This window comes from Hemiscyllium ocellatum, chromosome 20, assembly GCF_020745735.1.
Source record: "Hemiscyllium ocellatum isolate sHemOce1 chromosome 20, sHemOce1.pat.X.cur, whole genome shotgun sequence".
Taxonomy (NCBI): Eukaryota; Metazoa; Chordata; class Chondrichthyes; order Orectolobiformes; family Hemiscylliidae; genus Hemiscyllium; species Hemiscyllium ocellatum.
Genome location: NC_083420.1, coordinates 51,434,000 through 51,677,792, shown reverse-complemented (window position 1 = coordinate 51,677,792; position 243,793 = coordinate 51,434,000). Strand labels below are relative to the sequence as shown.

Here is a 243,793-nt window from a genome sequence, read left to right as displayed (position 1 = left end):
TTTCACCAATCACCATCTCTTCATCATAAGACCAGAAGTGAGATGTTCTCTGATGATTGCACAATGTTCATCACAATTCATGACTCCTTAGATGTTAAAGCATTCCATGTCCAAATGCAGCAAAGTCTGGAAACTATCCAGGCTTTTGCCAACAACTGGCAAGTGGTGTAAATTACAACTAATATTATTATTGAATAAGTCTGAATCCAGATTGAAATCTGACTTGACAGCTTATATTTTGTTCTTTATTTGAAGTCAAAAAAGTGGCTTTTCCTTGAAAAACAGCATACAATGCTGAAGACTTGGGTTCAACAATAAAGCTGGATTTTATAACACAAAAGAACTTAAGACTAATAAAATAGAATACACCAAATAATTTACATATAACACAATTCAAAGATTTTGAAACACATGGTCTAATACAATCCTATTAATCCTAACAGCACTCCTTGATAGCCTATTCCTGGAGTTTTTATTTAATTTATTGATGTCACATGTACCTGAGTACAGTGAAAAGTTTTGCTTTGGGTGCAGTGCAGGAACATCATAACATACAATGACATACAGATCACAGGATACTTAACCAGAGTGAGGCATAGAAGATTACGGCTGCACAGAAGGTGCGCAAAAGCAAGACCCAACATTAGAACGGAAATTTCAGAGGCCCATCCAACAATTGAATAACAATGAGGAAGAAGCTGTTCTTGAACCTGTTGGCCATGTGTCTAAGCTTTTGTATCTTCTGCCTGATAAAAGAGGTTGCAAGAACTTAAGACTTTCTCAGCTTCAAGTATCCCTTTCAGGGTTTCAACCAAACACGTCTGGCCTGGAATTTTAAAACTAAACTCCTTTAATTAAGGTAAGCTATATTTAACAGTCCTAAATTAACTCCCTGCTTTAGAGAAACTGTCTTGTACATCCAGCATCAAATAAACACGGTGGCTATAAGAACAAGACAATGGGTAAAACTTTTGCAGCGAATAACTCACTTCCTGATTCCCTAAAGCCTATTACCATCTGTAAGACACAAGCTACCTATGTGATGGAAAACTCCCCACTTGCATGGATGAGTACAGCTCCAACAACACTCAAGCACTTGGCACTATGCAGGATAAAGCACAGAGGCAACAGTGGTTTTGAGGAGCATATAGGGGTCATGATTTCGCATCGGAAAGGTCACTGGGTGGAGTGGTAGGTGGTGGTGGGGCTAAAAGGTTGAGTGGCTTTTAAACCAACTAAGGCCACGTTTTAACCTGCTCACCTCACTAGGAGAAAGTGAGAACTGCAGATGTTGGAGGGTCAGAATCGAAAAGTGTGGCGTTGGAGAAGCACGGCAGGTCAAGCAGCATCTGAGGAACAGGACAGTCAATGTTTTGGGCATAAGCCCATCATAATCTTAATATTCACTCTTGTGATTTCCTCAGATCATCTTCTGGGCAAGACAGGCCCAATGATGATTCTGCCCCCGATTTTCTGAAGCAAAACAGTGGCCTTTAAACCAAAGTAGATCTGCCAAGGTGAGAAATATTCTGATTTGAGCTTCAGGTTTCAGTAGTGAAAATCCATTCCACGGGTTAAAAAAAAAATTGATTAAACAGTGAACTTTTCTTTCAGTGTTTGTTTTGAGACAAGCAAGTTCTCTTTAAAGATCAAGTGAACAAAAAAGCAGGGAATTTTGTTTCACTGGTCCTTATGGATGGAGTGTTCATGATGAATATTGTTTGAACTAACTTGAATTAAATAAATTAGAGAAGATATATTAATAAATTAAAGATGTTTCCACTAGTAGGCACTAGGGGCCATAAATACAACTATCACACTAAATCCACTAAGAAAGCAGGTGAAATCAACCTACCCAAAAAATGTTGAAATACTTGCTAGCATGTAATATGATCCTGATAAATAGAATAAATCCAATTTATGGGAAGCCAGATAGCTACAAGAGGAAGAAAGAAATCAAGGTATATGCTGTTAAGAACATAAGAAATCAAAGTTAAAAATCACACAACACCAGCTTATAGTCCAACAGGTTTAACTGGAACCACACTAGGTGATTTTTAACTTTGTACACCCAATCCAACACCAGCATATTCAAATCATAAGAAATCAAGGCAGAGAATGCTGCTTAACACTTTTGAGATAAGACCATAAGACATAGGAGTGGAAGAAAGGCCATTTGGCCCATCGAGTCCACTCCGCCATTCAATCATGGCTGATGGGCATTTCAACTCCACTTACCCGCATTCTCCAAGTAGCCCTTAATTCCTCAAGACATCAAGAATCTATCAATCTCTGCCTTGAAGACATTTAGCGTCCCGGCCTCCACTGCACTCTGCGGCAGTGAATTCCACAGCCCACCATCTCTGGCTGAAGAAATGTTTCCGCATTTCTGTTCTGAATTGACCCCCTCTAATTTTAAGGCTGTGTCCACGGGTCCTAGTCTCCTCGCCTAATGGAAACAATTTCCTAGCGTGCACCCTTTCCAAGCCATGTATTATCTTGTATGTCTCTATTAAGTCTCCCCTTAATCTTCTAAACGCCAATGAATACAATCCCAGGATCCTCAGCCGTTCCTCATATGTTAGATCAACCATTCCAGGGATCATCCGTGTGAATGTCCGCTGGACACGTTCCAGTGCCAGTATGTCCTTCCTGAGGTGTGGGGACCAAAACTGGACACAGTACTCTAAATGGGGCCTAACCAGAGCTTTATAAAGTCTCAGTAGCACAACGATGCTTTTATATTCCAACCTTCTTGAGAGAAGTGACAACATTGCATTCACTTTCTTAATCAGACTCAACCTGCATGTTTACCTTTAGAGAATCCTCGACTAGCACTCCCAGATCCCTTTGTACTTTGGCTTTACGAATTTTCTCACCGTTTAGAAAGTAGTCTATGCTTTTATTCTTTTTTCCAAAGTGCAAGACCTCGCATATTCCAATATTCAATGAGTGCATAATGGATCTTATATTTCAAGACTTTTTTTTGCGTTATATTGATGTTTTGCAGTTTTCTCATGACGTTTTTAATATGAACTATTTGGATTGCTTTAATGAGGTCATGACTTATTTTTCAAAATTCTCAAGAGTAATGGGTCCAGTCTGTTTAGTCTTTCCTTATAGGACAATCCCTCAATTCTAGGAATCAGTTTGAATATCCTTAATTGCACATTCTCTAGGGTACGCACATCTTTCTTCAAGAATACCACAACTACACATAATACTCAGCACAGACTCTATATAGTTGCAGCAAGGCGTCTTTGTTCATATATTCAAGTCTTATTGCAATAAAGGCCAATGGTCCATTTGTTTTCTTAATTGCTTGAGATGAGATTAATTAGACTGGAAGGTAGCTTGTGTGGAGCAGAAAATGACCACACAGCAGTACGAATGGCCTAATTCTATAATGCAATTTTGACTACCTTTACATAAGGCTAACTCAAGTGAACAACTTGTTACAAATGATTTTTATTTGAACACTTGTGAGTTAATCCAACATTTCAGTTCACAGAAAACTCATCCATTCCGTCATCACACAAGCAAACCTGATGGTCATCTGTCAACAGCAGTTGTTCCATCTCACTGGATGGACAGGAGCTATCTGTTTGATAAAACCAATGGACTGGTACACAGGAAACCAACTAGGAGAAATTGGTTTGCAGTAAGATGTCCATATAAACTGAGTATAGTACTTCAGTGGCTTCTATTATACTTTCTTGGTGTTTGGTCAGAACTGGATATTTTATTTTAAAAACAATTTGTGGTTAAAATCTGTCCACCTGTGTCAATGCGTGAAGTTATCAGAACACAAAGGCTGGGCTGGAGAAAGAAAACATTCAGCCAGGGAGGGGAAATTGATTTCATTGGCCCTTACCAACAAGTTAAAAACATCATGTTAATCAAAACGTAACTGGACAGCTAACTGACCATACGTTCTCCACACCTCTTAGAAAATGCAAATATACAGCTTCCAATCAAGGCTGTTATTAATATTAACTCATTGTCCATTCACTTAACCATTGCAAGCACTTCTCTCTCTCTTCCTCTGTCTCTTCACTTGTCTTCTTCACTGGTGCTTCCTCTGCTTGAATCCCAAGCATGCTGTCCCTGTCACATTGGTCCATCACCGACTTGCTGTTTGATAGTCTTTTGATAATGTCATGTAAGTTATTGACCCATGAGTCCAGTTCCAAGTTGCTGTCTATCAAGTGTGTAAACGGGTCAGCTGTGGTCACCTCTATGAGCTCTCCCTCCATGGGGATCCGCAGATAATACGCATGTAGCATCATGCGATAAGGGTTACTGTCAGTCTTCAAACTGTAGGTGAAGTCGCCAACTATGGGATGGCCCACAGCCAAGCAGTGGACCCTCAGTTGGTGTGTGCGGCCTAAATAAATAACAAGACACACTGAAGTGAGGCATCTCTGCAGCAACCGCAAAGAAACTATCTTTGTTTCACAGTTCGGAATCCAAATAAGCAACATTACTGATATGAACAAGTATGGCAATATCACCAGTCCACTTGCATCTCTAAATATTTTGTTTGTCTGGTACTTTCTGTAAGCATCATGATTACACGGAGGAGTAATTCGAAAACTATTAATTGTTTTCCTTTTCTGTCCATAAGTAAAGTTTTGTATTAAATATTCCTTTCCTTTTTTGAAATCGCCCGTGGAGTGTTTCCTCCAAACATTTTTACTTTGAAGTCCAACTTTTCTTTTTCAAACTGGCTTGAGGTTTTAAACCAAAAGTGTGGTTTACTCAAACTTTTATTGGGGACAGGAGGGATGAGGGAGGTTTGATTATTGCAATACATACGCACACACAAAAATGCAAAGAAGAAATAAAGAAAAAACCCACAAGAAGCTACAAATACGAATGACTTATAAATCAAAGAGATTGATATTAAATCACATTTTTTGTCAGAGTGCAGGAAGTCAGCATCAAGGGCTTCACAGACGTTCAAATTCAGGTGGGTGCAGTTGGCTGAAGTTTCAAAATTGCTTCTCAATTTAACAAAGGCACAGTAAAAACGATGTTAGTTTACGGACTTGGTCCATTTTTCCACTGATAACAAGAATCATCTAGCGAACTAAGCTTTAAAGAGTTTGTGGACTTAAGGCAGGCATAGCTTGGCCTGGAATGTGATTTTCTGTTGGGGGTCTCAACGTTAATAGTAGACAAGATTGTTATCAGATTGAAGCAATGGTTGAAAATTGACCAATTGTACCTTTCTTCAAGGACCAAGAGTATTTTTTCAATCAGATGAAAGGCCCATTAAGAATGCTTCACTTTACTTTACGAGGTAGCTTCTATACATGTGATCAAAAACTGTTGTTCACTGGATGAGACAACTGTTGGGTCATTAGCATCACTTCAGGTATGTTTTTTAGCTCCCTGTTGTTTACCAGATCCTGCTGAGGATATATATTTTATACTGCTCTTTTGTGTTGATTTGACTGCAATGACCAGCCATGGAAAGTGAGAGATGCCAGGAGGGTAGTTATTTCAGATCTCTTTCCTGGTACTTGTTGATTGCAACGTTGCAGGAATCTAGTTAACTCAAATCATGAGACTGACCGTATGAAAGACCCATTAAAAATGATTCACTTTAGTTTATGAGCCTCTGTCTAGTGTAGCAAAGCCCATTTCAAAATTTAAGCAAACATATCTTTTGAAACAATCGATCATCTTTTTGTTTTGTGGGCCTGACAGAATTTTCACTGCATGAAAATGTGTTCTGTAAATATTTTTCATTTTTTTTATGTACAGGGTATGGAGATCACTATTAAGTTATTATCAGTTTTTGCCTGTCCTTAATTTCCCTTGAGGTGGTAATAATGTCTATTGCACCTCTCGAGTCTAACACTACATAGGCACATTCATAGTGCTGTTAGGAAGGGAGTTCAAGATTTTTGACTCCTTGACAGTGAAAGAATGGCAGATGATAAGAGTTCTTAGTCAAAGTGGAACACAACCTGTCAGGGAATGTGCAGATAACAGTGTTCCTAAGCATTGGCTGCCCTTTTCCTTCTAGATAGTAAAAGCCGCAAGTTTGGAAAGATAGTGTCAAAGAATGCTTGGTGAGTTGCTGTCATAAATCTTGACTACCCAGTGCTTCTTTCAATGAGGGTAGACAATATGCAAGAGGTTTCCTTGCTTTATTTTACCTGATTCAATGAGATTTTAGGGACAACCCTGCTCTTGGCTGCACGCCACTCCGATACCCCCTCTTATGGGTTTGCCCTGCTAATGTGTAACAAAAGAATCTGGAACCTTGGCTGATCGACATGCTTATAGCATTCTACATCAGTCAGACTTGACTAGTCTCTGGGCAGCTCTCCTCATTTTGAAAAGGTCCAGGAGGGCTTAGCAGGGTCAAGTGGAACTATATATGCCTTTGTTATGTAAAAATCCAAGACTGAGGCCAGCGTCAAGCGCTCTGTCCAGTTATGTTCATGTACTTTTTTCTTATTTGATGTAATTTAGTGGTTCTGCTGGGTCATTTCAAAGTCAATCACATTGTTATTGAACTGTATTTACATAAAAGTAGTCTCCCTTCCTAAAAGGGCATTAGTGAACCAGTCACAATAATTGATAGCTTTGCAGTCATCATATTAACTTTTTATTCCAAATGTAGCTATCAGGTTTGGTTATAATTTTATCAGTCTGAGATTCTGGATAACTAGCTCTGTGACAGAAACACTACGATAACCTGCATGTTTTTTTTAATATTCATTTCTGGGATGTGAGCACCATTGGCAAGGCAGCAATTTTTCTCATTTGCAATTTCCCTTGAGAATGTGATGGATGTCCACAGTATTATAAAACAATGGGTATTATGTACAATTATGTGTTTGTGCACCAATTCATTTATGCAGCAAAGGGAGAAATAAAACATACTTTTCTGAAAGCATCTGCAAACTCAATGGTATCCATTACCTCATACAAAGGACGAAAAGAGCCAAGATAGTATTTGACGGAAACTAATTAGCCTGGCTCTCAAATTAGTCATCTGATTACAAGTTTTCTGCAAATTAAAGGAACAAAGAACATGCATTTATATACTCTATCGCACATTTAGGACATTGTGAGGCCAGTTAAGTACTTTTGAAACAAAAACAGAAATTGCTGGAGAAACTCAACAGGTCTGGCAGCATCTGTGGAGAGAAAGCAGAGTTAATGTTTTGAGCTCAGTGTCCCTTCCACATAATTGATTGCAGCTGGAAAAAGTAGCATTTATGCTGATGTTGGTGGGGGAGGGGGTAGGGGGTTTGCTTAAAGAGTGATTGGTTAAGTGAAGATGGCACCCAGAGAGAGTATATTAGGCAAAGGGATGGTTGATTGTAAGCCAGGAGGCTTTAGCAGGGTCAAGTGGACTAAATGAGCCTTTGTTACATACAAAAGCTGATAAGTAGGTGAAAATGAATTGGCTGTCATGACAGAGCTTGGGATGTGGATAAAAGACTTGGAAGGTGGTGTTCAGGTTCCAAATATATTAATTTCCATATTGAGTCCAGAATGCTGCAGGGTCCCCAAGTGGAAACTGAGATGCTCTTCTTCTAGCTTATGCAAGCACAGCTACTGCTGTAATGTAGGAAATACAGCTCAATTAATATTTTTCAACTGAATTCTAAATTTTTAGGCATATAGTAGTTTTTGCTCAGCAATATAGAAATGGAACAGTTGCCATATTTGCCCCTCAGTCTTCAGATTAAGTTCCTTTTAAGTGAAGTATAACACTGCTTCAATGGATTATCAACAGAATAAACAACCTTTCGCCTACACTCGATCTGTTCATTCAGAATTCTCTACATAAAATTAGTCACCTCAATTTCTCTTTCCCCTTATCTATTCCAACCTATCCTCACAGGAACTAACTGCACTCTGTGCTCAGATCCAACCACGACTTTGTTATTAAGCCTGCTTGATAAGCGTGGTCCTGTTATTGTCCGGCATACTGAGCTCCACATCGCAGATGCTGAGTGCCAGCTCTCAGATACTTACTTCTATCTCCCTTGGACTACGACCCCACGATGGAATATCGGGCCATTGTGTCAACCATGGTCACCGACCTCATTTCATCTGGCGATCTCCCCTCCACTGACGCCAAGCTGACAGCCCCCCAACCCTACACAGCTCACTTCTAGCTCCTTCCCAAAATTTACAAACAGGGCTGCCCGGGCAAACCCATTGTTTCTGCCTGCTTCTTCCCCATAAAACCCATCGCTTCCTACCTTGACTCCATCTTTTCTCCCCTGGTCCAGTCTCTTCCCACTAACATCCGTGATTCCTCTGACACTTTACGCCAGTTCTGGAATTTCCAGTTTGCAGGCCCCAGCCGCCTCCTCTTTACCATGAAAGTGGTACACACACTTTACACACCCATCCCCCACCAGGGCTCTCTGCTTCTTCCTGGAGCAAAGGCCTGAACATCCCCATCCACCACCCCTCTCCTCTGCCTGGCCGAGCTCATCCTCACCCTGAACAACTTCTCTCTTAACTCCTCACATTTTCTCCAGGTCAGAAGGGTGACCATAGGTCTCGCATGGGCCCCAGTTGGGTCTGTCTCTTCGTGGGGTACATGGAACATTCCAGCCCTATTCCGGCCGACACCCACAAATCATTCTCCAGTATACCGATGTTATCATTGGTGCTGCTTCTCTCTCTCTCTCTCTCTCTCTCTCTCTCTGTCGTCCAGAACTGGAAAAGTTTATTAATTTCGCTTCCAATTTCCACCTTCACCTATTCTATCTCTTGACTCCTCTCTTCCCTTCTTCCACATCTTTATTTCCATTTCTGGGGATAGACTGGCCACCAATATAAACCCACCAACTCCCACAGTTACTTGGATGATACATTCTGTAAAACCTGTGCCCATACCTCCTCCCTCACCTCTATCCAAGGCCCTAAAGGAGCCTTCCACATCCATCAAAGTTTTACCTGCACATCCACTAATATCATTTATTGTATCAGTTGCTCCCGATGCGGTCTCCTCTACATTGGGGAGACTGGGCCCCTCCTAGCAGAGCGCTTTAGGGAACATCTCCGAGATACCCGCACCAATCAACCACACCGCCCCGTGGCCCAACATTTCAACTCCCCCTCCCACTCGGCCGAGGACATAGAGGTCCTGGGCCTCCTTCACCGCCGCTCCATCGCCACCAGATGCCTGGAGGAAGAACGCCTCATCTTCCGCCTTGGAACACTTCAACCCCAGAGCATCAATGTGGACTTCAACAGCTTCCTTATTTCCCCTTCCCCCACCTCATCCTAGTTTCAAACTTCCAGCTCAGCACTGTCCCCATGACTTGTCCGGACTTGTCCAACCTGCCTATCTTCTTTTCCACCTATCCACTCCACCCTCTCCTCCCTGACCTATCACCTTCATCTCCTCCCCTACTCACCCATTGTACTCTATGCTACTCTCTCCCCACCCCACCCTCCTCTAGCTTATCTCTCCATGCTTTCAGCTCACTGCCTTTATTCCTGAAGAAGGGCTTTTGCCTGAAACGTTGATTTCGCTGCTCGTTGGATACTGCCTGAACTGCTGTGCTCTTCCAGCACCACTGATCCAGAATCTGGTTTCCAGCATCTGCAGTCATTGTTTTTACCTGATACATTCTCATACCCTGTTTATTAAAAAGACTCTGTTCCATTTTTCCAGTTCCTCAGTCTCCATTGCTTTTGTTCCAATGATGCCAACTTCAAAAAGGGAACCTCCTAAATGCCCATCTTCTTCCTCAATCGATGATTCCCCAGCACCGTAGTTAAGAGGGCCCTCAGCAGGGTCTGGACCATCGCCTGCACTTTAACCCTCACCCCCTCTTCCTTCCCACAACAGCAATTGGGTTGTCCTTGTCCTCACCTACCAGAGAATCATTGGCCATCATTTCCGCCACCTCCAGCGAGACGCACTACCAGACATATATTCCCCTCCTCTCCTCCTTCTGCAGACACCATTCTCTCTGGGACATCCCGGTCTACTCCTCCCTCATTCCCAACACCACCACCGCCTCACATATAACCCGCCACCCCCCCCACCCCACGACACTTTCTGCTACAACCACAGAAGGTGTAACACCTGCCCGTTTCCTTCCTCTCTCATCACTATCCAGGGGTCCAGACACACCTTCCAGGTGAAGCAGCCTTTACCTGCACTTCAGACATTCCAGTCTACTGCATTTGCTGCTCACAATGTTGCCTTGTCCACATTGGGCATATGAAGCATAGACTTTGTGACTGCTTTGCAGAACACTTGCAAAAAAAGACCCTGAGCTTCCATTTGCCTCACACTTTAACACCCCACCCTGTTCCCTGGCAACATCGCTGGGCGACACGGTGGCTCAGTGGTTAGCACTGCTGCCTCACAGTGCCAGGGACCCGGGTTCAATTCCTACTTCAGGCAACTGTCTGTGTGGAGTTTACACTTTCTCCTCATGTCTGCATAGGTTTCCTCTGGGTGCTCCGGTTTCCTCCCACAGTCCAAAGATGTGCAGGTTAGGTGAATTGGCCATGCTAAACTGCCCATAGTGTTAGATGTAGGGGAATGGGTCTGGGTGAATTGCTCTTTGGAGGGTCGGTGTGGACTTGTTGGTCCGAAGGGCCTATTTCCACGCTGTAGGGAATCTAATCTAATCTCTGTCTCAGACTTGCTGCAGTGTTCCAGCGAAGCTCAGCAGAAGCTGGAAGAACAGCACCTCATTTTCCCCCTGGGCACCCTGCAGCCTTCCAGTCATATAAAGCCTTCGTCTGTATGTGTTTTTGTTTTTGCTGCTGTTTACCTATTACTTACTTATCTATGCTACTTAACTATCTAATCTGCCTGTGTTGCTCACAAGACAAAGCTTTTCACTGTGCCTCGGTACACGTGACAATAAATAAATTCAATTCAATTTATGGTTGGATCTGAGCACAGAGTGCGGTCAGTTCCAAGGAGGATATTGAGATGACTAATGTATGCCAACAGTTCTGAATGAACAGATCGAGTGTAGATAAAAGGGTGTTTATTCTGTTGATAATCCATCGAAGCAGTGTTATACTTCACTTCAAAAGGAACTTAATATGAAGACTGAGGTGCAATACTGAGTTTAATAATTTTAGGGCCTGAGCTCTCCCATGTCCTTACCTCAACCCCCACATACCAGGCCTTGTTATCACATTGTCTGCTGTTACACACAACTCATTGTTAGCCACCAGCAGTCTCCATGAACAGTTATTCACCCTTCTAGCCAGAATGTTACCACTCCTTCATTTATCTAACTACTCCTCTCTCTTTGGGCTCTATCCCCATCCTACTGTTTACTCCTTACCCCTCTTGCCCGATTCTTCTGCATATAAACCAACATTTTCCTAGCTACCAGCTGAAGAAGGGAAACTTAATTCTGATTTCTCACCACAGATGCTACCAGACCTGCCCAGCTTTCCAAGCAATTTCTACCTTTGTACTGATTTACAGCATCCACAGTGCTTTTAGTTTTTAAACACAATAAAGGTCTAGTAGTTTCCTTCCCAGCCTCATTCTTCCTTCAGCCTTACAACTCTCCAAGATGTCTGTTCTTCTCAATTCCAGCTTCTTGCACACCCCCAAACAGCAGTTATGCCTTCACCACTAAGCCCTCAGCTCTGGAATTTCCTTCATCACCCTCTCCGCCTCTCTCTCTCTCTCTCTCCTGCTTTAAGATGCTCCTTAAAACCTACCATTGATGAAGCTGGTCACCACATTGTCTCCCCAGGTCCCTTGCTGTTAATTTACTTTTGATAATGTCCCCGTGAGGTGCCTTGGAGCATCCTAGCAAGTTAAAGGTGCTGAATAAATTGAAGTTGCTCTTAAGACACAATCTGTAGACCACGGGGTGAACTTTACGGGGCTTCGAAAGTGAGAACCATGGTCAGACCAGTAACTTAATTAGTTGGAGCTGAACTTTCACTTTCTCGATTTAGACTTAGAGATTATGTCAATAGCATGTCTGTGGCAAGATGGGCGATATGCCATTTGGTGGCAGGCTCCTACTTCCCCCCACCTTGTCTCAGTCGATTCCCTTGAACTCAGCACCGCCCTCCTAACCTGCAATCCTCTTTCCTGACCTCCCCGCCCCCACCCCACTCCGGCCTATCACCCTCACCTTGACCTCCTTCCACCTATCACATCCCCATCGCCCCTCCTCCCTACCTTTTATCTTAGCCTGCCTGGCACCCTCTCCTCATTCCTGATGAAGGGCTCTGGCCCGAAACGTCGAATTTCCTGTTCCTTGGATGCTGCCTGACCTGCTGTGCTTTAACCAGCAACACATTTTCAGCTCCTACTTGTAATAGTTTTGCAGGCTATGAAGATTCATCATATTACAATGCTTTTATAAGTACATGTATCTTTACAATTCATTATCTAGGATCAGTAGTTTTCCTTGTAAAACACTGCAGCATAAGTAAAGGGAACAACAGCTTGCAAGAAAGTTCGGGAACAGGGATGATAAGTTGAGAGGGAGGACATATCAGATGCATAGAGGACTGAGTTGGAAGTTCCTAGTATTAGGATATTATGAATACAGTCAATTATCAGGAATGAGGCTTGTGGCCCAAGGGGACTGAGAGATAAAAGGGAGGGATGTGGGGGTGGGGGAGAGGAAAGAAAGGTACCTGGGAGTGCGATAGGTAGATGAGGGGAGGGGGTGAAGGTGATAGGTCGGAGAGGAGACTGGAGCGGATAGCTGGGAAGGAATATGGATAAGTAGGACAGTTCAAGAGGGCAGTGTAGAGTTAGAAAGTTGGATCTGGGATAAGGCCGGGGGAGGGGAAATGAGGAAATTGGTGAAATCCAACTTGATCCCATGTGGTTGGAGGGTCCCAAGGTGGAAGACAAGGCGTTCTTCCTCCAGGTGTCAGGTAGTTAGGGTTTGGCAGTAGGGCAGGTCCATGACTTACATGTCATTGGCAGTGTGGGACGGGAAGTTAAAGTATTTGGTCATAGGGCGGTGGGGTTATTTACTGTGTGTGTCCCCCAGAGATGTTCTCTGAAATGTTCCGCAAGTTGGCGTCCTGTATCCCTAATGTAGAGGAGACCAGATATGCCTGCCTCTTCGTCAGGTAGGTGCAACAGTCTACCTTCCGCAGCTACGACACACCATTCCCCACCTTCTCATTCACTACATCGATGATTGTATTGGCGCCACCTTGTGCTCCCACGAGGAGGTTGAACAGTTCAGCAACTTCACAAACACCTTCCATGCTGACCTCAAGTTCAAGACTATCTCAGACACCTCCCTCCCCTTCCTGGACATCTTCATCTCCGGCGACTGGACTGACTCAACATGGACATCTACTATAAATCCACCGAGTCTCTCAGCTACCTGGACTACACCTCCTTCCATCCTGCCTCCTGTAAAAACGCTATCCTGTATTCGCAATTCCTCTGCCTCCACTGCATCTGCTCCCAGGAGGTCCAATTCCATTGAACATCCCAGGTGGCCTCCTTCTTCAAAGATGGCAGTTTCCCCTCCCACATGGTTGGTGATGCCCTCCAGTGCATCTCCTCCACTTCCTGCACCACCACCCGTGAACCCCACCCCTCCAATCGCAACAAGGACAGAATCTCTCTGGTCCTCACCTTCCACCGCACCAATCTCCGGATACAATGCATCATCCTCTGACATTTCCACCACCTACAAACGGACCCCACCACCAGGGATGTATTTCCCTCCCTACTCCTATCTGCATTCTGGAGAGACCATTCCCTCCACAACTCCCTTGTTACATCCACGGCCCCCCACCAAGACATCTTCCACTCCTGGCACCTTCCCCTGCCACCATAAGAAATGCAAAACTTGCGTCCACAACTCTTCCCTCACCTCCATCCAAGGCCTCAAAAGATCCTTTCACATTCGACAGAGATTTACATGTACTTCCGCGCACATCATCTACTATGCCCGTTGCTCCCAATGTGGTCGCCTCTATATTGGGGAGAAAGGACGCCAACTTGCGGTACGTTTTAGAGGACACACGGATTAAACAACCCCATCACCCTGTGGCCAAACACTTTAAATCCTCCTCCCACGCCACCAAGGACACGCAAGTCCTGGGCCTCCTCCACTGCCAAACCCTAACCACCCGATGCCTGGAGGAAGAATGCCTCATTTTCCACCTTGGGACTCTCCAACCATACTGGATCAATTTGGATTTCACCAGTTTCCTCATTTCCCCTCCCCCCAACCTTATACCAGATACAACCTTCCAACTTGGCACCGCCCTCTTGAACTGTTCTATTTGTCCATCTTCCTTCCCCCCATCCGCTCCACCCTCCTCTCCAATCTATCATCTTCACCGCCACTTTTATCTACCTTTCACATTCCCAGCTACCTACCCCCTAGCCTCACCCCCCCCCCCCCTCCCATTTATTCCTCAGCTTCCTTGGGCCACAAGCCTTATTCCTGATGAAGGGCTTACGCTCCTCGGATGCAGCCTTACTGACTGTGCTTTTCTAGCACATCACTCTTTGACTCAGATCTTCAGCATCTACAGTCCTCGCTTTCTCCTAATACAGCCAGTCAATCAAGATAAGAAAATGAGGGGCTTAAATGGCAGGGGCAATACTGTCCAGGTGTGGATGTACCTCAGGCTCAAGTTTTCTAATAAAGTCCTTAAATGCTTTGAGTTCGCTTACAATTTTTAGATTAGATTAGATTACTTACAGTGTGGAAACAGGCCCTTCGGCCCAACAAGTCCACACCGACCCGCCGAAGCGCAACCCACCCATACCCCATCAGATACCCCTTACCTAACACTATGGGCAATTTTAGCATGGCCAATTCACCTGACCCGCACATCTTTTGGACTGTGGGAGGAAACCGGAGCACCCGGAGGAAACCCACGCAGACACGGGGAGAATGTGCAAACTCCACACAGTCAGTCGCCTGAGGCGGGAATTGAACCCAGGTCCCTGGTGCTGTGAGGCAGCAGTGCTAACCACTGTGCCACTGTGCCGCCCCTATGTGCCACCGTGCCGCCCCTAATATCTCGAATATTCATGGGGAGTGTAATCTTGGATAATCTCCTTTACAGTACAGTAGAAAACTGATTTTGCAAGTTCAGCAAAATCTGGACGCTAATGTGAACACTCAATAAAAAGTAAACGCAAAACATGTCGGGCTGAATCTTCCAATAATTTTGCCAAGTGACAATTTCATTACGTTTCATGCAGGCTTCTCTCCATGAAACCTAGCGAGTTTTTCTCATGCTATTTTAACAAACAAGCTCCATAAACTATCTATCCCACACTATAGTGCTAGCTCGATTCTATCACCTGCCATAGTGGGAAGTACTCACTACTGCCCAGATATCTCAAAATAGACCGGCATCCCTGGTGCTCACGCCACCTTTCAAAAGGCCATCGTGCATGTGGACAACAAGGTCAGTCCAAGCTGCACAGTAAAGATTATTTGCTGCAGATGTGGGTCTCCTTGCATTGCCAGCAGGCACTAGGAAGATCTGGTGGACAATGTGGTACAGGGGATGGACATTCTCTTCCCCCAGCGGAGGCCATGCATCAGACTCTGCCAGCTTGATCAGAAGTTACCATCTGGGTCATTGAGGTCTTTGCCCTTGACTTAGTGTGTGGGTACCTCTAGTTTGAAGGTTGTCTCCCTTGACTTGACTGAGAACTGCTGAATGGCCATGACAAGTTTCCTGGCTTGGTAAGCTGCGGCAAGGTAGGGATGCTGTGAGCCTGGTAACTTTGGCTGGGTGGGAGCAAAGTGCAAAGAGTCATGAAGAGGCAGGGCATGGATGCCGAGAGCATCAAAATTGGTGCTTCGTGTACCAAAATAGGCAGTAAATGCAGCAAAATATGCACTAAGTGATTGAGTGGGTCCAAGGACAAGCAAAAGAGCCCTGAACTTGCAGTCTGGCCCAGTCTGTGAGCTGTATGTCTGCCCAAATAGGCAAAACATACTTGGAGCAGCATTTCAATGCTAGTTGCCTTTGCATCCTAACGTGTGGCTTTAAAGTGCTATGAGTGTCCTGTAGGTCGATTGAAGATGCATCATAAGGCTTCTGTCAGGATGGCAGACACCAGTGGGGGTTCATGCAGTTGGTGCCTATCAAGAATACCCCGAGTCATTGGTGCCGGATATCCAAAATGATCCAGAGGAACAAGTGGTGACTTACAATCACCAGGTACCCACCCTAACTTCCTTCTCAAGATTGGCCTCGCATTGGGTGTTAGGATAGGAAGCTGCATATTAATGAGGTGAGATTGATAACAAGCAAAACCTTTGTTAACATCGAGAATCTCATCTCAATACCTGAAATTCTGTTGCAAAAATACAGCTCATTGCTCTAGACTTGAGAAAAGCCCCACTATACTTCAGACGCAATTCTCCAGAGAGGGTACAATTGGAAGTAACAATATTTCCGTTGAATAAAGGGAACTATGGAGCTATGAGGGAGGAGCTGGTGCAATACATTAGCAAGGATGACAGTGGAGGAACAATGGCAGATATTTCTGTGTATAATACAGAAGATGCAGGCTCAGTTCATTGCAAAAAGGAAGAAAGATCCTAGGAGGAGGCATGGGCGGCCGTGGCTGACAAGGGAAGTTAAGAAGCATATAAAGTTAAAAGAGAAAAAGTATAACATAGCAAAGATAAGTGGGAAAACGGAGGACTAGGAAGCTTTTAAAGAACAACAGAGGATTACTAAGAAGGAAATGCGCAGAGAAAAAATGAGGTACGAAGGTAAATTGACCAAAAATATAAAGGAGGATAGTAAAAGCTTTTTTAGGTATGTGAAAGGCAAAACAATGGTTTGGGCCCTTGAAGACAAAAACAGGGGAATATATTATGGGGAATAAAGAAATGGCAGAGAATTGAATTGGTACTTCAGATCTGTGTTCACTGGGGAAGACACAAGCAATATCCCTGAGGTAACAGTGGCTGAAGGACCTGAACTGAAGGGAATTTATATTTGCCAGGAATTGGTGTTGGAGAGACTGTTAGGTCTGAAGGTTGATAAGTCCCCGGGGCCTGATGGTCTACATCCCAGGGCACTGAAGGAGGTGGCTCGAGAAATCGTGGATGCGTTGGTGATTATTTTCCAGAGTTCGATAGATTCGGGATCAGTTCCTGCGGATTGGAGGGTGGCTAATGTTGTACCACTTTTTAAGAAGGGTGGGAGAGAGAAAGCAGGAAATTAGTTAGTCTGATTTCAGTGGTGGGAAAGATGCTGGAGTCAATTATAAAGGATGAAATTACGACACATCTGGATAGTAGTAACAGGATAGGTCAGAGTCAGCATGGACTTATGAAAGGGAAATCATGCTTGACTAATCTTCAGGAATTTTTTGAGGCTGTAACTCTGAAGATGGACAAAGGAGATCCAGTAGATGTAGTGTACCTGGACTTTCAGAAACCTTTTGATAAAGTCCGACATAGGAGGTTAGTGCGCAAAATTAGGGTGCATGGTATTGGGGGCAAAGTACTAACTTGGATTAAAAGTTGGTTGGCTGACAGGAAACAAAGAGTAGTGATAAACGGCTCCATTTCAGAATGGCAGGCAGTGACCAATGGAGTACTGCAGGGATCAGTGCTGGAACCGCAGCTTTTTACAATTTATGTTAATGATATAGAAAATGGTATTAGTAATAACATTAGCAAATTTGCTGATGATACTAAGCTGGGTGGCAGGGTGAAATGAGAGGAGGATGTTAGGAGATTACAGGGTCACCTGGACAGGTTAGGTGAGTGGTCAGATGCATGGCAGATGCAGTTTAACGTGGATAAATGTATGGTTATCCACTTTGGTGAAGGCAGATTACTACCTAAATGTAATTAATTTAGGTAAAGGGGCAGTACAAAGAGATCTGGGTGTTCTTGTACACCAGAGCTGAAAATGTGTTGCTGGAAAAGCGCAGCAGGTCAGGCAGCATCCAAGGAACAGGAGATTCGACGTTTCGGGCATAAGCCCTTCTTCAGGAATGAGACTGGGCCGAAACTGCTTTGAAACCCCTGTTCGAGACTGGGCCGAAACTGCTTTGAAAGCTCATTCCTGAAGAAGGGCTTATGCCCGAAACGTCGAATCTCCTGTTCCTTGGATGCTGCCTGACCTGCTGCGCTTTTCCAGCAACACATTTTCAGCTCTGATCTCCGGCATCTGCAGACCTCACTTTCTCCTCGAAGTTCTTGTCAATGAAGGTAAGCATGCAGGTACAGCAGATAGTGAAGAAGGCTAATAGCATGCTGGTCTTCATAACAAGAGGGATTAAGTATAGAAGCAAAACGGTTCTTCTACAGCTGTACAGGGCCCTGGTGAGACCACACCTGGAGTAGTGTGTGCAGTTCTGGTCTCCAAATTTGAAGAAAGACATTCTGGCTATTGAGGGAGTGCAGCGTAGGTTCACGAGGTCAATTCCTGGAATGGCGGGGCCACCTTACACTGAACGACTGGAGCGACTGGGCTTGTATACCCTTGGTTTTGAAGACTGAGAGGGGATCTGATTGAGACATATAAGATTATTAAAGGATTGGACACTCTGGAGGCAAGAAACATGTTTCGCTGATGGGTGAGTGCCGAACCAGAGGACACAGCTTAAAAATTCGGGGTAGACCATTTAGGACAGAGAAGAGGAGAAACTTCTTCACCCAGAGAGTGGTGGCTGTGTGGAATGCTCTGCCCCAGAGGGCAGTGGAGGCCCAGTCTCTGGATTCATTTAAGAAAGAGTTGGATAGAGCTCTCGAGGATAGTGGAATCAAGGGTTGTGGAGATAAGGCAGGAACAGAACACTGATTAAGGATGATCAGCCATGATCATATTGAATAGTGGTGCAGGCTCGAAGGGCAGAATGGCCTACTCCTGAACCTATTGTCTATTGTCTATTTCTCACCACACCCCAGAGCCCTATAGGTTCTGCCCACAGTTTATTCCGCATTAAAAAATGCACCTGACTCCATGGCAACAATCATCTCAACAAATAACAATGATGTATACATGAATAATGCAAAGAAAAGAATGCAAAATATTTACAAGTGGAATTTGAATATAAACATCTGAGGCCTGGACGTTTTTCAGCGACAGTTCAACTTGAGGCTCCCATGTCAGCCACTGCTGAGCTAATTTCAGCAGCAGCAGAATAAGGCTTTTAATTAGACCTTAATAATGACAGGGCAGGAAAACGACCCACCAGCACTTCCACTTTGGACATCTAGTGGATGTGTAAATGTGGTGAGGACCACACAGTATTTTTCAACCTCATTAAATAGACTTATCTACCACCAAACTGGCAAAAGAGGAAGGAATTAAATTCTCTCCAATTTTTAAGGCTGAATTGTACTTAATGTAACAGAGCAATGAAAGGGAAAATGGAAACACAAAGAAAGTAAAGCATACACAAACAATTTGTCAAATAAAAATGGAATGACCTATAATTTGCTCAGGTAACAAACAATATTGGTATTAACATGGGATGAGTGTACCTCCATTGTTCAGTTCCACTGACATCTCTATTCATCATGTTTCCTTTACTGCATTCCTTTCTGTTCTTATTGATTTCATAATTTATAACGTAAAACTTATTTCTTGGAGATTATTTCATGTGTGGCATAAACTCTCAACAACTTACACAAAAATTGCACCTCAATTCTAAACTTACAGAACAACATATTTCCAACAGTAAGCTAACATTTCCAGTTTGTATACCATTAGTCTTCTCTGAATGACTGAGCCAGCAGGATGAAGTATATGCCATGGAGACTGCAAAAAAGTAAACTAAGAAAGATTTGCAAGTATCTGAGAATACTTTGTTCATCAGCATCTGTGATTAATTCCAATATATGTCCCAGAAGCCAAACAATATAAAAACTGGTTCCTCCATACAATTGGAATTTATATTTAAATGGCGACTCTGTTTAATCACCACAGCACTTTACAGCTAATGAACTGTTTTAAAACTGTAACCACTGATGTGGCAGCCAATTTGTACAGGGAAGAGCTACACAAGTAGCAGTGAGATAAATCATTAGGCAACTTATCGTTGGAGGAGATGAAGAAGAACAAATATTGGATAGGACACTGGCAGAAATGCCAGACCGTGCCACAGAATTATTTAGACCTACCTGTAAACTTTGGACAAAATGTAATGAGGTTGTGGGGTGACCTGACCTCAACTACCAAAACCAGTGGCACTGAGATTGCTAAGACTGGGTCAAGTTAATCACATTTACAGCACATTTCATTTAATAAACAGAGCCAGTGTTTTACAGCTCTGAAGAAGGGTCACTGACCCGAATTGTTAACTCTGATTTCTCTCCACAGATTCTGCCAGACTTGCTGGGCTTTTCTAGCAATTTCTGGTTTTGTTTTTGTTTTCCAGCATCCACAGTCCTTTCAGATTTTATTGAGAGTTTTAGAGTTTGACTAACCTGTTAAAGGCTGCAGGAGTACTTTAGTAACTGGATCTCCACTGTAAAAACCTCTTGCCAGGACAACCATCTCTGTCTGAGATGGTTTAGGGTTTTGACAACCTTTATAATATCAGAACAGAAGAAATATATAAGCTTCCTCTGGATAAATTCACATCAGATACTTTTTGATTTACACATTCAATTTAGTTATCCTTATGAATTAATACAAACCAAACAGCAAGGCCCCAATTATTTACACTCTGAAAACTGGCTGTGCTAATTTTGGGAATCTGTTTACAGATTTCACTATTAATTCTATTGTCTGACAAGCAACCTCTCTCTTCCTTCAAGTCTGGCTTGTCTCTCCATCACTATCTCTACTAAATTGGTCACTGGGATGAGGAAATTATCCTATGAAAAGGATATTGAGTAAATTGGGTCGCTATTCTCTGGAGTTTAGAAGCGTTAGAGTTGATCTCATTGAAATATACGAGATTCTGAAAGGGACTTGATAGGGCAGACACTGAGAGGTTGTTTCTGTTGGCTAGAGAATTGAAAATATGGGGAAAGTTTTATGATAAGGAAAGAGTCATTTAGGACTGAGATTAGGAGAAACAAACAGCTGTGAATTTACCACATAAGGTTGTAGATGCTCATTGTTGAATACGTTTTTTGTGGCGATAGAGTTTTTACCTCTATGTGAATCAAGGAATATGGACAGTGGGCTGGAAGGTGGAGTTGAAGCCTATATTAGCATGATGATAGAAGATGATGGACCAGGCTCAATAGGTCATTTGGTTAACTCCTGCTCCTATTTCTCATGGTCTTGCATATATGGGAATAATGTAGGAAGGTGAAATTGAGGTAGAAGATCAGCAACAATTTTATTGAATGATGGAGCAGGCCTGGAGAGCCAAATGGTCTAATTCTGTGGTTATTATATTAGCACAATCATTCTGTCTGCTTATGTTATTTAAATTCCAATGTTTTTACTCAGCACATTTCTCTATTCCTTCAATATGGCTCAATGCATTCAAACAAAGCTGGCAAAACCATTCTAAAAATGAAAGACTTAAACTAAGTTTGTTTAATATATTTCAGCCACGTGACACTGTAACCTTTGGCTATAAATTCTGTGTTGGATGATCCTGCTCCATAACCACGTGATGAAGGTACAGCACTCTGAAAGCTAACAGTTTCCAAATAAACCTGTTGGATTATAACCTGGTGTTGTGAGATTTTTAACTTTGTCCACTCCAGTGTGGGAAGCTAGAGAAGTGATTGCTGGGCCTCTTGCTGAGATATTTGTATCATCGATAGTCACAGGTGAGGTACTGGGAGACTGGAGGTTTGCTAGCATGGTGCCACTGTTTAAGAAGGGTGGTAAGGACAAGCCAGGGAACTACAGACCAGTGAGCCTGACATTGGTGGTGGGCAAGTTGTTGGAGGGAATCCTGAGGGACAGGATGTACATGTATTTGGAAAGGCAAGGACTGATTAGGGATAGTAAACATGGCTTTGTGCGTGGGAAATCATGTCTCACAAACTTGATTGAGTTTTTTGAAGAAGTAACAAAGAGGATTGATGAGGGAAGAGCAGTAGATGTGATCTATATGGACTTCAGTAAGGCGTTCGACAAGGTTCCCCATGGGAGACTGGTTAGCAAGGTTAGATCTCACAGAATACAGTGAGAACTAGCCATTTAGATACAGAACTGACTCAAAGGTAGAAGAAAGGGAGTGGTGGTGGAGGATTGTTTTTCAGACTGGAGGCCTGTGACCAGTGGAGTGCCACAAGGATCGGTGCTGGGTCCTCTATTTTTTGTCGTTTACATAAATGATTTGGATGCGAGCATAAGAGATACAGTTAGTAAGTTTGCAGATGACACCAAAATTGGTGGTGTAGTCGACAGCGAAGAGGGATACCTCAGATTACAACAGGATCTTGATCAGATGAGCCAATGGACTGAGAAGTGGCAGATGGAGTTTAATTCAGATAAATGCGAGGTGCTGCATTTTGGGAAAGCAAATCTTAGCAGGACTTATACACTTAATGGTAAGGTCCTAGGGAGTGTTGTTGAACAAAGAGACCTTGGAGTGCAGGTTCATAGTTCCTTGAAAGTGGAGTCGCAGGTAGATAGGATAGTGAAGAAGGTTTTTGGTATGCTTTCTTTTATTGGTCAGAGTATTGAGTACAGGAGTTGGGAGGTCATGTTGCGGCTGTACAGGACATTGGTTAGGCCACTGTTGGAATATTGCATGCAATTCTGGTCTTCTTCCTATCGCGAAGATGTTGTGAAACTTGAAAGGGTTCAGAAAAGATTTGCAAGGATATTGCCAGGGTTGGAGGATTTGAGCTATAGGGAGAGGCTGAACAGGCTGAGGTTGTTTTCCCTGAAGTGTTGGAGGCCGAGGGGTGACCGTATAGAGGTTTACATAATTACGACGGGCATGGATGAGGTAAATAGACAAGGCCTTTTCCCTGGGGTCGGGGAGTCCAGAACTAGAGGGCACAAGTTTAGGGTGAGAGGAGAAAGATATAAAAGAGACCTAAGGGGTAACTTTTTCACGCAAAGGGTGGTACGCATATGGAATGAGCTGCCAGAGAAAGTGGTGGAGGCTGGTAGAATTGCAACATTTAAGAGGCGTATGGATGGGTATATGAATAGGAAGGGTTTGGAGGAATATGGGTCAGGTGCTGGCAGGTGGGACTAGATTGGGTTGGGATATCTAGTAGGTGTGGACGGGTTAGACCGAAGGGTTTGTTTCCATGCTGTACATCTCTATGACTTTATGAGTCCAACACCAGCTCCTCCAAATCATAAAGCAAAGGTTCCACTTTTATCTCCCTAAATTTGTGTCCAAAGAAAGTCCAATGAGAAACTGTCCTATAGTTAATGCTAACCTTTCTCCCATGTCTTTACAGCCCTGTCTATTTATTATGTTCAGTATTTATCAGCAGCTAATACATTCTGGAGTAGCTGTAATTATCTACTTTACCTTGGGTTTCTTCAGTGCACATCATGTGCGTCATTCCTTCATTTGTATTTTTACCAATTGCACGCTTAATTAGCATCCTCGTCACAGCAACATGACCTCTGACCTGTAACAACATTTAGCATTAGGTTTAATGTTGAGGCAATAATGTCTCGTGATGCGTGCCTTCTTCAGACCCAGTTTCATTTTGAACTTTCCAAATGTCTCACCGTTGCCCCCAGATGGACAGAGGATTGGTCCCTCAAAAGGAAGGACGATTGGTGGTGGTTTAACCCGAGGGTAACCAAGACTTAGGTGAGTGGGAGGTTGAGGAGAGTCCTACATGTAACCTCAGCCATTGCAGGAATTGAACCCATGCTGTTTTTTTCCCACTTTGCATCACCAACCAGCCATCCAGCCAACCCAGCTAACCAGTCCCCTTTAATAAAAGCAACAGTGGACTCTGAGGATATTCATGAAATTTATTGGAAACTAATTAACTTATTTGAATACTACTACCCTCAAATTTTTGAAGTTTTAGGTTATGAATAATTAGTAGACTATGAACCCTAATGGACAAACAGTAGTTCCTGACATGCTAACTTTACATATGCTGAGTCATCTGTTAATTGCCACTAAAAATCAAATGGAACACGTATGACAAAGGAATATAATCATTTCATTCTCCCTTCAGCTTCAGGGTGTGTAACAAAGGATTAGAAATACAAGCAGATTTATCATTTGAGGATCCAAAGATGTGCAGATCAGGTGGACTGGCCAGGCTAAATTGCCCACAGTGTTAGGTGCATTAGTCAGAGGGAAATGGGTCTGGGTGGGTTACTCTTTGGAGGGTCAGTGTGGACTTGTTGGGCCGAATGGCCTGTTTCCGCACTGTAGAGTATTTAATCTAATCTAAATAAGAGGGAACAACCTCATTTTTATAACAATTTATTTCATGAAACAATGAGGATCAGCTCATGCCGTTGCTGTTACTCTGACTTTGATAGCTGTAACTCTAATGCTACACTGCCACCTAATGGCAGGGAGTAAGTACCTCAGCCATTCAGAAAAACATAGCTGTCATTTTGATTACATCAACATGACATGGGAACCAGAGAAAATTACCTCCTATTATCATTTTCTATTTTATTCACTGTTTCTAATCAGAATGGTGGTCCAGACACCAGCAGCTCACCAGTATTGCACTTATGTCACTACTAAAGAACGAATGTTGTTAAACTTGAAAGGGGTCAGAAAAGATTGACAGAGATGTTGCCAGAAATGGAGGGTTCGAGCTATAGGGAGAGGCCGAATAAGCTGGGGCTTTCCTCCCCCGGTGTGCAGAAGCTGAGGAGCGACTTATAGAGGTTTATAAAATCATGAGGGGCATGCATTGGGTGAACAGCCAAGATATTTTTCCTCAGCGGAAGGGAGCCCAAAACTAGAGGATTAGATTTAAGATGAGAGGAGAAAGATTTAAAAGGAACTGAGGGTAGCTTTTCATAGGGAAAAAGTGAAGGCTGCAGATGCTGGAGATCAGAGTCAAGAGTGTGGTGCTGGAAAAGCACAGCAGGTCAGGCAACATCAGAGGAGGAGAATTGATGTTTTGGGCCGGAGCCCTTCATCAGAAGTGAAGCTGGGAGCCTTGGGGGTGGAGAGATAAATGGGTGGGGGGTGGGTGCTGGGAGAAGGTAGCTGAGAGTGCAATAGGTGGATGGAAGTGGGGGGTGAAGGGGGTAGGTCAGAGAGGAGAGTGGTGCAGATAGGTGGGAAAGAAGATTGACAGGTGGGACAGGTCATGGGCACAGTGCTGAGCTGGAAGGTTAGAACTGGGGTAAGTTGGGGGGACGGGAAATGAGGAAACTGGTGAATTCCACCTTGATGCCATGGGGTTGAAGGGTTCCGAGGCAGAAGATGAGGCTTTCTTCCTCCACGCGTCAGGTGGTGAGGGAGTGGCAATGGAAGAGGCCCAGAACCTGTGTGTCCTTGGCATACTAGAAGGAGGAGTTGAAATGTTCGGCCACGGGGCAGTGGGGTTGATTGGTGCAGGAGTCCAGGAGATGTCCTCTGAAGCAAGAAGGTGTCCAGTATCCCCAATGTAGAGGAGACCGCATCGGGAGCAACGGATACAATAAATTACATGTGTGGAAGTGCAGGTAAAACTTTGATGGATGTGGAAGGCTCCTTTGGGGCCATGATCGGAGGTGTGGGCACAGGTTTAGCAATTCCTGTGGAAGCAGGGGAAGGTGCCAGGAGGGAAGGGTGGGCTGTTAGGGAGCATGGACCTGACCAGGTAATTGCGGAGGGAATGGTCTTTGCAGAAAGCGGATGGGAGTGGGGAGGGAAATATATCCCTGGTGGTGGGGTCCATTTGTAGGTGGCGGAAATGTCAGTGGAAGATGCAATTTATGCGGAGGTTGGTGGAGTGGAAGGTGAGGACCTGGGGTTTCTGTTCTTATTGCAGTTGGATGGGTGGGGTTCGAGGGCGGAGGTGTGGGAAGTGGATGAGATGCGTTGGAGGGCATCTTCAACCATGTGGGAGGGGAAATTACGGTCTTTAAGGAAGGAGGCCATCTGGTGTGTTCTGTGGTGGAACTGGTCCTCCTAGGAGCAGATGCAGCACAGGAATTGGGAATACGGGATAGCATTTTTGCAGGAGGTAGGGTGGGAGGAGGTGCAACCCAGGTAGCTGTGGGAGTCAGTGGGTTTGTAAAAAATGTCAGTATTGAGTCGGTCATCATTGATGGAGATGGAGAGGTCCAGGAGAGGAGGGAGGCGTCAGAGATGGTCCAGGTGAACTTAAGGTTGGGTGGAATGTGTTGGTGAAGTTGTTGAACTGTTCAACCTCCTCGTAGCCTTTTCATGCAGACCATGGAGCGTGTGTGGAACGAGCTGCCAAAAGAGGTGGTAGATGCAGGTACAATTGTGTCATTTAAAAGGCATCTGGATGGGTACATGAATAGGAAAGGCTGAGAGAGATGTGGGCCAAATGCTGGCAAATGGGACTAGATTAATTTAGGATAGCTGTTGGCATGGACGAGTTGGACTGAGGGGTCTGTTCCATCCTGTACAACTCGACATTTCTATTCCATATACAAGACTGGACCATTTGGGTATGGGTGGATACCATGAGGGAATGAGAAGTGGCTATCCATGTACTCATCCAAATATTCAGCACCGGTAATGTCCAGGCAGAGCCATGGATAGTGAATTCTTGCAAGGAATAGAAATCAAATAGCAGCACACTTCACTTCTGTGCCTTAACTTAGAAATGGGATGATGTGGTGACTGGGTAAACAGAGCACAAGGTACCGCCATTTCAGACATTCAAAATTAAAATAGAAAATCACTCAAGTTTAACTAAAGGATTAGAGTCAAATTTTATAGTCAAAGCGGGCTAGAAATTTGTTTTGGGCAGTCTGATAGTAGCTCTCTACTTACCTGGCATGCTCAACATTCCATTCTATCAAACTCAAGAATGAAAATATTGAAGTGAACACTGGAAATGGATATGCTGCAGAATTGACACCATCTTATAAGGTGACCGCCTCAAAGAAGTTTTTACCCCAATGACTTCAGAGCATTGTCGGGTTTGATTGGTACTGCAAAGGAATGTTGCACAAAATGAATACGCACGCAAACAGTTAAACAATTCAAAAAAATGCATACCAGAGCCAGGTAAACCTTGGTAACCAGACGGTCTCTGAAACACCGATAGGCCTTGGCAGCTGCCAGCTTACTGAGAGCAATACACAGTGCCCCACTGGTGGAAAAGTCAAGCTGATGGCAAAATCTGTTCAGAAACATGAAAAAACGTGATGGGAATCACAGCACAAATGCCCCTTGCCTTGCATGAATGAACCAGACTTCAGATGGCACCCATAATCTGTCAAGATTACACATTGAGACAATGGTATATGCGTGCCTTTTTGTGTATGAGCTGAAAGTCAGATCACCATCATGATTACTAAGTTGAATTCTGTTGTTTCTGATGTGCAACAAAAGACCTGGCGAAAAGGTAACGGCACTGCTGTTAGCAGGAAATCCTTTGTCATCTAGATCTCTCATCCAACACAAGCCTCTTACATTACACACAATGACGAATAAAATATGAAATTAATTAATTACCATAACCAAATCTTGGGTTATCAGTTTACATCTAGAGACTTGGACAGTTGGTACCACCAATTCCATTCTCCGTCTCTTTTATGCAAAGATACTGTCATAACAGTAGTAATGAATGGACTCTGAATTGTCACCAACTGATTTTAATACCCAAGACCTTCATAGATTAAAATAGTTTTAAAAATGAACAAACATGGATCTAAAATGGCTGTAGTAAACAACTGAGCATGGATTATGGCAAGTTTAGGAAAACCAATGTGGATTTATCAAAATTGCCTAAAGGCAAATTACCATTAACAATGACATCATGGGTCAAGGAACTCATACTTTTGGTTTTAAACTACACTTGTATGAGAAGTTGCAATATTTTTAAACAGTTGTCTGTAACTATCCAGATTGGAAAGATAGAGCAGCCAGACATATGACATACTTCAGGAGTTGCCTGATAGAGCAACAATGAGAGAAAAATAAAATGGATTGCTAACAGCAAGGATGGTCAGTCTCCCCCTCCCCAGTTTCCTTTCCTTCCTCTTTAAAGTCAGCAACTTTGATGAAACCCCCTCCAGAGTTACAGAGACCCAATATCATGTTTCTAATGAGATGGAGCTTCCTCAGAATGGAGTAAGTTTCAGATCTGTACGGTTTACTAAATAAATCCAGGAAATCTCAAGACTGCTGTACCAAGGCCTGTCAAACCCATTTAGCACGGAATATTTGTCTATTCTGCTGTCTCAACTAAGCAAACAGTGACCCTGATAGCATGTACTACAACAACTTGCATCTTTCATATTAAATATTCCTTCATTGGTTCTCTAATGTATTCTTCAACATACAATCGAATTACTTACATATTGGACAGTGAAAGTTAATATAGAAATTCCAGGTCTTGTTGAAATTCTGACAAAGAAGTTGCAAGTTTAAAATAAACACCAACTGTAAAGTTACTAAGAGACTGGCTTTTAAACTCATTTGATCTACTAAAAATGGATTTTTTTTTGCAAAGTAACATTATAATATTTATAACCTGTTTAGGCAGAAACCCAGTCAACAAATCTACAAAGGTTTGGGGGAGCTAGTGTTTCTGGCCTGCCAACAATTGCACTCTTCTGTGTGAACAGCAAAAGGTTTTATTGAACGTAACTACCTACAGAGGATGGGAAGAGATGTCATCTCATCTGAAGCTCTACAGATCCAGGCTCCAATTCCATGTGAATTAACTGGCACCACATCAACTAGCACTCTTGAGTAAAGTTATATACCTCAAATAATACAATCTTTGCAATGTTTGAGTATTTATGCTGTAAATAAAGTATATCTGTGCAATGCTTATCCACTGCATTACACTTCTATTACTTACTGTGTGTTTTTATATTGATTTCAGAAGATGCGTTGATGTTATTACATATATTTTCTGAGCGATTTTATGTCATGAAGCTTCACTTGGTCAGGGTTTACTGCGGCTATGCACACCTCTTGGTTATTCAGAATATTTGATCAACCGGTATACTCCTAGTCCCAAAGGTGCTGGTTAATAAAAGGTTTGCTTCACAACCTCTAGTTGTACGATTCGTTAGAACTTGAGCCTCAGTTTTGTTTTAAGTAAAGCTGCTCCCAAAGGAACAGCTCTCTCCTTCCTGAGTACTGTGCCAGTACTCTGTGATTCACTATATAAGTGACAGTTTCTTTAAGTTCCTTGCATGGGACAAATTCAGAGCACAGGAACATATCATGAACTCTAATAGCACAATTTAAGTGACATAAAATACTCACCTAAAGCCATAGTAAGTATCTGGGTCAACAAGCTCAGGAAACCGGTGCTTCAACTGAGACTGGACAGTTAGGTTCTCATACCACATCTTACTATCAATGCGAATATCCCAGTGCTTGTTCACTACCAAGAAATCTGAGCTCTGGTATAGAATGCACAGGTTGTCTATTCTGGCAGTCTCCATATCACCGAGCCATGTCACATCTATCTAAGGGAAGACAAAAAAAAACTGAAAATAAGGCTCCGCTAGTTTAATACAAGGGGGACTGTTAACTTTAATGCAGAAATAAAAGACTGCAGCTGTTAGAAAATCTGAAAATAGATCAGCCACGATCTAGTTGAATGGTGAAGCAGTCTTGATGGCTGACTCCTGTATCTTTTTAGTAAGCTTATGGGAGGAAATGTGTGAAATTTCAGCTTTGGTTCTGTGAACACCAATGACATTGCATCACATGTAGCAGATCTGTATCCTTCCCCACACTGCCTCAGCTCTGGCTGGATAACTGCTGGGAGATGTCATTCATGTGAAATTTCAAATGTCCCTCGACCAGATTCCTACCATTGGTCAGTCAATCATCAGACAATCCCACTTTTCAATGTGGCTTGGTTTTGATTTTTGAAAATCTGGTAACACTAATGTATCACATTAAGGGAATGATGCCTATGAGTGGTCTGTTTGACCCCTACATACACATTCTAGGTTGCTGTACAGTTTTGGCAGCCAGTGCTGGTGTAGTGACAGTTGAAATTTTCTCCAAATGTATAGTGGGTAGGATACAGCCACTGTCTTTGCACTCCATACAACTGTAATGAACACCATTCCCATTGATGCCATCCTGTCCCTAGCCAGTAACACAAACTTAAGTGGACCCTGAGCCAATCTTCTGACCCCATACCCTTTTTCACTACCAGAAATAATCTACCTCCATAACATCACTCAGATCCTTCATCCGCTATGATACCTTCAGCAATGCCTCTGGTACGTCTACACTCGATGACGACAAATGCTTCCCTCATCAGAATCCTACCTTATACACTCTCCAAATATCTCTTCTGAACATCTTTTCTGAAGTTCAGTGACTAGAACTCAACCCTTCTATTTAGGGGGTTCACAGTTCTGTACATTGGAGCAATTTATTCCAGCAATACCTACAGACAATACTTCAAAGATGACATTCACAACCTGTGAGCCTTTGTTGAGTGCATATGCTGTGTAGTACAGTTCATGCCTTGAAAGGGTTAACAGAAATCCAAAGATCAACCTCATCTATTGGGATGTAAAGGAGTGCCCCTGTTGAAGCTAACCAGTCCCTCCAGATTTTGCATGCGTTTACCAGAGTGTCATGTGTGATTAGAAGACATTTCTAAACAAGCGTTTAGAAGAATAAGAGGTGACTTTATTAAAACATTCTAGATTCCCAGGCTAGATGTAGAGATGTCATTTCCCCTTGTGGGAGAGTCATGGACCATAGGGCATAGTCTCAGAGTAAGGGGTTACATATTTGGAACAGAAATGGGGAAGAATTTAATTTCTCAGAAGGTTGGGAATCTAGTGTATTGTTTACCAGTAAAGGCTATCATAACTGGATCTTTAGATAAATTCAAGGTTGAGAGTGACAGACTTTTAATCAGTAAGGAAATTAAAGGTTGTGGGGAAAGGCAGGAAAGTGGAGTTGAGGATGATTGGATCAGCCATGATCTCATTGAATGGCAGTACAGATGGATTAAATGGCATATTTCTGCTGTTATATCTTATGGTCCACACGACTCATCTAAAACGGTTCTGAAGAAAGCAAAACAAAAATTGCTGGAAAAGCTCAGCAGGTCTGGCAACATTTGCAGAGAGAAATCAGTTACCGTTTTGGGTCAGGTGGCCTTTCCTCAAACAAGTTCAGATCAGCTGACCCCTCCTGAGGAAAACTCACCTGATCCAAAACATTAACTCTCATTTCTCTCCATATATACTGCCAGATCTGCTGAGCTTTTCCAACAATGTCGGTTTTTGTTTTTATGATTAACAGCAACCACAGTTGTTTCAGCCTCTGTTCTGAAAAAGGATCACTGGAATGGGAACATTAACTCTTGATTTCTCTCCACAGACTTTACCAGACCTGCTGAGCTTTTCCAGCACTTCCAGTTTTCATTTCATCTAAAACGGTGTCGTTCATTTTCTAACTCATGTAAAACCATTCGATCTTTAACATTTGCACCTGGCTTTCAGACTCCTGCACCCCTCCAGGATTAACTGACCTCCTTCACATTTGGCCTTTTGGCTGTCCATGACTGCTCCTGCCCCAGCATCAGTGGGCAGACTTCCAGCTGTTCTGAGGAACACTCACAACGGACTAGAAATGCTAAGTCTTGTTTCTTTTGTCCTGTCTGTCCACAGATGCTGAGTTTCCCCATCACTTTCTGCTTGTACTGCAGATTGCCAGCATCCTCAGTGTTCTGCTTTTGGCTTTAGTTCAGTTGCTTGAGTCCAAAGCTCTAGGAAGGCTCATCTATAATAAAACCTACCTGAAACACACAAGGGCCCCTTCAGTCTGAAATGTGACGCCCTGGGCCTAGTGTACCCATTTATCTGGCAGAGGCCTCCACCACCTCCTCCTCTCAGGCCCCCACAACATTGCAGTCCTGGACATCCCAAGCCCCACCCCCATCTGGAGACAGCCAATCAAAGAGAGGCTTCGGTCCCACGGCTGTGATGGACAGCCGCTTGGACCGATGGCGGTTGGGGGTGGGTGTCCATGACGTCACGGTGACCCCTCCCCCGGATGTGGTTACGGGCTCGGTTTGGCGGCAAGTTTGTGTTGGTTAGGGGAGATGGACGGAGACTGGGAGGGCGAGGAGGATCGCTTCGAGAGGCAGTTCGCCGACGAACTGGAAGTTCTGTCCGAAATCAGTCGACAAACTCGGGGTAAAGTGAGCCGTCCCCCATCCCCCCTCCCCCCCAGCCTGGATCGGGCCATTCACCGACCCCGGCCCGACCGGGAGAGCGGCGCTGCCGTCTGTTTCCTCACTCTCACTCTCTGTCCAGTTGATGTGATGTGGAGAGGCCGGTGTTGGACTGGGGTGTGCAACGTTAAAAATCACACAACACCAGGTTATAGCCCAACAGGTTTAATTGGAAGCACACTAGCTTTCGGAGGTGGTTGGGGGGGGGGGCTCAATCCTAACGCACAGGATTTATAGCAAAAATTACAGTGTGATATTACACATTGAAAAATTAATTGTCTGTTAAGTTGCATTCTCGGGTTAGCTGTTAACAATGGTGATAGCTAGACAATATGTTGAAGGTGTTCTCTGTCTGTGTCATGTTGTTTAGATTAGATTATTCGAGTAAAAAATGAGGTCTGCAGATGCTGGAGATCACAGCTGCAAATGTGTTGCTGGTCAAAGCACAGCAGGCCAGGCAGCATCTCAGGAATAGAGAATTTGACGTTTCGAGCATAAGTCCTTCATCAGGAATCAGATTAGATTAGATTATTTACAGTGTGGAAACAGGCCCTTCGGCCCAACATGTCCACACTGACCCGCCGAAGCGCAAATCGCCCAGACCCATTCCCCTACATTTACCCCTTCACCTAACACTACGGGCAATTTAGCATGGCCAATTCACCTAACCTGCACATCCTTGGATTGTGGGAGGAAACCAGAGCACCCGGAGGAAACCCACACAGACACGGGGAGAATGTGCAAAATCCACACAGAGAGTCGCCTGAGGTGGGAATTGAACCCAGGTCTCTGGTACTATGAGGCAGCAGTGCTAACCATGTGCCCCCTCACTTTTAAGATAAGAATCAATCTAATTTGTGGGCGGCATGGTGGCACAGTGGGCCGAAGGGCCTGTTTCCACACTGTAAGTAATCTAATCTAAGCACCATGGCATAGACAGAGAATACAGGGGGCTAACACCTTCAGCATATTGTCTAGCTATCACCATTGTTAACAGCTAACCCGAGAATGCAACCGTTTTTAAAAAAGGTTTTGTGATTTATACATGAAAGAAGTGAAACCATCATGATGTTCTAACAGATGAAGGGCTTAACAGACAATCAGTTTTTCAATGTATAAGTTCAGTTACATCACACTATAATTTTTGCTATAAATTCTGTGTTAGGATTGAGCCCTCCACACTGATCCTCTGATGAGTATCCTGCTCCCCTACAACTTATAACCCCACACTTCCCATGGCTTACCCACCTGCATATCCCTGCACACTTTGGACCAATTTAACATAATCTGTACATCTTTGGAATGTGGGAGGAACCCGGAGTAACTGGTGGAAACCCACACAGACATGGGGAGAATGTACAAACTCTGCACGGTCACTGGAGAGTGGAATCAAACCCGGCTGTGAGCCATCAGTGCATACCGCTGAGCTGCGCCCCCCCCCCAAAAAAAAATGGAAGAGATTGTGGATTTTGGTGTAGACAAAAGACCTGTGGAACCGTGCTGCAGTGCATCTGGCACATACTCTTATTTGCTACCACTGTGCATCTTTGGTGGAGGAAGTTCATGTTTTAAGTTAATGCATGGGATGGAGATAAGGCAAGCTGTTCTGGATGATGCCAAGCTTTACTAAATTCAGTTATTCCTCTTGGAGTCAGACTTGCAGAGATGTACAGCATGGAAACAGACCCTTCAATCCAACTTATCCATGCCAACAAGATATCCTGATCTAGTCCCATTTGTCAGCACTTGGTCCATATCCCTCTAAACCCTTCCTATTTATATACCCATCCAGATGCCTTTCTTGTGGTTTTGGAGTTGTACTCATCCAAGAAATTAGGAGAAAGTAGCACTGCCGATGCTGGAGAGAAGAGTCGAAAAGTGCGGAACTGCAAAAGCACAACAGATCAGACAGCATCTGAGGAGCAGGAGAGTCGATGTTTCGGGTTTAAGTCCTTCATCAGGAATGTGGAGTGGGAACGGAGCTGAGAGATAAGTATGGGGTTCAGCCCCCTACCTTCCCCACTCTCTTCCCCTACCGCCCCCAGCTCCCCCTTATCGTATAATTTATACTACTATTTATACCATATGGCTGGTGAGAAGGTAGGGAGCTGAACACCATTCCCATATTTATCTCTCAGCCCCATTCCCATTTCACTTTGCTAATGAGGGACTAAGCCCAAAACGCCAACTCCCCTGCTCCTCTGATGCTGCCTGTCGTGCTTTTCCAGCTCCACACTTTTTGACTCATTCAAGGAAGTGCAGAGTATTTCACCATATCCTGAATTGTGCCTTGTAGCTGGTGATCAGGCTTTGGGGATTAAGAGAAATTATTCACTGTAGGATTCCTAGATTCTGACTTGTGATTGTAGCTAAATGACAATGATTCAGATCAGTTTCTCAACAGTGCTTCCGCTCTCCTTCAACATCCTCCCCCCACCCCCCCGCGTGATGTTGATGTGAAATTCAGCAATATAACGTCATTGAATGTCTGGAAGCAAAGTTTGGATTCACTCTTGTTAAAGATGGTCATTATCTAACACTGTGCCTCTTAGTTAATGGACACTTTTGGGAGATTAGAGACAGTTGTCACTGCAGACTTCCTGGCCCCTGACCTACTTTGGCAGTCACAGTATTTTTATAAGCTGAATTTATGATTAATTTGCTGAATGACATTCAAATAGTAACTGCGAGAAAGTATATGGATGTACATTTTGGCAATGGCATGCAGGTTACACAGCACTTGTCAGCTCAAACTTGAATGTTGTCCATGTTTTGTTGTGTGCAGACACTTGCTGTTTGGTTATCTAAGGAGTTGTGAATAGTATTGAATGCTGTGCAATTATAGTTGAACAATCACACTTCTGACTTGTTTTGGCTGAGGAGACTGTACTGAGGAATTCCTTCAGTGACATCCTGAGGCTTGCTCACTGTCCTCAGGTAAACCCCAGGTGGCTGCCTGTATCCTAGTATAAAGATTTGATTATGTTTACTAACCCTGTACCCTATAAACAAATTTGCCTCTACAACCGTGTTTCTCACCCTGAGGGGTGTTTGCCTTCCTGCAGTGGGCGTTGAAGTCAAAGAGGGCGGTAAGGGGGCACTGAACGACTTTGTAGAGAGCTTGCCAATCACTTGGAAGACTGCCGTGTCCTTGAAGGACACTGCTGTGTGCAGATGGATAGTCGCATAACAGGAGTCTGTTATTTTCCTTGCACTCATGGAGGCGTGTGGTGTGATAGTCTTCTCTGAGAATGGCAAACCATTTGGACTCGTTCGCAGTTGGCACTGATTCTACTGCCGAGATCAATATCACCTAACTCGTGTCTCTTCTACAAAGACGAAATGCAGCTTTTCAACTGTTTTATCGGGTGACAGAATGAATGCACATTACAGCGAATTAGCCAATCAAATTTTGCCACTTGTCTGAACGTCTTAAAATTATTGTGATAAGGTAATACCCATGATTCCATCAGGGTATTCAAGCGACAGTGTAAAAATGGCCTCATCTAGTAAAAAAAAGTGCAGGCAGTATAGCATGGACTATTTGCAATTATGGCTTTATTCAATCTCCATCTAATAAGCAGCTACTACTGTGCTTGCTCTGTGAACAAAGTTTTTCCAACGAGGCCATGAAGCCTTCCCGTCTTATTAAACATTTGGAAAAGAAACGCAGTGACAAAAGGGACAAAGATTTGGCATATTTTCACACATTAAAGAATAAATTCAATCAGTGACCAACGATTTCCATTGCTTTTTCAAAGATGGGAGCCACAAATGTGGATGGCCTTGTGGCATCATACAACATAGCGAAGCTAATTGCAAAATGTGGTAAACCTCATTCCATGGGTGAATTGTTGGTGCTTCCAGCTATTGTTGAAGTATTACTAACTGTGCTACATCAGGAACCATCAATGACTATCAAGCATATTCCTTGTAGCAACGATTCCGTGAGAAGGCGCATCAATGAAATGGCCTCAAATGTTGAGGATAAATTATGTTCCCTTTTGATATCGAAAGAAATCGCCTTACAAATTGATGAAGTACTATATGCGGAAATCAAGCTTTACTTTTGGGGTATGTATGTTTCATTGGCAAAAATTAAGTACGAGAAGAACTACTTTTTGCTCTGGATGTACGGACAGATACCAAAGGTAAGACTATCTTCGACTGTGTCAAGGATTATTTTGATTAAAAAGTCTGTTCGCTTCAAAAACATTGTTGCTTGTGCTACGGATGGTGCGCGTGCTATGACTGGCCAACATCGGGGATTTGTTGCATTATTAAAGAAAGAAGTGCCACATGTTTTCACAGTACACTGCACTATCCATCGGCAGCATCTGGCTGCAAAGAAACTTAGTGAAGCCCTCAACCATTCTCTACAAGCGGTGATAGATGTGGTAAATTATATAAAGAGACATGCTCTGAATGAACAACTTCTCCGCCAACTCTACAGATAATGAAGATGAATTTCTGCAATTGCTGCTGCATACAGAAGTGAGGTGGCTCTCGAAAGGAAAATGCCTCAATCGTTTCCATGAACTGTTCGATTCTATCATCAAATTCCTACACAGGAATAATGAAAACCTTTGTACGAAAGCCGAAACCGTAAAACACGACTGTGCATATCTCGCGGATATATTCGATAAGTGCAATTCGCTGATCATGCAGATACAAGGAGATAATGAGTTTCATAAAAGCAAGGAATGCTGTTACATCTTTTATTGCGAAACTTGATCTCTTTCATCGGAATATCAGTCGTCGTGCGTTTTACCAGTTCCCGAGTTTAAACAATATCGCAGAGTATGTTACTGATGATCAATTACTTACCTACTGAGTTAACATTTGTGCACTGCAGGATGATATGAAAATACGATTTGCTGATCTTATTGAGATGGAGATTCCTACATGGCTGACTGACCCCTTTATCTCATGCGCAGAAGAAATGGACATTCGCCTTCAGGAAGAAATGATAGAGCTCCAAAATGACACTGCAATGAAAATTCGGTTTTTGCAAATGGGTGGGCCCCTTTTTTGAATTCAAGATGCCACCTGATGTTGTTTCCTGCTATTAAGTGGTTTGCACTACCATTTCCTACCTCTTATTTGGTTGAGAAAGGATTCAGTGTTGTCGCCAGAATACAAGATAAGACCCGCAATCGCATGGATGTTGTTCAGTGTGGTGACCTGAGATTGCTTTTGACAAAAATTGAACCAGGTGTATATGATTTAGCAAGACAACATGAACCACAAGGATCGCATTCACTATTTTGCTATCACAGACTAAATTTTATACAGTGAGACAAAAGTAGGTGGACAATAAGAACAGTAATAAATAATAACATTTTTTTTTGTTGTGTACAAATCATATTTCACAAAGTTTTCTGTTTTCAGCACTGCAGTGTATTACAGTTATATGTGCAAAAACAGACTTTGATGATTTGGGGGCGTTGCATGATTTCAAGGATAAGAAGGGGGCGTTGAATACAGAAAGGTTGAGAAACACTGCTCTACAAGATTCTGGAATCTAAATTTCAACTCTTTTTAAAATGATTGATCATAATTGGTATTTTAAGCCATATTTTAAAATGGCAATCATTTCTCTGACATCTGTTTCTGTTCAATTCATGCCATATTTTATTTGTTTCTATTCAATAAGATTATTTAGAAATAGGAGCAGGAATAAGCCATCTGGCTTTCAAGACTACTCTGCCATTCAATAAGATATCAACTCACTTGAGAATCGTTTCATGTGTACTCTGCCTAAAGGTGTGTTCCTTGGCAGTACTTTTGGCCAGTGGTTTGTTGTCAGGATCAAGGCAAAGAGGTAGGCCTAAGTCCATCTCAGTCAGAATTGGAATTGAACCTTGATCAGAAGATCTATGTGCTATATATCTAGCTGCAGGCACCAAACATCTGCCTAACCTTGCCTTGAATATATCCAATCGACCTGCCTTAAATTCACTAGAGTTAGACAATTCAAAGATTGAAGGCCTGTTAAGAAAATACATTTTTCCTCATTCTTCTAGATTCCAGTGATTGAATTCCAACTTAACCAAATTAAGACTTCCCTACTTTCAGTTTACCTAATATGCTAATATTGGAGTGAAGTTAATGTTATGACCATTTTTTGTCTGTTCCTGTTTGTAGAGGTATTTGCTCATATGTGCTGCTCCTTTTGCACCTGAAACATTAACTTATCTGGATGTAGGTTTGCTTGCTGAGCTAGAAGGTTCATTTTCAGACGTTTCGTCATTATACTAGGTAATATCTTCAATGAGCCTCCAGACAAAGCACTGCTGATGATTCCTACTTTCTATTTATATGTTTGGGTTTCTTTGGGATGGTGATGTCATTTCCTGTTCTTTTTCTCAGGGGATGGTAAATGGGGTCCAAATCAATGTGTTTGTTGATAGAGTTTTGGTTGGAATGCCATGCTTCTAGGAATTCTCATGCGTGTCTCTGGTTGGCTTGTCCTGGAATGGATGTGTTGTCCCAGTGGAAGTGGTGTCTTTCCTCATCTGTATGTAAGGATACTAGTGAGGGAGGGAAAAATTCTCAAAGAAAGAATTAATCAATACTTGAAAAGGCAGGATTGATCAGGGATAGTCAAGACTAATTTATTGGAGGGGGATCCTGTCTAACTGATATAATTGAGATTTTGAAAAAGTGACCACATTGATGAAGGTAGTGCAGTTGATGTGGTTTAAGTGGACTTCAGTAAGGCCTTTGACAAGGTTTGCAAAAGTTAAGAGCCCTTTTGATCCCATAGGATCACAGGTTAATTCTTTGAAGAGGTGACAAGTAGGTTAGACCAGGGAAACCCAGTGGATGTGGTCTATCTAGACTTTCAAAAGGCCTTTGATAAGGTGCCACACGGGAGGCTGCTGAGCAAGGTGAGGGCCCATGGTGTTCGAGGTGAGCTGCTGGGATGGATTGAGGATTAGCTGTCTAACAGAAGGCAGAGAGTTGGGATAAAAGGTTCTTTTTCAGAATGGCGGCCGGTGACGAGCGGTGTCCCGCAGGGTTCAGTGTTGAGGCCACAGCTATTCGCATTATATATTAATGATTTGGATGAGGGGACTGGGGGCATTCTAGCGAAGTTTGCAGATGATACGAAGTTAGGTGGACAGGCAGGTAGTACTGAGGAAGTGGGGAGGCCACAGAAGGATCTAGACTGTTTGGGAGAGTGGTCCAGGAAATGGCTGATGGAATTTAACGTGAGAAAGTGCGTGGTCTTGCACTTTGGCAAAAAGAATAAAAGCATAGACTACTTTCTAAATGGTGAGAAAATTAGTAAAGTCAAAGTACAAAGGGATCTGGGAGTGCTAGTCGAGGATTCTCTAAACATGCAGGTTGAGTCCGTGATTAAGAAAGCGAAGGCAATGTTGTCTCTTATCTCAAGGGGGTTGGAATATAAAAGCAGAGATGTGCTACTGAGACTTTATAAAGCTCTGGTTAGGCCCCATTTAGAGTACTGTGTCCAGTTTTGGTCCCCACACCTCAGGAAGGACATATTGGCACTGGAACGTGTCCAGCGGAGATTCACACGGATGATCCCTGGAATGGCAGGTCTAACATATGAGGAACGGCTGAGGATCCTGGGATTGTATTCATTGGAGTTTAGAAGATTAAGGGAGACTTAATAGAGACGTACAAGATAATACATGGACGCTAGGAAGTTGTTTCCATTAGGCGAGGAGACTAGCCTTAGAATTAGAGGGGGTCAATTCAGAACAGAAATGCGGAGACATTTCTTCAGTCAGAGAGTAGTGGGCCTGTGGAATTCATTGCCGCAGAGTGCAGTGGAGGCCGGGACGCTAAATGTCTGCAAGGCAGAAATTGATAGATTCTTGTTGCCTCGAGGAATTAAGGGCTACGGGGAGAACGCTGGTAAGTGAAGTTGAAATGCCCATCAGCCATGATTGAATGGCGGAGTGGACTCAATGAGCCGAATAGCCTTACTTCCACTCCTATGTCTTATGGTCTTATGATCCAAGGCAAATTGGTAAACTGAATCTAAAATTGGCTTACAGGCAGGAGGCAAGGAATGATGATGGAGTGGTATATTTGTAATTAGAAGCTTGTGACCAGCAGTGTACCAAGGGATTGGCACCGGGACCCTTGCTGTGGGTTACGTACATCAATGACTTGGATGTGAATGTAGAATTAATTAGTAAGTCTGCATATGACATGAAAACGAGCATGTTGTTGACAGTGAGGAGGATGGTCTCAGGCTACAGTCTGATATTGATCAACTGTTAAATTGGAATGGGCAATGGCAGGTGGAAGTTTATCCTGAGAAATGTGAGGTTATGCATTTTGGGGGGCTAATAAGGGAAGGATATACACAGTGAATATCAGGTACCTAAGTAGTACTGAGAAACAAAGGAATCATGGTATGCAAGTCTGTAGATCCCTGTAGGTGTCAGCACAGGTAGAAAGGATGGTGAAGACAGCAAATAGAGTCATAGTGTCATAGAGTCATAGAGATGTACAGCATGGAAACAGACCCTTCGGTCCAACCTGTCCATGCCGACCAGATTCCCAACCCAATCTAGTCCCACCTGCCAGCACCCGATTTCAATGGAGTCTAGCTCAGTTGGCCAGATGCTGGCTTGAAGTGTGACATAGTTCAATTTCAGCACTTGCTGAGGATATTCTGGAGGGCTTCTCAAGCTCTACCTTGACCTGAAGCATGGTGACAAATATAATTTCACATTAAACCAGCCTTTCTCACAGACTGGGCACAACTTTTTATTTTTAAAACAAGAACAATTCTGAAATATTTCAAAAGCTTAAGTAAAATTCAAGGTGAAACCAGCGAGGCGTTAATTTCTAACCTCGCAATTCTGTCGCATCACTAACAGAAGTCACAAAAGGGGTTCTGTTAGAATTCACAAAACGCCAGCAAGCATCTGCCCAGCTCCAGTATACTGTACTGAGCACCTGAGCTGCTGTATGTCCATCCTCCCTACTTGCTGTAAGAACGCTCCCCTCTGACAAAGTACAGAAATGTTGCTGCAATTATTATTTGATTTTCCTTAAAATGGGATTCTTACCTTCATTAACCGGGCTTAGAATATAGGAGCAAGGTAGTCTTGTTGCAACTTTATAAACCATTGGTTAGGTCACACATGGAATACTGTGTGCAGTTCTGGTCGTCAGCTATCAGAAAGATGTCATTGCAGTGGAGAAGGTGCAAAACAGATTCACCAGGGTATTGCCTGGGATGAAAAGTCTCAGGAGGAGAGACAGGAAAGGCTGTGTTTTCCTGAGGGGAGAAGACAAAAGGGGGATCTAGTTGACATATACAAAATTGAGTTGAAAAGTGTGGCGCTTGAAAAGCACAGCATGTCAGGCAGCATCCTAGGAGCAGGAGAGTTGACGTTTTGCACATAAGTCTTTCTGCTCCTCATGCTATCTGGCTTGCTGTGCTTTTCCAGCCCACACTTTTTGACTCTGGCTCTCTAGCATCTGCAGTATTCATTTTCTCCTCGTATACAAAATTAGGAAAGGCCTAGAAAGATTAGATCGTGAGAATCTCTTCCCCATGGCAGACGTGACTAGGACCAGAGGGATAAGTAATTTAGAGGAGATCTGAGGAGAAAAAGAAATTTCACCCAGAAGGTGGTAGAAATATGGAACATTCAGCCTGAAAGGCTGATGGAGGCAGCTATCTCTCTATATTTTAAGAAGCATCTAGAGGAGTACTTAAAATGCTGGGGCATAGTAAGCTTTGGACCAAGTGCACGTCAATGGATTAGTGTAGTGTGGTATTTGTTTGTTAGTATACACATAGTGGGTTGATGGGCCTGGTTTTGTGCCGTATGACTCGATGACTTTACTGATGCTGACTGATATTTCAAACATTTTCTGAGCAGGCTGGATAGAGTAGATAGGGAGATGCTGTCCAACTCACAAATAAGAATGAGAGTGTGTAGACTTAAAGTGATGTACGAAAGACGTACGGGTGACGTTAGAATAAACTTTTTCACTCAGCAAGTAGTTAGGGCATGGAATGCAATGCTTGGGTATGTGGTGAGGGCTTATTCAATTGAGGCATTCAAGAGGACATTGGATGATAATCTGGATATAAGTGGTATGTGGGGATAGGGCACTAGGTTGACAGTAAGATTGATACTAGGTAACAACCAATAGGCTGAATGGCCTCATGCAATATAACTACAGGTGGAGTTTAATTGAGATAAATGGAAGGTGCTGCATTTTGGAAAGGCACGTCAGAATAGGACATATTCACTTAATGGGAAGATGAACAAGATGTTGCTGAACAAAGAGACCTTGGAGTGCAGGTTCATAGTTCCTTGAAAGTGGAGTCTGACGTAGATAGGATAATGAAGGAGGTTTGCTTTCCTTTATTGGTCAGAGCATTGAGTATAGGAGTTGGGAGGCCGTGTTGCGGCTGTACAGGACGTTGGTTAGGCCACTTTTGGAATATTGTATGTAATTCTGGTCTCCCACCTATCGGGAGGGTGTTGTGAAATTTAAAAGCGTTCAGACAAGATTTACAAGAATATAGCCAGGATTGGAGGATTTGAGCTATAGGGAGAGACTAAATAGGACTCCAGGACTGTTTTCCCTGGTGAGTCAGAGGTTGAGGGATGACCATATAGAGGTTATTAATCATGAGAGGCATGGATAGGGTACACAGGCAAGGTCTTTTACCTGGGGTGGGAGAGTTCAGAACCAGACGGCATAGGTTAAAGGTGAGAGGGGAAAATTTTAAAACGCACCTCAGGGGCAATATTTTGACACAGAAGGTGGTACATGTATGGAATGAGCTGCCAGAGGAAGTGGTGGAGGCTGGTACACTTGAAAGGCATCTGGACAGGTACATGAATAGGAAGGATTTAGGAGGATATGGGCCAAGTACTGGTAAATGGAATTAGGTTAGATTAGAATATCTGGTCGGCATGGGCGAGTTGGACTGAAGGGTCTGTTTCTGTGCTATGCATCTCTATGACTCTAATTCCATTATGTTTGTTGGTTTCTCTTGATTCTTGAATTGTCCTAAGTTTTCAATTGCTCCAACCCCCTGCTTTTATTTGGTGTTTTCAGGGAAAATGTCCTAGATCTAGCTAAAATAAGTCTGCTCCATAATTTGTCTAGAATAATAGTCCAGTCAGTTTGATATTGAGAGACAATGATAGTATACCAGATCATAATTTAGCAGCATTGCCACTGGCAGTTTAAAAAAAGTAAAGTTAAAATGCTTGATTCAGCTGGTTGCAGAGATGGCAATGTTGGTGGAAAGATGGGAATTGGAAATCAAAGCCCAGAGTATCTGTTATTCCTGATTTCAATCTTAAAACCTCCCCTGAAAATTGATATGTTGTTAAGTGAGGCCAGGATTGGGGTTAGCTGAATATCTGCTGTGTCAATGCTGTCAAGTCCGAACCCAGACATGATTAATGGCTGTTTGTGCACAATATTTGTAGGTGATCAACTTACCTGACCTACTTTGGGTCATATTAACTAAGGTTGGGAAACAAATCAGTTTTTGCTAAGTAATGCAAGTCCCAGTCTTGTAGCCAAATTGCTGTTAATTGAACACATATCACAATGCAGAGTTGATGCAGAAATGTTCTTGCAATCACCTGATGTTTCAGAAATTCCTGGCTAGAGGGTCAGATATTTTTCCTCAATTTTAAATGTAATTTGCATGTGGAGGAAAGTCTTCACAGCTCGAATTTGTAACATGACGGATGAAGAGGATTGTGCTAGCTGCTCTTCTTTTAAACACTCAAAAAATGGAATGCTGGCCAATAGCCCACAGGTTTTTCAATACTTCTATTACATGCTAATCAAAGAAGTGAAATAGCTCAAATAAGACTCATTTAAGACTTGACTATTTTTCTGAAGGCAGAATGTTTTTGGAACTCACTTCCTCAAAGGCAGTGGAAAGAGAGTGAATATTTTTAAGGCAGAGATGGGTCAATTCTTGTTTGGGCGGGGGGGGGGGTTGGTGTGTGATGTTATTGGATAGACGAGAAGATGAAGCAATAAAATTAGCAATGATCTTATTGAATGGCAGAGCAGGCTCAGGGAGCTGAGTTTCTTTTCCTGTTCTTAGTTCATATGTTTATATCACACTCTGTTTTGTATCTCTGAATTTATCTGTTTCTTTCCCATAGATGATAACTTCACCTCTGCATTGAAGCAGTCCAAGTTTCGGCGTGGTGAACAGACTTTTGAAGAAGTTCTTGCTGCAGGGGACAATGTTGCCAGGAATGGCCCAAATGTCAAGACCCATGCTCAGAAACAAACAAAGCAACAGGATACAGTGGTCTTGGGCAGCTCTGCTAGGAAACGAGATCTTGATACCCTTCACTCTGCTGAAGAAGAGGAATTCCTTGACCATCTGCTAGACCAGAATCAAGAGCAAGGAACAAGTACGTAAGCTAGCTATGTGAAGCAAGGAACAGCAAAATGCTCATAATTTCCTCTACAGTCACTGGCTTTTATGTTAATTTGTGCTCATTAGAAAAAATATTTAATTACATTCATGGGTGCAGAATTAATCAGTAGGCATTCATGTGAAAAGGTAAATTTAATAAAAGTCATACTTACTTCTGGCAGAAAACCCTCTGCTTTGGGAGTGCATTTCAGGAGTCTGTTACAAAAGGTCAGCAGGGTCCAGTAGGATTTTCTGTTTATTGTAAATCCAGCAGATGAACTGACCAGGGATTTGTACCAGTTGGTGGAATTCTGAATTTTGGAATAAGGAATTCTGCACAACTCATTGCTTAATAACTTCTTTAATCGCAGCAACTCCCAGGCACAAGAAGCCCAGGATGGATGCCATGAAAAGGCTGAATTTTATGTCACAGCTCAGTTCAGGCGAGCCTCCTCTGCCAGATGATGATATCACGCCGCCATCATCACCGGATGACCTCCCTCAGAGCCGACACCCCGGGTAGGCTGTGGATGAACAGCTCCTTCAGCTGTTTCACTTTGTTGTCTTCCTTTGTTCCCTCTCCCCTCGATATTTTCCTGTGTTTGCACAGTTTCTAAAGTTAGTTTCATGACAACTCGCTGTGGTCTTGTCATCATCACTGCGGCATGGTGGCTCAGTGGTTAACACTGCTGCCTCACTGCGTTAGGAACCCGGGTTCGATCCCAGCCTTGGGCAATTGTCTGTGTGGAGTTTGCACAATCTCCCCATGTCTGCGTGGGTTTCCTCCCACAGTCCAAAAATATGCAGGTTAGAGTGGATTAGCCATGCTAAATTGCCCATTGTGTTCAGAGATGTGTAGGTTAGGTAAATTATTCAGGGGGAAATGTTGGAGAATGGCTCTGGGTGGCTTAGTCTTCAGAGGGTCGGTGTGGACTTGCTGGGCCGAAGGGCCTGTTTCCACTCGTGGAATGCTAAAATTCTAATTCTAATTACCATCTCTTCCAATGAATGACAACTTCAATAACTTCACTGCAACTCCTCAATAGCTTCTTCCTTTTAAGTCATTTTGCATTTTTTAACTTTGTGCTAGTTTTGAAATTCATTTATCTTTCTACTTGAAGACTAGGACAGTAACTTCACTGAGAAAAATTATAACATTTATTTTAGCTTGCATCTAGTATCAGTGCTATTTGAAGTATGTTATACCCCACAGAAATATAATTAATTATATTTATTATTTTTATTAATTCATTCTCAGAAAGTTGCTTGCTTCTGCCAAGGTTAACATTTTCTCTTGAGAGGATGCACCAGAGATGAGAGTTCAAGTCACAATACAGCAACTGAGTGACTTAAATTCAGTTAATTAAATGAAGCCCGGCATTGAAAATCTAGAATTACTAACAGTTACCATGAAACTACCAAATTATCAAAAAGCATATTGGATTCACTCTTGGACCCTTGGGAAATAAATCCATGCCTGGTCTGGCCTAACCTGTGGCTTGAACACACAGTAATGTAGTTGGCTGTTGAACCACCAAAATGGCTGAGCAAACTTCTCACTTGTGTCAGTCAATTCAGTACGAACCGCTGGGCATTACGCGTTACTCATGTAACCCCACTGACCCTGCAAACCTTCCTTATTAACATCTGGAAACTTATGACAAAATTAGGAGAGTTGTCCAATATACTACTCGAACAACAACCTGACATAGCCATATTCTCAGAATTCAGTCACTCACCCAGACTCTTCTATATGTGCTCCTGGGTATCACTCTTTATGGTAATAGGACATACCCACCATGAACAGAAAAACAGCAGTGCATAGGATGAAGAGAATGGCTATAGGAGTCCTCAACATTTCCTCTGAATCAAAGATACTTCGTGGTATTAGGTCAAATGTGGCTAAGGAAGTGTCCTGCTGGTTACCATGGGCTGACCTCCCATGTTGATGCTTTAATACTTCTCCATATCGAATTCCCTTTGTAAGAAGCTCCAGCAGTAACATAGGGTGGAACTGGGTGGAACTTTAACACCCATCACCTATCACAGTGACTCAGCACCACTACAGACCAAGCTGGCTGAGACCAAAAGAATGTCTCCCATACCCGGCTTTTGACAGCTGGTGAGAGAACCAATAATAGGAAAAAAACCTGTTTGACCCCCTTGACTGCACAAAATGTGCGGACGTAGCTGTCCGTGACATTAGTAGCTGTGACCACTGCACAGTCCTTGTGAAGACATCTGTGTTGTGTTCTTTGCACCAACACAAAACTGGGTGTCCATTCATAGTGTGCCATTTATAAGGTGCACTGCTGCAACTCAGCAGAGCTCCTGTAGCAGCATGTTCTAAATCTGTGACCTAGCAAACCAAGGACACATGAATGGAAGTGCCATCACCTACCTAAGTAATACAATCACCTCTCCATTACTTGTTCAAAATCTTGGACACTCTCTCTTAATGTCTAGTGAGTCTGCCAACATCACACAAACTGCAGCACTTCATGGTAAATGTTGGCTTTGCCTGTGGTACCCACCACCTATAAATCAATATATAAGAAAAATCTTAGCCTTGAATTTTTTTTGTTGCTTGTACACCATGAACAGGTAGGGAAGGAAAATCAGACAGGGAGCAACTCCACTGATTTTGTACCACCCAGTACTATACCCAAAAGTATAGTAGACATAGAACACACAGCTGGGTGTAATGCAAGTGCATTATAAATGTTACAGTAATTTTGTATGTGATAGTTGCCTGTCATAGTTATAGAGAAATACAGCATGCAAATAGACCCTTCAGTCCAATTTATTCATGCTGACCAGTCAAACCAAATAAATCTAGTCCCATCTGCCAGCATTTGGCCCATATCCATCTAAACACTTCCCATTCATATACCTACGCAGATGCATTTTAAATGCTGTAATTGTACCAGCCCCAACCACTTCCTTTGGCAACTCATTCCAGACATGCACCACCTCTGCATGAAAAAGTCACCCCTTAGATCCCTTTTAAACTTTTGCCCTCTCACCCTAAACCTATGCCCTCTAGTTTTGGACTCTCCTACCTCTGGGAAAAGACCTTGTCTGTTTCCCCTATCCAAGTCCCTCATGACTTTATAAACCTCTCAGCCTCCAATGCTCCAGGGAAAATAACCCCAGTCTATTCAGCCTCTCCCTGTATCTCAAACCTTCCAACTCTGGCAACATCCTTGTAAATCTCTTCTGAATCCTTTCACATTTCAAAACATCCTTCCTGTAACTTGCACACATTATTCCAGTAGTGACCTAACCAGTGTCCTGTGCAAGTGCAACATGACCCCTCCACAACTCCTATATTCAATAAACAGACCAATAAAGGCAAGAATACCAAACACCGTCTTCACCATTCTATCTGTGACTCCACTTGAACTATGAACTTGCACTCCAAGCTCTTTGTTCAGCAACATTCCTGACCATTAAGTGTATAAGTCCTGCCCTGATTTGCCTTTCCAAAATGCGGCACCTATCATTTGTCAGAATTAAACTCCATCTGCCACTTCTCTGCCCATTGGGCCCATCTGATCAAGTTCCAGTTGTATTCTGAGGTAACCGTCTTTGCTGTCCACTACATCTCCAATTTTGTTGTCATCTGCAAACTTATTAACCATACCTCCAATGTTCACATCCAAATCATTTATATAAATTATGAAAAACATTGGACCCACAGGATGGACAATAAATGCTAGCCCAGCCAGTGATGCCCACACCAAACAAAAATGAAAAAGCACTGTTACTAAACTCTACCAACAATTTGCGCACAACATCACATTATGGTCGGCTTTTTGAAATGGCTCATTTTGAAATGGCTCAAACCATTGCTATGAGACCAAGAGTGGAATTATATTTAATTGGTGGAATTGTCTCGTGTATTTGATTTCTTCAACCACTTTTTTTTCTCTGCTTATGATCCAAATTGGACTTTATTAGTAACCTGGACCACTTAACCACCATCAAATTAACTCCACCTAGAAAGTTTGCTTCAAAGCAAATCCTTTCCCTTTTCTTGCAAATTTGGCAAGTTGTCCATTTTTTTATTCTATTGCCATATGTATAGTCTGTTTTATTTTATGAAAAATAGTGATACATTGACCTATCGGTCTCTTACTGGTGAAATTGCTGTTATTTAAATAGAATGTTAAACTTTTTAAATAAATTAATTGTATGGTGAAATGCATAAATTGTTTGACAAAATGTGTATTTTACACATGTACTCTGATGACATCTAATTCTGTTTAACTACCACCTCAGCTGACTCATGTAGTGTTACTACTTTATCAGACTGCTCCAGTATTCACTATTGGAGTAAGCAGAAATTTCCTTCAAGAAACTATGAGAAAGACTGAAACAATTGATTTTGGTTCCCACTTCAAACTCCATTCCACTTCGTGGCACAATCGGAGATTGATAGCTTGTTTGTGACTCTTCATGTAATGTCTGATTCCCAAGGTCAGTTTTTAACTCCGATCCATGACATTACCAGGACCATCTATTTCCAACATCATTCAACCTCGCCCTTTCTTCAGTCAGTGCTGATAAAATCCTGAAACATACCTTAGTCATCAATAGACTTGCCTATTCAAGCATTCTCCTGCCAGTTCTCTCATGTTTTACACTCTGTAAATTTAAGTCTTCCAAGACTATAGCCATGTCTTACCTTGCTGCAAGTTACACTTCCCCTTGTTAAGATCAAGGTTCTGGGTCAAAAGGAAACAGATGTTACTATAATTTTTTTTAAATAAAAAAAGAACTCTCAATAGATCTCTTGACTTGTGGTTAAAATTACAGGATAGTTTAACTGTCCAGTGTGATAAATTTGCCACATTAAAAGAGAACAGAGAGGACACATGCTGCAGGGGTGACCAGAGCAGGCAATGTGCTAGATGCCTGAGCAGTGATTGAATGTTCACTACAGTAGAATTTGTGCATCAGTGGATGTCCAGCTCCTATCCTGGTTACGAAGCTGTACTCTGCCCCATTGGTAGACATGGTGTCAAGAGACTGCCTCCTGTTTAGACAGAAATTCGCATGGACTCCAATCCTCAACAACCCCCTTTATTAACCCCAACCCCACAATTTGAAAAGTCTAATGGAAGTTTCCTTGACACCACTCTGTTCTACACAGCAAGGATTTCTGTATGAACCACTGTTCAGTCCCTGAATTTCATGTTTGTCATCAACTAATTGGCCATGCCATTCAGAGGTGGTGAGGGTTTGTGGTGTGGCCACAGGGCACTGTCTGCACAGGAGCCCTCCCTTTGCTCAAACAATTCAAAATGGAGGGCATTGCATGTAGTAGTCTCCTGCAATAGGAGGATAACTTGGCTTCTGTTTTCTGCAGCTTTGAGGCATCTGTAATTCCATGTTGACACAGGCTGTTCCAAATAGAAACTCCCAATTCAACATTTGCAAGGAGCTACTTCTGAATTTTTGATTGCACTTCAGCCCTAACCTGTTTGGGCAACCAGTTTAGAGGGGCAAGGGCAAATCAGAGGACTTCCTTATGTGTCTGCTCCTGGGTCTGGCCATTATCAGATCTAGGCAGCATGACTTTTGGTACCTGTTTTGCAATCAGGCTGGTGTCTGTTTATCTATCCTTGCTTGGTGATCTGCAGCCCCACAGCCCCCTCATATCTGTACTCGTGTCTTTGGACTCTTGAGCATCAAAAATTTTAATTTCTCTATCCTAGGTGACTGTTCCTTTAGTTGCTTAGTTCTAAAGTTCTAGGTAGTCTTCCTGCACCCAACTTCCTTGCTTTCATTCTTTATAATTCTCTTTAAGACTATACCTCTCTGACCAATCTTTTCATCGTCTGACCTATTGTCTACTTGTGTGTTTCGGGAGCTATCTTTGTTTATGATGCCAATGTGAAGAATCGTGGACTTTTTTTATATTGAAAGAGCTATATAACTGTTGGTTGTGTTGAAGAGCTTTGTGATGCTTGAACATGAGAAAATATGACGCAAGTGCTGCTCCTGCTGTATAAGTTGTACAGGAAGTTCTAATCTCTTTTCAGAAGTCCAAAGGTATCTAAACAGGACATTGCTGATTTAAGTGGCATGGCCCCCATGGAAGATGTTTCCTTTCAGACAGTGACAAAGAGAGTTCTTAAACGACCTCCAGTTTTGGAAGATTATATCAAGGTGACATCATCTGATGGAACACGCGTTTACATGGTGCTGCAGGATGAAGACTCATCTCCAGGCATTGAGGTGAAAGCTTTGGACTGCCCATGAGCAGCACTTTGTGAAATCACATTGCTTTTTCGAAATGTTTTCTGATGACCATGGCATTACATTGAGCCTGATTTTAGGCTACTGTGTTGCAATAGTACTATCTCTACCTCTGAGCCTGTAAACCTGGATTCAATGTTACGACACAACTCTGAAGCAGGTTTATGTGAAAATAATCTGTTCAGACTGATTATTTAGATATGTAGTGTTGAGACAGTCAACAAACCCCATCCCCAAGAAGTTATCCAATCCAAGTTGCAGGTGTATTTTGGGAATAGAAAAAGAAGGGATGTAATAAAAGTTTTCAAAATTGTGATGTAACTGGACAGAGCCCACTTGTAAAAAGGTTGAGAATGAGAGAACGTCGATTTCAAAAATTTGTAAAAATAAGCAAATGTGATGCAAGGGGAGAAAAATTGTCGTATAGTGAATAGTACGGGTCTGGATTGCATAGACTGGAGCTATGATGGAGTCAAGTTCATTCGAGGCATTCAAGTGGGCATTCGATTATTATTTGAACAGAAACAGTGTGCAATGTTATGGGAAAGATACATTTGATGAGCTAGTAAGACAGTATGGGCTGAATGGCATCCTTCTGTGCAACAACTGCAATTGTAAGAGCTTAACACAATGCACAGCCCAGTTTAGCACTCAACATCTAATCCAAAGTATCACTGGCAATCAAGGAGAGTTAGCAGGTTGATGCAAAGGAGGGAAGAAACTTGTGAGCATAAAACACCAGCAGGGACTAGCCAAATGACTGGTTTCTGGACTGTAAAATTCTATAACTTCAAATATTATTGTGTCTTGACTTAAAATAATGCTGTATTCACAAAGCAATGTTCTATTTTCTTAGTTTGATAAACTGCGTTGGAGTGGGCAAAGGCAGCTACATTTGCTGGGAGTACCTTTTTACGATTTGAAGGAACAAGTTGCTGAAGAGGTAATGGATCAATTAATATTTTAGTAATATCAGAAATCTGAATTGACATGATTTGCCACCACTACTGTGTCAAATCCTGAAGTATTTAGAAACATTTAATATTTCTGATAGACATGGACAGTGATAGGGTCCAGTATGATATCCTGCTGTTGATCCTTTGGATTCCTACACTCACTGTATGTGACTACTGATTACATGGATGCTAATTGAGCAGTGAGAATGGCAGTTTGAGTGATGAATCCTAAGCACTTTCTGCATCCCTTCAGCAGCAGTGAGAGTTGTCTACATTGAGCAGCCAAATGTTGTACTAATACCAATTGCCTCCCTCCTTAGTCTTGCCAATCTTGTACTTAATTGTATTTCTGCTAATGCTGAATACATATGGGTGTTAGGAGATCCTGTTTGCTGACAGCAAATGTTACCAGTTTGGAAGCTTATTACGGAAATGCATTATAATATGCCTTTCGTTTGGTGTTGTATGCATTTGATGTCTCGTACTTCTGTAGTGCAAGTGCTAAGAGTAGGATTTCCTCTATAATGTATGTAAGGAAATGTGAATGCCTCTGCATTAGGGGATTTATTATTTCATAAAGCGCACATATATGCAAAAAAATCCCTCCCCTCCCCCCCCCAGACTCCTTGTGTACTGGAGCCTCCGTATTTACAGGGAGCATGTTTAACAACAACTTTTGGGTTAAATGCAAATTTCTTTCCCCTGGGCCACTGGGAAATCAGAAACCATTGTCTTCAGTCCTTGCCGCCAATTCCATCCACCTCTTTGACTCCACCTTTGTCACATCATCGTTTTTTGTCAACTCCAGATTCCGCTGTTCTGACACTGTCCTTTTCATCCAAAATCCTGTTGCTTGTATCCTGCACCAAGTCACACTCACCCGATGGCCCCATTCTTGCTGACTGACCTACCAAAGTCTGAACTAACAATTCTCATCCTTATATTAAAGTGTCTCTAACATCCACCAGCACAACCCTGTAAAGTTCTGTGTACATCTTTTCTTGACTGCTTGTACGTCCCCCTGCTGCATTCACCACCCTTTGAACACAAAGCTGTTGACCCCGGGAAACATTGAGGAGCTCAAGAGAGACTATGCAGGTTGGAGAACTGTGAAGCCCCTCTTTGAGTCCCCAGTGGACTGGTGGGAAGCAGTAAAAGGGAACATCAAGAGGTTCTTCATCTTCAAAGGTGTTTAGGAGGCAAGGGAGAGGCGGGGAAAATTGTTTCAAATCCAGGAAAGTATGCTGAACCTACTCCTGCTGCAGACGATGGGGGGGGTCGATGTCACGGAGGACCTTCAGGAGGTGAAGTGCCAGCATGTCTCCCTCTTTGCCTCAGAGGTCGCCAAGATAATCTTCCGGTCCAGGGTCCGCTCCGCGGAGCAGGACGAGACCTGCTCACGTTTCTTCTTCCAGAAGGTGCACAAAGAGAGCTCCGTGCTCAGCAGCCTGAAGGAAGAAGATGGCTTGATAACGTCATCTCAGGCTGACATCATGAGATCAGCAAATACTTCTATGCCAGTCTGTATGACTCGAAGCCAACTGACAGCGTGCCCTCCATGTCCTTTATCATGGAGGCCTTAGGTGACAGAACATGGGAGGGGCTGGATCAGCCGTTATCTCTGGATGAGCTAACCAAGGCCCTCGAGTCCTTCGAAAAGAATAAAACTTCCGGAAGCGACAGCTTACTGGTTGAGCTCTGTTCTGCTTGTTCAGACTTGATTGGCCAGGATTTCCTGGAGGTGTATGTCAGTATGCTTCTGGCAGGTACCATGAGCGAATCCATGAGGAAAGGCATCATCACCCTCATCTACAAGCAGAAGGGGAGAGAGAGGAAATTAGAAATTGGAGACCAATCTCACTATTAAACACAGATTACAAAATCTCGCCAAAGGTCATCGCTAACCGGCTCAGGGCTGCACTAAGATTGGTGATTCATCCTGACCAAACCTGTGGTGTACCGGGCAGGAAGATCACTGAGAGTCTCACACTCCTCAGGGATACAATTGCCTACGTGCAGGACAGTGGGGCTGGACACTTGCCTCATCACCCGGGACCAGGAGAGAAAGCCTTTGACAGGATATCGCATACGTACATGAGGGATGTTCTGTCCAAAATGGGCTTTGGGGAGGGATCTGCAATTGGATCAGACTGCTCTGCACCAATGTTGTTAGTGCAGTCACAATCAATGGGTGTGAGTCAGATCTGGAGTCGCGTAGGGCTGCCCTCTCTCTCCTGCCTTGTTTGTGTGCTGCATAGAACCATTTGCCGAGTCCATCAGGAAGGATGCAAGCCTGAGAGGGGTGATTATTCCTGGCAGCAGTAAAAACCTGGTCATCAGGTGTGAGGCACTGTCATTGCTGTTATATGTGGCACAGGTCTGGCCTACTCCCAGAACCCGTGCTGCCGCACTTACCCGGACCATCTTCCACTTCATGTAGAGATCAAAGATGGACCGGATCCGAAGGAACACAATATATAAGGACCTGGGCCACGGGGGAAAAAACACTCCCAATGCCACCCTCACCCTGATGGCCACCTTTGTGTGTGGTTGCATTAAGCTGTGCGTGGATCCCCGGTACGCAAACACAAAGAGTCACTACGTACTGAGGTTCTACCTGTCCCCGGTGTTGCGAAGGATGGGCCTGGCCTCGCTGCCGCGGAACGCTTCAAGTAGTTGGACCATTCCGTATACCTGTCCTTCGTGGAGAAAGTTATGAAGAAAAATACCTTTGACCACAAGTCCAATCAGAAGTGGTCAGCACGTAGTGTCCTTGAGACCCTTCGGGAAAAAGAGAGGGTGGATCCTATTGAGCGGTTCCCTGGGTAGTCTGTCAAAGTCATTTGGCAGAATGCCTCATCGCCAGAGCTTTCAAACAAGCACCAAGACATGGCTTGGCTGGTGGTGAAAAGGGCTCTGCCAGTGAGATCCTTTATGCACACCTGGACTTTCTGCCGCACTGCACCACACGCTGCCCTCGAAGCGGCTGCGGGGGGGACAAGACTCTCACACACCTCCTACTGGAATGTGCCTACGCAAAGGAAATCTAGAGAAAAATGCAGTGGTGCTTGTCGAGGTTCATCCCGAGCATCTCTGTGATGCAGGACTCCTTGCTCTACGGTCTGTTCCCCGGGGCGCACACTGAGACGAACATCAACTGTGTCTGGAGGTTCATCAACTCTGTGAAGGATGCTCTTTGGTCTGTTTGAAACCTGTTGATCTTCCAGCTGAAGGAGTTGACCCTGACTGAGTGTTGCGGACTGGCACATTCCAAGGTCCAGGACTACGTATTGAGGGACGTGCTGAAGCTTGGCAGCTGCCGCCAAGGCGCGGTGGGGAAAGACCAGCATGTAAGGTCTGCCTGTCTAGAAAAACAGGGGGCCCACCCAGTAGTTGGGTTCCGCTGACGCCTCAGCAAAATATCTGGATAGTCATTGTACAGACTTGTACATACGAATGATTAATTCCCATCTCTGTATGTAAAGAAATGGAATGTATACGTGTGTATGGCATCACCAATTGTATAGATATCAAAATAATTTTATGAATAAAGTATATTTTTGAAATTAAAAAAAATCACCACCCTTTGCATGGCCTTTAGATGTGTGAAACCTGAAGTACTTACCAACAGCTCCACCAACCACTGCTGTTTCTTGAAGACTTCCTTTTAAAATGCACCGACCATTAATTGCTCAAGTTTTTGTCCATTGCTCCTAATATCTCCTCCTTTGACTTAATGTCAATTTCTGTCTTTATGTGATGTCTTCCTATGTTAAAGAGGCTATATCAATTTAGATTTTTGCCTGACCATTGCTGAATCTTTCCAGAAACACATTCTTTTTTTTATTTCTGCAATTATGCTAGTTCCCAATAATTTCTTCGAGAGATAGTCTAGAAGAATGTAAGTCACAGCATGTATAAAAGTAAAAAAAAATCAGCTTGCATTCCACATTTATTCTGCATCAAATATTTTAAAGTGAAGGCCTGAACAGTGAAGTGAAAAGTGTAAGTGCATTATGTATTTGATATGTATTGCTCCAATGTCAGTTGATGTCCATGGTAAGCATTTGGAAGTTTTGAGCTGAACAGAGGAACCTCAATTATCCAGCATTCGATTATCTGGCAAGATCGCAAGGTCCCGATGCTTGGCTAAACAATGTTGTCCGGAATTCGATTAACTGAACAAAATACTCCTCACCCGTGTCCTTCCAATAGTTGAGGTTCCTCTGTATGTGTTTAGTCTGTAGGTAACACTATTATACGTTTGCTGAAACAGTTGTTGTGGAACCCAGTTGCCTCATGTTGATGTTTCCTCACCAAGGGCACTGGCTGCCGTCACAGCTGTTTGCTGCAGCTTTTCCCACATTATGTAATGTTGACCTTGAGGTGATTATTATCAATCATAATACAATTTGTGCTCCAAAATAATTGACCATTTGGTTTCATCAAAAATCTTTACTTGCATGTTAGTCATTGGGTGAAGCATCCAGGCTGACACTCAGTTTGAGTTCCCCAACATCTACCCTACCCTTTCTCTCTCACCTATTCTTCTTCATCTCTACCTTTTCCTGTTTTTAACTTTCTCCATTCTCCTTTGAATGCTCTTCACTTTCCTCTTGAGTTGCCCCATTGCCCTCCCTCTAATGTTTATCTTTATCTGTGCATTGATTTCCCTGAACATGTTCTCCCTGCAGCTCTGTCTGTCTCTCTTTCTCTGTCTGTCTGTCTCTGTCTTCCCCTTCCCCCTGTGTGTCTCTCTCTCTTCTGTCTCTCTCTGTCCCTCTTTCCACCCCTCATATCACTGCATTTAACTCTAAGTTTGATAATGAGCCTTCGCTTGACATTATTTCTATATGAGTATTTCTTTTAGCACTTGTTCCTTTGAAACATTTCCTTACCATTCTGTGTGTTTGTATAGAATCGCAGGCTGGTGGAAGAATCCCAGAGGTTGAGTGAAATGCTGAATAGGTAAGTCTGACTGCAACTCCAGGCAGCTAAATTTAACAACCCAACTTCCTGAGGTATATACTTTTATCAAGAGCACAATACTAAAATTTTGAGATTAAAGCGAAAACTGTAAATTGTTGGTTACTGTCCTGCAACAACATAAAATGACTTTTCTTGTATTGGAAACTTCCAATAAACAAAATACACTATTATTTATCCTCCATCTCCACATCAGGATAGGTCATAGTAATTGGGAAATTCTGGATGGCATTCAGTACCCTGAGTGTGTTTACATGGACTCAACTTTGCAATATAGCCCATGAATAGCATGAGCAATGCATTCTATGCAAAGGAAAAGCAGAGTTTGATTCAGCAGTGAAATTCAATCGTGAATTCTGAGAGACATAATGAATCAAAATGGAACAGCTTTATACATATATTACATTACTGTTATTTACCTGTGTGCAGATGGTGAGCCTTAACTGGAGATCGCTTGCACCCTCACTAAAAATACAGGCAATAGCCACTCATGTTTGTTTGAGAGATGTGTTTTTATAATGCAAAATTCTGCAAATTAAAATCTGTAGAGGTTAGTTCTAGTTCTATGCTTCACCAAATAGCCTTCTTGAACAGAATGCAGTTATAAATTAAATAGTTGAGGACTATGAACCAGTTTTCATATTGCTGATTTCAAGATTTTTTTTCTCCCTCTTTTCCTTTCAGAACAGAAACTTGTATTTATATAGTATCTTTTAATATAATGATACATCCTAGGGTACTTCACCATAATGAAGGATGATACCAAACCATATGAAACATTAAATCAGTTGAGCAAAACTGTAGGAACTAAGAAATGTGCTAAAAAGAGGAGAGTGAGGTAGAGATATGGAGAGGTATAGGGAAGGAATTCTCATGCTAGACAATGAAGCACATCACCAGTGATGGAGGCATTATGATTGTGAGTGCGCACAAGGCCAAAATTTGAAGTGGACAGATATCTTGGAGGGCTGTGAAGTTGGCAATTACAGAGCGAGGATAGGACAAGGCCATAGCTTCACTGAAAGCCAATGTAGGTTAGAGTGCACAAAGGTTACAGGACAGTTGGCCTTGCTGTAAGATAGACCAGAGGAGGCAGACTTTACTTTGTCCTCAGATTTCTGAAGAGTACAAAATGTGAGGCCAGGCAGGAGCGTAGAAGTGTGACAATACGATGGCTTTAAGCGGTGTATTTTGTCAGATTTTTATGATGAGGAAAGGTGTGACAGAGGTGCCGAACAGTGTATTCCAAAGCAATACAGTAAACAGCTTGTGAGACTTTGAGCTTTTTTTAGGATGGAACAATAGAAGCAGCCTAAATGAGTGGGGTCAAGCTCCCATAGAACCAGGATTTTTAGTTTTAGCTTTCTGCAGTTCCTGGGGTTTTGAAGCTGGATGTGGAAGCTCTTATTCCTCTCTTCGTGACAGCTAAAAGCTGAGGTTCCCTTCCTGCTGCTAGAATTGCACGTGAGACAATCTATTTTACTGAATTTGCCTTTTTCAAGGGTGTGTATGGGATGTTACAATATTGGAACAGTTAATTGGTAATAGTTAATATCTATATTATTTTGTAAAGCATTTCTATAGAGTTACAGTTAAGCCAATTCTTTTATTATTATTCGGTCTGTGTTTTAACTGCAGTGTAAAAATGCTTTGGGTAGTTTGACCAATTGAATTGCACCTGGAATGCGACGCCTTGCACTTATCTTTAAAATAAGAACATTTTGGGGTTAGGCAACCTCCTTAATATATTGTGGTCTGGTCCATAACAAAAATAACAAATGCATGAATTCGGGTTTCAGCAGCAGCTGAGCTGAGTCGAGCAAAATCAAGTGATATTGTGGAGGTGGAAATTGGTGGGTGGCATGATTATAAAGCAGGATGCTCAACTCCAGTGTTAAGTAAATGCTGCAACGTGACAAGGAAGGCTGCAAACAGACAGGATTCACGTCAGACTGTTGCTAATGAGAAGGATGGAGTTGGTAACTAGGGAACAGAATTTTCAGCAAGCACCAAAAACAATAGCTTCAGTCTTCCTATTATTTAATTGGTAGATGTTTCTGCCATCCACTATTGGATGTTGGATAAGCAGTCTTGTTTACTACATGTTGCTTTGCTTTCCTTTTAAAGCCAGATTGATGAGGAGTTTGGAGTAGTTGAGAAACAGGAAGAAGAGGCTACGGATGAAATTGCTGATGAATGTGAAGAATGTAGCTCCAGCACCCTCTGGGTTGATAGATTCACTCCCAGACAGTATACCCAACTGCTCAGTGATGATGTAAGTAATTTGTCAAAATTCTCATCAGGTTTTCTTGTTGCACAATAAAGCAATTCTGTTGAATTAAATCTGAGCTAAACAATCCTATGTTCTTTCTATGAAAGTATGAGGTTGGGTGAGGGAGAGGAATTTGAAAATGTGAAAACAAATCTTTGAAGTCTGCCAGAGCATGTGAGCTTTGCTTTATTTGTTTGTGGGATGTGGGTTCCTGACTTGGACATCTTTTATTCATCTCTCATTGCTCAAAAAAACAGTTAGAACTCGACCACATTGCAGTAGGATCTGGAATAATATGTAGGCCTGACCAGGCAAGGATGACAAATTTCCTTTGCAAAAGAACATTTGTGAACCAATGAGTTTTTATGACAATAGGTGGTACTATGTGATCACTATTAGACTAATTTTGTATTCCAGATCCTTTAGTTGAGTTCAAATTATTAGCCAAGGTGTGATTCAAACTCATGTCCCTAGAGCACACCCTGGGGTTCTGGATTACTGGTCCAGTGACATGTTTCATAGAATCATGGAATCCCTACAAAACGGAAGAGGCCATTCAGCCCATTATGTCTGTACCAATACTCCGAAGAGCATCCTAGCGAGAATCTCCCCAAGGAAGGATCTAGGGATGTGTAACATACTTGGGATGTGTTACTTGTGTAACATAATGTTGCAAGAATTTGATAGGAAGGGTGGAGATCAGCTAGCAGTTGGAGAAAATTAAAGAAGGAAGTTGAAGTTCTTGAACAGCAGATGTCATGATTTTATCTCCAAGGAAGGAGGGGCAATACTAGATGATCTAGCGAAACCAACAATATAAGTCCGTATTTATCTGAGGAAGTTCAGTCAGATCTTTGGAGCAAGGGCAGGAAAATTGAAGACAAGCTGTTCATTTTAGTTGATCATTTTGTAGAGAAGTTAGGGAGTCCTTGTGATGACCTGAAGGTCTTTTGCATCTGGTGATATAGTTGAAATGTAGTTACTATTGTAATATAGGAAGTGCAGCAATCAATTACGTATATCAGTATGTGTAATAACCAGATAATCTGTTTTTATGATGTTGGTTCAGAGATCAATATCATCCATACTATTGGGACAACTAAATAAATGTTTCATGGGCAGCACGATGGCTCAATGGTTAGCACTGCTGTCTCACAGTATCAGGGTCCCAGGTTCGATTCCAGCCTTGGAGTACTATCTGTATGGAGTTTGCACATTCTCCCTGTGTCTGCATGGGTTTCCTCCAACAGTCCAAAGACGTGCAGGTCAGGTGAATTGGCCATGCTAAATTGCCCATAGTGTTAGGTGCATTAATCAGAGGAAAATGGGACTGGATTCGATGTGGACTTGTTGTGCCAAAGGGCCTGTTTCCACACTGTAGGGAATCTAATCTAATCAAAAGTGAAGTTGAATAGCCTGTTTCTGTGCAGGATCATTCTTTGCCTCTAGGACAGTGAAGAGAACTCTGCAGTTCTTCTTCAAAATAGTGCTATGGGATTTTTTTTGCTCATTTAAAAGAGCAGGCAGAGACTCAGTTTAGCATCTCGCCTAAAAAACAGGACCTTTTATAGTGCAGCAAATCTTGAGTATTAACTGCAACATCAATCTAGATTATGTATTTGAATCTCTGAAATGAGACTTAAACCACAATTTGTTAATTTGAAGGCAAGTGTTACTGACTGAATATGGTTGACCGCAACTATGTAGGACAATGCAAGCATCTTTTGTTTAATCAGGAGTACTTTACTGCAGTGTCAATGGAGATTGAAGTTCAGATTAGTTAAAACTAAGGGCAGAGCTTTTTAAATTTTCAAAATCCCTAACAGGAATCAGCAAAAATATATTTTTTGATGGTGAACTTTCAAGCACTGCAATGTAAAGTGTGACTTGAATTAGGCAACTTTCTTCATTGGTGTCCTACATGACCTTGCAAGTGTACAAGCGATGATTTTTCTGAATTAACATGTGAAAAGAATGCTGACGTATTATCCTATTGATGGAAACGTTGTACATATAACTGATATAATATTGCACACATCAAAGCAATAATCACTTTACAAATGATGCAGTTACATTCTAATAAAATGTAACTCATAAAAGACATTCACCAACATATGATATCTAAAAATGAACTTTTAAAGTCAAGAAAGTACACCAATGCCTCTACTTCCTCAGAAGGCTAAAGACATTCAGAACGTCCCTAATGACTGTTACCAAGTTTTACAGATTGCACCGTAGAAAGCATCCTACCCAATGCACCTCAGTGTGGAAGAGCTGCAAAATTTAGGAATCATGTTTCGCCTTTCAAACAGCTGTGTTGATCTTCAATTTTATAAAGATCAGCATCACCATCTCTCTCAAAATATCTGCAAATTGAAATGTCAGCCTGGACAACGTAACATTCCTAAGAGCATGTGTAATGTTTAGGACACTGTTAAAAAGTATGACATGAGCCAAACTTTAATCACATTCTAATGTAATCATTTAAATGGAAATAATATTAAAAGATTGACTGCGCCCTCTACTTCAAAAGGGAAGCAGACAGTTTTATCGGAAATTCAATTTCTCTTCTCGCCAGTCCTGACAATGGTTATCACCATGGTTTGCTAACTTCTGTACTTTGTCCAGTCTTTATTAGCAGCATTGTAATAACCTTGTTTTTTTTTCCTGAGATTTTGTTTCAACTGCCTTGAAATGCCATTACGATAGTTCATCTTTTGATTTTGTTTTGATTTGTTATTGGCATGTACTGAGATACAGTGAAACATATTGTTTTGTGTGCTGTCAAAATCATACATAAGTACCTTGGTGTAATAGAACAGAATGCAGAAAAGATCAACTCTAGTATGAGAAGTCCACTCATAAGTCTTATTATAAGGAAGAGGGCGTTGTTAAATTTGTTGGTACATGTTTTCAAATTCTTGTATTTTCTGCCTGATAGAAGAGGCTGGAAGACAGGGGTGGGAGGGGTCTTTGATAATGTTGGCTGCTTACCTGAGACAGTGGGAAGTTTAAATGGAATCAATGATTGGAAGGCTGGTTTTCATGACTTACTAGGCTGCATTCCCAAGTCTCTGTAACTTCTTGCGGCCATTCCATACTGTGGTGCATCAGGTAGGATGCTTTCTATGCTATTTCTGTAAAAATTGGTAAGAGTCATTGTGGACTTTCTGAATGTCCTTAGCCTTCTGAGGAAGTAGAGGCATTGGTGTACTTTCTTGACTTTAAAAGTTCATTTTTGGGGATCCAACATGGCGGCAACCCAGCAAGTCTGAGTCTACAGTGCTCCTCCCAAGACTTGGGCAAAGTGGGTCACCCACCCCCCTCACACTCACCAAATCATTTAAAATAGCTGTTTAATTTAATTAGTTGTTTAGTATTGAATTTAAACAATTTAATCTTCAGTAAAAATGACTAAAGGGAAGGGAGCCAGCAGCTCTCAGCAAGCAGGAACCCCTCCCCACCCTCTCCAGCTGCAGCAGAGGCGTCCGCAGCCGCCCCAGGGGACTTACCTACGGTGGCGAGCCTCGTGGAAATGATCTCCAAACTGGATGCGAAGATCGGCGCTTTTATTGAAGAATCCCAAAGTCGATGGGACTCGCTCTCGGCCGCGCTGCAAAAGTACGAACGAGACATTAAGGAAATTGAGCGCCGAGTCGGAGGGGCGGAGCTAAAGGCCGCAACCTCCAAAACTACAGCACAATCGGCGGTGGATCGGGTCCAGACTCTTGAACAGTAAGTCCGGACCTTCAAGAACCACAATGACGACATCGAGAATCAAGGTCATCGAAAAAATATTCGTTTGCTGGGACTTCCCAAACGGATAGAGGAAGGCCAACTTACAAGGATCCTTGAACAGTGGCTTCCACAGCTGTTAAATCTGGAGGCTGGATCAGGCCAGATAAGGGTGGAATGGGCCTACCGGGTCGCAATACGCGGGTCCGGCTCGAACCAGTGCCCCCGCCCTGTCCTGTTCCGGCTGCAGAGCTATAAGGAGAGGCAGATACTCCTAAAAGCCTCTAGAAATCTTGGAAAAGATCCCCAAACCATGATCTATAAAGGATCCAAGATCATGTTATTCCAGGACTTTTCCCCAGCTCTGGTCCAAAAGAGGAAGGCATTCGATGAGGCGAAGAAGTGTTTAAGGGACTTGAATATTCAGTACTCCCTGCGCTACCCAGCGACGCTGCGCTTTAACCATGAAGGATCCGTGTATAACATTGGATCGCCGGAAAAGGCCAAGGAATTTTTGGACTCCCTTAGATAAGTTGTAAGAGATAATTGATGTTGGTTTCCCTCCCAACCCCCCAACCCCCCTCACCCCCAACTCCGGTTTATATCCCTCCCTTTTTTTTTACCTTACTGTTTAATATTATCTTGGGGGGGTGGGGAGAGGGATTTATTTATTTGTTCTCTACTTAATAATTTTCTCCCCCCCCCCCCCCGGTTTTTTTTATTATTCTATATATATATGGCCGGGGGAGTCCAGTTAATGTTGGTGGGGGGAGATGGTTACCTTATTCTATTTTACCTCTGTCTCTAGGAGCGGGGTTGTTTTCCCTTGTTATTTTGTATTATTATATTTAATTATTACTTGTTGAGGTTGTAATTTTATAGCTATATATGTTTATACATGGTATTAACATTTCCAAATATATCCAGGTGTTGCTGGCGGGGGGGGGTAGGGTGCTCACTGTTAACTCAAGCTCTGTAGTATATTTGAATTTTCCTCATCCTATTAAGGAGTGCCTGGGTCAAGGGTGGGGCACTGGTTGGGAGAGGATGCAATGGACCTTTGGAAAGGAAGTGATACCCCCTGGGAACAAGGGAGAAAATCTCCATTTAAATAAGTATTTTTTAATTTAGAAATAGTTTATTATTGTACTGTTGTTAGTGTATTAGAGAGCCTTTATTTTTGTGAATTTTATATGCTCTATGCTCGATGTTCTGGATAGGGTTTCCTATCTCCCGGATGATTATGGTTGATCAGTCAGTTAAGTGGTGCACCTGGAATGTCAAGGAGAGTAATTCGCCAATCAAAAGGAAGAAAATATTATCAAATCTCAAGAAAGAAAGTGTTGATATAGTTCTCCTACAGGAGACACACTTGTTGGATAAAGAACACTTGAAATTATGACAGGGTGGATTTGATCAGGCCTTTTTTTCTTCTTTTAGCTCAAAAAGCAGGGGAGTTGTTATTCTTATTCGGAAGAATTTCCCTTTCAAAATCCTAAATCCGATAAAAGACGAATCTGGACAATATATTCTGATTAAAGCCCTTATAAATGGAGAGGAATATGGGATTTTAAATTTGTATTGCCCTTTCCCCCCCCCCGGCATATCCTTTCAAATTTATAACGGAAACCTTCTCAAAATTGATGGCTCTCGGTGTCCGTCATCCAATTATATGGGGAGACTTTAATTGTATTATGGATCCGGAAATAGATAGGATTCCCAAGAGTACTGCAGGAGTATCTCCCAGATCTAGACAATTGGTGGATTTGAACAAAGAATTAGGATTAGTAGATGTATGGAGATATCTTCATCCACAGAGCAGAGATTTTTCTTTTTACTCTAATCCACATAAATGTCATACCAGAATTGGTATGTTTTTTGCCCCCTCGATTTTTTAAAATTCCATATCATCCTGTAAAATAGGTAGTATAGCAATTTCCGATCACACTGCTGTATATATGGAAATCAAAGCGAGGAACAATGGGACATCCCCTCGGCATTGATGTATGGACCCTTTCCTGATGAAAGATAGTAAATTTGTAAAGTACTTCTCTCAAGAATTTAAAACTTTTTTAGAAATTAATTTAGGTACGGCTAGCAACCCATCAATGATGTGGGAGACCATCAAAGCTTACGTGCGAGGTTTGATCATCTCATACTCAGCGACCCAGAAAAAATTAAAAGGAGAACAACAGCGCCTGCTCGAAGCACGCTTAAAAGAGGCTGAAACAGCAAACGCTGACAGACCTTCTATTATCATATTGCAAAGGATTACGGCCCTTAGGACAGCTCTAAACACCACGCTTACCCAAATGGCTAAGAGGGAAATATTATTTGCAAAACAAAGGTTATATGAATTTGGCGACAAACTTGGTAGATACTTAGCATTTCTTGCAAAGAAAAAAAGGCCCCTCAAACTATCACGTCATTCAAGGAAAGCAAGGGTATTTTGACTCATGATCATAAAAGGATTCATGCAATCTTTAGAAAATTTTATTCTGATTTATATAAATCGCAGGTTTGTGAAAACAGGACTAGGAGGATGCAATCATTTTTTAAAAATTTGACCTTTCCGGACCTGACTCCAGAACAGGTATCGGTCTTAAATGCTCCCCTAACAGTCCAAGAAATACTTGATGCAATCACGCAACTTCAGAGCGGTAAGGCATCTGGCCAAGACGGCTTTCAAGCTGAATTCTATCAAGGATTTATAGGAATATTGGTTGGTCCACTTATGGACATGTATAACTACGCATACAGTCAGGGCTGTCTCCCGCCTTCGTTGAAAGAGGCAAATATCTCTCTTATCCTTAAAAAAAGGAAAGGGCCCAGAAAATTGCATGTCATACAGACCAATATCCTTGCTAAATGTAGATTTTAAAATCCTTTCTAAAACGTTAGCATTGAGACTAGAAAGGGTATTGCCACATATCATAAAGGAGGATCAGACGGTGTTTATTAAGGGCCGTAGATCATCCAATAATATTAGAAGGGTTTTGAATATGATTCAAGCCTGTCACCAGGGAAAGATACCAGGAGTAGTAGTCTCATTAGACGCGGAAAAGGCATTCGATAGGGTTGAATGGTCATATTTGTTTTACACATTGGAAAGGTTTGGCATTGGACAGGTGTTTACCAAATGGGTCTCAACATTGTACAGTGATCTCAAAGCAGTTGTGGTTACCAATGGATTAGGCTTGGATAGCTTCAGTGTGGGTAGGGGCTGCCATCAGGGATGTCCTCTCTCGCCATTGTTATTTACGCTAATAATTGAACCACTAGCAGAAGCTATACGGGCTGATCCTAATATAACGGCCCCGAGGATTGGTACAGGTAAACATAAAATTACCCTGTATGCAGATGATGTTCTTCTATTCCTCAGTAATCCTCTGATATCCGTGCCTCGCTTAATCCAAGTTATTAATACATTTAATGCATTCTCAGGCTATAAAATTAATTTCTTAAAATTGGAGGCTATGCCAATGGGTGGCCTTGCTATGATACCCCACTTAGTGGACGGATCTCACTTTCCCTGTTGGTGGTCCCTGGAGGGTTTCTTATATTTAGGCATTTTTATTACCCCAGTATTTGGTCAATTATACAAGGCTAACTTTGTGCATTTACTGGAAAGGATAAGGCAGGACCCCCAGCGATGGGGAGACCTTCCAATTTCCTGGCTGGGTAGAATAGAACTAATTAAAATAAATGTCCTGCCCCGACTCCTATACCCTATGACAATGCTTCCATGATGCGGCCAAGGATGGCACTACGTAAAATATATGGCTGGTTGGGTTCCTTTATATGGAATTATAGATGGCCCCTCATTAAACTGAAGAAGCTACAGCTTCCACAGGCAAGGGGAGGATTGGACTTGCCAGATTTTAGGAAATATCAGTTAAGTTCCCTATTAAGTTACATAGTTGATTGGGTCCTGTCTGACCCGCAATTTATCTGGCTGGACATCGAGGCTTCTCAAGTAAAATGCCCACTTATTAACCTCCTATTTTTAGACAAGAGGAAAATCATTACGGATCACTGTAAAAACCCTATAATACTAAACACAATTAAAGCTTGCAATATAATGCGGCAAAATGAGACCAACTCACATAAGACATCCCCCTATGCTCCAATAGTGGGAGCAAGGGGATTTCAACCGGGATTTACAGATGCCATTTTTAAATTCTGGAGATCCAGGGGTATCTCATGTTTAGGGGACCTATTTAAAGAAGGGGTCCTGACCTCTTTTGAACAGCTGTGTCAGAAATTCAGATTACCTAATGGAGATCTCTTTCAATACTACCGAATTCAAGATTACATACAGAAGAAGACTATGTTACTAGATAGTCTTTATAAATGAGATAGAGAATGTAGAGTGCTACGGCCAATGGGGGTATCTTCCGTCAGTGCTATTTATCATTTACTACATGAAGTATCGGGAGATATGGGCAATCTGCTTAAAACATGGGATCAGGATTTGGGACTAGAAATCTCTATAGAAACGTGGAATGACATTTGGGAAAATGCCAGAAGAATCACCATCTACAACAGAACTCAGGCTATCCAGCTGAAGATACTTCACAGGGCCCATATAGCACCAGATCGATTGGCAAAATTTAAGGCAGGAGCATCTCCAATGTGTCCCAAATGTAAAATAGAGGTGGGCACTCTTGTACATTTGCCTATGGACCTGTCATAAGATCCGTAGATATTGGACTAAAGTAGCAAGTACCCTGACAGAAATTTTAGGGACGGAAATTAAAGTGGACCCTGTATCTCTCCTTTTGGGCTTTTCGAACTTACCCTCCCTGGATATGCACGGGAAGAGATTATTTTCTATTCTCTCTTTCTGTGCAAGGAAAAATATTTTGGTGAACTGGGTGGCTGAGGGCCCCCCTGGACTTTCAAATTGGCTCAGATTAATTATGGAATGTATTCCCCTTGACTTCCTTACAAATATGGTGCACTGAAAGACCGAATTATTTCATAAAATATGGTAGCCCTTCTTGAATTATATAAATACAGATATTTCGGCTATCCTAACAAGGGCTTTTATTTAATTGAGATTGCGAACCTGGCTGGTCCAGGGCCCCTTGGGAGAGGAATCCCATATGAATACAGGTTTTGTTACATTTGATGTTGACACATTCCGAGCATGTATCTCACTATCCAATTTCTGTATTATTCGTTGGTTTTTTTTTCTTTCTCTTATCTGAATAATGTAAGAGAATTAATTATAGACTGTAGTTAGTTGTAGGTTAGATTAGTAGTTAGTTGAATTTTGTTTTTTTTCTCTCGGTATTTTTCTTTTGTTAAATTTTGGTTATTATTTATTTAAGATTTAATTGTATATCAATATTTGTACTTGAGAGTCTTTTTTTATTTTTGTAAACTTGTAAAAATGTTAAATTTCCAATAAAAAATCTATTTAAAAAAAAGTTCATTTTTAGCTATCATATGTTGGCGAATGCCTTTTATGAGAGCTAGAATGAAACTGCATCATTTACAAAGTGATTATTGTTTTGATATGCACAATATTATATCAGTTACACCTATTATATATATTCTAACAAATAATAAAGCAATTCTTTGGATCAATTTTAAACTTAACCACTGAAATCACTCCAGTATTGAAAGGATATTTATGTGTTGTGTACAATCTGTATGTCAGCTTGCCCATGTGGTTCTCGTTTCAGTACACAAATCGCTGCCTCCTGAAGTGGTTGAAAATGTGGGACACAGTAGTCTTTGGCCAGGAGAAACCCGTAAAGAAAAGCAAGCAGCTGGTAGAAAAACACTCGTCCTTCAAACAGTCCCAGCAGCTGCAGCAGAACAAGTGGAAGAGCAAGACACAAATTACAGAAGAGATCCTAGATGCAGAACTCGATGCACACAGCAGACCAAAATACAAGGTAACTGGGTACCAAAGAAAGTCCTTTCAGTAGCTGTGCTGAAGATGACCATAAAGAGATTCAGAGCAACTGCGAGGTTAGTTATATCAGTTGAATGAGGGGCTTTGCATTCTATTGAACTGGCCCATAATCTTAGTCATACTGTCATACATAACAGAAAAGGCCCTTCAGCCTATCAAGTCTGTCCTGATTTATCTATACTAATCCCAGTTTCCTGCATTTTGCCCATGGTCATGAATGTTATGACACTTTAGGTGCTGAGTCAAGTACTTTTTAAAGATTGTGAGGTTTCCTGCTCTGTTACTCTCCGAGGTAATGCATTCCAGTTTTACACCAGCTTCTGGTTGACCTCAAATATTTCCTCAAATCCCCTGTAGACCTCCGACCTTAAAATTATGCTGCCTCATATTGAACCTAAAGGAACAGCTGCAAAACAGCCACCCTCTCTATGCCTCTCATAACTTTAAACACCACAATCAGGTTCCTCATACAGCCTTCGCTGTTCTAAAGAAAACAGCCCAAGCTTATCCAGTCTCTCTTCGTAGCTAGACTGCTACATATCAGGAAACATTCTGGTGATTCTCCTTTGCACCCCCTTCAGTGTAGTCACATCCTTAAAATCTTAAATGCATTAAAGGAAAGTAGGTAAACTACAGCAGTAAATTCACTTCACAGTAGCTCGTTAACTATAAAGCACCTTCGGACATTAGTGATGTTGTGAAAAATGCTATGTTGTTGTGGGTTTTTATTGCACAGGTATCAATATCTCTCCATCCCCTCTATTGAGAGGCCATGTGGGGGTAGCCATGTTGTTCAATGTCATAAATCTCTGCTGCTCTAATCACAGAAAGGGTCAATAGATTATGGATAGATTTGCCCAATCATAAAGTCAGTGAGTTGAACTTCACAATAGACTCATGGAAGGTTGGCATGCATGCTGGTCTGGATGTGTTCACAACTTTATGTAGTTTCTTTTAGTCCTGGCAGAGCAGTTGCCATACCAAGCCATGAGGCGAAAGTGAGGACTGCAGATGCTGGCGATCAGGGTCTAGATTAGAATGTTGTTGGAAAAGCACAGCAAATCAGGCAGCATCTGGGGAACAGAAAAATGATTTTCCACCTCATTGGTTGCTGCCTGACCTGCTGTGCTTTTCCAGCACCACTCTAACTATGCCAAGCCATGATGCATCCAGATAGAATGCTTTCTGTAGTGTATCAAAAAACGCAATCAAATATCTAAAATGTTGTTTAAATGTTACAAGTGTTTCTTCCTCAACTGCCGATTTAATCAGTGAATTCAAAATTCCCAAGACCCTCAAGTGAAGAACATTTGCTCCATCGACTTCTTAGCTTTCTACCTCGTACCTTAAATGTATGCCCATTGCTTATTGACCCTCCTGCTAATGGAAAAAGTGCCTTCCTTTCCACACTATGTGCCACATGATCTTATGCACTGCTATCAAGTCTCTACTCAATCTTTTGCAGCAAGGAAAACAGCTGAAACCCTCCAGCCCTGATAGCATCCTGGTAAATTTTCTTTGCTTAACTCCTATGTAATCACTTCCTTGTAATGTGATCGTGATATGTAGATGCTGGCTTTGGACTGGGGTGGACAAGGTCAGAAGTCATATGACACCAGATTATAGTCCAACAGGTTTATTTAAAATCACAAGTTTTCAGAGTGATGCTGCTCCAGGTGAGATGGAGGGAGCTTGCAGGCACAGAATATAGTATCTCCTGATGTTATTCCAGCCATTTGGTTTGACTCCAGCACCAACTTATTTGTGATCATTTGTAATTATCTCTCTGCCTTAATTAATCCTTTCATAGGTCATCCCATCACTTGCTATTCAGCTGTTGACACTTCACTCATACCGTTTGACACTTTTGATCACCTGCAAAGACTCATTATTCAGCCTGTCAACACTCCACTCACAGTATTTGTACTTATCAGTTGGCACACTTACCTGGAACTATCCTGCCATTATCTCTCTACCTATATATTCTTCACCTGTGCATGCCCCTCCATTTCACCTGACGAAGGACCAGTGCTCTGAAAACTTGTGATTTTAAATAAACATGTCGGACTATAACCTGGTGCCATGTGATTTTTGAATGTACAATGCGGTGACCATAACTGCATGTAGTACTCTAGTTGTGGCCTAATCAGTTTTTTATACAGTTCCTGCATAATCTCCTTGCTCTTGTTTTCTGTGCCACAGCTAATAAAGATAAATATCCTTCTTAACTAACATAGTTAACTGGTTTGCTTACTTCAGGGGACTCTATGTATGTATACCAAGGTTCTGTTGACCTGCAGTACTTTTCAGGATCCAAACATTGATAGTGTAATCCCTTGCCATGTTAGCCCTTCCCAAGTGCATTAGACCACGCTTTGCTGGGTTGAATTCCGTTTGCCACTGTGCCACTGAGCTGGCTAGCCTGATGAGATCTTCATGCATTTTAGGCTCCCCCACCCACTTCATTTACCACCTAACTAATTTTAGTTACCTGTGAACATCTAGTTCAAAGTTTGTGCGAAGATTTGTAGCTCGGGTGCTTGTTGTAGTGGTTCTGTTCGCCGAGCTGGAAGTTTTTGTTGCAAACGTTTCGTACCCTGGCTAGGAGACATCATCAGTGCTGTGGAGCCTCCTGCGAAGCGCTTCTTTGATGTTTCTTCCGGCATTTATAATGGTCTGTCCTTGCCGCTTCCGGGTGTCAGTTTCAGCTGTCCGCTGTAGTGATTGGTATATTGGGTCCAGGTCGATGTGTCTGTTGATGGAATTTGTGGATGAATGCCATGCCTCTAGGAATTCCCTGGCTGTTCTCTGTCTGGCTTGCCCTATGATAATAGTGTTTTCCCAGTCGAATTCATGTTGCTTGTTGTCTGAGTGTGTGGCTACTAGGGATAGCTGGTCGTGTCGTTTCGTGGCTAGTTGGTGTTCATGTATCCGGATTGTTAGCTGTCTTCCTGTTTGTTTTATATAGTGTTTTGTGCAGTCCTTGCATGGTATTTTATAAACTACATTAGTTTTGCTCATGTTGGGTATTGGCTCCTTTGTTCTAGTAAGTTGTTGTCTGGGCGTGGCTGTTGGTTTGTGTGCCGTTATGAGTCCTAAGGGTCGCAGTAGTCTGGCTGTCAGTTGAAGAAATTCAGCTCTACCAACTGAACTATGGTTGGAATGATGGACGTACAAACTCCACAGTCACCTGAGGCTGGAATCGAACCTGGGACCCTATTGCTGTGAGGCAGCATTGCTAACCACTGAGCCACTGCGCCACCCTTGTTAAGAATGTGCAAACTCCACAGTCACCTGAGGCTGGAATCGAATGGACTTTCACTTCCTTATCCATGTTCTCTCACAACGGACTAAAGACACTATTCCAACAAGGTGGCCCAGCCTGGAACCCAGATGGAAAAATACAAAGCCAATATTGCTAAACTGCTGTGAGCCCATCCTTTCTTCTTTATATACCTACTGTTTTTCAGACACCCTATCAGTCTTGATTCTTAATTAGTTAGACAATTAGTACTTAAACAGGGTCTATTCAGAGTTGGATCTTGATTTATTATTGAGTTTTCTTTAAATTTTGGAGTGTTTCGCAATCTCTTGAAGTTTTCAAAATATATCTTCTCAATAAAAACTGGAACATAATCTCTATATTTGAAGAAACATATCAAATTAGCTCACCAAGAGTTCACTGTCATTGTGAATGTAAGCATTCCTTTTTCCATTTATGATGTGGGGATGCCCGGTATTGGACTGGGGTGGGCAAAGTTAAAAATCTCACAACACCAAAGTTATAGTCCAACAGGTTTATTTGAAATTACAAGCTTCCTTCGTCAGGTTACTTGTGGGGCACCTGTAGGCCAAGCCAAGTAATTACATGAAGGCCAGACCAAGTCATCACTTTCCCCCTTTATTAAACCTCTCTTTAAAACAGCAATATGAAGAAATTGCTGCTCTACATTTGATGGTGTACAATAAAATGACTAACTGCTGGGTTGCACAATTACCTCTAAGTCTCAAGGTTATGTTTTAAAGCTTCATTCCAGTTGTCTGAATAGGCACACCTGCAATAAGACTAAAGCAAGCTGGACTGCTGTAGTCTCCAGTTTCTCAAGTGGATTTAACATATCTCGTAGCATTATTTGAAGTGGAATGGGAGACTCCTGGTCATTTTGTATTGAACAGATACTGAAACAGATTATATTGTCACTTTGCGTGCAATATGATTGTAAATTTGTTGCTTCATTCTTTCCCTTATCTCTAGGTGGCACTGTTGAGTGGCCCTCCAGGTCTGGGGAAAACAACGCTAGCTCATGTCATTGCAAAACATGCAGGGTACAATGTTGTGGAAATGAATGCAAGGTAAGCACATGAAATTTAACATACTGCTCAGAAAATCACCTGCAAACCCAACACATAAATTTGTTGAAGAAGCTCTTATTTCAGTCACTTCTCATCAAATTGCAAATGTGGTGTTCAGCAAACTGCTGCAAATTCATTATGAATTAAACTTATAATTACTGTATGGAGTTTTCTGTTGCATGTAAAAGGAAATGAGGGTTGTCTTGCATGTCGACAGTTATCTATTTCCAACATCTTTCATTTCTAGCCTGTTTCTGGTGACTTCTAATGCATTTCAAGAGGACGATTACTGTATTTGTGCTGTAGTCATGGAAATTTTGTTTTGCAAGTGAAGCATAATGCATTAGTTTGAATTCCTCGGTTACTTGTCATGCCTCATATAGGAAAAATAGCAATAGAAATTAGAGCTACTGAATCACCATGGTGTAGAAAGACACTGTTTGGCCTGTCAGGTCCATGTCAAAGAACGAGTGTGGTTTTTTTATAAGCTGGTTGCTGCAGCTCAGTGGGTGCCAACATTATTTTGAATCAGCAAGTCGTGGGTAAGAGGCCTACTCAGGACATCAGGCCCATCGCCTCAGTAGCCACTGCTGTGCAATATAAAGGGAACTCTGCATTGTTGGAGTTGCAGGTGAAAAGTTAAAGCAAAGTCACCTCCGTTCCCTAAGGTGGGTTTAAAGATCCTTTGGTTTATTTCAATGAACAGCAGGAGATGTTCTCCTGATGTGAGTCAGATTGTGCAGGGATGTTTGATGTGAGTCAGATTGTGCAGGGATGTTTGATGTGAGTCAGATTGTGCAGGGATGTTTGATGTGAGTCAGATTGTGCAGGGATGCTTGATGTGAGTCAGATTGTGCAGGGATGCTTGATGTGAGTCAGATTGTGCAGGGATGTTTGATGTGAGTCAGATTGTGCAGGGATGCTTGATGTGAGTCAGATTGTGCAGGGATGTTTGATGTGAGTCAGATTGTGCAGGGATGCTTGATGTGAGTCAGATTGTGCAGGGATGCTTGATGTGAGTCAGATTGTGCAGGGATGTTTGATGTGAGTCAGATTGTGCAGGGATGTTTGATGTGAGTCAGATTGTGCAGGGATGTTTGATGTGAGTCAGATTGTGCAGGGATGTTTGATGTGAGTCAGATTGTGCAGGGATGTTTGATGTGAGTCAGATTGTGCAGGGATGTTTGATGTGAGTCAGATTGTGCAGGGATGTTTGATGTGAGTCAGATTGTGCAGGGATGCTTGATGTGAGTCAGATTGTGCAGGGATGCTTGATGTGAGTCAGATTGTGCAGGGATGCTTGATGTGAGTCAGATTGTGCAGGGATGTTTGATGTGAGTCAGATTGTGCAGGGATGTTTGATGTGAGTCAGATTGTGCAGGGATGCTTGTGCTTATGACTGGAGGGGAGAAGAAGTCAGTCTGGTGGGAAAGGGAGGCACTGAGAGGGAAGAGCCAGCAAATGGTGAGTGGTGTATCAAATAGGCAGCTGTGTATGTTCAAATGTGGATTTATGTTGTTCAACTCCTATTTAGTGATGATCGCAGCCCTGAAATTTTCAAGACCAGGATTGAAAATGCCACCCAGATGAAATCTGTGCTCGGAGCCAACGAGAAACCAAATTGCCTGATCATTGATGAGATTGATGGTGCTCCCAGTGTGAGTCTTATGTTCTGAATAAAATCATATAGTTAAAAAAGCTGGGAGAGTTTTTAGCATCTGTGATGAATGCCACAGAGAAATGATATAAATATAAATCAGGAGTCACACCCTCAATTAAAAGATTAACTAGCAGGATAAGAACCTCACCTTTATCTTTCTTAAATCATTTATCTTGTTGAGCATGGACTAGGTTTTTATCAGGACATTTCCAACACTTGAGCCCAATAGCATGGATGAATGTAAGCTCCCAATTTGACATCCCTTATCTACAGGCACTAGTTCCCCAAAATAGTCAAGCTTTGCAGTATTTATTCGTCTCTTCCCTGCAGGTACTGAAGTCACTTCAACTTGAAAAAAAAGTCAAGTGACAGTGCTGTGAGGTGCCACTTGTTCTCCTGTGAGAGAGGCAAATACCTTCCTTGGGCAATTAATTATTTGCAAAAACCTACAAATGCTGTAAATCTAAAGCAACAATGATATGAAAAGAGAAGGGTCATTACCTCTTCTGAAAGGTAAACATGCCTTTTTAGTTGAATCAGGATGAAAGGGATAATAACGCCAACTAGTCTAATCAGGAAGACGCAGTAATGGATTGAGAAACATTTCAGTCTGCTGAAAAAATGTTAGTGTAAAATATCAATTCTGGAAAAGTAGAAACATTTTGAAAACACATGGAAAAAAACCCCATTAAAATGAGCTCAGTTGAAGCTGTTGCCCATTTCCTGACTTTCGCCAGGTCTCATTGGCCCAAAGCACTGCACATCAGCGTTTACCTTTCATCTTGTATGCAACTAATAAATGCACTTGCCATAACTTCCTAGGGAGATTGATTAACGACAAACCATTTCAGGGTTGACTTCAAGTCAAAAATATAGACTCCTCATTTAAACATAATAGTCAGTAAAACACTGCTCCATATCTAATTGTGTTGAGAGCAAAATATTTACGCAGTTTTTTTTAATGGAATGAAACCTCCCTTTTATAGTCTGCCTCAGGATTTTGCTGGCTTGCATGGTTCTGATGAATTTTAAAATGCAATGCTTGTGTTCAAATTCCTTCACAACCTTAGCCCTATTTAACTTGTAACCATCTTCAGATCCACAGGTCCTCCAAATTCTGGTTTCTTGACATATCCCATACTTCTTCACTCCAGCACTGGTGGCTATATCTTGACTGCTTTGGCCCTAAGCTTTGAAATTCCCAATGATGTGTAGTGACATCACTGAGCAGGTTGATTAGAACAAAAAATGTGAAATTCTCTTTCCAAGCTTCCACCCCTCCTTTTGTCTCCATTTTTAAGATACTGTTTAAAACCTGCCTCTCTGTTAAATCCCATATCTTGAGGTTCACAACCCAGCCTCCACCTCTTCCCTGAAGAGCTACCTTTGGGTGACTTCACAGTGTCAAAGCTCTTTAGTTTCATTCAAATTAGAATTGAAAAAAGATACATGCAAAGAAGGTAGCCATTTAGCCTATCGTGCCTTGGTTATCTCTTCGAAAGACTGATCCAATGTATTCCATAGCCTAGCAAGCTTTCCACTTTAATGAATGAAGCGACTATATTGTTTATCCCCTTGCCCCTCTTTCTCTACCCCGGTTCTCTCTATCTCAATCTCTCCCCTACCCCTCATTTTCAGGCCGCAATAAATACTCTCATGAACATCATCAATCGTAAAGATGTAAAGGAAGATGAGGCAGCAGCAGGTGGCGGAAAGAAGAGGAGGAAAAAAGATGGTGGAATTTTACAAAGGCCCATAATCTGCATCTGTAATGATCAGTTAGTATTTCTGTTAATAATTGAATTACTGAGTACTGCTTCCTGAAATCATATAACCAAAAGACTAAAATGAGAACTAGCAAACATTTCATTTTATGGCAAATCTTGCTATCAAACATGTGATTTAAAGGGAGCCATTATATAGGAAATTGAGAGGGAGTGGGATCGTGGTGGGGTGTGTGCACCTTTGGGTTGGTGCATGGCTGTGCCATAGGTGGAATCCGTGTGTAGCATGTCTACTTAGCTTTGTATCTATGAATACGGTCCCTCTGTCAGTCCAACTGTAGTTGAGAGCAGGACTTGTTATTGTTTCCTACACACGTTCCCAATGTGCTTCCAGCTTCGTGCCATAAGAGAGTGAGTGACGATCTTGCTTGATGCTACACTTGGAATCTGTCCAGCCTGATTCCCCAGCTATGCTGTTAGCTAATCTCACCTGAGAATAACAGTAAAATTGATTCCCACAAGACACCAGGGTGAAGAAGAGTTCAAGTTTTCCAAAGTTCTTAGTCCTGTGACCCCACCATACATTCATGATAAGTTTAAGCTTATTGAGATGCCCTTCTAGGAGAAAGTGAGGACTGCAGATGCTGGAGATCAGAGCTGAAAATGTGTTGCTGGAAAGGTGCAGCAGGTCAGGCAGCATCCAAAGAGCAGGAGAATCGATGTTTCGGGCATGAGCCCTTCTTCATTCCTGAAGAAAGGTTCATGCTCGCAACATCGATTCTCCTGCTCTTTGGATGCTGCCTGACCTGCTGCGCTTTTCCAGCAACACATTTTCAGCTGAGATGCCCTTCTAGCCAATTAACTTGCTGTCACCAATCGTACACAGTGAGTGGCCAATAGATAAAATAAGGAAAGGCAACTGGTGCTCTGAACCTAGACCACAGGAGTCAGCTTGCCTCAACCAGAATGTTTCAGGTTCAAATCCCATTCTGGCACATGTGCACAAAAACTAATCTTCAATCACAAGTACTGACAAAATAATTAATTGTCAAAGAATCAAAACCAAGGCCTCCCTCTACCCTTTTGTTAAAGATCCTATAGCATAATTTTGAAGAACTGGGAAGGTTACCCATGTTACCTGACCAATATTTGTCCCTCAATCAATAACACGAGCATGATCAGTATTGCATTGTCTGTGGGAGCTTACTACGTATGAATTGGTTGTCTTTTTTTTTAACACAGTGCACACAGCAATTGGCCTTCAATAATAATTTAAAGGTGCTATATAAGTTCAAACCTTCCATTTATTTGAAGATTAATACACAATCCAGTTCTTCATGGTTTCACGAAAAAAAATTTGCATTATAGAATTTGCAGTTTATCTATAAAATTGGAATGTGGTTCTAATGTAGTTCTCATTAATTCACTCTGTTGACAGGTATGTACCATCACTGAGACAACTAAGGCAACAAGCCTTCACATTGATCTTCCCTCCAACCTTGCCATCCCGACTTGTTCAAAGACTTCATGAGGTTAGTATAAAGGGTAAGATTAAGCCAGCGTGCCAGGGTAATTTGACAGATACCAGGCATTTGTTAATAATGAGTAAAATATGATGAGTGACGCATCAGTTATAAATGTTTTGTTTAATCTTCTAAATGTTTGGAGTGAGGAGGTTTGCAGAGCTTTGATCTTTCTGTTGTTTAAAAGTATAAAATGCAGTGAGTAGGAATCTCAATATGTCTTTATTATTGACTATATAAGCACAACTATATATTGTGGTTTGATGTTTATGGTTAGATCCCATCAACTGGCAGCATGAAACTTAGCGAACTATAGCCCCAATGCAGATAACACAGGCCACCCCGAGCATAACCTAGATCCTTGATTAAATGTTTGTCTTTAGTTTCCTGGCTAATAACAAAGATGAGAAGTTTAAAAGCAAACAGAGGGTGCTGAAAATACTTCACAGATACTGCCAGACCTACTGAAGTACTTCCAATAGTTTGCTTTTATTTCTGTCATGAATACCGTTGTTTCTTACCTGGTAAACGAGCTGTTGATCAGGAAGATCTCTGCTAGGAGGGGGAGGGACCTTTAGATTAGATTAGATTCGCTACTGTGTGGAAACAAGCCCTTCGGCCCAACAAGTCCACACTGACCCTCCAATGAGTACCCATCCCGTCCAGTTTCCCTCTAACTAATGCACCTAACACAATGGGCAATTTAGCATGGCCAATTTACCTGACCTGCACATCTTTGGACTGTGGGAGGAAACTGGAGCACCCGAAGGAAACCCATGCAGACACAGGGAGAATGTGCAAACTCCACACAGACAGTCGCGGAGCTGGAATCGAACCTGGGACCCTGGTGCTGTGAGGCAGCAGTGCTAACCACAGAGCCACTGTGCCACCCATAGTGGGGAAAGATTGTGGACTGGGGGCTAAAATTCATAAAGTTGTGGGAAATGTTTGAGGTTTACTTGAGCTTTTTGTATCATCAGTATTGTTTGCTGCCTCCAACATGCTTTCCTTTATTGGTCAGAGTATTGAGTACAGGAGTTGGGAGGTCATGTTGCAGCTATACCAGAGATTGGTTAGGCCACTGTAGGAATATTGCGAGCAATTCTGGCCTCCTTCCTATTGGAAAAATGTTGTGAAACTTGAAAGGGTTCAGAAAAAGTTTACAAGGATGTTGCCAGGTTGGAGGATTTGAGCTACAGGGAAAGGCTGAACAGGCTGGGGCTGTTTTCTCTGGAGCGTCGGAGGCTGAGGGGTGACCTTGTAGAGGTTTACAAAATTATGAGGGGCATGGATAGGATAAATAGGCAAAGTCTTTTCCCTGGGGTCAGGGAGTCCAGAACTAGAGGCCACAGGTTTAGGGTGAGAGGGGAAAGATATATAAGAGACCTACAGGGCAACCTTTTCGTGCAGAGGGTGGTACGTGTATGGAATGAGCTGCCAGAGGAAGTGGAGAAGGCTGGTACAACTGCAACATTTAAGAGGCATTTGGATGGGTATATGAATAGGAAGGGTTTGGAGGGATATGGGCCGGCTGCTGGCAGATGGGACTAGATTGGGTTGGAATATCTGGTCAGCATGGACAGGTTGGACTGAAGGGTCTGTTTCCATGCTGTACATCTCTATGACTCTAAGTGTATCTGAACTAAGTCAAAACAAGTCTGATGGAGGAGTAGATCATGCACTGGCCTTTGTGCTCAAAGTCTTTTGTTCAAATCCAGCTCAAATTGACGAGGTGAAATAGAGTGCCTGCTGATGATAATCCTCCTGTGCAAAGTGGATTTGGGCATCTCCCTCAAGGTCTTAATGTTATTGTATGTGGGTTAAGTAACATTGTCACATTGATTTGTGCCTGAGATACACGACAGTGTAGAAAGAGATTTTCTTTTGTAACCAACCATCCAATGCCTGGTCTAGATGCCTGCCTAAGGTACCTGAAATGAGGCAAGTCTCCTGTTTCCTGATGATAACTTCTCTTGGCTGGATCTGTGCATGCACACTCACACAGGAAAGATAACAGCACAATTAGGGGGAACAAATAATGTCAAGTCACTTCATTGTTTTCAGGTAAACTGGTTTTTTACCTTCTGAATGAGGAACTTCTAGAAAAGGGGGGAATGAACAGAATCGACAGGAGCTTTGCGCTTGCTTCTGACTGTTACATTTATTTCCTTTGTGTTCAACCTTCCTGGACAATAGGAATAGGTCAGACTGGCAGCAGTGGGTCTGCATCCTCTTTCACATCACTTCTATTTTCTTTCATTTTCGTTGATTCCTGTGGATATGGACAAAGATGTAAAACTTATGCATGTGTGTGGGGTCTGTATGTATGTGTGTGAAATTTTTGATTTTACGCTGGAGGTTCAGTTTACATTTAAGAATAATTATATTTCGTTTTATTCCCTTCCTGTATGCTCACTTAGATCACCATTCAAACAGGGATGAAGGCAGACATGGGTATTCTTATGAGTTTATGTGAAAAAGCAGAGAATGATATCCGCTCCTGTGTGAACACTCTACAGGTAAGTTGATCAACTGATCTTTCATTGTACATTAGTATTATACATCAATTTTAGGGAAGTGATTCAGTTCATTTAATTGTTCACTGTTTGAATAGTCTGACAGTGTGCTCTGGTTAAATGTTACCACTGCTATTAATGCTCATTAAGTTGTAACTTTTACTGTTTTGGATTCATGCTGAGTGAGGCCCTGAGGGGACAAAAAGCTTTAAAATGAAGCATGTTTCCTTGGTTGTCACTTCAGCTAACAATGGCAAGCAGCTGAAATTAGGCACATGACCTGGACTTGAAAGCATAAGACTGCTGTTTCTTTCTTTAGTATGTGTCTATGTATAAGAACATACAAAAGCATTTGCTTATGCACATACGTGCCTTCTTGTATCTGATTATAAGTATGAAATATGAGTGAGGTCAAGTTGGATTGATTGTTCCACTGATAAATATTGTCCAGGCTTTTGGAGAAGTTTCCAGGGGTTTATGGAGATCATGTGAAGCACAAGACAGGGGGTTCTTGATCTTGTTTGCTTCTGAAGTTCCCTTACCATCTTTAAAAATCCTACAATATACTGTAAGTAAGCTGCAACATTTTCTTTTAAGAATGCCTTCGGCCATGTAGTTAACAACTGGCACGCAAACACAAAAATAATTTGCATCCATAATGTGTGCCGAACCTTCAGGCTCACATCTCAATATTAAAAGTTTTCATGAGCAGCACACTACAAGTAGTACACCTGGAACCAGAATTTGGGAGCCTGAGATCCTGGTGGTGATCACATTGAGCAGTTTGATCAACTGCATGTATATAAACTATAAACAAATTACTAAACAACTATAAACAAGTTACAGTCCACTGGCTGAAGAGTGAAAGGTGAAGTTAGTTAAACATTCATTGATATTCTAGTTACTTCTCCATTCACTATTCCACAGGGCTACTTACCAAGCTCCATTGCTGTGCTTTGATTGGGGTCAGCATGGCCTGTTAGGTGAAGAACCTGCTGTTTGCCATTGCAGTTGGCTATGGGGGAGAAGATGTACTTGAGTCTCCCTACTCCGATATCACTGTATCCAACCTGCAACAGTGTGCTGATTTCAAATCATTATTTTGGAAGTAGGCTAAAAAAAGAAATGTATAGCCTATTTCAAGTCCTCATTCTGAACTAAATGGGGCACCACTGACATCACTAGTGAGCAGTCTCAAGTTCTTATTGTTCATCCTATTCTCAGAACGGGGTTTTAAAAATTTTTTTTTTCCTTAATTTGCTGATTCTTGGTAGGGGGGTGACAGCCTCCAGTTAAATTGTCCCATTGTATTGGGTGCAGGTTTGGCTGTATCACGGTGCCTTCTAGCTGCAACACTCTGTTAAATAGCAATCGTTGGCCATTTGAGAAGTCCCACAGGCCTTTGGAGGAAAGGACGAGTAAAAGTTATCTTCTTTTAATAAGGATATGCTGGTCCTTTTAATGTGTACCACCTCTATGAACTATCGTGCCTGTCTACCGATGCAAGTACTCAGACGCTTACTTCTTCCTGCAAGTATTCTGATTTTCTTTTCCCTCTCCAGAGTTTCATTGGTTCATGCCTAGGATTCGGAGTCTCCTGAGAATCTTATTCCTACCCTTTGGAGTGTTCCTGCTATCGACCTGTAATCAAAATCTTTTTCCCCTTCCTTCCGAGTCTGTTCCTTTCCAGCGTTTTATTTTCTCATGACTCCTTTCAAGCTCTGATCCACCTTTTGTAGTCTTCTCTTTTGTGTCTCTTTGGCTCTGTTTTAATTTCAGCTCCTGACTATGGAAGTTTATCCCCAACTGTCACTAGGCTTTACCTTGTGCTTTAAGTCGATACTACTATGCACATACTGTATTGAGGTGCTAGTCAGGTGTATTTCAGGCTGTGGGGGTTTGTATGTAGACTGCTGCTGAAGCTATTTGCTCATTACATGAACATAGGAACAGGAGTAGGCCATTCAGCCCCTCGAAACATTCAATAAGATCATGGCTAATCTGTGGCCTAAATCCATATACCTGCTACCATTCTACATCCCTTATACCACTCCTTATTCAAAATCTGCTATCTCAGATTTAAACTTAACAATTGAATTAGCATCAGCTGCTGTTTGAAGGAGCAAGTTCCAAACCTCCACTACACTTTCTATGTGGAAGTGCTTTCTAACGTGTCTCCTGAATGGCCTGGCCCTATTTCTTCAAATATGTGCCCATTTCTGGAATTTTCAACCATCAGAATAGTTTACCTTTATCTCCCCTGTCTGTGTCCTGAAAACCTCAGTTAGATCGCCCTTCACCTTCTGAATTCCTGAGAACAAAGGTCTAATTTGTTCAACGTCTCCTTAAACTTAACCCTGTATGTCCAGGTATCATCCCTGCAAACCTGTGCTGAACTCCCTCCAGGGCCAAAATCTTCATTACAAGGTGTGGTGCCTGGATCTGCATGCAGTACTCAGGTGGGGTTATCATGAATCCCTACAGTGTGGAAACAGGCCATTTGACCCAACAAGTCCACACCGACCATCCAAAGAGTAACCCACCCACACCCATTACTATGGGCAATTTATCATGGCCAATTCACCTAACCTGCACATCTTTGGATTGTAGGAGGAAACCAGAGCACCTGGAGGAAACCCACACAGATACAGGGAGAATGTCCAACCAATTCTCCTCCACAGATGTACTTTACCTGGTGTGTATTCCTCTGCTTTCCCTTTGTCACCCTTACTAAAAAGTGGAGTGACATGAGCAAACTTTCAATCTAGAGGTACAACACCTGAACTCAAGGAACACTGAAAGATTGTGATTAGGGCATTGGCAATGTGTTCTTCTACCTACCTGTACACCAGTGGATAAAAACCATCAGCTTCTGGCAATTTGTCACTCTTCAATTCCATTAAATTACTCATTGATGATTCACTTAAGCTAGTTTTATTTAGATCCCTAAGTAAGGTTCTTCGGTTTCTTATGCATTGTATCAACCCCTTACTTACATGTATAAACATAATAGGTTATCAAATACAGCTCCCTCAAACCTGTTCTCCACATGCTCCCTCTCGACTGGTGTTTTCTTTCTTACCGATGTCAGAGCCATGTCATCAATTGTATCATTGTTCTTTACATAAATCTTGTCACATTAATGTTCACCTTCAGTAACAATGTGGTGTTAGGAGCTCTTAAGTAGGGGGAGGAAGTATTTTCTATTGATCTTTGCCCATCAAATAAATATTTCAAAAGGCATACTGTAAGTGCTGTGCATACATCCTGCTATTGAGCATCCAGAAGCCAATGTCAGGCACTTTGGGGAAAATATTGTCTGTGATTCTGAGTGGTCAATGTATAAATTATTGGACAGACCAGGGTAATGAAGAAGCTCCTGAAGATTTTTGGCCACTGTGTGGCTCTGGGATTTGGGTCTCTGTACCTGAATTCCAACCACCACCACCAAACATAACTAATCAATCCCAAGGCATTTTAAGGTGGATTTTATTTTCAGTGCATAGCAATCAAATTGGCAGAGAATTGTGAAAACAATACTATTGCAGTGTTTTTGACAGATGGTGCTAAGGTGTTTCACAGGTATACTCTCAAGAACTAATAATTAGAACAGTTTCCCAGAAGCTTGATCATTGAGACAAAGTTTACAAAGCATCTTTAAAGAGGAAAAGTGTGTTCAGGGAGAACCGCTGTTGCTTATGGCAGCAATCAGGTGACTGCAACCTGGAATGCCAGAGCTGCATTTGCAATTTCCAATCTATCCCCTTAGGCTTATATTAAGAAGAAAAAAACCTCTAAAAACATCATTCAAAGGAAGAGATGTGTTTTTAACGTGGGGATAAAATGCTAATCATTTCGATGTACTTCACAAATGATTATTTTAACGAAAAAGATGTTATGCTCTTAAAAACACTCATTCAAGTGGTGTTAGCTGCAAAATGACCATAGATAGCTTTGATTCAAGGAATAGGTTGTATTGTTGAGACGATTTTTGTTTCTAATATAGCTCCGGAGATATTTTGTATGTGGTATTAAAAGCTTTTGTTTTAAGTTCTAGAATTACGAGCTGAAAAAGTAGTTTTAGTTCTGTGATTCTTGAATTAAAATTTGTTTTCAAGATTTTTTTGGCAGTGTTAATACTTAAAAGCAGGGGATAATTTAGAGTCGGGACTGTTTTATTATCAGTTTTTTGTTCTATTGCTATCTAAATTCAGATATATATATTTAATGTATTGAAATTATGCATGCTACCAGAGACATTTGGCAAGTTGCCAAGTGTTTGGTTTGAAAATGCTGAATTTTCATCTAGCAGCTCTCACAGGTTTTATTTTGTTTAATTTTTTTTTAAGAAGGCTCTTCAAGTTTTTTTGTAAAAATGCTTGAAGACCCTCTGGGCCAAGCAACTAGATGTACGGCAGACAGTTCTGGAATAACATAAATGAGTAAGTATAAAAGACCAGAATTGGAGGAACACAGATATCCCAGAGGTTTGTTGGCTTTGGGAATTTACAGAGAAGTGGAGAGGCAAGGATTGGGCAGGGATTTGAAATCTAGGATGACAATTTTAAAAGCTAGGCATTGCTGCACCACAGGGACCAATGAATGTCAATAAGGACATGAAGCACATTTTCCTATATTTAGACTTTTTTAATGCTGCATAGGTACTTTGCTCTCAGAAACAATTGGTTATGGGACAGCTTTTTCCTTCCTGCTATCTGTACATAGAGGTTATAATTTGTCTTGGAAGACAGCATTCTTTTCATGCTGAAAATTAGCACTGTGGCGCAAAGCAAAATAGAAATATTTTGTAGTTTGTGATCTACAGCCTGTTTGATTCTCACCTAAGACTGAAATTTATTTTGTTAACTGCATTGATGAAATAATTTGAGTGTTTACACAGATTAATTAAGTTCTAACTCTGATTTAACTCTAAATCATTGGTGTCTGTGGGTCAAAAGAGGAATTTGGGCCTAGCTTGTCAGTTCAGCATTAATCCCAATGTCCCATTATTATCTTGTAGCTTCTTTTATTTTAATATTCATCCAGTTTTCCAGCATTCCAAACTCAGCAAATCTCAAGATAATGGAATTGCTCTTAACCTCTCCTTACTTGTGTAGCAATTTCAAACTGTTGACTACCTCATCGTTGATTTTGGAACAAGTTAAAGCAGTCTGTCCTATGTATTTAGTTAATTGTTTTTCAGAATTTTGAGAATCCGTGTACAATTGCCTCAGATTCTCTGCTACATTTAATTCATTTTATTATCTTAAAGTTTCTCATCATAGCTAGAGTTCCATATTCCTAAAGTTATGCTGGTGAGTTTACAGGTTGTACGGATTTTCCACATTTATACTGGGATGTGCAAACCTGCACTCATTACTGTGGCCTAAAATGCTACTTAGTTTTGCACTTTTTCTTTGTGCAGCACATGTGTCATGTATCTTTGAAACAATGCAAAGTATACTTAAGTGTGGTAACCACACTTTGACAAAACACATTAGTCATTTTGGAAAACAACAGCCTACTAACAAATGAGTTAATGGTGTGATGTCTGTTGGTTGAATAAGTATTGGCAAAGCATATCTTTTGGTCTCCTTAATTGTGTTACCATTTGTCAGATCTTGAGAGTTGGGTGCTCCATTTCCTATCTTACGCAAATCCTTAATTATCTACAAAGAATGTGGGATGCCCTGTGGATGTTGAAGGTACAATGGACTTCCAAAGTCTGTCTTTTAATTAGTGCAGTGAAATCTTCATTTTCTCAACTAAATCTTTGCAGTTTTCACATCTGTAGAATTTCTCTGCAACATTGTAATCGCCGACCCTGTTGTATTCTGTCATTGTTTGAATTGCATTTTTAGTTCCTCCATGGAAGAGGGAAATTGAATCTAAGCATGAGAATGATTCAGACCGCAAACGTAGGCCTCAAGGATGTAAACAAGAGTCTGTTCTCCATCTGGCAAGAGATCTTCCAACTCCCAAAGATTCAAAGGTACTGAAGATGCACTTACCATCGACCACCGTTTGCATTATCACTACAGACTGCTGCTACTAAATCTGTTGTGGCAATGCAATCATTATGTTAGCAATGAATGTAATCTTGACGTTCTGCTTTTAGAAAGCGAATTGACCAGGATTGCAGTTTGCCATATGAATTACGGAACAGTGATGACCAAAAGGCCTTGGATGGCATTATGAAGACCGCACTGAATACAGCAGCACAGAGATTCAATCATATTCTTCATCTCTCCACCTCATCAGGAGATCACGAAAAGATTACTCAGGTCAATAACTTTTCAGCAATCATTGGCATTTATTGTTGATTTCTAAATTATCAGGGCTCAAAATGCACTAGTAGATGAATCTCCAAGTGAAATCCCCGAATTGCCCATGTAAATCCACTCAAAAGGATGTTCAGTCTAAGAAAAGGTGACACCATTAATTAGAATCATGAGCCACTCCTCAAATCATAGGCTAGTTCTCTGCTGGGCTTGCTGCTAATAGTTTCGCTGGTGAATTTGTCAGAAACAAACACTGGAGAGAAGCAGACTGGAGGTGTGAAGTGAGTGGTAGCAGTCACCAGGATCAAGAAGCGAGACTGCAGGATAGAGGAGTAAGCTTGAGGAGCAAGGTCAGTGAAGCCAGGGTGAGAGATACAGGAGCAGTACTGCGAAATCGAGACAGAGGTGCTGAAAAAAGAGTGGGGAGTGAGAGCTTGCAATTGGCTGGGGTTTGGGGTCTGCAAAGGGGAGAGAAGGGTTTACTAAATAGAGAAAACTGTTTTAAACTTCTCAATAAATGAGTATTCACTTAATTAGGAAAAGAAAAACTGAGGTAATGTAGTTCTTGTAAATTAATGTAGATTTAAAGCTGCAGGAATTCAAGAACATTTTAAGTGGGGAAAATGTATTCACTATTGAAATGATCACTTTCTCAATTGTGTAATTTAAGATCAAGCAGTTTTATTTCATAATGATTTGTATTTATGTTTAATTACATTTTAAAGCTACTCAATATGATAAAATACTTGAGGTGCATTGGCTATGTTAGCCATACAATTGTATGTTTGTCTTTGTGGCATAACTGGTCTGTGGAAAATATACTTTGGGTTTTTAACTGTATAATTTTTTCAGATTTTTTTTAAAGGAAGCATTTGTTGTTAAATTATGCATATTTTATTACCCTAATTTAAATATGTGATATCTAGGATACAAAAGCTGCAGCTCACAAGAAAAGCATTAAGGGAGAGGAAATGAGTATTGGGAATGTTGATGAATTCTTCTAATTTTGCTTCTTTCAAGTCCAAATTCTGTACATATTGGCACTGATATTTAAGGTATTCACACTATGTAACTGTAACACCTCATGAAAAAGATTTTGAGGATCAGCTGAAAACCAAAAAGGAGCCCTTGTGCGGAATGGAGGAGTGCGAGAATATTTTGAGCCCTGCAAATTATCCTTGAAAACTCTTGTATCAATTTAACCTCATTTTCCAAAGAGAAAATTGTTACCTTGTCTGTTTCTGATTTGGAGATGCCGGTGTTGGTGTACAAAGTTAAAAATCACACAACGCCAGGTTATGGTCCAACAGGTTTACTTTAAGCTAGTGTGCTTCCAATTAAACCTGTTGGACTATAACCTGGTGTTGTGTGATTTTGAACTTTGTCTGTTTCTGGGTTGGGATATTTGGTCGGCATGGACGGGTTGGACCAAAGGGTCTGTTTCCATGCTGTGAATTTCTATGACTCTAAGTATGGCCATTGAAAATGCATCACTCTGCCTCAATTCTTGTAGTGCTGACAGTCATTCCTGAAGAGGTGTAGAGGTAATGGTTTGGCGAATGAAACGAGCTAACATCCATTGACAGAATAGGTCAAAAATTCTTTCTCACCTTGTAACAATCCATATTGCAGGGCTTGTTTGATAATTTCCTGCTAATGAAATTCAAAGATCCCACTTTCAATGGAGTCTGCCTGGCACTGGAGTGGTTGGAATTCACGGACATGCTGAACAAGAGAATGATGAGTGTGCAGAACTTCCAGCTGATGCGATACCTGCCGTTCCTTCCAGTCACCTTTCACATGCTGTTTGCAGCATCCAGTGTCCCAAGGATTTCCTACCCAAACAGCCACTATGAGGTAAGAGAAAGTGACCGGTATATGTGGACATAAGAAAATGAGCAGAACCCACATTACAGAAGTCACGATTGATTGATGGCTTCAACTTCACTTTACTGCCAGCTCAACCAAATTATGTCTGTCTCAGAATTAAATATTTCAGTGATCTACAACTTCCTAATTGATAAAAATTCAAATCATTAACTAGATTGCAATAAGCTAGAGATTTCTGCATAAGCCCAGGCTAAAAGGTTAGATTGCCAAATATAGGGTCCATGCGACACTTAGTCATTATTTTAGCTAACTGCTTATATTTTTAGATACCTCTCACTGATAAAGCTGATTTAAATAGTTCCTGATGCCTAACAAGGTAAATGGCTTAAAAACAGGAATTACTGGAGAAACTCAGCAGATTTCGCTGCGTCTGTGATGAGAAAGCAGAGGTAACATTTCAAATTCAGTGACCCTTGTTCAGAAGGCTGGGTACAGTCTGAAGAATAAGGGTTACTGGACTCAAAATGTTAACTCTACTTTCTCACCACAGGTGCTGCTAAATCTGCTGAGTTTAACCAACAATTTCTGTTTTTGTTTTAGATCTTCAGCATGTGCAGTTCTCTAATTTAGGGTAAATACTGCTCAAGTAAAGCAGTTCATTTTGGAGTGTCACATATTCAGCCCTTGTTTTGTGGTGAGGAAGCTGCCTATTGAAGTAGTTCTTATTGAGCTAGGGAGGATTTAGAAATGGTTTGGGCACCCCACCCCCATTCCTGTTGCAGTGTGGAGATGCAGATATTCAATGTGGGTAAGGCTTCACTTGCCTCACCACAAAGCCTCACGAATGCATGGTGTCCCAAGTGTACATGTGAATATGGTTCTGGAGGGCAACTCAACTGTGTGGGACCCACACCCAGAAGCAAACATAACCTTCGTGGAGGCATAAAATAAAACCAGAATGGATAGATTTATCACCCTATCTGTGTTCCCAGCAACTACCAAGGTTGAACTCGTCTTTTGTTGCAAGATGTTCCCACTCCTATGCTAAGTCACCAAATATATGATAGAACCAATTAAGTAAGCTAAAAGAACAAAAAAAAATGGAGAGACAAGGCGAGGTCATCAAAAGACTGACAATTTCAAAAGATGTTTATTTATCTATAGAGAGAACATGGTTCATCTCTGGAAAGTGTTTTCTTTCAACATTCTCTTTTTCTGGTGAAAGAATAATACTTTGTTCTTGTTTGCCAGAAGACAAAGGTTCCAAATTGAACTTAAAATAACTACCTAGTCATATAGCCTCCTGGCTGTTAGATTGGGTTTCTTTATGCGAAAAAAAAATTTTTTAGAGTAATTGAGACAAGCAAACAAATAGGCCAGAGATCAGCTAAGCTAACAAGGAAAGTACTGCTACCTGGTTGACAACTCCAATAGGATTTACCCTGTGAATTCTTTGGAGTTGAATGTTGGAAGATATTCTGTACGCTTCACTGCACAAGCAGTTCCTGGCAAAGACGGAATCACTTGTACTGAACAAATGTTATTTCAATGGAGAACATTCATAGTCAAGGCTGTACCACAAACTGTAGAGAGAAAAACTGTTAGTGAGATGAAATATGGAAGTCCTGCTTACTTTCCTTTATTAATATGTGACATATGCTTTGGTACATTTCTTTAGCATAGAAGTTATTTATGAACGTGGGGCATTTAGTTTGGTTGCCGTGGTTGTGGATATGTTCACCGAGTTGGGAAGTTGATTTGCAGATGTTTCGCCCCTCTGTGACATCTTCAGTGCTTTGGAGCCTCCTGTGAAGCGCTGCAGTACTGTCTGTTCTGGAATTTATTTGGCTCCGTTCCTGCTGCTTCCAGTTGCTAGTTCCAGTTGTTCATTATTGTGGCTGGTATATTGGGTCCAGGTTTTTGTTGATGGAGTCCGTGGATGAGTGCCATGCCTCTAGAAGACACCGTACCGCAGTGCTTCACAGGAGGCTCCAAGGCACTGAAGGTGTCACTTAGACAGGGAATGAAATGTCTGCAAATCAACTTCCCAGTTCGGTGAACATACCCACAACCACAGCAACAGGCATCCGAGCTACAAACCTTTACGCAAATGTTGAATTTAGTCTGATTTTCTGAAAAGTAGCCGCACTTAATGAGCTGAGGTGGGGTGATTAAATTTTTATAATTTCTGTGAAAAATCCTTTAAGTGTCTTGTGATTCAGTCATTAGACCATTTGAAAAACAGCAGCAGTCTCTGTTCATTGTTTTCTATGGAAGGACCAAATTTGTTGTATTCTTTTAATCACCGTTTTCTTTCCTCTCGAACAGGCACAAACTAAGATTGCCCACATGCACAACTTGCTGACAACCTTGGTAAGCGAAATCAGCCCAGCAATCCGCAGCCGTATCACTTTGCAAGCACTCGTGTCGGAAATCCTCTGCCTCCTGCTTGACATCCTTTCTCCGAAGCTGCGACCAGTGAGTCACCAGCCATTGCATGCATTCTCAGATAGTCCTTGAGTGGGGTGGGAACCGAACCTTCATGTAGATGTTTGAAAAGAAAAGCTTTCCTGGGCAGCACCTGAGTTAAACTAATTGGATAGTATTTCCAAAAACTGGCACAAGTATAAATGGGGCACATGATGTTCGTCTGAACTATGTGATTATATCATTCAAGCTCATGAAGCGGAACTTTAAGAGCAACAGTTCTTAACCATTCACCCACATGTTTGGAGCGATTCATTTCATTTTAAATTTAGTAATGGTTTTGAACAAGCCAACGGTTGTCCATTAACTGTTCATGGTATACTTTTTAACTTTTTGGTTGTGGTAGGAAGGATTTATTGATCTAGCTTAAAATATGATTTGTTTTTTCATTTTTAAGTATAGAATCCCTCTAGTGCATAAAGAGGCTACTTGACCCATCAAATCTGAACTGATCCTCTGACAAGTATCCCATCCAGATTAACCCTATAATGGGGTTTTTATCATGGCTAACCTAACCTATACATCACTGGACAAGACAGGGCAATTTTTAAAAATTTGTTAGCATTGCCAACCCCCCGTCCCTAACCTGCATATCTTTAGGCTGTGGCACCCAGCAGAAATCCGCGCAGTCAAGGAAAGAGCATGCAAACTCCAAACAGATAGTCACCCAAGGCTGGAATCAAACCCGGGTCCCTGGCGCTGTTGGGCAGCAGTGCTAACCGTTGGGGCCCCCCGCCACCGTAATAGGTCCAGATCAGCCAGTGATGTGACCATTAATCAACTGTTTCACTCCTGATTTGGTTCTGACCAAGGCTAAAGAGTGATAGAACTATATTTTGCATGAAAGAACTATTATGTATATGTGTTTATGCACAAATGAATACTGTAATTCATTTCTTGATGTTGGCAAGTACCATTTCACTGTATAAGAGTGAATCTGTCACTGCCTTTTGCAAAATTATGTTAAGTTTAAGAGATTGACTTTAGAAAAATGCAGTTGTTTGATGAGATATGGAGAAAATTTTGTGGTGGTGTCCAACGTGACTGGTCAGATGCAAGATTAACTGATAACGTAGTAAGTAAGTCAGGAGATAAATATTTATGTAGGGTGTAGTTCAATAGTGAAACTTGCTATCACATGGTGTAGTTGACTTGACTAGAATTATTTAAAAGAAAGTTAGCTAAGGACACAAGGGAAGAAAAATTTAGAACATCCGTAAATAGGTCGGAATGATACACAGTAGGAGGAGACTAGTATGGACGATAAACAGTAATGTAGGACAGCTAGACCAGGTACTCCATTTCTGTTATGCTGTAGTTTGATGTCAAGTGCAAAGCGAAACTGAACAGTATCAACACAAACATGACTTCAATTCTGATAATTACTTTGTTGCTCATGGAATCCAATACCTAAATTTTGAAGAGCAATGATTACTACTGGATTGCTGATCATGCACCAGCTTTAACAGACAATAAACGTTGGTGGTTTTAAATAAATCGGTAAAATCAGATTGTTGATGGTAACCTGACTGAGAAGTTCGAAGAGTGCTTTCAAGAGAGTTTCTTAGAGCAACACGTTCTGGAAGCAACCTGAGAGCAGATTGTACCAGACTTGGTATTGTGTGATGTGAGAGGACTAATTAATGACCTCAGAGTAAAGGCACCCCCAGGTAGCAGTGACCATATTCTGATTGAAGCTTGCATTCAGTTTGAAACAGGAGTGGGTCTGTGACTAGCATCTTAAGCATAAGTTAGGGCAGCAGCTGAGTTGGCTGAAATGCACAGGGAAACTAGGCTAAGGCATAGATCAGTAGAGAAACAGTGACGTATTTATGAGGATATTTCTGAATACTCTGTATACATCCTGTATTAAGTAAAATGTTGAAGGATGAATCCACCATTAAGCGGAGCTAAAGACAGCAAGGAAATACACATGTGGCTGGATTCTTATTCCATATCCAGTACTGGGTGTGAAGACAGGAACAGAACCACTAGCCAAATAACTTGTTTATAGAATTATTTAGCACAGAAACAGATCTTCGTTCCAACTCTTCCACACCAACCAGGCATCCCGATCTGACCTAGTCCCCATTTGCCAGCATTTGACCCATATCCTTCTACACCCTTCCTATTCACATACCCAACCAGTTGTCTTTTATATGTTGTAATTGTACCCACATCCACCACTTCTCCTGGCAACTTGTTCATACACTCTCCACCCTCTGTGTGGAAAAATTTTACCACACTAGCTTTTTTAAGTCTTTCGCGTCTCGCTTGAAATCTATGCCCGTCAAGAAAGAGAGCTTGAGTTTTTACTCTATCCATGTTCCTCTTGATTTTTTCAACCTCTATCAGGACATCCCTCAGCCTCCAGTACTGTAGGGAAAAAAATGCCTCCGCATATTCAGCCTCTCCCTATAACTCCAGCCTGAGCAACATCCTTGTAAATCTTTTCTGCATCCTCTCAAGTTTAACAATTGTTAGGTAGGATTAACACTCGGGCAAATGTAAGATGGATGTAACACTAAAATGTTAGATAGAAATAGCTCTCAGGCTGAGGTGCTCAGGAGGCCCCAGAGGGGGAAACAGACACGAGGTCTGAGGGAGATAACTGAACCAGTGGAAAAGTACTGAAGGAGCAGTAAAACTTGGGAAAACAGAACAAAGGGGGCCATCTGGCACATAACAAGTTGAGCTAGCTGATAGCCAAATACGGCATGGTCAAACACTGATAAGAGACTGGGGCCAATGACAAACTGTAAAAACCGTTCATTACCAAATAAGGGAACGGTGCAGGGATAAGTGGGGTATAAGAATAAACAACTTAGAACAAAGGGGTCAGAACGCCTTCTCCAGCTGGACAAATGTCTAGCTGTAACCGATTCTCTCTCGAATAAAGCAGTCTGTTTCTTAGAATCTGACCCGGTGTCTCATTCCTCCGAAAACGAACACGGGGACGGTAGAACCGTCTCAACACAATGTAATGTTTTTCCTATAGAAGGGCAACCAGAATTGTACTCTGTATTCTAAAAGCAGCATTACCAATGTCCTGTGCAGCCACAACATGAAATCCCGACTTCTACACTGTGTTCTGAACAATGAAGGCAAACGTGTCAAATACCACCTTCATCACCCTGTCTATCTGCAACTCCACTTTCAGGAAACTGCACCTGTACCCCTAGTTTTGTTCAGCAACACTTGACATTTATCTCACTTAAACTCCATCTGTCACTCCTCAGTCCATTGGCCCATCTGATCAAGGTCCTGTTGTACTGAGATAATCTTCTTCGCTGTCCACTACACTACCTATTTTGGTGTCATTTGAAAACTTACTAACCATACCTTCTATATTCACGTCCAGATCATTTACATGAATGACATTGCTAATTGTTGAGATGTCCTTTCCTAGTCATTGGGATGAGGATGTGAACGAGTGTGTGATATTCATTAAAATAAATCGCAACAAGGATCAACCACTTCCCAAACTGAGAGTGAATGGGCTATGGATAAATAAATGAATGATTTGAGGGATGAAAGTTTGGTGTATTCATTAACTAAGCTTACCTGATTTTCATAATTTAATACAGTGAATGTTTTTATAAAGATGGCTATGTCTTGAACCCTGACTGGTAATGGTGATGTGTTACAGATCATTGAATCTGAGTTGTTGCAGCAACATGTAGTGTTAAATATGTTACTTACATATTGTGACCTTGAACAATGGACAGTGATCTTCGAAGCTTCAGCTTTCTTTCCACCACATGGCTGACCAGGAATCTCTCCCATTCATTGGGACATGTTGGAGGATTTGCAGTTTGGTAATCAATCTGTTTGGCCAGGTAATGCATGTATCTTCCTTGACCAGTGAACCTTGGGGTGCGACTCGAACCTCTCACTTCTGAGTTTCTCATGCAGAGGACACAATGCTCTGTGAGACAAGATCACCAGCCTTTAAACTAGGCTCTATTCACCTGACATCCAGAAGTTAGAGCATTCTACACAGTACGTAAAGGTTCCAGTAAAAGTTAATGCCCGCTGTGTTCATTGAACCTGTGTTAATGGTTCTTTGCACCATACTATTGGTAGATCTTAAATTTCCATAGGGACTGACTGCAGTGAATTTTATTGGTGCTATTACTGCTTTTAATGTATATGTACTCATTGCATAGGACTTGACAGAATGAAACCAGTAGGTATATGAGAAGGTACATTGGGCCTTGTTTGCTAGCTGCGCAATAAACCACAATGTTCCACCGTTTGAAGTGGTCTTCAAGCCTACAACATGGGTGGGTACTTATTGAGGAAAGCTACCAAGTACCAATTTTTTATCAAGTGTCCAGTTTTAAAGCTATCAAGGAATATGGAGATTTCACAAGTATAAATATAGAGTTAAGATGGAAGACCAGCCAAGATCCAGTCAAATAGCAGAGCAAGCTCTATGGACTGAGCGGTCTAATCCTCTTATTTTGATGTCCTGAGCACAATTACATTTAAACCTGTATAAATGATACAATCAAAAAAAAAAGCACTTTCAGAAACCAAAACTTTATTGAAAAACCCAAATAGCTTTCATGATGTACTCTACAAGAGGCAATCTAAAACCAGAGGTACATATTATCAATGGAGGGTACTTTACACAATTTAAAATTCAGGGATAGTGTGCCACAAGCTGCTATACCTGAGTGCCTTGCTAAGTTAGGATCACTAGTGTTTGCTTCCTTACTATCTCCATATGTTCACTATGATGCATGTTTTCCTGTAAGCACAAAGTGACCATTCTTTTCATAAAAGAAGTGGCTTTTGGGGAATGAGAAGCAATTGCTCGTCATGTTAACCAACAGAAAATCTACTATCTTTGCAATTAAATGCTTGCACTGCTGTATCCCAGGATTAGTGTGATATCAACAGTGTAGTTACACATGACCAGCTGAAAGTAATGTACAAGAAATGGACTGTTCTCATCTCCTTTCCAGAATATTGGAGCACAGTTGTTTTAAGTTTTCTAATTATCTTAAGCTGATCATAGCTGTTTTTGCATTACCCCATCACTGTTCCCCCAGCCCCCAAAAACTCCCCAATAAGGTGGTCATCTCAGTATCTCAAATTTCAATAGACATTCATTTGATCATGATGTATTCTATTAGCCAGTCAGTAGTGCTGCAAGCTTTGTCATTCAGCTTCCTTTTGATTGCTCTTTGATTCTTTTCAGTGGTTTCAGCCAACATTAATACCTGTATAATGATTGAGGTTACAGTGGTCCTTGATTTTCAGCTCTCCATCTTCTAACTGTGCCCCATTCCCACCTCTTGACTGATGGCATGGACACATAGTGAAGTCTGTGCTAGTATATGGTACAGTTGACAAGTTTATGGGTCAGGTTATGAGCCTCGGAAGTGAGCAGCAGCCACCTGTAAGTTGTTGTGAGAATGCTGGCTGTTGTTTCTGTTCTTTAGCTCAAGGAATCATTTATAATTAAAATTAAAAATAAAATAGATTCTGATTAAGGCAACTCCTGAATTTTTATAGATTTATATCTGCAAACACTTGTAAAACCAGTCTTCTGAAACTGTGGGTCACTGAAATGACAAGTGCTTTTTTGAATTTCACATCACTTAATCTGTTGTTCAGCTTTTGAATTCAGACATATATTATGATATTATGTAATCTGATATGTTCAAAGGAGTTTCTATTCATTTTTGTATGTAGGATGTGCACTGTGCATGTTACTGCAATGGTATCCTTAAAAATGCGCATAAAATGGTTCTGTGCAGAGACATTTTTGCTCTGTTCTCCCTGAATTACACAGGAATGTGACTCCTCTTTTTAAGCTGATGGCAAAGATTTGGTGTTCTCTCCATTATTGTAATTCTTTTTGAAATACTCAAAAGGCTTCATTCAATATGAATTGTCGCATTCTCTACAATTGTCGTAAATAATCATTCATGGACGTTCTGGATTTGTTTCACATGTCCTGATATCAAAAAACATCCTGTCATATTGATGAAGTATTTCAAGAAGTGATCAAGTTGATTTGAATCAGATCAAAATCTAATCTATGTAACAACAAATGTTTATAGACTCACTTTTAAATGTTCTGATTACTTCTCCAAAGGTGATTTAATTATCAGCATTGTTTGGATTTCTAACAGGCAAAATGGAAAGACTTGAATTCAAAAGAGGATGAAGTACAAGAAATGAGAAAATCTGAACTTGGGTTTTAGTGAGAAATGAGAAAGGAGAAATGAATTCCAGAAGGGGAAAAATTGTAATGAAATTTCATCTTGACAGAGAAATGCTTTGATTGTGTAAACAGGAAGAAGCATGCAAACTTGACAATGTGTCAGCTTTAACTCCTGGATGGATTTGATCATTTAGTAGCTAAATTTAGTGAGAAAGGAGTTGAAATATATTTTGTATCCTTTGCGAAATCACTGAGAAAAATTTGGACAGTTTTATAACTATTTTGGCTTCCTTCATGTATAACCATTCCATGATTTTGCAGGATTGTGGGGTTATAAAATTTGAGATGGGGATTGGTGACATCATAAAGGATGTGTACATAGGACCATGGAAATCAAGGATACAGTTCGACAGAGGCAAAAAAAAAGTTACAGCAAACATAAGAAATAAAAAGAGAGGGGGTGATGCTCAGAAAAGTTGAGATATTATAACGGTTTAGAAATGAAGAATTAGATATAGGTGGATATGTTCTGGGAGAGAAGGCAGGCTGCCTAGGATTACCCAGAAATAAACGGAAAGGTTTACTGGGAGCATCCTAGAAATATCGCACAACAGGGTCACCAAGATGACTTTGTGAATAATGTAAGGTGGCTGCAAACTGCAGCAGTGAAGTCAGAAACTGAACTTATTTAAGTAAAAGTAAAATGGATAGAGCTGCTCTTGGCAAGATTCACACAGTGTGAAGCAGCTAACCCAAAAAGTTTCCAAAATGGGTTTGAATTGGCATACGTTGAGATGACTCCAAAAATTTGAAATATCTAAACTTGCCTGTATATTTGTCTTTCTCTCTGTCTTCCCTCTCTCACTCCCATCCCGCTACCCTATTTATTTATCCCCTATGTTTAGTGTAGCTGACCTTTTCTTCCAAGGGCCTATTTATTTTCTCTGGTCTTGAGTTTGTGTGTTCTCCTCCTTCCTCACTACTTTCCTTATCTCCTCCTTAAAACTATTTTGTTCACATCCTGATACCAAAACCATTAGTTTGTTTATTCCTTGAAATTAGATTAGATTACTTACAGTGTGGAAACAGGCCCTTCGGCCCAACAAGTCCACACCGACCCGCCGAAGCGCAACCCACCCATACCCCGACATTTACCCCTTACCTAACACTACGGGCAATTTAGCATGGCCAATTCACCTGACCCGCACATCTTTGGACTGTGGGAGGAAACCGGAGCACCCGGAGGAAACCCACGCAGACACGGGGAGAACGTGCAAACTCCACACAGTCAGTCGCCTGAGTCGGGAATTGAACGCGGGTCTCAGGCACTGTGAGGTAGCAGTGCTAACCACTGTGCCACCGTGCCGCCCAGAACGGCAATATGATAAATGACTAATACCATCTGTAGCTTTGTGCTAATTCAAGAGAGAAATGACTTGCAGTATTTTTATGATTGCATTCTCTGGAGATAAACTCAGATTCCTTTCTTTTACATCAAAATCATTGATCATTTTTAATCAGAGCTTTTCAAAATGTTTGTATTCTGCCAGTCCTTTTGAATTCTGTTTCACAATTTGCATCAATGTGGGATGAAATGTTCTAGAATTTCACAAGTACCTTTTCGCAAAACTAATCAGTGAGTCAGGTTTCCTCTGTGCAGTGCACCACATAGAAATATAGTTCAGAAAACAACTTGGATGTATGCAGTGCCTTTCATGAGAACTCAAAGCTCAGTGCCATTGAAGTGCTTTTGAAGTGTATCCACTGTTATAAGTGTAGGAACTGTGGTGGTTAGTTTGTACGCACACAATTCCCATGCCAGCAATACAATAATGAGTAGATAACCTAATTTTGGGGGATGATGGTTGAGAGATAAATACTAACTCGGACACCAGGGAAAAAGGCTGCAGCTCTTTGAAATAGTGTCTTGGAATCTCTTGCATTCTCCTGGAAATGCAGGTGGAGCCTCAGTTTAATATTTTATCTAAAAACTGGCCATAATGCCTCTGCTACATTCCTTCAATAATGCACAATTGACTGTTAAAAATCACTCTTTGAATTATAACTGAAATCTCTTGATAAGTCCACCCTCCCTATATTTCAAAAGATTCCTCATGAGCAGCAAGAGCTATTTCTGCCCCATGTAAGCAAACACTCAAGACACTATACTCAACAATTTTGAAATTGATCCAAATTTCTAAATGTTTTAGCTGATCTAAGCAGGCTGCTCAGTTTAAGTCAGAGCATTTAAGAGCAAGAGAGTTTACTTGCCCCTTCACTGATATCAGTGGGGTGGTTCTGCAGATAATGTCGATGAAAAGACTGGGAAGGTACAGAATGGTTTGAATTGTAATAGTTGCTACAACCATCAGCCTAAAGCTATCTCCAGGTAGACGTTCATCCCAAAACTGAGAATGGCAGCAAATGCAAAGCTATTAAAAAGATCATTTAAACCAATTTGACACCAAAGGTTGAGGAGAAAACTCTCACTTAACTGTCTGTTCATATTCTGAGATGCCACTCTGTATGCGCTTAACACTGTTTCTGAAAGTTTCCCTCTAAAGCCGTTAGAGTAATTTTTTTTTAGAAAATATTTTATTATAGAACATTTTTATTTTCTGCAAGAAAGAGGGTAGAAGAAAGGAATAACTGAAGACTGGTGTATAGATCCACTTAGTGTAACTTGGGACAGCGTTGTGGCTGTAGGTTTTTTTATTTGATTATAATGCACATTGTTTAAACGGAACCTGTACCACCTTTATTGACTGGAAGACATAACATCAGTATTTTCTCTGCTCCTGGAGAAGCAAAATTTCTGGCTTCTTATGTGACAATGCTGCCAGTTTTTGGAATCATAGATTAGAAGTTTGACAAAAAATGGCTAGCGGAATATGGAAATGAAGCTAGTACTGTAGATTTGATCACTATATAGTCTAATAACATGAAGTGATTGATAACATGGAAAATATCTGCAGTGATTGGAACAAAGTTGATCTCATTGAATATTAGTTCCCTGATTTGGGCTGTTAACCTGAGCCAATCAGGGAGCCCAGGCTGACAGATACAAACAGGAATCTTTGAGATTCAGCTCACTGGGCACCACAGTGGCTCAGTGGTTCACACTGTTGCCTCACAGTGCCAGGGACCTGAGTTCTCTTCCAGCCTTGAGCAACTGTCTGTGAGGACTTTGCACATTCTCTGTGTCTGCATGGATTTCCTCTGGGTGTTCCGGTTTCCTCCCACAGTCCAAAGATGTGCAGGTTAGGTGAATTGGCCAAGCTTAATTACCCATAGTGTTCAGGGATGTGTAGACTGGATGCATTAGTTAGGGAAAATGTAGAGTAATAGGGTAGGTGAATGGATCTGGATGGGTTACTCTTTGGAGAGTCAGTGTGGACATGTTGGGCTGAAGGGCTAGCTGGTCAGAGTCCATGAACTGTGCACATGTAAATTAAGAGTGACTTGGTGATGGGATACTGGTCTCTATGGAGTTATTTCAATATCTATTGAAGAAAAGCTATTAAATCTCCAGAAGGAAATTCTAAAAAATTAATCCACTTTATGAGCAGAATATTTGCTTTCTCTGGTCAAACAACACTGTAAACAATGTTAAAAAAAACCATCTTGAAACCAGAAGTAAGGAAACTTTTCGATGTTTGCTACAAATCAGCAAAAACGACAAAGAATGATTTGATGAAGGTTTTTGAGCTGATGCTAGTGAAGGATAAGTACCATAAAAGATTAGGATGCAACATCCTAGGTATATTAATTGTTGTTACAGTTGGAAATAGCCTATTAATGAATAAAGAGGCAGGCAGAGCTAGATCCAATGAGATAGGTAGGAATAATGAATAATGCCGAGACTAATAATAGTACAAAGGATGAAATTCAAAATGAATGTGCACACCAAAGGAGTACACTTACAATAAGCAGTTATTCTGGGTTACCTGGTTGTGTTCAAAAGTTTCAAATGACAAGTTTTCAACAATTTTTTTCTTCAATAGCTGAGAACCTGGTACTGACAGGAATTGTAAACCATTTATTACAGGTGAACACCCAGCTGTATAGTGCCAGAGAGAAGCAGCAGCTCACTGACCTGATTGGAACCATGCTGGCCTACAACCTCACATATCACCAGGAACGGACCCCAGATGGACAGTATGTTTACTTGCTGGACCCGTAAGTACTGTTTCTAATTTCTCCTTAATTTTTTTTACTTATATACTTACGGGATTTAAAAACTCCAATTGCTTTATATATATCCTGGATATCCTCATAAGGCCGATCTAAAATTAGAGTTATTGCTTGAGAAAACTAGAGTTTAAATGTTTCTCAAAAGTGGCACAGGTTTTTTTTTAGTGTTTCATGTGATGAGCATTTTGCTAGCATTTCCAGCACATCTCTAATTGCCCTCAAGATTGCAGTGAGCAATCTTGTGCAGGTGCACTCGCTCAGCATTGCTGGAATTTAATCCATTTTGTCTTGGTGACTTGCTGCATTTGTATTGTCAACTTGTAAAGGCTTCCAGTGGGTGTTGGTGATTGAGGGAGTGAATGTTTATGGTGGTGAGTAGGTGCTCACCACTGAGACAGTGGTGAGATTCTTGTGTTGTTGGAGCTGTACTCATCCAGACTAGTACAGTGTTAATCCATCACAGTCCTGATTTGTGCCTTGTATGCAGTGGGCAGGCTCTGAAGAGACAGAAGCTGAATTATTTGGCTCAGAATTCCCTTGCTTGGAGCTGCTTTTGGAGCTATATTTATTTGGCTGGTCAAGTTCCACTTCTCAGTGATGGTAACTCCCAGGATACTGTTGGATTTGGTAATGATTATCCCCTTCAGTGTCAAGGGAAGATGGTGAAGTCCTATGAAGATGGTCATTGCACAGCACTTACGTGGTGTGACTGTTAATTGTCACTTATCAGTCCATTCCTGGATGTTGTCTGAGTCTCATAGCATATGGGTGCAGACTACTTCAGTATCTGAGAATTTATGAATGGTACTTAATATTGTGCAATTGTCAGCAAACATTCACACTTTTCATCTTATGATGGAGGGAAGGTCACTGATGAAGCAACTGAAAGTAGTTGGAATGTAGACACTACCCTGAGAAAATCCTGCAGTTATGTCCTGGGATTGAGATTACTGACCTCGAATAAGCACAATCATCTTTCTTAGTGCCAGGTATGATTCCAAACAGCAGAGGATTCTCTCCCGATTCCCTTTGACTTCAGTTTCGCTAAGGCTTCTTGGTCAAATACTATCTTAGTGGCAAGGACAGTCACACTGGGCTCATTGTTGGAAATTAGACATTTTGTCCAGTTTGGATGAAGTCAGGACTGAGTGGCCCAGGCAGAATTCAAACTGCTTGTCAGTGAGCACATTACACAGTGTTTCACTGCACCATTAATGACACCTTCCATCACTTTGCTGATGTTAGAGAGTGGACTGAAGGGGCAGTAATTGGCCAGCTTGGATTTGTCTTGCTTTTGTTTTCCAGTAACCTCTGACTGAACAGTGAATAATTAGCTGCTGTTCGCTTTATAAATGTAATAATGTGGGCAGATATTCCATGCTGCCAGATGAAGTTATCCATTTTGGGATATATTTATTGTGGAAAATTTGCAGACCTTTGGAAGCCCCAGGTTTAGGATTCATTGAAACCTACCAATTCTAGTAGTACTTAATTGGATACCACCATTATTTTGCTGTAGCCAAACATTGCAGATCAGAAAGTTTAAATCTCCAGTGTGTCGATCTGGCAGCTGGTTTAAGTGAGGATGCTATAATGACCTCATCCTCCTATCCCAAGTTAAAGGAAGTAAAAAATTCTCCTTCCTATTCTCTGTGCTAATGGGAATGCATGTATAGAGACTGGGTGAGAGCAGGATTGATCTTTGATTTATGATCCCGTTGCTGAATTTTTTGTTCATGTTTGTGTGAAAGTGGTCACAGGAGCAGTGCTCAGCAAGGAGCCCATTGTCACCCAGAAGAGGGAGCATAATGAGAGCACAGAAGGGGCGAAAGCTGACAGACCATCGACACATTAGAATTGTAACTCTGTGAGACTGACAGAAAGTGAAGGACTTTTGCCCGAAACATCAGTTCTCCTCCTCAGATGCTGCCTGACCTGCTGTGCTTTTCCAGCACCACACTCCCGACTCTGGTCTCCAGCACCTGCAGTCCTCACGTTCGCCTAGAACGTGAAAAGTGCTCAGTTTTTATGGAGAGATTGGTTAAAGTCATGGTGTAAGCTATGGAGGAGTTTGCAGAGACCACGTTGTGCTTGGTTGCTGTTGTGGGGAAAATCACCAGCCTCGGAGTCCGAGTCAGGGTTCAATGACAGAGTTTATTGTACAAGGAAATACTGGAGCTCCAGGGAGATGGAGGCACCAACAGCACAGTGGTCAGCTGTGATTCTTCTCTCAACTCCGAGCACATGTCAAAACACTTTTATATGTGTTGTGATGTAATAGGTCAATGATGGGGTTATTGACTCTGTAACATAATTTGTTGTAAACATTGCAGAATCGTTGATAGTTTCTCTGCAGTTATTGTCAGTTTCAGTGCAGACATTGTCAGTTTCAATGTCAGCGCGGGAGTCCATTGCTGAGGTAATGGGTGCTAATCGCTGTTCCTCAGAGAGGTGATTACTGCGGCCCTGGCTGTTAGCATTTTGTATTGAGCCTGTATCAAGCTGTTAGCATTTCTATCAAAGGTGTTGGCTGGACCCAGACACCCAAGCGATACTCATGTATTCTCTTCTGTTTCCACTCACCCCCTGCCTTAAATTAATCAACTAGATTATGATTGCATTGTGCTGGCATTCTGGGGGCCCCAGGCAATATCTGTGTTTGCTCTGCTGTGTCTCTCCATATTGTGGTCCAGTGGCCATCTTGTGTGTCAAGTGGCCAACTTATGGCTCAGCGTCCATCTTGTGTGTCCGTGTGCCTAGTGTCACCCTGCCCCATGCCTTCTCCACTTCAGTTGCCTTTGGCTATAGTATTAGTAACTAATGCAGTGCTACCGTAGGATATAAACTTTTCAGTTTTTTTGAGACAACTTGATCAAGCCAAATAAGACGTTGTCAAAAGTGGAATGCTGAGCAACATTTCAAGAGATGTTAGATAATGTCATCAACAGTGAGAGAAAGCACAAACAGTTTATCAATGCCATCTAAATCTCAGCTGTGCTAGTGTTTGGAAGCCCATCCTTTCATGGATCTGAATGCATCATAAGTTCTGGCTGCTTTCACTAAAAATTAGGAGCTGTTTTGATAGGTATGGGTGATTGCACAGTAAGTGAAAGGAAGTCAGAAAGGAAGTTACCTCCTGAAGTGTACAAAAGAACATTGAAATTATTTCTTGGTTGCATCGCCACATTAGACTAGTTTTATTCCAACGATTTCCGAAGATTGTGTTATGTTAAGCTATGAGGCTTCTTCCAACCATGTCATTTCACCCAAGTAATCCATCTTTATGAATGATTATAATTAGGTTGCAGAAAACATTGAAATTAAACCTGATCATTGCTTGACATGGCATCTGTTGTACTCTCTTACACAACACAGCTTTTCAGCTTATTGGTTCCATGGGCTGTCTTGGTGTCACTGGCCAAGCCAGCATTTTTTGGGGGTAGGTGGTAATAAAGTTGCCTTTTCGCACTGCTGAAGTCTTGGGGTTCAGGTTTATCCACAGCGCTGTTACGAAGTGACCCAGTGACAGGGAAGGAGCGAAGATGTAGGTGTGTGGCTTGGAGGGGAGCCTACAGGAGGTGGTGTTCCATGCATCTGCTGCCTGTATTGGTGGTAGAGGTGATGTCTTTGGAAGGTGCTGTTGATGAGGTGTGTTATGACATTGCATCTTGTCTATGGTACACGTTGCTGCTATTCTGTGTTGCTGTTGAAGGGAGTGAATATTTAAGGTCATCTCTACACCAATACTTTGGTAGTCCTGTTAGATTGATGTCTGCTTTAATTTTCTTTTCTTCCCTGTTCCACTCTTCTTGAATTATTATTGACTACTCAAATTTGGATTTAAAAATTGGGGCAGATGGATTTTGATCAGTTCTGTAACAGTATTTTGTTTGAAAAAGTTCAGAAAGTCATTTAGAACAGTGACCAAAGTACATAATTTCCAGGATGTTATGTTAAGTTCAGTTAAGTCCCTGATCTGTGCTATACTTTTTCGACTGCTGAATGTAAAACAAACCAAAAGCTTTTGACTTCAGTTGAGACGAATCATGAGTTCAGTTGAGAAGGAAAAACTGTTTCCTCCTGGCAGGAGAATCAAGACTGGAGCTCAGTGAAGGCACCTTGACAGTGTTGATTTCTCTTTCTGAAGGCTGTGAGAATGTATGGAAATGTTCCTGCTGTCTGGACTGAAGAAGGGTCTAGGTTATCAGCATTGAAAAAGGTTCAATGCCAGCAGTCTCTGAAGGGACTTGTAAGACTGCCAGATATCCAAGGAAAAGAACCTGCAAAGAATCAATTTACTAAGAACTTAGTTGAAGGATAGTATTGGAAATTCTAAAATAGAGTGGTGCTGGAAAAGTGCAGCAGTACAGGCAGCATCCGAGGAGCAGGAAAATTGATGTTTCGGGCAAAAGCCCTTCAGATATCTCTCCATTCTTCAGGCAACTCTGCCTGTATTCCTGATGAAGGGCTTTTGCCCGAAACGTTGATTTTCCTGTTCCTCAGATGGTGCCTGAACTGCTGTGCTTTTCCAGCACCACTCTATTCTAGACTCTGGTTTCCACCATCTGCAGTCATTGTTTTTATCTCGGATAGTGTTGGAAAATCAAGTGTAACTTCATCTCCCTGTTATGGATACATAAAGTTATTTTTAGTCGGTGTAATAAACTTAAGTTCTCTTGTTCAAGAAAGGGGGAGGCCATCATCTATTATTGCTGAGTAAGCCAGAAACCCTGGTAATGTTCTGGGGACCCTAGTGTGGATAATGAAATTTGAATTCCATATAATTCTGGAATTAGAAGGCCAATGATGATCATGCAATAGTCATTGATGTAAAACCCCTTTGGCTTACTAATGTCCTTCAGGAAAGGAAACTGGCCTCCTTATTCAGTTTGGCCTATACACTTGTCAACAGCAACATACTGACATTTAACTACCCTCGAAAATGGCATCGTAAGCAATTCAGTTTTATCAACCACTGAAAAGAAAGAAATGAACCTGACTAAGGTGCAGAAATGATGATGGCAAACACTGCTCTTGAAACTTTGCAAAGTCTTCCTTATACCCTGGGGCTACTGCCAAAATTGGATGAGCTAGGATCACAAACTAGTCGAGCAACAGCCTGTCATAATCATACTCATGGAATCGTACCTTACACACACTGTCCCAGATATGACCCATCCCTGGCTACTTCCTGTCCCCTAACAGAGATGGTGACATAGTGATGTAGCATCAGGAGGGATTGCTCTGGGAGACCTCAACATTGACTCCAGATCCTCTGCAGTTTCTTGGCAACAGGTCAAATGTTGTGGGCAAAGAAATCTTCTGCTAATTACCACACATTGCCTTTATCCCTACCCTCACTGATGAATCAGTACTCTTCTATGTTGAACGCCATTTAGAGGAAGCATTGAGGGTGACAAGAATGTACTCTGGTTTGGTTGCATCAATGTCTGAGTTCAAATGACTTGGCAACACCACTAATGACTGAACTGCTCGATACCGAAAGGACACAGCTCCTGGATGAGGGGTCAACAGGTTGTGAAGGAACCAACAAAACAGAAAAACATACTTGACCTCATCATCCCAATCTGCCTGTCGCACGTGCATCTGGCCAGGACTATATCAGTGAGAGTAATTAAAGCACAATTCTTGTTGACTGAAAGTTCCATCTTCACATTGAAAATGCTCTCCATCATGATGTATGGCACTTTCACCAGGCTGAAATAGATAAACTTCAAGTAGACCTAGCAACTCAAGACCAGGCATCTAAGAGCAACTGTAGACAATTAGCAGCAGCAGAATTGTACTGCAATACAACCTGCAATTTTATGGCCTGGCATATTCATCACGCTACAATTAGAATTAAACTAGGGAATCAATCCTGCTTCAATGAGAAGTGCAGGATGATACTTTACAAGCAACTTCAGATGTATCTGAAAACCTGGTGAAGCTACAAAGCAGCACTAGCATGTCAAACAGCGTAAGCAGCAGAACTGAGTGATTTCACAACTAATGGATCAGATCTAATCTCTGCAATGCTGCCACATCTAGTCGTGAATAATGGAAGGCAAGTAAATGACTCACTGGAATAGGAGGCACCACAAGTATTCCTATCCCGGATGTTGGGGAAATGCAGCACAAAAAAAGATGTTGAAGCATTGGAGGAAACCAAGGTGGAGCATTTACATCCCACTTGTGGGTGAAGATTGTGGCCACCAATCCCTAGGATTTCAGATGCCAGTATTCAGCTAAATTGATTTTCTCTGCGTGATATCAAGAAATGGTTGGAGGCATTGGATACTGCAAAGGCTGTGAGCCCTGATAACATTCATGAAGTAGTACTGAAGGCATGTGCTCTAGAGCTTGCCACACTCCTGGCAAAGCTGTTCCTCCCTGCAGCTACAAGAGTGACATCTACTTGACAATGTGGAAAATTGCCCAGGTATGTGCTATTCACAAAAATCAGGACAAATCCAACCCAGCCAATTACTGTCTCGTCAATCTACTTTCAAACATAAATTAAATGATGGCAAGGATCATCAGTAGTGCTATCAAGGTGCTTTTACTTAGCAATAACCTGCCCATAGATACCTCAGTTTAGATTCCGTCAGGTCACGCAGCTTCTAACATCATGACAAAAGAACTGAATTCCATTGGTGAAGGGAGAGTGACTATCCAAAAGTATTTGTCAAGAGTATGGCATCGAGGAGTCCCAGCAATGGAGCCTACAGGAATCCAGAGTGAAAACTCTGCTAGGTAGACACACCTGGAGCAGAGAGAGATGGCTGTGGTTGTTGGAAGTCAGTTGTATCTGCTCCTGAACAACATCTAAAGAATTCCTCAGCATAGTGTCCTAGACTCATCTATCTAAAGCTGGTCCATCAATGACCTTCTCTCGTCATGAAGTCAGATATCCAGGGTGCTCACTGATGATTGCAAGGCAATCAACACATTTGCATCTCCTCAAACACTGAAGCAGTCCATGTCCTTACGTCGCAAGATTGAACAAAATCTAAGGATAAATTGATTAGTGACAATTAACATTCATGGCAATAATAGCCCGGCAATGTCCATTTCCAATGACTGCGAATCTATCCATAACATGAAGTAGGGAGGCTTCTGATAATTTCACAATGTTCTTCATTCACAGCTCCCCAGAAACTAAAACTGTCCAAATGCAGTAAGACCCGGACAAATTCAGCCTTGACCATTCCCAAGTGTGAATCCAACCACTGCCATTGGCATTCAGTGACTCGCCATCACTGAACCCCCACACTGTCAACAACCCTGGAGGTTACTGTTGACAAAAAAACTGAACTGAACCAGCCACATCATCAGTAGTGTGACGGCAAGAGGCAGTCAGAGACTAAGAATATTGCAAGGAGTAGCCCACCACCAGACTCCCCCAAAACCGGTCCACCATCTACAAGATATAACTCAGGAGTGTAATGAGATGCAGCCCTTTTGTCTGGATGAGCATAGTTGCAACAACACTATAGTTCAATACCATCCAGGACAAATTAGCCCACTTGATTGGCACCACATCAAAAAGCCCTCCCTTCACCACTGATGCTCTGTAGCAGCAGTGTGTACCACCTATAAGGCACACAACAGAAATTCACCAAAGTCACTATCCTGTCTTGAAAATATATTTCCTTAAATATCACTGGTTCAAGATCCAGGAACTCCCTCCCTGACAGCATTGTGCATCTAAGTGATCCAAGTTGACTGCAGCAATTCAAGAAAGTGGGTCATCATCAGCTTCTTGATGAAAGAGGGTAAATAGGGATGGGTAATAAATGCTCGCCCAGCCAACATCGATCGCATCCCATAAATAAATAAATAAAACCAAAGCATCTTCATGTTTCAGTGACTACTAACTGAAAAAATTAAATATTTGAACTCTCAAGCTAGGTTTTGTTCTGGAATTAGACATCCCCAGTGTTCCCCTCAGCCGGGATCATAATACTGTTCATATCCAAATTACTTGTGAACATTGGAAAAAGGAGCAAGCAGGAAACACACAACTTCATACCAAAATAAAAAACAGCAAGTTTTCATTTTTGGTTCGAGGTGTGTTGCCTGCATGTTGCCTGCATGTTCGAGGTGTGTTGCCTGCATGTTGCCTGCATGTTCGAGGTGTGTTGCCTGCATGTTCCCTTTTGCCATTTCTTCACTGTTACTTCTCTGCTAATTAAACAGAAAATGAAACTCCCTTTAGGTGTAATGGTTTTACAGCCTGTCAAACCAGTTTAATTAAAATCACAAGAGAGTACATCCTTATTTCAGGTTTATCCAACCCTTAAAGGAGTTGGTAACTGACTGAGAAGTACTTACCTCTGGATGTGTCCCAGGCTTATTCGTGATCTAATTGTATTTTAAAAAGAATTTACAGGGATAATACTCAAACTGAAATGGAAGGTTGAACAAGCTTAGCACTTCTCTGTAGAAATGTAAAGGCTGGAAGGGGTCAGCAGAAAGATGTCTTTAAAAGTATAAATTGTTTTGTAAGGATGATGTTTCAACTTGGCAGAATACAAAACTGGGAATCGTTTATGCAGGACATTCACTAATAAATCAAATAAAGAATTTATGAAAATGTGGAACTTATCACAAGGAGTCATTGAGGCAAAGTCAATGGCATAGGCAAATGTAAAGGGAAGCTAGGTAAATGAGAGAGAAAGGAGAGAAGGTTTTTCTGATGAATGAGAGGAAGCTCATGTGCAGCATAAATACCAGCATAATGCTGTTGGGTTGTATTGTCTGATCCTGCACTGTACAATCTGTGTAAAGGCCTGCACTCAGAGTACAACACGGAAATAGACCCTTCGGTCCAACTTGCATGCCGACCAGATGTCCCAACCCAATCTAGTCCCACCTGCCAGTACCTGGCCCATATCCCTCCAAACCCTTTCTATTCATATAGCCATCCAGATGCCTTTTAAATGTTGTAATTGTACCAGCCTCCACCACTTCCTCTGGCAGCTTATTCCACACATGCACCATCTTCTGCATGAAGAACTTGCCCCTTAGATCTCTTTTATATCTTTCCCCTCTCACCCTAAACCTATGCCCTCTAGTTCTGGATTCCCCCACTCCAGGGAAAAGACTTAGTCTATTTATCCTATCTATGCCCCCCATAAATCTCTATACGGTCACCCCTCAGCCTCCGACACTCTAGGAAAAAGAGCCCTAACCTATTCAACTTCTCCCTATAGCTCAAATCCTCCAAGCCTGTCAACATCCTTGTAAATCGTTTTGGAACCCTTTCAAGTTTCACAACATCTTTCTGATAGAAAGGAGACCAGAACTGCATGCAGTATTCCAACAGTGGCCTAACCAATGCCCTGTACAGCCGCAACATGACATTCCAACTCCTGTACTCACGTCGACCAGATATCGCAACCCAAACTTTTCCCTCCTGCCAACACCCAGCTCATATCCCTCCAAACTCTTCCTGTTCATATACCTGTCCAGTTGCCTTTTAAATGTTACAATTGTACCAGGCTCCACCACTTCCTCTGACAGCCCATTCCACACATGTACCAACATAATGCGTGAAATAATTGCCCCTTAGGTCTCTTTTATTTCTTTCCCCTCTCACAGTAAACCTATGCCCTCTAGTTCTGGGCTCCCCCACCCCAGGGAAAAGGTCTTGTCTTATTTACCCTTCACTGCATCTTGAAGAGCTAATCAGTAGGACCAGAAGGTGAAGAGATTGTGCATCTCAAGAAGTTTCTGTGGAGCCTATCTGTACCCTGGAGTGGAATTTGGTTCAATCCCACAGTAACTGGGAGATTTGAGACCTATAACACCTAGCATTGAGTAGTTCATCAGAAGTTTAACTGTTTAGAGTGACTGCATCAGGGGAACCCCAAATCGTTCTCTTTGGTAGGTATCTGAATGTGTTTAGTGTTTCCGGCTTAATAGTCCAATAAGAAAAAGAAAATTTGAATAACCATTTTCTATCTCAATATTCCAAACTCCATTGCTACCACTCAAATATAGGATACAGATCACCCAGTTTTTGCCCAGCAAGCCCCATACATAAAAGTGTGAATAATGATCAAGTTAAATGTTTAGATGTTATTTAGGGAATAAATTTTGACCAAGACATCTGAAGAGCTTCCCTGTTCCTCTTTTGGTGGAGGTATGGAATTTTAAACCAATACCTGTTGGGATGACAGAATCTAATTATGTCTTTTCATCCAAAACCGCACTTCTGACTACATCATTCTTTCACTATTCACTAGGTGTCAGCCTAGGTTTTGTATTGTAATTTCTAGGTTGGAACTTAAATCCTCTGAAATTCTGGCAAGGAGTGCTATTTTTGAACCAAGGCAGTCACTTTGACATGGAGTCAGCCCCTTCAGGAGAAATGGGGTTGGTTTGACAATAATACCGAGTGTGTGACTCTGAGCCCATCTATATCTTACAAGGGATACGCAGCCCTTTGCTAACTTCATTCCTGGTAACAGTACAGCAAAGGGACAGACTGGAATGAAATTTGTAGTTAGGTCGTGGAAAGTGTATAGAAGGGAGTTAGTTCCTTCTGCAATCTGTCAAGCCAGTGGTCAATACAGCTGTGCTATTAAATAGGACCCTGTATTGAGAGAGATCTTTTATCGGGTGATCCTTCAAAATTATGGTACAGTACAAGGGAAATAAGTCATAAGTATGGAAAGTTCACAACCTGCTAAACAATCTTTTTTACTCAATAACGGTGGATTGTTTGCCTCTGTCATTTGTTGAAGAAAGACTTGACTTTATATTGCACCTTTTATAACCTCAGCAAGTCCCAAAATGTGTTCCTGCCAATGAAATACTTTGTAGTTGTAAATGTAGGAAAACAGTACCAAATTTTTGCACAAGAAAATTCCACAAACAGTTAAACAAGGTGTTCCATTAGACATGGTTGGCTGCATCTTTGACATTTTTTTCTTACATACAGCTCTAGGTGTCAGAAATGGAACAAAACCAGTTGTAACATTTAGTAAATTAAACGTGTTTAAAGGTTACTGATCGTGGGCTAAATAATGTGGTAGTCGAGCTTGAAGTAGCCACAGTATACCTGCCACTGAGACCCACTTCCTATTAAGAATAAAATAATAAGCAAGATTGAACTCCAGGCAAGCCAATGCCTTTTGTTTTAAACATTGAGCTGAGCATATATTTGAGAGCTTGTCTGATATTAAAATGGAATGATGTCCCTTGTCACATCATCTGGGTGATGCTGACAAATGCTATTTGGTATTGCTTCTTGGCAATAGCCTAACCTATACTAATAATATCATATTTGAAGACTGATCCTCTTTGTGTGTATAATCCATTCTTGCCATTGTGTATTGATGCTGTCCATCAAAATGAAAAGCCACTGTACTGTATATTGTTATAGGACAAAACTGTCCTTGGGCATTTATGATGAACAGCTGTTGTCTAAATAACATCAGCAAACTTATATTCATATATTGTTTTGAAATGTGCACCTTTGTATTATTTACCAAACAGCAGACTGACCAAAATCTCTTAATATCTGGATGGCCAGTTAAATAACGTACACAAATTTGTCATATTTGTGACGAATAATCAGAAAGTGGCTAAGCACTCTCTCGTTTTATTTTAAGTTGTCTTATTCAATGAGTTACTCCAAGAATTCCTGTTGTATGCCAGGGAGGACTCCAACCTGTACTTGTTCATTATCTAATAACTGGCACTCATCTTGGAATGAAGCAAGGTTTCTTTAATATTAGAGCTTAGAACATTACAGCACAATACAGGCCTTTCGGCCATTGATGTTATGCTGACCTGTGGAACCAATCTGAAGCTTATCTAGTCTACACTATTCTATTCTCAACCATATGCCTATCCAATGACCATTTAAATGCCCTTAAAGCAAGCGAGTCAACTACTGTTGCAGGCAGTGCGTTCCATGCCCCTACTACTCTGAGTATAGAAACTACCTCTGACATCAGTCCCTCTCAATTACCTCTCAATTTAAAGCTATGTCCCTTCATGCTAGCCATCGCCATCTCACTGTCCAACCTATCTAACCCACTGCTTATCTTATGTCTCAATTAAGTTGCCTCTCAACCTTCTCTGTAATGAAAACAGCCTTAAGTCCCTCAGCCTTTCCTCATTAGACCTTCCCTCCATCCCAGGCAACATCCTAGCAAATCTCCTCTAAACCCTTTCCAAAGCTTCCACATCCTTCCTATAATGCGATGACCAGAACTATATGCAATATTCCGAGTGTGGCCACATCAGAGTTTTGTACAGCAGCAGCATGATCTCATGGTTCTGAAACTCAGTCCCTCTACCAATAAAAGATAACACACCATATACCTTCTTAACAAACCTATCAACTTGAGTGGCAACTTTCAAGGATCTATGTATCCGGACACCGAGATCTCTCTGCTCATCTGCAATCTTACCATTAGCCCAGTAATTTGCATTCCTGTTACTCCTTCCAAGTGAATCCTGTCTCACTTTTCCGCATTAAACTCCATTTGCCACCTCTCAGCCCAGCTCTGTAGCTTATTCAAAGTTTGTGAGAAGATTTGTAGCTCGGGTGCTTGTTGTTGTGGTTCTGTTCGCCGAGCTGGGAGTTTTTGTTGCAAACGTTTCGTCCCCTTTCTGTAGCTTATCTAGTCTCTCTGTAACCTACAACATCCTTCGTCACTGTCCACAACTCTACTGACCTTAGTGTCATCTGCAAATTTACTAAACCATCCTTCTATGCCCTCATCCAGGTTATTTATATAAATAATAAACAATGGTGGACCCAAAACAGATCCTTGCGGTACCCCACTAGAAACTGAACTCCAGGATGAATATTTCCCATCAACCACCACTCTTTTTTTTTCAGCTAGCCAATTTCTGATCCAAACTACTAAATCACCCTCAATCCCATTGCCCCTGTATTTTATGCAATAGCCTACCGTGGAGAGCCTTATCAAATGCCTGACTGAAATCAATATAAACCACATCAACCGCTTTTCTCTCATCTGCCTGTTTGATCACCTTCTCAAATAACTCACTAAGGTTTGTGAGGCACGACCTACCCTTCACAAAACCGTGTTGATCCCTAATCAACTTATTCCTTTCTAGATGGTTATAAATCCTATCTCTTATAACCCTTTCCAACACTTTGCCCACAACCGAAGTAAGGCTCACAGGTCTATAATTACCAGGGTTGCCTTTACTCTCCTTCCTGAACAAGGGAACACCATTTGCTATCCTCCCGTCTTCTGGAACTATTCTTGTAAACAACATCGTCATAAAGATCAAAGCTAAAGGCCCAGCAATCTCCTCCCTGGCTTCCCAGAGAAGTTTTATTTTTACACTTTCCAGAATTACTAACACCACCACCTCAATCCCATCTAGTCTAGTAGCCTGTATCTCAGTATTCTCCTCGACCACATTGTCTTTTTCTAGTGTGAATACTGACAAGTATTCATTTAGCGCTTCCCCTAACTCCTCTATCTCCATGCACAACTTCCCACTACCATGCTTGATTGGTCTTAATCTTACTCTAGTCTCTTTTTTTTATTCCTGATATAGCTATAGAAAGTCTTAGGGTTTCCCTTGATCCTATATGCCAATGCTTTCTCATGTCCCCTATTTGGTCTCTCTTTAGATCTTTCCTGGCTAACTTGCAACTCCCAAGCGCCCTAACTGAGCCATCACATCTCATCCTAACATAAGCCACCTCCATCCTTTGAAAATTATTTGAATTTCAGAGGTGCCTGGTGGTGGACGATTAGTACTGAATCTAGGTTTTAATAAGGGCTTAACAATCTGATACCTGATCAGAGCATATTGCCCATAGTCTCTGGTCATGCTGATGATTGAGCAGCCAACTGATGAGAGTTCAAAGGTTACACTAATTCCTGGGTCTGTGATTGATCCTATTCAGTCTGGTGTATGACAATGCATTCATAGAAAATTGGGAGTCACTTTCACCCAGCAAGCTCCATAAACAGCCGTAAGGTGATTACCAAATTGTTTTACATGTTGGTTGAGGTTTTGATGTTGTCTGTAAAAACTGGAAAAGTTAGTTCCTCCTTTTCAAACAGTACCTGAGAGCTTAACATTCATCTTTTGACATTTTCTGCTCAAGTCTTTATAGTGGTCCTTGAACCCACAGTCGTCTGATTTGGGTAAGAAATCTATTTTTTTTTATTTCAAGAATATACTTTATTCATAAAATATTCATAAAATAATTTGATGGACTGTACATTAGGTAATGCCATACATATGTCCACATTTACATACACAGCTCAGAATTATTATTATTACATACAGGTCTGTGCATTTCTCGCTCATACGCCCATATATTGAGCTGAGGCATCAGCAGAGCCCAAATGACTGCATGGGCCCCCTGATCTTCTTTCGACAGGCAGATGTTAAACGGTGGTCTTTCCCCACCGCGCCTTGGCGACAGCTGCCCCAAGCTTCAGCGCGTCCCTCAACACGTAGTCCTGGACCTTGGAATGTGCCAGTCTGCAACACTCAGTCGGGGTCAACTCCTTCAGCTGGAAGATCAACAGGTTTCGGACCACCCAGAGAGCGTACTTCACCGAGTTGATGATCCTCCAGGCGCAGTTGATGTTCGTCTCGGTGTGCATCTCGGGGAAAAGGCCGTGGAGCACGGAGTCCCGCGTCACGGCGCTGCTCAGGACGAACCTCGACAAATGCCACTGCATTCCTCTCCAGACTTCCTCTGCATAGGCACATTCCAGAAGGAGGTGTGTGAAAGTCTCGTCCCCCCCGCAGCCGCTTCGAGGGCAGTGTGCGGTGCGGCAGAGAGTCCGGGCGTGCATAAATGATCTCACAGGTAGAGCCCTTCTCACCACCAGCCAAGCCATGTCTTGGTGCTTGTTGGAAAGTTCTGGCGATGAGGCATTCTGCCAAATTGCTTTGACAGTCTGCTCAGGGAACCACTCAACAGGATCCGCCCTCTCCTTTTCCCGAAGGGTCTGAAGGACGCTACGTGCTGACCACTTCCTGATGGACTTGTGGTCAAAGGTGTTTTTCTTCAGAAATTTCTCCACAAAGGACAGGTGGTACGGAACGGTCCAACTACTCGGAGCGTTCCACGGCAGCGAGGCCAGGCCCATCCTTCGCAACACCGGGGACAGGTAGAACCTCAGTACATAGTGACACTTGGTGTTTGCGTACCGGGGATCCATGCACAGCTTGATGCAGCCACACACAAAGGTGACCATCAGGGTGAGGGTGGCATTGGGAGTGTTTTTTCCCCCATTGCACTGGTCTTTGTACATGGTGTCCCTTCGGACCCGGTCCATCTTTGATCTCTGCATGAAGTGGAAGATGGCCCGGGTGACTGCGGCAGCACAGGTTCTGGGGATAGGCCAGACCTGTGCCACATATAACAATACTGAGAGTACCTCACACCTGATGACCAGGTTTTTTCCCGCGATGGAGAGCAACCATTGCTCCCATCTGCCTAGTTTCTGTTCATCTTCCTGATCCGCTCCTCCCAGGTCTTGGCGCACGCCCCAGCACCCCCGAACCAAATACCCAGCACCTATGCCCTGCGGCAAACGGGCATTTAACAGGCAATATGATCTTAGCTGGGTAGAAGTCAAGATAATCATGCTGGTCAGCTGCTGGTTTGGGTTGGGTTAACTCTTGGTGCACTTTTAGCTTTCCCTACATCTTTGATCTTGTCAACATGCTCTTAGATACTTTGGGTAATGGGAAAGAAATGTTGCCTTTACAAGCAATAATTTTTCAAACAACCACATTTAAATAGAGTAAACTTAAGTCAGTCATTATCATAAGAATAAGAATTCTTGAAGCTTGATGGTGGACGTCCTTTCTCTGTGTTTTCTGAGATTGCTGACCAAATAAACATTCCAATGGTTTATTTGACTAATGTTATGGTAATTTTTTGATTTACGTACTTTCTTTCAGGGTGTGCCAAAGCACATTATAGTAAATTAAGTAGTTCTGAAGTTTAATCATGTTTTCAAAGTAGGAAATGCAGCAACCAATTTGTGCACAGCAAATCTGTCAAACTGGATTATGTAAAAAGGGCATGGAAAACAGACCTTTCGGTCCAACCAATCCACACCAATCATGTTCTCAAACTAAACTAGTCCCACTTGCCTGCCTTTGGCCCCATATCCCTCCAAACCTTTCCTATTCATGTACTAATCCAAATGTCTTTTAAATGTTGTAAGTGCACCTGAATCCACCATTTTCTCTGGCAGTTCATTCTACACATGAACCACTCTAAAAACGTTAATCTAGAATTAACAGCCTAATAACAACTCTTGTCAGTTGTTGTTCACTAATGTCCTCTTGGGAAGGAAATCAATGATGGGATAATAGTTATTGGTTGGTTTAAGAGTAACTATTGGCCAGAGCTTGCTTACTTTTCTTCACAATAATGCCATGGGATTGCTTACATCAACTTAAGAGGGAAGGGTTTAGTGTTGCATCTGAAAGTTGGAACCTTTGATAATCAAACATTGGAATATCTGCCTGAATTTTGTATTGAAGCCTCCAATTCAGAGGCAAGAGTATTACCTTTTGAACCATTATTAATATCTTTATAAAGAGATGGTTTCAGCAATATTATCATGGAGGGATGGGTAAAGACCATGAGAGCCGAAGGATCGGTGAAGGCCATTTTGCCCATTGAATCTCTCTACTCTACCTAGATCAATCTCGTTATTCTAATAATGCTTGTGAAATTTCTGAATGCATTTATGTTCATTTGATTTGAATACTGTGCAGTTCTAAAGGTTAATTACTCCACGGGTCAAATTCATCTGCTTGTAGCTGAAAATCCCTCCTCGTGCTTGTGGCTTAGTGGTGTTGCACAGAGAAATTTGTTCTGTTTTTGATTCCTTTGTATGTAAAATCTTTAATTCTCCAAGAACAGAAGAGAAAATCCCCAACATCTGTCTAAACCCCCAACACGTGAAAAGCTTTTCTGAACGTGCAGCTAGCTGAAGAGGATGACAGGCAGCTCTGGCATCTGGAATATAGAAATAAGCACTTTCATTTAATCTGCTGTACAGGAGGATCACCATTGAGTCTCTTTGATCCTGCTTTGGAGTACAGTTCACAAGGGTGTCGTGTGGAGGAAGCAGGCCGAGCAAGAGGGGAAGATGTATTCCTCTGCGTCACAGGCTGAGAGTGAATCTTCGGTTCCAATTAACCAACCCACGTTCCAGGCACGGTGTGAGGAAACTATACTGATAACTAACTGGGGACTGCCACTGGCTGTGGCTCTTTTTCTGCTCTGGCTCACCTATGCTTTCATATACCTGCCAGCTATGGTGCATCGGTCGATGGTAGAGAGCACAGCGAAAAACTTCACACAGGACTTCAAGTATGAACACACTGGTCGCCCTAACCCAAATTAGAAGCTTAAAGCCCAAGATGATGCAGGATGTGGGAAGGACAATGGAAAACCATATTAACTACTTTAATCATAATGCTTTTTCTTCACTCCGACGCTGACTGGTGCTACGTAGCGTTAGATATTCCACCTGCTTTGATTCTGACCTTTTCAACACTCGCCCTCCTTTTCATGGAAGAGGAAATGACGGTGCAAATGCATGCAGAAGAAAGATTGTTTTTAATTGAGAATGTCACTGGCCCTGGTGTATTACTAATGTGTGAATTCACTGGGTTTAACAGGAAAGTAAAATGGAAAAATTGTTCCTATCCCCTTGCACCATGGAACCTGTGGAAGATAATGGGGGAGGAGTTGAGCATATATACGTGATTGTGATGTTAAACACTCACAAAGATTTAAGAAGTTTCGGTTTATGTGAACTGCCATATGTTCAAAAGCTACCCAATTTTATGTTGTACAGCATGTGACAGTTTTTGAGGTGGGAGCATGAATATTACCCTAACATTATTCCCCAGTGCTTTCTTGAGCTGTGCGGGTCTGAATGAAGAAACTAACAGTATATACTGTATATAAGCACCCAATGATTGATACTTGTACTTCGGGAGAAGTTTGATGGATTGCATACCTTTGTGCTGCCCCATTTTAAATGTATACGTTATATGTAATTTAACCATTATTTCACCATGTTTATGAGCCCTATGAAAATTGCTATGAAATAATGTAAGATTTAAAATGAAACTCTTTTGTAAGGGGACTGGTTTTTTGACTTTCTATAAATTTATTGATGGGAGTATTAGTCAGTATATTGTGACTTTGACTTGGTTGTTGAAGCTCTCATACCTTAAGTCGAGGTTAGCCAACCGCTGGACCTGAAGACAAGTTTCAGTTGAGGTTCTCGTGCAGTATTGTTCCATAGTTGCATCGCCTGTTGCAATTAATGTTAAGGACCCTGTGACACTATTCAGTAGAGATTGGGGAGCTCTCCCAATAGCTTAACTACTGTTTTTCCTTGAACAAAATTACCTCCTCAACAACATCATTTTTGCTAGTGAAGTGTTGAAGATGTTTTATGCAGTGCATAACTATGTACATCCATGTACAAAGATCTCTGAAAGTTGCCATCCAGGTCGATAGGGTTGTTAAGAAGGCATAAACTGTGTTAGCTTTTATTGGTAGAATGATTAAGTTTCGGAGCCACAAGGTTATGCTGCAATTGCACAAAACTCTGGTGTGGCCACACTTGAAATATTGTGTACAGTTCTGATCACTGCATTATTGGAAGGATGTGGAAGCTTTGGAAAGGGTTCAGAGGAGATATACTAGGATGTTGTCTGGTATGGGGGAAGGCCTTATGAGGAAAGGCTGAGGGACTTGAGGCTATTTTTGTTAGAGAGAAGGTTGAGAGGTGGCTTAATTGAGACACTTAAGATAATCAGAGGGTTAGATAGGGTGGACAGTAAGAGCCTTTTTCCTTAGATGGGGATGGCTAGCACAAGGGGACAGAGCTTTAAATTGAGGGGTGATAGATATATGACAGATGTCAGAGGTAGTTTCCTTACTCAGAGAGTAGTAGGGGTGTGGAACGCACTGTCTGCAACAGTAATAGACTGTCCAACTTTAAGGGTATTTAAATGGTTAGTGGATAAACATGTGGATGAAAATGGAATAGTGTAGGATAGATAGGCTTCAGATTGGATCCAAGGCTCGGTGCAACTTCGAGGGCTGATGGGCCTGTTCTGTGCTGTAATGTTCTACGTTCTATAGCTACAAGTTCTTTCTAACACCCTAGTGGGAAAAGACATTATACCAATATTGCGTTGTTAGCTCTGTTAGTTCTTCACAGTGAGCAAACTTTAGTTGACCTCAGTGGTCCTGTCTTGGGAAGTGACTGTGGTGCAGAAAGGAGAATCAATCAAGGTCTACCATCCACTCCTGCTCAAAACATCAGTGTCATAGAGAATTCATTGTGAACAGGATCAGGCAAGGACAGAATTGAACATGTTCCGTCTTCAAGGCTTAAATTTGAAGAATGGTTACTTACAAGCTGTCAGTATTTTAAGGGACGCTGAAAGATATGAATAAGTTATTGTCTTCAATGCAATGTCACCAAGCTCGATGCACTAAGACTTTACCAGAAATGTTAATTTTATATAACTATTAAATGAGTTCCTGTGTACTACTTTATTTTGGAATACTGTCTCATTATCTTTAACAGTTGGATAAATAGTTTTGGAAAGACAATAAAATACAGAAAATTATCGTGAGCATACAAAATAATTTCACGGTATTCTAGCCTAACTGGTTAGCATTTTACGGAAGGGTTCTGAGCTCCTAATGGAAAGTCATTTTATTGTTCACTGACAAGAAGTTGAGTTCTTTTCCCCGTCTAAAACTCACATTTCTATTCCATCTTTATAAACAATTCCTTTTTATGTTTGATCATTCTACCTATACTATGTAAATATGAAATGATGTTTGAAAAGTATTTAATTAAGAGAAGAGTCTGAAGCTAACAGCTACTTTTAATCACATTAGGTTGCAATGGTTTCACTCCCCATAGTTAAAGGTTTTACCCTTTTTGCATAATTGCCCTATCAGAGCATGTTGACCTGCAACATATTTGCCTTATATTTTCAATCAATTTGAAATGATGCGCCATCCAATGTAAATGAAGTTAACCATACAGCTTGTCAGGAATAGGTTGCTACTGCAGAGCTTCATGACGCTGCTTGCATGTGTGTTAACACTGAGAATTCATCAGAGTATGTTCTGTCACACTTTTTCAACAGAAGTATTGCTGAAATAAGATGCATTTTTTGAAGTTTTAATCTTGTACAAAGGAATTGCCCCGATAAACGCAAAGCTAAAAGCTTAGACAAAAAGTCTCATTTCAGTAATAATCAAATTCTGTACTGCCAAAAAACTATTAGTCTTTTAATAGCTTACAGCTAACCTTGAAAAATGCTCTTTTCCCAGGCTTCAACTAGCCAATGTCTGATGGTTCTTACCAATCCTGTGGACCAACCATTTGTTTTTGCAACATCCAAAAACCCATTTAGCATGGAATTATTTCCTTCTTTTCTCACATTGTAGAATGCAGATGGGCTAAACTGATTTGGAAAATATTGAGTTAAACTGTACCCATTATTGTTTAGATCATCTATCAATATGTGGTAAAGGAGAGAATAGGTCACAAACTGTCCGGAGTTCCTGGTTAATTTGTACACTTAATCTCACAACGTTGGGAAATTTCTACATGGCTGCATTAAAATACTATTTTATCTCGAGTACCTTGTATCGGAAAAGGTGATTCATGAAGGATTGAGTAAATACTACTATTTTGTCATTAACGGGATTTGAATCCATCCTGGACTTGTAGACTGATAATTCCTTCTCTGCCTGATGTGGAAAGAGTTTGAGCAACTTTAACAGTGGTTAATAACTGCCACAATTAGTTGTGTTACAGCAAGAGTTGCCTTCTTATTTCATAAGACATCAGTCAATCCTTCCATGTCTTCTCTGAGCCTAGCTTGTACGCTGACTGATGCACTGAAATGAATTACTTTCTAATCCACCAGATGTCAATTTTGTCCACAAACCTGTGTGAATCTGTAATGTACTGCATTTGGACTTCCTGTGTAGGGCTTTACCCTGATGTTTATAGCTTTGATTGACATTTCATAATCCTCCACATAAACCTGTCCGCTGGTAGCCATGCCTGAAGCTCCCTGGGTCCTAAGCTCTGAAATTCATTCTCTTGATCACTCCACCCTTTCTCTTCACCTTCCTCCTTGTGATGTTTCTTGAAACATACCTCTTTGAGCAAGCTGTTTCTCGTCTGACCTTATGTGGCTCCAAGATTTTCAAAGTTGTTCAACTTTCATTGACCTATACAACTAATCAAAAACCCTGTCTTTTGCTTGAGCACATTTCACAGACACTTGATTGTTTCTTCCTACACAACTTACAGCATTGTTACATTTAGGAGGTGGCTATTTGGACTATTGTGCCTGCACTGGCTCTCTTACCTAGTACAAATCTCCTGCCTTGTTCCCATATCCTGGCACACATTTCTGTCCAAATAATCATCCAGTGCCATCTTGAATGTCTTGGCTGAACCTGCCTCCACCAGATTTCTACACAATGCATTCCTAATTACTCACTGTGTGAAAAAAAAATGTTCTCATATTACCCTTGTTTGCTTGCCCCTCCTCCCTTTCCTTTTCTATCTTTTCTGGACAGCTTGTATCCTGGAGTATTTAATACCCAGTCTTGCCCTTTCTTTAGCCAGGTCTCCAACACAACCACAAAATCATCATTCCATATTACAATCTGCATCTGTAACTTCCCAACCTTATTTACTATACTCTGTGCATTTACATACTGGCAAGATAATTCCGTTTTGGGTTTCTTTTCCTTCTCCCCTACTCTAAATTCACCGATTAACTTAATATTGTTCATGCTAGTGACAGCTGTATTCCTAAGTATTTTGCAAATCCGTAATCTCTTCTATTATGCTCCTGGTGTTAGTTTAAAATCCTCCCACTGGCACTAGCAAAATGCCCCGCAAGGAATTCAATTCCATTTCTGTTCAGATATAATCCATCCAGCTTGTAAAGCACCAGTCCCTGTTTCCAAAGAATCTCCTGCACCAACTTTCTAGCCACACATTCTGTACTCACTTGCATGTGGCACTGGGAGTCATCCAAATATCACGTCATATGTGGTCCTTCTTGATAACTCTTCACCTACTTCCCTAAATTGTGATTACAGGATCAAATCCTCCTTCCCACCAAATTCATTTGTACCAACATGGACAACAACCCCTTACTTCAAATTTTTACCCCTCCTCAAAGAATGTCCTGTAGCCATTCTGACACACTTGATTCTGGCACCAGACAGACAGTGTACCATCCTGGAGTCATGTTGACGACCACAATACCACCTGTCTGTTTCCTCACTAATGAATTCCCTATTACAATTGCTCCTTCCTTCCTGTGAGTCAGGCCACTTGTGGCGCTAGAATCTTGGCTTTGACTCTACTCCCTTGAGGAACCAGCATCTCCAGCAGCTTCCAAATTCCAAATTAACCCCTAGGGGCACCTGCAGTCTTTGCTTGTTTCTCTGGGAATGCCTTGTAGTCACCCATTCCCTTGCAACCTCAAGTTCCTTAAACTGCCTTGTGACCGCCTCTCTAAATATACTATCCACGTAACTCTCAGTCTCTTGGATAAGGCGCAGTGTCTCCAACCACTACCCAAGCTCTTGAAATTCCAAACTATAGTTTCTGTAGCGAGCAGTACTTCCTGCACGTGGTCATTTAGGACTGTGGTATAGTCTATGACTTCTCATATGTAACATGTCACATACCCCCCTTGGCCCACCTGAGCTGCCATACCTTGAACTAACTAGGTCTTACTTGCTTTCTTTCCAAGTTTCTTAATTAATTAGTCTTAAAGTTAGTCCCCTCACCTTAACATTTCTCTTATCCTACTTTGGCTTACTTATCCTATTGCTACTTACCTACTTTATTTATGGTAGTTGTGCCTTTCACTTATCCCTGGTGTTTTCAGTTAATCCCTTACTAATACCGTTTGATATTTTACAACTAGTTAGAGACCGTCCCTAATGATAGTTCCTTACCTTCCAATGAATTCACCAATTTCCTGTGATATCTCTCCAATTTTTTTTCTCCCCGGTTCTACATTCCCATCTGTAAACTTCTGGCATTAATTTTCGGACATGGCGAATAGCCCTTTTGAGCTTTGATGCACCAGGTACATTTTGTTCAGTCCTAACATTTAATTGAGGTAGTGATGGCTGCCATTTTGCTTGGGTATTGTTTGGGTGTGGTACCTTAGAATCGCCCCTGTGCTTTGCAAATGAACATTACAGATCCTCATTTGGCATTTCTTGTTGGCTTCTGACAGCAGTCCAACTGTTCATTTTCGGTAATATGCCATTCTGAGAAGATTGTGCTGTAGTAATGGCATAGTACTGTACTGGCATAGTGTCTTTTCATGCAGGAGAAAATGGACTGAACACTGGTGGAAGAATTGGAAAATTTGCTCAAGTGTTTCATTGAAAAGAATAAGGGCCTAAATCTTATCGTATTTTGGCAAAACATCATGGTTATGAAATTTCATGGAAAGTTTCACTCCGTGAGATCAAGCAAATTTTCTCATGCAGTCATTCCAATCTGACACATTAACTATTTACCACACCTCATTAACTCCCTACCACACTCCCAGAGTACCCCCCCTCACCCAATTCTCCCACCCTCTGTAGCCAGGAGTACTTACCACTGCCAGAAGATCCCAGTATCCCTGGCACCGGTGCCATCTTTAAAAGGCTGGGATGCACCTGGTCAAGCTCTGGTAGTCTGGAGCTGCCCAGCTCAACTTGTGATATTTGCCCAGGACATGGCAGAAAAAGGGAAATGGGTGCTCCACTTTGCAGCAAGGGACCTGGAGGTGCTGGTGGACAGGGTGGTGCAGAGAAAGGCAATCCCTCTTCCCTTGGACCAACAAAGGAGGCCATTATACTCGACCCTACCAACTTGATCCAAGGTGTCACTTGGTCTCAATCGGCTGGAGGAAGTCCCAGTACTGTGGGAAGAAGATTAATGACATCCTCTGTTTCACCAGGTTAAGTGTCTCTGCTGCTGCACTCACTTTCCTGCAAGGCTCATGCAGTATCACTCTCATTATTGCATGCAACCTTGCTTGGTCTCACCCACCCAGTTTCCCATGCTACTAATCCTTCAAGACCTCTGCACTGCATAATCAGTCATTCGAGACACTTCACCTTTGATCCTACTTGCACCAGAACCAAAAGCTGTGCCAGCAGCGCTTTCATCTCACTCCATCCCTCCCTTTCTCTCATTCCAAAAGGAAAGACCATTTTAGAGCAGAAAGAACCAAGGCGAGTGGCTGGGTGCCTGATATTTGGCTCCTCACCCCTTACAAGGAGAGGATCCTGATCCTGATCATCCCAAGCGGCCAAGTGAACATTTCAAGCCTTTGACTGATATCAGAGGCTGCCTTTGACTGACTGCCAAGAAACGCTGACTGACCAGTGTCTCCTGGGATTTCACTGAGGACAATTATTCTTATACCTTGAGACATAGTGACTTGTTTGCAGCATGTGCGGTGTGGTTGCCATGTAATCTGCTGGCACACAGTTCAGGTTTAAGATTGTTTGATTGAGTTTTTTGAGATGGTAATCGGGACTGTGGATGAGTGTCATGTATTTGATGCTTTTACCGTGGCTCTCAATAAGATCCTACATGGCTGACTGGTCAAGACAGTAGGATCTCATGGGATCCAAAGCAAAGTGGCACATTAGATGCAAAATTGTCCACGAGGCAGGAAGCAGAGGGTGATGGTTCAGGGATGTATATGTGACTGGAAGTTATTTCCAATGGAGTTCTACAGGCTTGCTGTTGTGACCCTTGCTGTTTGTGGTGTATGTTAATGATTTGGATTTTAATGTAGGGTAATGATTAATAAATCTGGGGAAGATGTGAAAATTAGTCGAGTGGTAAGTGGTTAGTTTAGCAAGGTCAGCTAAGCAGAATGGTGACAAATGGAATCAACGGGGAAATTGTGAAGTAATGAACTTGGGAAGGGCTAAGAAGGCAAGAGATTTGTATTATGAATGGTAAGGCTTTGGAAAATATTGAAATTCAGGGGGACTTTAATGTAGATCTATAGGTGGCAGGGAAGGTAAGCGGTGTTTGAAGAAGGCATATGGGTATTTGCCTTTATTAGCCCAAGGCATACAATATAAGAGCGAGCATAGTCTTCAGGAACTGTATAAAACATTGATAAGACCACAACTGAGATACTGCGTGCACTTCTGGTCGCCAGAAGATAAAGTTTGAAATAGAAATGTTACTTGGGCTGAAGGGTCTGGGATATAAGGAAAGATTGGATAGGCTGAGTTTGTTTTCCTTGGAAAAGTGAAGGTAGGAACGGACTAAATAGTAAAATAAAACAAAGAACCACAGATGCTAGAAATCGGAAGCGAAAACAGATTACTGGAGAAGGTTCACTGCACTCAAAACATTATCTCTGCTTTCTGTCCACAGATACTGTTAGATCTGAGTTTCTGTTCAAGTTGAAGGTACAGACAGGATCTGAGAGAGGTGTGTAAAATCAGAAATAGAGTGGATAAGAAGGCACTATTTCCATTAGTAGAAGGACAAATAACCACGGGGCTTAGATTTAAGGCGAGAGATAGACTCAAAAGAGAATTAAGAATTTTCTCACTAAAGGTGGCGGGCATTTGGAACTCGTTGCCTGAAAGGGATGTTGGGTCTGAAATTCTCATAACATTTAAGCAGTATTTAGATATTCAGCTGTGTTGCCATAGCCTCCAGGGCTATGACCAACAGCTGGAAAATGGGATTAATGTAGTCAGATCCTTGTAGGCTATTGTGACCATTATGGGCTAACGCCTTCCTTCTGTAATGCAAATGTCTGAGTCTATGAATTTTCAAGGTTAACTTTCCTTATTTGACACAGTCCCATATGGCTTGGGAAACTTCTTTCCTACTCTATCATTTATAATTATTTCGAGCCTCCCATTGAAACCAACTTCATTCATCTTCTATTCTCAAGGGTGTGACAACTTCTCTTTGCCGCCAGGCATGAGCAGGAAAACAAGAAGCCCAAGCTTTTTGGATGTTATGGACGTGCAGAGTAATTATCTCGCTGTGGTTAGACTGTGATATCGCTTGCAGACCAATGCTGCTATAAAATCTCAATATGTTTCTTATTTGTCACTCTCAGATGAGGGAAAGCACGTGACTGGTTTGGAGATCGTGCTGTACCCATATTAATAGAGACTGCCATTGAAAATTGTCTATTTTAGATGTTTTCACTCAAATGATAGGTTTGTATTTCTAGAGTAACTATTTCTAATACAAACTTAGGACGTTCCAAAATCCTTTAAAATCAATTAGTTACTTCTGAATTGTAGTCAGTGTTTGTAACATAAACAAAATGCCAGCTAATTTAATTTGCCCATAGAAAATTTCAGGAAACTGCAATGTGATGCTGATCAAATACTTTAGTGGTACTGCTGTGTCCAAAAATTGAGAGGAAGTGCTCTCAAGCCCAGAATCAGGTTGACTGTGAACAGGCGGTGGTATAAAATTTTCACTTGGCTGTATCTTGCTGCTTGAATTTTTTTTAACGTAAACATAGGGCTATCTTTTGGATGAGATATTAAATCAAGACTTGTCTTGTACGGATGTAGAAGGTCCCACAGCATTGACGAAAAGGGGAATTAATTCTAAAGTCATGATCAATATTCATACTTCAGCAAACAGTATTGTAACAGATTATCTTGTCATTATTATTGCTATTTGTCTATGCAAATAACTTTCCACTCTTTAACAGTGGTTTTACTTCAGGAGTATTTCATGCATAGTGAAATGTGCTACGTGAATGCAAGTTCATTCTTGCTTTGAGATGTAACTTAAGACCTCGCTTTTAAATCCAATTTCATTTTTAAAGAAGTTTTGCTGGTAATCCTGGTTTCATTTAACGCATGTTTGTGCAGTTGAAATACTATCTTAAGGGTTCAAGAATGACTAGTTGGTACAGCTGACCAGTGTGAAAGAACTGTGGATCAGTACCAGACATGTCAGAGGTCTGCATGGCAACGTGTCCATGCTTAAGCATGCAACATCTAGAACATTAGACTCACTGTGCAGTAAGATTGCAGCTTTAACATTACAAGGTTATTACATCATATTAACTTGTAATGTGCTGGTATAGATGTGCTGTGGATTCACATATTCAAAAGCAATAAGGTTTTGTTTTCAGCAAGCAACGCAAAGCCACCTTGAAAAATGTTATTTAACTTGCTGTGATCCCATCTCTCCACTTGCTTCTTGAATGCCACAACCACTGAAACACACAGTTTACACTTAATCAAAAAATTCTGAAGGCCTTTGACCATGATTTTCCATTCATAGATATTAAGGGCCAGAAAATTGTAGAACATTTAGCTTGTGATGTTACGTTAAGGTGTCCATTGAGTCTGAGGATCAGCTACTGGGTTTCCATAAACTCTAGTCATATGTTTTAACCCAGTGAATCGTTACTAGCTGCAGTATGAAGGTTTTTAAAGACGCTAATTGTCTGATATATAACATTTTATTGTGAATTTATTTTGCCATTGTTCATACATGCTCAATCAATTTGTTATTAAGTATAGGTCCAAGCAAATAAACAACAATTCACATTAATACATAGTTCATTTAACTTTGAAAACATTCAAAGGTATTCCCCATGAGTGTAATCAGACAAAATATTACTTTGAACCACTTGAGGAAATGCAGTCTTAGGAAATATAACTAAATGTGTAGATTTTAAGGAGTTTTTTTTTAAAGATAAAGAGAGATCAGGGAGGGAATTCTAGAATTTAGGGCCATTTCAGCTGGAGGTTTAGTAATGAAATTGGGGATGCTCAGATTAAAACAGTGAGAAACCTAGCAGTTGCATCGCAGGAACTTGATACATAAATGTACAGTGACCTACATGTTAATTGCTCCATAGGATTTTCGCTGCTTGTATTCACTATAATGTTCCTGTGTTCTGTTTGGCTTTGCCTTCCTCAATTACAGCAACATAGAAGATGTTTGCCGGTTTCCTGAACTTCCTGCACGAAGGCCGATGACTTACCAGGCGAAGCAGTTAGTAGCCCGTGAGATTGAACTGGAAAAGATGAGACGTGTGGAAGCTTTGCTGAATTCTCGCAACATGGAAAAGAAGGTGAGAGAGGTGTTGAGAGTCCTGTTGCCAATGTTTGAGTTTGGGATTATGGCCGGCATGGACTGGTTACACTGAAGGCTCTGTCACCGTGCTGTATGACTATATGACATGACGTGAATCAGGGTATGAGTTCAAGGCAAAGAAGGGGAACATCCTTTTGTAAAGATCGTGCTCTGAATGCATACAATTGTACCACTGATGTAAACCCAAGAGAATGTAAGGCACATGTTTGTTACAATGATCATCAAACCTTTTCTACTACATATGGAAATAAAGCTGATAAGAAATAGAAACATACCCTATCCTGATCTTTAACCCTGCTAAGAACCAAATAGGAAGAACTAATTTTCACTTTCATACTATTTTTGTTTGTTCATAACATATTTTCAGGAGGTGGTGATTACTGTCAATCTTGATGCATGGGCACAGTTCAAATTTAGCCCAAGTCTCCAGTTGCCAACTGGTCAGTTTGAACAGTCTGGGTGATCTGCAGATTTGAAATTGCCATTTAGTTATGTTCTTGCAATAGATTTGTCTTTCAGTTTATCAAATGACGCCACTTCCTTTTCTGAAAATTTTTAAAAGAATTCCCCAGTATACCGTTCTAAGAGTGTTGATTGTACAACATGGCAAGTTGGTTTCACTCTTTGAAAAAATATAGCTAATGGGGCATTTCAAATCTCAGATCAACTGAGATCACAATCCAGGCAGCTGACAGTAGAATTGGGCTAAATTAACAGATGCATGTGAAGCAAATGATAAAACATTCTGCATTAACAATAGTCGGGGTTAATGTTAAATGTCAGAAGTCACATGACACCATGTTATAGCACAACAGGTTTATTTGAAATCACAAGTTTTCGGAGCATAGTCCCTTCGTCAGATGAAGTGATTGCCTTCATCTGACGAAGGGGCTATGCTCCGAAAGCTTGTGATTTCAAATAGACCTGTTGGACTATAACATGTGTCGTGTGACATCTGACTTTGTCCACCCCAGTTCAACACCAGCATCTCCACATCAACACTAAATGTGAAAGAGATGAATTAACAAAGCTACAAAACTTAGATTCAAATGATCTTCCAAATAGATCCAGTAAAATACCAATACAATATGTGGTAATGTTTCTAACATTAAAAAGCAATACAGATACCACAATGTCTTGGTCAGTGTTCTTGCCTTATAATTGCAAAAACTTAGAGGAACATTATGGAAAACATTGTGAACTTCACATAAGAACACTGGAAGTAAGAGCAAGAGCAAAGCACAGAGACCCTCAAATCTGTTTCATCATTCAATGCAATCATAACTAATTTCCCCCAGCTACACACTTTTTTTGGTTGCTATCCATGTCTTCTGAAAGAACAGAAATCGAACTATCATGCCCTTGAACATAATCAACATTGAAGTATCTGCAGCCCTTTCGGGTGTGGATTTCCAGAGATTCCCCGCCATCTGAGTCTTAAATTAGTGACCCCTTAATCCTGAGACAATGTCCATGTATTCTAGATTCTCCAAAAATCTATCTATCCGATAATCTCTTTAAATTCTTCAGTGAGACCGTCTCTCGCTCTCTTGATCAAAGAGGCTGTGTGAGTTTAAAGATTAGAAGCAATGGCAATAAAAAGGAGAGGAAGTAAGAGTTTTGTGAATCTAAGAATTGATGAAAACCAGGACCTGCAAAAAAAGGTTAAAATAAAACAATGATTTCTGTATTCTTGCATAAGCTTCACTTTCATTGCACATGAAAAGAAGTTTGCATTTATTGTGCTTATGTTGAAGGGCTTTGTTTTTGTTGTATTGAGGATCGAACTTCTGAGCAACATATAGTTCTTTAGTGACTTATGGCAGTCTCCCAGGGTGTGTTGTGCCTGATTAGTAAAGTCTTTCGAGATTGGTACTTGACATCATGAGTTGTGGGTTTAAAGTTAGATGAAAGAAGGTGAACTATAACTCCCTGAAGGATCCCTGTTTGTGTGATGTGGGAAAAACAAGTCCTATTAATTAGCTCACTGTTGTCATCATGACAAAGTATATCCGTCTACCTAAGAATAAATAGCGTCCATAAACAATTCCTGCTAAACCGTTGAGAGGTTTGAAACTCTTACTTATAACTTCCCCATCACAAACTCTGCTCCTGCTTCACAGATCCCTTTCCCCCTTGGCTGCTGTCTCCAGCCGAATCAGACTGTTCTCACCTCAGCATCCCATTCGATTGGGCAAATTAAGAAACCAAGGTATTTTAAAAATTTATTCGTGGAATATGGGTGTCACTGGCTCGACCAGCATTTAATGCCCCTCCCCAACTGCTCTGAGAACATTGAAGAGTCACCTAATTGCTGAAGTCACAAGTAGGCCAGACCAGTTAGGAATGGCAAATTTCCTTCTCTAATGTGAAACAGTAAAAGCAAGGACCAAAAGTGTGCTCTGCTGATAAGGCACACTTGTTTATAAATTTGGTTTGAGCATGTAGTTCTTAACCCAATTGCTGTTTAACAAAATTTTAACTTGCATGGATGTGTTCAAATAGATCGTTCAAGCACAAGGGTTGAGGAAAGTTAAGCGACCCCGAATAAGGAGGTGTACATGTTTTTGGATGTACCACTGGAGGTTCTGATACAGCAGGTTGAGATGAGGTGGAATGCCCTAAACTACTTCCAGTGACTGGGAAGAACCTATCTCCCCTGCCTTGGCCTGGCCTTGTATCCTCTTGCCATTCCAAACCCACACCACGTAGTTGGGCCTGTTAGGAGGATGGTCATGACCAAGTTTTCCCTTTGTCCTACTGTTCCTCTGATGCCTTCTATAACATGTGCAATAAGACTTCACTTTTTGAAGTGAACTCTTGGGAGAATTTCAAAACGTGACACACCTTCCCCAGAAGTTTCCTAACAAGCTTCTGAAATTCGCTTCAAACTTCCAATAGAAATGCACCCAAGCATCAACAGGGATTTTAAGAAGCCATGACCTGTTTATTCCTCTACCACCAGGCAGCTTTTGAGGCCATTTGTTGAACCATTAGTCACCAAGTAGTGGCTCAGCTCTTTAGAGAGCTCCGTCAGGCAAGTTAATTCGCAGTAAGCCTCTTAACAATCCTAGCACAAGCCTAGTGTACCAAATGGCATGTTGAGCTGAGCACAGGTTAAACCAGTCTTAGAGCTTATAACCTCATCTTAGCCACCCTGTAGGCTCTTTAGTGTCTAAAATGTCTGAGGAAACCATGTTCCTATTAACCACTCGGTACTTACTGGTTTCATGTCAGAAACACAATCCACCTCACCTGACCTTAGTGCTGCCTCTGCAACCTCCCATCCTGTCATCAGACTCCAGTTTAGAACTGTTACTTATATCCTCCCCCATTTCTCATCCTTGTCTTTGAAATCCCTCCATGACCTAATTCCCTTTTTCATTTCTATAACCTCAACCTGGAGTTAGTGGGCGGCACGGTGGCACAGTGGTTAATACTGCTGCCTCACAGCGCCAGAGATCCGGGTTCAATTCCCGCCTCGGGCGACTGACTGTGTGGAGTTTGCACGTTCTCCCCGTGTCTGCGTGGGTTTCCTCCGGGTGCTCCGGTTTCCTCCCACAGTCACAAAGATGTGCAGGTCAGGTGAATTGGACATGCTAAATTGCCCGTAGTATTAGGTGGGGGGTAAATGTAGGGGTATGGGTGGGTTACGCTTCGGCAGGTCGGTGTGGACTTGTTGGGCCGAAGGGCCTGTTTCCACACTGTAAGTAATCTAATCTAATCTAAAAAAACCTTACGTCCTGCAAACCAAACTCTGCATTGCATTGGCTACGGTCTGAAGAGTGCATCTCCGAGCTCTCTCCCAATCTAGCCCTTTTTTCCACAGCCACACCCCTTTTAACAACAGCTACTAAGAGCTAGAATTGTCTAGAATTCCCTATCAGGATTCAGAATTCTACTACTGCTATTCCCCTCTCTGTCACACCTACCATTTTCACCTTATCCTTGTTTGTTATTCCTAGTCTTATTTGGCTCAATGCCCAGTTTTCCCAGAGCAGCAAATTATAATGTTCTTCTTTGGTGAAAATGCTTGTTAAACCTTCAGTTTTCAGTTTTTGTCTCCCTTCATTCCTTTCTCCTGAAAACCTTTTGACTTTACAAAACTAGGATAACCTTTGGGGCAGGTGCAATTCTGAATATGTTACTTAATCCTGGGTTGTTTGTTCTTTGCATTTTCTATTTTCAGGAAGCTGTTGAAGTCAAAAATAAAACAAGTGAAAGCAATACAAGTTCAAAAGCATGTGTGAAGAATCACAAACAGACGTTGGAAAATGTTCTCAAGTCTGTGTCTGTGAAAGAAAAGGTAAGGTTCATCAAAGGTAATTCGGAATGGATAGCATCATCAACCTTAAATGTTAAATCCTGAACTTCTGTAACTCCTACCACCCCTGCCAAAACTAAATCTCTGCATTGCTCCAGTTTTGTCCTCTTGTGCATTACCAATTTTAATTTCTCCCCCACAAAGTGACCATGCATTTAGCTGTCAGGTCCCCTTGCTCTGGCTTTCTCTCCAAGAGTCCTTAAATGTACCTCCTTGACCAGTTTTTGGTCACCTGTCCTGAAATCTCCTTCCTATTCATCTTCCTTCCTATGACAGCAAGTTATACGTTCTAACTGCTCTGTGGAAAAAGATGTTTCTTCTGAATAACCTTTGTCTTTCTTTTGTCTGCAGGAGTAAGTACCTTCTCCACATCATCCACCATGAAACTCTTCTGAGATCTTAAATGAGTCTGTTAGATTACTCTTCAGTTTTCTGTACTAACCATAGCACATCATGACTAGAGGAGCCATTAGTAATAGCATCCATGCTCAACATTATGAATGAGATGAAGCTCCTGTGCAGAGTCAAACACATTCTTTAGATCTACAGATCTTTTAAATTTTCCCTACTGAGGCTATTGCTATCCATCACCTATAAACAGGCCCAGGGCAGCGAGAGGAGATGCAAATGAGCAGTGGCAAACCTTTTCCTTTTCAAGAATATATCCTGTTTGCCTCCAAAGTACTGAGATAACTTGTAGTCTACTATTTTTAATGAACAAAACACAACCTCTTAGATCACTGGGCTTTAGATAAGTCAGTGGTCAGAATAGTAGCAATCATGGATACAAGAAATCCTCTCTCTGGCGCTATCTGTTACTGAGAGGTCAGGCTATTTCTGTAGAAATTCACCCTTGAAGTACCACAAGATGCAGGTTAATGAAAATGAAAATGAAGCAGGCTGTAAAATTAATGGCTGATTCATTCATTTGTTTCTTATCACTAGTCCCAAGTTGAAGTTTACCCTCATTAACTTTGAGGTGAAATTCTGAATCTGGAACATCTCTCACTAGGAAGCTCCTGAGTTCACTGTTCTCAGTCTGGACATCAGTTAATTGGTGATTTGTTAAATAGAATCCAATTTGTTTAGACACTGGATGCATGTATCATTGAGCTCCTGTTATCCACACTGTTGAGATTACTGTCATTGTTCACAGATCATGCTCATGACTGAGTCCTATTTGAGTAAGGTGCAAAAACTCATAGTAGCCTGTTCAAGTGAACAAATCCTGGCCATTATGATACTGGTGTAATCTTTGCCTAACACTGAATGCTGTTACCCTTGTCTAACTCTCCTGGTTTTGTGTATGACTTTTGTTATAATTTGAAAAAGCAAGTGAGAGATTTTCTCAGTAGTGAATAAGGGCGGTTGTGATGCCTCCACAGGAACATTGATCCTTTCATGGTATCTTGATTCTTTGTTGGAAGTTATTGTAAATCTGAAATAATTACCGAAATTGCTTGAAGTACTGATCAAGTCCGGTAGTATCTTTACAGAAATAAACAAATTTAATGTTTTATATGCTTTCATCAGAACTGGTTCTGTGCCATGTATGGAACTTGCATTTGACCAAATTTGATCTAGTGGAAAGTTGTCTGTCTTGTTGCTCCAAATCACAATGTAACCTCAGCGGTAACATTACCTATGTTTTCTTTTTTGGGTGAGGGAGTAGTGAGTGCCATTGAATATGGAGGTCCATAGTGGTTTGATGTAGTTTGCCAAGGAAGGAAGTCTTTACCCCCAGAGACACAATTGGCTGCCAGCTGCTTCAAGCGTTGCTAGAGCTAACAGCAGGGTAACTAACAACTGCTTCTTTCTGTCAAAACAGTAGAGGTAATGGAGAGGTACTCTAGAGAGCACACAGGACACGCTAGGGGCCTGATCAGGGCAACACCTGGGTTTGAGTGAGCATTTGAAAATTCTTCCTTTGATTGAACTTCAGCACCAGGCTAGATCTCATCGTGGAAATGCCAGCATTACTGAAGATTGATGTTTATTTAAAAGGGCCAATAATTGTATTCCTGTTGCTCCATTAAAAGCGAGAGGATTGAGTTTATTGCTGTCCGTGCTATCGCCTTCTGCTGACTGATTTGGCTAAGGCTAAGCACACGGACATATCCACAGGTCCATCGCTGTTGCAATTTGTGTTACCTCCATGTCTACATTTATTGGTAGCTAACCTCTCTTCTTCTATTGGAATTTTTACAGAGCCCTCAGCTAGTTTCCAATCCCATTGTATTCTATTATATGTGGCTATGCCTCTACATGGGGTAATTCCCAGTAAAACACAACTTGATACATATCCTTGAGGAGTGAAGACATTGATCTGCCTGCAGAAGATGTGGTTTGAAGCTTCAACAATTCCTATTTCAACCACTAGTCTGTGTGTCAACTGGAAAGTTGAATCCCCTTAATCAGACTATAGTGGAATGTCCCAATCATCTGTCGTCTTCCAATGCACCTGTTTGTTTGTTCTTGCCTAAATAATGATGTCTTATTACAATTCCTTCAGTCAGTATCCTTTTTTTTCAAATATAACAAAAAGCCATGGTTTTTCCATTGCAATCGTTATTTATGGTGTGGAAGGAGGCTATTTTGGTCCATAGAATCTATGCCAGCTTGCCACTGAGCATCTAGTCAGTAACATTTCTCTCCCTCACACCCCTCTCCAACCTCAACCCCATTTCTATTTGTGTAGCTCTGTAAGTTTATTTCCTTGAAGTATCCATTCAGTTTCCTTTTGAAATCATTCTACTTAAGTCTCGTGGGCAGCAATTTCCAATTCATTCCCACTCTGTGTGTAAAAATGTTCATCCTTGCATTTCACCTTCATCCCTAAACCAATGTCTTAAATCTAGATCATCAACTAATGAGCACAGTTTTTCCTAAGCCTCTCATTATCTTGTATACCTCTGTACAGTTCTAGTCAGTATTCCAGGAAGGTTGAGAAGGAACTTCAGAGAGTGGAGGAGATGCTCAATGAATGTACTCAATGAGGTAGTATTTAATGAAATGTCAGGACACTAGGAAGCTAGTGTAGATAGATCAGGGCAGATTTGATGGGCCAAAGGACCTTTTCTGTTATTTATAACTCTGTGATTCTCCAACTGAGCATAATATTCAAGTTTGTTCTAACCAGGGCTTTATTTAGATCCGGCTTAACTTCACTGCTTGTGGTCTCAATGCCTCTGTTTGAGGTTGAACATCCCAAATGCTTTTGTAATATCTTTTTCAAAATGCCTTGTTATTTCAAAGATTGGTGCATCTTTAGCCCCATGGCCCCCTATTACTCAAAGGCCACTGTTTAACGCAAGTCTCTCCCACATACTGTTGGTAATGGGAAACTTTGACTGTGCCCATAAAGAGGGGCTTTCTTTCCACGTCCTTTATTATGGCTAAGGCAATAGACAGATCATGCCCCATTTCTGTCTGTATTGGAGGTGGAACAAAGCCCATACTGCCTTTGAATTACTCTTGTTTTTGTTGCCTATACTTCATACCTACTGATCAATTTGTAACACTACACTCTCTCTTTCCTCCTGCTCTCTTATCCCACTTTATTATTTACTCATTATCCATCTTGTGGAAAAGATCTGATCATTTCATATTTCCCCAAATTTCTCTGGGTCCCCCATTCTCCAGAATTTCTTCCTTCATTCTGCAAGGCACTGATATATTCAAAGATTTGAATCCATAAAGCAGGCATTTTCTGTGTTTCAAACATAGGATGGTATGTCTTTAACTCTTTTCTGAAAGGAAGTGTGGGGGATCATTGAATGAATGATTGTAACAAATCTTAACTACAAACAGGAAATACTAATGGATTTTCTGTCATCAGTTGACTGACATATTGTTCATTTTGAGGATTTTCCCAGCCTGACATGCCTATATATTTCTTTTTTCACTTTAAGAAAGACTTACACTTGTACTTATTGCAGCTCTCCAAAAGAATGTGATACATTAAATTGCTTTGCAAGTCGGTGACTGTTATGTGGGATGACGCAGTTGCCAGTTGTTCAGATCCCACAAAGATTAGCCTGGTGACTAATGAGAAGACACACTTTTTTTTAAAAAAATTTAGTTTGATGGAGGAAGGTTAGCCCAGGATGTTCTGAAAGGGGTAGTGAGAAATCCTACTTTTCTTTGAGTATTGTTGTGTGATCTTTAATGTTTATTGGGCTGGATGCCAATTTACATGCCCATTAGTGGGTGGCACAGTGGGTGGGCGGCACGGTGGCACAGTGGTTAGCACTGCTGCCTCACAGCGCCTGAGACCCGGGTTCAATTCCCGACTCAGGCGACTGACTGTGTGGAGTTTACACGTTCTCCCCGTGTCTACGTGGGTTTCCTCCGGGTGCTCCGGTTTCCTCCCACAGTCCAAAGATGTGCGGGTCAGGTGAATTGGCCATGCTAAATTGCCCGTAGTGTTAGGTAAGGGGTAAATGTAGGGGTATGGGTGGGTTTCGCTTCGGCGGGTCGGTGTGGACTTGTTGGGCCGAAGGGCCTGTTTCCACACTGTAAGTCTAATCCAATCTAATCTAATCTAAAAGGATGGCACAGTGTGAACTGTGGTGCCAACCTGAACTTTATGCATTGTTCCCTCTCTCCCCTTCCCTTTAAGTTGCTTGCCCTCAGCTCATGGGGAATATTTTGATGCAAAATGTTTACCATATTATTAAGCATACTGTTGTGTTCACTGATCACAGGTGTAGAAAGGCAGAATGAATCATGTATTACAGCATAGGCTTTGTTGGCAGATTTGGGTCTTCATTACTTTAATAATCTCGTAATTACTAAAGCATAGCAGCTGTGTTTTGTGTCCTATTCATTTATCCCTGTGATTTGCACTGAGAATGTGCTGAGTGCAGTCTTGTAAACATTTGCAACTCACGTTTGTAAGTGTCCTATTTAAATCTGTGACATTTACGTCCAGCATAGAGTGGACATTTCTTAAAATGCATGACTGAGTAAACTGAAATAATGCAGGAATGATTTCAATCTGACACTGGAAGCATAGTAATTTTTAAAAATTCATTCCTGGGCTGCAAGTGTCATAAACCTATTGCCCATAGCTCATTTCCCTCAAGCAAGTAGGCCTTCTTTAGCCCCTGCACATCCTTTTTTTTAACCAGCATTTAATGTGTCTGGCTGGCCAGTTCAGAAGGCAGTTAGGTGTTCAACAACATTGGTATAGGGTCAGAGTCAAAAAGCACCAGGCCAAATGAAGACAGCAGTGTTCCTTCCCCAAAGAATATCAGTGAGCTAGTGGGATTTTTGCAGCAATCCAACAGTTCATGGTGATTAGAGCAAAAATAAAAGTCCTGTCCTATTTAAATTGCAATGAGGCCTCCTGGATGCAGACAATGACGGCTCCTGCTAATGAAATTAGTCAGAATGCATTACATTCATTGGCAGCGTGTCCTTCAAACCATTCATCTGATTGTGTTATAGCCACCAGCTTGTTGTCACCTCTCTATTCGTACTGTTAACTTGTGCTGATTCACAGTTCCTAAAATTGTCATTTTATTTGTTAATTTTTACAACATTTTTGTTCTGAATAATGAGCTGTGCTTCACCCTGATTTTTCACTCCAGTTTAGTATGAGTGACGCTTTACAATTTTTGCCTGTATTTAATTTCATTGACATTCGGCCTGAAAATAGAGTGGTATTTGTAGTTGGTTTCACCTCCATCTCAGAAGGTTACCACTCGTGACTACAATCCATAGAAAGTGACCCCAGGAAAATACTTTATTTTCAAGGGGAAAATAACTATGCAACACAAGAGGAGATGGTCCCATTGTGATTCTTTGGAAACTGTCTAATTTATCCTGTTCTGTAGCTAGGAATGTTTACAACCATCCACTGGTGATCCTACTTTGAAACAAATGTGACACTATTGATGGCCCTGGGTAAATTGATCTCTGGTTATATCTGATTATTTGAGTCAGAAGCTGTGTCTCACTACGCAGTGTCTCTGCTGAGGACTTTTAACTTCTGTTTTGCTGCAACACATTGTGCAGTTCTTGTGATCAAAACATAATCCTGAAAATATTGTGGGGTCATCATAAATTAACCGTCAAAAGTGTAATGTCAAAACCAGTAATTGGAACAAGTTTGAACTTGCTGAACAGGATATCAGCATGTTGATGCAAAGGATCCTGGATGTATATTCTTTCCCAGGAGATTGTGCCACTGACAGATACTAATTACAAGTCATGGATGAAGAAAGGCTTCTGACAATTGAAGCTTCTCTCTAGTAACCTTGCTCTCCTTTTCAAACATTTTGAAAGCTGACCACTAATGCTCTTGTATTTAGTATTCTGCTGCATATAAGTAAATTCTTTCTGACATTTTAGCAATTTGTACTTAATCTTCCAATCTTTCAGTAATCACTTCAATTTTAGATCAAACAATTTGGTATACATGTCGGCTTCAACTACTGTGTGCAGAAAGGATGCAAAAAAAAATTTGCAGGATGTTTGTGTTGGGTGCCTATTTTTAAAATTCATTCCCAGGATGTGGCTCTCACCAGCAATGCTGCATTTATTGGCCATCCCAATGTCTTGACAAGATACTGTCACCTTGAGATACCAGCATTAGTTGGTACAACTGAACAAATTGCAAGGGCATTTCAAGTAGCATGAACAGCAGGGTGGGGTGTGTAGGATCATTCGCCTATTGGTTCACCTGTATCTCAGAGACTGAAGTTTCGCCTTTGAGTCAGAAGGTTGTGACTTCACATCCCACACCAGTGTCATTAGTACAAAGTCAAGGCCAGGTTGTTGGAAGTGCAGTATTTCAAATAACAATAAAGAGGAGCAGTAGTAGACTGAGGCTTATCAAGTCTGCTTCTCTATTCTATACGAATATTTGTGCCCATTGTTGTCATTGCGATGTAGTGGCCATTAATGGGGCATGCTTAGAGCAAGGTCAGGAATGTATGTTGCAGGTTCCAGGGTTTAGAGCTTTCATTAAGATCAGGCAAGATGGTAAAAAGAGGGGAAGTGTGGCTTTGTTAGTCAAGGACAGTATAATGGGGCCTGAAAGAACATTTGATGAGGACTAGTCTACTGAGGTGGTATGGGCTGAGGTTAGAAACAAGAGAGGAGAGGTCACACTGCTGGGAGTTTTTAATAGGCTTCCACAAGTTCCAAGGATGTGGAGGAGAGGATTGGCAAATCGATTCTAGGCAGCAGTGAAAGGAACGGGGTGGTCATTATGGGGGACTTTAACTTCCCCAACATTGACTGGAAATGCTATAACTCTAGTACGTCGGATGGATCACTTTTTGTCCAATGTGTACAGGAGGGTTTCCTGATGCAGCATGTCAAAGGGCCGACAAGAGGGGAGGCCACACTGGACCTGGTACTTGGCAATGAATCAGGCCAGATGTTTGATTTTGTGATAGATGAGCACTTTGGAGTGTGATCATAATTCGGTTGCATTTAGTTTAGCGATAGAAAGGGATAGGTACATGCCACAGAGCAAGAGTTATAGATGGGGGAAGGGCAATTATAATGTGATTAGACAAGACTTAGGATGCATAAAATGGGGCAGCAAAATACAGGGGATGGGAACAATCGAAATGTAGAACTAGTTTAAAGAACAGATATTGCGTATTGGTATGTCCCTGTCATGCAAGGAGGAAGTAATTAGATAACTGAACTTTGATCACTAAAGAAATTGTATCTCTTGTTAAGTGGAAAAGGGAGGCTTATGTGATGTTGAGGCAAGATGGTTCAGACGAGGCGATGGAAAGGTACAGAGTACCTAGAAAGGGTTTAAAGAGAGTTAAGAAGAGCAAGGAGGGAGATGAGCAGTCTTTAGCAGGTAGAATAAAGGAGAACACTAAAGCTTTTTATAGAAATATGGGGAATAAAAGGATGACAAGGGTAGGAATAGGGCCTGTCAAAGACAGAAGTGGGAAGTTGTGTGTGAACCGTGTGGAGATCAGAGAGATGCTAAACAAATATTTCTCATCTGTTTTCACTCGGGAAAAGGAGAATATTGTAGAGCTGAAGCCTGAAATACGAGCTATTAAACTTGAAAGGATTGAGGTGAGTAAAGAAGAGGTGTTATCAATTCTAGAAGGTGTGAAAGTTGGTAAGTCCCCTGGGCCGGATGGGATTTTTCCGAGAATTATCTGGGAACCTTGGAAGGAGATGGCCTTGATCTTTGAGTCGTTATTGCCCACAGGTTTAGTACCAGAGGACTGGAGGATTGCAAATGTGCCCTTTTTCAAGAAGGGCAGTCGAGATAACCCAGGTAATTATAGACCAGTGAGCCTTACGTCTGTTGTCGGAAAAGTTTTGGAAAGGATTACAAGAGAAATGATTTATAGTCATCTAGCAGGCAACAATTTGATTGGAAATAGTCAAGTTGGATTCGTCAAGAGCAGGTCGTGTCTCAAAAACCTCAGAGTTTTTTGAGAAGGTGACCAAGCATGTGGATGAGGGTAGGGCAGTTGACATGGTGTACAAGTACTTCAGCAAAGCCTTTGATAAGGTTCCACATGGTAGGCTACTGGAGAAAATGCAGAACCATGTGATTGAAGGTGATTTAGAAGTTTGGATTAGAAACTGGCTTTCTGTAAGAAGGCAACGCGTGCTGATTGATGGAAAATATTCAGCCTGGAGTCCGGTTACTAGTGGTGTGCTACAAGGATCTGTTTTGGGACCATTGCTGTTTGTCATTTTTATAAATGACTTGGACGTAGGCATAGGTGGATGGGTTAGTAAGTTTGCAGATGTTGCTAAAGTTGGTGGAGTGGTGGACAGAGTGGAAGGATGTTGCAGGGTGCAGGGAGACTTGGATATACTGCAGAACGGGGCTGAAAGATGGCAAGGTGAGGTGATTCACTTTGGGAAGAATAACAGGAAGGCAGCATACTGGGTCAGTGGAAAGATTCTTGGTAGTGTGGTTGTACAGAAGGATCGTGGTGTCCATCTACATAGATCCCTGAAAGTTGCCACCCAGGTTGATAGTGCTGTTAAGAAGGCATGCAGTGTGTTAGGTTTTATTGATAGAGGGATTGAGTTCCGGAGCTGTGATTTCATGCTGCACTTGTACAAAACGCTAGATTGGCCTCACTTGGAATATTAAGTACAGTTCTGGTTGCCCCATTACAGGAAGGATGTGGAAGCATTGGGAAAGGTGCAGAGGGGATTTAGCAGGATGTTGCTGATCTGAAGTGAAGGCCTTATGAGGAAAGACTGAGGGACTTGGGTCTGTTCTCATTGGAGAGAAGAAGGCGAAGAAGGGATTTAATAGAGACTTAGAAGATGATCAGAGGATTAGGTAGGGTGAACAGTGAGATTCTTTTTCCGAGGATGATGGCATCTGCTTGTACAAGGAGGCATAGCTTCAAATTGAGAGGTGATAGATTTAAGACAGATGTCAGAGGCAGGTTCTTCACTCAGTCTGGATCAGTAGTGCTGGAAGAGCACAGCAGTTCAGGCAGCATCCAACGAGCAGTGAAATCGACGTATCGGGCAAAAGTCCTTCATCGGGAATAAAGGCAGTGAGCCTGAAGCGTGGAGAGATAAGCTAGTGGAGGGTGGGGTGGGGAGAGAGTAGCATAGAGTACAATGGATGAGTGGGTGAGGAGATGAAGATGATAGGTCAGGGAGGAGAGGGTGGAGTGGATAGGTGGAAAAGGAGTTGCACCTCCATCCGCCATGACCAGGGCCTCCAAGCCCTCCGTTTTTTCCTCTCCAGACGTCCCCAACAGTACCCTTCCACTGACACACACATTCGTTTGGCCGAACTGGTCCTCACCCTTAACAATTTCTCCTTTGAATCCTCCCACTTCCTCCAGACCAAAGGGGTAGCCATGGGCACATGTATGGGCCCCAGCTATGCCTGTCTCTTCGATGGCTACGTAGAACATTTGATCTTCTGTAATTACACCGGCACCACTTCCTCCGCTACATTGATGACTGCATTGGTGCCACCTCGTGCTCCCGCGAGGAGGTTGAGCAATTCATCAACTTCACCAACACATTCCACCCTGACCTTAAATTTACCTGGACCATCTCTGACACCTCCCTCCCCTTCCTGGACCTCTCCATCTCCATTAATGACGACCGACTTGACACTGACATTTTTACAAACCCACCGACTCCCACAGCTACCTGGATTACACCTCTTCCCACCCTACCTCTTGCAAAAATGCCATCCCGTATTCCGAAGTCCTCCGCCTCTGCCGTATCTGTTCCTAGGAGGACCAGTTCCACCATAGAACACACCAGATGGCCTCCTTCTTTAGAGACCGCAATTTCCCTTCCCACGTGGTTAAAGATGCCCTCCAACGCTTCTCGTCCACATCCCGCACCTCCGCCCTCAAACCCCACCCCTCCAACCGTAACAAGGACAGAACGCCCCTGGTGCTCACCTTCCACCCTACAAACCTTTGTATAAACCACATCATCCGCCGACATTTCCGCCACCTCCAAAAAGACCCCACCACCAGGGATATATTTCCCTCCCCACCCCTTTCCACCTTCCGCAAAGACCGTTCCCTCCATGACTACCTGGTCAGGTCCACGCCTCCCTACGACCCACCCTCCCATCCTGTCACTTTCCCCTGCCACCGCAGGAACTGTAAAATCTGTGCCCACACCTCCTCCCTCACCTCTATCCAAGGCCCTAAATGAGCCTTCCACATCCATCAAAGTTTTACCTGCACATCCACTAATATCATTTATTGTATCCATTGCTCCTGATGCGGTCTCCTCTACATTGGGAAGACTGGGCGCATCCTAGCAGAGCGCTTTAGAGAACATCTCCGAGACATCCGCACCAATCGACCACACCGCCCCGTGGCCCAACATTTCAACTCTCCCTCTCATTCTGCCGAGGACATGGAGGTCCTGGGCGTCCTTCACCGCCGCTCCCCCACCACCAGACGCCTGGAGGAAAAACGCCTCATCTTCCGCCTCGGAACACTCCAACCCCAGGGCATCAATGTGGACTTCAATAGCTTCCTCATTTCCCCTTCCCCCATCTTATCCTAGTTTCAAACTTCCAGCTCAGCATTGTCCCCATGACTTGTCCGGACTTGTCCGACCTGCCTAGCTCCTTTTCCACCTATCCACTCTACCCTCTCCTCCCTGACCTATCACCTTCATCTCCTCCCCCACTCATCCATTGTACTCTATCCTACTGTCTCCCCACCCCACCCTCCCCTAGCTTATCTCTTCAGGCTCACTGCCTTTATTCCTGATGAGGGGCTTTTGCCCGAAACGTCGATTTCGCTGCTCGTTGGATGCTGCCTAAACTGCTGTGCTCTTCCAGCACCACTGATCCAGAATTTGGTTTCCAGCATCTGCAGTCATTGTTTTTACCTCTTCACTCAGAGTGGTCAGGGTGTGGAATGCCCTACCTGCCAATGTAGTTAACCCAGCCACAATAGGGGCATTTAAACAGTCCTTGGATAAGCATCTGGATGATGATGGGATAGTGTAGTATGATGGGCTTAGGTTAGTTCACAGGTGAGTACAACATCGAGGGCTAAAGGGCCTGTTCAATGTTCTATTTCTGGTTTGAATTGTATTATCTTTCTCGTTCCCCATGCCCCTCAATTCCCTGATGTCTTTCTCTCTGACTGCATTGTTTTTATTGTCGCATTGCATGGTTATGATGTAGCCCTCCATTAAGGTGAATGAAATCCAGTAGCTGAGTATTGGATGCATCTTAATATCTCATCAGGAGTTCCTAAGTCATATAAATAGTAGTGATGATGCGGGGGTGCTATGTTAGACTGGGGTGGACAAAGTCTGAAATCACAACACCAGGTTATAGTCCAACAAGTTTATTTGAAATCACATGGGTATATGAGTCACATGCTGAGGGTTTAAACAAGGTAACAAATAATCCAAACCCTGTACAAACATATATTTAATAGGACCTAAAATATAACTGCAGGCAAAAGCATTTGCACAATTAACACAATTTCCTTGCAGTAAAGGTTGCCTGTGCTGTGGTTTTATTGTTATTAGCTATATACTGATACCAGACCTGAGCCTTTCTTTAATTTCAGTTTTTGTTTGGTCTCTGCTGAAAGTCATCTAAGCACTTTCTTCTAATTTTCAGGTGGAGCTTGATTTCTTTGGCCGGCAAATGGACAAAATTAATATTGTGATAACCTCAACAGGTATTTTAAACACATACCATCTTGTGATCAGCTTTGCTCTTGGACTATCTGTTTGCCTTTCTCTCTCTCTCTCTGTCTCTGTCTGTCTGTCTGTCTCTCTCTCTCTGTCTCTGTCTGTCTGTCTCTCTCTCTCTCTGTGCTGCCATTTAGTGGATTGCCATCTTGCTATAGGGTTGCCCAACCCACCAGGATTGTTCTGAAGTCACAAGGAATTAATGTTTAATCTCCTAAGTGCTACTGCCAGCAATTTAAGAGAATCATCATTGGGGCATTAAAAGAATTTCTGTGTTCTTAATTTTCTTTTGGTGCTTTTACTTTATTAATTGTCAAAATGCGTGTGATGGAGGTGAGCAAGAAGGTTGTTGCCTGCAGCTATTTGAGGCAAAACCTCCAGAAATGCAGCCAATTGGAGTCCACATCCCAACCTTGGAATTTGTGCCATCAGTTGTGGTTAAACAGAATTTGGGATCAGGAGCCTATTTCCCAGCACTCGATGTTGGATATTAGAGTACAGTAGTTCTCTATTCCACACCTAACTTACTGTCCAGCTGCTGCACCATCAACACCTGTTCATGTGGTTGTTATTTTAACTACAATTCCAGGAAGTGACGACACAAAAAGTGGCAAATAATCATACACTGTAAGAGGGTCAATTTCACCCATTGCTGTTGTCCATTGCAGTATGCTCTTTGTCCTCTATTTTTGAAATAATCTGAGAGGTATATTTCTCTGTCAGTGGTCAGCTTCATAAGATAGGGTTACATTGCTATCACTTACTACATTTTCTGATCTGCTGTTGAGCACCTGGATTGTTTTTCCGAATTCATTTCCCTGCACACTATTCATACATTCCCATCCAAAGTTATCATTTGTTTGGATAACACCTTGCCAGCTGCCTCATGCAGCTGGTTAAATAGCTGACCTCAGTGGGTTTGTTCCTGCTTCAGTTTCAGACTGAGCAGCATCCTTTTCAAGGAAAGTTGTTTGTGACTTGTTTATTCCCTCAAATTATTGAACTTGTGCATGCTTTGTCAGTGTGCAAGAAGGGCTGGAGGGGACCATTGCTGTGCAGAATGTGTGTCCAAAATATATTGTCTTCACTGTATACTCATTGAAGACAGCTCATTCCAAAGAACTAAAAACTTTAATTCCCTTCATCCTCTGCAGACATTTAAGATTATTTTGAATCTTCAAGCCTCCACTTATTGATTCTCCTCTCTTTATTCTACTATTGTTATTGATCTTGGAAGCAGTGGCACAGTGGTAATGTCACTGAACTAGTAATCCAAAACCCTAGGGGACATGAGTTCGAACCCCATCTTGGCAGGTGGTAAAATTTCAATTCAACAAAAATATCATAAATATAAAACTAGCCTAATGGTGGCCATGTAACCAATGGTAGGTGAGGTAGGAAGAGATTGGCGCAAGGACATAAAAAAAAGTAATCATAAAATGTCTAAACAGATTTTTGTCAGAATTTTTATAATAAACCATAAATTTTTATTTACTTTTGTTAACGTCAATGTTGTAAAACCCCATCTAGTTCACTTATGTCCTTTAAGGAAGGAAATCTGCCTTTCTTACCTGGTCTGGCCTACCTATGAGTCCAGACCCACAACAATGTGGCTGACTCTTAAATGTCTGTTAAGACGCCCACATCCCTTGAATGGATTTTTTAAAAAGTATTCATCTATGTTTCTCAATGTTAAAAACATCTCTCTGCCATATTTCCACTTTACTAAATTGAGACATTTTGTGCCATGAGTTTAGTAGGCATCAATTATGATCAAATTCTTCTTTAAGTCTCACATATGTTGAGTAGACTGGGTTTTGCTTTTTACCTTTCCCAGGAAATTAACCTGGCTTTGGGTAATCTGGGGAGTGTGTCTATTATGGTACATAACACATTGCAGTTGTGTGGACCAGGCTAGATAAACTTATGATTCTGCTCAGGTCCACGTAGTCATCAATAAATGGGAGATTGTGATGATCTAAGTTGAGAATGGACTGTGTCTTATCCAGTTTTTAACCTGTGCTCCTTCTCCACCTTAAACTTCGAGCAATTTTCATAGTATTGCCATTTATAACTTGCAAGTAGTGCTAGTTTGAGTGATTTTGTGACACACATGTGCCCATCAAGACCAGAGCTGAGATTCTCCGAGCTCATTTTTTAGTCATCTTCACAGAGTCCAGTAGAATAAGAAGGCTTTCATCGATTTGTCTTGCCTGGTTGCCCTCAGGTGCATCAGATAGAGTGCTGGAGCAATAACACAATGAATGCACCTCCTAGTCCCTCTACTCCTCATTCTGAATGGAAATTGAGGTTCATATTTCCACACATCCAGTGACTATGCAGTATGTTACTGTTGTATCATGGGAAATTAAATCTGAGTTTGGAAAGTACCCATGCAATGTGGAGTCCATATATGCAACCTCATGAACTTTTGTTCATAATCCCTGTCTCCTCCTTCATTGTTTTTGATTTGATTTATTACTGTCACGTGTACCAAGCAACAGTGAAAAGTGTTGTCTTCATATGCTTTATAGGCAGATCATATATACAAGTGCATCAGGGTAACAGAACAGAGTACAGGACACAGTGTTACAGGTGCTGAGAAGGTGCACAGAGAGAGACTAACACAGAAAGAGGTCCATTCAAAATTCAAGATTTCCTACATTATAGCAGTGAACAATGCTTCATAATTTGGAGTGTTCTGAAGTTTTGAAAGATGTAAATATATATCTCCCTTTTATAAGCTGCCAACAACCAATTATGGTTTGGCAGAAATCTAGGGAGAAGCCTTAGTCTCTTCCTTTTGGCCAGGGGAAGCAAGTATTTTGAGTGGCAAAATGTATTGGTACTGTAATGCCACATCTGGAAATCAATCAGCCCCTACTTGAATACTAATGCAATGCAAATCTCTCACAGTATATTGATTAATTGATTTTTCTCTCTCTCTCTCTGGCCCCCAGTGACTGGAGCAGCTGAGCCTATGAAGGAAACAGCTGAGAAATTCATCGGAAAAGCAGTTGGAAATAGTGATGTTTGGTTCCGATTTAACGAAGGAGTTTCAAATGCTGTTAGACGCAATGTTTATATAAAAGACCTGCTCTGAGAATGTGGCTGGTCATTGAAATAAGTAACTGCTGTTTAAAAAACAGGAAAGAGCATATACATTCTCCTACAGAGCTCATAATGGAACTGTCGACTTTGGGTATCCAATGCAAACTCGCCTGTGCCCAAGCTCCAGTAGGAGATGAACTTCAGTCTGATTATTGGACGACCAGGTGTCAAAATGTTTCAGTGACGTTTGAGTAACAGCTGTGCAACTCGAATCTAAAATTGCTGCTGAGTTTGCATCTAAGTAGGTTTGGAATCTAGTTTTTTTTTCCACAGAAAATGGGCAAACCGTTCTCCCCTCCAGAGTTATAATGAGTGTTCACTGTAAAGTGCAATCGGCCTAAACTGGACAAACTTGTCAGGAGCCCTATGCCAGCGATAGACTGGCAAAACCAAGATGTCTACTGGTAAGCTTAGACAACCAGTTTGGATCCAGTTCCTATTGGAATATAATTTAAATAATTTTTGTTACACATAACCTGGAATTCCATTGTCAAACTATGAATAAAGTCTTGCCAATATTAATTATTGCTTTATTTGTTATCTTTCTTTTACATTGTTCCTTTCTAGTTGTACAAAGAAATTGATTGATCACTCATACAATGATTTTGCCTAGAATTACCATAAAATGTACAAAAAATGTAATGCATATGTTTTAAGAATTTAGAAGACTGTGCCAACAAAATTCTCTTCTAGAGTCTCTTTCTTTACAAATAAATTGCTTTATGCAGAGCAGTTTGAAAATGTCAAAGTATAGCACATTTGCCCTTCTCTACCCAGGGGTTGTTCTTCATTAATTCTGGGTTTAAGAATGGGTCGTTTGGCACTCCCTCTTCTATCCACTTCACAAAGCTTCGGCAATGGAATAAAACAAAGAGAGACGGTTAGTAGTTTGACATTTGGTTATGCAAATGATAAATACGATTAATTTATTTATTAAATCGTGTTAATTTTCAAAATAGACAATAACTGCTTTGGCACGTTACTGTTGTAGCAACCTTTGGAATTGATAGGAAATTATATATCAGCTCACTCTTCCGAAGTATCCTCAGAGAAAGAATTAGTTTTAAATAAAATAACTCAAATCATTAATTATTTCCCCATTCACAGGCTTGAATTTTTCCAATGTTTTTACTCCAGAATTTGCAATATTTTGCTTTTAATTGTGCAAAACCTGTGACTTTCCCTCTTTATCTCCTCACATCATGGCATCAATGTTGGAAATGTGTACTTCACTCCTCAGCCCCTTACCTGCCCCAATACACTGTTGGATTAGCTTAGGCCAAGTACAGGATATTTCTTACTACGGAATGAAATGATAGGTCAGCAGTAGGAGCACCTCTAACCCCAAGAATAACGCACAATGTTTCACTCAATATATGCATGGCTCAACATGGAACTGAGCCACAGAACAAGACACTTTCTGGTTTCTATCCACAACCTGCATTGAGTTCTTCCTTCTTAGCCAAGATCTTGACTGGGGAGCTGTACCTGCCCTCCAAGATCCTGGACAAAGGATGCACAATAAGATGTGAGCTCCCAATTATGAATCCCCTATGAAGAAGTAATGTGGGAGAGTGGCAAGTATAAGATTGGGTTCAGTTCTGAAATTGAATACCAAAAAACTACTGCAGTGCTGAGGGAATTCTGTACTATTTGCAATGCCAATTTTCAAGTGAGACATATTAAACAAGTCTGAGCTCCTCTAACTGAGAAACGATCTTGCAAGGGACAGTATTTTCCAGAGGAGCAGTGTAGATCTTCCTGGTAACTATGGCTAATATTCATTTCTCAACACCCCACCAAAGAGTAAGAGATTTGATGATTTTTGCATTGCTTGTGGGAATTCGCACTGCTCAAATTAGCTGTTGCATTTCCTACACCAGGAAAGTGACAACACTTCATTTGAGTTTAATTGACTGTATAACACTTCAGGATGTCCTAATTTCATGAACGATGCATAAAAGCAAGCTTTTAAAAAATTCTTCTATCAATGCATATATGTTATGTAAGTGCAGTTAAACATGGTCATTCTGGCTGTGCAGCATGATGTAACTGGTTCAACCTCACTGTGCCAATGGGCAGCCTATTTTTCAAAAGTTTAAAGCCAGTTACATACATGGGCAGCATGGTGGCACAGCGCCAGAGACCTGGGTTCAATTCCTGCCTCAGACAACTGACTGTGGAGTTTGCACATTCTCCCCGTGTCTGTGTGGGTTGCCTCCGGGTGCTCCGGTTTCCTCCAACAGTCCAAAAATGTGCAGATCAGGTGAATTGGCCATGCTAAATTGCCCGTAGTGTTCGGTGCAGGGGAATGGGTCTGGGTGGGTGTGCTTCAGTGGGTAGGTGTGGACTTGTTGGGTCGAAGGGCCTGTTTCCACACTGTAAGTAATCTAATCTAAAAACATGGAGCTGAAATTTCAGTGGCAATCTGTTGAAAGTACTTAAGGTTGACAAAGCGAGACACTACAAATGGATTCCCTTTGAGCTCCAGAAAGCACACGGGGGACTGACCAGAGGAAACAAGTGAAATGGAGATAATACCTTGGGATAGATAAATAGGACAGTTTGCCAATATGCTGCTTAGTGATGGCATTTGGAAAATCTATTCATTGATGGAGAATGGACTGAACTTGTATGTAACTGCAAAGCTTAGTTTGTTCCTTTTCTGTGTTATCCCTTACCTTGTTATTTTTAACAGTGCTGCTTGAAAATGCTATACAAGTATTAGAGTTTGTTTGGCTGGAAGGAAGCTTATGTGGAAGTCAAATAGAAACATAGATCAGTTTTGTTGAATGGTATGCTTCTGTGAATGCTGTGCAAAATGGCTGCATATGTTCAAACCATTTTCTGGGTGGTTTTTGGAACTAGAAGACACCGAAACCTAACCTATCCAAAAAAAAATCTATTGAGCCCCTGTACAGTTTATTGGTACTTTGTTATTGTTCCACCTCTTATCCTAATGGATCTTGCTGATTTTATTTTGACAGAGTTGCGACTTTTTTGAGTGTTGGTGCTGAAACAATCCATTATCACGTTCTCAGCTACAGGAACTTTAAACAAAACCTATGGTTTTCATTTGTACGTGTTTAACCTGTGGTGATGGATTTAAGTTTGATTGATGAGTCCTCGAGTCAGGAGCAACTCCTGTTGTCATGCAGCAGGCCAGGGTAGGATTAGTGTAGTGCAGTGATAGTGTCCCTATCCCTGGATCAGAAGGCCTGGGTTCAAGTCCCACCTACCCTAAAAGTGTGTCATAAATGCCAGAACAAATTATTTACAGCAGGCCAAACATTCTAAAGAAGAATCATGTTGAACTTGAAATGTTCAGTCTGTTTCTCTCCACAGATGTTGCCAGACCTGCTGAGTTTCTGCAGCACTTATTCCTTTTTCTTTGTCTCAGATTTCCAGCATCTGCAGTTTTTTTGTTTTTACCGAGTGATATACTTTTAGATGCAGTTGGGGCAAGCAGCAATAATGCTAGGCCATCAATGACTAATTTCCTTTATCTCATAATAGGTTGCTGCCAATCAAGTGGGGTTAGAGTTGCAACCCCATTGCTTCAACTATGCTATCTTGATATGGGAGCAGAGACAAAGCTACTGCAAGGAAATGGACTGCAGCATTGAATGTGATGTAATCAGGTTCCGAGCCTAACTGTCATCCGGCTTTCAGAATTTAACCCAGAAGATTTTACGAGGTAATGCTTTGATGAATTCAGGGATGAAGCGTCCTCCCACCTGTACCCCTTCTGGAGTTGAGCCTGTAGCCCAATACCTGAACCGAGGCCTCTGATCCCAATCTCCCATCAGCCTCCAAACTCACTAAACCCAAAGACGTCCAGTTTACCCAACTCCCACATAGACTGAACTCCGATGCCTTTCCCTAGAATCCTGCAGTCCATATCCCCCAGCCTGGGATCTCCAACACCCCCTCCCTCCTGCCACCTCTAACGTCCCCTTCAGCCTCCACTTGCGTCCACCCAATTCCTCACCCCTTCACCGACCGTGGTCAGCTTCTCATCTCAGTCAATCGGTCCCACCATATCCTGATGAATATACAGCCCCTATGAATCCAAGTAACTGTGATCAAAGCCCCCCCCCCCCCCACCACCACCCAAACCTCTTCCACAATCTAGCACCAACTTACCTGTTACCACAGCCCTCACTGATTACATGCCTGTTTGTCAATCAGACTGATCTTCAGGGTATGAGGGAGAACCATCGGGCAATCAGAATTGTAGGCTCCTCATGATTTTATGCCCAATCTATTCTGGGTGAATGAGTCAGTAAACACTCCCCCAAACAATCTGCCTCAGTTTGCAGCATGAGAAAAAAAGCAATGTTTTCACTCTGAATGATGTCTGCCTCACCAACACTCCCATTCACCCATCCCTTTAAGAGGACTATACAACCATACACAATGCTCTTATCAGTTCACTGCTCTTAATAACACTTAACTGGAAAAAGGCCATTTGATTGGTGTTTAAGTGCTATTAGTGTCTGTAGATCAGAACCTCCACATCAGTCAGTACTCAGGAAAGTTGGGAGAACAGCACTTCTTAATTTTAAAGAAAATATTTCATAGAATGTTGGTGGCTAGGCCAATTCCTAATTGCCTGAAGAATGGTGGTCAATGGCTGAAGTTAATATGATATGGATATACCCATAAATGCTGTTACATAAGGGATTTGAGGAGTTTGACTCCACAGTGAAGGAATGGTGGCTCAGTGGCCAGCACTGCTGCCTCTCCATGCCAGGGACCCAAGTTCAATTCCAGCCTAAGCTGAAGATATCTGGACTAAGGACATTACCCTGCAATGTCCTGGGACTAAACTGATATAAATAAAAAATTTCCTACCATGTTAAAGTGCACAGCAATGATTCCCATTATGATTTGTTTTCTGTCCTATTGAGATCCTGCTTTCAAAATTACCTGGTCCTGGGATTTGAAAACTTAAATGTTGCTTAAAAATGTAGAATGATGATGTCCTGCAGCAATTTCATTTTGTAGTGGGTTATGAAGAATATATTATTTGAGTGGGTTCATAAGTATTCAACAATAAAATCTGATTGGATATTATATAACAGAAAAGCAGGTGTGCATGTATTGATAATTGATATATTTTTACTTTTTAAACAGAGTTCCATTTTAAATATCAATATTGAATGATGCAGAATTCTTTTGGTTTCTGACTGTGTTGAACCCTAATTCTGTAATAACAAATATCCGTCTTATCCCATTCAACTGTTACCCCTTCCCCAGCTCCCAAACCTACATCAACAGTTTATAGTTATCCCTCTCAATCCAAAATGCTTTATTCATTCTTGGAATAAGGTGTCTCTGGCAAGGCCAGTGTTTATTGCCTGTCCATGACTGTCCTTGAAGAGGTGTTTGAAGGTTGCCTTGGAACCATTGCAGTCCCTGTGCTTTAGGGACTCCACAATGCTGAGGGTTCTAGGTTTTTGATGCAGGGACAGTGAAGGAGGAAGCAACGTAAACCCAGGTCAGGATGGTCTGCAAAGCTGGGAAGTAGATATCCACCCTTCAAACCCCAAGAGTACACAAACATAAGGCAAAAGCAATTAGCACATACCGCAGAACCTACATATCCTAACCCAACAATTACACTGATGGGCCGACTGATCTGGTTTAACCACCTACAACAGGGAATTCTGAAGCAGTGACTTTAGCCAGATTAATGGCTGAATATCACACTAATGCTTCAAAGCTGAGATGGTGGCGATTAATCTGCTGTTGGATTGCAATCAATTCTGATCCTTATCTAGCAAATACAAGAGCAGTTGGAGAATCTAATCCTTCACATTGTTTCTGCTTTGTTGTAGAATGTGATATTTTTCCGATGCAGAATGGTCCTGGTCAGAAACTCAACTCCACTGCTTTGTATTATTACCCTAGCAGTTACTGCTCTGTCACAAGTCTGTTGGTAGATCACTGAAGCCACGTTTTTCTGGATTAACCACTTTATAGACTGCAGCCAGCGTGGGACAAGTATCGGCTCCACTCATTAATAACACTCTCATCTGAGACTGAGGTCATGAATTCAAACCCCACACCAGGACTTATCCAGCCCTCCATACTTCACATGTTAAATAGCTTCACCCATCAAAGTCCAATGGATGCACAGCTCTGTACCATCGCATTATACTAAAAGGAAAGTACATATTTTGTGCAGTTTTTGGGGAGATGCAGCACAAATTGCTCTCCTGGTGATTTCTCACTCTTTATCATTCTTCAAGTTCTGGCTACAAATGGAGTCATTAATATTTGAAGAAGTGCAGGTTCATTTACAGCAGGATGTTAGGAAGGATTGTGATATTAGAGTATTTTTGCCTCTATACTTAGAGATTGGTAAAGCAAAAATTACAAGAGGGATGATGGAAGTGTGATAATTAATATTACACAAAATGTTTTTGACTGTTCAGAAGATCAAAGGGTTTAACATTGACCAAACACAAGGCCCATAACACTGAGGGAGGTTAGTGATGAAAAAGCATTGACACTAACTCAAACTCTAGGAACTTGGAGTGGGTCAGACAGTCCCTTTAGCTGGTTCTGCTATTCAATGAGATCATGGCCAGCTCTATTCCAGCTCCATTTATCCACTTTGGCTCCATGTACACCAGTTACCCTCACTGCAACAATATAAAACGGCTGGATACAATAATAAAGGATGACATTCATCTTATAAAATAATGAGTATGCAGAGAGAGTCAACATGGATTTATAAAGGGCAAATCATGCTGAATTGATTTAATTAAATGCTTTGAGAAAATTGCCAACTATAAAGTCAAAGAGGCGGAATGTGAATTTGATACTTTTGGATTTTCAAAGTAAAATAGCATATCGAAAATGTGTTAACTGGCAAGATGTAATTACTAGTGTGGAATTTGAATTGCTCTTAATACGATTTGAGGTTAGGAGGAATAACGGTAAACGTTAATAGGAGAAGGGGGTTTCATCTTGTCCGACAATGAAAATGTGTTGTGTAGAATTTTGCAGCACATAAATCTATGCTGGTGTTTATGCTGCATACATCACCCAATCTTACCAGCATATACACCACCCCCCACCCCCAACTTGTTTAGCTTTTACTTGTACTACGCAGCTATTTTGTGTGATGGTAAGATCCACATTCTGGATGAAGAGCACACTTTGTTTGAGATACTCACGACCACCTTACATCTATGAGCATCCAAATAAACATAAAGATTTTCTAACTGATCAAAGCCCTTTGTAATTGTAAATACTGTTAAACTTACACTTCCATGATTCTATGAAAACATTAAGGCAACAATCGGGCTGCCTTTTCAAAGGATTGAGCATGCCATTAGACACAATGAGACAGTGTTTCATTCTCACTCTCATCTGTCATCTTAGTCACAACATTAAGACAGAATTTCAAGCTTACTCAGGGATTGTTTTGGAAGACATCTCCCTTTTATATGACAGCTGGTACTTCAGACTATCCACTTCCTTCTTGAATTGTGGAATGTCCCAATCTTCCATGACCACCGATTGTTTTTAATTGTTTTCTTTACAGAGAGGAGAGATAGAAAATCTGAAAAACAGGTTTAAAAAAAAAAGAAATTTAAATCTGATCAATATGGGAAGGATGTTTGAGTCTTGGTGACTGAACATCAACAAAATATTTAAGTGCAGTGTTGTTATGGCAGAATTAAGATGTTTAAGTACAGTTTCACATCTGAATAACGTGTCAAATAAGCCATAAAAGACCATAAGACATAGCAGCAGAACTGCCAGTGAGTCTATTTTCACCTTCAATGAGATCGTGGCTGATCTGATCATCCTCAACTTTGTTTATGCTCATAACCTCTAATTCTGATAAAAATCTATTGCACTCTTGAAAACACTTAACAATCTAGCCTTCAGAGCCCTCTGCGGTAAAAAATTCCACAGATTTGCTATTCTATGTAAGAAGAGATTCCTCCTCATCTCTGTCTTAAACAGGAGATCCCTTCCTCTGAAATTATGCCGTCTGGTCATAGACACTCCCACAAGGGGAAATAGCCTTATTACATCTACCCTGTCAAGTTCCCTAAGAACCTAATATCCTTCAATAACATCTCTCATTCTCCTGGACTCCAATGAGTACAAGTCTAACCTACTCAACCTCTCTTCAAAAGAATATCCACCACTTCCAGGGTCAGCCTTGTGAACCTTGTTCAGACTGCCTCCAAAGCCAGTATATTTTTCCTTAGATAAAGGTACCAAAACTATGTAGAGTTGTGGCCTGACCAGTGCCTTGTATAATTTTAGCAAGTCCTCTTTATTTTAATGCTCCATTCACTTTGAAATTCAAGGGCAACATTTAATTTGCTTTCCTCATCACCTACTGAACTTGTAAGCTAATTTTACATGATTAATGCATGAGGACCCCAAACCCACTGTGCTCCTGCTCCCTGTAGTCCTTCCCCAGTTAAATAATATTCTTTAAACCTACTAGTGTCTCAAGTAATAATCTCCAGTGATAGCCGTCGTGTTTATTTCCTCTCCTCCTTTTGATCCTTGATTATTCAGTAATTTTGGAATGCTATTAGGATCCTTTACAGTGATTTATTTATTAAATATAAAATATTTATTTAACTTGTCTGCCATTCCCTGGTTCCCCAATGTTACTCCCACAGCTTCAGTATGTAAGGGCTCTCCGTGCACTGTTATGTCTCTCTGTCTCCTCTCTCTCTCACTCTCTTATATTTAAAGAAGCTCTTACTGCCTGTTTTTTTTATGTACTTGCTGTTTACACCATTATTTTTCCATTTTTGTACATTTTGTTTGCTTTCAAAACTTTCTCAATCCTGATTTATCACTAACCTTTGATACATTGGATGTTGTTTTTTACTTAATGATATTCTTAAGTTCCCTGTCTAACCATGCTTGGTTCACCCACTTACGTTTTTCCTCACTGGGGTACATCTCTGCGCTGAGTCACTTATATTTTTTAACACCTGCCAATGTTCATTGAATAATGAACATCTTTTCCCTAAACTCCTTACCCAGTTCACTCCTGCCCTCGTTCCCACATAATTATCCGTTTCTTAGGAAATACCCAGGAGACCGGTCATCATTCAGAGTCCTCCAGATCAGGGAAACCCCAAAGTCAATCTCTAGTTTTTGTCAAAATAACTACTCTCGCCTTTTGGATAAAATGGTAAATCAAGGTCCTAGCCACTCTTTATTACAGACCTCAAGGTGTTGGCTGAAAAAGAGCAGGGAGGTTCTACTCAATATTATGGACAATATTTATCTATCAACTAACATCAGCAAAGCAGATTATCTGGTCTTATCAAATTAACTTGCTGTGCTGTCTGGTGAGAGTTATGATTTGGAGATGCCGGTGTTGGACTGGGGTTGACAAAGTTAAAATCACACAACATCAAGTTATAGTCCAACAGGTTTATTTGGAAGCACTAGCTTTCGGAAGGCTGCTCCTTCATCAGATGGTTGTGGTGAGAGTTACTACACTTCAGAAGTATTTCATTACCTGTCATGACATGAAAGGCACTTTATAAATGCAATTTTTTCCCACTTTGCAATGTCTATAGCCTCCTCCAGCCACACAACCCTCGCTACACCTGCATTAATCGAATTCGGACCCCCTGAGAATCCCCAGTTTTAATCACTGTACCACTGTTGGCCACACTTCTGGTTGCCTAGAGTTGCGGAGTTCTTTCTCTATACCTCACTTCCTGTCTGCCTCACCTTCTTCCTCTAAGAGACTCTATTAAACTTAACTCAATGGTCAAGTGTTTGGTTTTGGGATCGAATATCTCTTTTACAATTTTCTGTAACATCCATGTGAAGTGTCCAGGGCATTTTATAATGAAAAAGGTGCCATATAATTACAATATGTTATACTTTAGTTAATGAAGTGGTTGTCAGAAGAGGAATAGAATTAAACCCATTTGTAATATATTGCCCCTTCTATGCTCATATCCTACTTGCATTACCAGATAGTCTCACTCTCTGGCCTATTTGGAAGTTCTGCCAGAGACAACACTGTTGATGCACATTCATCAAAACTAAAATTCTTTGCACTAAATGTTCGCCTACCTTTCTCGATGTGTAAAAGCCACTTCCTGTTTCTAATTATATGGCCGACTCCAAGGTATTTGACAGCATGTAGATAATTAGAGATAGACCTAGTTTTTGTCTTTAAACATATATTCATGTTTTGTGCACTCTATAAATGGCGTGCCAAGCCTGGGGAAATTGTACCATGTTCCCCCAGGTCCTCCGTAGCTGATTCCAGAAGTGGTCCTTGTCTTCATCCATTGAATGCCATTTATTAGTATGTTCACTGAGCCAGGACGACTTCACTGGGAATATGTGACTGACACCCAGTTTCAGATTATTTAATCTGGAAACAATCTATCAGAGAAGCAATCATGGAATCAACATTGTTCTGCTTTATGGCATATCAATTAAATTCAGCCAGCAAGTCGGGGGCTCCAGGGACAGTAGGGGTTCAGTAAACCCCTTACCAGAGAGACATGTGGGAAAGGGACTGAAGTAAGAAATGAGGAGAAACATTGGGTACATTAGAACCCTAAGAGGTCCATGCAATTTGTGAACAAATAATCTCACTATCTACTGCTAGAAATTTTGAAAGACTGAGTCTTTTATTGCTGTCATCATAGATAAAATTATACTGTATCCTCAACATCTATCCTATTTGTTTAATATCTCCAACTAAATTGAATTTATTCATTTTGAATCTGAATCCAGCTCATATGAAATGTCTTGATTACACCAGAGTGATGTGGACTGAAATAGAGTGCAGAGGGCACTACTTATTCAGTAATGTGAGAGTTCTCAGGGAGTACGAAGTCTTTGAAATGAGGTAGACCACTTCAAACCTACAGTTTCTGATTTGAAAGGGTCTCTGTTCACTTATCAGAGATGTAGCAAGAATTTTACTTAGAGATGTGGGAAATAACCATGGAGTCAAGAGTTGTACGGCATGGAAACAGACCCTTGAGTCCAACTCGTCAATGCCAAACAGATATCCTAAATTAATCTAATCCCACCATGCCAGCAGATTTTATAAATCCTCTGAGTGGAGAATGATTCTATCAGTATTAGGTTTAAGGTGAGAGGGGAAAACTTTAAAAGGGATCTAAGGGACAACTTTTTCATGCAGAGGGTGATGCGTGTATGGAATGAGCTGACAGAGTAAGTGGTGGACGCTGGCACAAGTACAAAATGCAGAGGGTATCTGGATGGTTATATGAATAGGAAGGGTTTAGAGGGATATGGGCCAAATGCTGTCAAATGGGACTAGATTAGATTAGGTTATCTGGTTGGCATGGACAAATTGGACCAAAGGGTCTGTTTTTGCACTATACAACTCTATGACTGTAATTTGAACTTAAGTAAAACTATTGGATTCAACTGTGCTAACGAGTTTGTATTGCAATTATCAGGCTGCAAAAGGAGGGTCTCGAATTCATTCACATCACCAGCAGATGCAGCACTTCCACAGCATGTTGAACACAGGTAAGTTATCAAACACAATGTAATACCAAGCCACAGAACAACATGGTAAGACAGATGACCAAAGTGTTATAAAGAAGGCAGATTTTAAGGAACATCTTAAAGGAGGAAAGAAAAGCTGCTTTACAGATGAAGTTTCAGAAATTCGGTCCTCATCACAGCTTAAGTCAGTGATGGAGTGATTAAAACCAGGATTACTCAAAAGACCAGTATTAGAATAGTGCAGAGATCTCTTAAGATCTCTTAGGGTTGCAAGTGGTTATGGAGGTAAGAAAGAGATTTGATGGCAATTTTTAAAAAGAGTACCACTAAGAACTCCACCAGCAGTGGTTTCTTACTGTCATTTTAACATCATCAGCTCTGATGCCAGCTCTGTACTTGCTCTGAGGAAATCAATCTCCAGACATCACTTGAACCATTTCTTAGCTATCTGTCATAAGGATGGGTTTGTGCGGGTTGCCTGAACCCCATCTGAACAGAGTAAAAGAGTCAATGATAGCATAAGTTTTAAAGGTACAAAGGTTTTCTACACCACTTTGCTGTCTTAAAAACAAATTCCCTAGGAGTGCCAACCCTCAAATATTGTATTGTAGTCTCCAGGCATTAGAAGATAATCTGGGCATTGCCTGGTGCAACCAAGTTAAGCAGGCAATTTAAATAAATGTGCATGATTTTACAGCTGAGAATTACAGAGGTGTTATAAGATGGTAGTCTGATAGTCAAGCATCATCCAGCTAGGTAACTAAGAAGGTGCTTGCTCTTTCGTTGGTGTGGGCAAGCAATACATCAGGTCATGTCAGCACATCAGTGATGGTAACATTGGAATAAGCAATTGGTGTTGGGAGGGCATACAGCAAAGCCTCTGGGAATACATCCAGCTTCAGTGGAAATAAAATTAACATTTGAGGTCATTGATCTTTCACCAGAACTCAACAATTTCACCACTAGTTCTCAATGATGTCAAAACAGCCTGGCCATATTTGAGTTGATATGTGAAGCAATCAAAAGGAGAGTGCATCTTAGAAGCAGGAAAATTGACATTTCTGATGAAGGGCTCATGCCCAAAAGGTCGATTCTCCTGCTCCTCAGATGCTGCCTGACCTCTTTTCCAGCACCACACTCTCATCACCGATAACAATGGGCCAGTTAAGTTAACATCTGTTATTGGGAGAAGGTTAGAGGCTATTAAATAAGATATAATACACGAACATTTAGAAATGCATAACATAATGAAGCAGAGTCAGCATGGCTCATGAAAGGAAAATCATGCTTGACAAAATTTATTTAGTACTTTGAGGATCTAATAAGCAGGATAAAGGGAGCCAGTAAATGCAATATATTTGTATTTTCTAAAGATATTCAACATGTACTGCACATAAAGCTACTTAATAAGATGAAGCCATGGTACTGGGAGCAGTTTGTTAACATGAATAGAGAATTGGCTAACTAGATGAGGAAAAGCAGTTGGGATAAAGGGAACATTTTTGGGATGGCAACCTGTAACTAGTCTACAGGAGATAGACGGGTTAAGCAAGTGGGCAAAAAAGGTGGAAGATAATGTGGGAAGCTGTGAGTTTATGCACATTGGCAGGAAGATTAGAAGAGCTAAATATTATTTAAATGGAGAAGTTCTGCAGAAAACCACAGAACAAGGACATTTGGGTGTCCTCATGCAAGAATCACAAAAAAAATGAGCAGATAACAGGGATGGCAAAAAGACTGCTGGCCTTTATTTCAAAGGGAATGATGTATAAAGTACTGCAAATGCTGGAAATCTGAAAGAAAAACAGAAACTACTGAGGAAACCCATCTGCGGGGAGAAAGAGTCCAGTGACTCTTCATCTGAACTGATGGCAGCAAGACAAAAGTGGTATTTATGCTGAAAACGATGTTGGAGAAGGTGGGGGAGAGGTGAGCAAATAGGTGGATACGGAGCACAGAGAGAGAGAGATGAAAGGAATGGAAGGTAAGGGGATTGCTGACAGTTGACCAGGTCAGAAGAGAAGCTGAATAAGTGATCATGAGAGCTGTGAGTAGGAGAGAATGGATCGGTTGCGCTAAAGACAACCCATGTCATGACAGGACCTGGGTATGAGGGTGGGTTAAAAAAAATGGAAGGACAGAATCAGACTCTAAAGTTATTGAACTCCGTGTTAAATCCTAGAGGCTACAGGGTCCCCAAGTGGAATATCAGTTGTTATTCTTCCTTGCTGGGACAATGCCTCAAGCCTATGACAGAAATGTTGACATGGGAACAAGGTGGTGTGTTGGAGTGGCAGGCAACTGGAAGCTCAGGGTCATTTTTACAGACAGAAGGTGGGTGTTCAGCAAAGCGGTCACCCAGTTGTGTTTTGTCTCCCCACATGTAAAGGAGATCACATTATGAACTGTCAATACAGTCGACTAGACTGAACGAAATGCAGGTAAGTATCTGCTTCACCCGGAAGGTAGGTCTACTTGACTACACTAAGAATATTGTGAACAGTTTTGGCATTGAGGCAGTCCAGGGAAGGTTCACTGGGTTATTGCTGGATATGGAGAGGAGGTTGAGTAGGTTGGGCCTGAACTCTTGAGGTTTAGAAAAATTAGAAGAGACATTATCAAAACATATGATATCCTTACGGGCTTGATAGGGTAGCTGTGGAGAGGTTGTTTCCCATTATGGGACTGTCTAGGAATAGAGGCTATAATCTCAGAATAAGGAGTTACCCATCTTAAACAAAAATGAGGAGATACTTAATTGGTTAGAGATATTCAACAAGTGTGATTCTTTAGCGGCTCAGTCATGAAGTATATTCAAGGCTGAGATAGACATCTGTAAGGGATTTGAAGGTTATGGGGAAAAGACAGGAAAGTGGAGTTGGAGATTATCAGGTCAGCCATGAACTCCCTGAATGGCAAAGCAGACTCGATGGGCTGAATGGCCTACTTCTGCCTCTGTCTTACCGAGTGAACCCACTGGACAAGTGATGGAGCTGGGCTGCACAAAATCTCTGCCTGATGCCAAGGTCGCCCCCTATGGGCTGGATCCTGACAAAGGAAACAAGGCTGGGAGCAGTCAGAACAGGAGTCTGCAGATGTCTGAATAACAAAACCAAGAGCTGGCATCCCCTGGTGCTAACTTAAAACCAATTTCAGTACACGTACACTTCCCCAACATCTCTGGATTCCAACACTGTTGAGTGAACACCGGTTAAAACTAGTCTTGTCATTGTCCATCTCGTTACTTTCGAAGCTAGGTTAAAAGTTTTCAAACATACTGGGCAATGCGGCATCGTCGATTTTCCTGTTCCTCGGATGCTATCCGACCTGCTGTGCTTTTCCAGCACCACACCCTCGACCGTATAGTCAATGTCTGAACACAGGGAACATCTCTCATGGCCATTCAACAAACTCAACCGGGTGAGAGCACAAAGGGTCAACTCTGCTGCTCCCGGTTTCTCATCTCTCCTTCTCCTCTGCCCTGCATCTGAAGGTGCCACCGAGATCATTTCCGCCTTGGTGTAGACCCTGCCCTCAGTTACCCTTCACTCACAACAAGCCAGTAAAACCTCCTCACTTTCGCTTCTGCACTTTATATCCATTCCCTCCAATAGCCCGCGCCCCCTGTCTCCATCGCTGTCTAAGGCAACCCAGACTCAACCTCAATTCACTCTCTTCCAGCCCGCCCCTCTAATCCACACACGTCTCCCATATTGAGGGTGCAGGCATTACTGAACAAAGGAATCCATTTCAACTGATTCTGTCTTTCTCCCCACAACTTCCGCTTACCAATGACTGGTGGACAAAGCTGGAGCCGAGGCACGGTGCTGATCAATTTCTGATCGATTTATCTGGGTCTGGGCAGAGGTCGGCACTCAGTCAATCTCCCTCTCCCCCCTCCCTTCAGAAGACAGGGCGCGCCTGATCAATACAGGACTCGTTCACAAGGGAAACAGGTTGAATTTAATTTGTACTTGCGGAATACTAAAACAACGCAGAGATTTTGTGTGTTGTTATTTTTGGTTTGTCCCGCATTTATTCCGCCCGGCTCCCAGGTCTAATTCTCGCTGACCACAATGTGGGGGCTGTTTTTTTTCTGGGGGGATACTGTCACAACGATGAACCACGTACAATACAGAATCCTGATTTCCGGCCGGCTGTTCACCTCCCTGTGGATCTCATCTCCCGTTTATTTTGTTTGTTTGACTCAAGAAATATTTAAATAAAAAAATCAGAAGGCCATATCTGAATACAACCCAGAGAGCAACGGTTCGGTCTTTATTTGGTATAGAAACATAGGTGTAGAGAGGCATACATTAAGAAACACAAACAGAAATGTATAGATATAGAGAAACGTATAGAGAAATACATAAACAAAAACATTTCGATAACGAGAAACATATAGAGAAACATCGAAAACTATATAGATATAGAGAAACATATATAGAAATACATAAACAGAAATGTATATTTAAAAAACAGAGATATCGAAAAACAGAATCAGGTAAAAACAGATATAGAGATATATAGAAACACAAGCAAATATATATATAAAAACGTGCAGAGAAACAGACAGAAACGTGTATATAGAAAAACAGATATAGAGAAACATATAGACACATACAGAAACATCTATATATCGAAAATATATAGATATAGAGAAACATATGTAGAAACATGTACAGAAACATGCGTCTATTTATGTGTGTTTGTGTGTATACATTGCACAGTGATGTTGGGTATACATGAATGCTGGGATGGGTATCATTGGGGAGTGGGGCTTGAGAATTATCACAAGATTGGAGATATTCAGTTCGTCGGTCCCAGACAGAGACTGGGCGCATTCCGGGTCTTTTCGTGTTTAATGATAACGCATTAAAATCGGTGCGGGGGAATCTGCTGCTAAAGTCGGTGTTACATTTGTACCAGGCGAATCTGCAACATTTGCTCGCTACACCGATAATCGCCAGGCCTCGCTTCTAAACGCAGGTTTTGTTTGTAAAGGAAAGCATTAACTCACCTGAGCTTGGAAAAGGCACTTTTACAGGCAGCCGACACCTGACTCAAACTGAAGCATCCACTGAGGGCTCCTGTGGACCAGAAAGCAAGTTTGAACTGAATATATACGGATGTTGTCCCTCTCGTTTTCGGAAATGCAAATCCTTCGTGGTAATCTATTAATGGCACTGGCAATCCATTCAGAATGTAGTGCTCAGGGAGAGGATTTACACAGCTCAGCTCTCCCGCTCGCCTCTGCTCCCACTCCCCAGACACCAGAGTTGCCAGCGCTGAACTGCAAAAGGGATAAACACACACTCCCAGCTCCCTGGTGCCTCATTCTAGGTCATGCCGGGGGTGTGGGATGGACCGTATCCCCTTGGTCTCATAGCTACCTCCCCTTGGCAGCACCCACTTGGTTAATACAATCCATCTAGGGCTGGAGTCAAGCTACACGCGAGAATACAAAAAAAGAGAAACTGCGGGAAAATGCAGACAACATAAGCATCAACAACCGCAATTTACAGAATGAATTACATTTCCCTTTGCAATTATGCCCACGGGGAGCGGCAATGGACATGAATTAGACTAGTTGCCTGTTTTCTCCATGGTTCCCAGTTCTGCACCGTTTCACATAACTGGCTTTAATCTCCATTATTACAACCACGTTTTCCAGCACACTCTGCCCCTGCGTTAGCAGAATCACACCCACACTGCTTTGACCAAACACGAAGATTACCTCTGCGATGCTCTCTCACAAACACCGAGCTCCTCTATCCCAGCTCGCAACAACTCAACTCCACAAATCAGGCTGGCGTAGAACCTGAACAAATGGATTGTGACCTGCTCACGCCCTCAATCTGTTGTTGTTGCCTGGACCTTTCAGACGGGAGGTGTGATCGGACAGGGCAGGTAAATTGTTGCCTCGTGCAGGTAGACACAAGACGGTGGGTTTGCTGTCCTGGAAGCGACGGGTCGAATGGCTTGCCTTGTGCCATCTTCCTTTATAAAAGGCCCAGTCGCTGACTGGAAACTGCATCAGACTGGCGCCGGCCGGGGAGCAGCCGCCTTCTCGCAGTCTATGCCTCATTGTAAACCATTTTTATAGAATAGACTCCCTCCCTCCATATCCTAGTGTTTGTTTCTTCTGCCTCTTAAAAGGGATGGGACCAAGGTGGGAAAATGGGGTTAAGATGTGGAATCAGCATTGATTTAGCTGAATGGCAGGGCTAGTTTGAGGGGCTGAATGGCCATCAACCACTCAAGTAAGCTTTGCTTTTTCCTTTAACGATGAGTACTGGGCTCAAATTCTATCCGTGTTAGACCTGCTGCCCATTGGTGCCTCAGTGTGTACTAGCCTTGCCTCTAAGTTAGGAGGTTGTATAGCGCCATTTCAGAACAAAACTCAAAGCTGCTGTACCAAACTGGAAACATTCATTCAGTTTCTCTCTGATAAGAAACAGGATCAAGGAGTCGGCCATCTGGTCCTTGGAGCTTTCTCCACCATTCAATAAGATCATGGCTGATCTTTTCACGGACTCAGCTCCACTTACCCGCCTGCTCACTATCACCCTTAATTCCTGTACCATTCATGAATCTATTGGTGCCTTAAAAAAAGTCAACAAGGTACCCTCAACTGCTTCACTGGGCAGGGAATTCCACAGATTCATAACCTTGTGGGGGAACAATTTCCTCCTCAATTCAGTCCTAAATCTGCTCCCCTTTATTTTGAGGCTATGCCCCCAGTTTTAGTTTCACCCGCCTGCTTCTATCTCATCTATTCCCTTCATAATGCCGTATGTTTCTCTAATATTTCCCCCTCCCCATTCTTCTAAATGTCAATGAGTATAGTCCCAGTATACTCAATCATTCCTCATAACCCAACCCTCTCAACTCCAGAATCAACCTGGTGACCTTCGAGATGCTGACAGACCTGCTGAGTTTCTCCAGCATTCTCTGTACCATGGAGTACTGAGCTCTCTTGGTGAGACAACAACAGCCCCACCTCATGTAAGGAGCCCTTTGAACATTTTAAAGATGGTTCCAGTGTTATGCTCAATATTTATTCCTCGACCAGATATTCAGATCCTGCTCGATGAAAACCAGTTACCTTATACCTTGCTTTGCAACAGGCATGACAATTCAATATTATTTCACTAACTGTAAAGTGCTAGGTGCTGTTTTGATGAGATTAAAGATGCTATATAAAATGCAAGCTATATTAAACTTGAAAGACAAGCATCTCAGTTGTTTCTGCCGAGGTTCAATGGGGGTCTGTTCAGTTATTGGATCTCCCGGTGCCTCAAATGTATGTGAATGTAATCTTGTACAAACAACAAATGTCTTGAGTCTGTTTGCTGGATAGAAACAAACACTAATATCTGTTTGTTCCTTCATATGCTAATGGACAGAAGCGAACTGGTTCAATGACTATGTATGCATGTAACAACAGTTCTATGAATAAAGTATATTTTTTGAAATTAAAGACCTTTCTTTTTTCTCCTGGCTGAATCCCCCTGTCCCCAGCAATGACACCTGTAGCTAGTGGAGGTAGATGGAAACTGTAACTCTGTTATGTCTCAGCCCAGTGCCAGGCAGCACTCATTAAAGCACCAGAGAGAAACATGCTTAATTAACAATTTCTTGGGGATAGAATCATAATATCAGCTGCAATCCGGCTGCCCACAATTTAATATGCAGTTCTGTCCCAAACAATCTATAAGTTGTGAACAAAACATTTCAAGGGAGTCAGAGAAGAAAAATTAGTGCTTCACACGAATCTGCACTGTAATACCCAACAGTTGATTGAAGATTTGGGAACAAAGATCTTTTAATTAAAATTGGATGGCAGCATTGTATTGTCTGCTCTATGTCACTGACATAGGGTCACATAAAGCTTCCAATAATGCCTAAAAGCAAGAACATATAGCAACCAGATAACAATTGGATTGTTTTTTGTCGATTGCTATAACAGGTCAATAGAGCAAAGGCTTTGAGTTAGTTTGTCACCTTTCCTAACCTCACGATGCACTTTATAGCCAGTGAAGTAATTCTGAAGTGCAATCCCTATTGGAATGTAGGAAGCATGGCACACAATTCCATGAATAGCAATGAAATAAACAGCCAGCTCACTTGATGGTATTGTTGAATGGCAAATAAATGTTAGCCAGGACATTTAGAACAACTCTCCTTCAAAATAGTCATTTATGTTAATCTGAGAGGGAATGCTTCAAAATAGACTTCACCAAGTGTATTAGCCCTTCCTTACTGCGCTGGAGCACAAATCCAATTAACCCACAATCCACTGACTCAGAGGTGGAAGGGTTATCAACTGAAGCATCCGTCCAAATATGCCTGAGGCTCTCTACCAGACAATAGACAAGTTTCACACGATGTCAGACTAACCACCACGTCATTGCAAATGGAGGAGGAGTAAAAGGACTCTCAAAATCTTTGGTTGTCAATATTGCTAATTTGGATTAATTCAACTTTTATCAGTTACACAACTCAATCAGTTTAAGTCATTCTTTCTTCTTCTTTCTTCCATTCTCATTGTGAGGGTGGCAGAGCCTTTGAGGAGCAGAAAGTAAAAACAGTGCTGCAAGATTTAGATAAGAGTTGTAAATTTTACTGATTTGCAATATACTATAACTAGAAACCCTATAGTGGAAGCAGGCCATTCAGCCCATCAAGTCCACACCAATCCTATGAAGAGCACCCCACCTAGCTACCTATCCCTGAATTTCCCATCACTAATCACCTAGCCTGCATGGTACAGACAATTTCACATGGTCAATCCATCTAACCTACACATCTTTGGACTGTGGGGGGAAACCTGAACAGCCAGGGGAAATGGACACAGAAAATGTGCAAACTCTACACAGTCAGTTGCCTGAGGGTGGAATCAAGCCCAGATCCTATGAGGCAACAGCACTAACCACTGAGCCTCTGTGCCACCCATAAGACCATGGTTGTACAAAGTGAATCTTAATGTGTTAGCCTAAAAATGATTAAATGTCCTAACAATGCACTGGACAGAGTTATTAATAACAATGTTATTACACATGTCAAGGAAAGGAAGCACAAGCAGATTGATCAGATTGCATTAGGTAATGAAAATGAGGTGCCAATGTTGGACTGGGGTGATCAAAGTTAAAATTCATACAACACTAGGTTATAGTCCAACAGGTTTATTTGGAAGCACTAGCTTTCGGAGCACTGCTCCTTCACCAGCTAACTGATGAAGGAGCAGCGCTCTGAAAGCTAGTGCTTCCAAATATATTCTTATTCCTTGCACCACTCTGTAATATTATATTATGAAGGTGCTTCATTAATAACATTTTTTGAGGAATTAAATTTAAAGTATGTGGACAGTGCTACGTTTGTTAAAAGATTAAATAATGGCACTTTCGGACTTCTTATTTGTTAATCTTACTTGCATCTTCGTTCAATAAGTTTTGATGTATGATAAATTAATAATTTTACTATTTTATTAGAGAAATCTCCATTTGGAGATGTTATGGACTAGGCCAGACCACTCAAACATTCTTAAGCAGGTAGCCTTGCAATTTGTTTCAGTAAGTGTGCAGTGAAAATTATTTGCTGGATAGAAAATCTTCACTCAGTCACTGTTACTGACAATTCTAATTTAACCGTATGAGGTTTAGAATAAACAAAAATCCCTGTCACAAAGCTGGTCCTTTTTTCCTAAAAGCTGTTGTTCCTTTTCTCAAGGTTGACTACCAGGTTTTAAAACAGACAAAAATGTATTCACAAAATTACACAATGAAACGCAAAGAACAGAATAAAGAACCCCTACAGAACTCAGTCTGTCTGAACTAGACTTAATTATACCATTCCTAATATACACAACAGTCCCAATAAGCAAACCTCTTAAACACAGTGAAAATGAAGCAAAAGCTTACAGGCCGAAGTTAGAAGGGCAGTAGGAGAAAGAGTTTAGCAGCTTGTTTCCACTCAGCCCACTGCTGAACTCCCTCAAACTTAAGTTTAGCTTTCAGAACTGACCACTCACCTTTCATTATACAGGTCACTTTTAAACCTTGGCCTGAAGTCTCATCTGTTTACACATAAACAAAGAGGCTTCTCAACACCCTTTTATCTCTGTCCCCAACCCAGCCATTTTGGAGCCAGCAGTGTTTTATGACCCCTCTGAAAAAAATCAAGGACATAGTATCCTTGAGGAAAGGAACAGCTTTCAGGAAAAAAGGATCAGCTTTGTGATAGGGATTTTTGTTAATTCTAAACCTCATGTGGATAAAGTATAATTGTCAGTAACAATTGACTGAGTGAAGATTTTAAATATCTGGTTTGATTATTGGATTCGTTAAGACAGAAAACATAGAGACAATATGCTCCAACATACTTGGTTGTAATAATTACAATGTTTCACATTTTGCATTTAATATTCTTGTATATATTTAGAGAAGGATGTTTGTGATTATTTGATCCAAATGTGTTTCTATCTGGGTGTGGTCAATGTTGCGATATGGTATAATCTGTTATGTACATAGTGTTCAGAATAATGGAAATCATAATTAATAGGATGTAGCAGGATTTTTTGACCTTGTTTCTGATTGAGCTCTGAGTAGATCTTCGTATCTAGATAAAAGTTTTCTTTCAAGCACTGAGTTTACAGTGTTGCTGAGAACTGTAATGGCTTCCTGTGGTTATTCTCTGAAGATGAAAGGATAGTTGCGGATGTAACGTTATTGCACATATTCAAATCACACAGCTCATGACAATATTGATTCTTTTGATATATTTCCAAGTATGTTGTAAAAAATAATAAGATTAACAAATACACATGCATAGATAAGTGATTGGTTAGCTCAATAGACTGGACGGCTGGCATTACAATGCAGTGTAATGCCAAAAGCATGGGTTCAATTCCTGCATTAGCTTAGGTTATATGAGGAACTCTCTTTCTGACTCTCACTTAGACCACTATCAGTTGTCTCTCTCTAGTGAGAGAGCACCCAAGGTCAGTAGGACTGTGGAAGCTTCACTTTTTACATGAATAGATGCATCTAACATAAGAACTTATATGGTGTCTTTAAAGTAATGAAACAATCCCAGCTTGCTTCACAAGAGTATATACATTTTATATATATAGTATATATATATGTATATGATAATAAGTCACATAAGGAGGTATAGTAATAGGGCAGATAGCCAAAAGCTTAGTCAAAAAGGAAGGTTTTAAAAAATGTCTTAAACAAGACAAGTCAGATAGACAGGTGGAGAATTGCAGAGAGGAAAGTCAATGCTTTAGGACCCACGCAACTGAAGACATGGCCACCAATGGTAGCAATTATGACTGGTGTGCAGTTATGTGAGTGAAGATGTATATGCATTGTTTTCACCACCCAAATATACAGGAGGTCAGAACTAAAGGATTGCAGATACCTCAAAGAGTTATGGGGTTGAAGAAGATCACAGAGATAGGGAGGGGTAAGGAGGCCATGGCAGGGTTTGAAAACAAGAATGAGAATTTTAAAATCACAACATGACTGGGTACCAAGCTAGGTCAGTGAGCACAACAGGGGAAGGGAACTTGCTGCGAGTTTGATACAGGCAGCAGAGTTTTGAATTAATTCAAGTTTATGGAGATCAGGGAAAGCAGGCAGGAGTACTTTGAAATCATCAAGTTTACAAATACAGGTGTGAATAAAGGTGTCAACACTCAGATGATCTGAGCTGGGCTAAGACAAGTGTATTATAAAAACAGAATTTGGTGGATGTCATGAATATGAACTCGAACCTCATCTCAGGGTCAAATGTCACACAAGACTTCTAACCAGGCTGGCTTAACTTCAATCTGCTGACAGAGGGAGGGATGGATTTCATAGTTAGGGATGGAGTTTAGACCAGGGGGTAGAAAACAATGCATCCTTACACCTACAACTTACAGAAAAGCGCACACATACAAAGCAATGTTACACATATACAAACAAATGTATATGTGTACACATGTCGCTCTTAATTTATAAATTGTACTATTGGTTGGAAAATTGCAAATGTGTCTTTATCATGAAACAAAGGTGGAGAAAGAAAACCAATTGACTGTCAGTTAATTTATCATGAAAGACAGGGTGAATGAGCATTTGGCCAAATTTACAGAGATCAGAGAGAAACAGCATGGTTTTTCTATGTGTGATAAATCAGTTCTTTTTTGTGAACTGGATAGGGCAGTATCTAATGGATGTTACCCTTGTATGGAAATATATACACATACAAAACATACACAGAAATACACACAAATATGCATACAAATACTTACACGTTCACAAATACATACACGCCAGGACACATGCACACATATACACTACACATACAGCCACACAAACACATAAAAATACTCATATACACACAAATACATATACACAGAAATGCACGCACATATATAACACACACACAAATGCATACAGGCACATGGAAGTTCATAAGCAATACAACATTTTCCATATTTGCAAAGGCACCAGATCACAAGCAAAATTATTTTTGTTATCAATGCACAATGTTGCATGGAACTAACCAATGCCACATAAAATTATTGGCTATGTATATACGTGTGGGTCAGCCAGTTTGTTTGCTGCATGAGAGCTCAGAGTTTGATGTAGTGTGGTTAATGGTACTGAGAAATCTATTATCCCATTAGTGTTACTACATTGGACTGGAGGGTGTGACCACAAGGGTCTGGCTGAGATCACAGAATTATTACAGCTCTGAAGGAGACCATTCAGCCCAGCATTTCTGCACTGGCCCTCGAAGAGAGCAATTCACCAAGTTCCAATCTCCTGTCTTCGCCCCATAGCTATGCACCAACTTCCATTTTGGAACAATCTAATTTGCTTTTCAATGCTTCCACTGAACCTGCCTCGACCACAGCCTCAGGCAGTGCATTCCAAACCTTAATTGTTCGCTGCGCGAGAAAGGTTTCCCCCTATGTCTTTTCTGCTTCTTTTACCAATGTCTTTACTGTAAATCTGTGCTTTCTCATTCTCAATCCCTTCACCAGTAAAAACAGTTTCTCCCCATCTGCTCTGAGATATCCTCACACCCCATGATCAGAGAAAAGCGAAAGATTGTGTCTTACAGTCCGACAGACCTGGTTATTAGATATTTACTGTTTATACAGCAAGCTATGTATCTAATTCAAAGTTAAAAATCACACAATACAAGGTTATAGTCCGACAGGTTTATTTGGAAGTACTAGCTTTTGAAGCATTGCTTCCAAATAAACCTGTCGGACTATAACCTGGTGTTGTGTGACTTTTAACTTTGTCCACCCCAGTCCAACACCGGCACCTCCAAATCATATCTAATTCAAGAGCTTGCACCCATAGAGTGACATTTATGAATGTAGCCAGTGTGACTAAGCATTTAGAATCGCTGTAAAGCAGGTAGAGATGTCTCAAGGTTGTGAAGGTGCTAAATTAATGCAAGTATTTGTTTTTGTTCCATGCAATTTTTTAAATTTCAAAAATACACTTTATTCATAAAAAATCTTTGATATGTAGTCAAAAATGCAGTTTGATTCTGTACAGTACCATGTCAAGGAAACAAACAAACATTGGAGTTTGACTCTATTTAAACAAACCAAAGACATCCCTGACACATACAAGGCTATATTTACTGTTACACACATATGTGCTAACCCCATATGCACACATAATCCTGGACAGGAGTAGGCCTCCGATATTATGCCTGCTATCAGCAAACCAAATGATGATCAGTGTGATGGTGAGACAAACATTTAATGGAATTGATTTAACCAACAGCAGAGAGGTTTAAATGGGTTAACAGTTTCATTATAGCCAGGCGAAGCAGAGCAAACAGACACATTTCCTGTTCAACCTGACAGGGATGCAGTTCTAAGATTCATTCCCAGTTTTAGTGTCTGTCAGCCAGCCAGTGGCGGCAGGCTAAGTGCTGCAGGCGCCAACAAATCGATTCTTGCTGAAAGATTCAGATTGAACCCTCAACCGAGAGCAGAGAAAACAGACCAGCAACTTCCAGCCTGGGGCCGGCTGTGTGTGGCTGCCTGACAGAGCTGTGACTGGAGGATAAAAAAAATCTTTTTTGTTTCTGCACGCTTTATCTTAGAATTAATTATATATGATGCATATAAAATAATATGAAGACTTGGATATTTTATGCCCCTTTATTTTACAAGAAAACCTCCCACAGTTCTATATAAAAAAATTGCAAAGACTGTGAAAAATGTTCAATAAGTGAACAAACATGGGATTATTTTTACTATCCTGGTCCCATAAACCTCCCTGAACTTTGCTATTCTGGCTGACCCATACCCTAATAAGGAGGGGGGGTGATGGGGGAGTTGTTTATTTAAATTCCCAAACTTTAAATCTCAAAAGTGCGATCATACATTGGACCTTAATCCCCTGGACTAGATCATCATCTCCAGCCAATGCTAAATACAATAGAAATTATTCTGATTATAGTCGATTTAGTGTTTATTTAGCAGCTGCTGTGCTCCTGCACTATAATCCTTCTTAAAATGGGAATGTGTTGTCAGCTATACATTTAAAACTGCTTACTAGTCACATATGTCAGGCAGCTATTTGAAAACAGCTGCCTGTAGGTGTGCAGGGTAGATTGTAACAACAGGCTCTTTGTGTTGGAGTCTCCCTTGAAGTGAAGCTTTGAAATACAACCCCTTTGTTTTCAATCACCATTCTGGGAGAGTCATGGTTCTGACCTGCTTCAAGCTGTTCGTACTCCCAATCCGACTCCCTTAGCCCAGGGATAGACCCCAGTAAACAAAACCCTTCTCTATTGATCTAGCCCTGGGATAAAGCAGATGGATTCGGTAGTCGGTGTTGACACTCTGTGGGAAGATTTAGGACTTTCAAGAAGGGATGCTGCCTATTATTTGTCCTGATTGAAGGTGCCAGTGTTTGACTGGAGGGGACAAAGATAAAAATCACACAACACCAGGTTATAGTCCAACAAGTTTGAAAGTTAGTACTTCCAAATAAACCTGTTGGACCAAAACCTGGTGTTGTGTGATTTTTAACTTGGTCTACTATTTGTCCCTCAACCAACATCAGCGACACAGCTGATCCAGTCATTGATGGTTAGTGGGGAACTGCGTTCAATTTGGCTGTTTCATTTTATAAAAGTAAAGGGCGTTTTCAAGTCCTGAGGCTGTACAAAAGGCCACTTCATAAATGCAGTTTCTTCCTTTACTGAGCAGAACTCCTGAACCCATGTCTTCCCCATTGCCAAAACTGTTTAAATCCACCTCTCTCTCTCTAACATTATCCATTGCCACCACTGAGTTTTTGATTTAATTTATTATTGTCACATGTACCTGGGTACAGTGAAAAATTTTGTTTTGTGTGCAGTAGAGGCAGATCATACCATACAAAGTGCATTAGGGTAATAAAACAGAGCAAGGAATACAATGTTACAGCTGCAGGGAAGGTGCACAAACAGCAAGATCAACATTAAATGTAAAACTTGAGAGGTGCATTCAGAAGTCTAGTAACAGCAGGGAAGAAGCTGTTCTTGAATCTGTTGGTACACATGTTTAAGCTTTTGTAACTTCTGCCCAACGGAAGAGGTTGGAAGAAATTACAATGAAACCTCCTTTCTGTGCTATCTCCAAACTGAATTACTCCAATGCTGAAATAAAACATAGAGTCGTGGATTGTAGACATCTGAAATAAAAGCAGAAATTGCTGGGGAAACTCAGCAGGTCTGGCAGCATGTGGAGAGAGAGAAAAAACAGAGTTTTCAAATCCAGCGAGCCTTCTTCAGTTCTCTCTCCAGGTACTGCCAGTCCTGCTGAGTTCCTCCAGCAATTTCTGCTTTTGTTTCTTCAATGCTGGTCTTCCATACATTTCCATACCTTCACATACATTTAAACTGATCCGAAACTCTTCTGCCCATGTCCTAATGCCGACCAGGCCCTGTTTATTCTCTCGTACTCACTGACTTCATTAGCTACAGTTGCAACATCATGCCGAATTTAAAAATTGTCATTTCAGGTCCCTCTGTGGCCTTGACCATCCTCTTTCCGTAACCCACTTCAGGCCCACAACTCTCTCCATCCCCTCCCTCTTCACCAACACCCCCCCTCACCACCGCCCCCTCCCCCCGCCACCAGCCATCACCACTACCACCACCGGTTATTGCTTTTACTCATCCATTTTTATACTTCCACAATCAGTTTCCCAGCTTTGAGCTACCTCAGTGCCAATCTCTGGCCATTCCCTCCCTCAAATTCTCTATTTCTCTACCTTGTTTATCTCCTTTAACTCAGTCCTTAAAACTTCCCTTTAGGTTTTGAATCATCTATCCTCATTTTCTCTTAGATGGCTTGGTAATACTCTTGTGAAGGATGTTCGGCCATTCCCCCTCTTAAAGGTGTGATATGTGTTGTTGTTAGTTGCTGCATGAGTATTTTCCTCTTGGAATCTGAACTAAACAAAGCCCAGTGTGTGGTATTACAAAGCTGATAATACAGCACCAGAACAATTCAAAGACAATTATGTGCTTATTTCTGTTAAAAATCACCCAACACCAGGTTTTAGTCCAACAGTTTTATTTGGAAGCACTAGCTTTCAGAACGCTGCTCCTTCACCAGGTGGTACATCCATCTCTGTTTTCTGGTCACTGTCTGAGTTCGAGATGATTGACCTCATTGTCTCCCTCTAGTGGCAGTGATTTATTGTAGACTGGCAGTCTCACTCACCACTTTCAGGTGAGTCTCAAAGACATCAACATCTGTTTTACCTTCCAGCCCTGGTGGTTGACTAAAGCTTTCTCAGTTGTAGCACTGTTGCGAGGTGAAAGGAATATATGGCAACATGTATAATAGGTATACATGTGTGGCTATTGTGAAAAAAAATTAAAAATCACACAACACCAGGTTATAGTCCAACAGGTTTAATTAGAGGCACACTAGCTTTCGGAGTGACGCTCCTTCATCAGGTGATTGGGGCGTTGCTCTGAAATCTAGTGTGCTTCCAATTAAACCTGTTGGACTTTAACCTGGTGTTGTGTGATTTTTAACTTTGTACACCCCAGTCCAACACCAGCATCTCCAAATCGTGAAAAAAAATAGTTTATAACAAAGACACATTGCAGACATTGGGATACAAAACAAACACGGAAATATACTCAATGGATTTGACAGTTGAAAATTATGAGGGGTCTGGGCAGAGCGGATAGTGAGAAATTATTCCTAATGTTGAAAGGATCACACCAGTGATTGACAAAGTAAAACCTCATTTTATTTTGAATAGTAAAGTTCTGAGATGCACTTCCTATAGAGTGTGATGCATGCAGATTCAGTTCAGACACTGGGGAGAGAGAAAGAAATTGCAGGACTTTAGGGAAAGGCAGGTGAGTGGGACTGTGTGAGTTGCTGTTGTAGAAAGATTTGAGAATGACCCCCTTCTGCACTACATGCATTCTACAAGGCTATGATTGTTCAGACAACATCACTTCAGATTATGGGTACAGAGGTGAACAAAAGAGAGGGAGACTTGCAATAACTGACAAAACACATATGGTAAAGTGACAGATTATGAGACATAGCTTGAAATAAAAACTTGGTTTAAAGGATGTTTAAATGGACAGAGCAGAACAGCAGAATTAAGTGTGCTTTAGTAACATTTACAAAGGGGAGACCAAATGTACTTTAGTTATTTACTTTCCTGAACACTTCCTTTCAGTCTGTCAATGCGATCCTGATTATTTAATCCCGATCACAGATTTAACCTTTAATTCTTTCCTTTTTACTGACTCTAGACTTCAATCAAAACTATTCATCTCCGACATCTCCGAGTTGTAACAAAAGGTCATCGATTTGAAACATTGGCTCAATTTTTCTCTTCACAGATGCTGCTAGACTTGTTGAGTATTTTTCAGAGTTGTCTGCTGTTACACCATATTATGATCCATGTAAAAAACAAGCAGCAATTTGCACAGACTTATGAACTGTACTATCATTTCATCAGTCACCTATACATTGTAATTACAGCACAAAGACTTATAACAAAAGTTTGGTGAGGTATAATTGAGTGACAGTATTTCTGTTCTAAGTGACTCATTTCCTAATTTAACTGTAAAATTATAGGATTGTAACAACTAAAAGGAGGATTATGCTAATTCTGAAGGTGCTTAAATATGCTTAGTTATTTTTCTCTGAGGTTAGAAGGTTATCCCACAATGAGAAGTTAAGTAAACTGAATCTATACTCTCTATAGTTTTGGAGAATGAGAGGTGATCTCATTGAAACACACAATATTCTGAAGGGGTTTAATAGGGTAGACACTAGGAAGTTGTTTCTCATGGCTGGACAATCTAGAACTTGAGAGTTCAGTCTCATGATAAAGTGACTGTTTTGGTTGAAATGCAATCATCTACAAATCCCTTCCACTTTGCCATAATCATCTGACCTTTAACAAAGAGTAACAAGGATTTGCAAGATGTTGTGGGCGGCACGGTGGCACAGTGGTTAGCACTGCTGCCTCACAGCGCCTGTAGACCCGGGTTCAATTCCCGACTCAGGCGACTGACTGTGTGGAGTTTGCACGTTCTCCCCGTGTCTGCGTGGGTTTCCTCCGGGTGCTCCGGTTTCCTCCCACAGTCCAAAGATGTGCGGGTCAGGTGAATTGGCCATGCTAAATTGCCCGTAGTGTTAGGTAAGGGGTATGGGTGGGTTGCGCTTCGGTGGGTCGGTGTGGACTTGTTGGGCCGAAGGGCCTGTTTCCACACTGTAAGTCTAATCTAAAGAGTTGGAGGATTTGACCTATAGGGAGAGGTTGAACAGGCTGGGGCTGTGTTCCCTGGAGTTTCGGAAGCTGAGGGATGACCTTATAGAGGTTTATAAAATCATGAGGGGTATGCATAGGATAAATTGACAAAGTCTCATCCCTGAGGTGGGGGAGTCCAGAACTAGAGGGCATAGGTTTAGGGTGAGAGGGGAAAGATAGAAAAGAGACCGATGGGGCAACTTTTTCACGCAGAGGGTGGTACGTGTATGGAATGTGCTGCCAAAGGAAGTGGTAGAGGCTGGTACAATTGTAACATTTAAAAGGCTTTTGGATGGGTATATGAATAGAAAGGGATTGGAGGGATATGGGCCGGGTGCTGGCAGGTGGGATTAAATTGGGTTGGGATATCTTGCCGGGATGGACCGAAGGGTCTGTTTCCATGCTGTACATCTCTATGACTCTATGGTATAGATAGGATTAATAGTAGGTTTCGTTTCCCTAGAAGGGGGCCTTTCAAGACTGGGGACGTACTTTCAAGGTGAAGGGAGAGAGAGACTTATAAAAGACATGAGGGACAGTTTTTTTTACACAGAGGGTGGTTGAACTTCCTGAGGAAGTGGTGGATGCAGGCATAGTTGCAACTTAGGTAAATACATGAATAGGAAAGGTTTGGTGGAATATGGGCCAGGAGCAGGCAGTTGGGACCAGTTTATTTTGGGATCCTATTCAGCTCGGTTGGACCGAAGGGTCTGTTTCCGTGCTGTAGGACTCTCTGAGGTGTATATCTTCAGTTAATTTCAATCAGGACTTTGTGTTGAAGATAACTACATTGTGTTGAGCATGTGCTGCATTGTACACACAAACATGATATCAGAAATGACACTGTTGCAATGTAAGAAAGCACAGCTATGGACAGAGAGAGAGACACACAGGCGTGTGCAGACTGTCAGCTGCCACTAAGATAAGAACATGAAAACAAAAAAGCTAAAGCACAACTAAAACACGGGTTCAGGGAAAATTGCTGCACCTTTTCCTCTACCAACTCCTGTTCCAATTCCAGGGCCTGTGTCAGAAAACTGGAATTATCCTCATGCAGAATTATGAAAGAGTGACAAATTTATTTAGCAAGCTAGAATATTTATAAGTCACTATTACACTTTCATTACTATTGTTTCAAAATATATTCTACTCCAAATCACCCTGAAGATCAGAAAAAAGAACACATCACAGAAATTTGAAAGGCTTTGAGGGCATTTTTTGCACCCAAGTGATCATTAGATATAAGCAGTACATATTCAATGTTAAGGTGGGAAAATGTTCATCAATATGTAACACTGTTTGCAGAAACCTGTGAATTTGTGCAATGGAAGGATAATCCAGTTAATGATAGGATTACATTAAGCACAAGAGAGGAGAAACTTAAACTCAGGAGGGCATGTGCAGAAGGGCTGAGATTGTGAATCAGTGGGAGAGGATGGCAGAAAGAGCAGGTCCTGTATTATGCTGACAAATCCTCCAGGCACACAGGCAGAATGATCACAGAGAAAGAGGCTGCAAATACTGCAAAGGACATCACGCAAAGGAGAAGAATGTTCAGCATGGGGGAAAGCAGTTATCTCACAGCAAGAAGCTGAATCCTTTTGCATACGAGTGTCTGGCTGAAAGAAAACACAGCCAGCTGGTACAGATGGGCTACTGGAGAGATATTCGCTGAAGATTCCAATGACTCATTGCACCATATGACAGGTTGGTTCAGTCAAGTCAACAGGTGAGAAGATGAGGGCTGTCAAAGGAGAACATGAGGTGATATAAGATGTTGGACAAACAGTGCATCATATGAGGTCATGAACTTCATCGACCCCTGTGGGAAGTGGCTTAACCAGGTAATCCAAACCTGAAAAGTAAGGTTAACACTTTGGCGCCATAATCACACCAATGGGACCGATTACTCTGCGAGCCCATTGCAATGACATGAATGGGGACCTAGAGTTCCAGATTATAGATGCGAAACAAATGCCACTCATCTCAGCTGGGCCAAGTCTAAAACTTGGATTGTTAACCTTCACTGTGCCAAAACGTTGTATTGTATCACAGCACATTAAACCAGTGACCATGGATCAGATCCTAGAGGAATACAATGGTGTGATAAGGGGTTGGATGCCTTGCAAGGTGGGAATGCAATGCGAATTCAGCATCAGCTGAGGGCCAGCCTGAAAGACAAGATAGAAGAGCTGGAAAGGAAGGGAATAATCAAGGAAGTCACAACTTCTATAGAGTAGATTGGCAGCATTGCAATTGAGAAAGCTAAGAGTATGCGCCATCCAAAGGATCTGAATAACATCTTGAAGTGATCTCATGCCAACAATTAAGGAATTTTGCAACATTTAATCTAATCTAATCTAATTTGCAAAGGCAAAAATCTTCACCACTCTAAATGTGATGGATGACTACTGGCAAGTGAGCTGGGATGAAAGCCGTAGCTCTTAAAGGACAACTGTTTGGGAGATATAAAACGTTGTGCATGCTGTTTGGCTGTTCCATTGTTCCAGATGAATATCAACGTAGACAAAATGAAATTGTGATCTTCCTAGAATGGAAGCTATTTTGAATGCTCTACTAGTTTATGATTATGGAGACACAATGGAAGAAGCCATTACTGACCATGATCAAAATCTAGTGTAAGTGCTGGAAAACATTCCAAGGTGTTACTCAGTGGGATAATCGGCATTTTGTGATTCTATTCAGCACGGTTGGACCGAAGAGTCTGTTTCCATGCTGTATGACTCTCTGAGACGTATATCTTCAGTTCATTTCAATCAGGACTTTGTGTTGAAGATAACTGCATTGTGTTGAGCATGTGCTGCATTGTAGACACAAACATGATATCAGAAGTGACACTGAGATGATTGTTCCAATGTAAGAAAGCACAGTTATGGACAGAGAGAGACACAGGCGTGTGCAGACTGTCAGCTGCCACTAAGATAAGAACATGAAAACAAAGAAGCTAAAGCACAATTAAAACACGGGTTCAGGGAAAATTGCTGCGCCTTTTCCTCTACCAACTCCTGTTCCAATTCCAGGGCCTGTGTCAGATAACTGGAATTGTCCTCATGCAGAATTATGAAAGAGTGACAAATTTGTTGAGCAAGCTAGAATATTTATAAGTCACTACTACACTTTCATTACTATTGTTTCAAAATATACTCTACTCTAAATCACCCTGAAGATCAGAAAAAAGAACACATCACAGAAATTTGAAAGGCTTTGAGGGCGTTTTTTGCACCCAAGTGATCATTAGATATAAGCAGTACATATTCAATGTTAAGGTGGGAAAATGTTCATCAATATGTAACACTGTTTGCAGAAACCTGTGAATTTGTGCAATTGAAGGATAACATTGAGCCAACAAAGTTGTGGTATTCCAGTTGGGAACACATCAGGGTGGCTTCAGAGTTTTGCAAATGTATGCTGCAAGGAAGTTTTGACTTACGCACAGTTAGATGTCAATATATGTAAAGACAGCAGCCTTTAAGGAATAATGATCCGTGTCAAGGCATTCATTGGAAACTGAGGAGACAAATATAGAAACTCAGGAGAATACATGAAAAGGCATTACAGGTCATATTTTAGGTCAAGTAAAGTGTATTGATCACATTAAAGGCATTAGATAACCTGGGAAGGGTGAGAAGGGAGGAGTCCAGTTCTGCTCTTGTCTTATAGATTCAGCTGTGAGTACATAGAAGATTTGCTGGAACGAAATCTTATAGGGTGACACTGTGGTTAGCACTGCTGCTTTACAGCACCAGGAATCCAGGTTCAATTTCACCCTTGATGGACTCTCTGTGTAGAGTTTGCACATTCTCCCCACATCTGCGCAGGTTTTCACCAGGTGCTCCAGTTTCCTCCCACAGTCCCAAGATGTGAAGGTTAGGTTGATTGGCCATACCAAATTGCCTGTAGTGATGAGGGATGTGCAGTTTAGGTGAATTAGCCATGAAGGAATACAGGGATAGGACAGGGGGATGGTGAGTCTGAATATGATGCTTTTCAGAGAGTCAGTGTGAACTCAATAGGCCTAATGGCCTACTTCCACAACATAGAGATTCTATGAAAGAGAGGCAGGAAGACTAGTTGCTTGGTGGTTGACCACACTGAACTGTCAAAGTGTAAAGTTGAGAGGTTGTTAAAGCAGGTTAATGCTTTGCTGAATGAAAAAGAGATAAAAATCAACATACCTTTTCATTATTATTGTTTGTTTTACTTACAACTTGAATGTTATCCTCCAGTCTTTGTAATTCTGAGTAAATTTTACGAAAGTTAAAATTGAGGCATCGTCCTGCTACTATCGGGAGGATAACAATTTTTCACAGTGCCTTATTTATTCATGATTTGCATTTTAAAAATCCTAGCTTAAGGTACAGAGAACATATGAGTTGAAGGAATAATTATGTGAAATGTTTCAGACTAGTCAGAATATGGAGAAAAATGAGAATTTCACCCCAGCAGGTTTGGCAGTTGGGGAATAAGTTTAGAAACCATTTTTTATATTTTGTAATTGACAGGACATCTGCTATTGACAAGGCCGTTGTCACTAGACCTGCCTGTGGTGGGTATTAATTGGGTTACAGGCACCTTGTAGCTTTTAATAAGTGGTCACATGTGGCGACTGACAAGACAGACCATTGTCATGACATGGAGGTGCCAGTATTGGACAAAGTCAGAAATCACATGATACCAAGTTATAATCCAACAGGTTTATTTGAAATCGCAAGCTTTCAGAACACTGCTCCTTCATCAGGTGGGTCTTCACCCGACAAAGGAACAGTGCGCTGAAAGCTTGTGATATCAAATAAACTTGTTGGACTATAACACGGTATCGTGTGTCTTCTGATTTTAGGTTTCTAGTGCCATTATTTATTTGTGAACCTATTCGTGACTACTAGCTGATTTTACCTGAGCAGATGTGAAATCAGGTCTGATCATATTTTCAAATGATGTGCAAAATAGACACACAGAAATTCCATCAGGATTTATTGGACAGCTATAGTAGATTTGTGCATCGCAGGGGTTCTCTGTCAAATACATTAATTAGAATCTTCACCACTACTGGGAATATTTCCTCAGACATTGGGATGTTATTTAAGGCAGTGGGGAATTAGTCAACAGAGACAGGCTTCATCTCAACCAGAATGGCACCAGAGAGGCTGAATTGGGTAATGAGCAAGCATTTCAACTACAAAATAAATGCAAGCAGAGTCTAGGGTGGTACAGTGGCTCAATGGTTAGCACTGTCGCCTCACAGCGGCAGGGACCCAGGTTCAAATCCAGCCTCGGGCAATTGTCTGTGAGGAGTTCACACATTCTCTTTGTGTCTGTGTGGGCTTCCTCCCACAGTCCAAAGCTGTGCAAGTTAAGTGAACTAGCCAAGCTAAATTGCCCATAGTGTCCAGGGATATCCAGTGGATTATCCATGATAAATGCAGGGGTAGGAGGGATGCTCTTCAGAGAGTCAGTGTATTCTCAACGGGTTGAATGGCTTGTTGCATTCTGTAGGGATTCTATGATTCCAATGAGGTGATTTGGCCATGCTAAATTGCCCATAGTGTTCAGGATGTAGAGGCTCGGTGCATTAGTCAGGGGTAATGTAGAGTGATAGGTCTGGGATACTCTTCAGAGGGTCAGTGTGGACTTGTTGGGCCAAATGGCCTGCTTCCATACTGTAGGGATTCTATGATTCTGAAGAGCCAACTGCAAGCAAGGGAGAGTAGAAAGTGATAAAACAGAGGATCTTGTGGTTGACATTGATTTGAGTGCAGATACTGGCTTAACAGATAAGTGGGCAGATCATAAACAGATATACAAAGGAAGTGGTACAATGACAATATATGTTTCTATAGCAACTTAGTGTAAGGTAATGTCCCCAAGGGAGGGTTATAAAATAAGTATAACACTGAGTTGCTGGTGCAGAAAACTGAAAGCTTGGTCATAGAGGTAGGTTTTAATTACCTAAAATTTGCAGCATTAGGACATCCAACGGAGTCTGCCATTAATTAGACTTGTTCTTGCAAATTTAGACATAATCGCCTGATTGACAAGTTACTGAACTTGTGAGTTGATAATGAAGCAACCAGAGAAATCAGACATCTGGGTCTCGAACTAGAAGGATGACTGTGAAGCTCAGTATTGTAAATGAAGCAGTAAAGGACTGAGTAAGCAGTGTAGATGAGAATGTGTGAATTCAATGTTGGATTAGATACAGAAAGATAAACAAACCTAAGGGAAGAAATATGGAACTCAGTGATAAATGAAACAAGGGGGCAGGAAGGAAAGGAATAATTTAAAATTTGTAAGTCTCCAACAATTAATATCTGAAGGAATGAGACTCGATGCTTGCAATAGTTCATTAAGGCAGAGAGCGTGATTGGCAGCAACTTAATTATGTCATTAGAGGGGTACTGTCATGTCATGACTTGTCTTTCTATAGTGAGTTTAGCTCATATCTAGAGCAACTTCATATTATTCAATACATTTCAAAGGTGAGCTAGATAGTGAGATTTTCTTTTCATGAATTGCATAATGGGATATTTTGAGTATTGGAATTTGATAATGTAATTATCCTTTGCCTGATGTTGCTGTATCAATCATTTAAGTATTGGTGAGTATGATTATCCACATCACTATTTTGACAATTAAACTGGGGCCAATAAACTAAAAAGGCAACTCTCATTAAAGGATTACATATTGGCATGGACTTACAGAATAAGAAGGAATTCTTAGTTCCACTGGCAGCAACTGAGGCAAGATAGAAGAAGATTCTTCCTGTCATGTTTAACTAACCTGCTGCACCCTTCAAAAATACATCATTCTGCTGCATAAGCTAGATAATGCTTTGATCTTCAGCAACTTTTATCAAGGCTCTGTGTCAGCAATTAACTACTATGGAAGGAACTAGAATTGGATAGAAAATGGCATAAAAGCCCAACACTGAATGTAATTGAAATTGGAAACTTTCACACCCCAGGTAAAGACTACTCTGTGGAAAAACTATTTAAATCTTCAGTATAATGTGAGGTGTGTTAATTTTCTACTGATCTAGTTCTGCACTCGTTAGACATATCTGAAATGAAACCAAGTTCAGTTGCAAGAACATCCTTTCACAAGTCCTGACATTGATAATCATTTTACTGTATAAAATCATCAGGCACTCCTAAAGTGGAACTGATTTCCTCCTCTATACTGTATCTCCAACACAATTGCAGTATGACAGTTCGTTATAATTATTATCTATGCCATCAGTTATAAGATGGAACCGAGACCTGAGGGTGTAAGGCCTCAGGGAAGTTTTCCTCCAACCCTCTCTGGTGTACATAAAGTCACCATAGTCCTGCTCTCCCAATAGAGAGAGAGACACACACAACTAGTGACAGGTTTAGCCTGACAGTCACCACATTTCAGGGGAGGGGAGAGGTTAAGAAGGAGAGTCTTTTCATTCTTACTTTAGCCAGTGCAGGAATTGAACTCATGCTGCTGGCATCACGCTACACTGTGAGCCAGCCATCCAGAGAACTGAGCTAACATCAGCTTAAAAATCTCAGTTAACATTTATTTACCTGAACGTAGACCTGATCTTGCCACAATAATCAGTTCTCTCCAACACTTATATACCACTACTCACCATCCGCTTCCACTGTTTGTGTGTATGGGCAATGTGGAAATAGTGATGCTAACATTCTTTCCCTTCATGATGTCATTGAGTAATAATGGCCTGTCTGCATCATCAGTGACATCAGCTTCAGTGATACTTGGTGCTCTGATGTCACTGGGCAGAAGGAGACACATTTATCATCAGAATTCACAGCTCCTCTCTCATTTCATGTTGGATTTACATTTGTTATCAGCCCATCCTCATTCTCAGAATTAGTGTCTACATAACTGAAATAGGTGATTCAACTCATACTGGTGTTTAAGCACAACATGAGCTTCCTCCTATACCACCCAAAAGCATATCCATTCTGCCACTTCTTCATGTGTTTATCAGCAGTCTTTTAAATGCGTCCACACTGAGCCTCAACAACTCATTGTAGCAGTCAGTCCTAACTTCTTCCTAGTCCTTGGGTTTCTCCCAAGTTGCCTTTTGGACTCATTAGTGGCTGTCCTAGGTGGATGCAGTGCTGTTTGCTGATGACTCCATCTTGTTCACTTGCATTTGTACCTCTTCAGATCCTGGAGCATTCCGTGCCTATGGGCAGCAAGTACTCAATAGTATTCAGGCTTGAGTTGAGAAGTGGCTGGGAACATTTGTGCTATACAAGTGCCAGGCAAGGACCACCACTAACAAAAGGGAACCTAACTGTTCCCCTTGATGTTCAGTGGTATCACATCCCTGAATCCCCCACCATCTACATCCTCGCAGTCCCCATTGACAAAAACCTTCACTTGTGAGAATGGTGGCAACACGCCTCAATCAGAGGCTGGGAGTTTTGAAAGTGGCAATACAAGTGGGTAAGGTGGTGAAGAAGGCATATGGCATGCATACCTTCATCACTTGGGGCACTCAGTATAAATGTTTACAAGCCACAATTGCAACATTTTGAAAGGCATCTAGATGGGCAACTCAATAGGAAGGGTGTATGGGCCAAGTGCTGGCAAATGGGACAAGATTAGCTTAGGATTTCTGGTCAGCACACTACAGGAAGGATGTGGAGGCTTTGGAGTGTGTGCAAAAGAGGATGTTCCCTGGATTGGAGTGTATTAGCTATAAGGAGAGGTTGGACAAACTAGGATTGTTTTTGCTCGAGTGTGGGCGGCTGATCTGGTGGAACTATGTGCAATTATGAGAGGCATGGATAGGGTGAATAGACAGAGTCTTTTTCCCAGGTGGAAATGTTAAATAATAGGGGTATAGGTTTAAGGCGAGAGGGGGAGAGTTTAAAGGAGATGTACAAGGAAATATTTTTTACACAGAATGTGGTAGGTGCCTGAAATGCACTGCCAAGAGAGGTGGTAGAAGGAGATTATAATGGCAATGCTTAAGGGGCATTTAGAGACTTAAATGAACAGGCAAAGAAAAGAGGGATACAGACTACATGCAGGCAGAGGGCATTAGTGTAGAATGGCATCATGGCCAGCAGAGGCATGGTGGGCTAAAAGGCCTGTTCCAATATTGTACTGTTCTGTATTCTAAGCTCTATGCCTTGACTGACATTAAACGAACCAGCCTGTCGTTATTCTGACTGGGGTTAAACTAACCAGCCTGTAGTTGGGATCATTTTGACAACTCTTTATGAGTAAGAGTGACACATTTGCCACCCTGAACAGGTCTCTGATGTAATCATTCCTATCCTGCCCCATTTTAAAGAAGATTGAAAGATTAAGGGAAGTCCTTTCCCCGTCTTCACCCCAACTTCCTTCAGCAATCTCAGATATCAGTCTGGTGGAGTAGATAGCACTCCCAGCCTTTCCCAGAACTCCCCCAATAGCCATGGCATCCACCGCAACCGATATTTACTTTTTTTCTTTTTTCTCTTTGGAAAACACCTGAGTGGTCCAGTGACAAGCAGTGCCCTTCACATCAAAGGGCAATGCATCTCCTGTTTATTTTTTTTACTTTTTTTAAACCCCCACACTACCGCCTAACTGCGGTAGTGCTTATTTTTTCCCAGCACCCATGGTGTGTGTGTGCAGGTGTGAGACACAGTGAGAGACACAAGGTGTACGAATCTTTATTCAATTTCCACCACCAGGAAGATAGGAAAACACCCGAGTGGCCTGTGACAAGCAGTGCCCTTCACATCAAAGGGCAATGCTGTGTGATCAAACAGTGAAGGGGAGGGGGAAATGTTGCACTCCACTCCCTGCGACTACCGGGGATATTTAATCTGCTCATTGGCGTATTACTGTTTGTAGATGTTGTAATTAGCTGGTTTAGGTGCAATAATGGCAACATCTCAAAAGCATTGCTTCATTGACTTTGGAACATCATGAAAGACTCTCTGTAAAAGCAATGACTATTTTTCCAATTTCTTTCTGCCTCTTCTTCTTTCACTCTGTTTTGGCATCAGTGCTCTGATAGCTAATCTGGACAGTGTGACTGAGGGTAGTCTCTTGAAAATCATGTCAGTAGAAGGAGATTTTGGCTCTGAGTGGGACTCAGAGAGACTGGTCCCACCTTGGACAGTTTGGTGGACTGAATTTGATAAAGATTTCAAAGGATGATCTCATCATCTCACCAGTGATGCGCCTGGCCTCACAAGTTCGACAATTCATAACAGCATTTGCCCAGGTGTTCCACAATACTGAAATGGTCCAATGACTATATAAACACAAGCCAGTACCAATGCAAACAGTCTCAACTTTATCACAAAATAGGTTACAAAAGCCTCTCATACTAAGCGATACTATCTCTAACCCAATAGGCCCCTTAAGCTTACAATACTTCTTGAGTCTTTTGTAGTTTTACACAGTCACTCTCTCTGTAAAGATGACTGCAAAGATGCTTTCTCTCTCTCTCTCTCTGTCTATGGGTCTATAAAGCTGTTTTATCTCTTCCCCTCTCTGTGTAAGTTATTTTTATATCTTCTGGATCTTTCTATAGCTTTAGCCAGTCATAAGATCCTGCTTGATAGCTACTGATGGTTTGAATGGTTTTGTCCCATTAATATTTGTTCCATTGTTTTAGGCTTGAGTGTCTGATTCTTGGTTACTAATACGCATCCCTTAGAGCCATAGAGATGTACAGCATGGAAACAGACCCTTTGGTCCAACTTGTCCATGCCAACCAGATATCCGATATAAATCTACGCCCATTTGCCAGCATTTGGGTCCACATCCCTCCAAAGCCTTCCTGTTCATAGTGACGAGTGCTGTCTAACCTGGCAGGTGCTTGAACTGACTGAACTAAATAGCATATTTAAAATAGGAGGGCTGGAGCAGTAAATGCTCAGCAGCCATTTTGACTGCTATGATTCCACTCGACAGGCAATCAGGAACAATAGGCTGATGGTTCATTGTGTCAGACTAAAGCAAAGTGCTGCAGATGCTGCAAAGCTGAAGTAATGGGATAAAATTGCTGCAAACACGCAGCAGATCCAGTATAGGTGCGGATGGCCTTGTGTCAGATCTGAAATATTTTGCAATACAATGAGTTTTAAGTAAAGATTGAGGCAGGGAAAGAGAGGAAAGCAAAGAAAAAAAAGAAATTTCTGTGGTTGCGGAGAAGGCCGGGTCGATTTAGATGAGGGGTGTGTACTAGTATAGAGTTGTCTGCACGTAACTAAGTTGCTTAGAACAAGAGTAACAGTAGGAATTTGAGGAGAACGGGAACTTGATGTGTAGGTTAGGTGGCAAGTAAGTTAAACCAAGGGGGCAATGGGAAATGTATAAGTAGTTAGAGCAATTAACTATATGTAAAGGGATTTTTAAAAAATTGAAATGATGGGAAGAGCTGAGACCCATTCCCGATAAGTCCCATTCCCTGTACATTTTTGATGAATGAAGGATTACACAGGAAGTAGCTCCAAATCATAGTTTTGAGTTTGAGGAACAGTTGTGGATTAACTGGTGACTTGATCATAAAAACCTGCAGATTGAAGATGAGATGCATACGGCCCCATGGGAGCTGCCACCTCGAAAAGACATCCAAGCTTCAACTATTCAATATACTGCATAGAAGAAATTCCCTGGGAGGTGGGTGGCTCAGTGGTCAGCACTGCTGCCTCACAGCTCCAGGGACCGGGGTTTAATCCCAACCTTGGACAACTGTCTGCGTGGAGTTTGCACATGCTCCCTGTGTCTGTGTGGGTCCCCTCCAGGGGCTCCGGTTTCCTCCCACAGTTCAAAGATGTGCAGGTTAGGTGGATTGGCTATGCTAAGTTGACTGTAGTATTCAAGGTGTGTAGGTTAGGTGGGCTAGTCATGGGAAATGTTGGGTTACAGCAAATGGTAGTGGGCAGATCTGAATGGGTGCTATTCAGGGGGTTAGTGTGGACTTTTCCACTGTAGGGATTCTATGAGATATTGTCTATGGGTCTGAAAGGGTTAATACTGAGGACTGCCTTAATCATGACCCACTATAGCAACATTAGATGGACTTGTGGGCCGAACAGTTTAGGATCATAAAGAAATTAAACTCAGCCTCTAGTCCTGCTGAAAGACTGTCACAATGTCTCCCTTATCAACATGACTAAGAACATAAGAGCTAGGAGAGACTCCTCAAGCTGGCTGTGCCGTTTCATACCATCATGGCTGATCTCATCTCAGCCTCAACTCCACTTTCATGCCTGTGCTTCATAATCAATTACAAATTAAACCCATTACTGACTAAAAATCAATCTACCTCCTCCTTAAATTCATTCAGTGTCCCAACATGCATTGCACTTTGGGGGACTGAATTCCACAGATTCACAATCCTTTGGGTTGGAGTCGTGTCAGGTGACTGTCTGTGTGGAGTTTGCACATTCTCCCTGTGTCTGCGTGGGTTTCCTCCGGTTTCCCCCCACAATCCAAAAATGTGCAGGTCAGGTGAACTGGCCATGCTAAATTGCCCATAGTGTTAGGTGCATCCGTAAGAGGGAAATGGGTCTGGGTGGGTTACTCTTCGGAGGGTCAGTGTGGACTGGTTGAGCCGAAGGGCCTGTTTCCACAGTGTAGGAAATCTAACCTAATCTAATTGGCGGTGTTTGTGCAGTGTGTCCAGGAAGCTTTTCTAACTCAGTATGTAAATTTGTCCAACCAGAGGGGAGGCCATATTGGATTTGGTACTCGGTAATGAACCGGGACAAGTGATGGGCTTGGTAGTGGGTGAACATTTTGGTGATGGTGACCACAATTCTGTGACTTTCACCTTGGTTATGGAGAGAGATAGGTGCGCACAACAGGGTAGATTTTACAATTGGGGGAAGGGAAATTACGATGCTGTAAGACAGGATTTGAGGAGCATAAGTTGGGAGCATAGGCTGTCAGGGAAAGATGTGGTGGAAATGTGGAACTTTTTCAAGGAGCAGATACGACGTGTCCTTGATATGTATGTACCAAGAATGGTCGTGTGAGGGAGCCTTGGTTGATGAGGGAGGTTGAATGTCTAGTAAAGAGGAAGAAGGAGGCTTACATAAGGTTGAGGAAACAGGGTTCGGACAGGGCAGTGGAGGGATACAGGATAGCCAGAAGGGACCTGAAGAAAGGGATTAGGAGAGCTAAGAGAGGGCATGAAAAATCCTTGGCGGATAGGATCAAGGATAACCCCAAGGCATTTTATGCGTATGTGAGAAACATGAGAATGACGAGAGCGAGGGTAGGTCCGATCAAGGACAGTAGTGGGAGATTGTGTATTGAGTCGGAAGAGATAGGAGAGGTCTTGAATGAGTACTTTTCTTCAGTATTTACGAACGAGAGGGACCGTATTGTTGAAGAGGAGAGTGTGAAATGGACTGGTAAGCTAGAAGAGATACTTGTTAGGAAGGAAGATGTGTTGGACATTTTGAGCAACTTGAGGATAGACAAGTCCCCCAGGCCTGACGGGATATATCCTAGGATTATGTGGGAAGCAAGAGAGGAAATTGCAGTTCCGTTGGCAACGATCTTTTCGTCTTCACTGTCAACGGGGGTGGTACCAGGGGACTGGAGAGTAGCGAATGTTGTGCCCCTGTTCAAAAAAGGGAATAGGGATAACCCGGGAATTACAGGCCAGTTAGTCTTACTTCTGTGGTAGGCAAAGTAATGGAAAGGGTACTGAGGGATGGGATTTATGAGTATCTGGAAAGACACTGCTTGATTAGGGACAGCCAGCACGGATTTGTGAAGGGTAGGTCTTGCCTTACAAGTCTTATTGAATTCTTTGAGGAGGTGACCAAGCATGTGGATGAGGGTAGAGCTGTGGATGTAGTGTACATGGATTTTAGTAAGGCATTTGATAAGGTTCCCCATGGTAGGCTTATGCGGAAAGTTAGGGGGCATGGGATAGAGGGAAATTTGGCCAATTGGATAGAAAACTGGCTAACCGGTCGTAGTCAGAGAGTGGTGGTAGATGGTAAATATTCAGCCTGGAGCCCAGTTACAAGTGGAGTTCCGCAGGGATCAGTTCTGGGTCCTCTGCTGTTTGTAATTTTTATTAATGACTTGGATGAGGGAGTCGAAGGGTGGGTCAGTAAATTTGCAGATGATACGAAGATTGGTGGAGTTGTGGACAGTGAGGAGGGCTGTTGTCGGCTGCAAAGGGACTTAGATATGATGCAGAGCTGGGCTGAGGAGTGGCAGATGGAGTTCAACCCTGCCAAGTGGGAGGTTGTCCATTTTGAAAGAACAAATAAGAATGCGGAATACAGGGTTAACGGTAGAGTTCTTAGTCAGGTGGAGGAACAGAGGGATCTTGGGGTCTATGTACATAGATCTTTGAAAGTTGCCACTCAGGTGGATAGAGCTTGTAAGAAGGCCTATGGTGTATTAGCGTTCATTAGCAGAGGGATTGAATTCATGAGTCGTGAGGTGATGTTGCAGCTGTACAGGACTTTGGTTAGGCCACATTTGGAGTACTGTGTGCAGTTCTGGTCGCCTCGCTTTAGGAAAGATGTGGAAGCTTTGGAGAGGGTGCAGAGAAGATTTACCAGGATGTTGCCTGGAATGGAGAATAGGTCGTACGAGGATAGGTTGAGAGTTCTCGGCCTTTTCTCGTTGGAACGGCGAAGGATGAGGGGTGACTTGATAGAGGTTTATAAGATGATCAGAGGAATAGATAGAGTAGACAGTCAGAAACTTTTTCCCCGGGTACAACAGAGTGTTACAAGGGGACATAAATTTAAGGTGAAGGGTGGAAGGTATAGGGGAGATGTCAGGGGTGGGTTCTTTACCCAGAGAGTGGTGGGGGCATGGAATGCGCTGCCCGTGGGAGTGGTAGAGTCAGAATCATTGGTGACCTTTAAGCGGCAATTGGATAGGTACATGGATGGGTGCTTAATCTAGGATAGATGTTCAGCACAACATCGTGGGCCGAAGGGCCTGTTCTGTGCTGTATTGTTCTATGTTCTAATCTTTGAGAGAAGTAATTCCTCATCTCCATTTTAAATCTGCCGCCTCTTTGTCTAAAACTATGACCTCTTGTTCCAGATTGCCCCACAAGGAGAAAAATCGTCCCTGCATCTACTTTATCAATCGACTTTAGCTTCTTATACACCCCAATAAGATTTCCACCAATTAGGTGCTAACGTGCAATCAAATATATCTTGTTAGCTATGATAAACTCTCCTCACGCCCTCGACTCTAGAGCAAGTAGTACCTGAGGTTTCCAACACTTAAAGAGAATGGTGGCAGCAACCTTCCTGATGAGCATCAATTCATACAGGGTAGTGAGCAGGAAGGCCCAATGGGAGATCAAAGGAATGTGAGGTTGTGCAAGAGGTTGGAAGAGGAGGAACACAGAGATCTCAGAGGAAGTTACAGAGAGTGAACCAAGAATACCCAAAAGCAGATTCTCCTGAGTCTGTCCTTCAATTCAGACCAGGGACAGAAGCCGAAGGAGCTATCCAGCAGGAGCATTTGGTTTATATTAGGTTGAGGAACTCCTTTTTCAGCCTGATCTTTCCCTCTCCTTATGGTCTCTTTTTTCCAAGGCCTCCTTCCCTCCTGAGGAAGCGGTCCCTTTGACTGTTTCAGTTCCCTGCACGACAATATCCTTCCTTCTCATGACCACTCTTCCAGGCACACCTGCTCGAACTGCCCTGTCAGCACCCTCTCTCCATTGCCATCTGCTGACACCATCGCCAAGTAGTGTTACAATCAGTGCTTTCCCAAACACTCTTCTTTGTTAAAAAGCACGACTGAATATCAGCTTTTCTTGCCAATTGCTGATTTGGGGTAAAGCTAGAGTAGGGGAATCGGTCTGGAGGGTTATTCTTTGGAGGCTTGTGTGGACTTGTTGAGGCAAAATGGCCTCTTTCCACACTGTCGGGATTCTATGAAATGTTGAGATTGTAAATGGTGCCAGAAATGCATGAGACATTTCACTGTCACTTTCTTTCCTCTTTTTGATTCCAAAATGTTTCAAATATAGCATGCATCAGTCATGAAAATAACGTGCCAAGCCAATGTCAGCTGTACAATAACATATCAAGGACAGCAGCTAAATCTCATGCTGTTGTCTCTACAAGAATCTAATTTACACCCTCTTTGATTTAATCATCAAGATTTTCAATCCTCTTGTAGCTGGGCCAGTATGGGAGCACGCTGGGTCATTTCTGGAAAATGTTACCATCTTTTGACAGCTCCAAAGGAAATCACAATTCAAGGAGAACAGTATGTCCGAGAAACTGAAAAAGGACATAACATCGGGGGCTGGCTCTTGGCAGAGCACAGGATACAAAATTGGACATCACAAAATTGGATATCAAAAAGCGCTTTCCTTTATTGGCCAGAGCATTGAGTGTAGGAGTTGGGAAGTCATATTACAGGACATTGGTTAGGCCACTTTTGGAATAATGGGTGCAGTTCTGATCTCCTTCCTATTAGAAGGATGTTGTGAAATTTGAAAGGGTTCAGAAAAGATTTACAAGGTCGTTGCCAGGGTTGGAGGATTTGAGCTATAGGAAGAGGTTGAATAGGCTGAGGCTGTTTTCCCTGGAGCATCAGAGGCTGAGGGGTGATCGTACAGAGGTTTATAAACTCATGAGGGTCATGGATATGGTAAACAGATAAGGCCTTTTCCCTGGAGTGGGGAGTCCAGAACTAGAGGGCATAGGTTTAAGGTGAGAGGGGAAAGATATAAAAGGGACCTAAGGAGCAACATTTTCATGCATAGGGTGGTATGTGGATGGAATGAGCTGCCAGAGGAAGTGGTGGAGGCTGGTCCAATTGCAACAGTTAAAAGGCATCTAGATGGGTATATGAATAGAAAGGGTTTAAAGGGATATGGACCAAATGCTGGCAGATGAGACTAGATTTATTTAGGATATCTCATCGGCATGGATGAGTTGGACTGAAGGATCAGTTTCCGTGCTATACATCTCTATGACTCTAAATTTCTGTGAGGAATAAAACGTTTTGTTAAATTCACTGAATTGTGCCATGTCTGTCTACTACCTTTCACACGACCATCACGACTGCATCTGGTGGAAGACAGAAATATTTGACAAGGATCAGCCTTGGCATGTGAGTCACAAACTTGCCTCTGCGCAAAGTCTTGGTTGTGGGTCCAAGTACGATCGCAGAGGTTTGAGTGAATAACTCAGGCTGATGTTTCATGGCAGTGCGGAGGGCCGTTGCACTGTCAGAAGTGCCATTTTTGGGTGAAATGTGAAAGTGAGGTTTAGTAAAAGACCCCCATGGCGCTACTTTGAAGGACCCCAGTGGAGTTCTCCCTCATCTCCCTATTATCCTGCAATCTCTACCACAGGTTATCTCATCATTACTATGATGTGGACAAGGTCAGAAGTCCCACCACATCCGGTTATCGTCCGTCAGGATCAGTAGAAATCACAAGGTTTCGGAACACCGCCCCCTCGCCTGATGGTGACTTTATTATTGTTTCCTGTAGGGGAGCCTGTTGTGCGTAAATTGGAATTTTGTGTTTCCTACACTACAAAAGTGGCAACATTTCAAAAGTGGCTGCAAAATGTTTGGGAACATCCAGGGGGTTCGAAGGGTGCCATGTAAATGCAAGTTCTTCCTTAAGTCGGGGGATGAGCCAGGTTAATGAAGCACATCAGCGCTTGAGTCTTTATTATTACAAAGCATCATGAATTTCCTCACCACCTGCAGCCCAGCAACTGCTTCAGATCACTGATGCTCCTGTCTTGCCAGAGAGTCTGCACTGCTCAATCTGTTAGCTTAACCCCTACCCCACCCCCAAAACTAATTTTAACGGTAAGCCCTGTGCTATCTTTTGTGATGCTCATCACTGCAGTTAAGCCTCTCTCCTAAGCTCAGCGGCTGGTGAACTGTATATTATCTGTGCTGACTTCTCTTTGGTGGCGATCATTGACCCAGCCAGTACTGTAATCATAATAATTAAAGACCATCTGTTGATCTGGCATAGGCTCACTTTGCAAAATAGAAGCACCGTAATCTCTGCTACATTATTGTAAATTATAGATGGCAACGTTAGTAATCACATCAAAAACTGCAGTGGTGAAATACAGTAAGCAATTCTCACCAAGATTCCTTTTCCCTTAACTGGAATGCTTTGGTGAATGATCAATAAATTATATCAATGCTAAATCAAAGTATACCATCCAGTTAAAGTACACTTAAAAGACTTGAGTTGTGAGCTCAAGACAGATCCAATAGTCCCTTTGGAAATACTGCAGCTTGCAGGCTGAAGACTATTAATGTTAAGTACCTTGGGTTGACCTTTCACTTTCTAGTTGGGAAAGTTAACCATTCAGCATCAATCCTCTCTCTAGGATACTCACCTGTGGTTTTCAAGATCATATCCAGACCGGTTTAGCTATGACCTTTTGTTATCGAGTTTACAAATCAGGTCTAATTTTATATATTCTAGAAAATGCATCCTCTGAACAAATACAATTCACAGAATTCCTACAGTATGGAAGCAGTCCATTTGGCCCATCGGGTCCAGACCGATTCTCTCACCCAAACCCATCTCTAACCCTGTATTTCCCACGGCTAATCCACCTAGCCTGCACAACCCTGGACACTACAGGCAATTTAACATGGCCAACCCCATGGCTAATCTGCACAACTTTGGGCTGTGGGAGGAAACTGGAGCACCCAGAGCAAACCCACACAGACACGGGAAGAATGTGCAAACTTCACACAGACAGTTGCCTGAGGATGGAGTCAAAACCAGGTCCCTGGCACTGTGAGGCAGCAGTGCTAACCACTGAGTCACCTCCATTTCTTTACATTGTTTTGACAATTATATTATCTCTTTAACTATAATAATCTTACTCTGCCTGTTCTGTGGCCAAAGAAAGGTTTTAAACAGTTCTCCTTCCTATGGATGTAAAGAAATTACAAACAGAAAACAGAATCTTGCTATGTCACACAAACTTGTCAAAAACCATCCAATTTGGTGGGTTTTATATAACCATTTAAAAAAAAATTGGTAGGGCAGAACTTGGGTATTGCTGAGAAAATTTGCATTTTGTCAAAGCTTTATACTTATCAGGACCACTTGCAAGAATACCAATCCAAGGGGAAAAATCAGCATTAATACTAAACGAAATGAGTGTGTTTATTGGTAGGACTTTGATGGGTAGAGGCATTACCAAGAGAATGCACTAATTAATGACTAGGCTTAGTTTAAATTTTAAACCAGATTCTGGATAGTGGTGCTGGAAAAGCACAGCAGTTCAGGCAGCATTCGAGGAGCAATAAAATTGATGTTTTGGGCAAAAGCCCTTCATCAGGAATACAGGCAGACTGCCTGAAGGGTGGAGAGATAAATGAGAGGAGGGTGGAGGTGGAGAGAGAGTAGCATAGAGTACAATAGGTGAGTGGGGGAGGGGATGAAGCGCTCTGCTAGGAGGCGTCCAGGGAACATCTCTGGGACACCCGCACCAATCAACCACATCGCCCTGTGGCTCAACATTTCAACTCCCTCTCCTACTCTGCCAAGGACATGGAGGTCCTGGGCCTCCTTCACCGCTGCTCCCTCACCACCCTTCCACCTCAGTACACTTCAACCCCAGGGCATCAATGTGGACTTCAACAGTTTCCTCATTTCCCCTTCCCCCACCTCACCCCAGTTCCAAACTTCCAATTCAGCACTGTCCCCATGACTTGTCCTACCTGCCTATCTTCTTTTCCACCCATCCACTCCCCCCTCCTCCCTGACCTATCACCTTCATCCCCTCCCCCACTCACCTATTATACTCTATGCTACTTTCTCCCCACCCCCACCCTCCTCTCATTTCTCTCTCCACCCTTCAGGCTCTCTGCCTGTATTCCTGATGAAGGGCTTTTGCCTGAAACGTGAATTTTACTGCTCCTTGGATGTTGCCTGAACTGCTGAGCTTTTCCAGCACCACTAATCCAGAATCTAGTTTCCAGCATCTGCAGTCATTGTTTTTACCTAAATTTTAAACCAGGAAGATAGACTCTGAATGGGTCAGGGCACTGCCTGAGTACACATCCTCATCCAGTGTGCAGAACAACAGCTCCCTACTGCTTTGTATTTCCTGTCACTCAGCCAACCTCATGTTCACGATGCCTTCCATTTCATGGGCTTCAACTACAGCGGACAAGTGATCATGTGACCCTTTGTCAAATGCAGTTTGGAAGACTATGTAGACTACTCTACCACATTACCTTCATCAACCCTTGCTGCTGGCTCATCAAAAACATGATCAGGTTAATTAAATCCAATTTTCCTTGAACAGATTTGTCCTGGTCTTGCTTAATTGATCCATGCCTGTCCAAGTGACTGTTACAGTTGCGTCAGTTTATTGTTCCTGAAAGCTTTCACACCACTGAGATTAAACTGATTGACCTGGAGTTGCTAGTTTACCTTTAAACTTTTTTTTGCTCAAGGTTATAACATTTGCAATTCTCCAGTCCTCTAGCACCTCCCTCATATGGAAGCAGGAATAAAATACAACTCCAATACTTCCTTATTTCCCTCAGTATCTTCAGATTCATTCTATCAAGACCCCATGACTTAAGTCATAGAGCTGTACAGCATGGAAACAGATCTTTTGGTCCAACTCATCCATGCCGATCAGATATCTTAAATAAATCTAGTCCCAATCGCCAGCATTTGGTCCATCTCCCTTTAAACCCTTTCTATTCGTACACCCATCCAGATGCTTTTTAAATGTTGTAGCTGTACCAGCCTCCATCACCTCCTCTGGCAGCTCATTCCATACACACACCACCTTCTGTGTGAAAACATTGCCCCTTAGGTGCCTTTTAAATCTTTCCTCTCTCACCCTAAACCTATGCCCTCTAGTTCTGGATTCCCCCACCCCAGGGAAAAGACATAGAAACGTAGAAGATAGGAGCAGGAGGAGGTTACTTGGCCCTTTGAGCCTGCTCCACCATTTAACATGATCACGGCCAATCATCCAACTCACTAGTCTAATCCTACTTTCTCCCCGTAACCTTTGAACACATTCACCCCAAGTGCTATATCTGGCTGCCTCTTGAATACATTGTCATCAACTCCCTCCTGTGGTAATGAGTTCCACAGGATCACCATTCTTTGGCTGAAGAAATGTCTCCTCATCTCTGTTCTAAATAGTTCATCCCGAATCATCAGACACACCCACCATCGGAAACATCCTCCCTGCATCTACCTTATCTAGACCTGTTAGAATTTTATAAGTTTCTGTGAAATCCACCCCCTCATTCATCTGAGCTCCAGAGAAAATAATCCTAACCCAGTCAATCTCTCCTCCTACGTCAGTCCCACCATACCCCAGAATCAGCCTGGTAAACCTTCACTGCACTCCCTCGAGAGCAAAAGCATCCTTCCACAATATTCTAGGTTTGACCTCACCAAGGCCCTGTATAACTGCAACAATACATCCCTGCTCCTGTACTCAAAACCTCTCACAATGAAGACCTACATACCATTTGCCTTCTTTACCACCTGCTGTACCTGGATACCTACCTTCAGCGACTGGTGCCCAAGGATTCCCAGATCCTGCTGCAAACTCCTCCCTCTCAATTTACAGCCATTGGTAGTAATCTGCTGCCTTGTTTTTGCTTCCAAAGTGAATAATCTTGCATTTATCCAAATTATACTGCATCTGCCATTGATTTGCTCACTTACCCAACCTGTCCAGGTCAAACATCTCTGCATCCTTGTCACAGTTCACCCTCCTACCCAACTTGGTATCATCTGCAAACCTTGAGATGTTACATTTTGTTCCCTCATCCTAATATATATTGTGAATAGCTGGGGTCCAGCACCAATTCCTGTGGTACCCCGCTAGTTACTGCCTGCCAATTTGAAAAGGACCCATTAATTCCTACTGTTTGTTTCCTCTCTGCCAACCAGTTTCTATCCATCTCAATACACTTTCCCCAATCCCATGCACTTTAATCTTGCACAATGATCTTTTATGTGGGACTTTGTCAAACGCTTTCTGAAAGTCCAAATATACCACATCAACCGGCTCCCCCTCGTCAACTCTATTACATCTTCATAGAATTTCAACAGATTTATCGAGCATGATGTCCCATTCAAAAATCCATGCTGACGGTCTGATTCTGCTACTGCTTTCTAAATGCTCTGCTATAAAGTCCTTGATAATAGATTCAAGTTTTTATTCCCACTATCAATGTTAGGCTGACTGGTTAATCCTGGTTTCCCTCTACCTCCCTTTTTGAATATTTGAGTAATATTAGCTACCTTCCAATCTTCAGGAATTCTTCCAGTGTCTCTAAAATCCTGAAAGATGACCACCAATGCATCCATTATCTCTACAGCCACTTCCTTAAGTACTCGGAGATGTAGATTATTAGGCTCTGGGGATTTATCTGCCTTCAATTCCCTCAATTTTCCCAGCACCATTTTTCTATGAATATTGATCAACCTCAGTTCTTCCCTCTCAATAAATTTCCAACATTTCTGGTACCTGATTTGTGTCATAGAGTCCTCTTTTGTGAAAACAGAACCAAAGTAGGTATTCTGTTGCTCAGCCATTTCTTTGTCCCCCACTATACATTCCCTTGGCTGTTCACCCTATCCATGCTCCACATGATTTTATAAACCTTTATAAAGTCACCCCTCAACTTCTGATGCTCCAGAGAAAATAGCACCAGTCTATCCTGCCTCTCCCTACAGCTCAAGTCCTTTCTAATACTTAAGTACTCTAATACTTTCTCATTGTTTTACCTTCATCCATGGTGGATTGGAAGCAGGTGAGATTTATAAATTGTGCTCATGACCCTATTCTGGGATTCCCACCTCTATTCCCATTACACGGAATTTTTAAGGATACTGGATAAGAGTGCTGTACTATGATTATTTAAGAGGTTTCAGACTTTTTGAAAGTGTTTGCATGTATATTTATTTGGGAGTATCACAAACATCTTAAAAACTGCCCAGTTCTGTCCATTGCTGATACTGGGTTAATGCAGATGGATATGGAGGGAATGTGGTGGATATAAATGAGGCATGAGAGAAAATAGATTATGAGGGTATAGAAGGAACATGGGGCATGGAGGGCCAATGACAGGATATGATAAGGAATGGGGGAATTAGATGATGGATGATAGTATGGACAGATATGGGGATGTAAAGGGGGATGAGGGAGATAGTGAAAGATGGATCAGGGCAATGAGGGCTGATGGCTAAGATGCTTAGCACACGTGCATGGCACTGGGCCACTATCCCAGTGACTGGAGATAGGTCAGTCGTCATATGTACCTTTCTCTATTCTTCACTTCAGAATGGAAGTTGTTTCAGATCTATAAATCATAGAATCTCTATACAGAATCCCTACAGTGTGGAAATAGGCCATTTGGCCCAACAAGTCCACACCAACCCTCCGAAGAGTAACCCATCAAGACCAATTCCCCCTACCCTATTACTCTACATTTACCCCTGACTAATGCACCTTACCTACTCATCCCTGAACACTATGGGCAATTTAGCCAATTCATCTAACCTGCACATTTTTGAATTGTGGGAGGAAACAAAGGAAACCCATGCAGACATGGGGAGAATGTGCAAACTCCACACAGACAGTCGCCCAAGGCAAGAATTGAACCTGGGTCCCTGGTGTTGTGAGGCAGCGTTGCAGAGTGTGGCACTGGAAAAGCACACCAGGTCAGGCAGCATCAGAGGAGCAGGAGAGTTGACGTTTTGAGCATAAGCTCTTCATCAGGAATGAGTGGGTATCCAAGGATAGACGAGAGGGGAGTGGGCTGAGGGAAAGGTAGCTGAAAATGTGATAGGTAGATGAAGTTGGGGGTGAAGGTGACAGGTTGGATAGGAGGGTGGAGCAGGTAGTGGGAAGTACGATGGAAAGGTAGGACAGGTCAAGAGGGCAGTGCTGAGTTGGAAGGTTGGATCTAGGATAAGGTGGGGGGAGGTGAAATGAAGGAACTGGTAAAATCCATATTGATCCCATGTGGTTGGAGGGTCCCAAGGTGGAAGATGAGGTATTCTCCCTCCAGGCATCGATTGGTAAGGGTTTGGCAGTGGAGGAGGCCCAGGACCTGCATGTCCTTAGCAGAATGGGAGGGAGAGTTGAAGTGTTTGGCCATGGTGTGGTAGGGCTGGTCAGTGTAGGTATCCCAGAGATGTCCTCTGAAGCGTTCCACAAGTTGACATCCTGTCTCCACAATGTACAAGAGACCACATTGGGAGCAATGGACGCAGTAACTGACGTGTGTGGAAGTGCAGGTAAATCTCTGACAGATGTGGAAGGCTCCTTTGGGGCCTTGGATGGAGGTGGGGAGGTTGGTGGGAGGCGTGGAGCCTAGACGTTGTGAGGCAGCAGTGCTAACCACTGGTCCACCATGCCATCCATTTCTTTTGGCTTTAGACCCAGTCAGCAACTGGGATTTTTGAGACTCCCAAAACTGGTCCACCATCTACAAGGCACAAGTCAGAAGTGTGATGGAATACTTACTGAAATGTAACATTGACAGCAATGATATGACATATATCCAGAGCTTTTCCTGAGGCCAGATACTGAGCATCAGGCTGGAGCAGGGACCACTGGGAATGTTTCAAGTGAAAAGAGTACAAGAAAGGCTAAGTACTGTCATCAAACTCATTCCATCTGTAAACGGAGCAAATATTCTGAGAATTCTGGGACTGCCAGATTGACAACGTAAACGTTACAAAGCTGCAACACATCGACAACATAGCACTACTAACAGAGGCCCTGCAAAATACTGTAAAATCTGGTAGTTTAGAATATGAATTAAATAAGACAAAGACAAAAACAATGGTAGCTCGACAGAACACATTAGAGTGGATGGTGTCCCACTGGAACTAGTTGATTGGTTTGTCTGTTTCAGAGAAACGCTAACGGATGTGATGGCAAATGTGACGCAGATGTCACGAGGAGGACAAGGCTAGCCAGAAGTAATTTTGCAAAGATGAACAATGTGTTAACAACAAGAAAATTCAAGCTCGAGACCAGAAAAACAAAAATCCTTAAGAATCGATCTTCTCTACATTCCCCATTTGCCTCAGAACCCTGGACAGTAAGTCAAGATCTACGGAAGAAAATAAAGGCCTTTGAAATGCGAAAGATTGCAAGTACAGGGGATAAGAGTGAAACTGCAAAGAGTAAAAAGCACTCTTAGAAAGTGACACTGAAAAAATATCCATCTTTTCTACCATTTTGTCAGAGCTGGAAAACTATAGAAATCTGTTAGAAGGCAAAATGGAAGGAAGCAGGAAGGGGATCAACTAAAGTCTAGTTGGATGATTGATATCACAGAGCAGTTGCAGATAAGTGACAGTCAACGTGTGAGGATAGAGACGAAAGAACAAAGAGAACTATAGCACAGGAACAGGCCTTTTGGCCCTCCAAGCTTGTGTCGAACCTGATCCTCTGTCTAAACCTGTTGCCTATTTTCTAAGGATCTGTATCCCTCTGATCCCTGCCCATTCATGCATCTGTCTAGATACATCTTAAATGACGCTATTGTGCCTGCCTCTACCACCTCCATTGGCAATGTGTTTGAGGCACCCGCCACCCTCTGCGTAAAGAACTTTCCACACATATCTCCCTTCAACTTTTCCCCTCTCACCTTGAACTCATGACCCCTAGTAATTGAGTCCACCACTCTGGGAAAAAGTTTCTTGCTATCCATCCTGTCTATACCTCACATGATTTTGTAGACCTCAATTACGTCCCCCCTCAACCTGTCTTTCTAATTAAAATAATCCTAATCTACTCAACCTCTCTTTGTAGCTAGCACTCTCCACACCAGGCAACATCCTGATGACCTCCTCTGCACCCTCTCCAAAGCATCCACATCCTGGATACCTACCTTCAGCGACTGATGCCCAAGGATTCCCAGATCCTGATGCAAACTCCCCCCTCTCAATTTACAGCCATTGGTAGTAATCTGCCGCCTTGTTTTTGCTTCCAAAGTGAATAATCTTGCATTTATCCAAATTATACTGCATCTGCCATTGATTTGCTCACTTACCCAACCTGTCCAGGTCAAACATCTCTGCATCCTTGTCACAGTTCACCCTCCTACCCAACTTGGTATCATCTGCAAACCTTGAGATGTTACATTTTGTTCCCTCGTCCAAATATATATTGTGAATAGCTGGGGTCCAGCACCAATCCCTGTGGGACCCTGCTAGTTACTGCCTGCCAATTTGAAAAGGACCCATTAATTCCTACTGTTTGTGTCCTCTCTGCCAACCAGTTTCTATCCATCTCAATACACTTTCCCCAATCACATGCACTTTAATCTTGCACAATGATCTTTTATGTGGGACTTTGTCAAACGCTTTCTGAAAGTCCAAATATACCACATCAACTGGCTCCCCCTCGTCAACTCTATTACATCTTCATAGAATTTCAACAGATTTATCAAGCATGTGTCCCATTCAAAAATCCACGCTGACGGTCTGATTCTGCCACTGCTTTCTAAATGCTCTGCTATAAAGTCCTTGATAATAGATTCAAGTTTTTTTTCCCACTATCAATGTTAGGCTGACTGGTTAATCCTGGTTTCCCTCTACCTCCCTTTTTGAATATTTGAGTAATATTAGCTACCCTCCAATCTTCAGGAATTCTTCCAGTGTCTCTAAAATCCTGGAAGATGACCACCAATGCATCCATTATCTCTACAGCCACTTCCTTAAGTACTCGGAGATGTAGATTATTAGGCTCTGGGGATTTATCTGCCTTCAATTCCCTCAATTTTCCCAGCACCACTTTTCTATGAATATTGATCAACCTCAGTTCTTCCCTCTCAATAAATTTCCAACATTTCTGGTACCTGATTTGTGTCATAGAGTCCTCTTTTGTGAAGACAGAACCAAAGTAGGTATTCTGTTGCTCAGCCATTTCTTTGTCCCCCACTATACATTCCCTTGGCTGTTCACCCTATCCATGCTCCACATGATTTTATAAACCTTTATAAAGTCACCCCTCAACTTCTGATGCTCCAGAGAAAATAGCACCAGTCTATCCTGCCTCTCCCTACAGCTCAAGTCCTTTCTAATACTTAAGTACTCTAATATTTTCTCATTGTTTTACCTTCATCCATGGTGGATTGGAAGCAGGTGAGATTTATAAATTGTGCTCATGACCCTATTCTGGGATTCCCACCTCTATTCCCATTACACGGAATTTTTAAGGATACCGGATAAGAGTGCTGTACTATGATTATTTAAGAGGTTTCAGACTTTTTGAAAGTGTTTGCATGTATATTTATTTGGGAGTATCACAAACATCTTAAAAACTGCCCAGTTCTGTCCATTGCTGATACTAGGTTAATGCAGATGGATATGGAGGGAACATGGTGGATATAAATGAGGCATGAGAGAAAATAGATTATGAGGGTATAGAAGGAACATGGGGCATGGAGGGCCAATGACAGGAAATGATAAGGAATGGGGGAATTAGATGATGGATGGTAGTATGGACAGATATGGGGATGTAGAGGGGGATGAGGGAGATAGTGAAAGATGGATCAGGGCAATGAGGGCTGATGGCTAAGATGCTTAGCACACGTGCATGGAACTAGGCCACTATCCCAGTGACTGGAGATAGGTCAGTCTTCATATGTGCCTTTCTCTATTCTTCACTTCAGAATGGAAGTTGTTTCAGCTCTATAAATCATAGAATCTCTATACAGAATCCCTACAGTGTGGAAATAGGCCATTTGGCCCAACAAGCCCACACCAACCCTCCGAAGAGTAACCCATCAAGACCAATTCCCCCTACCCTATTACTCTACATTTACCCCTGACTAATGCACCTTACCTACTCATCCCTGAACACTATGGGCAATTTAGCCAATTCATCTAACCTGCACATCTTTGAATTGTGGGAGGAAACAAAGGAAACCCATGCAGACATGGGGAGAATGTGCAAACTCCACACAGACAGTCGCCCAAGGCAGGAATTGAACCTGGGTCCCTGGTGTTGTGAGGCAGCGTTGCAGAGTATGGCACTGGAAAAGCACACCAGGTCAGGCAGCATCAGAGGAGCAGGACAGTTGACGTTTTGAGCATAAGCTCTTCATCAGGAATGAGGGGGTAGTCCAAGGATAGACGAGAGGGGAGTGGGGCTGAGGGAAAGGTAGCTGAAAATGCGATAGGTAGATGAAGTTGGGGGTGAAGGTGACAGGTTGGATAGGAGGGTGGAGCAGGTAGTGGGAAGTACGATGGAAAGGTAGGACAGGTCAAGAGGGCAGTGCTGAGTTGGAAGGTTGGATCTAGGATAAGGTGGGGGGAGGTGAAATGAAGGAACTGGTAAAATCCATATTGATCCCATGTGGTTGGAGGGTCCCAAGGTGGAAGATGAGGTGTTCTTTCTCCAGGCATCGATTGGTAAGGGTTTGGCAGTGGAAGCGGCCCAGGACCTGCATGTCCTTGGCAGAATGGGAGGGAGAGTTGAAGTGTTTGGCCATGGTGCGGTAGGGTTGGTCAGTGTAGGTATCCCAGAGATGTCCTCTGAAGCGTTCCACAAGTTGACATCCTGTCTCCACAATGTACAAGAGACCACATTGGGAGCAATGGACGCAGTAACCGACGTGTGTGGAAGTGCAGGTAAATCTCTGACGGATGTGGAAGGCTCCTTTGGGGCCTTGGATGGAGGTGGGGAGGTTGGTGGGAGGCGTGGAGCCTAGACGTTGTGAGGCAACAGTGCTAACCACTGGTCCACCATGCCATCCATTTCTTTTGGCTTTAGACCCAGTCAGCAACTGGGATTTTTGAGACTCCCAAAACTGGTCCACCATCTACAAGGCACAAGTCAGAAGTGTGATGGAATACTTACTGAAATGTAACATTGACAGCAATGATATGACATATATCCAGAGCTTTTCCTGAGGCCAGATACTGAGCATCAGGCTGGAGCAGGGACCACTGGGAATGTTTCAAGTGAAAAGAGTACAAGAAAGGCTAAGTACTGTCATCAAACTCATTCCATCTGTAAACGGAGCAAATATTCTGAGAATTCTGGGACTGCCAGATTGACAACGTAAACGTTACAAAGCTGCAACACATCGACAACACAGCACTACTAACAGAGGCCCTGCAAAATACTGTAAAATCTGGTAGTTTAGAATATGAATTAAATATGAACAGCATAAAGACAAAGACAAAAACAATGGTAGCTTGACAGAACACATTAGAGTGGATGGTGTCCCACTGGAACTAGTTGATTGGTTTGTCTGTTTCAGAGAAACGCTAACGGATGTGATGGCAAATGTGACGCAGATGTCACGAGGAGGACAAGGCTAGCCAGAAGTAATTTTGCAAAGATGAACAATGTGTTAACAACAAGAAAATTCAAGCTTGAGACCAGAAAAACAAAAATCCTTAAGAATCGATCTTCTCTACATTCCCCATTTGCCTCAGAACCCTGGACAGTAAGTCAAGATCTACGGAAGAAAATAAAGGCCTTTGAAATGCGAAAGATTGCAAGTACAGGGGATAAGAGTGAAACTGCAAAGAGTAAAAAGCACTCTTAGAAAGTGACACTGAAAAAATATCCATCTTTTCTACCATTTTGTCAGAGCTGGAAAACTATAGAAATCTGTTAGAAGGCAAAATGGAAGGAAGCAGGAAGGGGATCAACTAAAGTCTAGTTGGATGATTGATATCACAGAGCAGTTGCAGATAAGTGACAGTCAACGTGTGAGGATAGAGACGAAAGAACAAAGAGAACTATAGCACAGGAACAGGCCTTTTGGCCCTCCAAGCTTGTGTCGAACCTGATCCTCTGTCTAAACCTGTTGCCTATTTTCTAAGGATCTGTATCCCTCTGATCCCTGCCCATTCATGCATCTGTCTAGATACATCTTAAATGACGCTATTGTGCCTGCCTCTACCACCTCCATTGGCAATGTGTTTGAGGCACCCGCCACCCTCTGCGTAAAGAACTTTCCACACATATCTCCCTTCAACTTTTCCCCTCTCACCTTGAACTCATGACCCCTAGTAATTGAGTCCACCACTCTGGGAAAAAGTTTCTTGCTATCCATCCTGTCTATACCTCACATGATTTTGTAGACCTCAATTACGTCCACCCTCAACCTGTCTTTCTAATTAAAATAATCCTAATCTACTCAACCTCTCTTTGTAGCTAGCACTCTCCACACCAGGCAACATCCTGATGACCTCCTCTGCACCCTCTCCAAAGCATCCACATCCTTTTGGTAATGTGGCGACCAGAACTGTACACAGTATTCCAAATGTGGCCAAACCAAAGTCCTGTACAAAAAAACTGCAGAGACGGGAATCCAAGGTAGACAGGCAGGAGGCTGGAAGAACACAGCAAAGCCAGGCAGCATCAGGAGGTAGAGAAGTCAATGTTTCGGGCATAAACCTTCTTCAGGATAGAGTAAAACAGACAATGGGGCACCATGACAACAATCTGCTGGCTGAAGGAGCTAGAAGCAGTCACAGTACCATCCAGGACAAAGTAATCCCTTTGCTTGGCACCCTGTTCACCAGGGCGAAAGTGGGTATTGCAGATGTTGGAGATTAGAGTCAAGATTAGAGTAGTGCTGGAAAGGCACAGCAGGTCAGTCAGCATCCGAGAGCAGGAAAATCAACATTTCGGGCAAAAGCTTCCTGATGAAAGGTTCTTGGCTGAAATGTCGATTTTCTTAAACATCCACAATGACACATTTGCAACAGCATGTACCATTTACAAGATGCACTGCAGAAACACACCAAGACTCCTTGTCTAACAGCACCATCCAAACTGTAATCTCTACCATCTAGAAGGACAAGGGCAGTAGATAATTGGTACAGCATTACCTGCAAGTTCCCATCCAGGCAATTCACCATCTTGATGTGGAAATGTATCACTGTCACTTTACCAAAACTTCTTTTGAATGGGAGATTTCAGGATTTTGTGGAGGTGAAGTGCAGTGCAACTCAAGCCCTAAGGTTTCACAAGGTGTCAAATTCCGAACTATTGTCGAAAAGTGTGGCACTGGAAAAGCACAGCAGGTCAGGCAGCATCCAAGGAGCAGGAGAGTTGATGTTTCGGACATCAGCTCATCATTAGTTCTGAACTATGACCAGTTTAATCTCGAGGAGGATTAATGTCTAACTATGCCCAATACTTAAGGCAAGAGAAACTCTCTTTTCATCAATGAACAAGAAACAAAAAAAATCTTTATTATAACGTGTAGCGTCTCACTTGTGTCAAAAACATATTACTAATAATTACTGATGCAAACTTCACCCCTTTAAATCTAAATACACACACGTTCATTCACACCTAGAATGGACAAATGCAGGGGGAGATTTTCAGGACGGTCACGTGTGAAAATTATAGGCCAAAAGACAAAATCAGTGGATCTGAGATCAAACCAAAATGGGGGGGGGGGGGGGGGGGAATGAGGATGATTATCTTGCAAATTTATTTTGGTTTCTGGTAATTATATTATATTGTTGCCAACTGCAGCAGTCCTCAAATCAGTTGGATGTAGGTCTTCTCTTGAATTAAATGTTCTTTTCATTTTTGCAAAGTCTTTAGGCATTATTTATTTTCCAATTAAAAAGACAACACGAAGAGAGAAGGATTTATTTTGCTTACAGGAGTTTTGCAGATCTGTGCTCCAATTCCTTTCTCTCCTCTCAGTTCAACGTCCAGCTGCTATTCTAAACCAATCCTAACCTTATTACTGAGCAATTACTTTATTTCTCAAAGAAACTTGGTACCAGTACAAAAGTGTCAAAACTAATTCCTGCAAAAGAACACTAAAAAGAGTTTGTTTCCTTCTAGTTGTGAAAAACAGACAACTAATAATTCAAACACTCATTGGCCTGCTTATATTTCAAAAATAAAAATATGTGTACCTCTTGTATCACTTGCACCACACTGACTATTGTGGGTCAAGATATATTGTGGGCCACTTTGGCAACATGGTGTCTCTGTGGTTAGCACTGCTGCCTTCTGATCCCAGGTGCAATTCTACCCTTGGGTGACCACCTGTATGGACCTTGCATATTCTCCATGTGTCTGTGCGGATTTCCTCCCAGAGTCTGAAGATATACAGGCTAGGTGGTTTGACCATGCTAAATTGCCCATCGTGTCCAGGGATGTGTATCTTAGATGGATTACGCACGGGAAATGCAGGGTAGAGGGTAGGTCTGGGAGGGATGCTCTTTGTTGGGTTGGTGTGGGCTGAATGGCCTGTAGCCACACTATAAAGGATTCTAAGATTTTCAAGGGCACGTTACAATGGTTATCAAATGACAGAATGAGGTCATTGCTGGCAAGACAAAGAGTATTTTTAAAAAAAATATATATTTTCAGCGATTTTCTGATGGTGGGGAGGGACAAAAGTGCTTCAGATAAAAAGCTCAGCTTGTGAGAAACTGGAGGCATCACTGAGGTTTAATCAGGGAGCAATAAATTAATTATTAAAATCTGACAATTCAGAGCACCACTCATTCTTATCCTGTCACTCCTGAAAAATCCCTTTTGCAAGATTTAATCTACCTGTCATTAGCTGGTTTCTGATCATTTTCTTGTCATATATCTCTCTGAATGTTGGCAGAGTGTGCTGCATAGCACTCTGGTTTCAGAAGCCAATTACTGTATAAATTATTGAAGCAACTTTAGGAGCTTTAGAACAAAAGCTCAGTATCAGCATTACTTCCGACTGAGGGAGGGTGCCCTCTGCTGATGGGAAATAGTATTGACTAAGGGAGAAGCACTTGCAGCAAGAACATGCATTTAAATAGCAGTATACAGTAATAAAAATGTGCTCGACTCCGACTCTCCAGATCTGCAGTCCTCACTTTCTCCCAGTCATAAAGACACATAATCAAATTAAATGTAACATTGAGCCATGCATGCAGACCTTTAAAAGTTGTGTCAAAAAGATATGTTGAAGGAGCAGTGGGAAGCAGTTGCTAGTATCATGTTATTTTGGCAAATGTTGCAGGTGAAAATGCTGCAAGGAAACACCTTGAGGCACTTTACTGCTTAAAGGGCATTTTATAAATACAATTGCATGCTGCTATTGAGCCAGTCTTTAAACAGTCCCACTTCTCATCATTACTTGAGAATACTGGGGTAAGATAAAGGGAAAATAGGTAGAGACACAGGGGAAAATGTGCCTGGTACCAATATATTAGTAAATGACAGAGATATAGCACAGAAAGTGCTCGAGAGGTTAATTGCTTGCAAAACAAGCACCTAAATAACCTTATAATGCAAATTCCTGATGAAGCTTCATTCCTTATGAAGGGCTTATGCCCGAAATATCGATTCTCCTGCTCCTCAAATGCAGCCTGACCTGCTGTGCTTTTCCAGCACCACACTCTCAACTCTGATCTCCTCACTTTCTCCTTATAATGCAAATGAATCCACTTAATGCTGTAAGGGCTACTAAAAATTAGGAGCAAATACTGGAATCTGTACTGAAAACAACAAATGCAGTGGGTCAGGCAGCATCCATGGAGAGCGAGCGAGCTAATGTTTCGAGCCTAGATGACTCTTCATCGGAGCTAAAATGGCCTAAAAACTATCTGGATATTAACTGAGACCGTGAGACTAACACATGGGTCTCAGAGATACATAGAAGCATAGAGTTTAGGAGCAGGTGTAGGCCCTTTGGCCTTTTGAGCCTGCTCATCCATATTCACGGGTGATCATCCAACTCAAGTCGCCTGTTCCTGCATTCTCCCCATACAGGTTGTAGGCTGTAACTTGGAAACCCTAGTACGTTGTTGGTAACATGCAAACAACTACAGTTCTGCAAAGCATGGGCTGTTTTCAGTCTATTTTAGGGATCAAACTCCAGTGTTTCAATTATTCGGGTTTTGCTACCTTCGAGATCAGCTGCCAACCTCAGCCAATTCATGACGATCAACTGGAAGTGCACTGAAGAGTGCATTGAGGAGAGAATACCCTGATGATAGTCCTGCCTTGTTCAGTTGGTGTTGTAGCAATACGTTTGAGCAGTTAGCCATCTAGTGATGCAAAGCAGGTACCTGTCAAGCCCAAAACGAGAGTGACTATATCCCCTTTATTACTAGTGCTGCCAATGCTCCAGAAATGACTGGGACCCTCTAAGAATTGCAGATTGATTGCAGCACAATATTGTGATCAGAATCCTAAAGAGTTCCAACAAAAAGGCTGCGTTTGTTTCTGTTAATCACTTTACTCAAACACTTACTTGTTTGTCATAAAGTGATTTGGAGAAGAAGTCTGGCTGACTAGCAAGTAGTCAGGAAAATGAGAAAAGTTGACATTATTTTGCAAATAAATATCAAGATACTCTCAAGATTTTGTTAAAAGTGTCACCCATTAATTTTCTAAATGAAAATCTTCTGATTATTTCATACTGTACTTAGTCAGACAGTCCCATGGCACAAAGACGGATTATACCAATAAATAAGAGATGAATGCATGCGCAAATTCACATTGTATTCTCCAACCCAACTTCTCGAAAACTAAAACCAGAATTTAAAATCTCAAGTGGCCAGAGTTCCAGGGAGGACAAAAATCATGCTTCACAGACAGATACAGGCGTTCTTGCAATGTGGCAACATTGAACTTAATGACTGCAAGGGAATTGTCACCAAACATTCATTCCAAAATAAACTTTTTGATCAAACAGCATCATGTTTTGAGGTACAAGCTTAATAATGAGGCAAATTGGTGATAAGGAAGGGAGAAATAAAGAGGTAAATCTTCAACTTCTCCAGCACCTACACCCCTCCCTATCCCTGTACCATTCTGCAGCACCTACATCTCTCCCTATCCCCGTAACATTCTTCAGCACTTACACCCACTCCCTATTTATATTACCTTGTGGAACAGCCTGCCTTATTTAGAGTCATAGAGATACACAGCATGGAAACAGACCCTTCGGTCCAACTCGTCCATGCCAACCAGAAATCCAATCAAGTCCTATTTGCCAGCACTTGGGGAATTCAGTGGTAAAGCTGTTGAATGCCGAGGGGAGGTGATTAGGTTCTTGCTGGAGATGATCTTTGCCTGCGACCTGTGTGATGTCAATGTTACTTAATTAAGAGGAAACTGAAGAAAATACAACACCAGCCAGGCTCCTTTTGTATGTTTATATTTGGAGGTTCCAGAAAGTGCCAAAGATGTGTCTGCAAACATCCATACTGGAGCAGAACAACTAACATTCTGGTTATATTCAGCTACTTATAGCATAAATACTGCAATTATTGACCTAGGATGCTTTAAATGTACAGGGCTGCCACAACACTATCAAGGTTAATCTATATTGGTAAAACCGTTTATTTTTAGCTGACATTATAAATAGTCTGTATTTCTAAAACACACTGTTAAATAAAGCTAAATAACTACATTTTTGGACTTACAAGGCGGCAGATCACAGACCAAAAGCGATTATGTTGGATTACATCTGGACCTTGCAGTCCTCTGGCAAACATGTTCCAGCATTTTACTGAAACAGTCTGAAGCCAAATGACAGGGACTGGAAGCAGCTGGATGAGAGACATTTCATATTCATTTTCTCATCAATCTGTTCAGAGATGTCACCACAGACCTCTGGAGTGGGTGGGACCCGAGCACGGGCTCCTGGCTCAGAGGTACAGACACTACCACAAGAGCTCTTAATCAGTGTCACTGTAGAGATTTTTAATGAGTTCAAATTCTGCCAGAGGAGATTCCTTCATACCTGGGTCCATAGATATTACCAGAGTCTCTAGACAGTCTAGTGATAATACCATGAGGCAATCACCTTTTAATATTATTTAAATACCTTTCAATCAATTTATTCAGAGATTTCTCGCACACTTTTGGAGCAGGCGGGACTTGAATCCAGGTCTCCTGCCACAAAGGTCAGGGAAAGTACCACTTCAATCGCAAGACTTCTGCCAGAGATACTTTACGAAATCTCTTAAACTGAATCTAAGTAATACTGATTTGTCAGGACTTGCCTCTGAATTCTCCAATAAGGTGGCTCAGTGGTTAGCACGGCTTCCTCATGGCCACAGGTTTGATTCCAGCCTTAAGCGGCTATGTGTGGAGTTTACATGTTCTCCCTGTGTCAGTGTGGGTTCCCTCTGGGTGCTCTTGTTTCCTCCCACAGTCCAAAGATGTGCAGGTTAGGTGGACTGGCCATGCTAAATTGCCCCATAGTGTTCAGGGATATGTAGGTCAGCTGCATTACTCAGGGAACTGTAGAATAATAGGGTAGTGGAATGGGTCTGAGTGGGATGCCTAGAGGGTCAGTGTGGACTTGTTGGGCCTAATGGCCTGTTTCCACATTGTAGGGATTCTATTCCATGAAATATTGGTGTGTTACAAATTCCAAATTAAAACAACATTGGGTAGATGTTCTTATCTTGTGATTTCACACAATTTATACAAATTCACATTTTCTATTATCCTATTCTTCCTTAGAATAATTTTCTTGTCTTCAATTAACATTTGGGACAGCAACCTGTCCGCCTAAGTGTGTACGTGGAAAACTTTATGAAAATCTGGGAGGCTGTTATTCAAGATTCATGGGACTCCGTCCATTCTACCCATCCTTAGTTTTTTTAGAAAAAATGCTGAATATTCACTTTGTCACTCGAGCAAGGTAACAAGTTTATCTTGCCAATTAGGGTTGCAGTGACATTTCACAAATTGTTCAGCAATCAACACTGCCTTCCGTGCTTATCAGAAACAACCGCTGCTCACTAATCCTCACACTGTTTAATGTGGTCGCGAAAACTGTCAATCACCTGCACTGCAGGGAAAAAGTAACTATAATGGTTGGGGGACAGCCCAGACTGCAGATGTGGGAAGTCAGGGTCAATAGATGTGAAGCTGGAAAAGCACAGCAGGTCAGACAGCAGTTGAGGAGGAGTAAAGACAACATTTTGGGCTGAAACCCTTCATCAGGATTTAATTATAATGGCTGCATCTGTATGGTGAGCGCGCGAAAGAGTTAAGCCAATGAATTGGAAAATGAATTGCACTATTCAAAAGCATTAAGAAAAAGAGGGAGAAAATAGTAAGCAAAAGCCGACAGTACAACAGGACAATGCATTACTAAGTCCAATTCCGTAAACGCATTTCTCAGGCTTTACTTGAAACACGCAAAAACAAATTGCTGTGGTCAAACGCAGGGATGCAATAGAGTACATCCTGGTAAATATATTCTGCCCTTGCAATCTATTTACATGTTAGAGAGCATTGCTTTAAGTCATGCAAATTGAGATAATTTCCAAACTCCACACTGCATTATGCAAAGCACAAAGCAGGGTTAATTGCAGAATCAGGTTGTCCCAGAGGTCTGATTGATGATCCAGGCCGATAAGAAGCAAAACATTTGAAATGCAAATTAATGGCCTGACACTTTGATGTTTAAAAATAATTTCACTGTTTTGAAATGCTAATGACATTTTTCCTCTTTACTCACTGATTTCCTCCTTTTGGATCCTTCCTGCTGCACAGTTCTATAGATCTCTACAAACGTACATTTCAAACAGGAGTTACCAATTATATACTAGTACTCTGGAGGTTCTTGTAATACAGCACTAAGGTCCAGGTCAGAAGGGCTGGGTTCAACTTCCACCTTACCCAAACGTGTCAGGTTGACTAATAATATCTGTACTTAGAGCCTGATTGATTTTTTAAAAATCTCCCAATCTGTATCAAAGCCATCCTCTACTAACTACAGATAGAGCCAGAATCAAACCTTACACTGAAGAATTTTTAATAAGCATTTAAATTCTCCACTGCACTCCCATTCTAGCCCCTCTCCTCAACCTCCTACACTATTCCAATGACATTCAAAGTAAACTTGAGGACCGAGCAATTCCTCTTTCAGTCAAAATACTTAAAAGCTCAAGGGCCTTTATTAAAGAGGAGAGGTGAAGGTAGCTTCGCAGGGTGGATGGGGGCGTGGGGCCTAGATTTAGAATGACAAGAAGCAAAGTGCATAGTAAAGGCTGAAAATCAGTAAATGGGAAAACAAAAGCCAGGAAATCGACTACAAAGGAGAGGTTAACGGTGATTCATTGTACAGACATGCAGCCCAGTGAATAGAGTAACTGAGTTCTCAGTCACAACTTAAACTAAAATTCCAATAGTATTTTGTTCATTTCAGATTTTAACCAGTATGGCAACAGGAGACAGTCTAGTGCAGTATCACAGAAAACATTACTTAAAATTATAAGTAAGGAAAGTAGAATGGCCACAGTCCTACCAGACCACGGGGATGCTCTCTCATTGCAGATGACTGGTGGTGGTTTAACTAGAGGGTCACTGTGCCTCAGGTGAGTGGAGAAGTTGAGAATGAGAACACTTCATGGTAACCATTTTTTAAGTTATACTTATCAAAGAAGGGCAATAGCTTTGTATGTGTACTAATACTTTTTCTTTGTAATTTAGTTTAGTTCAGGGCACAGGGTCAACATTGTTTCTCTCGTCTCTCTCTAACACCTTGTGGGTCCTTTGCTTCAAACTGGACAACGGAATAACTTCACTTTTTAAACTTGATGCATGCCTCGTCATTGTAAAAGCTGCTTACTCATTCTTTCCAAACTGTAACACACAGTGTGATACTTGACTAAGGGTCAAGGAGCAAGGAGCCCTAGCAATACTCGAGGCAATGGGATTCAACAGGAAAGTCTCCACTGGTAGAACTCATCGCTGGCACAAAGCAAGATAGTGGTGATTGTTGGAAGTTTGTCATGTCAGCTCCAGGACATCTCTGCAGGAGTTCCTCAGGGTAGTGTCCTTAGCCCAACCATCTTCAGCTGCTTCATCAATGACCTTCTCTCCATCATACTGCCAGAAGTGGGGATGCTTGCCATTGATTGCACAATGCTCCGCACCATTCATGACCCCTCAGATACTGGAAATGCCCATTTCCAAAGGCCCGCAAGACCTGGACAATATCCAGGCTTGGGTTGAAAAATGGCAATCACTGAATTCTTGGGGTTTACCACGGACCAGAAACTAAGCTGAACTCGACGAGTCATATACATACAGTGGCTACAAGTGGAGTTCGAAGGCTAGGTATCCTGTAGTGAGTAATTTACTTCCTGATTTCCCAAAACCTGACCACTGTCTACAAGGCACAAGTGAGGACTGTGATGGAAACTCCCTACTTCCTTGGGAGAATGCAGCTCCAACAATATTTGAGAAACGTGACATCAGTGGTCAAAGCAACCAGCTTGATTGGAACCACATCCACATCGCCAACTCCCTCCACAATAACAGCAGTCTGTACCATCTACAAGATGCATTACAGAAATTCACATAGACATCTGAGACAGCTACTTCTAAATCCACAACCACTTCCAAAGAAAAGGAAAACGACAGCAGATCCATGGGAACACCTCCTCCTGAAAGTTGCCCTCCAAGCCACTCACTATCCTGACTTGAAAATATGTCATGCTCTTTCACTGTCACTGGGCCAAAATACTTGAATCCCATCCTGGCTTGTGGCTCTACCTACAGTAAGTACATGGACTGCAACAGTTCAAGAAGGCAGTTCAATAGGGATGGGTGTTAAATTTTAGCCCAGTCAGTCAGTGACACCCACATGCCTTGAATGAAAGAACAAAATATAAAAATAATGTATTTACATTCAGATTAGCCTAATTGAGGTGAGGCTTGTTGCTAATTGGTTTAAGGGATACATTATCATTTTTGAACTAACTATTAACTTTGACTAATGTCTCCGCCCACTATCTCCTGACTGGTTCTTTCAGTTTTAATTATCCATAGTCTGACTTCATTAAGTTTTGTTATTGTCAATTTTAATGCTTTTTGCAAAGAGAATAATTTATGATTAAAAAAACCGCAAGAACTGCAGATGCTGGAAATCAGAAAAAATGATTACTGCTGGAAAATCCCAAAAGATCTGGCAGATGTGGGGAGAAATCAGATTTCAGATCCACTGTCACTTCCCCAGAATTCATAATTTATGATAGTTTTTTTTAAAAACCCATTGAGACGTTTCCATATCTGAAAAGAGCTTTTATTACCTCTTTTCATTTAAAATCAAAAGATATGCTGTATAAACTTGGTTATAACCTGAAATCTATAAAGAACTAATACAAATGATCAAATTACTAATTGAAACAAACACATACAACTTTATTTAAAGAGAGTGTCGTGAAATAATGAAAAATTCAGTCAGAATCATACAGCACAGAAACAGATACTTCAATCCATCTCGTCCACGCTGACCAAGTTTTCCAAACTAGTCCCATTTGCCTACATTTGGCCTATATCCTTCTAAACCTTTCCTATTCATGTACCTATTCAAATGTCTTTTAAATGCTGTAACTGGACCTGTATCTATCATTTCCTCTGGCAGTTCATTCCACATTTGAACCACTGTGAAAAAAAAATTGGCCCTTGGCTCCCTTTAAATCTTTCTTTTCTCACCTTAAAATTTTGCCCTCTAGTTTTGAGCTCCCCTAACCTGGGGGGAAAAAAAATCTTTCCTTTTCACTTTATCTGTGCCCCTCATGATTTTGTAAACCTCTTAAAAAGGTGATCCTTCAACCTCCAGTGCTCCAGGGAAAACATCCCCGACCTATTCTGCCTCTCCTGATACCTCAAACCCTCCGGTTCCAGTAATCTTTTATGAATCTTCTTTAATTTAATACAACATCCCTCCTATAGCAGAGTGGCCAAAACTGGATACCATATTCCAAAAATGGCTTCACCAATATCCTGTACAACCACAACTTGATCTCTCAACACCGATACTCAAATGCATAGTTTTGACTGATGAAAATTTAAATGCTTATACATTGCTACAAAGTTAACTCCAATACAAAAAGTATTTTAATTACAAGATCAAGTTTAATTACTATAATTACTTCACTTCTAAAATCATTTTTAAATGATTAAGAGTTGAGCTGCGACATTCATTTTTTACCCCCCAGAAGTTCAAATACCTTTGGAATTCTCCTGAGAAATACTTTATCAATTATCCTCATTGCATTTTCCCCATTGGTCTTGAGATGGAGTGAGTAATGTCCCTGGCTGGGTCTGAAGCTCTTAGCTCAGGATGACCAATGACACTGTGCTCATAGAACAGTCGAAGAACTCATACACTGATCTGAAAATGCTTGCAACCTTGCCAAAAACAAGTAGAATGGAAGAGATTCTAGGTCAGCCATGCGATGAAAAGAATGTTAGAGCCTATCATCACGATCCATAGCTCCAGACAACCCACATCTATAAGCGCACATAACTAGGAGTATTTTTTAATTCGTTAATGGGATGAGGGAGTTGTCAGCTAAGCCAACATTTATGGCTCATTCTTAGCTGCCCTCTGGACAATTAGGGATCAACCACATTGCTGTGGGTCTGGAGTCACATGCAGTCCAGACCAGGTAAGGATGGCAGTTGCCTTCCCTAAAGGACATGAGTGAACCAGATTAATTTTTTTCCCTGACAAATGGTCATCAGTGGATTCTTAATTCCAGATTTTTATTGAATTCAAATTCCACTAACTGCCACGGTGGGATTCAAACCCCAGGTCTCCAGCACATTACTTGGGTCTCTGGATTAATAGCCCAGCAATAATACCACTAGGCTGTCGCCTCAGAGTAGAATTATAATCCTCCACTACAAATCCCATTCCTTGGTTTTTACTTTTTGCATCATTCATTTCAGTCAAGACAGACTTGTGGTTCCATCATATACATTTTAAACACTTCAAATGGTTAAACTTCTCAATGTCTTATTTTTAAATTAAGAGTCCAATGTGCATGAGACTACCAAGGTCAAAAGAAAAAGTGGAGTGATTAAATGAAACTAAATTTTCCATTTCTTATAAAATCACTTAGTTTCATCGTATTAAAAAGTGTTTTAAAACACTTAGTTTCATCGTATCAAAACATCCCAATGAAAGAATGTTTCCCCCCTTCGAGATAATAATACCTTGCACAATGACCCCAATTTTTTGTCTACACATCATTTTTCTAAATAAAACTTGTAGGTTGTAAGCAAAGAAGCAGTGAAGGAAGTAGACAATTCTAACGTTGGAAGGTTTCTGAAGGAGGATAAGTTAACAATGTCATTAATCAATTTGATCACAAGAGAACAGTATGTTGCGCAGCATATTTAGTGCATGGAAAAAAAAGGAGAAAGGAAAATTCAAAAGGAGCATAAATCAAAAAGACAGCTAAAAAGAAACTTAATACCTCTGTGACAAAAATGCTGAATTCTGTTTTCATGTCTGGGCTCTGGAAGAGTTGAAAGCTTCTATGTTTAGAACGTGATTATGTCAGCGCACCTTTTTACTAAGAAAAATTAGTATTCTGTTCTGTAATAAGTGAAGGGTCTAGCTGTACTCTCTTTTCAAATTCAATGAACATTCCAAATAGCGTTGGACACCACGAACAATTCCTTACCAGACACAATGGACTCCAAAGTCAAACACTACTACATATGCAGATTCTTGAAATTGAAACCTTTATTGAATTAATACATTGAAAAACAGATTTTAAAAAGACAAACTTCACAGAACCTGTAGAAAAATATAAGTTCTTCCTAAAATCCTGAAACAAAATTTCATACCTATTGCAAGTTTTACCTACTGCAATTAAAGTGTTTTAGTTTGTGAGCAATAGCAAAAACATGAAGTGGTACCAACAGCCAGAACCACACACTCAATATGCAGAGACTGTTAACGACCACAAAAGAGAGGTATAAAGAGATTGTCTACTTTCTGTGAACTTTTCCAAAAGTTAGAGGCCTTTTTTTTTTAAAACCGCATTAGATAGCCCTTAATTAGAAAGGCACCAAATTCGTAGATGCATTCTGAAGACAGTGACAAAAAGAAAATGCAAACTCAAAAGGTGAATGATGCGAATTCACAAAAGGACCCAAATACTTGCATTGAAGTACATTCGGAAATGCAAGAATAAAATTGAGTTTTGGTAAATCTCAGTACATTTCAAAGGTTTTTCAAAAAGAAAATTCTGTATTGCATAAGTGTCACTTCTTCAAAATTTAAAAAGGCACAAAGCCAAGAGCAGGAGACTGCAGTGTCAAAACAGTGCAGCTGTAGCTCTGCTCTGCTGATATGCAATAGAGTGTTGTAGAAAGGAAAATCAGGATCAATATAAATACAATGTTCTGGAATACAATTCCAGCCAATGCAATGTCTTATTTTAAAAAAAGAGTATGGACTCTCAAGTGAAGAAAGCACTCTTGAAAGGATTCTATAAAATTACAATGCAGGCTTTTATTTTCACAGCACCAAGCGTCAGTCTCCACTGTATAAGACACAATGGAGTTTTGTATTGAATAAACTAGAATGATTTTGGCATTCCAGCTGACCTGGCCTAACTATGAGAAACAAACACAGCAATGGACGTTAATTAATGGTCATCTGAAAAACACAGTTCTCTTAATTTCCATTGAAAAATAGAAAATTTGTTCTTTACTTTGTAGCACCTGCTTGGTATAAACACACTATATCTTATGATCTTCTTGCTGAAATGCTAAATAAATAAGACAATTTCTTATTGTGTGAACTGAACATTCCCTTCCTCAGTTCAGTCACATTTTGTAAAATACTTGACTACTCTGAAACACAATATATTTAACCTGGTAACTGAGAAAATATTTACATACTGGACATCTTAACACCAACATTTTAATTGCTTTCTGATGAAATGTTGATATCCTTCAAGATACTCCACCTATGAACAGTGGAATAATTGTCAAAGGTGACAGTTTTTTTTTTAAAAAGACTGTAAAGATTCCATTTGTGTTGAGTATTCACTATTGTATAATAATTACAATTGAGACATTTGATCACTGTAATAAGTTATTTAAGGACCAAATATCAGAATCATTGATATTCAATTATGCATGCTCACTGTAATCCACATTTTCCCACAGAGGTCAATGAGTTGGATATGTCCCAGGACGTGTCCATTTTCTCCCCTCTTAAATTAGCTGGCTCAGTTTATTCCGTAACTCTACAAACTGGGCAGTGTTCAACATTTCCATAGCTGGTATAACCTGCAGCAGAGAAAGAAAACAAAACTTTATAATAAATATTCCAATGGATTCTCTCAATCTCAAGGATGCGCAGGGTAGGGATGTGTGGCCACGCTTAAGTGCCCATAGTGTCCTGGTCTGTGCAGGCAAAAGGTGTATGTGCGTGTCTGGGTGGGATGCTCTTTGGAGGGTCAGTGTGGATCTCATTGGCCAAACAGCCTTTTCCATACTGTAGGAATTCTATGATTCTCAAAATGGTTAAGCTGCTATAAAAATTTCAATTGAAACAGTGTTTAACTCCCAATGGAAGTGTGAGGACAGCAAGATGGTCCAATACAGACATGTACCATGTAGAACACAGGCTGGAAGCCAGGAATGTATCACTGGAACACACTTGTACAAGATGCTTTATATAACATAATGGGGCAAGGCTCTCTGGATGCCCATTTGACTGCAAATGGTGCGAGACAAGAGATATCATAAACAAGCAAGGTAATGAAATAAAAATAATTCTGGAGGCCCAATTGTGAGAGGATTGAATATAGATGTAGATTCTGAGGAACTACTACATTATTACTCAAATTTCATAGCCTCCCAAAACTGCAATGTGCATCAAAGAGTAAAATCAACATTGTCAAATTCTAAAAGTGTAAACATACCTTACTTTGTAGAAAACTGTGAAGAGTTTGTGTCCAGTGATGTCCCTTATTTTTGAATCTATGGAAGAAAGTGATCACAATGAGTATATTTATTTGTTGTTTACAGTTACTCCAGGGAATTAAATCTGACCTCAGTGACCCAGAATCATTCCCAACATGATTAACAAAATAAAAATTTCCTCTGCCTGCTAGCTGCATTCCTGATGAAGGGATTTTGCCCAAAACATCAATTCTCCTGCATCTTGGATGGTGCTGACCTGCTGTGCTTTACCAGCACCACAACCCCTTGACTCTAATGTCCAGCATTTGCAGTCCTCACTGTCTTCAGTCATGGTACCTACAGTTGAAGGCTGGCACTTATACCACAGTGACTGACTTCACAAAGGTAAAAGAATTAAACTAACAAGCGCTGCATACTCTTGTGAAATCTGGCAAAGACATACAAACAGACTTTTGGTGAGCAAAGACAGACTTTAAAAAATGCAAAGGAAATGTCAAGTGTAGCAACATTCTGCTCAGAAACGAAAGAACTGTTCAAAAGGATGGAAGAATTTAAGCTCAAGCATCAGAATTGAGTATTCTTGCAAATTATCTGCACAGAACAGGTAAGACATGAAGTAAAGGAGGAATAAAAATATTTTGCTAACTGGGTGGTGTAGCAAAGATGTGATAAGTACAGGGTTGTCGAAGTTAAATTGGAATTGCCATGTTGGGAGAATGCTTTAAATTCTTATGAATTAACTTGAGTGTAAAACCACTGCTTCCATCCAAATGATGTCCACATTTGAAATTCACACAATGTGACAGCACAGTTTAAAGCAAACAAATACAGATATTAAAATTTTTCATATACTGGAAAAAATTCTTCTCGAGTATAGAGACTGCATGCTGTTAACAACTTGGAATAGGGAGTTTCCTGTTTTCAGCCTGTTCTCTAGATGCAGCAGTGACCCTGATAATCTTTAAAGAGTTGAAGGAATTCTGCAGCCTGAACATAGTTTTTCCACTTAGAGGAGTCCAAAACGGTGCCCATAAATGTATAGGGGCCACTAATGAATCAAAAAAAAGATTTCTCGAGAAACTGCTTTACCTCAGAATGGTTAGAACTCACTACTACGTGGAATTGAATACCATTTAAGGGAAAACCTAAATAAGTATAACGAGGAAGAAACTTAGAGAAGGATATAACGATTTAGGGAAACTGGAGTGGAAGGATAAACATATCAAATGATATTTCATCTGAATTGCCTGTTTCCATCCTTTCTTAAATATGTGCAAATTATTAGCAAATGTGCAAAGCCATCCATCCAATCAATTTAAATAATGGTTCACACTTGCACAGAATGGGAAGGATCAGCTGGGCAGAACATCTAACAAATGAAGGGGCGTGGAGCACAAATGAACAAGTTGGCCGAATGCATTTTGGAAAAGACCAAGAGGCTAAGTCTGAGACTGAGGCTCTTACAAGAAAACAGACCTGCTAGAAATGCTATGGAGGGAAGATTTCCACGTATAAATGGAAGACAGAGAAAGAGAATTGAGGATATTAGATGGTTTGAAAATTGAAATAAGTGATTGGCAAATGAAAACTGGCAGAGAGACTTGGAGGAAAGCATAAGTCAAGAATCTGCCTTTGGAGAGAGCACACACCATGATGATGATAAGAAAAATAGAACTGTGACAGAATTTTTGCAACAAAGAGTGTCCTATTAACTTGTTGACCAATTCATTGGGAAAATAAAACCTAGAATGGTTTAAAATACCAATACCAAGGTGGAAGCTAATCATCTAAAATTCTTCTCTGCATCCAAATGAGTTTTAAGCCTGTTTTAAGTTTTGCCATTATGGGTTTCAACAAACTCTGATCTTCCTATGTTTCTCTATTTGTTGAACATTTTACTCTACACCTCTTGGAGATCCATGACTTAGTATGGAACTAGAAGTGTTTTCCTATCATGACTTGGTCAACATTGAGGAGAGTATCAGAGAAATTTGACAGTGTTTGCTGAGACTTTTCAAAACGTAGAAAATAAAATTCTAGGCTCTGTCTCACATTGGAGAGCACTAGCAAAGCCATCAGATATTATCAATCACTTGATCCTTACCAGATTAGGCAACAACTGGTTTCCATCCCAAAAAGACACAAGTGAACCAGTTACGATAAGACCATAAAATGTCGGACCATCAGATGCTGGAGCAGAAGTAGGACATATAGCCCATGAAGTCTGCTCCGTTATTCAATGGGATCATGGATGATCTGATAATCTTCAACTCCACTTTCCTTCTTTATGAAAACCCTCAATTCCCTTCCTGATTAAAAGTCTCTCAGCCTTTTACAACGTCAGACAGCTTTATGATCACTCATTTACTGGTACTAACTTTTTAAAAGTTAGTTTGAATTCTGAAATTGCTATGGTTAGTTTTGAGCTTGTGCTCGCAATTATTAAATCTACACCAACGCATTGAAGCTTGTATTTTGTAGGCTGATTTCAACCAAGGTAAACATTGGTTTCTGCAACCCCCTCAGCTGAGCACAGCTGGATGGTAGGAAGAGAAGTAAACAGAATCAAGCTTCTATTGAAGATCCTGATGGTTAAGTAACAATTAAAGATGCACACATTTCAGCAAGGTGTCGGGGACATAAAACCCTTGGACTTGTATGTCAGCAAGGAGAAGGAAAGAAAAATACTAATTTCTAAAAACAAACTATTTAAAAGCACACAGGATTGAATTCTCAAGCTTGGATATCACCCAGGCAAAAAAATGGCATGGGACTCCCTGGGTAAAGAGCTGTCTTCCAATTTTAAAGATACAAAGCCTACAGCAATGTAGTATTTTGTTTGGAATATAAACAAATAGGTCACAAATATTACAGCACATCAGCTTGCAAGAAAAATACTTTTCAGCGATTCAATTGCCTATTCGCACCTAGCCTTTGAATGATGCATTACAATAATATAAAATATAAACGATGATCTCTGAATTCCATTGGCCAATTTAATAACTTGCTTACCATGGAATGAGAAAGGGACCAAAACAGTTGTCTAATTCAGATTTGTTTCATGAAACCTAGCCAATTGTGTGGGTTAGGTGATCACTGCAGCCGGTTTAAGTCAAAAACAGCATTTTGAAATTAATGTTTGACCAGCCAAGGGCAAGGAAACCTGTCAGACAGGCTACATGTGAAATATACAAAGATCCTCATCTATTGATTTGCACAATTACGGGAATCTTCACACATTAGAGATGAAACCTCAGCTACAATCATCATACCTGAAAACACAGCCCTCGCAGACATGGAGTGTACAAACGAGAAGTTATTTCAAGGTAGACCAGGGGAGATGGATTTGAGAATGCAAAACTGAACAGGCTCAAGGAGCAAGGGGTCTGCTTTGATAGCATCGACCTGGAAGTAGTATCTTGGAACAGAGAATTTAACAGATAATTTCTGCAGTCCAGTTCTGCTGCTGACAGTCCAAGAAAGTCAACTAACCACGGGCTCAAGTCAAGAACTCTTCATTTTAAACTCCGATCATTTATTAACTTTGTGCCAGTCACTGGAGCCACATACACAGGTACAAAGGCTGTATGTTTGCCAACACATCTTTTATTACTGTTCGAAAATCAAGATGTCTTTTCTTTCACTCAAGGAAACCTTGTGATTGGCTCCTTGTTGTTTACAATGAAAGCAGTTAAACTACATTTTAATTAGGGAAGGGTGTAGTTCCATGCCAAAACAAACTTAAATCTTTGTTGCAAACAGTTAAAGAAGCTGAAATAAAAAGGGAGTTGACTTGGTCCTCATTTGATTGTACGGGTGTGGGTAGCGCATCTCTTCATGTGAATTACTTTTGAAAACATCACATTAAAAGGCCAATACATTTAAAACCCACACACCAAATACATTTTAAAAATCACCTCACATCACAAGGCAGCCAACTGGAGACATCTGACATTACCTTCAACATTTAAACTACATCTTTGCAGATCCCAGAAATACTCACTCGTGCCATGACTCCACAAGAATGGTGAGCACAGGGATGCTAACAGATTGGATAGTTGCTTGCTTAAAAGACAGGAAGAGGGTCACCAGATCAGAGATATAGTCAGCATCATGACGCTTAAACCTAAATAAATTTAGAAGATAAAATAAAATAGCACATTACCACTTTTCTCACAAAGATTTTAATAACAGTGCAAGAATAAACCCAGTATGAAAGGAGAAGAAAACCACAGAGGTATTTGTAAGAAAACAATGACAAACTCCAAACAACTGAAACTGAACTTTCAAACACATTCTTGAAAAAAGAATTAAAAGGAGACAAGGGGTGGCTCAGTGGCTAGCACTGCTGCGTCTCAGCGCCAGAGACCCAGGTTTGATTCCACAGTCGGGTGACTGTCTGTGTGGAGTTTGCACATTCTCTTAGGGTCTGCGTGGGTTTCCTCTGGGTGTGCCAGTTTCCCCCCTCAGTCCAAAGAAGTGTAGATTAGATGGATTAGCCATGCGAAATGCAGGGTTACAGGGACAGGTTAGGGGTCTGGGTCTCAGTTGGATGCTGTTTGGAGAGTCATTGTGGACTCGATGGACCTAATGGTCTGCTTCCACATGGTAAGGATTCTATAGGGCAGAACTGCTGAATTCTTCTCCCTCACCCCTATGCAGTGAGCATGAAATTATCAGTGTAACCAAATTGAGCTCTATTTAGTTGGTAGAACAATTTCCTCAGGAAGATCAGTTTTTCACATACCATTTTAAATGAAATTTTTAGTAAAGTTAAGGTATAGTCAGACTGAACCATAGGGCTATTCTCTCATTACAGAGATGACAGGTGGTAACCACGCCTCAGATGATGGGAGAGGCTAAGAAGGACAGTCCTTCGTGATAACCTCAGTGCGGGGTTTGAAACTACTGTTTGTATCACACTGCATTGCAGACCCAACATTCAGCCGACCAAGCTAACTGAGCCCTGAAATTCCTTAATTATAATGGTATTCTGTTTGCACACAGATCGGCATCACTGGTGATCATTAGTCATTGCACGATAAATTGAAAAGCACTTCACGAAACAACAGTCGGCTATAAGTGTAATTGACATGCAATGAATCAGGTCCTTTGACAAAGGTACGTGTTATTGGACAGTTGATTGCAATTACAGTAATCTTGAGAAATGTTTAAAATATGGGTGATCATGTGAAGTGAATCATAGAATCCCTACAGGCCATTTGGCCCAACAAGTCCACACTGACCCTCTGAACAGTAACCCATCCAGACCAATTCCCAAACCCCGCTCCTCTACATTTACCCCTGACTAATGCTCCTAACCTACACACCCCTGAACACTATGGGCAATTTAGCATGGCCAATTCACCTAACATGCACATTTTTGGACGGTGGGATGAAACTGGAGCACATAAAGGAAATCCACGCAGACATGGGGAGAATGCGCAAACCCCACACAGAATCAAACCCAGGTTCCTCATGCTGTGATGCAACAGTGCTAACCACTGAGCCACCGTGCCACCTATTCAAGTATTTGAATAAATTGCAAACTGTATTTCTTGCAACCACAGTCTTGCAAATGTAAAGTCAAGAACTCAGGCCAGCAGGGTTAGCAAGTAGCAGGGGATAAACAAGAGCCAGATGACACGATCATAGAGTCATAAAGATGTACGGCACAGAAACAGACCCTTCGGTCCAACCCGTCCATGCTGACCAAATCTCCCAACCCAATCTAGTCCCACCTGCCAGCAGCCAGCCCATATCTCTCCAAACCTTTCCTATTCATATACCCATTCATACACCTCTTAAATGTTGCAATTGTACCAGCCTCCAACACTTCCTCTGGCAGCTCATCCCATACACGCGTGAAAGACTTGCCTCTTAGAACGCTTTTATATCTTTCCCCTCTCACCCTAAACCTATGCCCTCTAGTTCTGGACTCCCCGACCCCAGGGAAAAGACTTCACTTATTTACCCTATCCGTGCCCCTCAATTTTGAAAACCTCTATAAGGTCACCCCTCAGCCTCCGACGCTCCAGAGAAAACAGCCCCAGCCTGTTCAGCCTCTCCCTATAGCTCAAATCCTCCAACCCCAGCAACATCCTTGTAAATCTTTTCTGAATCCTTGGTACGATGGAGGCAGAAGCAGACTGGAAGGAGCAGGAAAAAAAGAGTGGAAGAGGAAAAGGCAAATAGTTCCCAGCCTTTTTCCAGTCTAAAGTCTCTAATTGCTGCTCTACTTGGTCAGATTTTACTGCTAAGGGTTGAGGGTTGATGAAAAACATGCAACAATCTTCAGCCTAATATGGCCATTACCAAGTTATTTAGTGAGGGATATCAGAAAGGGATTGAATGAGAAACAATTTCCTCAATGATGGATACCAAAGAGCTCATTTGTCTAGTCAGCCAAGGCAGACTGTGGAATTCACAAATCTGCACAATTATCAGACTTGAACTTGGGCTGATTGTTTCGACGGGAGTTAGCTTGCACTCACTGGGTTCAACAGAACAAGTGCGAATCTTGAACTGATGAACAATTTATTTGTTTTGCGTTATTTCAGTGGCAAGAATTTTTTTTTTTATTAGGTGATATGGCGTTCTTGCTCCAGCCTGGGCTTGGCTGGTGGCAGCAAATGCTGTTGAGGCAATTTATTTCAGGTTCCTACTCTAACGGGTCGCAGTAGTAATCTCATTGCTGCTGCTGGGACAAACAAACAGAGGAGCCTGCACAACATCCACAATTGTTCAGCAAACTGCCCTAAACATTGGTACAGAAGTTTACACTGAGTGAAACCAATGGTGAATCACAAAGTGCCTACTTAATGTAGCAACATGCTGGCTCTCTTAGGAGAGATTTTCCCATTGGAGGTAATATAATGCTGAACTTTTCAATGTATTTAGAAAGATAATATTGTGACAATTTATGGTGGTTATGGAGTTGATACTATACATAATATTTAACAAAGTAAAAACAATGACTGCAGATGCTGGAAACCAGATTCTGGATCAGTGGTGCTGGAAGAGCACAGCAGTTCAGGCAGAATCCAACGAGCAGCGAAATTGACATTTCGGGCAAAAGCCCTTCATCAGGAATAAAGGCAGTGAGCCTAAAGTGTGGAGAGATAAGTTTGGAGAGGGTCGGGGTGGGGAGAGAGTAGCACAGAGTACAATGGGTGAGTGGGGGAGGAGATGAAGATAATAGGTCAGGGAAGAGAGGGTGGAGTGGATAGGTGGAAAAGGAGCTAGGCAGGTCGGACAAGTCCGGACAAGTCATGGGGACAGTGCTGAACTGGGTGTTTGTAACTCGGGTAAGGTGGGGGAAGGGGAAATAAGTCCACATTGATGCCCGAGGCGGAAGATGAGGCGTTCTTCCTCCAGGCGTCTGGTGGTGAGGAAGCGGCGGTGAAGGAGGCCCAGGACCTCCATGTCCTCGGCAGAGTGGGAGGGGGAGTTGAAATATTGGGCAGTGGGGCGGTGTGGTTGATTGGTGCGAATATCTTGGAGATATTCCCTAAAGCGCTCTGCTAGGAGGCGCCCAGTCTCCCCAATGTAGAGGAGACCACATCGGGAGCAACCGTTACAATTAATGATATTAGTGGATGTGCAGGTAAAACTTCGATGGATGTGGAAGACTCCTTTAGGGCCTTGGTTAGAGGTGAGGGAGTAGGTGTGGGCGCAGGTTTTACAGTTCCTGCGGTGGCAGGGGAAAGTGCCAGGATGGGAGGGTGGGTCGTAGGGGGGCGTGGACCTGACCAGGTAGTCACGGAGGGAACGGTCTTTGCTCCCACTCTGCCGAGGACATGGAGGTCCTGGGCCTCCTTCACCGCCACTCCCTCACCACCAGACACCTGGAGGAAGAACGCCTCATCTTCCGCCTCAGAACACTTCAACCCCAGGACATCAATGTGGACTTCAACAGCTTCCTCATTTCCCCTTCCCCCACCTCATCCCAGTTTCAAACTTCCAGCTCAGCACTGTCCCCATGACTTGTCCAGACCTGCCTGTCTCCTTTTCCACCTATCCACTCCACCCTCTCCTCCCTGACCTATCACCTTCATCTCCTCCTCCACTCACCCATTGTACTCTATGCTACACTCTCCCCACCCCCACCCTCCTCTTAGCTTACCTCTCCATGCTTCAGGCTCACTGCCTTTATTCCTGATGAAGGGCTTTTCCCCAAAACGTCGATTTCGCTGCTCGTTGGATGCTGCCTGAACTGCTGTGCTCTTCCAGCACCACTGATCCAGAATCCATAATATTTAACAATGCAATTCCTCATATAGTGCACAGTTTACACTAAAGCTTTTAACAGCCTTCAACATAACCATCTAAACAAAGTACTGGGTGTTAAGAGATCTACCAACAGCAGTGAAATTATACTTACGCGTCAGTCAACATGGTTTTATATACATAAATATTGCTGCACAGCATGCCACAGAAATGGTGCAAGACTTCCTCTTTCATGCTCAGACAGTCAAACAGGAGTTTCAGGGCCCAGAAATTTTTCTAAAAGTTTAACAGACAGTATTAAACCAGTATAAAGAAATTCAATCCTGACTTCTTGCATCACACATCACCGAACAGCAGTTTGGAATGTGGTGCTGAAATGGGCTAAGTGGACAAAACGTCAAGGGAAGAACATCTGGGTAACAGCGATCTCAAATCGAAAGGTTTAGATTAGGTACCTGTCAGCAATGGTGCAAAGCAAGGAAACCAAAGCTACAGTCCTCAGAGGACGAGAGAGATAGAGAATATGCTAAGTGGAGGAAACACAATGCAAGTCAAATGAATTCTTTAAGCAAGAATCAAGACAACTGCAATAAGTTGATAGGGGAATTGAAGAGAAAACATGAACAAAGAGCATCAGAAAACAGAATGGCAATTAACAAAAAGAAATGCAAAACTTCACTGCAATCATACAAATAGTATGAAGTAAAATATTATTATTAAGGATGGAATGTGAGGGGGGCAAGGCTAGAATACAGAATGAGTACTTTGTACCAGTGTTTATCAAAGGAAAAGTACTGATAGTATTGATTAAGTGAAGCTAGTAGGGGTAAAGGCTGCACTGGAAATCGATAGTAATGATATATCAGAAAGTTATAATTCCACAATTCTAAGTGATACAGCAGGGGAATAAAGTTGTTTGCAAGGTTTGAGCTCAAAGTTACATTCTGTTCCAAGTTCCAATTTCTGAAATATACTACATCTCAATGGTGGGGTTTGAAATTTGCAGGTTGACAGTCAATTGGGCACATCACATTGATAACAGTGTTTCACAAGTGACTCACACTTCAAGGGAACCAAAGCTGCTTAGTGTTTTCGCACCCTCCTCCCATATCACATCAGATCTTCACCCACGGTGACAGAATGATAGCATCTAGACCACATATTAATAGTATATACACAGTTTCCAGATACTTTCAAGTATTTCTGTCCAACAGAGGCACCTGACTATACAATACCCTTTTACAGCAGCCCTTTATATATAATTTCTCAAATACAGATCATCAGGACAATTCAGCTAGCATTTATTTCCATCTTAACCTCCAACCCATTTACTCTCTTCCCATCTAAATTTATTCCACTTGTTAAAATGGCGCAGTTTCAGCATGTTCATGCTGGTCACCTATCTGGGCATGCAGCATCTGGTACACTCTTCAATTCTACAATATTATAGCTGCCCTAATATTTAAGAGCATTTTTGCCAGAGGGTGCATTCCTCTTCAATACCGAGGTCAACCACGCACTTACAGCACTTTTGATAAGTTTCAAACCTGCTAATCAGTTTGCAAGTACTGAAGGCTTTGATGCCATCCTGTGGCCAACAATAAGACTGCAATGCAGCAACACAAAATACCAAACACACACAAGGCACAATTCCAGAATCCAGACGGAGACTCAGCTTTACAAATACGGGGCAAATGCCAACCCTGGAAATCAACACATGGGACAAATCCATCATCCAAGTTCAGTGTGTAATAGGGGAAGCAAATGGAAAGCTGACCTTTATTTCAAAGGGAATGGAGGATAAAAATAGGGAGGTTTTGCCAAAACAAGACACTAGTCAAACAACAGCTGGAATACAGTGAAGAACATTTGACTCTTTTATCTCAAGGAATAAATACTGGTATTGGTGGTTCAGAGAAGGTTCACTAGGTTGATACCAGGTGTGGTGAGATTGTCTCATGAGGAGAGGTTTAGTAGGTTCAGTCTGTACTCATTCTTCTAATGAGGGGGGATCTTATTGAAACTTACAAGACTGTGAGGGGATTGGGAGAGTAGATGGGGAAAGATTCTTTCCCCTGTGAAAGAGTCTAGGAGCTGAGAGCAAATCTCAGAATAAGAGGTCGCACATTTAAGACAGACCTGAGGAAGAATTTATTCTCTGAGGGTAGTAAATCTCTGGAATTCATTGTTGCAGAGGCTGGGTATCTTCAAGGCTGAGACAGATAGAACTTTTAATCTGTACAGAAGTCACAGGTTATGGGGAAATGACAGGAGGAAAGTGAAGCTGAGGACGATCAGACCAGCCATGATCTTACTGAATAGCTGGGCAGACTCAAATAGACCAAATGGCCTCCCTCTGCTCCTATATCTCACAGACAATGCTGTAAAAAAAAAACAGGATGGGTGGTCAGCCTGGTATCAATGACAATGCTCCAGAAAGACAATCAAAAGGATGAGTACGGCACAGAGACTCAGTGGTTAACACGGCTGCCTCTCAGCACCAGGGGCCTGGGTTCGATTCTAGCCTTGGACAACTGTCAAGTTGGCATATTCCTTCCACCTTCCATCCCCCCCACCCCCCGCCATAGGTTTTCCCCAGGTGCTCCGGTTTACTTCCACAGTCCAACAAAGTGCGGGCTTTTTGGGTAGAGGGGGAGTCAGGGTGGGATGCTCTTCTGAGGGTCAGTGTGGACATGATGGGCAAAATTGCCATTAAAATGTAATGTTCCCAAATCCCCAATTCCAATTGAACTTTAACTGGAGTAGTTATATAGATAGTATAGCAATGTGAGCAGGTCAGAGATTAGGAATTCTGTGGTGAGTAACTGACCTCTCATCTTGAAAGCTTGCCCACCCCCTCTACAATGGACGAACCAGGAGTGTGATGGAACATTCCACATTTGCCAGGGTAAGTGCAACCCCAATAATACTCAAAAAAGCTTAACATCCAATACAAAACTGCTTCTTTGATTGACACCTCATCCACCTTCACTATCACTGCACAGCTGCAGAAGAGGGCACCATTTGCAAGATGCAAATTCTCCTCGGGTCAGCACCTTCCAAACTTGCAACCTCTACCAGAGGAAGACAAAAGGAAGCAGATACAGAGGAACCTCAATTATCTGGCATTCGATTATCTGAAGTTCGGATTATCCAGACAAGATCACTAGGTCCTAATGCTTGGCTAAACTGTGTTATCCGGCACTCGATCATCCAAACAAAATACTCCCTGCTCAAGTCAGTCAGATAATCGAGGTTCCTCTGTACACAGGAAAACCACCACCTACAGCTTCCCCTTTACGTCATTTATCATACTTGCATGGAACTATATCACGGTTTCTTCATTACCACTGGGTCAAACACTTTGAATGCCCTTTCTGTGGGTGTCTCTATGGCTCTAGGACTGCTGCAGTTTAAGAAGGTTATAGTCCAACAGGTCTATTTGGAAGTACAAGCTTTTGGAGAGTTGCTCCTTCATTGGGTAGCTAGTGGAGCAGGAAGGCCAAGTTCGGTAGCTATAAGGATGGCCTCAACTGGGATCTTGGGTTGATGTCACACTACAGGTGACCAAACTACACAACACACACACACTCGCACATTCTCTCTCTCAGATGCACACATGTGCACACCCTCTCACATACACTCTGTCACACTCACGTGCGCACACGCACGAACACACACGTGTCTATTGGATGAATTTGCATTTGCAGATACATTCTATTTTGCTCAAAACTGCACAATCTGTAGGCAGTTAGTCTATGTGACTTTTTTTAAATTCCTACTTTGGAAATAGAAGCAGTTTGACTCAATGTTGGAATACAGACAGACTCTAACTTCACATCTTCAATGCATTATCTGAGCTGAGATGTCACTTTTTCTTTTATAAAACCCTAAATTATCCGGGGACTGTGACTTGAAAGTAGTTCTGGGATTTACTGATTAATCAATCAAAACCTACATCCCCATTCTAAATGATTAAAGAACAAACAGCAATGTAGGTTAGTTCAACACATCGCATCAATTGTATGACATGTTGATCTCATACTATAAATTTTGTGTCCTACGATCCTGCCCCACTAACGACCCGACGAAGGAGCAGCACTCCGAAAGCTTTTACTTCCAAATAAACCTGTTGGACTATAAGCTGGTATTGAGGTTTTTAAACTTTGTCCACCCAGTCCAACATTAGCACCTCTAAATCAAAGCTTTAAGGCGGCAGCATACTGCCACCTTGATGCATTAAACGTAAAATAACAAATAGGTGGTGAGAAACCTGTAAACAAACTACAAATAAAAATTGTGACTGTAAGGATGGTTCACGTTATTGAAGTATTCAGAATTCAAAGTGGGAAAACTGCAAATGATACGTGGGCTAAAGCCTTTTTGTTAGAGAAGAGATGTAACAGTTGTCTTCATCACAGGCTTAAATTATTCATGTGGTTTCCCAGTACAAAAAGGAACTTTTGAATTGGGAGATAATGATATCTATCTAGCAATATCCCATACATGTCACATTGCCATGGGAATATATTGCAGTGAAATTGTTTTGGGATTGGGTTTTGTTCATATATTTTCTCTCTGAAAAAGACAGTTACTTTAAAGACTTGAAACAGTTTGGGAGACAGAGAGAAACCCACCAGGAAAAAAGTAGATCAGAAGAAAAATGGCAACTAAAACTTTTTGGAGGTGGGATGTGCACAATTAAGGAGAGTTGGAGGGTCATCTAGCTCAGTGCTGTTGAAATGACTGCAAGAAAGCTCACATCTATCCATCTGGGTTGGCTCAGTGGTTAGCACCTTCACAGTGTCAGGGACCCAGGTTCGATTCCGGCCTCGAGCAACTGTCTGTGTGACATTTGTACATACTTCGTGTGTCTGCATGGGCTTCCTCCAGGTGCTCCAGTTTCCTCCCACAATCCAAAGATGTACAGGTTAGGTGAATTGGCCGTGCTAAATTGTCCCATAATGTCCAGGGATGTGTAGATTAGGTGTATTAGTCAGGGGTAAAATGTAGAGTAATAGGGTATGAGAATGGGTCTGGCCCGTTTCCACACAGTAGGGATTCTATGATCTCAAAAGAATAGCAGGTGCATGAGGAAGAATCAAAGTGAATTCTTGAGACCTGTGGCACATCTTGGTTTGGTTCCAAACATTAAGGATCCATCAATATCCTGCCAAGTATAAAGGAACTCTTGGGTGGAAAAACAATAAAATGGCGGGGGGGGGGGGGGTCCTGTTGCGACTTTTGGGTTTTAAGAATAAACACTCATGAATTTAGTATCATTTGCTTGGTTTAACTCGTCTTTTTGTTCAAAATGCAAAATCTTATGGCTAACAACCCTGAGTTTCAATTTCTTTTAAAAAAAAAATTTTTGCTGGTTTCACTCAAGATCAGGAGAAGATGGAATCAGGCTAACTCTATAATGCTACACCAAGTACATATGCTCTATGAAAAAATAAACAGTTTTGAGGACTGATCAAGTTGAGGCCACTTTGAAAACTCCATCTGGGTATTTTCACTTAAAAACATTGAGGAAACATAGTTGCCATCTCCCTCAACTGAATGCCAGCTCTCAGTTTATGATTAGGAACTAAAGGTCAGAAAATGTGGCAATGAGTAGAGGTCTTCAGAAGACTAGAAGGAATAGAGGAAGAAAGAAAATTATTAGGATTAAAAAAAGGGATAGAAGATCAAATAACAGAATAAAGTAACTGGGTAAAACAAAGTTAAAATTAGTGTAATTGTAAAATGGAATTCTAAATAACCAAAATTAGTTTTTTTAAAAACATAGAAATTGGAAACTAAAAAGATGGTGAAGGAATGAAGAAAACACCAGCTACAGAATCACCATCGCCTTCAAAACCGAGAAGAGTTATAATAACGACAAATTACAAAAGGGAAATAAACTAATTACAGTAATTTTACTGTTCTTACCCCATAAGCTACAACTAATGGCAGAACAATGTTGATCACAGAGAGATTTTGATGAAGCATCTGGGCAGCAGCCACCGTTACAAGAATCAATGCAGATTCTCTGTGAAACTGTAAGAAAGGATATTCATTCATCTAATAAGCCATGGAAATCAATACAACGTTTAACTGCAGTTAAACCTTTTGAATGTCTGTAAAACAGAAGATATGCTTAAATAACTAAAAAGTTAGCACTTTCAGAACAAACAGTTGGAAGTGATATAGGACTATAATACCTACAATTTATTTTAGTCCTAGGCTTTAGGAGAGAGATAAATTGACTGCCGTTCTTGCAAGAGTTCTTCATTGATCAAGTGCAAGAAGTGTAGGTGTAGATGGTGTTTGAGGATAACACTGGAGAATGATGTATGGTTCACCTGATCAAGTAACTAACCAATATTCAAGTCTATGTCAGTGCATGAACAGAGGCAGGTAGTGGAGAACTCAGAATATCTAGAATCACACAAAAGACAACTGACATATTTAGAATAGCAGTTTTAAAAATCATAAAGTAGCACTGTAACTGAAACATTCAGCCTGGAGTAAATGTACAGGTTTCCGTGCAAATTAAGGGAATACCCTTAAGAGAACTATTTCCTCCTAAAAGTCTCCCTGGGGAGAAGATGCAAGAACTTGGAAATAGTTCCAGCTTCGGTTTCTCATCCAAAGTGAAAATTTAACAATTTAGGTGTCGATGGCCTGATGGTATTAGCACTGGACTCTTAATCCAGAGACCCGGGTAATGTTCTGGGTACCTAGGTTCGAATCCTGCCATGGAATTAAGAATCTAACGATGAACATGACAATGATGACTATGACTTTGTTGGAAAAACCCATCTGGTTCACTAATGTCAAGGAATGTGAAGGAAACGACCATCCTAACCTGGTCTGATCTACATGTGACTCCAGACGCTCAGCAATGTGGCTCACTCTTAACGCCCTCTGGAAAAATAGGGATGGGCAATAAATGCTGGCCTCCAGTAATACTCTTATCCCATGAATAAACAAAAAAAGTCCAGAAGGGGAAAACAGGCCAAACTAAGAGCCCAATAACTTGGCTATTGAATAGCGTTGACATTGCTTCTTGGGGCATCTAAAGCAGAGGAAGGAAATGTGCTGGAAGCATAATTAAATTGCAATAGTTACTGGAAACCTGCTTGCATCACTGATACTTCTGCTAGTCACAGCATGGCTACTGCGGAGCATCTGAACTGCTCCATGTCGCCCTACTATTCCCCACTCACTTAGATTATTTGCCTTTAACAAGGTCCTCAACACGTCTAATTAGTTGCCTGCCTCATGAGGGTGGACAGCCTTTACAGACCCTGAAAGCACCACAAATTGGCTTGAACCAGTAAGCCAACACGCTGCTTGGCAATGCCATTTTCAGATCCATTCACTTTGGCTTCTGAACTGGGTAGGTCCTAAAATCTCCCCAAATAGATTTCCATTAACTCAAAGACTAAAAGGTTCCATAGTGGGATGTGTTATTCACAGTCAAATCAAGTTACCACACAAAACAAATATTCAGACTATCAGACAATAGAATGCATATGCATAGAACACGACAGTGTATTAGAGGCAAACTGTTTTAAAAAAACAGCTAGTACACTATGTGGAACAGAAGTTGCATGTACACCATTGAAATTGATTGCAAAGATTAAAGTTAAATGTAGGATTTAATACAATGAAAACAAAGCACATCAGGTAAAATTTGAAATGAATTACTTAGTGATTTTTGACAGCTAACCAGGTCTTTAAAAAGTTATACAGGTCACTAAATATTTCATTGAGGCTGCAAGTAGCAGATGGCTGCAGTTTTGTTTTCAAACTGTTGACATTTCCAAGTTTTACATATGGCATACAGCTGCCCAGAATTGAGTTTGCTGCACCTGTACTTACACAAACATCCTGAACACCTCTCTCAACAGGCAGAATTCAATTGTTTAGACAGCGTGATGAATAGCATCCGCAATATCAAAATAATTTAATAAATAATAGTTTCATATTTAATTTATAACTTAAAATAATTATAGGTGGATTTAGGTTCAATCAATTTAGATAGCTGGTATGACATACTGAATTTATACTCTGCAAGTTGAGGTACAAGCAGGGATCTTCAGTATCCTTCACCCCAGAGTCAGAAAGCACCCTGACTGCAGACTCATACTGCAAATTTACCACTGGTTCAAGCATAAATCTACACATTACCAAAACAACAGCCATATACTGCAGATGCTCCAAGTCAGAAATAAAAACAGAAATTGCTGGAAACACTTAATAGTCATACAGCACTGTTGGCAGGAGAAACAAAGACAATGTTACTGATATTCAGTCATCAAGCCAAATATCAACTCATTGTCTCCACAGATGCAGTCTTACCTGCCAAGTGTTTCTATACTTTGTTTTTAAAACACAATTAATTTACCAAGAACTTTTGAAAGAAAAAAGCATGACATTTAGGAATTAGAAATATAAAATTTAAATACCAGGCCAATTAACATTTCAAAAGAAAAACAAATATTTCAGAGACAACTTAAAATACATTAAAAATTTGCAGACATTGGAAATTTTCAAAAGAAACAGTATTTGCTGGAGAAAGTCATTAAACTGGTACCATCTGTGCAGAGAAAACAGTTAATGTTTTGAGTCCAGTGGTCTTGCTTCAGAAATTCATTGCCAGATCTGAGTTTCTCCAGCAATATTTTGCATGTAAAAAAAGCTAATAGGGCAGAGTGGTGGCTCAGTGGTTAGCACTGCTACTTCACAGCGCCAGGGACCCGGGTGTAATTCCAGCCTCTGGCGACTGTCTGTGTGGAGTTTGCACATTTTCCAAGTGTCTGCGTGAGCTTCTGGATGTTTTAGTCTCCTCCCACAGTCCAAAGATATGCAGGTTTGGTGGATTGGCCATGGGAAATGTAGGGTTACAAGGATAGGGTGGGGGGGTGGGTCTGGGTGGGACACTCCTCAAAGGGGTGGCATGAACTCAATGGGCCAAATTGTAGGGATTCTATAATGCCAGCTCATGAAACTTTCAAACAAAAGGGAATTAATCTTTCTTCTCTTTCGGATGTTCAAGTTAAATAATGTGAATGTCCAGCATTCTCTATTTAGCTTTGTTATGATTGATGAAGACTCAGTTGCACTCATTCAAGAGATGAGCTGTGTACAGATGAGAGGAGCACAAGTCTGAAACTATGGGGATCGAGTAGTCCTGTACTGGATGTTATTCTAAGAATGATCAATGTTCCAAAATTAGTATGCAGAATGAACAATTGCTTAATTGCAACATATTTTGTTTAGGCTGTAATTTTAGAGTTTCTTTTTTAAAAATGCCAATATTCTCCAGCCCATGTCATTTACCCCTTAAATTACCGTATACTCAAGTAATAGTTGAACTTTTTGACCACTTTTTAAGGTTAAAATTATGGGGTTGACTATTACATGGATACTACTTTTGAGGGCCTGAAATAATGCCTGTCAAAATTCATAACATAACATTAGCAGAAGCCCAATTGATCTCTAAACGAATGAAGAAAACAATGAATTATGGTAATTCTGAAAACCTGGAGTGGAATGCAACGGCCAGTGGACTGGATGACCAGGAGCAGAGCGGAACAACCGGCATACTGGAAAGCTGGAGCAGGGCGTGACATCCAGCACACTAACTCCTAAATGTTGATCAGTTACCTGTGAAGAACTAGGGTCAACTTTTTCATGAGATATATGGAAAAATTCCAGGTCATTTGGCCAAAAATCGGGGGTCAGCCTATGTGAGATTGACTATTACTTGAGTATATATGGTATAGCTACACATTTAGCATTAAGTAGGGATAATTAAAAAGTGATATGGGTTTGATATGTATTATATAGGAATAATGTAATGGAAAGTATTTTGCGTAAAAAAAAAGGAGAAAAACCAGCTGACTGAAGGGAACATTGTCACACTGTTGCAAGTCTAGACCAATAAGAGAGGGCATTTATTTACAGCTCACAGGTAGCTTTACAAAAACAGCTGAATTATTCTAATGCTTTTCAGTATTTAATACCTGGAACTAAGAGGATGTACTGCCTTTGTTATATACAATCCTGCACAGTATTCAGACAAAAGATCTTTCACCTACCGCAGATGAAAAGGCTTTAGGTATGCCCACTATTCCATTCTTCAGATCTTCAATGATTGCTGTTGCATGGACAGCTGTGGTCTGAGAAGAAATAAATCTTTTCAACTTTTTTTAAATGGAGGAAACCATTTCTAGATGACAATCTCAGGACAGGCAATAATTGCTGGGTTTTACATCCTCATAATAAGAAAGAAGAAATACAGATTAAACGACAGAGGAACCTTGGTTATCCGAAGGACATGGACGGGGAGTATTTCATTCAGTTAATCAAATTCCGGGTAATTGAATGCCTGGTAACGTAGTTTAGCCAAGCATCAGGACTTTGCGATCTTGCCAGATAATCGATATTCGGATAACCGAGGTTCTTCTGTATACCACTTCACTACAGACCAGCAAGTTACTTACTTTCACAAATATATGAGGTGGTACCTGAAGCACATCTTCTGTCAATGTCAATGAATTGCATTGAATTTGAATCAGTCCGCTCCAGCAGTGAACCTGAACAAGGAAGACATTTTTACACACTCCAATTCTGCTCAATAAAAAAGATTTATGCGCAAGCAGAACCCGTCACTTGTCAATTTAGACGCTCGTCTGAATGTAGAGTATGCAGCATGCAGAAATGTGCCATTTGGCCTAACCAGCTCGAGCCAGTTTTAATCACCCACTCAGGTCTCCTCCCATGTATCATTTAAATCCATTATTGTGACCATCTACTCCCTTCTTCCTTATATGTTTCTCTAACTTCGCCTTGAACGCATCTATATGCTTTTCATTCCCACTCCCTGTGGTAATGAGTTCACAACTCTTCAAGTAAAGAAGTGAAAACAGGAGCTGGACACCTCACCTGTGGAAGGTTGGATGTAGGCGGTTGAAAAGGCCCATCTTGGTGCTCTGTGACTTTATCTCAGTTGTGATATTGAAAGCAAAGCAAAGCAAAGTATAGTATTCTCACACTCCTCCATTTACTGTCTATGCCCTATTCATGCCAATTCAGATGCTCTAGGACATTGTCTCTCCACTGTTGGTTCATACCCACCATGTCAAGTTTTCATACTTCCATGACCACCCACCCACTATACACTCAAAATAAAATAAAATTAATTCATGGGGACTTACTGCTTTTGTTACAGTAT

General features: G+C 41.6%; 4 protein-coding genes across 10 annotated transcripts in view; 1 reads left to right on the top strand and 3 right to left on the bottom strand.

Annotated features, from left to right (window-relative positions):
- Positions 1 to 3,452: 3,452 nt before the first annotated feature.
- rpusd1 (RNA pseudouridine synthase domain containing 1) lies at positions 3,453 to 31,887 on the bottom strand. 2 transcript variants are annotated; one of them, XM_060840355.1, is made up of 6 exons: positions 31,773 to 31,887; positions 29,258 to 29,463; positions 27,032 to 27,155; positions 23,387 to 23,489; positions 20,406 to 20,507; positions 3,453 to 4,387 (listed from the first exon to the last, which is right to left on the bottom strand). In XM_060840355.1, the coding sequence occupies exons 2-6, from the start codon at positions 29,437 to 29,439 to the stop codon at positions 3,993 to 3,995; spliced, it is 906 nt and encodes a 301-aa protein (XP_060696338.1). In that variant the 5' UTR covers positions 29,440 to 29,463; positions 31,773 to 31,887; the 3' UTR covers positions 3,453 to 3,992. The 2 variants fall into 2 exon arrangements, with proteins under 2 accessions (XP_060696338.1, XP_060696340.1); XM_060840357.1 differs by having other exon boundaries at positions 29,258 to 29,459.
- Positions 31,888 to 32,056: 169 nt separating this feature from the next.
- Positions 32,057 to 149,852, top strand: chtf18 (CTF18, chromosome transmission fidelity factor 18 homolog (S. cerevisiae)). Its single transcript, XM_060840862.1, has 22 exons — positions 32,057 to 32,172; positions 44,363 to 44,620; positions 44,997 to 45,144; positions 50,676 to 50,871; positions 51,749 to 51,835; positions 56,767 to 56,816; positions 58,962 to 59,109; positions 68,535 to 68,750; positions 73,026 to 73,123; positions 74,658 to 74,781; positions 76,422 to 76,561; positions 77,946 to 78,039; positions 80,451 to 80,549; positions 86,408 to 86,538; positions 86,665 to 86,830; positions 88,460 to 88,684; positions 90,986 to 91,135; positions 101,374 to 101,504; positions 129,557 to 129,704; positions 133,917 to 134,033; positions 146,146 to 146,206; positions 149,180 to 149,852. The coding sequence occupies exons 1-22, from the start codon at positions 32,079 to 32,081 to the stop codon at positions 149,320 to 149,322; spliced, it is 3,024 nt and encodes a 1,007-aa protein (XP_060696845.1). The 5' UTR covers positions 32,057 to 32,078; the 3' UTR covers positions 149,323 to 149,852.
- Positions 149,853 to 149,863: 11 nt separating this feature from the next.
- Positions 149,864 to 166,740, bottom strand: gng13b (guanine nucleotide binding protein (G protein), gamma 13b). 3 transcript variants are annotated; one of them, XM_060840859.1, is made up of 4 exons: positions 166,585 to 166,740; positions 165,868 to 165,937; positions 156,760 to 156,909; positions 149,864 to 150,179 (listed from the first exon to the last, which is right to left on the bottom strand). In XM_060840859.1, the coding sequence occupies exons 3-4, from the start codon at positions 156,855 to 156,857 to the stop codon at positions 150,074 to 150,076; spliced, it is 204 nt and encodes a 67-aa protein (XP_060696842.1). In that variant the 5' UTR covers positions 156,858 to 156,909; positions 165,868 to 165,937; positions 166,585 to 166,740; the 3' UTR covers positions 149,864 to 150,073. The 3 variants fall into 3 exon arrangements, with proteins under 3 accessions (XP_060696842.1, XP_060696841.1, XP_060696843.1); XM_060840858.1 differs by lacking the exon at positions 166,585 to 166,740 and having other exon boundaries at positions 165,868 to 166,202; XM_060840860.1 differs by lacking the exons at positions 165,868 to 165,937; positions 166,585 to 166,740 and adding an exon at positions 164,637 to 164,752.
- A 55,378-nt stretch (positions 166,741 to 222,118) lies between these two features.
- The window catches only part of zgc:112980 (uncharacterized protein LOC503706 homolog), a 70,226-nt gene continuing 48,551 nt past the window's right edge, over positions 222,119 to 243,793 (bottom strand). For all 4 annotated transcript variants that reach the window (XM_060840855.1, XM_060840854.1, XM_060840857.1 and 1 more), the window contains 7 exons: positions 243,063 to 243,155; positions 242,658 to 242,738; positions 238,498 to 238,605; positions 232,718 to 232,839; positions 228,338 to 228,460; positions 224,334 to 224,391; positions 222,119 to 223,695 (listed from right to left, as the gene is read on the bottom strand). In XM_060840855.1, coding sequence (XP_060696838.1) covers positions 223,621 to 223,695; positions 224,334 to 224,391; positions 228,338 to 228,460; positions 232,718 to 232,839; positions 238,498 to 238,605; positions 242,658 to 242,738; positions 243,063 to 243,155 — 660 coding nt within the window. In that variant the 3' untranslated portion in view covers positions 222,119 to 223,620. The remainder of the gene's footprint in view (positions 223,696 to 224,333; positions 224,392 to 228,337; positions 228,461 to 232,717; positions 232,840 to 238,497; positions 238,606 to 242,657; positions 242,739 to 243,062; positions 243,156 to 243,793) is intronic.

Excerpts from the sequence above, each read along its gene's own strand:
- rpusd1 (XM_060840355.1), bottom strand. The coding sequence starts at position 29,439 with ATGGAGACTGCCAGAATAGACAACCTGTGCATTCTATACCAGAGCTCA. Across the intron at positions 27,156-29,257 it reads GATACTTACTATGGCTTTAG|ATTTTGCCATCAGCTTGACT; the intron begins GTGAGTATTTTA and ends GTTTCTGAACAG. Across the intron at positions 20,508-23,386 it reads GTGCACTGAAGAAACCCAAG|GTTGTCAAAACCCTAAACCA; the intron begins GTAAAGTAGATA and ends GATATTATAAAG.
- gng13b (XM_060840859.1), bottom strand. The coding sequence starts at position 156,857 with ATGGAAGATTGGGACATTCCACAATTCAAGAAGGAAGTGGATAGTCTG. Across the intron at positions 150,180-156,759 it reads TCTTCCAAAACAATCCCTGA|CTTTGTGAAGTGGATAGAAG; the intron begins GTAAGCTTGAAA and ends CCATTGCCGAAG.
- chtf18 (XM_060840862.1), top strand. The coding sequence starts at position 32,079 with ATGGACGGAGACTGGGAGGGCGAGGAGGATCGCTTCGAGAGGCAGTTC. Across the intron at positions 80,550-86,407 it reads CCTGTGTGAACACTCTACAG|TTCCTCCATGGAAGAGGGAA; the intron begins GTAAGTTGATCA and ends TTGCATTTTTAG. Across the intron at positions 88,685-90,985 it reads ACCCAAACAGCCACTATGAG|GCACAAACTAAGATTGCCCA; the intron begins GTAAGAGAAAGT and ends CCTCTCGAACAG.